The sequence below is a fragment of the Lynx rufus genome, unplaced genomic scaffold, assembly GCF_022079265.1.
Source record: "Lynx rufus isolate CCGP_SWC_20201006 ecotype Redwood Valley unplaced genomic scaffold, mLynRuf1.p SCAF_7, whole genome shotgun sequence".
Lineage (NCBI taxonomy): Eukaryota > Metazoa > Chordata > Mammalia > Carnivora > Felidae > Lynx > Lynx rufus.
The window spans coordinates 95868207-96156564 of record NW_025814889.1 but is presented as its reverse complement, the minus strand read 5'-3'; the positions used below and the strand labels follow the sequence as shown (position 1 = coordinate 96156564).

The window sequence follows — 288358 nt, the reverse complement described above, 5'->3', positions numbered from 1 at the left end:
TCACAGTTCCTGAGTTCAAGCTGCACATTGGGCTCTGTGCTGACACACACAGCTTGCTTGGGATTCTCCCAATCCCCTCCCTCTCCTTTCTCCCCTCCAATAAAAAAAAAAAAAAAACATTAAAAAGAATCAATCATATATTTCCTAAGTACCTGTTATGCGTGTAACACTATTCAAAGAAGTATGGGACACAGAAGCATAAGATCCACTCCTGTCTTCTGGGAGTTTACAATACAATCGAAAGCACACAATAAATCACTAACAGTAAATGTTTATATAATGCTCTATAGCTTTTTAAAAATTTTTTTTAACTTTTTAATTTATTTTTGAGAGAGAGAGAGAGACAGAGCATGAATGGGGGAAGAGCAGAGAAAGAAGGAGATGCAGAATCCAAAGCAGGCTCCAGGCTCTGAGCTGTCAGCCCAGAGCCCAATGCAGGGCTTGAACCCACGAACTGTGAGATCATGACCTGAGCCGAAGTCAGACGCTTAACTGACTGAGCCACCCAGGCACCCCTAACGCTCTATAGCTTAAACAGACATATTGTCCCATACATTATCTTGTCTGAACCTCACCAATAAGCCCTAAGGAACTATTTCATAAGAGATGAAGAAACTGAGACTCCAAATTGTTAGGCAATGTGGTAAAATGTGGGGAAATAGGTTCTACTTACATAAATGGGTTAGAAAAAGCTTAGGGTGGAAAGCAGCTGCCACAGGGCAAAAATGCCCAATGTTAGCTAGCAAGATATTGTAATGGGATCACAAATACTTCCATCTGATGCCAATATACTATTGTACTTTGATCACAAACTCCACTTGCCCCCACACCCTTTGCTTCTTACACACACAACTTAATGATTACTGATTGTTTTCTCCACGTTCACATGCGTAAGATCTTGTTTTCTTCATGTTCACCTACATGGGTAATATCTTGTAAGCTCAATAAATGCGGAGACGAAACCCCTATTTGGGGCTTTTGTCTCTTCCTGGACACAAGCCTCTCTTGTATTCAATTCTGCATCCGTTCTCTTGCTGGACAAGAGAGAACTCCAGACTCATAGTATGTGACAGCAAACTTCACTGAGATAGCAAGTGGAAGTCTCAGAATTCAAATACGTATCTTCTAATTCTAAATCAAGCTAGGCAGGAGAGGAATAGAGGCCCAAGGACTAGAAGGCAGGAAAGCAAATGGTAGCAGGAAAGAAACAAAAGTAGAGATCGGAAAAGGAAAAGCAGGGCAATATACAACATGGAAACCAGGGAAGACAGAATTTCAGGAATGACTTGCCCTTTCTATATGTCAAGAATGATAATAATCAAGGCAAGACTACTTGAGAAAGGACATTTTTAACAAAGCATAACTCTGTGTTATATTCAAACGGAGACCAAATTATTCACTTTAAGTGAGTTAATACTTCCAAAGTGCTAACAGAAGTGCCTGGTACACAGTATACGCAACATAAGCATTTGCTAAACAGATAAAACATAACCATTCCTAATACTGATTATATGGCAAGACAAAATATATGTCAATATGGTCTGTTAACTGTAATTCTCAAATACCCTCATGGGAGGGAAAAAAGTCCTTGAACAATGTTTCTCAATCATAAAGGAAGAGACTTAGCATGATTCTGAAGAATTGCCTGAAAATAAGCAGCCAATAAATGCTGGCTATGTCTATGCACTGAGCTAGGAACTTTGTTGTGATTACCTGATTTAATTCTTACTGCAACCCATAAGAATGAAATCAGAGGTAGATCAAGGATTTATAGGGCCTGGTGCTTATAAATTAAAAAAATATATATATATATATATACACACACACATATATACACACACATACACAAACATAGCTCTTACCTTTGTAAAATTTACAAAACCATAGGACCATGAGCATACACTGCTAGGGTTCTTCCCAAGGCCTTAGAAGGTACCACTGCAAGTGAAGATGCCATGAAGTTTAAGCTGTATTAACTTCATGGTAGTTCTTTAGGTTGGATATTAAAAATCCCATTTCACTGAAGAGAAAACTAAGGCATAGGGAGGTTAAGTGACTCTCCCAAAGCCATAACTAATATTCATTTATTTTATTTTATTTTAACTTAAAAAAATGTTTATTTTTTTTTTATTTTTTTTTTCAACGTTTATTTATTTTTGGGACAGAGAGAGACAGAGCATGAACGGGGGAGGGGCAGAGAGAGAGGGAGACACAGAATCGGAAACAGCCTCCAGGCTCCGAGCCATCAGCCCAGAGCCCGACGCGGGGCTCGAACTCACGGACCGCGAGATCGTGACCTGGCTGAAGTCGGACACTTAACCGACTGCGCCACCCAGGCACCCCAAAAAATGTTTATTTTTGAAAGAGAGCAAACATGTGAGCAGGGAAGGGGCAGATAGAGAGGGAGACAGAGTATCCCAAGCAGGCTCCATGCTGTCAGTGCAGAGCTGGACAGGGGACCTGAACTCACGAACCATGAAATGACCTGAGCCAAAGTCAGATGCTTAACTGACTGAGCCACCCAGGCACCTGCTGTAACTATCATTCAAATCCATCCTGCCTGATTCTAGCACTTGTTCTTTTACCCATCATGTTATATTGCTTCCATGAAGGCCTGCTCAAGTTTATAAAACTTTGAGAAACATCTGCTCTATGTGAATACAGTGGCAGCAGAGTGTGTTTACAGTGCTAAGTTAGGCTAATGAGCAATATTTTGCAGGTTAGATAGGTGGCTTCAAGACCTGCCAGTTGAGGGGGATTCTCATGTCTTAGGATTTAAAACACTGCCAAGAATCAAAGTCTCGATGTCATATCAGACCATGTCACCCCACTGATCTGAGGCAGGTGAGGCTCCACCTAGTTTGAAATAAAATCTTTACTGTGTCCCACAAGCCCCCTTAATTACCTGGCCCTTGCCTATTTCTTCAATTTTATCTCTCACCATTTTCCTTTTTTCACTATTTTCCAGTCAAATGAACTTTATGCTCACACCAAATAAGCCAGGGTATACGTCGGGGTCTTTTCCCATGTGATTCTGTCAGCCTGGAACCTGCTTCTCTCAGACTTTCTCATTGCTGGCTTCTTCAAGTCTCAGTTCACAACTACCTCCTTAGAGAAACGGGTTATGCCTGGCCCTATCTACAAAAGAATGCCTGCATCCCCCAACATACACTCTTTATTATCTCAGTTTTTCTCACAAACTTTATTATATAAAAAGTTTAATGTATTTTGTTTGTTATCGCTTCTAAAGAATAAAAGTTCCACAAGAACTTGAAACCTTGTCCTTGTTCACAGTCGCATCCTCAGTTTCTAGAAGAGTGGCATATAGTAAATGCTCAATAAATATGTGCTAAAAGAACAGATAAATGGCCTATCCCTAACTCAGTTCTGAAAAACAAATCTAGGATACTTAATTTGTACTGCTCTGCTTGAGGCTACTAATAGCGATTTCCAAGAACAATTCTTTCCACCAGTTCCTCTACTTTACACCTAGGAGTTCTCCAGCATTTCTGCCAGCAGATAATTTAATACAACTAAAGGAGCAGAATAATTAAGGAACTGAAAAAAAAAATCTATCCTTGACATCAATTACAAAGATAAATTTGAACATTACACTGAGTATGTTAGTATCTGCAATTTTGACAGAATAGGAATGCTGAGCAATAAATCACTTTATCATTGTCTAAAATACATAACATTGTGACTGTCGTCTCATATATTTGGAATTTAGAAAACACGGTTTTAAATTATATTAGCAAGCACGTATTATATAGTTAACATTCAAAAGAAAAACATACCTCCTAAAGCCCCACTGTGGTCTAGACTTTTCTTCTTAAAGCCATTAGAGACAATCAAAACAGGAACGACAACGGAAAACAGCCAACGCCAAGGAGAAATAGGCTGTAAATTACCTAAAAATTATAAAGATAGAGCACAAATTGTGTGAAGCCTGCACATGTTAGCCCTGGCTGCAAACTCTGATTAACTGCATTCTGGATTAAAATACTGGCATAAGTAGGGAAACAGAGATGAAGTCACCAAAGTAAAATATGTTGAGACTTTTATATTTCCAGAGAGACAATCCTACTGGGGAATGACCAAATAAGTCCTGTCCAAGTTTTGATATTTCACACATATGTGGAGATTTGAAATGATTCTCTACAGTTCACCATTGTTTTGGAAAGGAGGCATGTATTAAATCTCAAGAACTGCATAAAGCAAACTATTAACAGGATCCAATTATTTCACTTTCTGCCTTGTAGAGAGGTTTTTTTTTTTTGTTTGTGTGTGTGTGTGTGTGTGTGTGTGTGTGTGTGTGTTTTAAAGTAACATTCTCACAAGCTACACACCTCAATTCAACAATTAGCAACTGAGTTTTCCAAAGGTTGCATCCAGCTCACAGGTATTTTGTTTGGCTAACATAATGTTTTCAAACAATTGGAAGTTAATATTTAAGATTAGGATATTTCAGTGTAAAAATCCAGAACCTTGGCTTCTGTTGTAAAATGTGGAAGTTCAGGCTCACGTGGCAGAATTGACTGTAGTGGAGAGAGGCCTCCTCCCTTATACAGGCCATTGTTTTCCCCTTTTTTTTTTTTAATTTTTTTTTCCAACGTTTTTATTTATTTTTGGGACAGAGAGAGACAGAGCATGAACGGGGGAGAGGCAGAGAGAGAGGGAGACACAGAATCGGAAACAGGCTCCAGGCTCCGAGCCATCAGCCCAGAGCCTGACGCGGGGCTCGAACTCCCGGACTGCGAGATCGTGACCTGGCTGAAGTCGGACGCTTAACCGACTGCGCCACCCAGGCGCCCCTGTTTTCCCCTTTAAAGTCCCCACCATTCCTGACCGACTCGTACACACAAGACTGAGTGATTACAGTAAGGAAAAATGTGAACTATTGCCTGAGCCCATGTTTCTATCAAAAATGGTAAAATGGAAGACAAAGAGGGCCAAATGTTCAACCAAAAAATTCTATTTCTGAAAATGAAAACTATTCCCATGTGTTTAAGATGCAATGATCATGTTCCTGGCCCCAGAGGGACACTTGGGTTTCCAGATCCTGGTTTATTCCATTGAGTTCAAGCAATAGTTAATACTAGCGCAAACCAGAATCTTCTCCCATACCTCTCCTCCCTAAACCCTCATCCCCTACTGTGAGTCATTATGAACCAACTCTGAAAGCTTCTGAACCTTGAAGAATACCCATTCAATTATTCACATGTCTGCAGAAGGGTAAGTTCTGAGATGGCAATCGCTTTATCACTCTACTTTTCACTTTTCCTTTCAGCTGAACAATATTCCATTTTTATAGGGGTACCAAGGAATTTGTGTAAAGGCATACGTATGCTCCTAGGAGGCGTCAAAACTATCAAGATTTGAGTCCAGAGTACGCAATGTGGTTTCAGACTTTAAAAGGAATCTGTTCTTCTGAAGTGACTAAAACAGCAGACAAATCCTCCAACTCTCCAAATGTACACATTATACCACCTTTCATTTTTACTGTGATTTTTTACAGGATATGAGAAACTGATAGTTACAAATATTCTTATTAAAAAATCACTGCAATTGTTTTACAAAACCATGTTTCATTTCACTTATTTCTCAAGATAGATGTAATAACTACATACAACATAAAAACATTTTGAAATAGGTTTAACTAGTATTATCCACAAGCTGTGTTTATTAAAGTTTCTAAAATGTTCAAGGCAGTGATTACATTTTAATGTTTGTAAATTCGGACCACGGGAGTTAAGTAAACACAACAGTTCATAACCACTCAGAGGACAGGAGTTTTGGATTTCATTAATGAGACTATTTTCAATTCCACCAATTAGATTATAGAAAAACAACTTAGAACATTCATACTTACCATAATAGGTGCTTGCAGTCATAGACATAATCCAGAAAGCTAAAGAAATGCAAATGATCAGGCTCAATATAACTATATTAGTGATCATCTTTATATATTTTTTGCATATATTGTCGTTAAGATCTGTCATGGAAAGTAAGGATATGAACGAGCCCCCGAGGGAGAAAATATACAGTGTTTCTAATAAAAAAAATCAGTCATTTAAGTTGCCATCAAAAAACTCATGTAGAGGCAACCATAAATGCGAACGTCTCCCACCGACCGAAAAAAAAAAAAAAAACCTGAAACTATTTCCGGAAACTTCGGCAGGTGGAGAGCTGAAACTCCCGAGGGCGAGGTTAACACTTCACTGGAAAAGCAAAGCCCACCCCCGCAGAGTGCCGGTTCCTAGTCGGCGGTCACTTCACACCACAACTCAGCAGGGTGGAAAGCGACGGGAAAGCGGAACCAGCCAATCGCTGGTCTTAGGACCGCGGGCTCCGCCTCCACCTCCCGCCCACGCGTCGACGCGGGCCGCAAAAAGACAAGGTCCGCAGCCAGATCCCGGGTGGGTCCCGGCGGTGAGCCCAGCGCAGTGGAGCGCGGTCACGTCCCGACCGCTGCGCGCGCCGCTTCAGAATCCTGGTCCAGCCCGCCTGGGCCGAGGTTCCTGGACCTCAGCCCCGCGGCGAGTCGCGTCTCCCTTTCCTGCGCGCATGCGCTGCGGCCGCCCGAGACGTCGCTTAGTCCACGTGAGCGGTTTAAGGGCGTCTCCCAGAGGTCGAGCGGGGCGGACCCATTCAGAGGCCACCTGCGACCGGGGCCTGGTGGGTTTGTAATGCTTCTCAGAATACTGATGTCTGGAACCTTAGGTACTTAGGTTTGAGAGCATAGGCAAACACGAATGCTGAAACCACTACCCGGGTAGTAATAGAAAAAAGGAATGCAAATAAATTTAGACCCCATAAGTCCTTTTCAAGCATAATCGAATACATTTTCATCTATAAAGAGTTTATGGCACATAATATGGATTTTTAGGGGAAGGGGCGTATGTTGTGTTGTAAAAATTTTATGACAGAAAATTATTTAAGACGACACCATTTAGTATGTGGTGAACACTTGTAATTGCTAGAGATGTAAAGATAAAGTTGGACATAGTACCTGCTATGAGCTCAAATAATAATTGTAATGACAGCATTTACATTGAGGAGATCTGTTCCTATACCAATCATACTTTAAGTGTGTGCATTAAGTCATTTAACTTAGAAAGCAGAACGTCTTATTAACATTAAAAGTCTGAATCTGGTGGCTTATTTCGTGGTTTATTTGACATTAACATTTGTATGCCTTGGTTAAAACTAATTAATAATTACACTATATTTGAACTTTTTCAGTTAATTGCTGACAATGTAAGAAGAGGACGTAAATGAGTTTCAGATATAGTACACGGATGTGTTTTAACCCAGAAAACGTTTTCTTTGAATAGTTTTTTTAACTACTGAGTACTTTTTAAAAACACACAAGTCTAAATTTAAATAACATGTCAAAACAACATCCTTTCCTTTGGTAAGACATCGAATTAACTGATTAAGAACCAAATCTGTGAAGTAAGACTAAATACTAGCGGCCTTCTTATTAGACTACTTGCATATATGGTCTTCATGCAGAAAATATGTGCCCACTTTATTTTTGTCTCACACTGTTCGGTACAGGTAAATAATTGGATACCTCAGCAAGCTGACTAGCCAATATCAATCACACCACACAATTGGATACAGTTATTAACAGTAAAACCTATTATTTTTGTGGTTTGCATAGTGACCTTGCTTTGTCCCATAGAGAAGATTATGAACTGATCTTGCTTTTTCTTACCCCTCCTTTCATCAGTCACAAGGTTACAAGGGTAACCTTGTCCGATGTTGGTGTTTTACGAGATTTTTACGTTCATTAGAAAACCATTGATGACGCCTAGCTGTGTCAGGCATCTCCTAAAAACACTGAAGTCTCCATGTGTCAGGCTAGTTCCCGGATGCCAGGGATGATTTTCTCGTGACTGTGACTAAAATTGAATATTAAATAATAAATAATAGTGAGCCTAAAAATGAATATTTCTCTTTCATTTTTTCTCAGTGTCCAATTACTGCTGTCATTCTCCATCATGTTATTTTATTTATTTATTTAAAGTTATTTTAGCTTAAGGTTGAAACAATTTGGGGGAGTTACTGTAGTTAAGATACACTAATTCTTTAAAAAAAATTTTTTTTAATGTTTATTTATTTTTGAGACAGCGTGAGTGGGGGAGGGGCTGTGAGAGGGAGACACCAAATCCAAAGCAGGCTCCAGGCTCCTAGCTGTCAGCACAGAGCCCGTTGTGTGGCTTGAACTTACAAACTGCGAGATCATGACCTGAGCCAAAGTTGGGTACTTAACTAACTGAGCCACCCAGGCACCCAAAGATACACTAATTATTTGAAAAAATACCATTATTTTACAGTCTGATAATTTTTATACAGTTTGATAATTTTCAAAATTCCCACAGTATTTTTCTATTTATATTAAAAGTCATTTTCGGGGCGCCTGGGTGGCCCATTCCATTCAGCATCTGACTCTTGATTTCGGCTCAGGTCCATGATCTCACAGGTTGTAAGTTTGAGCCCTGCATCAGCGCATTGCCTGCTTGGGGTTCTCTGTCTCTCCCTTTCTCTCTGCCTCTCCCCTGCTCTCCCTCACTGTCTCTGTCAATAAATAAATAAACATTAAAAAAAATATAAAAGTAATTTTCTAGCAACACAGAATTTTTGGTCAAGATTTCCTAAACTATATTCCTTAAGATATTAGTAGGTATGCTACTCTCTGCTCTGCTCCCCTTCCCCAAACCATACTTTTGATCGAATAAGGTTGAGAAATTTTGTGTCCTCAGAGGACTTTGAGAATGCATTATTTTAAAGGCTCTGAGAAGTTAGAAAACTTGAACAACTTTGTTTAAATCTTTCCAACAGTTAATTCTGTTTTATCAGATTTTTCCCCCCAGAAAACTCAACAGTTTGAGAATTTCTATAATAATCAGAACAATAGACTGAAAATTCTTTATTACACCAATAATCTTTAAATGTAACCATATAAACCTATTTTTAGTTGTTTTTTGATATAAACAAATTTGGATATTTTGGGGGATAGACATTTGGTACTTGACACCATTGTAAAAGTCATCCCAATGGCAAAAAGCACTTATCATTGCTAGGGAAATATCAGAGGATTCTATGTATATTCCTTTTGAATTTAAGCCAAAGGAGTGGTTTAGGTTTTCTGAAATGTGTTAATATTTGACTGCCTAATGTATACATGTCAGACTGAAAGCCCAAAAAGAAAAAAACACATACATACACATAGTGCCTTGAAGGAACATAGATGAAAATCAATGTGGAGACAATTATATTAATATGATGACTTCACCCAAGTTATGTGTAAAACAGGACTCAAGGACTTTTTTCTTTTTTTTTTTTTTAGAAACTTGTTTTCTCCTCAGCACTTATCCCATCGATCATTCTAGAAATGTTTATTTGTTTTGAGAGAGAGTGAGCGAGCTGGGGAGGGGCAGAGAGAGGGAAGAGAGAGAATCCCAAGCAGGCTCCACACTGAGTGTGTCAGCTGACGCAGGGCTCAATCCCATGACCATGAGATCAGGACCTGGGCCGAAAATCAAGAGTCGGATGCTCGACTGACTGAGCCACCCAGGCACCCCACTGAACATTCTAGATTGTTCCCAGTCTCTCCCACCAGCTCACAAGGATGGGGATTTGTGCTGTTTTCTGCTGTGCTACAGACGAGGAAACTGAGGCCCAGAGAGGTGGGCAACTCCTACGAGCTGGCGAAGCCAGGAAGTGGTGGAGAGTCGGTGCCTGGGCACTTACTGTCACTTCCGCATGTTAAGGGAAGTGTCATAGAGGGATTGTGAGAGCTAAGATGTGAAAGATGGCAAGTTTAAGTGACCAAGCTAAGGGAAGGGCAATTTGTAAACGTTTGGTGGTTAGGGAGAGCATGGAAATCAGTTCAGGAGAATGGAGAAGAGTTAGAAATAAGCCTTGAAATATTATCTAAACAAACTAAAAGCTTTGTTCTCCTGAGAGATAGGCACATATCTGCTTTCTTGATGTTAAACTCAAAGGCTGTTTTATGTTTTCAACTTTTGGAGCATAAATTTTAAAAGCCTAAGTAGCAATCTGAAGACTGATTTCTTGTATTAGATTCAACTCATTCTAAAGGACATTAGAAAGAGTAGGGAGCAGTGAGGGGAGAAATAAACAAATGGAGTCTTTACTTTCAGTAACTTTGAGGATAGGGACCTCGTCTATCTGGTTTGCTCAGTGTTTTTTAGTGAATGTTAAGATAGTATTTTTTTGGAGTAAAGTATCAAATGAAAAAATGAATTAAAAATCACATCTTATTTCCTTTTTTGTTATCGAACAAATGCTATTGTTATTGAAATAATGCTTTGATAATTGTTTCTACAAATATCCTCTGTGTGATCCTCTATTGTCAGGATAGACAGATAATTTTTATAGCCTTTTGTGTATCTGGTTTAGATTGCATAACCAGTATAAAACAGTGCAAATAAAGTATAATGTATTGTTAGATAGAATTTGAGCAACAAAAATAAAAAGGATAATTCCTCTTCTATGCTTTACATACCTTTATTTTGTTTATAGTTTGCTTCAATTTATGGGTAAGGACTTCTACAGAAGTATTTTAGGGCATCCATCTAGGGGAAAGACTTCCACAGAGATATTCATGTACATTTAAAAAAATAGGCATGATGGTAATTTCCTTCTAAAAAAGTTTTTAATATTAATATACTCAGAATACAATATGCAATTGTCTAATATACATTATAAAATCATTAATTTTAGAAGACTTCCAACTACCTAAAGAATCCCATGTTCAGGCATTAAGATGAACTATTTTCTTTATTATACCAAAATTGAAATTTACCCGTGTTCTAACATTGAGAAATGAGATAAAATACCAACATTAGAAAGTCTACCTAGAAAAGATCAACAATGACTTCATAGACCATCTTTACTATATACATATAGGTAATTTATTTTTTGAGACACATGACTTATCCTATTTTAATAACATGATTCATTATGTTTGACAGAGGGTTATAATGTAGAGGGTAGAGCACAGGATTTGAAGGCTGACAACCATTGTTCAATCTAGGATTGAACTTCCTAGATTGCTGGCATTTCTATCCCTTGTGCTAGTGGCACATATTAAATGTCTAAAATAAGTAAGTAAATAAATAAATAAATAAGTAAATAAAATTAACAAAGATTCCATCTGTAAATTGGAGATAATACCACGTACCACAAAGAATATTTGTAAAGAACAAGAGATCTAATGGATGCCATAGTGTTTTGTTAACCTTAAGACTCTGAGCTGAATTATTTGTAAAAATCTGTTGGTAGGGTTTGTTATTTTGTAAAAATACCAATGTCAAATAAACTTGAGGACTTGGCTTTGGTACAGTATTTTCTTTAGTTATGTTTTCCCGTTGACAAACATATCATTAATAACCAATTTGTTCAGTGTTCATTTTCAAGGGGAAAAATGTCTTACAATTCATTAAAAAACACTGTACATTTCAGGTCAGCACTGATGTCCTTCTATCTCCTCTGATAAGTCGTAAGAAATCTGTTGTGTTTCAAGGGAAAATTTTTTTTGGAAAAAGATCTAAAGTTTATATGCTTATTAAATTCTAAGTCAACAGCATTTACCAAAGCACTTCATGTATCCTTCTTTTATAGCATTTATTGTATTACAAATATTTTTTTTTTCCTTGCAGGAGACTTTTGAGGAACTTAAGGGGAGATAATGGTATCATTTTTATATCATCATGTTACTAGCCTTTGGCTCGTTCTTTGTAGAGGTTAGTGCCTAACCGGTTAGAATGAATAACAGACATCGAATGAACAGAGGATATGTACTGGGTCCAGCAGAAGAAAAAGAGCTATTCTGATTTTTATTATTTTTATTGTAGATGGTCAAAGTGATGTTTATCAACATCTGAAAACAGGATTTAAAAAGATTTAGGTTTTTCTCTATGAGTAAGACTAGTTTTAAGGTAGATGTATGTTAATGAAAACGATTTGATGCAGGGAGTGTTTAGGGCATGTTATCAGGACAGGAATATGAAATTGACATGGAGGAAACACCAAAATAAATTTACTTTAAAATTATTGAGTGGTAGTTTATCCAGTGGTCTCAAATAATAATGAATAAAGACTAGTTAATTTTGCCAAAAGCTTGTATTTTATAATATTTTGTGATTTTTAATATATTAAGATATCAAGATACTATTGTAGATGGGAACTAGCCTGAATTAATTAGTATTTTGTTTTGTATTGGGGAGGGTGCTGAACCACATGAGAGTTTATACTTGGAAAACACAGTTAATGTTTAAAGTTTTATTTTTATTATGTTTATTTATTTTAAGAGAGAGACAGAGCATGAGCCGGGGAGGGGCAGAGAGAGACACACACAGAATCCAAAGCAGGCTCCACACTTTGAGCTATCAGTGCAGAGCCCGATGCAGGGCTCAAACCCATAAGCCCTGAGATCATGACCTAAGCCGAAGTTGGACACTTAACTGACTGAGCCACCCAGGCACCCCAACACAGTTATGTTTAAATGATTATTTGCTCAACTTATTTTGAGGCATAAGGTTATGGTCAGTAAGCAAAGAGATATTAGGAACCATATTAAAAAAACAAACAAACATGTAATGACAATTCCAAGGAGCTACATCCAATATTTAAGATAAAATGACTAACAAGGCTTCCAATATTCACAAAAAGATTTTCATAAATATTTAAATGCCTGATATAACTAAAACAGCCTTTTCTTACTTTTGCCTTTGCGAAATCCAGTTGCTTGGGAGGCATTCCCTATTAAAAGACAGGTTGCTAATACTGTAAAAAAGACTATTGCTAGGATCCAAGCAAATGTCACCAATAAAAAAAAAAAACACCATCACAACAAAAACAACAAAAAAATTTCCCCCAATTTTTTTTTTTTTTTTACAAAATAGCCATTACTTTAAAGGAAAAAGGTATAGCAATTATGGTTAGGTATATGCTACTTTCATATGGTAGTGTCAGAAGCTTGAACTAGGATTGAATAACTTGATTACACATTAATAAACTTAATGTGATTTGCCCAAAGTTGTTTGAAGGAAAGCGTTCTTATTAAAATTACAATTTATCTGGTGAAATAATGTGAACTCTTTTAATTAGTCAAGAGGCAACTATAAGAATAGTTCTCAGATTGTTTTGTAAAATAGCATTTGCATAGCTTTATCAGACACATATATTTTTTTAAAAAGTTTATTTATTTTAGAGAGAGACCATGCACACGAGGAAGAGACAGACAGAATTCCAAGCAGGCTCCGATGTGGGGCTTGAACTCATGAACCATGAGACCATGACCTGAGACAAAATCAAGAGTAGGTCATCTAACCCACAGAGCCACCTAGGTGCCCCTGGACACAGTATTTTTACAGAAAATACATTTCACTTCCCTTATGCAGTACAGTTGCTCTATTTGACTCACTAAAAAAGGAGATAAAAGCAAGCTGATATATACGATAAATTGATTCCATTTTAAGTTATAAGTTGTGAAGGTATATAGTAAGTACTTCTGTTATTAAATCCTATTGTGGGGTTATGGAGAAAAAAAAGCTTAAGAGTTTCGGTACCAACATACATGGGGGTAGAGAACATATTCCTAATATGGAACTTTGTATCATGTTGTCTAATGCATACATGTTGGAATCAAAAATGTAATATTTTTATTATGAGAAAAATAGTTTGTTTAACTAAGGTAAAAGCTAGATCACAACATCTGCATTATTTCACAACATATAATCAGCTACCAGTTTTTACTAGTCTGAGGTACTTGAGGTCTTAACCTTGCTTGGATGACTCCAGAGTACTTCATATTAAAAATATTATTTTCGAAATATTTTACAATCTATTTTAAAAGCTAATATTTTTATGAGGGAGGCCATGATTAGCACACTTTTATTGGTAAGCAGATACAGAAAGTTTAAATAAAAGAACTTGCCTTGTATATCTTTTTTTCCTATAAAATTTCCAGATCACAGTGCCAATAATAATTAATACAAAACCCAGCAGTTTTAAAGTCATATTTAATGTTGGTTAACTCCCACTTAGCATCCTATTTAGAATGTAAATCCTAACATTGTTACAGGAAAAAAAAACCTGTTTTTCTAGTATAAATTAAACACATTGTCATAGATAGTTCTTTAAAAGTAGCCTTAAAAGACAAAAACACAAAACATCTTGCAAACATACAATTCCCTAGCAAAATTTTTAAGTACATAATTCTCATGTAAGGCACTTTCATTCTTTTTCAAATAAAATTTTCATAAAAAGCTTCCATTTTTTTTGTAATCAAATCTTCAGGAATTATACAGTAATAATGTTAGATCAAGTAAAACTTTATTAAATACCCAATTTTGGCATGATTTTCTTAAATATCTTTACCTTTGAAGAGAATGAAGGATGGGCATCAAGTTTTATGTAGGCTAATCTTAAATGAAGGTATTCTTAGCCTGTTTTAGAGAATTGATAATGTTTTATCTTGTTGCTCTTGTTCAAGAATCTTGAAATCTTCCAAAGGAAGACTGCTTAAGGCAGTTGGTAAAATGTGTTCTGATGTACCCTTAGGTAATATGTTATTTGCTTCCAGATTCTTCACCAAGCACGTGGCTTTGATCCATCTCCGTGTTGCTCTGCGTTCTTTTTGTAAGCAAGTTTTCATTTTCTTTCTTAAGCTTGCTATTTCTTTTTCCAGTTTTATTATCCTCTTTTTGGCCTCCATAGGATTCCTAAAAGCATAACTGTGTTCAAGCAGTACTTGCTGACTACTAATGTTTGATTTTAAATTAGATGGTCCTGTTGGAGTACAAGTGTTGTTTTTCTTCAAAAGATTCCTTGACTTGAGTTTCTAAGCCAAATAAAATCAAAGGGTTGAACATAAATGATGGAATATCACAAATAAGTGAATTTTATCCTGTTTTGTATACACGTAATTAAACCTCTCTTTTAAAAACTGATTTTAAAAGTCTGATAGGCAACATCAACAGCCCATCTCGTATAATCATGGATTCAAGTTTCTCAACTTGTTGAATTAACCCCATTTACTTATTTCTTTTTGTGTTTTCTCTTCAGACGGATGTGAATATTATTAGAAAATAGACAATGGACTTCCAAGTTATTTCAAGTTATTGAGTATGATTCTATGGAAACTCTAAAAGTCTTTTGCAATTTTCTCACTAAGGCCAATGTAATGTATTTAAACATTTGTTTTATCTGTGATAGTGATTTAAACTCTTTTTTAGGTACATCCTATTCTTTCAATTTGGTAATGTTTTAAATTATTTCCAAGTATCAAGCTCCTGAATAGATTTACTTATTAATTGTTCAGTTACATCTTCCATTCAAGGATTTAAAATCTGGCTAGGAACTTTTTACCCAAACCCAAGGACCCTGAGGACCTTTTTTCCCTTTATGTCTTTCATTTGATTGTTCATCAAGTCCCATTATTTCTACCTCCTAAATATCTCTATCATGAATCTTTCCCTCTCCATCATTCTTAATGCTACTGTCCACATCAGGCCCATACATCTGGCTTGAGGATATTAGAAACTTCTTTATTGATGCCTGCCTTATTCTGATCTTAATTCATATTCTGCCACCAGAATAATTTTTCTAACAGATTTGATGTTTCTGTAACTGGCTAAATTCCTCTTTGCCTAATTATATAAAGAAAAAACAAGGCAAACTTACTATTTAGGATCTCACTCCTGCCATTCACCGTCTTGATTTATACTCACAATACTAAACCACTTCCAGTTCCGAGGGTATGTCATAACCTCATAACTTTGTGTTTTTTATTGACTGAACAAACATTAAAACATATAGGGATTCATTTGTGGACAAATAAATTTTCCTCTCTGATCAGATTTTGCCTAGCTATATAAAACGTTGTTCTAATACATTCATCTTTCCTTTTACATATCACTTGCTAACATTTGATTATTTTCTACTTACCCTCAACCCATTGGCTTTTGTTCTCATCATGTTATTGTAATTGTTCTGTGCAAGGTCAAGAACCCTCTCTTAAGTTCCAAACTCCAAGCTCAAGCCAGCTTAAATGCCTGAGCTCTATGAATCTTTGTTATGCTTTCCTCTGAACTTATATTCTTTAGTGTAACTCTTGTATTCTTTGGGTGTGCTATTCTTAAAGTTCTTTGCACACATTTTAAATGTTACCTTAAAATCAGAGCAGAATGATGCTGGAGGTTTCATTACTCATGATTTCTCAGTTTTATCATTGGTTCAATTATTGATAATAACTGGAAATAATGTAAAATCCCAATATAGTAAAAACAGTTTGGAATGGGGAAAAAATATTGGAGTTAGGGAGACCTGGTCTCTAGCCTGCACCTTTACTGCAAAAGAGGAAGTTTTGCAACTTTCCTGAGGCAGATCATTATATATGAATTTCCATGTATTCTGAATGGTCCCACTTTATAAGCAAAAAAGAATGGGTACTAAAAATGGTAAAAATGGGTAAAAGAAATGTTACCTACCATAGACTTTAAATGGTTACAAAAATCAAAAATGGTTGGAACAGCATCCATTTTAAGTCGTCGAGTTTGTCCTGTTAAGTCAAAACAGGAGGCTTCAAAGTGCTTTGAACAAAGAAAAGTGTGTTTTCCTGGCACAAAATTTTTGCGCCTAAGTAGGCGAACCCATTCTTTTCTTCTTTTAGGATCCAAAGGAAACCTTTAAAAAAAAAAAAAAGGGCAACTCAAATTCCAACTATTACACTTCTGGTTGCACCTAAATGGTTAAAAGAAATTTTAAAAGGTGCTGATTTAAAGTGTCTTCCATTTACATAAAACATTTTAATATCCAGACACTGAAACAGAAACCAATTCATGCTAATTTTTATAAGTTGGCAAAAAAATTACTCAAAAACTGACTTGAGTGGTTTTATTTTGATTTTTCAGGATTTTTAAGAGACCTTTCTTCCTCCCCCGCCCCCCCCCCCCCACAGTCCTTAACATGGGCAGTAAAAATACAAGACTATATTGATTTAGATCGAGGTTATATAGAACCATTTTAAGCAGGAGTAATTCACAATGCTGTGATGTGCTGCTGATGCACACGGTCAAGACAAAATATCTGCAGATTAAATTTTATCAAGGAAAGCCTAGACAGATTCTGGTATTCCTTCCTCTGTGTTTGTTCATTGTGACAGTTAACACATTGTTTAGGAATTTTTCCATTTTAATAAATTTCCAGTGAAATAAAAGTAGGTTATAAGTTTCTTGAGGACAGGGATCATTATATCATCTATTTATCTTTGACACTTAGCACAGAGCCTTGCAAACACTAGGGGCCCAATAAATATTTGCTTAATTGTTATGAAACAGAATACATAAGTTAAAATTTACTATATTACTTCCATGTAGTTAAACTACACACATATATTTTTAAGCTTATTTATTAATCTGGGGGGAGGGGCAGAGGGAGAAAGAGAATCCCAAGTAGGCTCTGTGCTGTCAGTGCAGAGCCCTATGCAGGGCTCAAACTCACAAAACTGTGAGATCATGACCTGAGCTGAAATCAGGAGTTGGACGCTTAACTGACTAAGCTACCCAGGTGCCCCTAACTACACATATTAAAAAAAAAAAAAAAAAAAAAAGAACTCTTAAGCTCTGTAGTAGAAAGCATAATTATTCCAAAAAGTAAAATGCTGCTGTCAAGCCCAGCAGGAATGTTTTCCCTTTCATATTTATTTTAAATATAAAATATACTGATATGTACCAGTGTATACCTGGTAGGAAGAGAAAATTGTAGGGGACTGCCCCAAAATTCTAGTGGCCATTGTACTGACTGACTTGAAAACATAAGAATCAACATTCACATAAGTTTGAATTGAGCTCTTCTTTAGTTTGATTAATCCTTTAAGTATTAATAATGAACTGACTAGTGTTTAAAAAGAACCATTAAAATCATGTTAAAAAATCACATGTTAGGGGCGCCTGGGTGGCTCAGTCGGTTAAGTGTCCGACTTCAGCTCAGGTCACGATTTCACAGTCTGTGAGTTTGAGCCCCGTGTCGGGCTCTGTGCTGACAGCTCAGAGCCTGGAGCCTGCTTCAGATTCTGTGTCTCCCTCTCTCTCTGCCCCTTCCCCGCTCATGCTCTGTCTCTCTCTGTCTCAAAAATAAATAAAAACATTAAAAAAAAAATCACATGTTAGAAGCTCCCAAGTGAAGCTTGATTAGGTAACAATAGCTCTAGCTAGATTAGATATTTAGGTTTGCTCAAATTGCCAGCACTAAGGGGCACAGAAGAAAACCCCGATTTACTGTAAGTACCCTTCCATCTCCTATCCCCCCACCCAAAAATACCCTAATCTGAAGATAACATTTGTATGTCACTCTACAGTTCGCTTTCATGTATGTAAGTTTTTTCTATTTCATTAGAAACCTCTGATGGAGAATTTATCTACTGTGTTCCAATATTTAGTGGTTTGGAAATGTTTCCTGGGGCCTAAGCTAAAAGTCAAGCTTTAGTTTACAAGCACATTTCTTGTTTGGGCCTCAATAAAGATACAGAACAAATTAAGTACTGTCATTGTATTATCATTGCTTTAAGACTCTTCAGATATATGAAGGCTATCTTTCAAAATTATTTTTCAACCTTTTAATTTCTTTAGCTCTTTGTAGAAAGCTTTTTTTTTTTTTTTTTTTTTTAAATAGGCTCCACACTCAATGTGGGGCTTGAACTCAAGACCCTGAGATCAAGTGTTGCATGCTCTACCAACTGAGCCAGCCAGATACCCTTTGCTCTTTTTAAAACTAGCTCCCTAATTATGAAACCAAAGCATAATTGAACCTTAACGAGTCAATTTTCCTTCCTTAAGATTCAATTTAGGAATCCCATCTTCCTATGGAAATTGTTCATGGAATGAATAAGGTGTTCCTGTATCATACAAAATATCATTGTATTCTAATTGTTTACTTTTCTATTTCCACTCCTAGATCATAAGTTTCTCCTGGTTAGGAGCTGTTTTTCACTACTTTATCCTGTTAAGCAAGCACTCAATGAACTTTCTCAATGAATCAATGAATGAGCAAACTAATGGGGTTAGTTTTTATGTATATAGTAATGGGGAGGGTACATAATCAAATGACTTGATGCAATAAGAGTGGCTGAGAGTATAGTCTCTGGAGTCAAATCAAGGTGCCAATCCTGGTGCCTTCAATGTAATAGCTGGGTGACTTTAGGCAAGTTATTTAACCTTTTTAGGTCTCAGTTTTATCATCGATAATTGGAGTAATAATGGTACTTAGTACATTTCTAGGGAATAAATTAGATAATATGAGTAAGTGCTTAGCCCAGTGCATTGTATACATTAAATACTAAATAGGGGCTATTTATGAATACAAAAATAATTACAGGTGTCATGTGTCATAAAAGGGTAAAAGCTAATCTAGTCAGGACACTTTGAGTTAGGAATTAGCCAGGGAATTTAGGGTGGGAATGGTGAAGAATTTTAGCTTGGGGACAGCGAAGAGTGTTATGACATGAAATGATGTTGGAGGGCCTTCTGGGCTAAAGAGTAATTTTGAACTCTATCCAAAATGGCACTGGTAAGCCTTTTAAAGGCCTAATTTATTATTTTTTTATTTTTATTTTTTAAAGGCCTACTTTAGAGAGCTGATTATTAACGTCTTAACTAGCTGTTGAACACAGTCATTAAAAATTAGGTATATTTGCAATTAAATTAAGAACAAAGGTAATAAATACTGAAACCCATCATTTCTTAATTACTGTATCTATATTCTTGAAGTTATTTATGTCTGTTATATCTGTGTGGTATAATTGCTATAGAACAGTGGGATACTGCACATTTATTCCCAACTCTATGATCAGTCATGTCATATTGGTAACTTGAAACTAGTCATGGTAGGAGTATTTATATCATGGAAATTGGGCAAATACTATCAATCAGGGCTATCCTCTTTCCCTGGAGATCCTGTTGTTAAACCTTTAGCAACACAGCCACGATTATAGAGAGAGGTTAGGAGTGTATGAATAGAAGCAGTGAACCAGTTAAAAGGCTGTTGTAATAATCCAATCAAGAGGGAATGGTGAGAAGTCAAGGGAGGATGACCTACCACCTTCTGGGTGGATAGTGTTTTCATTTACTGAGAAAGGGGTTAAGGGAAGTGGTGTAGGTTTGGGGGAAGAGCAAGCTCATTAGCACAGTTTCGATATGTTGAACCCAAGGAACTGAAGAAAGACCAGGCAAATACTGAGACACTTGTCCTATGGGGTCTGGAACTCATTAGAAAGATTGGACTGGAGATATTGATTTGGGAGGCATCATGGATTAAGTGTTAACTGAGACCACAGAACAGTTGAAATCATTTTGAGAATAGTGGTAAGACCTAGGTCAGGGTGCAGAGAAAGGGGCTGGCAGAGAAAACAGATCAAAGACAAAAATCACAAAATTAGTGTCAAATAATTCAAAAGTAGAGAGTATTTCATGGAAGAAATGATCACATGCCATAAAAAAGAAACACAAAAATGACAACTCAGCAAGAGAAGTTCAGAAGATTATTGGGGAGACTTAGACTGCAGTGGGCTAAGAGATAAAAATGGAGACAGTAAGTTGAGGCAACATAAGTTGTACATGGGGATAAAGATGTCTACCAACATCCTAGAAGTTAGACATTGTATTTGTGAAATAGGAATGTAATTTATTATAATATTAAGGTCTAAATTTCTGAGGTTACACATGAAAATGCTAATTTCATAGGAAGAAAAATGGTCAAGTATGCATGTTACTGTATCACTGTGTATCTCTTAAACATTCAGTATTATTGGTGCCTTGCTTGACTCCTCTTTCCCTCATCTTCCACATCAAATTACCAAACACGGTAGTTTCTACTCAAAAATCAAAAAAAATTTTTTTTAATGTTATTTTTTTAATGTTTATTCGTTTTTGAGAGACAGAGCATAAGCAGGGGTGGGGCAGAGAGAGGGGGACACAGAATCTGAAGCAGGCTCCAGGCTCTGAGCTGTCAGCACAGAGCTCGATACAGGGCACAAACCCACAAACTGTGAGATAATGACCTGAGTCGAAGTCAGACGCTTAACCGAGTGAGCCACCCAGGTGCCCCTAACTCGAATATTTCTTAAATCTGTCCACTTCTTTCCATCTCTGTCAGTACCACTCTAGTCTAGGCTACTGGTGGACTCTCTCTTGTTTTGCTGCAAGTTTCTGTTTTTTTCTCTATAACTCTCACCTCTTCTAATTTACTGCTGGTTGTGCCAGCAATGAAGTATATTGCTTAGCTCAGTTGACATTATAGCAGAATTTCTCTGTGAAAGAAATAGTAGGTAAATTAACATTGTGTAATAAGCTCCTTTCTCATCAAATTCATCTCTTGATGATGCTTGACCAGCACTTTAAGTGTCAAATAATTCTCCACACTGCAGCCAGATGGCTTTTTAATATGCAAATCTAATCATGTCTTTCTTTTAAAAACCTTCACGTCTTCTCAAACACTTACTGGGTAAATGAGAAATCTGTGAAGTAGCACACAGGACTAAATCTCTGTCATCTTTTGGTATTATCTGAAATTTCACATCCTCTGAGAAGTGTTCTTTGACTTACTAAGGCTTAGTTAGGTATCCCCGAGTATCTCTACTGTGGCACTGACCCATAATTATGTCTTTCTTTCTCACTACAGGCTAAACTCAAGGTGTAAGAATTTTCAGATCCCTAGCACTATGTCAGGCAAATGAGAACTCTGTACACATTTGATGAATGAATGAATGAATGAATGAAGTGCTACGTTTCCATCAAATAGCTGAAAATCAGAAACATCACAAGGACTTTTTTAAAGCAGCAGTTTTTAATAAGAGGGGCATTTAGTCATAATTAGGTAGGGAAAGGGTCAAGGATATAGTTTTCCACATTCTAAGATCGTATTAAGTTGTGAGATATATAAAATCAGAACTATTTGCACTTAACTTTCTTTTAATGCTTCTTCAGGCACATGGCAGGCACTTGCATATTACAAAGGTAAACATTTACAGAGTACCTATTATATCTCATGCAGTGTTCAAAACGTTTTCAAGAGTTCTGATGTGACAGAACTAAATAATTTTGATCGCTCTTCCAGCAATCGGAGGAAAAGCAAAATGTAAGTTCTTTTTATTACTGTTCCGTTAAGAATAGAAAGCTTATCTTTTGCACTTTCATTAACATCGCTTAATTCTTTAGCTATCAATGATGACTCAACTCCTCCGCAGTTAACTGTTATGTGACCGAAATCGAAATGCTTCCCATGACAATTCAGCTCGTGACAATTTCCTAACTTTGATGAAAGCACACAGCAGGCTTTTAAGGTGACTGCGGACTTGAACAGGAAGGTTTCGCTTCCTTTTAAGGCATCATTCATGTCAAGGCCCAGTCTAATACATGAAAGAATAGAAAATTAAGATATTCTCCTCTCACTTTCTAAGGGGTAGCCACCACACAGAACTTGGATTTCTTGTACAAAGTGAGTAAACCTTCCCTGAAGTGACAGAAAAATTGGGCATATTTGAGAAACACACACAAAGGGCGGACAGAAATGATGCTCCCCTGCTACCAGCTAGGTAGTGAAGTCTTCAGAATTAGTAGAATCCTCTTGTTCCTTCCACACAAGCGACACCCAATCTAGGAGCTCCCGTTTCCGGCACCCCCACTCCCTGCCCAGGTTACCTGTGGAAGCTGATGTTAATGTGCTTGTTGTAGGTAGTGGCACAGCCCGCCGCGGCGCAATTGGTCGGCATTTCCCTTTCCCCCTCATTCGGCGCTGTCTTAAGCCTGTTCTGAGGCGCTGGCTGCTACGCTTCCTTCGCGCAAAGGCTAGGCAAGCGAGGCAGGGGAAGGGCCCACCGACAGGAGTCGTGGGAACGGGGTGGGAAAGACGGGTTGTGTGTATTTGGGGGGGTGGTGGTGTCAACCTTCTGTCTCTTTATTAATATGGCGGACTTCAGCCAGCAGAGCAGACAGTCCTGGACCTCCGATCTCCTTCGTCTACCTTCACCAACATGGCCGACAAAAGCCACCCCCTCCCGGCCCCCAAAAGGCAGTGGGACTACTGCGTCTCTTTGGCAGCCGACCTCAGAGCAGTTAGAAAGGTGTCTCTTGCCCTCCCCCCATCACTATGAAACTCTTGCGGCCAAGATTAAGAACGGGCCCGCCCACCCCGCCACGCACCCAGATATCCCAATCCCGAGCCCGCGGTGGGTGTGAGCTATGGGTTGGAAGGACAAACCCGAAGGGAGAGAGAAGAAAGACTACAAGTCCCACTGAGAATCGCGTTGTCCGGATTATTATCGCGTGAACTGGAAGCCTTGTTTCCTGCGTGCCGCAGGAAGCGACGTCACGGGCGAGCCACTTCCAGAGCCCCTTTCTCGCGAGGCGGAAGAGCCCCGAGCGCGGAGGAGCAAGGGGGCGCTAGGGAAGGGAACTGAATTGCGACGGTCCGGCGAGAAAGAGCTGGGGTGCGGGGAAGTTGGGGAGCAAAGCCCGCTAGGTGTCCGAGTAGGGTAAGGCCGCACCGACCGGGTCCGTTAGAAAAAAAGGGAACCGAGGAGGAAGGCAATTGTCGGGCGGATCCCCGGACGGAGGGCTAAGGTTGTGTGGAAGGCGCTGCTCCCGGGATGGCGACCGCAGATATTCCGGCCCCGGCCTCCAGTGGCCTCTCGCCCAAGGAAGAAGGGGAGCTAGAAGATGGGGAAATCAGCGACGACGATAACAACAGCCAGATACGGAGCCGGAGCAGCAGCAGCAGCAGTGGCGGCGGGCTGTTACCGTATCCACGGCGAAGGCCTCCTCACCCGGCCCGGGGCGGTGGATCTGGCGGAGGCGGTGGCTCCTCCTCGTCGTCGTCCTCTTCTCAGCAGCAGTTGAGGAATTTCTCACGCTCGCGGCACGCGTCGGAGCGGGGCCACCTCAGGGGACACAGCAGCTACCGACCCAAAGAGCCGTTCCGGTCTCACCCGCCCTCCGTGCGGATGCCTTCGAGCTCGCTGTCCGAAAGCAGCCCCCGACCGTCCTTTTGGGAACGGAGCCACATCGCCTTGGACCGTTTCCGCTTTCGAGGCAGGCCGTACCGGGGTGGAAGTCGCTGGAGTCGGGGGCGAGGAGGGGGTGAGCGAGGAGGCAAGTCGGGGGGCAGACCTCCTCTGGGAGGAGGAGCAGGATCCGGATTCAGCAGCAGTCAGGGCTGGCGAGAGCCCTCTCCACCTCGGAAGAGTTGTATCCTTAACGTGGCGGTCCGCCCTGGGTGTGTCACTTAACAAAGTTCCCTTTAGCGTCATTATTAGGTCTATGAGATGAGTAACTTTTCTGAACCATCCGAACCGCTTATTTGTCAGTGTCAGTATACTAAAAGTAAGTTTCTCTTTGGTGATCCCCATGTGTCACACTATAGAGTCTTGTTTCTTAAGATTGGTTTACTGGGTGTATTATTGCTTTTTAATGTAAACGTGTATGGGTTGGCACCAAGTTAGTGAAATACAAGAAAGTCTAAAATCACATTTGTAATAGTACATCGGAAGCCTAGGTTTCATTAGCATTTGTTTGTATGTGAGGTTGATTTAGATTGTTAGAGGGGAAAAAAAAGAGTCAGTTTGGGGAATAGTGTTGCTTATACCATATTGAACTTTGGCATTGAAAATTGTAAAGTTCCATTCTGCGTAATTCTACAGTTTTTATTTGTGATTCTGCTTTACCATTCTTGACTGATTCTTACACATTGCTGCCTTTTAAAGTGGGGGACAGGGAAAAGACCCGTAGCTTTACCAAGTCTGTTAATTCAGAGGTTTCAAATTCGTAAACTTTTAGTAAAACTTTACCGCCTTCTCTATGTTCACTTTTTGGACATTTTGTAACTCAGTGCTGACAAATGTAGGTTAGAGGAAGACAAACAGCATTTTAATTTTAATATATTGGAAGCCATGGAGTATATGGGAGGGTGGAGATTATGGGGAGGTTGAGAAGGGAAATAGCAAAATGCCTGGTTTTTGTCATCTCTAAGCCCATAATCTTTAACAGTCCTAAATTTCCTTAAGATTTATACTGGGGAATTAGTCATCTGAAGGTTTGCTAGTTTATGAGTTTGTAGAACTAGGTCTTATTTCATGATAACTGCATTAAAATAGTTTACTAAGTATAGTTATTACTGGTTGTAATTTCTATAGTGTAATGATTTTATAACATTAATTATATTTGGAACTTATGCACAATGACATTTGTTTGGAAGACACGCAACATTATTTTTATAGAATATTTAGGACCAGATGGTTTTCCCCAGATTTTAGGATATAAAGGGGACAAGAAATGTAAGTTTAGGTAAGAAGTAGCAACTTCTGATGCTAGTGCCCAGAAAAAACTTAATTTTGCCACCAGAAGTTGGGTTAGGAGCATCCCAGGCTCATTTCAAAGAAAATCATGTAGATATTTAACTTTTAAAAAGAGGATGTTCTTTCAAAAAAAAAAAGAAAAAAAGAAGAAGAACTCTGCCTAAGATATTTTTTTAATGAAAGATTTGTTGTCGATTCTGAATCTAAAAAACAGGATGTTTAAGTACATATGTGTATATTTTTTAAGAATACAAGAGAGGAAGTTTGGAATTTGTGTTGGAGAGACAAACGTGAGTAAATAATTATAGTTTAATGTAAAGCAGTTTGTATTGAGGTATGTAAAAAGTACTGTGGGAGCAGAGTTTTTTCTTCATCTAATTGTATTAGAGAAGGTGGTGAGGAAGGGGGTTTGCCCAGCTCCTGCCTTTGCTTTTTTTTTGTCCATTCATTCAATACCAATTTGGCCTCTGTCACATATACCTTTATTCATTGCTAAGCTTATGTTTTTATTAGTAAACAGGCATATGATGTGAAAAAGCACAAGAATATATCCAATCTGATTTCTGTAGTAACTTACCAGAAATGAGCTGTCTTGCTGTTTTTCTTTTCACAGATGCTGCTCTTAAGAAAAGGATGCTTATTTTGATCCTCTGCTCATTGTTTTCCTCATGAAGTATCATTAATCCACCCTAGGGTTGATAGTCTTTGTAAGAATTTGTGAAGGAAAACGTAGTTTCCAACTACTTTTATATGATGTGAGCAAACAAAATTTGTCGTACAAATATTTATTAATTCAAATTTCTTAATACCAAGATTTTACTTAGGTTTATTCCTATATTTCACTGTGCAATTATAATAATGACATTTTAATTTTGCAGATATTACATTAAGAAAGAATAAGGGTTATGGGAAACCTGGCTGGCTCAGTCATTAGAGCATGTGACTCTTGATGTTGGCGTCATAGGTTTGAGCCCCATGTTGGGGGTAGAATTTACAAAAAAAAAAAAAAAAGAAGAAGGGTTATACTGTGGTTCATTTGTGTAATTAATGTGGAAGTAAAGTAACATGAGTACAAGTTTTTTGCTTTTTTTGTTTTGTTTTGTTTTTTAACTCTTTTTCTGTAATGATTAAGGTATGCTGATTGCAGCTTTAAAAAGGTAGAATGAACCAGATTCTATTGTGGCACTTATTTTCATTCTCATTCATTTAAAATTTTTCTTAGTGATAGACAGATGCTCAGTCAGTCTTAGCATGTTTCCTTTGGATGACTACTGTTTTACACTTTCTAATCTGATGAGAGCTAACATAATTAGGCCAGTGTCTCTCATCAGTAAAAGTCATTTCATTTTCACCTGCAGTTGTAAAGGTTGAATAGCAGTTCTTTTTTTAAACCAGATCTGAGGTAGAAATTGCATTTTAACTAGCTTAAAATTAAATCTTTTAAATGTTGGTTTCATCCTAGTTGTCCTATATTAGAAATAGATTTCATTTAGCCTTGACGGAGATTACTTAGTTACAGTTGTAACTGAATTACTTTTCCTCATTTTTCTTTTATTTTTTTGTCAGTGTATTGAATCTTTTTCCTCTACAAATCTTTCCAAGGTCTTCAGTTTTATTTTTTTTAATCACTGTGGTTGTGCCTTTAGATGGCTCTACTGAAAAGTGAGATGTAAATGCAGCTAATTAGTGAATTCATGTACAAAGAGTAATGTGGGTTAGGGGAGCAAATAATGCTCTAGCTTCACATAGGAGGTGACATTTCAATTTTGAATTGGGGTCAGTTTGAAGAACTGAAAAATCTTAATACAAAGCTGTGCATGATTGTGATTAACGGGGGAATTGTAAGATTGGAAAGGAAGTACAGGTCAAATCATGAGGCGTTATATATATGCCATTGTAAGGATTTTGGACTCTGTTCTTAATGAGATTTAAACAAGGGGAGAGATCTGATCAGATTTGTGTTCTAGAAAGATTATTAGTGCGGCAACAGAGTGGGAGGTGGCTTGTGGGAGATAAAACCCCAAATATCTATCATGAGGCAAGACTTCTCCCTTGTATTGTGTAAATGTATGGGAGTGCATTAGAATGCTCAAAAGGAAAAGTGAAAGAGACTTAAATAGAGCTTACTGAAGAGCACCATTATTGCGGAGTTAGAAAGGAGTCATGAAGACTTAAAGGAAAAAAGAAGGTAGGGAAACAGGAGGAAAGTGGGGTTAGGGAAGCCAAGAGAGAAGTGGTTTGCAGTGTCCAAAGCTGCAGAGAGGTCAGGTGAAATAAAGTTTGAAAACACGGTGGATAAACAAACTCAGCCAGCAGAATCTAGATTTCGTTTGAAGAGTAAGATAATGAGAAACTAGTATGCTTTCAAGAAACTTGGCTCTGCAGAGGTTAGATCAGAGGTCCAAAGATTTACTAAAACAGTTTTGCTGTAGAACTGTTAAGATGTTGAGATGTAGGTGGTAATGCTGGTTTAGTTTCTAAAATTATTGGTGAAAAAACAGTATTTGGTGGTGATTCCCATTCTTCTATTCATTCTTAGGGAAATTGAACAATATCTGGAGGCTGATTGTCCTGTAAATTGTTAAACAGAGGAACCATCTGTAGGGAACTGTAATGTTATATCCTAGCCAGTTTAAATGATCTATAAAGGACATATTGTATTAAAATCACATAAAGTACTTATCTTTAAATCTTGTTAATTTCTAGGCAGAAGTGAGGGATAGCAATTTTCACCTATGTTAATTATTTTGAATAAGAATAGTATTGGAATTTTGTAGCCATTTCCAAGGAAAAAGTTATGTTCTATGTATCACTTGTTAGAGAAGAACAAAAAATTTGGTAGTTATCCTTATCTTCAGGGACAAATTAGTTTACAAAATACATTTTGAATGCTATTGAAAGATTTTATTATTTTTTTTATAGTATAACTGCCTTCATTGTCTTAGTTGTGCATATGTTGGATATTAGTATATTTGAGGAGCTCTAAGATTGTTATGTACTAGGTATTTAAGAAAATGTTTGCTATTTATAAACTAGTTTTAGCTATTAGCTGTCAATGTTCATTTTTTATCTCTTTTTTAAAAATTTGAGACTTGAGAAGAAACTAAAAGAAGAAATGTTTCCTTCTGATTATCTGAAGGGTAAATTATCCACACCTGTGACATACCAGTTTCTCCTCTTCTTTCAGAAAGGAATTTTTAACATCCAGCATATTATGGCTTTTTCTGATAACCTCAGAAGGAAGGCTGCTGTAGACCTCTAAGTGGTTGGAATACCTGTAGTTACTGTGGGTAACAACTGACATTAGTGATTTTGTAAGTGGATTGTTTTATGTGGTTACTTATTCAATTTGAAATATGGGCACATAATGAAAGTGGGCATTAGCACATATGTTGAATGGACTTTAGTAATTTGAAACTACCAATTCATCTTTTTTGAAAAACAGTAAAAAAGGGAGGCAATTAGTCTATAACTTAATGTGTTTTTGTTAAATTTACTGGAAAAATTTTGGAAATTGGTTTCCTTAATATGCTGTTCAGCCAAAAGTTTTGGAAGATCTCCATCAAGAAAACAAAATTATTCATCTAAAAGTGAAAACTGTGGGGAAGAAACTTTTGAAGACTTACTTTTGAAGTATAAGCAAATACAGTTGGAACTAGAGTGCATCAATAAGGATGAAAAACTAGCTTTGAGTAGCAAAGAAGAGAATGTGCAGGAAGATCCTAAAACATTGAACTTTGAGGACCAAACAAGCACTGATAATGTCAGTATTACAAAGGACCCAAGTAAAGAAGTAGCTCCTGAGGAGAAAACGCAGGTCAAAACTTTTCAGGCATTTGAATTAAAACCACTCAGGCAAAAATTGACTTTACCAGGGGATAAGAACCGGTTGAAAAAAGTTAAAGATGGAACAAAACAGCTTTCCCTGAAATCTGACACTACTGAACCTAGTCAAGGTAATGGAATAAAAAATTTCAATTAGTACTAAGATTCTTTCTTTATGGGGTAACTAGTCATTTTGATACTGTGTTTCATTGAAATTGTTTTGATACCTCCTGTGTGAATTCTTCTTGCACTTTCTAGATAGACAGTCATTATTCAATAATGATAGGTTTAGATTCATTCTGATCTTTCTTTTTTGGCCTTACATGCTGGTCAAGACTTCTAATATATTTTTTAAAATAAGCAATAATGTGGACACCTTTGTTCCCTACCTTAAAGGAATGCTTTGGATATTTACTTTTCACATGATGTTAGGTTTTTTAGAGATATCCTTTATTGAGTAAAAAGTTTTTTCCCCCTATTATTTGACATTTTCAGCATGAATGGATGTTGAAGTTTATCGTATCTTTTTTCTTCATTATTGAGAAGAACATGTATTTTTCTCCTTTAATTTATTAGTGTAATGGATTATATTTTTGTACTGTTAAACCACCTTTGTATTCTTGGGATAATTCCAGTTCGTGATATATCATTTCTGGGTTGGATTTGCTAATTTTTTCTTTTTCTCTTTTTTATGAAGGTATAAGTTATATGCAGTAAAATTTAGCCTTTTTAGTGTATAGTTCTTTAAGTTTTGAGAAATACAGGCAGTTGGCTAACCATTGCCAGCTACCACAATTAAGATCTAGAACAGTTTTGTCACCTCTCACAGATTCCCCCATGACCCTTTGCAATCAATTCCTTCTTCCCCCAGCCCACCAGGTAACTACTGATGGGTTTTCTGTCCTTAATAGTTTTGCCTTTTCCAGAATGTCATATAAATGGAATTGTTCAATATATTGCCTTTTGATTCTGGATTCTTTCATTTAATAGTGTATTTCAGATTCATCCTTGTTATTGTATGTATCACTAGTGCATTCTTATTGCTAAATGTGCCATTGTATGGCTGTGCTACAGTTTGTTTATCCATTTCCCACTTGAGGGATATTTGGATTAGAATTTTTCATCTGGGTTTATAGGCTAATTTTTTCCCTTCTTTTCCCATGCCAAATTCTAGTATAAGGTTATGATATGCTCAAAATGAGCTGGGGAGTGGTTTCCCCTATTTTCAAGAATAAGTTAAGATTAGAATTGTTCCTGGGATATTTGGTAGGCTTTGTTGGTAGAAGTGTCTGGGCCTGGGTAGAATTTTTTCTGGGAAGGTTTTAAACTGTTGACTGTTCATGCTTTCTATTTCTGGTTAAGGCAGTTTAGGTAAAACATATTTTTCTAGTAAAGTGTCCTTTTCCTGTAAGTTGTAGCATTTATAAAAAATTATTAATATTAAAAAAAATTTTTTTAATGTTTGTTTATTTTTGAGAGAGAGAAAGAGCATAAGCCAGGAAGGGGCAGAGAGAGAGGGAGACACAGAATCTGAAGCAGGTCCAGGCTCTGAGCTGTTAGCACAGAACACGACGTAGGGCTTGAACTCACAAACGGTGAGATCAGGACCTGAGCCAAAGTCAGATGCTAAACCGACTGAGCCATCCAGGTGCCTCTATAAAAAATTATTATTAAGAATCTCATTTTTCTATTACAGCGTTTATAAGTTGTATCACCCCTGTTTTTAAATTTTCTTAGAAAGAAATCCATAGCTTTTTAAACTTACGGATTTTCAGCCTCTCTTCTATTAAGATCATTTTGAGTTATGAAATTACTTCAGCTGTTTGTGATATGTAATTTTTTGCCATTTATTCTAAATATTTGCGAGTTTTGTTTTTCTTTGATCTGTAGGCTATTTGGAAGTATGTTTCTTAACTTCCAAGCATGGAGGTTCTTCAGCTGTATTTTTTGTTATTGATTTCTAAGTCAGTCATATTGTCAGAGAATGAGATATTAGAGAAAGATAGAATGAGAATTTACTGTCATTTATTTGTAGAGATTTGCTTTATTGTATGTGATTGATTTTTACAACTCTTCTGTGTGTGTTTGAAAGGAATAAATGGATCGTTAGATATGTTTTTTTATGTTCACATCTTCCTTCATTTTTTGATCTGCTTGATTAACTACTGAGAGGTTAAAGTCAGCCACTATGATGATGGATTTATGGTTTTCAGTTTTTGCTTTAACTACCCTGAGACTAAGGAATTGACTCATTATTCTCATTATTATGTAGTGGCCTTCTTTATCTCTAGCAATGTTTCTGCCTAAAAGACTTATGGTAACAGTCCACACCATCTTTCTTTTGGTAAGTATATATGCCTTGTATATCATTTTCCATTCTTTCAGTCTTTCCATATCCTCATGTCTCAAATGTCACTTGTACATAGTATAGAACTGGATTTCATTTGTAATTTAGTCTGACAATCTTTGTTCTTTAACTAGAATATATATTCCATTCACATTTTTCATGATTACTGATACTTGCATTTTTTTTTCTTGCCTCTTTTGTTTTTTGGGCTTTTTTTTCAAACATTTTTTTTTTCTTTTACTAGTTTGAAGGTAGATATTAAGTTTCTTGTCTCATTAGTTCCTCTAGGAATTGTAACATGAATTCTTATCAGTGTTTGAAATTAATCAAGACCTTTATCCTGTCCTGGTATACAAAGGCCGGTACATGCCTAGCTTTGCTCATATAGTTAATGTTTTCTTGGCTCACTTTTCTATGTCTAGAATCATTTATGCTTAAAATAATTTTTTTAGGATTTTCTTTAGAATGTGTCTGCTTGATGGAAAACTTATTTCTGGTTGCCCTTTTAAAAAGTTTATTTATTTTGAGAGAGAGCAAGAGAGGAAGGGGAAGAGAGAAGGAGAGAGAGAATCCCAAGCAAGCTCCATGCTGTCAGTGCAGGACCTGATGCAAGGCTCAAAGTCATGAACCATGAGATCATGACCTGAGCCGAAATCAAAAGTCAGACACTTAACTAAGCCACCCAGGCACTCCTTTGTTTGCCCTTTGTTAAAGATAGTTGTCTAGGTTTGAAATTCTATATTGGCTAGTTACATTCTCAAAATATTGAAGATATTTTCTGGTTTCCATTATTGATATTGAAAAGTTCACTATCAGTCTTAATAGTTTCTAATTTGAAGGTAGTTTATCTTTCTCTGCTTGCTTTAAAAATTCCATTTTTGTCTTTGATGTTCTGTAGTTTAACTATGATGTGTTGATTGCAGATTTCTTTTTATTTATCCAGCTTGGCATTTGTTGTGCTTTTTGTTTTCATTGATTCTGAAAAATTGTCATTATTGCTTAAATATTTTCCCATTCTCTTTCTTTTGTGGAATTCTGTATATCTGTATATCAAATCATCTCACTTTATCTTCCATTTCTCCTAATTTCCTTTAAGTTTCTGTCTCTTTGGTTTTTGTTTTGTTTTGTTTTGTTTGTAAGGTTTTTTACTTTGAGAGAGAGGGAGAGCATGAGCAGGGAATGAACAGAGAGGCAGAAAGAGAATCCCAAGCAGGCTCTGACATGGAGCTTAATCTCATGAACTGTGAGATTGTGACCTGAGCTGAAATCAAGTGTTGGATGCCCAACTGACTGACTCCTAGTTTTCATCTCTTTGTAAATCTGTGCTACATTCTGTGAAGTTTCTTCTCATATATCTTTCAGTTCACGGATTCTCTCTTTAGCTGTGCCTGATTTGCCTGAAGCTCACCTATTGAATTTTAAATTTCAGTTATAGTTTTTATTTTAGTATTTCATTTTTATTTTGTTTTTCAAATTACTTTGGTCATTCTTTTTAGATTTTTCTGCTTAGTTTTTCAAATTTATTTCTTTTTTCTAAATAGTATTTTTAAAATTTATTTATTTTATTTTAGAGAGAGAGCGAGTTGGAGAGGGGGAGAGAAAGAGAGAGAGATTTTTAAAATATATTTAAAAAAACATTTATTTATTTTGAGAGACAGAGAGAGCAAGTGGGGGAGGGGCAGAGAGAGAGGGAGACAGAATCCCAAGCAGATTCTGGGCTGACAGCACAGAGCCTGATGGGCTAAAACTCCCAAACAGATCATGACCTGAGCTGAAATCAAGAGTCAGACCTTAACCAACTGAGCCACCCAGGCGCCCTGAGAGACTGAGAAAGAGATAGAGAGGACGAGAAACTTAAGCAGGCTTCATGCTCAGCAAGGAGCCTGATACAGGGCTCGATCCCACGACTCTGGGATCGTGACCTGATGTGAAATCGAGAGTCAGATGCTCAACCAACTGAGCCACCCAGGCACTCCTTTTTAAATTTAAAGAAAAAATTTATTTTTTAATTTTATTAGAAAGAGTGAGCAGATAGGGTAGAGGAGCAGAGGGAGACGAAGAGAATCTTCAAATTTATCTTTCTTTTTTTTTTAATTTTTTAAAGTTTATTTATTTTTGAGGCAAAGAAAGAACTTAGTGGGGCAGGCTCCAGGCTCTGAGCTGTCAGCACAGAGCCCGATGTGGGACTTGAACTCACAAACCATGATGTTTTGTTTTTTTCTTTTCCTTTGCTAATTTCCAGTATCTAAGGTTTTTATGGGTTTCATTTCTGGTTCCCATATTTTGGTGCCTTCTTTTCTTGAATGTTTAGTGATTAGTTTCTTTTTCTTTTTTTTTTCTTTTTTCCTTTTAAAAAAAATTTTTTTTAATGTTTATTTATTTTTGAGAGAGAGAGAGCAAGTGGGGGAGGAGCAGAGAGAGACACACAGAGTCTGAAGCAAGCTCCCGGCTCCGAGCCATCAGCACAGAGCCCGATGCGGGGCCTGAACTCACAAACTGTGAGATCATGATCCGAGCCAAAGTCAGACACCCAACCGACTAAGCCACCCAGGCACTCCTCCTTTTTTTTTTTTTTTTTTTTTTTTTTTTTTTTAACAGGTGTTCATTTTTCTTTCAGTTTTTTCGGTGGGAATTTTTTGAGACCTGGGACAAAGATGGATTTCTAAGGGAGAGCTTGTTTTTGCCACTGTCAGGCACCTGTGTAGACTTTTGTTCTGGGAGTACTTTATATTCGAAGTTTTCAAGGCCACCCATGTAGTATAGATTGGGTTATAAACCTGAGTGGTGACTGATTTTGGTTACACTTACTCAGGGATGTGTTTTTTCCTCCTCAGTTTAGCACCATCATTCCAGGCAGTTTCAAAAAGAGTAACTCAGTGGGATAGAAAAGACGCAAGTAACTATTAGTAAGAGTTATGTATGAAATAATGAGTTATGTATAAAAGTATACATGAGAGTATAATAAAAGTTATGTATGAAAGCCTGCAGTAATACAGGGGATGGATCAGATATGTCCACCCCTGGGCTTGGAAAATTTTCATAGTGATGGAAATGTTTGATATGTGCCTCAAAAAAATGAGTTTTTTTGACTTGGGAAGTTAGAAGGAACCAAATGAGCAGATAAAGCACAGAATTTTTAAAGGATAATTGAGATTGATCTAGTACCGGCGCAGTTTGGGATATATGGTATATTTCTGGGAGGGGTAAAAGTGTAGATTGAGATCGGATTGCAGAGGGCCTTGAATGTCTTGGCTAAGGAATTTAGATTTTCTTAAACATCACGTATGCCACTGAATATTTTTAAACAGGAAAATGATATTATCAGGTATCTTTTTAGAAAAGTAACTGATAGCAGTGTAGAAGGGGAGGGATTGGAGGAAAACCAAAAGAGCTAAAATTTATATGAATCAATAAATTATTTGGTTAGTGTTTCTTCATATGCATCCTGCAGCTGCCACCATCCAGCCCTCCCAGCTCTTCAGTAAGACTCTGCCATCAAGCTTTTAAGTTGTTAGTGATCAGCTTCTTTTCCATTTCTCTCAACAACTCTTCTAAACCTTTATCATTTTTTTCAGGCCTTTCACTCAACTTTATTGAGTAAAAATAATGTTGTCAGTCTATGAGTGTGCCTCTTATTTCCGGTTCTCTCACTCAACTTCCAACTTTTCACTTTCTGATTATAAACTTATATCCATATTGATTTTCACTTCAGTGTTTCCACACTGATGAAATGGAGACTTTCTTTTTGTTTATGGTCACTTGTTTTAACCTGTACTCCTGGCTCTACTTTCTACCCTCTTTCAGACCTTGCGCTCCGTCTGTTGTTTATTTTGATTCATCTTTAACCACATTCTCTTAAGGGGTTATTATAAACATTTGCGTTTTTTTCCTTCCCAAACTTAATCACTCCCCACTCTGTATTCTCCCATAACTTCTGTCTTTTCAGCCAGACTTCTGGAAACACTAACCTGTGCTGACTCTCTTCACTATACCTCTCATTCCCTCTTAATACAATGTAATCTGCTTTTTCTGCTCCTTACCTGAATACTGAAACTAGTCAGGGCTGGATTACTTGATGTCATTGCAAAATTAATTTTTCATTTTCCTACATTTTTTAATTTCATTCTTCCATTCACTCAAGCACTTGAATTCCAGACTTGTTGAAATATATCCGTGAACAAAGTAGCCAGTCATTTATGCCTTCATTGGCCTCCATTTTACAAAGGGGAAAGTAAATATGATTTGTAAATAACAGTTATGGAAAAAGTATAGCAGGGTAAGTAGGAGGGCGGTAGCAGGAATAGGTTGCAGTGTTAATGAGTGATCAGGAGAGGCCTGAATTTGGGCAAAGATTTAAATGAAGCCTTTGAAGACAGTGAGGGAATAGCCAAATGGGTATCTGGGGAAGAGCTAGGCAAAGAATAAATAGAGCAGTGGTTTTCTAACCTTGTTCATTGGATCAGCCTTACCTGGGCACTTGATAGAAATGCAAATGATCATGCCTTATCTTAGATCTACTGAATTGGAAATTCTGGATGTGGGGACTAACAATCTATATTTCACAAGCATTCTTGTTGATTCTTTTTTTTTTTTTTAATTTTTTTTTAATGTTTATGTTTGAGAGATAGAGACAGAGCATGATCAGGGAAGGGCAGAAAGAGGGAGACACAGAATCCGAAGCAAGATCCAGGCTCTGAGCTGTCAGCACAGGGCTCGATATGGGGCTCAAACCCACGAACCATGAGATCATGACCTGAGCTGAAGTGGGACACTTAACCGACTGAGCCACCCAGGCGCCCCCATTCTTGCTGATTCTAATACCTGTTAATAAAGTTTGAGAATCTGTGAACCAGGATAACTACTGTTAAGGGAGAAGGATATTGGCATATTTGGGGAATAACAGGGAGGCCTCTGCCACTAAAGAAAAAAGCATGGGAGTGCTGAATAGTGGGAAAGAAGAGGTCAGGGATGATGGGTTGGGTTAGATCATGTAGAGTCTTACAAGAATTTTGTGTTTTATACTGAGTGAAATGTGAGCTACTGTGGAGTCTTGAGCAAAGGACTGGCATAATTTGTTGTATATTCTCAAAGGACCATTCAGGTTACAATGTTGAGAATATTCTATAGGGAGTAGATGTATCTATTATATTCAGTGATGTTTTTCTTGATAATCTTGAAAATTTGGGATTTTTGTAATACCATACACATCTGGAATTTCATATAACCTGATTTTCCTTTTTTAAAACTAATTAAAATAAAATTAGTTTTCATTTGTAATTTCTTACTGTTGATGTCCTTCCTCAGTGTTCCATTCTCCAGGAGTGTTCTTAATTACTATAATTTTAACTACTACCTATATCCTGACGATTGTCTTTAACTCAGTTTAGAATTCTAGCTAATACTGCGTGACTGCACAAGACCAATTTTCATTTTGGAAGTATTGAGGCAAAATTGAAATAATTGTATTGTTAGAGACCTGTAACAATGGTAGGACAGTGCCTAAGTACATGTTTGGTGAATTAAACCATTACTTGCTTTTATAAACTTTGCGTAAAGTTATATTTATAGTTTGAAATTTATGGTTTATACTTATTTTTAAGGTAGCATTGTGCTCATAAGGTACCTGCCAGCTTAATGTAAATTCTGTTATTCAAATAATTACTTTTATTTCAGAAGTCATTTTTTATCAAAGTACAGTTTTAGCTTATTTGATATTTTTAATAATTTCGTCTTATAACTTTCAGAGATAAAGCTGATATGAGAAGTTTGGTCAGATTTTCATTCTAATAACATCCTTTCCTTTTCGTTTGAATATTGTGGAAATGAGAGACCTTTTAAAATAATAACTACTAAATATCATATAGCATTTCATTTTAAATTGATTGTAGCTATTTATTGAGTATTCAAAGTATGCTGTTTTATTTTAAAGGATTAGAAGATAAAGAACAAAATTTAACAAGAAGAATTAGTGCCTCTGACATTTTATCTGAAAAGGTAAGATACTGCTTTTTGGAATTTGGTGTCTCTGTAAAACTGATTCTTGCTCACTTTGCTCACTTCTTGTGAAAGAAGATTCTGTCTTGCTTTTTGCTCATTTTCTTTATCATTTTTTCATCATTACCTCCATTTGGACATAAGCCTTAAATATAAGAAAATCTGGAGAGATGTCCTGAAGTGTCTTTGCACTGGGTTCAGTTGAATTGAAATTTTTTTTTTAATGTTTATTTTTGACAGAGAAAGCATGTGTGCGCACAAGTTGGGGAGGGGCAGACAGAAATGGAGACACAGAATTGACACAGGCTCCAGGCTCTGAGCCGTTAGCACGGGACCCGATATGAGGCTCGAACTCCCAAGCCATGAGATCATGACCTGAGCCAAAGTCCGACGATTTTCGTATATATATCCATAGATGATCTTTTTGCTTGTTAGTTTTTTGAAACTTTTAATTTTCACCCAGAGATTGTGTTTTCCTACTTTTGGGAGGTTATCCTGTATTGGAAATCTTTGGAGTTAGACCTTGACCAGCTTTTCAGTTCTAGCCCCTCCTCTTACTAGCTGAGTGATCTTGCGTAAGCTCTTTAGCCTTTACTTGCCTCTATTTTCTTTTCTACAAAATGAATTTAATGTCGTCTGTTTTCTGGATTGTGGTGAGGTTCAGCAGGACAAAGTACAGAAGCACCAAGTAGTGTGTTTGATACATAATAGCTTTCAATAGCCCAAGCCTTTTTTTTTTTTAATTTTTTTTTTTTTAATTTTCAAGAGTGAGAGAGACAGCACAAGCAAGGGAGGGACAGAGAGACAGGGAGACACAGACTCCAAAGCAGGCTCCAGGCTCTGAGCTGTCAGCACAGAGCCCAACATGGGGCTCAAACTCTTGAACCTGGAGATCATGACCTGAGCCAAAGTCAGCCACTCAACTGACTGAGCCACCCAGGTACCCCAGCCCAAGCCTTTTCTTTATTTAATTAGAAATATGAAATACCTTCAGTTCCTTCTTTTAAGATTTCACTTTTTTTTTTTTTTAATGTTTATTTTTGAGAGAGAGACAGAGTTTAACGGGGGAGGCGCAGAGAGAGAGGGAGACACAGAATCTGAAGCAAGCTCCAGACTCTGAGCTGTCAGGACAGAGCCCGGTGCAGGGCTTGAATGCACGAACGGTGAGATCATGACCCTAGCCGAAGTCACACGCTTAACTGACTGAGCCATCCAGGCACCCCTTATTTCACTTAGTTTTTATGAGTAAATCAAAATGATGCAGAGAGCCTAGGAGCTTTAGGAAAGAGGTGGACCTGAATTTAAGATTGATAATATAACAGGTACATATATTTATATGTATGCACATACATATACACTTGTATATGTTTTGAATGTTCTCACAATAACCTGCTAAATTAAGTTGATATTTTCCGGTTTACAGATGAGGTAAGATTCATATGGGTAGATTAAGTGACTTGCCTAAAGTTATGTAGGACTTAAGTGTCAGAGCAAGGAGTTGAATGAGGTTCAGTGCTCTTGCTAATGAGGTAGCTGCTTTAAGTAGCATATAGTTGTGTGACAGAATCAGTAACTTTTTTATTCCAAAAGAATAAAAAGTAATCAAAGACTTTTAAGTCCCAATGAAATGGTGATGATAGCTTTATTTTAAATTCTCTAGATCAGCAGTATCCAATAGAATTTTCTGCAGTAATGGAAATGTCCTTTATCTGCAGTCTCCAATATGGTAGCTATAAACCACATGTGGCTTTTAAGCACTTGAAGTGTGATTAGTATGGCAGAGGAACTAAATTTCCTACTCAATTTTAGTTAATTTAAATTTAAATAACCACATGAGGGCTCATTGCCACCATACTGGATAGCATAGCTGTAGAATGTCCGTACAAAGCAGTAGAATTTGGTATTTTTTTTTTATATTTTTATTTATTTTTTTAACACCTACTCATTTTTGAGAGAGAGAGAGATCATGAGTAGGGGAGGGGCAGAGAGAGAGGGATACACAGAATCTGAAGCAGGCTCTAGGCTCTGAGCTGTCAGCACAGAGCCTGACGCAGGGCTCAAACTCATGAACTCTGAGGTTTTGACCTGAGCCAAAGTCCAAAGCTCAACAGACTGAGCCACCCACTCTCCCCATAAAGATAATTTTTCAGTTCATTTGTTACATATATTTCCCAGCAATGCAAAGAGTAACTATATCCTGGTTTGGATAAACTAAAGTACTGACATATGTGATGGTAATTCAGTTAGGCACTTAAAATAGTTCATAGTAAATTGAAGCCCGTAGGAAGGATCCATAAAGAAAGGTTTCTTTATTCTTAGGTGTTAAATAATTTAATTGGATATTAGGAAAAAAGTGATTACAATTTACCTATAAGTAAAAGTCATTAGATAAGTGGGCCTTAACCATTGTTGTGAGTCATAGTTTGTTTTGATTCCCTGCTTTATAAATACACATAAAGGGGGGCGCCTGGGTGGCTCAGTTGGTTGAGCGTCTGACTTCGGCTCAGGTCATGATCTCACAGCTTGTGAGTTCGAGCCCCACGTTGGGCTCTGTGCTGACAGCTCAGAGCCTGAAGCCTGCTTCTGCTTCTGTGTCTCCCTCTCTCTCTGCCCCTAACCCCCTTGCATTCTGTCTCTGTCAAAAATAAAATAAAACATTAATAAATAAATAAATACACATAAAGGAAAAACAGTTTTGCATTTAACCTCAAAGGGTGGAGAGGACAGAGGACTCCCAAGATCTCTCTTCCCACCAAATCCATGTACTCAATTTAGAACCTCCGTTTTGTTTGCCTGACATTACATTTTAGCTAAAATGTGGAGAATAGATTAATTTTTTAAATTATCTCAAAAAAGGTAGAGTGAAAAATGTAAGAAGGTATTTCAGTTGGAAAAAAAATTTCAAACATTTGCTTGTAACCTGTTTTCCTATTTCAGCTTCCCTGAAGAAAAGTCTTGGGTGTTCAAAATATTTTAAATGTTCAGATACATATCCGTAGTTTTAGGACATGTAATGTTCAAATATAAGTAAATCTAATTTAAAGAATAATAAAATACGTATTTAAAAAAATATTTTTTTAAGTTTGTTTATTTTTTTATTTATTTATTTTTTTCAATGTTTGTTTATTTTTGGGACAGCGAGAGACAGAGCACGAACGGGGGAGGGGCAGAGAGAGGGAGACACAGAATCGGAAACAGGCTCCAGGCTCTGAGCCATCAGCCCAGAGCCCGACGCGGGGCTCGAACTCACGGATCGTGAGATCGTGACCTGGCTGAAGTCGGACGCTTAACCGACTGCGCCACCCAGGCGCCCCAAAGTTTGTTTATTTTTAAGAGAGAGAGCAAGCAGGGGAGGGGAAGCGATAGAGGGAGAGAGAGAATCCCAAGCAGGCTCTGCACTGTCAGCACAGAGCCCAATATAGGACTTGAACTCACAAACCCGGGAGATCATGACCAGAGCCGAAACCAAGATTTGGACACTTAACCGACTGAGCCACCCACGCGCCCCAAAATACGTATTTTTTTTATTTTTTTAAAATTTTTTTTTTTTCAACGTTTATTTATTTTTGGGACAGAGAGAGACAGAGCATGAACGGGGGAGGGGCAGAGAGAGAGGGAGACACAGAATCGGAAACAGGCTCCAGGCTCTGAGCCATCAGCCCAGAGCCTGACGCGGGGCTCGAACTCACGGACCGCGAGATCGTGACCTGGCTGAAGTCGGACGCCCAACCGACTGCGCCACCCAGGCGCCCCACGTATTTTTTTTAAAGTTTGCAAATTTCAACCTTGACATTCAGTGTACTTGTTCTCTGTATTCCTTGTAACACTAGTAAATCACATGATTACAGAACCACTTCATTCTTTATTCTTTTAAAAAAAATTTTTTTTAATGTTTAATTTTGAGAGAGAGAGAGAGAGGGCAAGTGGGGAAGGAACAGAAAGCGTGGAGACATAGAATCCGAAGCAGGTTCCAGGCTATGAGCTGTCAGCACCGAGCCGGAGGGGGAGCTCGAACCAGGAACTGAGATCGTGAATGATTAGAGTCATGACGCTTGAGACGCTTGAGAGTCGGATGCTTAACCGACTGAGTCACCCAGGCGCCCCATTTAAAAAAAAAAAAAAAAAATTTTTTTTTTTAAATGTTTAGTTATTTTTGAGAGAGAGAGACAGAGGGTAAGTCGGGGAGGAACAGAGACATTCTTCATTCGTTAAGCCACCTCTGGGTTGATTTCTTCTTGCATTTGTTGTCATCAGATTTTTACTTGTTTGGGAAGTTCAGTTAAATGCTGATCTCTGACCTTTAACTTTCCTTTTTTTTTTCTTTTTGCATCATCCTGTTCCATCAGTTATATCCACCTCTTCTAACCCTTCAACTTACATATGCACACACACAGTCTACAGATTGATCTTCTATATCATAGGGACTGAATTAGGATGTAGGGCTGTGCGGAAAGTAGTTTAGTTTCCTTATTTCAGTTACATTGCTATTTAAATATTTGCCTTACACCTAATTTTATTTATTTATTTTTTTTTTTAATTTTTTTTTTTCAACGTTTATTTATTTTTGGGACAGAGAGAGACAGAGCATGAACGGGGGAGGGGCAGAGAGAGAGGGAGACACAGAATCAGAAACAGGCTCCAGGCTCTGAGCCATCAGCCCAGAGCCCGACGCGGGGCTCGAACTCACGGACCGCGAGATCGTGACCTGGCTGAAGTCGGACGCTTAACCGACTGCGCCACCCAGGCGCCCCAACCTTACACCTAACTTTAAATTCTGATCTTAGGAAAGATTTGACTTGGTAAAATGTTTAAGGTTAAATAATAGAACTAAAAAATTGCAACTGTTTATTTTTTTAAAGAAACTTGGTGAAGATGAAGAGGAACTGTCTGAACTACAACTTCGACTTTTGGCTCTTCAGTCAGCCAGTAAAAAATGGCAACAAAAAGAACAGCAGGTGATGAAAGAAAGCAAAGAAAAGTTGACTAAGACGAAAACTGTACAACAAAAAGTTAAAACCAGTACAAAAACACATTCAGCCAAAAAAGTTAGCACTACAGGTGATTGATCATTTCTGTTAAATTCTTTAAAAAAATTCTTTTTAATGTTTTTTTTATTTTTGAGAGAGGGAGAGAGAGACAGAGTGCGAGCGGGGGGAGGGGCAGAGAGAGAGGGAGACACAGAATCTGAAGCAGGCTCCAGGCTCCAGGCTCCGAGCTGTCAGCACAGAGCCCGACGCAGGGCTCGAACTCACAAACCGCGAAATCATGACCTGAGCCAAAGTCGGACGCTTAACCGACTTAGCCACCCAGGTGCCCCTGTTAAATTCTTTTAATTGATTTCATACATCAGTATAGTTTCAAGATTAAAAAAAAATTTTTTTTTAATTTTAGAGAAAAAACGCAAGTGGGGGGAGGGGAGCGGTGGGGAGAGAGAGAGACCATCTCAAGCAAGCTCCACACTTGGCACGGAGCCTAATATGGGATTCAGTCCTATGACTCTGGGTTTGTGACCTGAGCCGAAATCAAGAGTCAGACACTCAACCGACTGAGCCACCTAGGTGCCCCTAATTTCAAGATTTTAACTCACAAAGTTTTGAGTTTGCAGAATTACAGGGCCCTGAATGGGGGACAATCCTGTATAAACAGAACTTGGAGGAACAGCTGTATATTTGACTTAACAATAATGAAAATAAATTATAAAGCTCTTGTTTTCTTTTATGTAGGAAATTCTAACTCTAGTAGGTACTGATGTTTCTGTATTTTCTATTTAAAGCTAAACAGGCATTAAGGAAGCAGCAAACAAAGGCTTGGAAGAAACTACAACAACAAAAAGAACAGGAAAGACAGAAAGAAGAGGATCAGCGGAAACAAGCTGAAGAAGAAGAGAGAAGGAAAAGAGAAGAAGAAATCAGAAAAATTCGAGATCTCTCAAATCAGGAAGAGCAGTACAATCGATTCATGAAATTGGTTGGTGGAAAGAGGAGATCAAGAAGTAAGGTAAAGAGTGCTAAAATATAAAATCAAAATGTTATTCAAATTTAAGTGTCTTTGTTGTCTTTTATCATAAAGTCAGTCAATTAAGAAAAAGCATAGATCTCTTGTATTTGATAGAATTTGATAAAACTTTTTTGGAGAGATGAGAAGGTTGGTTATAATTGAGAATGAGTCTTATATAGTTATAGATAATAGAAATAGAAGAAATGAAAGACTAAAATATGGTTAGCAAAGTCTGCTTTTGGCTTTTTCATCCTTCTGTATTTAGAAGAAAGTGAGATTACTAAATTGTAGTATAGACCTATCCAAAAAAAAAAAAAAGTGGCCATACCTTAAGTTATAAGGGCAGAATTTCATTAGTTGTTTTTTTGGTTTTTGTTTTTTAACATTTGTTTAGTATTGTAGAATTAGAAGTGTGTCATGACCAGTTGGTATGGAATGTTTTAAAGAAAGTTAAATCATCATAGTCTGACTGCTTGTGGCTACTTTAGTTATTAAGCATTTAGTTTAAGCATTAAGAATTTATTATGTAAAGTCATTAATAATTAAGTCATTGGTTTTTATGGATGGTGTTAGGCAGTAAATTGGAGATTTAATATCAGTCTCTAGTGGTATAAGTGACAAATATTAGAATTTTGAGATTTGAGACTAGTGAATGGACTGTTGAAGAGAGGGATGTTAAAAAGTAAAAGCACTTTGTAGGGAGTCAGGAGTTAGGTTTGTTTAAGCAAGGAATTTATCAATATACTTTGAACTTCTAAAAAGTACTTTGATAGAATCTCTTTTAGAGAAAAGTGTTGCACTTTTACATGACTCTTTATCCATCAGGATTGGTTTTGTTAGATTTTGGTTTGTTAAGAACTGTCTCTGAGTGAAACGTGTGAGAAATAAAAAAAGAAAACTACACATAAACATGTCAACTAAGAATTTCTAGTTTTCAGCTATCATTAATGTATCCATAACTAAGATGTTACTGGATTTTTTGGAAATACTCCAAAATATAGTCTCAGTGACCTAAAACTTGAGTTTATTCATCTGGTTTTTTAGAGAGGCCATAAGTATTCAAGAACTTGAACATCTTAATTTTACAGATGAATATGATTTTTGATAGTGTTCCCTAGAAATAACTGTCAATTGTTTCATAGTTTCTAGTGTAAGAATAGACTGAGACAGAAAATGCTTTGAAACTAAAAAAAAATCTTGTTATTAGTCTTCAGATCCTGACCTAAGACGATCCTTAGATAAGCAACCTACTGATAGTGGAGGAGGCATTTATCAATATGATAACTATGAAGAAGTTGCTATGGATACGGATAGTGAAACCAATTCTCCAGGTATGAACCAAAACTTAAAACATTATCATATTCACAAATTTTCATAAATAGAAAATGATCATAAAGTTACCCAAACCTTGGAAGAAATGTGTCATGAAAAGTGATATTTGCTGGTGAATTGTGTAACTGTAGACATTTAATGGTGTAAATACTCTGAGAGCAAACCTCAAATATGTAATATGAACCTTTATTTCCAGGTGTTTGTTTCTAGATAGGATTTAAATAAAAAGGCAGTATTTAAACTCCTATTAACTGTTGGATCTAAAAAGTGAAGATAGTTGGAAAGATGGAACACTGTTTTTAAATAAAACACAATAAACTTTTGATCTCTAAAGTTAACTTTATGTTAAAGATACTTTCTAGTTTAGTAAAAAAAAAAAATCTTGTTTTGAGGCTTCCTTTCTCCTTCCAGCGATGTTACTTCTAAGGAATTTGCAGATGGAAAGTAGTACTAGTAGCATCTCAAGAGAGGCTGGTTAGAACTGATGAGGGTAGTACCTCAGTTCGATCGCATACATTAGGATGTGACTATTCTTGAGAGCTAGAGACTTGCTTAGGTGATATTCAAGAGTGATTTTGTGAGAGGCCTATTTTCTTACTAATTAAAACACATAAGACTGGGGTGCCTGTGTGTCGGTTAGGTGTCTGACTCTTGATTACTGCTCAGGTCATGATTTCACAGTTTGTGAATTCTAGCCCCGCATTGGGCTCTGTGTTCACAGCATGGAGCCTCCCTGGGATTTTCTCACACTCTCTCTCTCTGCCCCTCCCCAGCTTGTGCTCATGTGCTCTGACTCTCTCAAAAATAAATAAATAAACATTAAAAAAAAGTAACCACACGTAAGACTAAGGCAGATAACTGAATGCAGTTGACATTCTAGGAGCTGGAATACTTACTTGAACAATCGTATGATCAGTGTATTTCTTCCTGTGGTCATGTTGTCAGAGCAAACCAAATCCTGTGGTCATGTTGCCAGCTAGAATCATGCTGGGTGTGTCTAGACAGAGACAAAGAAAAACATATGATTTGACTAATGTTTACCCAAAGTGCTCATTTTAGGTTAATTGTTTTAAAGCTGATGTTTGATAATTTCACATCATACATTTATTTTGAGAGCGAGAGAGCCCAAGCGCAAGCAAGGGAGGGGCAGAGAGAGAGAGAGAGAGAGAGAGAATCCCAAGCAGCCGAGCCTAACTTGGGGCTCGATCTCACTACTGTGAGGTCATGACCTAAGCCGAAATCAAGAGTTGGAAGCTTAATTGAGCCACCCAGGCACCCCTGTTTTTATTTCAACATTTAACTCTTTGGTCAGTATTAAGTTTTCTTATTCGTAGATTCTTTGAGATAATTCATTGCATTCCCAATATTGATAATATTATTAATACTTTCTCTTTCTATAAAATAACTTTATGAACTATGCTTTCAAAAGAATTTTGTAAAATGGGGCACCTGGCTGGCTCAGTCAGTGGAGCATGCAACTCTTGTCATTGGGGTTGTGAGTTCAAGCCCCGTGTTGGGTGTAGGGCCCACTTTAAATAAATAGGTAAACTTTAAAAAATTAATAGAGAATGCAGTCTTTACTCAACTTTATCAAATTTTAACTTTTTGCTGTATTCACTACAGGTACTGATATTTAAGAAGTATAATGTTCTAAAGGCCAATGTATATTCAAATGCTATCATTATATGGTACAAGTTAACCATATAAATCATGTGGGTAATAGCCATATTGATTTGTGAGACACCTGGGATAAAGAAGAAGCATTAGTTTTTCCCTGAAGTTTGTCTATAGTTACTGGGTAGCAAGAGTCGTCTTTGAATCTGCCATATTTCACCTAGTCTTAAGAAACTACTGAAGTTGAAATGCATAATTATTTTTATCTGCTACCATGGAAGAAAAAATGCTAACAATTTAACAGAGATGCATTGATTTTACTTCAGAATTATTAAAATGTGACTTAGTGTACATTTAATTGATTAAATATAAGTAGTTCTTTTCATTCCTAGTCCTATTTGCTTTCTTTCTTTTTTTTTTTTTTAATGTTTATTTATTTTTGAGACACAGAGAGAGCATGAATGAGGGAGGGTCAGAGAGAGAGGGAGACACAGAATCTGAAACAGGCTCCAGGCTCTGAGCTGTCAGCACAGAGCCCGACACGGGGCTGGAACTCACAGACCGTAAGATCATGACCTGAGCCGAAGTCGGAAGCTCAACCGACTGAGCCACCCAGGCGCCCCGCTATTTGCTTTCTATACAGCTTAATAGTTCATTTCTTTGCTCCACATGAAGAATGAAATTACATCACTGGTTTTGTTTTGTTTTATTGGTTAGGGCACTTTAGCAGATTCAAGGGAATTTTTTGTTTTACTATTCCTTTAAAAAATATGTTTGTAAAAAAAAAAAATATGTTTGTAAAAAAAAGAGCCTTTCCTGCTCTATTCCTTCCTTGTTACCATCATTAGGTGAAAAGTGGAACAAACTAGAGAGGTTTTTGGATTTTTTTGTTTTTTTCAAACTAGAGAGTTTTAAGGCACTAATTGTCAGCTTAAGTTGGAAGGCTGATGTTATGATAATTTTAAATAGGTGGAAAGGATTCATGGAGGTTAAAGAATTTGTTAGAGATTAATTTGCACTCTACTTTGATGTATTTTTATTTCTTCAAACATATCATAATCTTAATTTATTCCTGTTGAAGAATATTCGTCTGTAAATTCTTAATGAAAAAATTTTTTACAGCCCCTTCACCGGTGCAACCACCATTCTTCTCTGAATGTTCACTGGGGTATTTTTCTCCAGCACCATCTATTTCTTTGCCTCCACCACCTCAGGTTTCTGTAAGTGAGAACTGATGTGATTTCTAAGAGAATTATTTTGTTGTTTTGTGTCTTTTCTAATTTGTTCTGAAAAACTGGCAGGTAATTAAAAGCAGTTAATGTTTGAAGAGAGCTTCAATTAGAATTGTTTACCAAAATGAATAGCTATGAAACCTATAGAATAAATAGTTATTTATGTATTGGCGGGGTTGTCCATATGGTAGATTTTTTTTCATAGCTATTTTTTAATCTCATGTGTACTTTTGTTCAATACTTACCATGTTTCCTTTTTCCTTCTCAGCTAGTAGCTACTCCAAAACTTTATTCCAAAGAAGAATGAGATTATCTTGTGTTTTGTATTTTTTGGCAGTTGGGATTTAGATGCATGAACGATACTTCTAGAAATAAATTCTTTCCTTTTTCTTTTGGTGAATTATGGTTATTTTTTTTTTGAAATTTCAGCAAAAAAAGATCATTTTATGTAGAAGTTAATTTCTTTTTCCCCATCTTCCTTTTAAAAGAACTGCCAGTCCCCCATTTTTAAAAAAAAAGGGAAAAAAGGAAGTGAGGGAATCATTAAGTAAAAGTTCTGAAGTTCTCAGTGAGTTAGCGGGAACATTACCATTTCACAGTTGCTAGGTGGACATCTGGTGTCCTAGCTTAAGGTGAGGGGAATATTAGAGCACAGAGTGAAGGAAAAGGTTTTTTTTTTCCCCCTTGAAATGTTTTCTTTTGGGAAATGGAGAATGGATGAGCTAAGTGCCAAGGGAAATACTAGAAGGTCTTTGAAACAAAACTTTCCAAACTCAAGGATTTGTATACAATTAGTTTTCTTTATAATTTCTAAGAAGCCATTTCACAAGGAATTAAGAGATTGTTCTTGACAGTTCTTGAGATACTCTGGACTAGTCTCAGAATCTCTTTGGTGCCTAATTTTGTTTTTCACTTAAATATCACCTTTGTTTTCAGTAATTCCACTTGTTTTCAGGTAGTCATCTAAAGGGAAAGACCCTGTAAAATTTGATTTCTGTCTTTTAGAATGCTAAATGAAAATAAGAAAGATAATGGAAGAGTTTGTATAATTGCCCTGAAGTTCATAAATTAAATGTTTCAAATATCGTTGATTTTTTTATTGTAAAAATTACACTTTTTTCATGGTTGAATATTGAATTTGGGTTAGTTTTAAGATTTACAGGATGCTTAGTTCACTTCTGTTTATAATAGAAGTAATAATCTAAAGTTTACCTTTTTAAATTTAATGTAGCTCCATAGATAAACATTTTGAATTGGTAGTATTTGCATTGTAATTATTATTTCTTCTCTTCTAAAAATAACTAGTCTATGCCACCTTTGAGCCAGCCTTATGTGGAAGGCTTATGTGTTTCTCTTGAACCTCTACCTCCTCTACCACCTTTACCACCTCTTCCACCTGAAGATCCAGAACAGCCTCCAAAACCACCTTTTGCAGATGAGGAAGAGGAGGAAGAAATGCTGCTTCGAGAAGAGCTACTTAAATCTCTTGCAAATAAAAGAGCTTTTAAGCCAGAGGTAATTTAGGTGCCTGAACCTCTAGGTGGTGCTCTTGAGCTTAGTTTTAGGTAGTTCTGCTTTTCTGTTTGGGATTCATTGGGCTTTTCAGTAAAGTAGCACTAGTCTAAAAAATGACAGAAGTGTCTTTTTATTTAAAAATGTTTCATATTTCTCTTTTCCTTATTTAGGAAACATCTAGTAATAGTGACCCACCTTCACCTCCAGTACTGAACAATTCACAGCCTGTGCCAAGAAGCAATCTATCAATAGTCAGTATTAATACAGTATCTCAGCCTAGGATTCAGAATCCAAAGTTTCATAGAGGACCTCGTCTTCCACGAACTGTGATTTCGGTAAAAACAAGCAGAATATTTAATCCTACTGCTACATAGCTTGTGAGAAATTTTTATGAAATTTTACTGTCTTATTCCCTGCCTCCCAGTTTATTTATATGTGTCAAAAAAGTTTGTCATTAATTGTGTAATTTTTAAATTGTATAATTTGTCATTAATTATTTTTTTGTTTGGTTGTAAAAGAATTAATTTAGGTGGCATTATGGTTCTTTATAGAAAGTTGGAGAATATAAAACTTAATGAGAAAGGTGGTCACAGTATCTAGAAAGACTGACAATATAGAATATTTTATTTTGTGGGCAAATAACCAGTATTGGTGAAGTGGAACAAAGTTAGGCAACATAACCATAAAAAACTATAAACTATCTACTTGGATTCATTATTTTTAGGAATTGAAATTAAAAGAGGTGAAGTGACTTGTCCAAGGTTACATATCTAATTGTGGTAGGGCCCAGAAAAGAATAGATAACTTCTGTCATCAAGAGTAACAGATATATTGTCTTTGCAGCTTCCAAAGCATAAATCAGTGGTTGTAACACTGAATGATTCAGATGACAGTGAATCTGATGGAGAGGCTTCCAAGGCAACAAATAGTGTTTTTGGTGGATTGGAGTCCATGATTAAGGAAGCAAGGCGAACTGCTGAAGTAAGTGCAATAATGAAAGATGAAAAGATGATTTATTGATCATTGTTAAAGTTTTTTTCCCTGAAAATTAGACCTTAGAGGTGTAAGTTTTTAATATATTGAATTGTGGGGATATTTTAAGTACTGTGTTGGTTAGGACTTTATGTAATGAAGCATGTATAAATTTAATTAGACTTAACTATTAAAGTCCACTTTATTTTTATTCAAATTGGCTAGTACCTTTTTCAAAATAGTTAAATTGAGTAGATAATTGTCCTCTGTACCAAGGAAATGTATTGCTTTGGAATTGTATCATATTACCAGAAAATAGTTTTTATGATCTCAGTACAACTTAAAAAAAATTTTTTTTTAGTGTTTATTTATTTGAAAGAGAGACAGAGAGAGACAGAGCATGAGTGGGGGAGGAGCAGAAAGAGAGGGAGACATAGAATCCAAAGCAGGCTTCTGGCTCTGAGCTGTCAGCCCAGAGCACGATGTGGGGCTTGAACTTCCGAACCACGAGATCATGACCTGAGCTGAAGTCAGACACTTAACTGACTGTGCCACCCAGGTGCCCCAGTACAACTTTTACCCCTATTCTTACTGTGCATACGTTGGTTACATATGATTTAGTTCGATTATTTTAAAACTGTAGGTCTTAGTGGATTGTACAGTTAAGTTGTGGCTAACAGGCTGTGTTGTTTTAAGAAAAGAAATATAAAGTAATGATGAAGATACTCTGTTATTTCTAAATAGCTAAATGTGCACTGGGTTGCAATATAATAATATAATATACTTAGCTAAATATATATTAGCTAAATATAATAAACTTAGCTAAAGTTTAGCATGGGATTATTGAAAGCTGTTGATCTGGTTGACTTCAACTGTTTTCTAGCAAGCTTCAAAACCAAAAGTACCTCCAAAATCTGAAAAAGAAAATGATCCCTTGCGAACACCTGAAGCTTTGCCGGAAGAAAAGAAGATTGAATATAGATTGTTAAAGGAAGAGATTGCCAAGTAAGTAGCATTTTATGTAATTAGCTTTAAAGATACGTGCTCTTTTAATACTTAACTTTAGTCTTTATATACCGTATTGGTATTAGGCAATGAGTGATGCTGATTTTTATCCAAGCTGCAGAGTTAATATTTTTATAATTCACAGGAGGGGGAGCCAGATGATCGATCATTTATAGGCTTGAATACAGTGGTGCACTGAGATAAAAACAGCTTAGAAAAGGATTAAAGCTGCTGTAAAGGAGAACTACACTTTTTTATACTTTATATAATTTTATTTGTCAATTATACCTTAGTAAAGTTGAAAAAATAGTAGAATCAGTAGTAGATTCCTGTTGTAGTTTTAGTAATTGATGGGAGGATGTTACATTAGTCTCAGGTGTATAACATTGTGATTTGACATTTCTCTACCTAGGCTATTGTATATTGTCAACTTTGAATGCCAGCTTGGTTATTATTAGTCAATATGATTAATATTTTTACTTTATTTTATGAAATAGAACACATCTTTATCAAAGATAAGTAATTTTAGTTTATTTTTTGGTGTAATTCATCTACTTCTATTGATTATTTTAGTCGAGAGAAGCAGCGTTTAATTAAATCAGATCATCTGAAGACAAGTTCATCATCCCCGGCAAACTCTGATGTAGAAATTGATGGGATTGGCAGAATAGCAATGGTTACTAAGCAGGTTACAGATGCAGAAGCGAAACTTAAAAAACATAGGTGAGCCTCTTTATCTGATTAAGTACTGGCATATATTTAAATGTTCCTATATTTGAATGATATATTTTTACAGTTAATGTCAATAATAACTATGTTGTATAATTACAGATTCTTTTATACTTGGCAAAACCATAGAAAGCTATCATTTTGTTGAATAATACATTTACATAAAGTAATAGTATTAATGTTTAAATAAAAATATCAAGATTTCAGAGGAGATTTTTTTTCCCTTTAGATAAATACATGGCTTATTCATTGCTAAAAACATTTGTGAAACTCCTTGTTTTGGAATTTTCCTTAAAACTTTGACATCTTTTTGAAATAACTTCATTAGAACCATATTGTTGAAGGTGGGCTCAGTTGGAAATAATCATTACCAAGTCTGTTCAGTAAGACACATAGTCAAATACGGTGTTACTATAAATGTGTGTGAATATTAAGTTACAATCCTAAACTTACGTGTTTTGTGAAATTACTATGTTCGAGTAGTGTTGCAAAATTTTGAAAATGCGTAACTTCATAAGATGGACATGAGTCATAGAATTCATTTTAATTCATTAGCATATTTGGGGAAGTTATTTTATTGAGGTATAATTGACATATAATATTATATTAGTTTCAGGTGTATATCATGAAATGATCACCACATTAAGTTTAGTTAACATCTGTCCCCATATATAGTTGCAGAGTTTTGTAATAGTCTTTGATGAGGACCATTAGCGTGTATTTGATAGAAATATTATGGCTATGTATCTTTTTTGCTCCATATACCTTGAAATCATTAGTTGATGAAGAGCAAAATGGCTTTAGTTAACATCAACACTTGTGAGTTTTGTTCTGCTAGTCCTCCTGTAGGTTTACACATGTAAGAGGAGGTTCTGTGCAAAGATGGTTAGACTTTCCCTATTCTGTTTTTAATAACTGACTGACTAACCGATTCTTAAACTTCAAAGATTAATAGTAAAAAATGATTACAGGGATGGATTAATTCTTAATGTTAAAAGTCATTAACGGTGTATAAATAATGGTTTTTAAAACAAGCTTCAGAAGTTAATCCACTCATAGTTAATTAGTGAAGGGGAAAAGGTAGAATTTACAACCACCTTGGTACTCTTTATTTTTTTAAATCATAAAAAAGAATGTAATTTGGAGTGTTTTGACAAGGCACCACACAAAAATCCCTCAAGGAGAGGTATTAAGGCAATAGGGAGTATGTAAATTTTTATAAGTAAACGAAAGTATGTTCTGTTCCTTATTTCTTTTATTACTTATTTTAAAGTTTATTTCGTGAGAGAGAGAGAGTGTGCGCACACATGAGAGCACACATGGGGAAGGGGCAGGGAGAGAGAATCCCAAGCAGGCTCCATGCTGTCACGCTGTCAGCGCAGAACCAGATGCGGGGCTCAATGTCAGGACCATGAGCTCACGACCTAAGCTGAAACCAAGAGTTGACGCTTAACTGACTGAGCCACCCAGCTAGCTGCCCCTGTTCTTTATTTTTGAATAAGACATTGGAGATTAAGTATTTTGAATATTTGTCTTTGTGCTAACTACCATATTTTAATTACAATTAAAATATGCCATTATTTTGTGCACTAAGAAAGAAAACCTGCTGCTAGCCAAACTATGATATATAATAATGTTAAGACACACCCTGATATTAGAGATATGAAAAGTATTCTTCATAAATGAAATGCTGCGGTGACTGTAAATCTCCAAAATTATCAATGAGAAATGGTATTGTGTATGTTTTAAAAAAGATTAAAATAAATTTCATTTAGATTCTATTTGTTAACTTCGATAAAAAGTGAAAAGGTTTTAATATTTATTTATTTAAAGTTTATTAGAGAGAGAGCAGGGGAGGGACGGAGAGAGAGGGAGAGAGAATCTCTAGTAGGCTTCACACTGTCAGCATGGAGTCCGCTGTGGGGCTTGATCCCATGAACCATGAGATCATCACCGAGCTGAAATCAAGAGTTGGATGCTTAGCCAACTGAGCTACCTAGGTGCCCCAGAAAGTGAAAAGGTTTTAAAAAATTCTTTTATTTCTACTCCCCATTCTATCACATAGTCTCTCCCTCTGTGATTCATTTTAGATGACAATTGTTGTGACTGTTGAAATATATCTCCTGGGGGGGCGCCTGGGTGGCTCAGTTGGTTGAGCGGCCAACTTCGGCTCAGGTGACGATCTCACGGTCCGTGAGTTCGAGCCCCGCGTGGGGCTCTGTGCTGACAGCTCGGAGCCTGGAGCCTGTTTCCGATTCTGTGTCTCCCTCTCTCTGACCCTCCCCCATTCATGCTGTCTCTGTCTCAAAAATAAATAAAGGTTAAAAAAAAATTAAAAAAAAAAAAAGAAATATATCTCCTGGGCAAGGTCTTTCATTTTTTTAATTTTATGGTCTACCATAATATTCAGTAGTTGAGAAAATTAAAATCTGTATTTATTTGTTTATTAATTTATTTGTTTTGTTTTTATTCACAGTTCCAATCTTTACATCTGTATATTGTTTAAAAATTTAGACTTCCTGTCCCCTTGCTTGCCTAGCTTTAAATAAAATAGGTTAGAGATTTGTAAGTGTGCTTGATTATATTAGATGTTTATTTGTGTATATATTAAGAGCATTATAAATGAAGCCAAACATAGCAATTTTCTGTCTTAAGTTCTCATTTTTCAGGAATCCTATAGGGTCAGATTCAGTCACATTTACTAGTAATAGTTTTTCAGCTGTAATTCACCTTACTCAAACTTAGTGATATTGACCTGTAGTTGCTTTCATTAAATGTAATCGTGTTTATTTGAATATGTGTGTGAATATGAAAACATTAATCCTTTTAAATTTTCATCTGTATTGATATATTTTTTAAAATGAGCTACTGCTTTGGAAATTTTTTATTCTGATGGTATTCATCCACTAGTTGAGAAAAAAATTTTATTTCCCAATTAGGATTCTCTTGATGAAAGATGAGTCTGTTTTAAAGAATCTAGTACAACAAGAAGCTAAGAAGAAAGAATCTGTTCGAAATGCTGAAACAAAGATTACAAAACTTACAGAACAGCTTCAGGCAACAGAGAAAATTCTCAGTGTCAACAGAATGTTTTTGAAGAAGCTTCAGGAACAAGTAATGTTCTTTTTTTAAATGAAGATATTGTAGTCTCACATTCCTACTCATTTTTATGGGCTAAGTTTTTTTATAAAACAAAACCATAAACCAAAGCCATCAAAATGTGTAACCAATATATTATCTTCCATTGAGACATAATTTTGGAATATTTTTATTTTCAGTTGAATATTCTAAAACTGCTGTATTTAAGGAGAAGGTATGTCCTCTTTTAAGATTTACATTTACATTTTCAGAATTATCCTATATTTTCAGATTCACAAAGTTCAACAACGTGTTACAATTAAGAAAGCTTTGACTCTAAAGTACGGAGAGGAGCTTGCTCGGGCAAAGGCAGTGGCTAGTAAAGAAATAGGAAAACGTAAACTGGAACAAGATCGCCTTGGAGTAAGTTTGTAGGAGTATTTTATTTTTGGAAAGGAGAAAGTTTTATGATACTTTTAAGGGTAAAAGATATATAAAATAACACGTTTTTTCCTGCATATTCTGAAAGATTAAAGCTTTGTTTTTAAATGACATCCATATTTTTGGAAACTTAATTTCTTAGTTATTTCATCTTTTTGTTTTATTTTTCATAGATTATTGATTAACTGGCATAACTGTTGGGGACTTCTATAAAACTGTTTTATTCTCATCAGTGATTTAGTTTTATATTGTTGGCATTGTATTGTAGGATAACACCAACCAAAAATTGTTTATGAAATCATAGTGATGTAAAATATGTATACTATGTTTCCCCCCAGCCAAACAAAATGATGAGACTGGACAATTCTCCAATATCAAGTCCAAGAAAGCATTCAGCAGAACTAATTGCTATGGAAAAAAGACGATTACAAAAACTAGAATATGAGTATGCCCTGAAAATTCAGAAACTAAAAGAAGCCCGGGCCCTTAAAGCAAAGGAACAACAAAATATTGCTCCAGTTGTGGAGGAGGAACCTGAATTTTCTTTACCCCAACCATCACTTCATGATCTGACTCAAGATAAATTAAGTCTGGACACTGAGGAAAATGATGTTGATGATGAGATTTTGTCTGGTTCAAACAGAGAACGAAGAAGATCGTTCTTAGAGTCTAATTCTTTTACTAAACCTAACCTTAAGCACACTGATACACCTAACAAAGAATGCATAAACAAACCTGCTAAGAATACGGTAGAAAAACCAGAACTTTTTCTAGGGTTAAAAATTGGTGAATTACAAAAATTATATTCAAAAGCTGACAGCTTAAAACAACTGATTTTAAAAACCACCACAGGCATTGCAGAAAAGGCCTTGCATGGTCAGGTAACTGAACATTTCATATTCCGTATAAAATCTGGGATTCACCCTAGGCTTATTTACTTTATGTAATTATTGTTTTCTTTTGTAGGAGATTTCTGTGGATGTGGATTTTGTGACAGCACAGAGTAAAACAACAGAAGTGAAGCCATGTCCTTTTAGACCCTATCATAGTCCTCTTCTAGTTTTTAAGTCGTACAGGTATAAAAGAAAGATTCAATAAACTTGAATTTCAGGACTGTTCCTTGATCTTAATGATAGTATAACCTTGGATGTTTAACAATAATGAAAAAATAATTGCATTTTGGTGACTGAAAAATGAACTTGTCCTTTTAGGGAAAATAAAATTGTCTTGTTGTCAGATGTGAACCATATTAGGAAGTAAAGTTTAGCTCATAGTGGGTTTATTCTTACCAAATCCTTATTTCTGGCTATTGGGGAATTGTGGAGAATTCTGGATTACTGTCTATTAGGGATTTTAGGAAAAATAACTGGAATCGAATGAGAATTAAAAAAAAAATTTTAATGTTTATTTTGAGAGAGAGAGCATGAATGAGCGAGCAGGAGAGGGGCAGAGAGGGAGAAGAGAATCCCAAGCAGGTTACCTGTGTCAGCACAGAGCCCAATGCAAGGCTCGATCTCATGAACCATGAGATCATGACCTGAGCTGAAATCAAGAACCTGACGCTTAACTAAGTCTCCCAGGCGCCACAAGAATTTTTTAATTTTAAGAAGAATTTTATCATTACTCTAAGGAATGTACTGGCTAGTGTTTATAAAATTGATTTAGACATTCTCAGGTGATTAGCTTTGTGGATGTCTTTTTTAAAGCCTTCTGGACTTTGTGAGACTAAATGGGTAGGATTTAATTATAAAATCGTAAAGCACCTATTGGGTAGTACAGACACTAGTTATAACCCTGGTTATTTTGTTGGCTGCACAAGAAATGCCAATTGTACAAGAAATGCCCATATGATATACTGTTTTATTATATGGTAAGACACTAGGTTTAAATACAAGGATTTTTGTTGTTTTCTATCTCAGATCTTTTGTGTTTTAGGTATAAAAGTAGTTGTCTCTGTTAGTTGATACTCTGGTTTTTTCGAGTTCATTTTGGTATTAAGTTATTAGATAAATAGTAAGCTCAAAGCATAGAAATTTTAATGGAGAAAAATGAAAAATTTCTTAATTTTATAGGGATTGTTTGTGGAGTATAATGTGCCTGTCTACCTTTCTCCTCCTTAGATTTAGTCCATACTATCGAACCAAGGAAAAACTTCCCTTAAGCTCAGTATCATACAGTAATATGATTGAACCCGATCAGTGTTTCTGCCGTTTTGATTTAACAGGAACATGTAATGATGATGATTGTCAGTGGTGAGTAGTTTTTATTTGTGAATATTTTATAATTTAAAAGGGTCTTGGTTATTTAGCTTTGATATGTACATAATTCTCTTTTCTGTGTTGTTATTTTATTTTAGGCAGCATACACAAGACTATACGCTTAGCCGAAAACAGCTATTCCAGGACATTCTGTCATATAATCTGTCTTTGATTGGTTGTTCAGAGACAAGCACTGATGAAGAAATTGCTGCTGCAGCAGGTACTTAAAGACCTCTTGTTGTGAAAACTTGAATTTAGGCAATTAAAAATTGTATGTTTACTTATTGGCATCTTTAAGTAGTTGTAATAATTCAGTACATTCATCTGTGGCATTTTATCCAGATTTGCTTTTATATAGTAGTCCCTAGCCACATGTTGCTATTCAAATATAAGTTAATTAAAATTTCTTCCTTAGTTGCACTAGCCACATTTCAAGTGCTTCATAGTTGCTTTTGATCTCAGCCGTAAGTGCTTACCAATAGGATAGTGTAGATATAAGACATTTCCATTGTTGTGGAAAGTTCTTTGGAAAGAGCTCATCTAAATAAATAGTTCAGTTTATTTAGAAGAATATATTAACATACTCGTTTAGCAGTTTTATTAATGATTTTAAAAGACTCCTATTTTTATTCTAAAAAATAGAGAAGGGATGGAAATTAAGATGAATGTGGTTTCATATTTTACAAAGAAATAAAAAGGACTTTATACACTCTGATACTATAGAAAGTGTAGATTACTGTCACACATTGTGAGTAAATACTGTTAAGATTTTCTCCAGATTTATTGCCAAATTTTAAACCTTAAAGTACAAGTTTTCTGGAAATAAAGGAATTGGTGTTTATTAAATTTAGTATTAATCACAACCCAGAGTGATTGTAAAGTCACTGAATCTGTGTGATCATTCTCAATTTGGCACTTTAATTTTTACTTACTTGTTTAGTTTGTTTCAGGAAATACTTTTTTTTTTTTTTTAAGTCCAAATTGGGTGCATGATGTGGTAGGATTTGCCATAGTAATTAAGGTAGTGGAGTCCTTGCCCTCTGGGAGGCATATATGTTTTTGACTAATAACATATACTTTCTTTTAATTTTTAGATTACTCTTCACTTTATACTCTTTAATTAGCCTTGTCTCTGTAATCCATGGTTTTATGCTTTTTATGAAGACAGCATTCTTCTAATTTCAGAAAAATACGTTGAAAAACTTTTTGGAGTAAATAAAGATCGAATGTCCATGGACCAGATGGCTGTGCTCCTTGTTAGCAATATCAATGAAAGTAAAGGCCATAGTGAGTATCTCTCTCTCTGTCTCACACACACATACCCACAAAAGGACCTTAGAGTTTCTTTATGATAGCAAATTTTTTGGCACTATGTTCTAAAAAAATACACATATATTTATATTTATATAATATATATAACATGCTTACAGAGTAGAATAAATGTTTCTTCCTATTGGGCAGAAAATATATATATGTGTGTGTCATTTCTGACTAACAGAATAAATTTAGCTTTTTTTGAGTATTGTGTGGATAGCTTTAAAAACTAAGAAATCTGTCTACTTTAGCACCTCCATTTACAACCTACAAAGATAAAAGAAAATGGAAGCCAAAATTTTGGAGAAAACCTATTTCAGAGAATAGCTTCAGTAGTGATGAGGAACAGTCTACAGGACCAATTAAGTATGGTAAGAAGTAATTTAAGATCCTGAATCATTAAATTGTGGTGTTCATCTTTGTCTAACGCTTTACTAATTTTTTGGTGTAGCTACGGGCTTAGTTTTTTGTTTTTTGTTTTTTGTTTTTTTCTATTTTTTTTAAAACAGTGATACCATTTGGCCTTTAATGCATGTAGTTCTTCATTGTGTAGGATTGCCCCTTGTATTCATGACCCCTGCCCAGTAAATACAGGGATCACTCTTTAGTAAATGTGATGGTTTCAACCTACTTGAGCAAGGGAGAGGCAAGCAGTGCTGCTCCCACTTGAGAACTACTGCCTGGGTGTCCTTGAGGGTAAGGGTAGAATTTTTTTTGTCTTTGAGTCTGCTTGTTGACATGCAGTAGGCTTCCAGAACAAATAAACGAACAAACAAGGTAAATATGAATGAGTAGTGTATTGTCAAGTATATCTTATGTTATCTTAACTCTGCTTTATTTACTAATTTTTTTAAAGTTTGTAATTTGGGGCGCCTGGGTGGCTCAGTCAGTTGAGCATCCGACCTCGGCTCAGGTCATGATCTCACAGTTTGTGGGTTCAAGCCCCGCATCAGGCTCTGTGCTGACAGCTTGCTCAGAGCCTGCAGCCTGCTTCAGATTCTGTGTCTCCTTCTCCTCTCTCTGCCCCTCCTATGTTCATGTTCTGTCTCTTTCTTTCTCTCAAAAATAAATAAAAGTTAAAAAAATAAATAAATAAAAATAAAGTTTGCATAATCTGTTTACTATTTTTGGATTAGCAGATATCTAATGGATATATGCTTTCATGTGCTTATTTACATTAATACTTTTTCTCTAAATGTAGTGGGATAATTTTATCTTCATAAATTATAACTTTTTTTTTCTTTTCTAATTTAGTAAATGTGAATTATCAGGTGATGCCACTTACCCTTCAAGTAGGGAGACCATACTTCTGGTTTGTCCAGCAGAATCCTAGTTTGTACCTGTTATTCTGGTATAGTTTTTAATAACATCCCTTTCACTTTTAGAAGGGTCCTAGTATATGACCATTCTATCTTAAAGCTATGAGCTACTGCATATATTTCGAATATTTAGATTTTTAGATTATTTTAAAGTTGAGGCCAATTGTTTTCTCTTCGTCTGTGGATAAAAGAAAGTGTGAAGCTAATGATACTTTTCTTTCCAGCCTTCCAGCCAGAGAACCGAATAAATGTTCCAGCTTTGGATACAGTTGTCACTCCAGATGATGTCAGATACTTTACAAATGAGACTGATGACATTGCTAATTTAGAAGCAAGTGTGCTTGAAAATCCATCTCATGTACAGCTTTGGCTCAAGCTTGCATACAAGTATTTGAATCAGAATGAGGGGTAGGTCCACTTCTGATCTTTGTGTCAACTGTTGCACATTTATATTTTTATGTTTGAAGTGTATTTTATCTGTGGTAATCACATTTACATCATGGAATCAATGAGGTCTTTGTTTTTTGACAAAACCAGAAGCAGTGTATTGTTTAAAAGCTGTTAGAAAAAGTTTAAGGTTAGATCTTGAGTTGTGTGTGTGGCTTAGTGTGTGGGTAATAAATTAGCCACAGTTTTTAACTCCAGTAGGCTCTTATTTCAAAGCAGGATTAGTTAAAACAGTATATTCTGAGTGGTGCAAGGATTATTGTTTTGTTTTGTTTTAAAGTTAGGCACGTAGTGATAGTCTCTTAAAATTATGGTAAAATCACAATGGAACAAATTAAGTTTTATGTTAGTTTTTAATTTAGAGATTTAAAGCTTGTCTAGGAATATCTAAATTCTGATGAATTGGCTTTTTTTCTGTGGGTGGTGTTACATGTATTCAAATAAGGTAAATAATAATTTTTCTCATAAACCTGTTGCGTTTTCTAACTCCAACTTTTTGATACTATTAATAGGAGTAATCTTTTATTATCAGGAATAGTCTTTTATTACTATACTTGAAAATTTATAATTCAGTTTTTGAAAGCTATTTTGAATGTCAGAAAACTTGGTATAAAAGCTTTGTTAGTAAGGCAGCACTGAGGGATGCTAATATATCACACATACCTGAATATGGTGCTTGTTTAACTTGCCTTGTGTGTCATTTCCATGTTACTGGGGTAAGTTATAGTGTTTTCTTTTCTGACTCATTTACTGAGTGAAGGCCAAAAGAACTGTACATTATTTTATGAATAGGATCATGAGACAGTTATCTTCTTCAAGAGATAGCAAGCCCTTGACCGTTGAAAAGAACTGTTACATTGAAAGCTTTGATATTTTGTGCTGGCAGTAGCTGGCCTTGAGGGGGAATTGTTTAACTTTTCCCATTCCCAGACCAGAGTAACTCATAAAAGGTATTGCTAAATATAGACATAAAGTACATTTGAAGTTGATAATCTAAGGGTTTTATAACAGTGGGGTTTTTTGTTTGTTTGGTTTTTTTTTTTTTTTTTTTTTGGTAAATGCTCATTGAACATCCACTTAAAAAGGAATTGTTAGGTCTGTGGGAAATCAGGACCTTTTTTTTTTGACTGATGTGATTTAAAATCCTAATCTACCTCCCTTTGTCATAGGTCTTTCTAGCTTCTTGGTAGGTTCCAATAGAAAATGGAACTTTAGGGGCACCTGGGTGGCTCCGTTGGTTAAGTATCCGACTTAGGTCAAGTCATGATCTCATAGTTTGTGGGTTTGAGCCCCGCATTGGGCTCTGTGCTGACAGTGTGGAGTTTGGAGCCTGCTTTGGATTCTGTGTCTTCCTTTCTCTCTGCCCCTCCCCTGCTCGTGTTGCCTCACTCTCTCTCAAAAATAAATAGACATTAAAAAAAAATTTTCTTTTTAAATGAAACTTTAAAGTTGACTCATTAGATCAGCCTGATTTAAGAGTATCTTGAAGTATTTTTTAAAAAAGATGTTCCTGGTTTTTTTCTTTTATGTAGGCTATGTTCAGAGTCCTTAGATTCTGCTTTAAATGTTCTGGCTCGAGCTTTGGAAAACAACAAAGACAATCCAGAAATTTGGTGCCATTACCTCAGATTGTTCTCAAAAAGAGGAACCAAGGAAGAAGTGCAGGAAATGTGTGAAACAGCTGTTGAATATGCTCCTGACTATCAAAGTTTTTGGACTGTGAGTAGAATAGATAGCATAGTGTATGTGTAGGTGTTATTATAATTCTTTGGATCATTTTAAATATTGATGCATAGCTTAATAAAGTCATATGCTTTATCTGCAGGTAGATATAATGACTTTTCAGTGTCCTATAACTTCAAAACCACTCATGGGTCAGGACTAAATTTAAAATAAGAAGATAATATGTAGTGAAGGGGTAAATTTTCTTGTTAACTTTATTGGTAAGGAAAAAACATAAACGGTTTAAAACATTTTACACTTACCTATTCATTGGCAGTTTTGGTTTGGGCAACGTGAATTTTTTTGTAAAGCACCTGAAAAAATATTTTTTTAATTTACTGTGTTCATGTAACATTTTTATGAATGTCAGGAAACATTTTGGTCTTTTTATTATCTATCCTCATTACTTAAGGAAATAATCTTAATCTGTAAATTCATACTAATACTGAACTTTACCATGATACAGAGATTTGGTGAAAAAATGAGTCCTTTATTCTCTGAGACAATGGGATGTTTCCTACCCATGCTTAAACTTAAAATTATAATTAATCCACTTGTAGAATGAATATTTATTAATATCTGAACTTTTATCAGCTGAACTCAGCAACCATAAGTTTTAGCTAAACTTTTAGATAAATCTATTACCGTGAGATCTATCATTTATTTGCTAACTGAAATTCAGAACAGAGAGATTTGGATAACATGCTATCCCTTAATGAATGAACTTGCCACTCTCTCCTAACTCAGGTACCAGATAGGTTTGGACAGTGAAAGATGCTTGATTTTTGACCTGGAGCTTGTGCCAAAGTTAATGCTATTGATCGCCATAAGATTTTATAGGGTGTGAAGTTTTTCCTTAAAGTTGTTTGGTCTTTAAGGGGTCTTTTAATTTCTTAGGGCTTTTTAATTATTTTGCTACATATATCTAATATGAATGCTGTTCTCAGAATTTGTGTACAATATTTATGTACAAAATTTGTGCTCATACCTGAGCAATGTAAATAGTACTTGACCAGCAACCTGAAATTTCGTAAATTTGTCATGGTCTTGCTGCCATTATTTTGTTGATTCAAGGAAGGGAAAGATGAATTTGCTTCAGTGGTAATTCTAAGTACATCTGTATTATTTTAGTTTTCATTTGGTTCTATACTCCAACTTGTAGAATGGGAAGTCTAGGATATGGTACTGGAAGATGGTTTTGTTTTTGTTTTTGTTTTTGTTTTTGTTTTTAAGTAAGCTCTGTGCCTAACATGGGGCTTGAACTCAAAACCCCGAGATCACCCGTTGCCTGCTGTACTGACTGAGCCAGACAGGTGCCCCAGAAAGATGGGTTTACACGTATTTATAATTATCCTTTTTGCAGAAATTGAAGATTTAATATGATATTTAATGAACTGTGGAAAATCTGTAGCTTTACAGTTTATTTTTATGAAGCAGGATTAATTATATGAAACCCCTTTGGGCAGTTTCTGCACCTAGAAAGCACCTTTGAAGAAAAGGATTATGTATGTGAAAGAATGGTGGAGTTTCTGATGGGAGCAGCCAAGCGGGAAGCATCAGATATTCTGTCCTTTCAGCTCTTAGAGGCTCTCTTGTTTAGAGTTCAGCTGCACATATTTACTGGAAGGTGCCAGAGTGCACTTGCAGTTTTACAGGTAAACATTTATCATAGCATTTAATTACATTTTATAGAGAATTTTTTAAAGGTCTGAAACATTACAGATTAGCTGTTTAATAAGCACACAGGCTTTAGATTTGAATCCTTGTTTTGCCACTTATTATCAGTAAGTTGTATAGAGTTGGGTCAGTTTATGACTGTTTCCTCATTTGCTTAGTGGGGATAATGCCTTTTTAAGATTATTTATGAGGTTTAAATGAAGACGTATGTTAAGTACCCACCAGAAGAAACTTCAGTATTCAGACAATAAGGAAAAAAAATTAGTCCATAGTGAAAATCTCCTATATGGGTATGGTGGGTCTTTTTGTTTGTTGTTTTACTGTTTTTGTCTTACTAGATTTTGAATGTCGAGACACTAAAAATGTACAGATAAATTGAATTTTTTTCAGTAATTAGCTTATAAATCTTAGCACAGGAAAAATTATATTAATCTGTATTGACATTTCTAAAGAGTTTTTTCATTAAAAAAAAATCGGCAGCTGTCAAATTTTGACTTAGATATTTAAGAACCACTCCAAAGAAATACGACCTTTGTATTCTTCTTTGCCCTTACATTTGAATCTTACTAAGAATAGGAGTCATTATTTCTAAAAACATAGGCTATTTTTTCATTTTACCTAGAATGCACTGAAATCAGCTAATGGTGGAATAGTAGCTGAATACCTTAAAACAAGTGATCGATGCTTGGCATGGCTGGCCTACATACATCTTATTGAATTCAACGTTCTCCCTTCAAAATTTTACGATCCATCTAATGCCAATCCTTCAAGAATTGTCAACACAGAATCATTTGTAATGCCATGGCAAACAGTTCAAGATGTAAAGACTAATCCTGACATGTTGCTAGCAGTTTTCGAAGGTAAGTGCAAATGTTCATAAGTTATTTAGAACATCAACTTACCCCTTATTATGATTCTTCATAATTAATTGGAACAAATTTGTATCTACATATTTCAAGCTGTAGTTTAACACTTTAGTATATCAATGCTTAAAAGATTAAGGGTTGAGTCACATAAGATGGACATTTGGCATCTATGAAAGCCAGGAACTATATTACCTTAAATATTTTTTTTGATTGTGGCTAAATATGTAGATAAAACATATTATGTAGGTTTAATGAGTTGATTGAATAAGAGAACCAGGTAATTTTTTTAAAACAATCCATCAAGGTGATAGTTAAAAGGTTATATCGTCTCTTTTCAAGTAACTTATGTTTTCTTCATTAGTCAATGAGTTTGGGTATTACCATATGCTAAATGGTATATCAGCTATGGAAAACAGTTAAGGACAAAGCTTATTCCCTTCTAATAGGAAGTATGTAGCCTAGTCACAAGATAAAATTTATCCATTTGATACAGTTATTAAATGTATGAGACCATGTAACTGTATTGGTATATGGTCTAAATTCTGTGCTTCAGAAGAGACAGAGATTTGTGATTTATAGAATTATATTGTGCAGGTCATAACCCCAAAGGAGAGAGCTTATTGTAGGTTGGCATGATGAAAGAAGTCTTTGCAGAAGAATTAAGACTTGGAGCTGGACTGTGAAGCTGATTCTGTTGTGACATAGTTGGCTTCCACAAAGATGGGACCCTGGTCTTATTTGTTCTGTATTTCCCAAGGACCTATAATGTCTGCAGCATACTAAGTGCTTAGTAAATATTTAGTGAATAAACCAAAGAAAAGGAAGGAAAAGCAGGACATTCCTGTTAAGGGAGGTAAGTTAATAAAAAGCAACAAGTAGATAGAAATTGGTGCAGTGGATTTGAAGGGAGATTAGAAGAAGGGAGAGTTCTTATCAAAGCAAGAGTTTTATGCTAGAGAACAGTAGAAATTAAGTTCGGTAAGTGGAATGATACCAGATTTTCGTGAACTTTGTAAGTGGTAGACTTGATGACAGTCAAGGTTCTTGAAGAAAGGAAGAATGTGCTGAAGAGGAATGATTTGAAAGGTATGAAGACCAGAAGCTGATGGCCATAAGTGAAGCACAAAAAACAGAACCTGGGAAAGAGGGAATGTTTATTGGAGACATTTGAAGTTCTCACATGCAGAAGTGAGGGAAATAGAGAAGAAATAGTCAAAGATGATTTCAGGGTTTTGAGGCTGGGGGAAAAAGTGTATTAATAGAAAACAAGTAAATTTGGGAAGACTGATTTTGGTAGTAGGAGTAGTATTTGTGAATGGTAATTGGCCATTCAAGTGGAAATGCTTACTGGCAGAAGGAAATAAGGAAGTGGACCTTAAGTGGATGATTATGGATAGAAAAATGATTTGGAAGTTATTAATGTAGGAGCTACTATATTATAAAGTGCTTCACAGTTTTTAATGTGCTCTTGTGGTAAATTTTTTAGTAGTTGAAGCTATGAAATATTTTCTCTGAGAAAATGGAAACTTAAGACTATAGCAGCGGGGTGAAGGAGAAGAGTCAATGAATGAGACCAAGAGGACATGTAAATAAACTCTTGATAGCATAGGGAAGAAAAAATTGAGAAGAAGAGGAAGAACATTATCAAATGAGAATGAAGCAAGTGTAGTATTGGCCTTTAGGTTTGTTTAGATGATTTTTGTAAGTGAACGTCAGAAGTGCAGTTTCAGAATGACACTCTATCTGGGAAATCATACTACCACTGAGCAAAGGAGGAAATGGTAACAGCTGTGCAAAGTAAAACAGTGAACCATTCTCTAAGACCCAGCAGGATCAAGTAAAGGACTCTTTACAAGGGAAACGTGTTTTGAAGGAATAAGGAAAGGATCTAGTTTAGGGGAAGACAATTAAATGGCTGTATAACAGAGAGCAAGACCTCTTATACTCCTTTAGGGAGTTTGGAGATACCTAAAAATACCTCTGGAGTAAAGATGAATAAGATTATGGTCAAGCAAAAGGGTAGGCCACCATGTTGTATTAGTCTCCCAGAATTTAAATAACATAGTCAGATAATTGATTTTATGTTTGATTTCTGTTATTGTGATGTTTTTGGATAGATGCGGTGAAAGCTTGCACAGATGAGAGCCATACTGTTGAGGAAAGAGTAGAAGTCTGTGTTCCACTTTACACAAACATGATTGCTCTGCACCAGCTTCTAGAGAGGTAAAACTTAATCAACAAGCAGTTAACTGTGCGTTAAAAGTTGATTTTTTTTCTCATGTGTTTAGACATGTTTTTTTGTTATTAAAGGTATGAGGCTGCAGTGGAGCTTTGTAAATGTTTATTGGAAACGTGTCCCATGAACTGCCAGTTGTTGGAAGCCCTTGTTGCTTTATATTTGCAAACAAATCAGCACGACAAAGCCAGAGCAGTGTGGCTTACTGCGTTTGAAAAAAATCCTCAGAATGCAGAGATTTTTTATCATATGTGCAAATTCTTCATCCTACAGGTAAAAAAAAAAAGCCTCAAAATTCTTAAATATGTTTTTGTGTTTCACATTTTCTTATTCATCCTTTAACATGTTTCAGGCATCAGCCTCTCCAAGGAGCTTTTCCTGGTCCTTTTTCCCTTTGCAGACTGTGTTATATATTCCTTCTGTCTTTGCTATAAATATTCTGTGTATACTTCTGCCATTGCCCTTATTATAGTGCTTTGTAATTTTGTTGATAGCTGCTTTATATACTCTACTCTTTGAGGGCAAGAATCATGTCTTAACCAGATTTAGAGCTTCCAACACACCTCACACAGTGCTAAACATGTAATAGAAGCTTATTAGACAATTGGTGGATATGGTATACCGGGTGTTAAGCTGTTTAATGGTTAGTTGACTTTAATTGGAGATCAAAATATAGAAGTTCTCTCTACCTCCACCTATTCAAGAAACTTAATCTGATCAGTGTTTTTTTTTTTTTTTTTTTTTAAGGGCTTTTTCCTCCCTTGAAAAGAATTTTTTAAATGTTTATATGTTTCTTTTTGAGAGACAAAGGCAGGGTGGGGGGTGGGCTGTGCAGAGAGAAAAGGAGACAGAGAATCCCAAGCAGGCTCCATGCCGACTTGGGGCTCGAACTCAAAAATCATGAGATCATGACCTGAGCCTAAATCAGGAGTCAGACGCTTGACCAACTGAGCCACCCCGGTGCCCTCCTCCTTTGAATGATATAATTAAACACTGTAAGTCTAATGTATATCCTTCCTCTCTTTTTAAAAAATAGAATCAAGGAGATAATCTTCTTCCATCTTTGCGGAAATTTATTGCATCCTTCTTTAAACCTGGGTTTGAGAAATATAGTAACTTGGATCTGTTTCGGTAAGTTTGTAGAACTCTTGACTTATAGAAGAAAGAGAGTATAGTTTAGTGGAAAAACTACATTTTTTTGTGTGGGTTGATTATATTTTAGACTGATGTAAAAAAATACTTGAGCATTCTTATAGAACTATTATGAGGGCAGTAGAACTTAATAAAAATGGAGAAAAGAGGTAATACACATTCCTTGGAGTAGAGACACTAACAAAGGAAGGCTTATATTAACATCATGGTGACTCATCCTGCTTTTAATTTATTATTGTTCATTTTAGTACTTAATACTATAGCAGTGAATTATCGGAGACAATCTCAGTGATTTCTGAAAAAATGAATTTTAATTTATTTGGTGAGCTCAAGTAGATGTAAATAATATGCCTTTTACTTTTTTTTTAAATCTAAAGAGAATTGCTCTAGCCTCTGAAATATTGAGTGGGAAGCTTTCAGGCAATCTTTTTCAACCACTTTCTCAGTAATTTCCAGAGAGCTCTATATTTACTGCCTTTGCTTGCTTAGTTGTGAATTCTTACTCTAACAATAATAGGAGGCCACAGCCAATCCTGAGGAATTACTTCTGGGTGGACTTCTCTTCCCTTCCTCCCCATCCCTCTAGGGGTCAGCAAAGTTGTTGTTTTTTTTATAAATATTTATTTTAAAAAAAAATTTTTTTTTTTTTCAACGTTTATTTATTTTCGGGACAGAGAGAGACAGAGCATGAATGGGGGAGGGGCAGAGAGAGAGGGAGACACAGAATCAGAAACAGGCTCCAGGCTCTGAGCCATCAGCCCAGAGCCTGACGCGGGGCTCGAACTCACGGACCGCGAGATCGTGACCTGGCTGAAGTCGGACGTTTAACCGACTGCGCCACCCAGGCACCCCTATAAATATTTATTTTGAGAGAGAGGGAGTGAGAGAGAGCACGCACAGATGGGGGAGGGTCAGAGAGAGATGGAGAGAGAGAATCCCAGGCAGGCTCCACACTCAGCTCGGAGCCCTCAGCGTAGAGCCCAATACAGGGCTTGACCCACAACCTTGAGATCATGACCTGAGCCTTTGGCCCAAGAGTTGTATGCTCAGGTGTTCCACCAAACTTTTTTCTTTTCTTTTCTTTCTTTCTTTTTTTTTTTTTTTTTTTAAATGTTTATTTTGGAGAGAGAGAGAGAGACAGAGCTTGAGCAGAGGAGGGGCAGAGAGAGAGGGAGATACAGAATCCGAAGCAGGCTCCAGGCTCTGAGCTGTCAGCACAGAGCCTGATACGGGGCTTGAACTCATGAACCACAAGATCATGACCTGAGCCAAAGTCAGATGCTTAACTGATTGAGCCACCCACCTGCCTCGCAAACTTTTTTTCATAAGGGCTAGATAGTAAATGTTTTAGGCTTGCAAGCTGTGTGGTCTATCACTTCTTGTTACCTATGCTGTTTAGGAAGAAAGTAGCCATAGACAATATATAAATGAATGAGCATGGCTGTATTCTAATAAAACTTTATTTACAAAAATAAGTTTGCTGATCCCAAATCAAACAGCATCAAAAAGATTATTTTATGATAACATACTCTATCATTTTATGTTAGGAAGAACTGAGAGAAGGAAGACCTAAGTTGAATATCTCCTAAAAATTTTTGTTGTAGAAAATAGTGCAGATAAAATTTTGGTTTTAAATATGTAAGTCAAAAGCTTGCAAATATTTTTCTTTTCTTAGGTGCTTCCTCTGCTTATCCCACAGTGTAGCAGTGTTATATGAAAACATTTTCTAAAAGTAACCCACATTTTGTTAATTCAGTGGTCCATCTACCCTAGAATATCAGTTTTACTTGAGATTTGGCAAAAGTTGGGGTCACTATTCTTTTCCTAGACTTGAGTCTTTATGTCTATCCTCTTATGGTAACCAGTTTATTGACATAGTGACTTTAGTATTGTTTCTGAAATTCTTTCTGCTCTATTACATCTAGATTAATATCTTACAGTTAATTACGAAAGAATAATTTAAAATACAAAATAATGGAGAATAAGTAAACTATCTGTAAGAAACTTAGAGATTGTTCAGCTTCCTCATGCTGACTTTGTCTCTGTCAAGTTAGATTGCTTTAATGTCTCAAACTTAGGCACAGGACAGATCTAAAGCTAAACTTTTTACAGACTTGCTGGTTCTGATCTTCCCTTGGGCATGGAGGTAATTGGTTTAGCTTAAAAGAAGATGCTGCCAGTTTCTGCTGTGGTAACTAATCAAAGATCTTCAGATCTTCTTGATGTCAGCTTAATGAAGGAGACTGAATAACTGTCAATAAAAATTTGGAAAGGGGCTGCCTCCTAATAATCTTCTATTGTTTACTAAGTCACCTTGCCTTATGAAATGTTTCATGGTAATAGTCCTAATTCATAATACACCAAGAGTTACAAGGAAAAGGTATCTTGTGCTTAGTTTAGACAATACTGAAGACCTTATTTACACAGTGTGCATTTTTTGTTCATTTAGGAAATCTTTTTTGAGTCAGTTATTAGGAGAATGGCAGTAGGTGAGATAGTTGTTAGCATTGTCATACTTCTTATTGATGTTGATAAAAAAAAATTTTAATTTATAAATAGAGTCAAGATTTATTTAATACGGTAAGTCGATGCTCTTAATAGGTTCAAAATATTTTTTTTTTATTTCATGAGTAGAAATTGTGAAACAATACTAAGAATTTTGTATGTGTTGTAATATTTACATGGAGTTGGGTTCTATCATTTCCCTTTCTATGTAACTTTTAATAAAAAGACAGAACTAGATAAGGTAATTTTAATGTGTTTCAAATCAATTTGGAGATTAGTAGATAGCCACAGAAGTTAACCAGGGGATTTTATTCAGTGTACTGAAGTTAGCTTAGGGATGGAGTCTTAAACAGATTAGATTTGAAGTCGTCTCTTCTTAACCTCAGTTTTCAGTTGACAAAACTAGTATCCTTAGAAGTCAAGTGATTAAATGACAGTAATACAGCTAGTTAAGGCCAAGTCATCAGCAGGATAATAACCTGACTCCTAAATGTCCTGTTTTTTTTCTCTTGCTTATGGTTCCTCCTGCCCTCTGCCTCCATACAGTTTCTCTAATCCATTAAAACTGAGTTCCTTGAAATAATTTTTTTTTCTTGAAATAATTTTTAAATCCAAGATTAAATAGTTACACTAGATTGTCATTGTTGAGGTTAATGTATTTCCTTTAAAAACATTGTCCCTACAGATGTTGGTAAATGTACACAAAAATTCAGATATATTGGGGAGAGACCTAAATTAGTGAGAGTCAAATAGATTTCTTTACTGATTGACTTCATAGAATCTTTAATATGCTATTAAACACTCTGTTGTGGCTTTTTATAAGAGTGCGCTATAATTTTCAGTATTTCCCAGTTTTACTTGATTATGGACCTCTTTTGACAAGTACCTTATGGACCGATATGTTACCGAATACACTTTGATATATCTAAAAGGCTATGTGTGTATATGTGAGGAAGAGATTATTTTCAGATATCAACTTTTATAACTCTTAAATAATTTTTTTTTTTTTTACAAAAATGTATAGATTTTGTGGAGAAATTTTAGATACATAGTAATCTCATTTGTTCTCTGTTTTTAATTAGATGATTATGGTGGTTTATTTAATTTGGGGCTGGGGCATAGAATGAATTCATTTTTGAAGAGTTACTTGTGTAGGTATAAAATAATAGACTGTGTGATGCTAGAGATGGGACCAAAGCAGTATGGTATACATGTGAAAATAAAGTATACTTCAAGGACATTTAAGTTGAAACAGAGGTCTTTTTTGTTTTGTTTTGTTTCTGTTTTTCTTAAGTATTAGTAATCCATGTGTGCATAGGCATAATTTCCAACAGTGTTTTTTTGTTCGTTTTTTTCCAGGTATCTTTTAAATATCCCAGGACCACTTGACATTCCAGCCCGTTTATGTAAAGGGACTTTTGATGATGAGTTGTTTAACCACCAGGTTCCTTATTTGTGGCTGATTTACTGGTGAGACATTATCTAACATGGAGAGAAATGTTGCATATTAGGCTTGCATTTGTTATTTATTACCAAATTGTGTTAAAGTTAACTTGATGCTAAAGTCATTGAAGCAAAATTGAAGGGACATACTTTATACATTATTAAAGGTTTATACATTATTAAAGAAGAAACATCAAAAGAAGAATTCCATTCTAATATCTGTGATGTTTAAATATATATTGTCATTCCTTTACTAATCGAAGTGAGCTGTAGACATACATTGTTTTCCTTCATTTTTAAAACAGCCTTTGTCATCCTCTTCAATCAAGTATTAAAGAGACAGTGGAGGCATATGAGGCAGCATTAGGGGTGGCCATGAGATCTGATATAGTGCAGAAGATTTGGATGGAGTAAGTTTAGTTCCTCTTAATAAGAATGGGATTTGGAATAAGGGGATATGGTGGGGGGAAAGGGGTGATCAGTTTTCTGAGTGAGAGACTCGCTGCCTTAATTATTCTAAATTATAATATTTTTCTTTTGGCAGTTATCTTGTCTTTGCCAATAATAGAGCTGCTGGATCCAGAAACAAAGTCCAAGAATTCAAATTTTTTACTGATTTAGTGAATAGATGTTTGGTTACAGTCCCTGCCCGATACCCCATTCCTTTTAGCAGTGCTGATTACTGGTCCAACTATGAATTTCATAATAGGGTAAGAACTTAAAACTTTTTTCTTTAGATACTTGTACAAAAGAAGGGGACTTGGAAAAATGACAGTAAAACTCCTGTTTTTTATCGAGAGCTTTGTAGGACCACTTTCCTAGCATTTAATGTTATTCTTGACCGTGTTTCCTGCTTATCTCTTAAATCTAGGAACAGAGCCCTTTAAGGTTCAGTTAAGATAAATGTGTATTTTGATTCTTATATTTAAGAAAAATTAACATTGAAGCAAAATTGAAGAAATGTTAAGGTTTAATACATATTAAAGAAGAAAGATAAAAAATGTAATTATAATAATATCTAATGTTTTGCTTGATTAGTTGGAAATTCACTGAATGAAAAATTCCATAATGTATAGTGGAGCTACTTTTTTTTGGTTAATACTGTGTTAAGTGAATATAACTATACATAGGGCATAAGAAAGCTGAAATTAGATGTTGTTTAGAATTTTAATAGTAGAATAGAACTAATGATCTATTTATAAGGTTATTTCCGTATAAGAAAGGAAGCAAAGGTTTGTTTTAGTTTCTTTCCAGAGACCCCTTTTATTCAGTGCAGTGTAGGCTAAAATTTCCTATTAAAGCTCCATGTAGACTAAAACATATATGTATTCTATTTTTTGGTGGGATGGTTTGTTGCTAATCGGGATAACCAATTATTATGCTTTGTACTTCTATGCCATTCTTTATCCCAGGATCTCAAACCACTTTATGGACATTAAGTCATTTACACACGGGCATTCCATGAGCAAGATGTGGCAGGTATTATTAGTCCTATGACTTGCCCAGCTATACAGCAAGTAAAGGTAGACTCAGGAATGAAAACCCGGACTCCTGGCTTCTTGTCAGTGTTCTCAGTCCATGGCTATCATCACTAGATCATATTTCCTAATTCATATTTGGAAAGTCACTAATATAATTAATGGTAGGAACTGTAACTCACAGCATCATACATTATTATAATTTATACATTCATGTCTTAAAGACCATTTTGGTTTTCTCATTAAAACATTTAAGTAATTGGATTTCACATTTTGTTGCATTTATTTTCCCCCCGTCAACCTTTCCAGGTTATTTTCTTTTATTTGAGCTGTGTTCCAAAGACTCAGCATTCCAAAACCTTGGAACGGTTTTGCTCAATTATGCCAACTAATTCTGGACTTGCACTGAGGTAAGAAAAAATAAAATTCTTTTCAATCTCAGCTCAGTATTATATAGCTCTTCATATAAAATTATTCTTAAAAACGTGACTAAAAGTAGTCTGTCCTTTACTATTTTCTCGCTGATATATACTACTTTAATTTCAGAGTTAAGCAATATACAGCTTCATATAAAAGTCAGTATAAAAATCTGATAACTTCAGAAAACTGCAGGTTTTAAGGGGCATATAATTCAAGTAAAGTTCAGTTGTGTCCCTAAGCACATACCATCTGTCCTTAGCACATGCATAATAAGCAATAATCATGTTTTACATAGCAAAGAAATATTACTTAAGAGGTTTGTAAAGTGTTATTACAAAGATAGCAGCCAACTGTATATATTTTGGTTATTATGACTTGTTTTCATATATGTCAGTTGCTCTCAAGTATTAACATGCATCAGAATCTCCTGGGATGTTTGTGTAAAATACAGATCCCTGGGGGTGCCTGGCTGGCTCAGTTGGTAGAGTCTGTGACTCTTGATCTCAGGGTCATGAGCTCAAGCCCCACATTGGGTGTGGAGCATTCTTAAAAATACAGATTCCTGAGCTTGAGCCCTCAAATCACATTTGAGAAACACTTATGTACGGATTTCATATATTGAACTGGAGATTTCTGAGCATCTCTTTGTAGTTTCTCTATTCCGACAGAGTAAACTTATTTTCACTGTCAAGAATTGTGCTTTTTAATTCACAATGGTACCCTACATGCTAATGCCTTGGCTTGTACTTGTGCAGTCATTCCCACTGCATTGTGTTGTGTCTTATGTTTCTAAGTTTGTTTTGTGGATCATAAGGTACCTAAATTTATCAAATATTTCCTTATGTGTTAAAATATTTACACTCCACTTAGCCTGTGTGTGGGAAAATGGTATGAGGTTGAAAAAAATTTGAAGGTCTGAGGCTGCAACAAAAGTAGTGTTTCATAATAAAAATTCTTAGTAAACATTCTAGTCTTTGGAAGCTAATACAGAAATTTCTATTATAAGGCATCACCTTTGGTAAAACATTTGAAAAATATAAAATGTAGTATTTTGACTAGTTTCTGTTATGATAGAATTATAGGCATTATAGGAAAGGTAGTTTAATTGTTGGTTTTGTTGGTAATGCTCCACTTCTGTATTTTGATAGTTACTTCCTTGTGATCATTCTTGTCTTTTTTTTTTTTCAGAATAGAGAACTTAATAATTAGTCACTGTACTTACATTTTAGCCCAAGAAACATTCATATTTACGTCTACTCTGTTTAATAAAGAAAGAAAAATACAAGGAAATTGCATTAATATATCTAGTCATTATAAAAATTTTGGGGGAGGGAGTGCTTGGAGGGAATGCTTTAGTGTAGGAGTACATGGACCTTATTCTACTTTATTGAACATGGCATGGGTCTTGACTGGGTATCTTGCTAGCTTGCTTATTCCTGTCCCGGGGTGATTTTTGTAAGAGGTATTCTAGAATCACGTGCTGAATAGCCTTGAGGGAATTTAACTGATCAAAAATTGTACCTCATCAAACATTCTGCTCATAGAGCACATTGGGGGTTCCCTACACTTACAGTGCCTTGTTCATTTTCCTGAATGTGCTTTGCAGGCTACTTCAACATGAATGGGAAGAAAGCAATGTTCAGATTCTGAAACTTCAAGCCAAGATGTTTACATATAATATTCCAACATGCCTGGCCACCTGGAAAATGTAATGCAGCAATCATGTACATGTTTTTATAGCTATTGCTTTTATTTGTAAGGTTTGCTCCAGACAGGTAAATCTGAAATGACATCTATGTTTTTTTTTCCTGGACAGATCTCTACTCTAATTTAGATTTGTTTTTGTCACTTGCTGAGGTTTTCTACCAAGAGTAAGGGAGTGCTCGTTAACAATTGCTTTTAAAAGCAAAAATGGGTAGAATTTGAATTTTTTTTTTTGCGGCAGAACATTTAGGTAACATTTAGTAGTGTTATCAAACAAATCTGTTATACACATTTTAAGACCATCTTTTTTTTAAATGTGTGGGTTTCCCTCCCCCCTTTTATAGTCTGATGTCTTTTTTTTTTTAAGCTATTAAGAGTGCCAGGTGTTTTTACTAGTAATTATGAGTATTTTTCATGAACGTTATTTATGTTCAAAACACTGGTCTGCTTAATTCTTGTAAAGTTGATAAAAATTGTTGAATTTTTCTTTTCACTATAGGTTACCCTCCTTGGAAGTTTAGCCTGTTACTTTCAGGAAGTTTTGTACTCAGATTCCCACAGTCAGTATTCTGCCAGTGGTAGTATCTCATTTCGTTCAAAGATATATAAATTTTTCTTTTCCCTTTTCTATATTCCTTTGTTTTTTCTTAGAGCCATTGCTGCTGAGATTGTTCTAAAGGGACAAAGAGAGGTAAGCTATGATTATCAGATGAGTCACTTTGTTTTTAAGCTGTTCTGCCCCTTTTGTTGACTTCTCAGTTTAAAAGGATTAATGCATAGATGTTACCATGCTAAGAACTCTAAATGTTTGGAAACTTGAAAACCCAGTGTAACCGTTTTGTATTTTGTGAGGTCCCAGTCAAATAATTAGGGTTATAAAGGTGTTTTTCATCATGTTTCCTGATGGAATTGTGTGTATATCTATCTTATAGGTCCACCGTTTATATCAGAGAGCCTTACAGAAGTTACCTCTTTGTGCATCACTGTGGAAAGATGTAATGCTTTTTACCTTTTATTTCATCTTGAAGTTTTCCTATAAATTTTCTGCATGTGCCATATCCATTGATGTGGTGATGCTCAAAATCTAGCTAAGTCTTACTTCTGTGCTTCCCTGTCTTTTACAGCAACTCTTGTTTGAAGCATCAGAAGGAGGTAAAACTGATAACCTGAGAAAACTAGTTTCCAAGTGCCAAGAGATTGGAGTCAGCCTAAATGAGCTCTTAAATTTAAACAGTTACAAAACAGAAAGCAAGAATCACTGAACACTGGGTGCAGTCAGTTCTAAGTCCTTATAATAATTGCCAAAATTATTTGAATGATCCTTCAAGATTAGGCTGATCCCTGGCTAAGGTCTGCGTAAGGCAGACAAGCATTTTACTGATCATTTCAAGTCCCCTACAATATCCTATCCTCAAAACCGGAAGCAATGAACATGACCCTCTTCGGTTGGATAAATGAACTTCCTGTTTGGCCTACTTCTAGGCCCTGCCAGATTCTCATAACATCATGTACGTAAGTATAGTTCCTCAAAGTGACTGACATTTATTTTAATTTTGCTTTGGTTTTGTTTTTATTTTTTACTTTCCCCCTTTTCTTTACGTTGTGCTATTCCTGATTCACTTGACACACTCTGATGCCTGAGAGATTCTTGTTGGGATTTAATTTCCAGGGCTGTGTTTACAGTAAAAACCAGGCAGTCCCTTTTAGTTCTTCTTCTTTTAAACCTTTGAGATTCTTCATTTCAGGATTTAAAACTTAAGCAGTCCATCTTAAGGAAAGTGTAACTGCCATGGCCACAAGTCTGCTAGTTGCACTTGAATGCTCTAACAGGGTTGTTTATTGCCCTTTCTACGTTCTGGACTCCTTGCCGAGACTGTTTAACTTGAAGATTAAAGAAACTATTGCAAATGCCAGTGCATCAGAACCTAAGAGTGGTCAAATATTATGTGCAATTTTTTTGTAAAGAAATTTTAATTTATAATAAAGTTTAACAGTTTAAAGAACAGTTAATATTTGAACTGCTTTGTATTGAAATACTACTTTGTAGTATTAAAATTGTTTATAAACAAAATATTTTTAATATAAGTTAACTTTTTAAAAAACGTTGCTGTCTTTATTCACTTTTCACACACACATGGTGGGAAAGGGTTCCAATACGAGATACGGATTTTCACTGTAATTATATCCTAGCCTGCTTTCCCATAAACATTCCAATGACTTCTTGATTTATGAGAAGATAGGTTCTGTTCTGTTTTGAGGACAGTAGCAGGTTTGCATTACCTTTAAATTCCTCGTTCTCCGAACCCAGTGTTTAGAAAGTATCTCTCAACTGTAGTTTGAATGAGTTGCTTAGTGACATGCTCTCTTATGTTGAATATGATTATGACCAAATATAGAGGAGACTTTGGAGGTCTTTTTCCTAGTCTATAGTCGGTTGTTTGCACCTGGTAGAAAATTGGTTAATGATACACACACACACTTTCACAAATCGGGTTTTATAGCTACAATTCAATCTGATTACTGGAGACAGAGCAGCAGCCCCATGAAATAGTAGGCAAATTTGTACACATGTGTATTTGTATAATGCTTAGTAAAAATAAAATCATGTTTTGAGGCCCAACTGTGTGCCTACCAGACGGTGCATATTTGGTAGTAAGTGCTCTTGGGTGAGGTCAGGAATGAAACCCACTTATCTAGTGTCTTTCATTAAATCAAAAGAGGCTAATTGATTTTTCTCTAACACCAAAGAAATTTGGATGGAAGACAGTAATCACAGAGGGGTGTGTTCCTCCATTGTATGCATTTAACTGTTTAACCCTGAAAGCTTTTCCTGCTCTATTTGGAAACCATTGTTAGGTGCTTAGAAAAAAATTTCCAGTCTGTCCCCTCGTAGTGTAACAGTTTTGATGTTAATTAACTGAAATGTCTCAGTTTTTTGCAGACAGTGGTAAGTCTTGAACTTTTGTATATTCTTAAACTTACCATTTGTTGCATTAACAATTCATCAGCAGTAACTTTTATCTCTTTTTAAAAAAAGAATACTTTGCATTGGTGCATCAGCTCCATGGTCCTGCCATGCAGGCTATCCGCAGTGACAACTCCAGGAGTCGCTGTTACACTGTGCATAGTCATGCGGAAGACCTAGCATTTGTTAAGCAGCTGTTTCCTTTTTGATCAGTTGTCCTACTGCTATTTAAAATCAAGAAGCTTGGGGTACCTGACTGGCTCAGTCAGTAGAGTATGCGACTCTTGATCTTGGGGTTCTGAATTCGAGCCCCATGTTGGGGGTGGAGTTTACTTCAAAAAATAAAAAATGGGCACCTGGTGTCTCAGTCGGTTAAGTGTCCAACTTCCGCTCAGATCATGATCTTGCAGTTTGTGGGTTTGAGCCCCACCTCGGGCTCTGTGCTGACAGTTCGGAGCCTGGAGCTTGCTTTGGATTCTGTGTCTCCCTCTCTCTCTGCCCCTCCCCTGCTCTTGCTCTGTGTCTCTCTCTCTCTCTCTCAAAAATAAACATTTAAAAAAATTTTAATAAAAAAACGTTTTTAAAAAGTAAAATCAAGAAGCTATTGTATAAAAATTATATTGCTTTTAAGATACCTCTTATGTCACCCTTTCTTCCTGTCATTTTACAAACTCCCTTTAATCTCCCCTCCCCCCAAAAGCAAGTACTGCTTACAAGTGAGGTATATGTTTTGGTCATCCTTCTGTATTTGTTTTTATCAGTTTTAAAATTAAGTACTTTCAACATATAATAATTTGAATATTAAAACTCAATAAACTTGATAAAGGTTTTAATAACCTGATATTAATAACTTGACAAAGTTACTGTGGTAGCATGAATATACTACTTAACATACCGTATGACAAAGTCTTTGGGCAGAGAAATGGCCTACCGTCAGGAAAGGTTAGTCATTGAGAACTGCAGTTCTTTGCACTCCCTTAGTCCTACCGGTGGGGGGGGAAACACAAAAGAGGCATTTTAGGCTTTGGGGCTTTATCTCTGATAAAGGAAGTGGTGTGGCAGATTGCGGTGTATTTTTATGTGTTTTTCTTCATTTTAGAGAACAGCCTAATATTTCTATTTGCCTTTTAACGGAAAGTGGACCTTGTAACATTGTTGTCACTGGATTATCTAAGGCGGTTTGCTTTCAATTAAAGGGCATATAAACCTACATCATAAAGCAAGCAAGAATCTCCAGGTGCAACATCTAAGAGCTAAAGGCACTAAGCAGACAAGCAGAAGGTGATTAAGACTGACAACAAATGTAGAGAGACTTTATTGAAGATTGTAGTTCAAATATTTATTTTTCAAGGTGGTTGAAAAAGTAGGAACATATGGCTGTAATACAAAACAGGGCCAATATTCTTGCTTAAAGCTGTCATGTGTTCACAGATAAGTCATAATTTCCTTAGTCTGCTTTCATATCTGCACGTTAACATTAGTTCGACTGAAGAACCGGGAAATAAAATTTTAGTAACCTTTTAGGTTTGGATATTATGTCTGAAAATGTATCATTGCCCCTCCGTGAGAAATAATAGTAATTATACAGAACATTTTGGAATAAGAACTGATCAAGAGAAGGCAGACTTCTCAAGAACATTTTTGAAATTGTTGCTTTTTTGTCCAACCTCAAATTTCACAGTTCAGTCTATCTTTCCAAGCTGTTTCTTTTATTTTTTTAGGGCTGTTTTCATTTACTTCCAGAAAGTCCCCTCACTTTCTGCAGGTGTTCTTCAGTTGTGCGTTTCTTATTTTGGGGCCAGTGGACAGCTGCCTAAGGAAATGCTGCCCCACCCTGCTGTTGTTACCATGGCCCGCGGCCACTCACATGGCCTCCTCAGTAATGGCTATGCTGTATTTTGTCAGTACTACTTGATTGAGGTATCTGCAATAAATGTGAAGAGGTTTTTTTTTTTTTTCTGACATCTTTGAGGTAGATAATAGCTGTGTCTTTTGTAGTAAAATGGATGTAGAATTTTCTCCGCTTTTCATTTCATTGATCTTCACAAGAGAGACCCCACAACAAGTTTTCAGAGACTCCACAGTGCAGAATCACATTTTTTTTTGTTTGTTTCAGAATCAATTTGAGCTTTGTGCTAGACATTGCAGATACAAAGATGAAAAAGGCTCTTGAGTCTAACAGAAGAGTATATGCCAAGGAAGCATTTTCAAAGGAGCTCCAAGTTTGGGCTGAGAAAGGTTGGGAAAGTCTTCCTGGCTAAGTGAATTATTGGCTAAGTCATAAAATAGGAAAAATTAAGGCCTGTAATATTTCCAAAAATTACGTGCTACTTGCACCTGAGTGTTATGGCAAGGTTTACATGTTTAGAAACCTATGCATTTGTTAAAACTTCCTAAAAAGCTGCTTTGACTTTGTACTAATTCATTCACAACTGACTTTATTAAACATGATGACAGGTATGGCATGTAAAACTCCATAGCAGCCACATCCGTCCAGAAGAAAGAACTCTTCGGGCACATTGTACTTCAAAATCCACATGAACATGCTGAATAGAAGTCAGTTTTATCAGGGCCAATTTAAACAGCCTTGATGTGGAGAGTCATTGGAATTCTAACTGCTGCAACTAGTTTTCTTTTTTTCTTTTTTTTCCCCCTAACTCCTTGGATAATCCATGAATGAAAGGCTGCTCTCAACATTTACTAGCATCTGCAAATGCTATGGAGCCCTGTTTTAATCCCAGTCAAGGCTACAAAGTTCTGTTCCAAGACTCTTAAGACTCAGTTAATTTTTTATCTATATAGAAGAACTACCTGGAGAGAGCCCAGTGTTCAATGCTTTAAACTGGTTTTTCCAAACGACACATTTCAGCACAACACAAATGTTTTAATGTAGAATTCAGTAATGCTGGGAATTTGAAATATTTCAGTTGGGAAGCAAAAAATTTTACATGAATTTAGAAGGAACATATGCTTCCTGCTTTCATCAATAAAGCAGAAGATCCACACAGGCCAATTTGATTGGTCTTACATGATGTGACTTTGCTGTGAGTGCTGGTGGGCCTGAATTTTTTCCTCTAGTAAGGTACAACTACTGTATAGAAGACCACGAATAGAATATCAAGAGTGTCTTGAGTCCATTGTATCACAAGCACTATGGAATAACGAATATTTTCCCTTTGTGGAAGAGGTTAATCAATTTGGGGGCCACCCAAAATATAAATGAGTGTGACTCTTCAAAGGGCTATCTTCTATGAATTAAAAGCCTAATCCAAACAAGAAAACTATTTGCACAGCTGTCCTAGAAGAGAATACTGCAGTTACCCTTAAATTGGTCATTTAAAAGCTTTTTTTTATTTATTTATTTTTCAACGTTTTATTTATTTTTGGGACAGAGAGAGACAGAGCATGAATGGGGGAGGGGCAGAGAGAGAGGGAGACACAGAATCGGAAACAGGCTCCAGGCTCTGAGCCATCAGCCCAGAGCCTGGCGGGGCTCGAACTCACGGACCGCGAGATCGTGACCTGGCTAAAGTCAGACGCTTAACCGACTGCGCCACCCAGGCGCCCCGGTCATTTAAAAGCTTCAAGATTTGACCAATTGTTTGGTCAATCAAGCAAATTAAATCTTGCAAATGTTCTTACCTAGTGATGTAAACATTGTGAAAGAAGAATAGCCAACAGCCTAAGGGAGCTGAACCAATTAGGAAGATAGAGGACTGATGAGCTGTTTGCATTAATGGAGATAATCGGGATATCTGCTGCCAAGGCCAAAACAAACACTCAGCTTAGCACATCATACAGTCAAAATTATGAAACTGCCTGTGGATAGATTTGGCATTTCATGCTGGTTGAAATGGAGCTACAAAGAAATCATTTCAGGAAATAGAGGAGTATGGACCAATGTGAGTAATGAGAAAAGCATGTATCTAAAAGATCTGGATGTTAGATTTTGTTCCACCACTAGCTGTGTAATCGTGACAGGTCATTTCATCGCTTCTTGTTTCCACATATATAAAATATGGAAATATATGCATTTACCTCAGTGGTGTTGAGAGATAGTATAGTAGAAATTATCTTTTAAGACTAAGGGTAGTATTTTGAGTTGGGGATCATTTTCCAAAACTTGAGGGCAAAGAGATGCTACAAAATAAGTCATTGTTTTGTTTTGGATGTACTTTCGTTACTGTCAGTTGGAGCATATGTCCGTACCCAATACTCAAGCATGAGTTAGTTGCTATCTCTCGGTAAGAGACACAACAGAAAGCACTACCATCTAAATTCAGTGGTGTTACTGCCCAAAATAACAGGTAAAACTATCCACTAGCAGATGGTCTTAACATCAGGTTAAATAAAACGGGATCAATATGAAGATCCTCTGTTATCAATTCCGAGGTTTCTCAGCATGCTAGCTGGGCTTTTTTGTGTGTGGTGTAAGGAGGATAAAAACTACTTAATTCAGGACCCAGTTTTCACTTCTTGATGGGTCTAGAAAGAATTAATGGCTGATATAAGTGTAGAGAGTAGCCAATAATTCTAGTCACTTTCCACACTTTTTATTGGAGTTGCCTATGAAGGGCATGGCACCATTGGCCAATTTAAACTTATTCTTGCAGGCCAGAAGTAACAAATGATTTAATCAGGCAAGAGTTTTGCATGATCCCCAAGCTGGAAAACCATCCTTCCAGGACATTCTTTAAAGAGAAGGGAATTGTCTTTTTTTCCTTTTTAACCATAATTTTACTTTTTACTGTAATGAGACCAATCCTGGTGGAAGCTCTGCTTCCATTGGTGGAAAGAGGAAAAAAAATCACAGGATGAACAGAGCATAATTGGTAGCATTCACTTTTGGTTATTGGTTAATGTGGCACTAAATAAAAGCAATGTGATCTACTGGGGAGAATAAAAAGGATGAGTCAAAATAGCCAAGAGTAAAATCCAGGGCTTCCATTATGTTGCAAATGAGCCTTCTATGGTAGGACTGAGAAAAACGAAAACATCAGTGGCTTAAACGAGGTGGAAGTTTCTCTCTGAGGTAAAAATCCAAGTATGGAGACGGGCTGAGTGGCATGGCACTCCATGGTGATAGAGTCCTAGGCACCTTCTGTCTTGTTGCTCTGTCCTGCGTGACCTCCGTTCTCAAGAGGGCTGCCACATGTGGTTCTGCTGGTCATTTCCTGCACATGGCCAAAAGCCTGAAATAACAGGGGTTGAAATAAGCCCACAATCACAAGCATCCTAGGCCACTGGCAGAGTTGGCCTGGGGAAAGGAGGGCCTTTTTTTAATTCACACAGAGGGATCACCTGGACCCCAAGTTTTATGGGAAGGTGGGCCTTTCTCTAAATTGCGTAACAGCCCTCTGGTTGGTGGTCCTGATGATTCAAGACAGCTTTTCCAGCCCCAGCCCTTTTGTTCACATTCTGTTTAGCAGGAAAGAAGAACAAGGAGAACAAACTTCCTCTCTTAAGAGTACTTCCCAGAAGCTGAACATAACCACATCTGCTTTGTCTCATTGTTTAGAACATAGACACTTGGCCACTTCAAGGGAGGCTGGGATATTCAAGGATGAAGAACAGAATACATAATTTGGGGACAGCTAAGCATCTCTGCCACACCACCATCAAAGAGTAAACAGACTATAGGATGAGGTTAGTGACTTGAACCTAGCTTGTTCTAATCTCTAAACAACTTTCTAATGGCAAACCACTAAAATCCCTTCCAGTTCTATAATCCTACTCTATGAATCTTTAGTTTGGTATAGAAAAGCAGAAAGTGCATTTCCCAGACTTAGCCGGTTAATGTAGGTTCGGGGGTGGGCATTTAATAAGAGCTAACAATTGAGGCCTTACTGCCAAGTGCTTAAGGTTTTTATTAACTTAATTAAATTCTCACAACAACCCTATGAAATATTGTTATAATCCCCATTTTACAGGTGGCAAATAGAGTCCAGAGAAGTTAACTAAGTCACCAACATAGTAAATGACCAACCCAGGAAGTTAACTGCTGAGTGCATGCCCTTAACTGGCAACCTGAAGTGTAAAGTGAGTTGAGTTGGTCCACTGAGAAGCAATCTTGGGGTCTTTGAGGGAATTATTGAGAAACGATCTTTCTTTTTTCTAAGCTAGTAGAATGTAAGCCTGGAGCTGTGATAACTGCCTCACCACAGCTCTGTGAATGCTGGGAGTCAGGCCCAAGAGGGAAGCCCAGCTGAAGGTGGAAAGAGACCTATTCATGGTGGCAGCAGGATTCACTGTGGCCGAAACCACATACCCCTGGATTTTCCAGGCATTTAAAAATTTTCATCCTCATCAACCACCTCCCTTCCCTCCCTTTTACCCCATACCATTTTTTTTTTAATGTCTGTTTATTTTTGAGTGAGAGCACGTGTGAGCTAGGGACGGGCAGAGGGAGAGGGAGAGAGAGAATCCCAAGCAGAGCCAGGGAGGGACAGAGGGAGAGAGGGAGTGAGAGAAAATCCCAAGCAGACTTGACTCTGTCAGCACAGAGCCTGATTTGGGGCTCCATCTCACGAATCTTGAGGTCAAGACCTGAGCCAAAACCAAGAGTCTGAAGCTTAACCAGCTGAGCCACCCAAGCGCCCCTCCCGCTACCTTTTTAAAATGAGCTGCTGAGATTCAGCAGAGGTTCTTGTCCTCTGACAACATAATAGGTTAACTGAATTCAGCTAAGCTCCTGTGAACCTATGCCTGAAGAACATAAGTAGCATCACGGTTTAAGATCCTGAGGACAGAAAATGGAGTAAGTTCTTACAGCCACATGAGTAAAGCAACTTAAGTAATAACTTTATGTTGAAGTTGAGGGGTCTGTAAGACCAGCCAGAGAGTTGCATATTTAGAAAACGCAGGAAGTGGGGCTGAGAAGACACTCTTCAGAGAAAAAAGTATAGCTTAGTGCTTAATACCTCTGTACTTTGGATTCAACACCTGCCTGTATGACCTTGGGAAATTTCACTTAACTCCTAAGCCAACATTTGTTCATTAGTGAGATGAGGTTAATATTAGTATTTATCTCACTTGAGATTGTGAGGATAATAAGTTCATACAGGTTAAGAGCTTAGAACAGTGCCTGGGACACAAAATACTCCGTAACATTAGCTATCCATAGCATATGTGAGATTACAGAGAAGTTTGAGGAAGAAGCCTCAGCAGTGTAAGTTAGAGCAGCAGTTCAGTGGAACGAGAAGGCTTGTGGTGGGGGTGTCTAATTACTTCATAAACTTCCTGAGAGTAAGGAAGACCTGAAGAAAATATTGAGACAAAGAAAGTGGAATGATCAAGGAAGTTAGCTGTTATATATATTATTGTCAAGTTAGCTTGGACCTATATTTATTTAGCAAAATAAAGTTGTAATGAAGGCTTGGAAACAAAATGGTGCTGATGGATGGGACTAGCACTTGCAAAGAGATGAAAATAAGGTATGTCTTTTTTCTGTTGGAGGTTCGCTAGTGTGGGGAGTGTTTAAAGAGATTACAATGATTCTAGATCATTGGTGGTTCTAGATCTACAGCATCAGGAACATCTGGGAGCTTGTTAGAAATGCAGAATCTCAGGCCCTACCCCAGACCTACTGAACTAGATTCTGTATTTAATAAGATTCCTGGGCGATTTTATGTACATTAAAATTTGAGAAGTACTGCTCTAGGGTAGAGAGGAATTAATGGATTTAAATTTTTTTAATACAAAAGAAGAAGAAATGTCACAAATCATCGGAGTATCTACGTAAATATTTGGAATATAGTGGCTACCAGGTGCTTTGTTTTCTTCAGGCTCCATCTCATTACGAGGTATGTGCCTACCAGGTTTCGGTAACGCAGTACTCACCATGGATCTACATTGTCATCAATGCTCTTCATTCTAAAACTGATGCTAAGGAATAATTCTGGCTCCACAAGTTTTATATCCTTAAGTGCTCCTGAAATTTAAGTGAATGGTAACTCCTTGTTTATTCACAGGAGGGTTGTATTAGTTATGTATTGCTGTGTAACAAATTACCCTCAAGCCAAACAACTTAAAGCAACAAACTATTGTATCATAGTCTCTGTGGGTCAGGAATCCAGCAGGGCTTAGCTAGGTGGTTAGGTGGTTTGACTCAGGGTCTTGTAAGGAGTTGAATCCAACTGTTGGCTGGGCCGCAGTCAGTTATCTGAGGCCTAAAAAGAGCTGAAGGGTCTACTTCCAAACTTGCTCTTATAGTTGTTTGTAGGCCTCGGTTTTTTCCCATATGTATGTCTCTGTAGACTGCCTGAGTGGCTTCATGGCATGGTAGCTGGCTCCCCCGAGTGAGTAAGCCAGGGGAAAGAGAGACACACAGAGAAAGAGACAAAAAGAGACAGAGGGCATCAAAAAATGGGAGTTGCTGTCTTTTAAAACCTGACATTGGAGTTGACAAACCATCACTTCTGCTGTATGCTACTGGTCACACAGACCCAACCTTGGTAAATATGGGAGGGCATTACCCAAGGGTGTAATATCAGCAGGTGGAGATCACTGAGGGGCCATCTTGGAGCCTGGCTACTACAACGGTAGAGGAAGTTCTTCCCTATGAGCAGTGAAAGTCACCCAAGCTCCAGTAACAGGTGGAGCTTGTAGCTAGGAACCTCTTCAGTCTCCATGGAAAGGAAGGAGCCCAACCAATACATGACTTACAGATCTCACACCCATCTTTGAACTGCTTCAAGAGCTGCCGATCCAAGCACAAATGGATTTTAGTACTAATTCGATGGGGAAAAGAGAATATGGTAGCAAAGAATACCTATTCAGTCGAGACAGCCTTTATATTCCAAAAAATCTGGATGCAGAAGTGGTCCCAGCAGCTGTTTAATTCATAATTGTATCAAAAAGTGGGGAGGGATGTTTTACCTGAAAATAGCCAAACTGATTCCTCTAAACAGGCCATACTTGTCATGAATAATGACCTTCTCACATCAAACATTGGCTTTTTTGGTCTAGAGCCAAAGAAGCAGTGAATGATGAGTATAACCAAATTTTGGAGAAACTTCTTCAACTCCTCTTATCCCCAGGCCAGCAGATAGGAAACAAACAAACAAACAAACAAACAAACAGAGAAACAACTTCTATCACTTTGGTATCATTTCCTTTTGAAATGAAATGCATCCTTTTGCTTGTAGGTGGTGCCACCTGCTTCTTAATCAGCTCTGTGAACCCTTCTGCAATCTCCCACACTGAGCCAAGCATATGATCACTTTATGTCCCATCATCCACACACTATTAAAATTGAAAAAAAAAAATTTATGGAGGAGCTATTGTCTATCTCCACTAGATTTTGGCTAGGACACATGCCTCCAGTCATACATGACAAGTATTTAAACTTTCTTACTCATTACAAAGGTATTCAGAGGAAAAGTGAAATATTCCAGAGATTGTAGCAGGCAAAATCAGCTACACAATCTTTTTCTAATTATTATAACAAAGCACCACATCAAGAATTCTCATTTTTCCATTGGAAAATAAAGTTATGTTAATCAGAAACAATGACATTTGGTCTACTTTAGATCAAAGGCCCCTCCATACCCCAGAGGGCCAATTCTGCTCTTGTTAAGACAAAAGCCTTGGGTAAAAAATATGAGTTTTTTTCTTCTTCTTCTTTTTTGTGGACCATTTCCTTATTGTGGCTTTCAATAAACCTCTCAGTGGTTAGCAAGTTTTGACCAGAATGTCAAGCAAGATCTTTTTCTACTGTGGAATGGAGATTTAAAATTTGAGAACTTAATCAGATAGGTATCAGATGTACAACAAACTGCAAATCCTTTCAATGAAAACAAAACTTTTCCAATAATTGATATAGCTTTGTGCCCCATTTTACTCTTGACTTTTGCAGTTAATTGGAAAATGAACTTTGCTGACAGATGCAGTATACTCTGCATGTTTTATTAACCCCATTTTATAGTGAGCGCTCTGAAAAGGAAGTGAAGAAACTTGCCCACTATTAAGTGTTAGACCTGGGATTTGAACACAGGCCACCTGGCTTCAGAATCTGAATGCTCAGTCACTATGTTATATTCCTCCCCAGAGTAACCACTCGGTGCATGTTTACTAAATAATTGGTTTAATTTTAATGTGTGCTACACAAATTCTTTGTAGACAAATGTTAAAGGATGAAGATGTTTATAGAGTTTTATAAATATTTTTCTTAGTCAATGCTTTAGCCAACATTTTCACTCATTTTTCTTTAATTTGAAATAAATTTTCTCCTGTCTCTACTACTCCCCTTTTCCTTACACTCAGGATAGCTAGTTTTCTTTTCCTTTTGTTTCCTGTTCTCCCTTGCCCAAGGAGTGATACTTCAATCCCCCTAAAGACTTAGCTCCCTTGGGCAAGAGAGTGTAATGGTTCTCAGACATGAGCCTGCATCAGAATCACCTGGATGACCAGTTAAAACACACATTGTTGAGGGGTGCCTGGGTGGCTCAGTTGGTTAAGCGTCCGACTTCGGCTCAGGTCATGGTCTCGCGGTCCGTGAGTTTGAGCCCCGCATTGGGCTCTGTGCTGACCACTCAGAGCCTGGAGCCTATTTCAGTTTCTGTGTCTCCCTCTCTCTCTGACCCTCCCCCCTTCATGCTCTGTCTCTCTCTGTCTCAAAAATAAATAAACGTTAAAAAAAAAATTAAAAAAAAAAAACAAAACACACACATTGTTGGGTGCCAGCACAGAGTTTCTCATTCACTAGGTTGGGAGTGAGGCCCAAGAATATGATTTTCTAAGTTCCTAGGGACCACGCTTTGAAACTCACTAGTGCAGCTGTTCAAAGAAATGCCTCTGAGACCCACCTTCACTATTTATTAGGCAGGTGATCAAACCTTTGTTTGATCAAAACTTTGTGGGACACTTGGCTGGCTCCATTGCTGGAAGCATGTGACTCTTGATCTCAGGGTTGTAGGTTCAAGTCCCACGTTGAGTGTAGAGGTTACTTAAAAAATAAAATCTTAAAAAAAACAAAACAAAAAAACTTTGTACCACAGCTTCCTCATCTATAAAATGGGAATGACAACAGGACCCATTTCATGGGTTTGTCTCCTAATGAAGTGAAGTATTGTACATAAAAGCACTTAACACTGCCTGTCATAATCAAGTCTCCAGTAACAGCTATTACAAGCTGGCTTTTCTAGACATGCATACACTTAGAATTCATTTACAACTAAAATAATAGCTATTAGCAATAAAAAAAAAAGGTGTTTCTCATTCCTGATAATTACTTGTCAGAGTTTTTTTTCTTCTGTCATTATCTTGGCCTCTCAGCCTACTCACTGACTTCTTCCAGGGGAGTAGGAGAGCTAGGTCATAATGGAACGTTTGGGAGAGGCTTCTGGCCTGCCTGTGTTATTCCCCTCCTCTCTTTTTTAAAATTTGGAACTGGGGAGCCTGCATGGCTCAGTTAGTTAAGTGTCCAACTCTTGATTTCGGCTCAGGTCATGCTCTCACAGTTCATGGTATCAGGCCCCGCATTAGGCTGTGTGCTGACAGCACGGAGCATGTTTGGGATTCTCTCTCTCCCTCTCTCTCTCCCCTCCTCCTCTCTCCCTCTCAAAATAAATAAATAAACCTTAAAAATTTTTTTTTGGAACTAGTCTGTCCATAGGAACCATCAGTTCTGCTGTTCCAAGAGGTAACTATAGAAAACCCAACCTCCATGTGGGGAGGCCATGGTCATCCAGTGCTACCTGTATCTGGGAAAAGAATATGGCTAATTCTGGAAAGCTCACTTGCGAGATTTTTTTTTTAAGTTGTTTTTTTTTTTTAATTTATTTAGTGTGAGTGAGAGAGAGAGGCAAGGAGGGAGGGAGAGAGAGAATCCCAAGCAGGCTCCACACTGTCAGCATGAAGCCTGACGCAGGACTCGAACCCATGAACAGTGAGATGGTGACCTTAGCTGAAATCAAAAGCCGGATGTTAACCGAATGAGCTGCACAGCTGCCCTATCACTTGTTGAGATTTTTTAGGACACGTACTGTAATATTAAGTTTGTCATTAGAAAATGTGACACATTGATCCATATCTGCTTTATGTTTTCTTATTTCTCATTTCCTTGGAACTCAGGCGGAGAGAAAGGATGCTACTTGTGGGAACTCTTCAAATCCAGTCCAAGGTCTGAACTTTTAGCTATGTAGTGTTTTGACCTTGGCAGATTACTGAGGTTTATAGAGGCTGCATCCACAGGTGAATATATGTGTTTATACAGGCTGCACTGGTGTTAAGGAAGTCTGGGGCATTTGAAGGATGAGAAAAGACTGGTGTTTTTTGAGAACATGGCATCACAGAGCCTTCTGGAGATCAAATCTCCTGGTCCTGGTGGTCTCAGGAATATTTCCAGAAGCTGTGCTTGCCGTAGGGGAGCAGCTTTACAAAGGTGGAATAAAACTGCCCAGATATGCAGCTGGTATCTTGTCCTCACAAGACAGCCACACGCAGGGTTGGTCACAGCCCTACTGGTTACGTCGAAAGGATTGAGTTAAAAAAAGAGAAACGGTGAAGGCTGGGGTCCAAGGGTGGGGTTCATATTCCCTGCTGCTGCCTGTTTCCTTCCTTGTGGAGGATACTCCTGGTAGCAGTCTGTCCTCTTGCTGACTTGTCCTGTAGAAGGGATAAGTGACATATCTGATTAGCATGTAGAAGTACTCAGTCTTTTCTTCCCTTTGCTAGTGCCCTCCTGAAGGTTACATTCAAGAAGGTTCTGTTCTTTTGTGTTGTTATTTCACAGAAACTCACCCTCACATGGGGAGATCTGTGTTGGACCAGTGTTCTCTGTGACTCAGTGGACAAGTCTGCCTAGTTCTCAGTTACGTATTAGAAAGCTGCTTGTCTGTGGATGAAAGCCCTGCTGTCTTTCATCAGCTTTATCAGCAATAAAGGTGATGTTTAACCTTTGCTGCCTTACTCCTTGTCCCAGTTTTCAACAGGTTCCAAACAAAGGCAGGAAAAGAGATTTCTATTTATTGAAACTTCCCAAACACCAGTAGTTAAGGATTTATTAAGCACTTATGAAGTACTTTGCATAATAACAATGCCTCGAGGTCAGCTATGAGGTAGATGCCATTATTATCCCCATTTTATAGATGAAGAAATGGCTGTTTAGAGGAATTAATTAATATGCTCATGATTAATTAAAGAATATGCCCACCCAGAATTAAGTAATATGCCAACTCGGCTGGTAAAATGGCTGCTCTGACACTCATATGTATGACTGTCTGACCTAGGGCCCTGCTATTCCCTTTGTCCAAATTTCCTATTTGAGAACAGAAAGGCAGTTTAAAATATATAGTTTAGAGTTTTAGGTAAAAACAAAACAAAACAAAAAACCCCCCAAACTCTATGTATTGTATGTATTTTATGATGATGCAGATTTCATTTTGGAAATTGTAATAAACATAACCAATAAACCAGTAAGTAACCAAATGGGAGAGAAAATAATGATCTGTAGAAGGGTTGGTGGTTCATTGCTATATTTCCTATGCCAGCGGAACTTGGGAGATGGAGCAGGGGGAAGATCTTACCTAGGAACTTAGGAAAGATAATACAACTTATTAAAAAAGATTTAAAAACTTTGGACAGTGAAGTTAGGCATGCTAGTTGAGGAGGGATTGTGAAGGTCAGTATCAATAAAAAGCCCTTCAGAGTAACTCAAGTAAAAAAGAAGGTTAATTGAGAGGATACAACAACTTCATAGACATCTAAGAATAGGACAGAAAGCATGACCAGGCCACCCAGGGAATGGAACTTTCTAGAAAGTCAATCTTTCATGGGGCTACTGGCCACTTCTATTCCTTTCTGCTTGCTACACCAGTCCTTTGTTTTTCTCTTCAGAGTGCCTTTTTCTGCTTTCCAAAACTTAAATTTACACATAGTTTTGGCTTCTCAGGGTGTCAATGCTAGCCAAAATTTCATTTGATCTTTCTGTTCAAGCACCCATCCCATCATCATCTGACTTAGTTAGATTGTCTTAATGTCCTAATTCCAAATTCTTTGGAAAGAGTATCTGATTGATCTGGCTTGAGTCAAGGAGAATTTGATAGGGGTTGTGGCTGGGAAGCAATTGCAAACATTGTGCATGCGTGGGCTGGACAAGTACCTCCAATCTGTCTCCCTTAGTGAGGAAAATCAAAATTAGTCACATCTGCAGAACAGGCCGATCAAGAGCCCCAGACTCTTCTAAAAGATCCTTGACCAGAGGGAGGGAACTCTGGCTGGTTCCTTAAGCACTGATGGTCAACACTTAAAGGTTTTGACCATGTGACCCTGACTTCTCCTTATCACTACCAAATGATTAATTGGATCAGAAAGGGCAACCTATCCATCATCTGGACATTGACCTCTCTGATTGCTTAGCCCCCAAAGCTCTGTTCCATAGGGACAACAGTGATCAATCAACTTCTTTCCCTTCTAGAGTAGGAGTGGAAGATACAGAACGAGCCAAGTCAGTGATAAAAAGTGAGAGTCCTAAAGTGAAACCTGGGGGATGGTGGGGTCCCCTTGGGAAGCACTAGGCTGAAGTCATGAATAATCCCAAGTTATAAATAAACGAAACCATGAATTAAAGAGAAGTTACAGAATAGAGATGATCAATGGGTGGCAACAGTAGTAGTTGAAGCACAAAGACTGGGTCACTTTAACAGTGAGAGATCCATACATTTAAGGAGTAACAAGAATGTTCCATTCCTAGACCTGAGGTGAAGGCTTCTGGTTTTCCAACACCATGCTAAAGTTCTGAGGCCCAGTTTTACAGTCCCTGTGTTCCCATGAGATTCCTTCTTTTCTTATTGCCACAGGTGTCCTCCCAACCAGTCTCTACTCTCCCTCATTACTTATAATCCAAAGAGCCTAATTAACCGCCATTACCGATTACCTCACTTCAGTATTTTGATATGGATAGCCTAGGGTGGAAAATAAAGGGAAGGAAGAAAAAAGGTAAAAAGGGGAGTATAAGCATTTGAAACAGCTAAAGAGAGATTTGATATGTGATGTATCAACTTAACTACCCATGCTTTTGGGACTGGTATGTTCTGTGACTTTGTGCTGTGATTCTCTAACTTACTTGGCCTTTACCTGCTTCTCTCACTTCCTGGGGAGAGACAGAGGCAGAAAGAACAGCCTTCAAACTTACTGTAATCTTAGAGATTGATATTGATATATCAATTGATATAATTGATATTAGTTCATCAGTAGTTTGAGGAAGAATGAGAGACAGTGAAGAGCTGGAGAAGTTAAGAGACTTGCTCAGGATTCCACAGCAGTTCTCTAAGAAGGGGGTTTAAGTCCCAAGTCTTTATTCTTCATCACTAAATGAACAGACTGAATGTCCATCACTCATTACACACAACTATGTGCTCTAGCTTTCAGGATGTTGATTTAAGATCTCACTGCCTTCACCAGCAAATTCCTAAATCTCTAAAATTTCCTCTACAATTCTGACATCAAGTCCCATGTGTGGGTTTCCTTCCTGCAACCACAATTGAATCCTCCCTGCCCCACTACCCTCTTAGTTCAGATGCCAGTTGCAAGTCCTAGATTATTACCTGTGCTTCTGACAAACCAGCTAGAGATGGGATGTTCCAAAGTCATCCTCCTTGAATTCAATCAATTTGCTAAAGGGGCTCACACAATATAGAGCAACATTTTACCTGCCAGATTACCAGTTTATGATAGAAGGATATACCTCAGAAACAGCCAGGTGGAAGAGATGCATGCAGCAAAGGATGGGGAAAGGTGTTTCTTCCATGCCTTCTACACAGGAGCCACTATCTCCAAATCTCTGTGTGTTCACCGACCCAGAAACTCTCTGAACCCCATCCTTTTGGATTTTCATGGAGGCTTCATTACAGAAGCATGATTGATTAAATCATTGGCTGTTGGTGATTCAACTCAATCTCTAGTCCCTTCCGCTCCCGAGAGGTCAAGGGCAGGGTGGGGACTGGTGGGGGTGGGGACAGAAAGTTCCAACCCTCCAGTCACAGGGTTGGCTCCCCTCACAACCAGTCTCCATCCTTAGGTGATTTAGGGATCTCCCAAAGCCCCTCATTAACATAACAAAACACACCTTCCTGGTTCTCAAAATTTAAGAAATTCCAAGGGTTTTAGGAGCTCTGGCCAGGAATGGGGAATAAGACCGAATTTGTATTTCTTGTTATAAATCACAATACTACACTTTCCAAGAAGACTAACACAAGAATTCATCTAAAACATTGAGAATTGGGAAGTTAACCATTATTTGATCTAGCTTTTCACTCAATATAATAGACTTTCTTTGGTATCCAAGACATCTGATGAAGTGAGTCTTGCTTAGATTAAGCCCAGCTCTGTCTCCCTGAATTATCCACCGATTGGTTTTTGTTCTCTGAAAAAGTAATTTGGCTCATTCTGTGACTGCCTTTTAAGTGCTATTAAATAAAATCCAACTTTTATTCATGACTCCTCACTTTTGACCTTAGAGAGTCACTTCTCATTCTGACTCTCAGTTTCTTTATTTGCAAAATGGCAAGTCCTGCTTTGCTTATGTCATAGGGCTTTTGGGAAAGGAGAAAAAGACAGCAATTACTTATTAAACATCTACTCTGTTCCAGGTGCTGTGATAAGAACTTTATGCACACTGAACTATTAATACTCCCAGGCCTATGAGGCTGTTGTTATTTGCCCATTTGAGTGAGGACAAAGTTGAGGCTAAGAAAAATTAAATATTTTGCCCTACTACTACACAGGTAGTAATAGAACTAGGATTTGAATGGAGGTTTGTCTGATGGCAAATCCCTGGGCTTAACCATTTTATTATTTTGCCTGCTATGAGCGGGTACTTAAGAAAGCACTTAGTGAATTTCTATTCAAATATTTCAAGTGTCTTTTTTTAACTTTCTTTTCTCCAGGGGCAATATTCTCAATTTTCTCTCTCTCTCTCTTTTTTTCTTTTTAAAGATTTTATTTTTAAGTAATTGCTACACACAATGTGGGGCTTGAACTCACAGCCCTGAGATCAAGAGTTGCATGCTCTACCGACTGAGCCAGCCAGGTGTCCCTCAGTTTCTTCTTTGATGAGCTATCATTTCCCTATCTCATATCATTAAATTCACTGTCCTTATGAACTAGCATATTTTAAACATTCCATTTAAAAATGTAGTAATCAGAATGGGAAGTCATGTCTTAATGTAGCTAGAGTTGGAAAACCCATGTTGCACAATGCTTCTCCAGCCTATCATTCATTTTCTTCTAGTTTCTTCATCCAGACAAACTAAAGCTTTGTTATCATCCTATCCAATAGGCTTCAAGGGTCAGACATGCTGGAATTTGGGTTTGAGATGAATGAGTAGAATCTGAGTCCAGCATCTTTAGAAATGTTTATAAGGAGGTCATTGAAATGATTACTGATCCCGTGACCGCTTCTTGCAAGGAAAAGCCACCATACCCTAACTGTATTTTAGGGCCTCTGTGGCCTAACAAAGAAGATTGTCAGTGTTTAGTGGCTTGGAGGGGGATTGTCTCTTTTATCTATATAGTTGAACTGTAAAATGAAATTTCCAAATGCTGAAGAGCATGAATGGAGCTAGTGTGATCACAGTGAGCCCGTCTATTTATCTAAAACTTATTCTAGTGTTGGCTAATGGGCCCCTGAGCTAAAGGTAGTGATAAGATTAAGAAAAAAAGCAAAACATTGTTATCTTTTCAGATGTTGAAGCTTTCCTGGTTCTAAATGAACATGATGTTGCTAATTTTATTACTTTTTTTTAATTAAAAAATTTTTTAATGTTTGTTTATTTTTGAAAGACAGACATGGCACAAGTGGGGGAGGGGCAGAGAGAGAGGGAGACAGAGAATCTGAAGCAGGCTCCAGGCGGGAAGCGGGGCTTGAACTCACGAGCTGTGAGATCATGATCTGAGCTGAAGTCGGACACTCAGCCGACTGAGCCACCCAGGCACCCCATCTAATTTTATTACTTTTTACTACCTTGTTTTTCCACTTCTGGCCACAAAGAAATGAAAAGATGTTTTCTATTTTGTACAAGAATGATTTTGCCTACTAACAGTTGTGAGAAAAAATTATGTGCAATATCAGCCATCTGATATATATTTATATTAAAAGGCATTTAAAATGATTTGTTGTGGGTGACATATGAATAGAGAGACTAAAAATGATGAGTTTTACTGATGTAAGTGGTTGAATGCTAAAGAAAAAGGTAGCTCCTTTTTGAATAATATCTTAGTTTAAAAGGTGCCTTTCCAGAGAGCCCTTTCTTAAGCTCTGCATCTAAAGTAACATGCCATTCACTCCTGCCATGCTATTCAGCTTCATTTCCTTCATTCATGTTTCTATCACATATTTCCTTGTTTATATTTGCTTATTGTCTATCTCCCCTCTATCGGAGTACAAATTCTAGACCTTGTTTTGCATAGAAATCCTCATGTATAGAACACTGCGTGTAGTAGGCACACAGTATTTGTTGAATGAATGAATCCATTTTGAAAACATAAAGTTTTACTCTAGGCTCGCCTACCACTTTATGTCCTTTTGGCTTTTGTTTTTGTTGTTGTTCCATCTGTCAACAGTTTATTGTATCTTTTCCCCTCCTCGCTGTAGGTTTATTTACTTGTGGATATCATTCCAGCCATTCTGATTTACTGTATTATAGTGGAAAGCAGTGTTTGGTGTGAAGTGCATTAGAACTAGGTTTTGCTAATAAATAATAAAATTTGTGGATTAAAAAAATTTTTTTTAATGTTTATTTTTGAGAGACAGAGACAGACAGAGACAATGTGCGAGTAGGGGAGGGGCAAAGAGAGAGGGAGAGACAGAATCTGAAGCAGGCTCCAGGCTCTGAGCTGTCAGCACAGAGCTCCACGGGGGACTGATCTCACGAACTTTGGGATCATGACCTGAGCTAAAGACAGACATTCAACTGACTGAGCCACCCAGGTGCCCCACAGAATTTGTGGATTTTTAAAGAAATATGTTAGAGTAGATTTTTTTTTCCCTTAAAAAAAATTACATCACTGACTTGCATTTTCTTGAGTGGGACAGAAAGAGGTGGGCTGCCAAGGACTTGTTCCTAACTTTAGGTGTCCAAAGCAAGTATGTTAAGAAGAAGGACTGAGATCCGTTGCTTTAGAAGCAACTTTTGTATCCGCCATCAGGGCTCAGAGGAGTGAAATCGTGTTAGAGCCCTTGTTTCAGCTGAAGACAACTCAAGTGTGGGCTGCACAGTTGGTGCCATGGGATGCCTGTTAACTAAATTAGGTTGAAGCATATGGTTATATCTGATGGGTAGGGAGCAAACTCGGTGCCAGGTACCCTGAGGGCGCTCAGTAAATATGGGTTCATTTTAGCAATAATGCTGGACCTCCACCCAGGCCTGACAGTTTTGTCTTGCAACCTGTATGGGGACACCAGGAATTGCTGAGGGAGCTGGGAGGGTCTGGCACAAGAGGTTAGAAAATCATTTTCATTTCTTATGTTTTGAGGGATGGGAACTGAAGGAGAACAGTGCATTTTTTTGTGCCTTGAGAAACATGTGTTCTTAGAAAACGTTTTGGCCTTGATATGGTTTTGAAATATGTTTTTTTTTAAAGGAAGAATTCATAGAAAATTCATGTTTGTGTTGAGTAATTGTAAGATCGATTTGTTACTTATATATTTCTCTCTAGTTGTGGATTTTTTTCCTTTTACATTGCAAAAGAAATAGGTTCTGGCTATGAAATCCAAACTCTCATTAGAGACAATAAACTTTACCAAGTCATTTACCATGACAAGATGGCTTATTAGTCCTACTTAACACAATCCAGGAGCTGGTAAAGATATTTTGATTTGTACTCACGAAGGATTTACTTCTTGAGATAAGTCCAAAATATGTAAAATATTAAGGTGCAAATACTTAGATAGCAAATGTATTTATACATCAAAAATAAAAAACATTTAGGAGAACATATATTTGCCTGTGGACTCAGTAAAAGGCCTGAGGATATTTTGTTTTATAGTCACACATTTTATTACAAATTTCTTTTATTTTGTACCCAACAGAAAAGCAGGTTTGGAATCTATTTACAAGTACTATACATTTACACATATTATATACAGTTAATGAATTTAAAGAAAATGGGCAGAGAAACACAATATATATGAATAATATGCCACTGTACATGGTTTCTTATCATGGTCCTTAGAGTTACCGAATCTTTATTGTAGTAATAAATACAGTGCTATATTTACACATCTTATAAAACATCTCATAAATGTATTTTTTTTCAATTCCAAGTTAAAACATCTGATCAAAATAAACATGCTTATATAAAAATAAATCTACCTAACAGTCTTTTGGTTTGGATGTATTGAAGTTACAAATTAGTATAGTTAATGTAGTATAATGGAAGTTACAAATTAGTCCTTTGACCTTTAGTATTTAATCATTTTGCTTCTTAAAATACTTAACACATCGTATTGTATTACATATGGAATAAGCAGAGAAGTCATGTTCCTGACATCAAGTGGGTTGGTCCAAAGACAACACAGCTAAAACCAAGCTAAAGAAAGAGGATATGTTACCAAGTCCCTGTTAAGTCCAAAGTGGTTTCAGACATCGTTGCTAGGGCTACTAGAGATACACGTGTGAGAAGTTATGTTGGTGGATTTCATTCATGTTGGTCTGCATTTGATCATTATGTTAAGATGCACCTCAGTCTGAATCAACTCACAAAACCCCCTGCAAAAAGTGTGCACCTGAAGAAAAAACAATCCCCAACCTCCCCGAGTTGCACACCATCTTTTCTAGGTGTATCCATTGCCAGCAATGGACTTTTATTTGGAGTTCTGGACAGCAGAGAGTTAAAAATTAATTAGACACGACAAACCTCACTTCTACATGATTGCCTTCACGGCAATTTAAGAATTTATTTTCCTTTCAAAATATTTGTAGGCAGTTTTACTTCACTGAGGTGGAACCATCTAGTGCCGATACATACAATTTGGCATCTCTAAAAACGATGTGAATATGAGTAAACTAACAATGTCCTACATTATCCATTCATGGGGGGATTGGTGCTGTGGAAGGATCCTTTCTGAGGAAAGGGAAAGGAGGATTAACACATCCACATGGTCATTAAAATGAAATCGTACTGGTCACAACTTTTACTTAGTAACGTAGGCCATTTAAAACCCTATTTTCTGAACTCCTCTAACCATCTTTTAAGGAGTTTTCAGGTTTGAAAACCTGAAACTAACCTTTGTAAGCAAGTGGTTCTGCCCCTCGCCCCAAATAATTAGATTGGTGAGTTTAAAAAGGAATCGGTGGAAATCATGGAGAATCTTTTTTGAACATTTCAGTCTGCTTTTTAAAATCTGGGCTTACCTAAATAATGTGATTGATGTATCTCTTATATCTGAAGGAATTATACAAGCAGCATTTAGACTTGTTTTTCACTCTCCAGTATCAACAAGGTCTTCAGCTTTTTCCACACTGAGAGATATTAAAAACAAACAAGTTTCCACTCAGCTATTTTTTAGTTACTGCTCTGATGTACTCAATTTCATATTTTTTGGTTTTCAGTGTTTGAAAACTTTTCCTCTCACATGTTAATTAGACACATGGAACAAATGCCACAGATGAAAGATGACAGCTTTCGGTCACTGGGTAAGCTGGCGGTGACACAGAATTGGAAGGTAGGTCGTAGGCTATGCTGGCACTGGTGAAGGTTACCAAGGCTTGGGTTGAGTCACAGGACTGCTTCTCGACATCGTCAGAGTTAATAGACATCAGGCTTGGGTTTCTCGATCTTGTCCAGAAGTGGGTTTGCTTTCCCAGGCTCCCCAGATCTTCCTTAAAATGGGGATTGAAGAGGATGTAGAGAAGGGGATTGAGACATGCAGGAAGCGGGACAATCACCAGAAGGATAAACTTAATGACTTCAGGACTGATAAATGTGAGGTTTAGTAAAGAGGAGAAGGACAAGAAAGCCACAGGGCAGTAAAGGATACAGTTGGTGAAGAGCAACAGAGCGATGTGTTTCACCATAGAACAGTCCCAAATATTTTCCAGGTCTCCCTTTTCCAAATTGCAGTAGAGCTTTGTGTAGGCAATGGTCATCACCAGGAAGCAGAAGGAGTTGAGCAAGACGAGAGCGACCATGTAGCCTGTGGTGCTGGGTTCGCCAAAGGGCAGGGGCAGGCAGAGCGGGGAGGCACTGAACTCACTGCCACCCAGCAGTGGAACCGTGGCGATGGTCAGGGCCAGCACCGCACAGAGCAGAATGATCACTTTCAGACTGGAGAAGGGGGTTTTCCTTTCAAATTTTGCAGAGTATTTCACAGAGAACCCGCGCTCCAGGGCTGCCAGAGTAAGCAGGAAAACGGATGATTCCGAAGCAAAAATGGACAAAAAGCCGACGACCTGACAACCGACCCCCTGCTCCCACCACGCACCATGCTGTGCAAAGCTGCCAAAAGTGAACGCGTCCACGCCAGCCAGCACAGCACTGGAGACCCCCATGAGCATGTTCACTGCTGCTATTAACCCAATTAACAGTTTTATGGAGGAAATGTACAGAGGGGCTCTGAACACTGTGGAAGTCACCAAGGCATTGCAAGTAAGCGCCAAAACTGCTATGGTCCATACTCCAATTCTGATTAGCCAGCTACCAAACAGGTATTCGCAGAGTTTGAAGGGGCCTAGAATCCAAGGAAGAAAAAGACTGGGTGTCAAACTAGGGTTTACAACTTCTGCCAATTTACCTTTTGTTTCTCTTATTAGGACACCAAGAGAGAGGCCAGTAACAGCTAGAGGTAACACACAGTTCCCTTGTGGCATGCTCTACTTTCTTTAACTACCGTGAAAACATGAACACCAGGTGCTCATATTTTCAAGCTTGACACAGAGAAATGGAGATGGGGAATTTAAATCACTTGATTAAGATCCCTCAAAGAATGCAGAGTTGGGGCCAGGTAAAAAGCCAGATCTCCTGGGCTTTTCATTATATTTCTCTCAGAATGCTTCAAAAAGGTTCTGGAAGTAGAGAAAGAGAATCCCAGGGAAATACTCTATAATATTAGAACAGGAAGCAATGGTAGTATAAAAGTGCATTTCATGAACATTTCATCTTAGGTTTGTCTTGATGTTTGATGACATTTGATGTTTGAGAGCCAGAGACAATCTAGTTGTTGAAAATAAAATAACCCTTCCCAGCTGTCTTTTTTTTTTTTTTCAACTGGTCCATTCTGTTCCTGGGAATGGGACAAACAGTTATGTGAAGTCAATATTTACAGAGCTCTTTTTTTTTTTTACTTATCTGTACTTATCTATTATTTGCTTTAATCAAATAGCTATTTAGGGAAGACAAAAGAAATCGCTTTCAAAAATGATTACAGGAAGCAAGATTCCTGCATACTAGTTCAGGCTAAATTGCCAATATCTCTTAAAAAATTGCATACACTTCTAACTATATGATTGATTCTTTAGTTTTCATTAATCTGAATCAAAAGTCTTTCACAAAAACCCTCTTTATGAGTGGAGACCAACTCCAGGGAATGAACATTTCTATTTTAAAGGTCCCCATGGGGAGGGATATTTAAGAGCCACAAAGGTGGCACAGATTTTGCTTGGAAGTGTAGCCTGTATGTCATTGATGGCCTCGGAGTCAGTGGTGGGTACTGCGCTGAGGCAGTGCCGATGCCCTTCTTCTTCTTCTTTTTTTTTTTTTAATATGAAATTTGTTGTCAAATTGGATTCCCTTCTCACCTGGGGAAGGCGAGCACTGCACCGAATGAAGGGCTTTCTTTTTTTTTTTAATATGAAATTTGTTGTCAAATTGGATTCCCTTCTCACCTGGGGAAGGCGAGCACTGCGCCGAATGAAGGGCTTTCAGGTCTTCCTCAAAGTCCAGCAGGAAATCTTCAAGATCACGCTCATCTGCAGGAATGAGAAGCCCTGGAATGGTGAGTTCTGGCTCTTGTTTTGGGGTCTACCTCCCAGGGAAGAAAGCCTTGGATTGTCCTTGAGGGACTGAAGGGAACTGAAGTCCAGACATCCCACTTTTCCCTGGGCTCTGGCTTTCTTGCAAGTCTATTATAAAGTTGCAAGTCTATTATAAAGTTTTAATCAAGCTACTCTAAGACATAGTATTCCAGACGAACTGAGGGTAAGGAAGGGTAACCCCAGACTCCCGGTGATAACATTTTAGCTCTACCATTCTGTTCTTAGCTCATGACAGCACAAAATTGCACTGACTTAAATTAGAGAGAGGCTGTGGGCCTCTCTTTATCCAATTACCAAACAGTTAGATAGCTATAGTGCAAATGTCCTGGGCTGTGTTCTCTGAGCACAAGAGGGAGAATCAGGTATAGTAAGTTTCAATCTTTCCTGGGGAATTCTGCTTAACAAAGGGCAAATCAAGTTACTGCATGGTGCTTAGTTTAGCTACTCATAAAATAGGAGTTTTGTGATCTAACATACAGAACTGCTGTCCTTGAAAATAAACTCCTTGGGGCGCCTGGGTGGCGCAGTCGGTTGGGCGTCCGACTTCGGCCAGGTCACGATCTCGCGGTCCGTGAGTTTGGGCCCCGCGTCGGGCTCTGGGCTAATGGCTCGGAGCCTGGAGCCTGCTTCGGATTCTGTGTCTCCCTCTCTCTCTGCCCCTCCCCCGTTCATGCTCTGTCTCTCTCTGTCCCAAAAATAATTAAAAAAAAAAAAAAAGTTGAAAAAAAAAAAAGAAAATAAACTCCTTTGAAGTACTTTGTTTTTCTTGTTCATTGTGTACCTTCTGGCACATAATAGGCACTCTTAATTTTTTTTAATTAAGTTAATAAATATAGTAGAGTTAATAAATATAGTAGAAATTAGCATGGATGAAGCAGGGAGAGCAAAAACTAAGGAAAAAACAAGAGCAAAAGACACATGCTGTGGCCTAAAACAAAAAAGCCAAGGGCCAAAATATCTGCTCCTTAAACTGGTATGTTTACAGGAAGAAACGTTAAGGTAACGTGCAGACAGACAGAATCAGACAGACACACTTGCTTGGGAATCAACAAATCATTAGGGTCCAGAGGAAGAAAAGCCAGTCTGTTTGGACTGTGTGCAAACTTGCAGGGTTGGCAGGCAAAGGAAAGTGGGGGCTGCCATGGTGCCTCCTCATTATCACAGGTGTGGTTTGAGGTGCATTGCTGTCTGTTTAAGTAAGGTCTTACTTCAAGGAAAGCCAAGCGCTTTACAGACATTATCTCATTTCACCTCCCTGACAGATACCCCTATGGGGGGTGGGAGGGGAGAAGGTTTTAGAATTAGTTGGATAAGAAGTTGGATGCTTAGGCCTTTCTACTGACATATGGAGGCATCTAAATGCTTATGTTGTCCATTCCTCCCAGGCCATAAGAATAAAAATGGATTTTTATCTTCTGGAGAAAAGTGCTCAGAAACATGTACAAAAAATATATCCATAAGGATGAGGCCCTTTTAAAATCTTACGGAAATACTGACATCAATATTAAGAATTACCCCTGAGGACAGTATATGCCAAGGGAGATCTAATTATAAATACAAGTACTGTATTAAGAAATCACTTACAGAAAAAAATGAACCTTTAGAATGATCCTAAGGGATATTTCTCTTTCTCTGGGAGTCTTTAAGTAGTGGGATTGAGGGGCACCTGGGTGGCTCAGTCAGTTAAGCGTCTGACTCTTGGTTTTGGCTCAGGTCATGATCTCACAGTTCATGAGTTTGCCCCGTGTCCAGCTCTGCTCCTTCTCTCTCTCAAAATAAATAAATAAACTTAAAAAAAAATAGTAGGATTGATTTCCAACTTGCTGGGCTGGTTACATAAGGACTTGTCTGGAGTTCAGATGACCTGTTTGATGACTTTTCAAGACCATTGTAGATAAAATTTCATCACTGTGACATAATAGGTCTTACCTTGAATTTGAAACATTCCAGCATCTTTCTTATGAAGGTCATCTGTACTGCTGTTGTCATCTTTATTCCATTGATTAGAAATTTTATAGACATTCTCACATGCTCCAAATGCACAACACTGGTAAGCATAAGGCATTTCTATAACCCTTTAAATGAACAAAACCAAACAAAAAACACACACTTAAAGAAATGGATTATTAAATATAGTGTTCATTTTCTTTCACTCAATAATTCTGTCTTTGGATCTTAGCCTTAATTAATAATCTAAAATATTAATTATGTGTATAAAGATGTTCATTACAGAACTATTTATAATAACAACGGAGTTGTTAAAAATTATTGCCATGAAATGTTGACAATTGCTAAGGTTGAGTGATGCATATATTATATTATTTTCTCTACTTTGGTGCTTGAAAATTTCCATAATAAAAAGGTTAAAAAAACGACGGCTAGGAAAATTGTAGCACCATTAAAAAGTGCTTATAGTATGACATAATGGAAAGTAAGGAAAACATGATGTAAGCGGTATATGTACTGTGATTCTAACAATTAAAAATACATTGGAAACAAAGTCTGGAAGGAAATAAAAAAAGTTGTTTAGGGGATATTTTTAGATTTTTACTCTCTTCTACTTTCCAAACTCTCTTTTGGGGTTATAGTTTTAAAAGTATGTAAAATGTACCGTGGTTTAAAAATATATCTATAAACACACACACACACACACACATAATATATATGTGTATATACATATATAGTCTTTCAAGGGATTTTTTTAACAACAATAATAAGCATAGCAAGTTTTAAAGAGCATTACTTCCTCAAAGAAATATAAATTTAGTACATTTTATTAGAACATATAACAAGCTAGATAAATTTAGAAATGTAAGCAGTACTACAATAATATTATAATGTTATTTAATTATGTGTCCTAGTTTATATCCCATGGATCAATGGTTTTCAAACTCTTTCCATGAATGCTAAGATTCTGGGAGGCATCTTTAAGAAAGAAAGGAAATGTGGTCAGGAAGACGTTCTTCCCCTCAGGGCTTATCCTAACAATGCCCCAGGGGTGGGGTACTTGAGGGCATGAAATGCAATTCAAAAGAGTCCCTTGACCTCATAAATTTCGAAAACTACTATAACACGTCTATTATTTCGCATGGCCACAAATGTATCTTATTAGTTTTAATGACAAACTCACTTGAGTTCTGGAAAGTTTTCAGATGATATCAAGCTCTGTAAGGCATGATTTCCTGTTAATTTTAAGTGAGTTAAACCATGTAACCCAGTTACAGGAAAAGACGACAGGAGGTTGGACGATAGGTCCCTGCAAAACATCAAACAACAATTGGCTTTTAGTCTGTGTTAGCAGAAAGCGTCCATGTTGAAAAAAAGCAACTTAAAGATTATTAAACTCCTCCATAAAAACTTCTTAGCAGGGTCTGTACCCTCCATGGTAAAAATAACCATTTTGGGTTTAGCTACTGATAACATGTCTATTTACAATCAGAATTGCAGGGGGAAAATGTCCTAATCGCATCCAAATTGTAATTTCTATAATAAGCTGTATTTTACCAGGTGGGGACATCAAAAATCCATAGAAGGCGCTACACCTAATTTGAAAAGAGATGTTGACTGGAATAAGTTAGGGATGAGGGGGAAGACGCTGTTGGGTTTATTCCCTTTCCTCCCCTTAACTTCTGTCTGACTAGCTCCTTCTTTCTCTGTTAGCCACTGGAGAGGGGTGAGGAAAGGGTTCAGAGGCCCCGAGGGGAGGAAACGCGGGACAGGAAAGTTTTCTCTTAGGATGGCAAATATAAAACGAAAGCCCTTTGGGACTGAAATGACATCTTATTCCACCCCACCTGACTGCTCGGCGAAAGTGGAAAATTTCACTTCAATAAGTAGAACAGCTGTCACCCAGCTCTTCAAATACGCAGTCAGGGCCCACGTGGCCTTGGAGGGGCAGGGTTCCTCCCTGGTCTGACTTCACTCGAGCGTGGAGAGAACTGAGGGCTGGGCAATCTGTGTGTGGCAGTTTCTTCAGCAACACCGACATTTGTCAGGAAGTTAAGTGGCCCCCAATTTCTTAAAATATGCCATAAACAAGTCATGAGATACTCACAGCTTTCTTAGAGATGGCAAAGTGGAAAAGGCATTGGGATGAATAACGGCAATTTTGTTCCAAGCCAAATTCCTATTTAAAAAAAGAATATATATATAAGGCAAATGAGAGGATGATATTTTAAAAAGATGGTGTGAAGTTTTACCATATATATTCATTCTCTTACCAAAATTAGCTTCCATTCAGGGCAAAACAATTAGTTGATCACATCAGATAAAGATATCAGTAGTAAAAATGACTAAAGAATGGACTTGAAATCAATCTTGTTTTAAATCAATCAAGGAGAAATCATTCAGGTGGATATTTTAGATTTTATTCTCTGTGAAAAAGGTGACTTGAACATGCTTGTAAAATTTTATTAGGGTGTCTCTGAGGTGAGTAGGGGTAGAGGAGCAGTAAGACAGGAACTTCTGAGGCTCTTCCACTGACAAGCAAGTAAATGTGAAGTAGATAAAATGTCCCTGGAAATGTAATGAAATGCAGCAACACTTTGTGTACATCGTCAGATATGTCAGGCTTTAAGAGAAACACAGAGGTTTTTTTTTTTTTTTTTTTTTAATGTTTATTCTGAGAGACAGAGAGCGAGCGAGCAGGGGAGGGGCAGAGAGAGAGGGAGAGAGAGAATCCCAAGCAGGCTCTGTGCTGTTAGTGCAGAGCCCAACATGGGGCTTGAACTCAAGAACCATGAGATCATGACTTGAGCCATAGGTCATGACCTGAGCTGTAGTAAGATGCTTACCCAACTGAGCCACACAGACCCCACACAGAGAAGTTTTTTTTTTTTTTTTTTATAAGGGGCACCTGGGTGGCTCAGTTGGTTAAGCATCCGACTTTGGCTCAGGTCACGATCTCCTGGTTCATGAGTTTGAGCCCTGTGTCGGGCTCCAGGCTGACAGCTCAGAGCCTGGAGCTTGCTTTGGATTCGGTGTGTCCCTCTCTCTATGCCCCTCCCCTTTTCACGCTCTGTCTCTCTCTCTCTCTCTCTCTCTCAAAAATAAATAAACATTAAAAAATAAACAAATTCCCAGTAAAGGAGATGTACATTTAAATTTTTAGCTCAAAATAAATATAAAAGGGTGCTAATATGTTGGAAATAAAATCCTTTGATAACAGAAAACCTACAATTTATGGAGAAATAAAATTCACTAAACAGATACACACATGCACACGCATACACACTGAAATGTAGGTGATTCAGCAGGAATAAGAACTTCCACATTTCAAAAAAGAAACAATGAACTTAAAACTTGTATTTTTAAAATGCCTAACTAATAAGTATAACTAAAGTATAGACATTTGAGGAAACTGAAAGTGATCACTGTCAACTTCTCTAGCACAAATGAGTGATTTATTTATGGTACTGTGCCTCTTGAATTATCTTGGATAAATGGTATTTGAAGAACATTTATATTCCTTTGAAAGTCTCCCTAAACTGGGTGAAACTGGAAGGCTTTTTATTTTGATCCATTCCTGCTGCCAGAACAGAAAAAAATTTTGGCTAACAAGGGGAGGATATGGTAGGGAAGGAGTGGGGGGGGGCACATTTGGGGGTTGGGTAATTGAGTGAGGACACAGTCTTCTCCTGAGCTGCTCATAAAACTTATGTCTGGTGAGGGAAGCAAGTCATGCCATCTGTCAAAGTCTCTGGTGGCTGTGAGTAGAACATGGGTGCCCAGGGAGCTTCACAGAGAGGAATTATCAGGAATATAGGCCAAGTCCTGCCATGGGGCTTTATAGCAATTTGGATTTAAAACAAATATGGGAGAATTTGTATGTTCAAAGGACTGTAATTCCACTTGTGTTGGTATGTCTGTGTGCTGGAATGTTCGCAGCAGCCCCGGGAGGAGTCACTTCCACTCTCCTACCCTGTTCTGTGCCTGGGGCTGACCCTGCAGGCCACGTGCCCAGGGGCTCCCTACTCTATGCAGTCAGAAGCCCAGGAGAGACAACTTGGGCACCTGTGCTCCTTCTCTGTTTTGGAATCTTGTCTGGTGGCAGCTGCACGTTTCTCAACCACAGCATCCCTTCTCTGTGCTTGTGTTCCGTTAGCCTCAGTCTTGGCCATGTTGTTGGTTCCCGAAAGCCCATCCCTTGCTTACTCCCCACCAACACCTATGCAAATGTCTCTTCATTTGCACCATTTCCTGCCAAGACCCTTACTGATACATCTTAAGAGGATATATACTTGTTGTAATAATGATAACAACAAACATCATCATGATACTATTGCATATTTACCATGTGCCAGGTTGGGTTATGAGTTGTTTTTTCACACATATTGTCTCGTAACCCTTAACACAACTCTGAGAGGTAGGTATTGTCATTAGCCCCATTTTACTGGTGTGAAGAGAGGCACAGAGTATTAAGTGACTTGCTCAAAGTCACAGAATAATCTCAGGAGCTGGGATTCAAACTCAAGCTAACTGACATCAGAGAACCTGATGATGTTTCGCTCGGAATATGTTTGGAATTCTTAAGTAAATAATGAGAGCCACTGCACCTGACCCTGGGGATAAGAAGATAAAAGAGTTCTTGTCATTTGGGGGCCAGGGCATAGTCTACCCGTGGCAGAGCTGAGTGTTGAGTCCCGTAGCAGAGAATGTGCTAAGTGCATCAGAGTGGAGTGGGCTCGCAGATCTTGTTCTTGTGGCATGGGCAGGGGGCGAGTCAAGGGTGGAGAGGAATCCGATGGGCAACAGGAATAGGGGAAATGGCCACCATGTGTCAGGGGACTGGAATGCCTGGGTAAGAGTCAGGAGGTTGGAGTCAGATTTTGAAGGTGGTGCTGGGAAGTCTGGTGTGGATTTGAAGACAATAGGGGACTAAAAAGATTCTTGAAGCAGGGAAAGTACCATGATTAGACTTCTGTTTGAGAAAGATTCTCTCTAGAGAATGGGACGGATGAGTGGAGACCAATGATGGGCCAGTGGCAGAAGAGCAGCTGAACTGGAGTTGGCAGAGTTGGGTGAGTGATGGATGTGAGGTCTAAGGGGCTGGAAGAATTCAGCGACACTCATACATGTAGCCTTCAGGATCCCATTCTTTTGCTATCATTAGAGATCAGTCTTCTATTTCATGTGCATATGAAAAAAAATTTTTTTTTTTGATGAGAACATTTAAGTTCTACTCTATTAGCAAATTCAATGACATAATAGAGTGTTATCAATTGTTTCAGCCTTTTAAAATGGAACTGACCTTTGGAAACAGCCAGAACTCCAACTGGATGAAAAAGGCAGGTAATGAAAGGAGGTAATGTATTTTTTGTTTTACATTTATTTAAAAAAAAGTAGAAGAACTTCACAAGCTGATACAAAACAAATGGGAAGGGCAACATACTTAAATTCAGAACGAGATAGTTTTTAAGGTAAATTTTTAGAAGATGATTCTTAAAGGTAAATTTAAAATGTTTTGAGGAATAGTATTATTTTACAAGGATATAGTCTCTTAAGTATTCAGAAAAACTTTAGGGGGCGCCTGGGTGGCTCAGTCGGTTAAGCCTCCGACTTTGGCTCAGGTCATGATCTCATGGCTCCTGAGTTCGAGCCCCACATCTGTGCTGACAGCTCGGAGACTGGAGCCTGCTTTAGATTCTGTCTCCCAATCTTTCTGCCCCTCCCCCACTCATGCTCTGACTCTCTCTCTCTCTCTCTCAAAAATAAACATTAAAAAAAAAAGAAAAAAGAAAAACCTTAGGGAAAAAGGGGGTTTTATCAAAATATACCAGAGTTTAAACATTCTATATTGTCATTATTCATCAAAACTACATTGAAACTCAGTTTGGAGGTGAAAAAGACTTAGCTGACACAGAAAACAATCTGTTACCAAGGTTTTCTTTTTTAAGTTTATGGTTAATACATGGTGTTTTCATTCATAAAATGGAATTAGATACTGTATTTACAATTCTTACTCATCTGATCAACAGAAGCCTTTCCAGGGCAGTTGTGCTCAAACCTTAGGGTACTTGTTAAAAAGCAGATCATTGGGACCCACCTGAACCACCTCAGAGATTCTAACTCATGAGGCAGGTAAGGACCTGGAACCTGCATTCTTGGCGGTGGCCCCATGATGGCTCTTAAGCACTTTGAGACACATCTTGAAAACTGTTTCCCCAGGAAAAACGAATGGGCAGGAAGTATTGTGTGGTCATCCCATTTCCGTGTGGAAATCCCTACCAATTCCAGGCTGCTGACAGAAACGCATTTCGTAGGTGATTCAACAGCTTGGCCTCCTTCCTCTTCATTCAAGTTTCATATCAGAGAGCAGACTGCAAATTTACTACTTTTGAATATACTCCTGGAAATTATCACGAGCAGGATACTTGCCCTTTGATGGCAAATACAGGCACGAAAGCCCAACAATTCCAGTGTACAGTGGAAAGAAAACATTGGGGAAGACCCGAAAGAGAAAGAAAGCGCTCTGTATTGGGAAAGGTGCTGGCAGGCAGTACTCACAGAGCTCGGAGGCTGAGCAACTGCTGGAAAGTGTCAACTCTAATTTCAAAGATTTCATTATGTCGCAGGTCTCTGAAACGACAGAGTTCCAAAGATTGATTTCAAAGTCACTGGTTTCAAAGATTAGTTTTCGGAGTACTTCTACAGAAGGATTACCTGCCCTCAATCAAAGGAACACATGAAATATGAGTGTCAAGTGACTGATTAAAAATTTTTTGTTTTGTTTAAAGAAGAACATTCCAATTTATACACTTAAGCGTTGCCGCTCTTTCAGAGCAACGAGTTCTTTCGGGTGGATGTAAAACTATATTCCAAATGCCATCATCATTCAATCACTTGGCGCCTGCTGGCTCTGCCTTGTGAGACATTCTAGTGTTCTTTGGGGGTCTTCAAGAGAGTCAAATCCTTACCTTTTAAAGATGGATTTGTCTTTCTTTTTCTCTCTTAATCACCCAAAGGCATTCAGGGAAAAATTAAGTGGGAAAAGACCGATGGTTAATATCGTTTTTTTTTTAAAGTTTATTTACTTATTTTGAGAAAGACTGAGAGGGTGGGGGAGGGGCAGAGAGAGAGGGAAAGAAAGAAGAGAGAGAGAATCCCAAGCAGGGCTGTCACTGTCAGCACAGAGCCCGACGGGGGCTCCGTCACACAAAAACCATGAGATCATGACCTGAGTGGAAACCATGAGCACCCAGGCACCCCAGATGGTTAATATTGTTTTGATCAAAACCGAAGTATGTCTATAAAGCAATAATGCTGGGGCGCCCGGGTGGCTCAGTCGGTTAAGCATCCAACTCTTGGTTTGGACTCAGGTCATGATCTCCCGGTCCTGAGAACAAGCTCCTCATCGGGCTCTGGCTGACAGCGCAGAGCCTGCTCGAGACTTTCTCTCTCCCTCTCTCTGCCCCTCTCTGACTCTGCGTGCACTTTCTCCCTCTCTCGAAAAAATAAATAAATACACATGAAAAAAAGCAATAAGGCTGATCCTTTGTAGAGGAGGCAAGAAGGTTAGCATGTTTCATGTGTAAGTAGCATCCATGGCACCTCAAATATGACAGACAAATAGGGCACCTCCTCTAAGGATGACTATGTGGAACCAACACCCCAACAAACCCAAGTCCTTCCTGTACTTAAAAGTAACGTCACTCATTGGATATATAAGTTTAGAAAAATTCCAAAGCTCAAATAAACTCAGTTCTTATATCACCAAGTTTGGGGGAAGAAAGAAAAAAAGCATAATAAATGCTTTACTTACAGTACAATGCATAGAAAAATAATATTATCTGTGTTTCCCAACTTAATAGGCATCCTACACAGTCACACCTTGTGTGTATAAGAAGGGAAAAGCACCAAATGCCTCCCCAGCGACCTGCAGGGCAAGCAAACCAATGACCCCTGGAAAAGTGAGTTTTGGCTCTTGTTCTTTGCTAAGTGACTTAGAAACTCTTATAGACGTACATTTTCTGAAGCTTTTGGCAGACTGAAAAACTGGGTAAATCTTCCAGCAGGTTGTAAGATAGATCTCTGAAAAACAGAAGGTACAAAAGGGAAAATCTGTTATATATTAATCTTAAGGAAACATGCTTTGCTCTCCTTTCCTCTCCAAGATGATATATCTCCCAAAGGCAGACTCTGAACGTTTCCCCAGCCCTGACATGGAGCAGGTAGTCAGAGGCATTATTGGATTAAGCATAGATCCAAACGTTTACTGAAATGTGGCTGTTGTACTTCTTTAATTGATTTAAATAATTTACTTAACAGATTTATTTATATTTTGTTAGTGATGATCTACAATGTTCTAGCTATTATCTTGCTGAAATGAGTCCAAATTAAATTAAATAATTGTGTCTCTCTTTCTAGGAGCTGCTATATCTCTACAGCTAAGAGAATCATTGTTGGTTCTTTTCTAATCAGCTAAAAAAAAATCCAACAACAAGTCAAAACATAGCACTAACTTTGAAATCAATCACTACAAGGGGGAAAAAAAATCTAAGAAAGTCTTCAGCCAAAACTCAACAAATTACAGAATAACAAAAACATCTGGACATATTTATAGTATAATATAACTAATCTAAAACAAGCCATGGTAATTTGCAGAAAGCTTAAAAAAAGAAAGCTGGTAGATAAAGTAACATAGATATTTAAAAAAAATCTTGTCTCATGTTTTAAAAGTTATCGGCTAATCAACTAACACACTTTCATGCCTGATTCTAATTCTTAAAACCAGATCGCCACCATGGAACTGAAAAATCCATACTGTTTTCTAAGAGGCTTTTAAATTATCTTGTTCTTGTAATTGATCACTTTTTTCTACATTTAGTGAATAAATGGAATTCATATAGAAATACAGTTCAGTTACCACACACAAATAATGCAAATGAAGCTGTTTGCAAACACAAGTTTGTAGTTTATACTAGAGGCTTGAAAGACCAAACTAAACCAAACAAAATATGAAAAAACCCAAAACCATACCCCACACCTACGCACAAATACACCTGGTTAAAAATTCGGTGTATATTTTTAAAAAGTAGTAAATGTGACAAAATGAACATACATATCATCAAAGCTGATAATAATTTGGTTCGCTCATCTCCACACACTGCAAGGAGACAAATCCTTCCTGTGCACCTCTTAGTACAGGATACATAAAACCTTCTCCCACGTAAAGACCCAGTGTCACCTTCTACCTACCTTCTACCTAATGATTTTCATGGCTAACATTGATGAAGCACTTCTTAAATATAGACACCATGTTTACAGCTTTACCTAAATTATTTCATTTGACCTGTGGTCACCTTATGAGGGAGACACTGATTATCACCATACAATGTGAAATAATTTGCCTAAGATCACCAGCTACTTAGTGGGGAAAGCCACACACAGCCAGGGAATTCCCATGGAGGTGAGGCAACTTGGGGGCAGTTTCTTCATGTACAGGTACTCTGTGGATGATTCAGCCAAAGGGTGGAAGCTCGCAGACCTATGTTTCCAGAACATAAAGGAGACTGTAGTAGAGGTCGGGACCCTGAGTCCTATTCTCAGCCTCAACTTGGATTCTTCCACTTGGTCAATATGTTGGTCAAAGCATTATACCTTTTTTAGTTCTCTCCTTAAATGAGAAGATACCTGCTGATCTTGCAGTGTTGTGAAGAACAAATCAAAATTACAGGTTGAAGTGCTTTGAAAATGACAAGCTTCTGTGGTTAATGGATTTGTATTCTTTCAGACCTTTCAAGTTTCAGCTTGAGGAAAGAATAGCTTGAAGAAAGAATAATGGTTTAAGGGAAATGAGAAAGAAGTTGATAAGAGCTAACACTGCCTGAGAGTTTACGATGTTCCAGTGCTGGTATAAGTGTCTGACATGTAGTAATTCATTTAATCCTCATGATGATCCTCTGAAGGAAATGGCTATGTCTCTATTTTATAGATTGGGAAATGGAACCCCAGAAGGGATAAATAACTTGCTCAAGATCTCTTGCTGGTGTATAGAGAGATGGGATTTGAACCAGAAAAACAGACCAGGGACTTTGCTCTTAGCCAATTTATGCAATTCTAGACCTGGGTGGTTTACCATTTGCTATGTGACATAGTGGAGACAGATGCAGTTTAAATGCTGGCTCCTTAAGTATTAGCTATAGCCTGTGAAATCTTAGTCATGTTATTAAGCCAGTTTCCTTGAGAAATGAGGGTAATTATGCCATTTTGGGTGGGTAGGCAGCATTCTAAAATGGCCCCTAAGATTTCCACTACCTGGTGTTCATGTACTTTCTCCTGGTATTCATGCACTTTCACCAGCTATTCAATCAAACTGCCTGTATTTGAATTTGGACTCTGCTACTTTCTTGCTGTGTGACTTTGACAAATGTGCTTAACTGTCCTAATTGTCAGCTTCCTCATCTGTATCTACACCTCAGAGGGCGATGTGGGAGAAGAGGAGACTTACTCTATGTTCCCTCCCTTTACACACAAATGACTGACTCCAAGGCTGTCACGTGGTGTTACTACAACCTCCTATCACTGAACAACTGAAGTCTGAAGTGGCTAGGGGGCTGGGGAGAGGGGAAGGCAGAATCATTATGGCAGACATTCCCATTCTTCCCCTTACATTTGTAGTGCTGCTTGTAGCTCTGCTACTGGGTGAAGCCTGTGGTGGAATTAGAGGCATTCAACTGACACAGATGTCTCCTCTGTGAGAACACAGCCATGACTGGAGACTAAGGGTCCATTCATTAAGTCCCCACAATGCATGAGAGGATGGTAATAGGGTTGGGAGTTGAGGGGAAGGGCTGAAAATGGAAGGTCAAAACAAAGCTCTTCAAATTCCTATAAACTACTTTTCAGAAAGGGAAAGGCAGAGGAAAAAAACCCAACAACCCAAGTCAACAGAAATAATATATGCAAGCTGTTTAACCATTAGTGGAAACACTAGAACATGGCACCCACAACTATACCGGAAGAATGTTTGGTCACCTTTATCAAGGTTTGTATGGGTCTGATAACTTAATTTTTTATTTTGGCATCCATATTGGGTTTTTAATCCATTAGGTAATTTTTTTCTGCTCTGCAAAGAAGGGGAAATTAAGTTATCTAGGCTTGTTCATATCCATTTTCTGACAGGAAACGTGTGCCAGTTGAAACTCTAATGGGAGACTGGATGGAACTTGGGAACAAAGGGTGTGCCGCCACCATTACCGGGGTCACATGAGAGAGTCAATTCCCTAACCCCCCACGGGGGCGAGGGAGGACCGACCTGCTGGAGCCCTGCAAGGAAAGAACTTTCTCCCCTTTTAAAGCATTATTGAAATAACGCCTGCCATTTTGCTCCTAGATGGAAGTTGCCTGTTTACACAATGTTACTGCCTTCCTGATACGCACAGCACTTGCAGATTAGGTAACTGATCGCAGGCGGTTTGAGGAAGAGATGAGATCTGTGCTCCAGTTAAAGTCCTGTTGAAACACAAACCAGACATAATTCTTTTATTCAGGCATTGCACAGTGACATATTTTTATTCACTGACTTTAAGACTGGTCAGGCTTCAAGGGCAGTGTGTGTGCTGGGCCAAGTCAAGAGCCTATTCGAGTACTTACAAACTCTCCAGGCTCGCAGTTCCAGTTAAATCAGGAAATTCAGTTATTTGTGAGGCACCATTCAAAGTCCTAGAAGGAGGGATACATGGGTACTATCAAAAGAAGTTTCCAGAAAGGGGTAATTTTAGTGCCATTTTCAAAGCACTTTAACTTAAAATATGCATGTGGTTTTTACAACAACCCTACAAGGGAAAGTGATCTGCAAGAGAAAAACTTACAGTGTTCTCAGTTCAGGTAAATGTTGAAAAGCGGATCTTCCAACAAGCTGAATGGGGTTGTCGTAGAAATGTCTGAAAAAAATCCAAACACCAATGTCTTAGTATAAAAGTTGAATGACAAATGAATACCTGTTCAAAATTTCAGGGAATATATTAAGTGTGTGTAACCGTGATTATACTATATTGTATAACATCCCAATTACTTGGTATCAGGCAAACCTCAAAAATGTTTTAACTCACATGAGGAGGCTTTGGGTAAGAAATCCATACTATATAAAAATGAAAATTTCTGATAATAAGGTAGACATGAGTGATAGTTACTAAGGAGAAAAGCAAGTGAGCAGACTATAGGTATACTTAAAAATCTTCCTCTTCCTCCAACATCCGTGGACCATTCATCAAGTGGCAAGAAGGTAATTCAAGGGGTTGCCAGTCATATCATTAAATAAACAAAGGTGCAGTACATATATTTATATGAAAGTTAGTCAAATCTTATCATAACATACAAGAAGGACTCCTCAAATTATTTGAGAGAAAATTTGCTACTCTGCTTTTTTTGGTGACATTTAGTTTTTTAAAAAAAGTCATGACTGCTTTTAAAGGTAAGACATTATTAGAACTTAAATGATATTTTGTTTTACAGATTAAAAAAAATGTTTACTTATTTATTTTGGGAGAGAGAAAAGAGCATGAGTGGGGAAGGTGCAGAGAGAGAGGGAGAGAGAAAACCCCAAGCAAGCTCCACGCTGTCAGCACAGAGCCTGACGTGGGGCTTGATCCCATGAACTGTGAGATCATGACCTGAGCCAAAATCAAGAGTCAGACACTGAACCAACCGAGCCACCCAGGCTGTCCTACAGATGTTTTCAATGTAATGGTATTTGAATTGTCTGGTCAATGGAGCCCTACAAAAAGTTCTCAGTTGACACATCCTAGTTCAATGAAATTCAACTAATATTTATTGGTGTCTACTGTGCTCAAAGTATGAGGGTCGGTACTGTGGGAATTTAGAGACTGATTCATTAGGGAAGCCGTAATTAAGTATCTACTATGTGCTTGACATTACGCTAGATTCTGGGAGTTTGCAGATGGGTAAAATGTCCCTGCCCTAAAGAAGCTTGGAATCAGTTGGGACAGAACAAATAAGTAGCAGCATCCCACGTCCTGGTTGATAAAGTACTTTCACATGTATAGCTCAGTTGGTCTACTCAACAGCTTTATGAGATCCATAGCACAGATACTTAGATATTATTTATCTCATTTTTGGAGGAGGAAACTAAAGCTCAGATACTTTGCCAAGTACATTACTTCCCAGAGCTTTACTTTTCTAATTTGTTAAGCTGGAATAATAAATCTTAGTTGTAGGGTTTGTGTAAAAATTGAAAGAGCTAATGCTTGTGTGACATCTGGTATAGTACCTGGGATAGAATTGTCACCCAACCAACCTAAGTCCCCTTCTGTCCTCTTACCCTCCAACTTCTTCTGTTGGGTTAGACAATCGGTAAGAGAAAGAGCTAGAGCTGGAAGGTCTTATGATTAAAAATGGAGTTTTCATCATAATATTACACTGTCCCTTATCTAGACGATATGCTTGTATGTATGTAATTGTGTTCACACGTGTGTATGTATGTATCCTGGGCAGATGTGAATACACATGCTTGTGTACCTAAGTATCACAAATACAAATAAGGAGTTAAAGGGTTCTTAGGAGGGAGTTTTCTTGTGAGATCAAGAAAAACTTAATGGAATATCATTGGAAATGGGCCCAGGAAGACAGAATTTCAATAAGCATTGTGAGGGGATGGAATCATAGGAGCAAAGGAAATAAAGAGTTTTGTTTTATGAGGATAGCTTAGTCCATCTGGGTTATGGCATATGGTAATTGAGGAGAGCTTTGGGGAGCTGGTCAGGAGACTCACGATAGACAATCCTGAATCTCTGTATGTTTCACAGCAAGAGAGTGACGGATGCTGTGCTTCAGGGTGACAGGTCTGTTAGCGGTAGAGGCAGGGAGGGTGGCAAGAATGTCGAGGTGGTGGCTGGCAGAGGCTGGGGGCAGTGGGCATGAAAAGAAGTCACACGGAGGACAGGGACCATAGAGGTAGACATGGGGACTGGGTAGCCAATGGGACAAGGGAAGCGTTCACACAGAGTGGGAGCTGGGGATCCTCGATGGGGTGGCAGTGGCAAGAGATAGAGGCAGAAGCAAGGAGAGGAGAGTTTCAGGGAGAAAACAGTGAATACCATAAAATACTGGATAGAAGCACTAATAAATTTTGGGGGCTTCAAGTCCTTTCTCAGTGGTATTAGCATATCAAAAGAGCGATTAAAAAAACAAACGCAGGCTTGTGGCTGCAAGGAAAAAGAAGCAAAGGCAATGCAATTTGCCAACTCTTAATATGTAAATACTCTCTAATGAGGCCTAATGTTTATTGGCAATAGACTTTAAAACCCTTAGTTTGCCAACATACTGTCAACATATTTCAGAAACGATGAATGGTATTTTTTTTTTTTTTTTTTCAGTTGTCAGGGCTAATTGGGATTCCAGCTCATTGGTGACAGATGCTACCCGGTTCCAAAAAGCCTCTTAAGTTGGCACAGGATGAATATCTACCAAGAAATGCCCCTAGAGTCAGGTTCAACAGTTGTCCTTACTCTCCTCCTGCATATCCAAGACCCCTCCTGCAGACCTCAGGCCAGTACTACGCCCCAAATCTGCCAGGGGTCTTTAACAAAGAACAATCCTAATGCCTATTTTCATCTTCCTGTATGTCTACAGATGATCAGTTTTCTGTCTCTGCTAAAAAGTGAACATATAACCAATTAATTATACGCTGTAGTTGTAACTCTATTTTATGCTTTGATGGCATATAAATCCCCAATACACCTTTTAAGAATATACACATCTTTCTAGAATTACAACCTAGCTTGTAATTCTATAAATGTGACTCAATGCTTGGGCTTGGTAACAAATCGATATAGAAACCTAGCATAAGCCAGTATGCCCCAAACCCCCACCATCAATGGAGTCTATTGCTGTAAAGGACTCCCATTTGTATGTAATAATTTATATTTCGAGTATACTTGGATTTAAGTTCTGAATGACTAGGTGACCTTGACATTGATACTCTGAAAATGAGTTTTATTCCTTAGAAAATAGAGATAAGCAAAACTATTTCACAAGATTTTTGTGAAGTGAGACAAGGCATCTGAAGATACGAAGCATAATGCAATGCACACTTGTAGGGTGTAGAAAAAAAGAATCTTTGATGTTATTTTAGCATTCAACTAAAACCTGACAAAACATCTCTCCATACACTTCTCTGTATAGATTCTTACACTGACAAAGACCAAACTTGGGAAAATATAGGACACTCATTGTATTATATTTAACAGTGCATTATGTATTATATTTCAGGATGGAAAAATCAAAAAGAACTATGGCCACTTACATTGTAATAAGAGAAGGATTGCCTACAAATGCTTTCTCAGGTATTGACTTGATATTGTTGCTGTGAAATCCTCTAGAAAGAGAGGGAAATTTTTTTTTTAGAAAATAACATGTAGGGTAAAATTATGTAATGGTACCCCCCCCCTTCCTGTGGCAATAATCAACCTCTTTGGTAACTAGAGGATACAGTTAAATTCCTCTATGCATTTTGAAGCTTATGTGCTCTCTAGGAGAAAAAGAAATCACGAACTCTTATCTTGAAAGAGGAATAAAGAATCTGAAAATAATAGTTGTGCTTTATGGAAACTTACAATCTAATGTTATAAAAAGAAATTCCATCTGTTAATATCCAATAGAGCACCATTGTATAACAACTTGAGAGAGAGGGAACCATCTTTGGAGAGGGGATTATGATCACTCCTTCTGACCCCATTTGAAGTTAGGAGAAGAGGAAATTGACTTAAGCTGCTGTGAAGCAGAGATTTAAGTAATCTCCTTATGAGGGCAAAATTTCCTGAGCTGAGGGAAGGTGCTCAGTGAGTGTGTAATAACAAATTGACTCTCCTCTGTCGGTGCTAATGTTGTCTGAATGGCAGAGGGGCAGAGTCAATGATCTCTGGGTCTCATGTGGGCTGGTGGCTGGATAGGTGAGTGACAGTCTTTGGGTTGCCTAAGCAGAGACCACGATGACTTCCTGGTACAGCCACACGTGGGGTTCCTGAGGGAGAACCCCCTCCTAAAGGCTTTTTCTTACAAACAAGCCTTTTTCTTACAAACAAAGTCTGCCTCCTTTAGCTGTGTGTCTTATTTCTCTCAGCCAAGAGGATAGGCTCTATGTTTATTTTTCTTTCCAAATATTGGAACATTCCTTTCATACATTATTCATATTTTTAGGTACAAAGAAAAGGCAATTAAATTTTAGTATATAAAGGACAATATATGCAACCTAGGAGCTGAAAGTTAGCTTTACCTTAGTAAAATTGTAGGTTTTTAAAAATTAAATATGACTCACAGAGTATTTAAAGAATATGAAATAATGTATGTGAAAGCATCTAGCATAGTACTAGGCACATGCATTTGATTTCTCTAGTCCTAGACTTATGCAGCCTAGAGAAATTTGTTTTTCAAAATGCTTGGCAAATAATTGAATTCCATAGCAATTTTCTATAAATCTATGAAGTATATAAATGTTGGGGAAATATAGCTTAGGAAAAGAGTATGATTTAGAGAACTATGTATATATTTTTTAATATACACATATTAGAGAAATCCATTATAAATTTAAAAAAGACTATCTAATGATAGAATAAATTAAAATATATTACAGGTTTACTTAACCATTATTTATACATTATTTGTTTAAATGTTTATTTATTTATTTTGAGAGAGAGAGAGAGAGAGTGGGGGAGGGGCAGAAAGAGAGCGGGAGAGAGAAAATCCCAAGCAGGCTCCACACTCAGCATGGAGCCCAACTTGGGGCTTGATCTCAAGACTGCAAGATCACTACCTGAGCTGATATCAAGAGCCAGATGCTTAGCCGACTGAGCCACCTAGGTGCCCCTATACAAACTTTTAAAAATCTTCTAGTCAGTCACCCTATGTACAATAATCAAACATATTTTAAAGTGAATTCACAAAGAATAGAATTCTCCCATTAAATCTGTCCTAAATACTTACAGTTCTTTAAGGTTGGAGAGTGTCCTGATGGCAGTGGGGAATTCATCAAGATTATTATAATTTAAATCTCTGAAAATAAGTAAATAGTATTTTCAGTTTCTCATTTAAAAATTCGAATATACTACTTATACAGAGAAAGTTAACATGCCGTCCAATGGGGCAGGATCACTGATAAAAATTCTCATTCCTTCTCTTTATGGAAAGAGATTTTCTTGGCTTGCTGACCAGTATGTGCATTAAAATTGGTCATCACACTGATCATGAGACATTTCAGAGTCAAGTCTCAGTGGCACAGAGGAATTTAAAAAAAGGGAGGGACAGATGACAGTGTTAACGTTCAAGTAAGAGGGACGTTTGGCCAGGTGTTGGCTGCTTGCTGATGTAGCCGTTCACCTGAACCCGGCTCACCAAGCTGCCCGCTTGTGTGTGCTCTCGTCCTAGCTCCTGAATCACATCTCCTTTCTTGTTCCCACCTACACCCTCTGACCTACCCCCCTGCGTTTCAGAGTCTCGCCTGAGAGGGCATCTTGGAGAGCTGCTTTGTCCCTGACTCCTGATGAGTCCATGTGTCTCTCCCAGGCTGAGGTCCAGGATGATCGCCTGCTTCTGGAGAGGTTTATGTGGTACTGGGTACTCTCAGGAAGGGCATCGGGTCTAGAGTTTCTTCAGGGTCAGAAATAATGATTCAGATCAGAAGTATGTTTTCCTGGTCTGTGAGGCAGAGCTCTATGTTATCCTTCAGGCACAGAGATGGAATGGCCAAACAATTTTGAAACATTAATTTCTCGATCTGTTATGACACAAATGGCTTTTCAATTCCATTACTCACAAGCGCTTTATAGACTTACTCCACCTTATGTCTACAACTTCGTATGAAAAAGTAATTGCCTCCTAGTCTCTGGGAATGTCAGATTTCCCAGATGACGCAGAAAAACCTTTTGGTCAGGCAATCAGATGTGGTTAGATCTTCCTCTATGGAGAAGAATTGCTTTTTAATTTTAAGAGAGATAATTTGACCCAGTTAAACATGAATCAGGATTCCTACTTGTCTGGCACAAACCATCCTTAAGCTATACTGCAGGCAGGAAACTCGTGTCTTTTGTGGACATAAATTTTCTTCCTGTTTGTAAATCTCTCCAGATGCTCTGTTTTGATTAAACGAGGACTGGGTCCTTATAAATTACTTGGGTTTCTAGTGAGGGAAAGGAAGAGGTTGAGAGTAACCAATTTACTGATCCTCTGTAGCCCTGGGCAAGGGGAAGGGAGGGGAGGGGAGGGGGAGAATGAGACTCATATGAATTTGCCCAGAAATGCTTTACTCTTTACATGAAATCCAAGGTCTTCATCTCAAACGTGGGGGGAAAAAAAGGAGACACTATTTATGGAAACACCCTTCAAAGCCAATACTGTTTTTTGTTCCTCCTCTGTTGGAAAGGACTGGAAGGTGCTTTGCATTGCTGAGATATCATGCCCAGCCCTGTGTGGATAAGGGAGAAGTTCTAATTTTACCAAGCAGCTCATGGGAATGGCTTGCTTATGCCATGAAATTGACTTCAGAGTTCTGGATAAGTTCATCTTTGGCATCTCCTTATGAGGATGGTTCCTCTCTTCTAAGAGGAGGCACAGGGTGATTTAAGTAACCCTGGAAAGAGAGCGTGAGCACTCATTGACCTGGAGAAGACCACTAACAACAGATGGTCCCTCAGGAAAACACCAGACCCAGACCTGGTTCGAAGCTAAACCGACCATGTACGAATGCTAAGCTCTGTATTCAAATAAATAATGGGCTCCAAGGCCACAGAAGAGATGGTCTTTGGTATCTCTTGGGTCAGAGCCAACATTGTAGATTCAGGCCCTGTGTGACTTACTGTATTTGAATATTAAAAATATGGGAGTGAGAGGGGGCACAAATGGAAGCATGCCCTTTCTTCCAGAACACTCAGGACCCTCACTGCCTGTCACCTTACCCTCATTATACCTCTCTCACTCAGCTAGGGCAATGAGGAGCAGCTCTTCCCCTGGGAAACGGCTGGAGCCTGGTGAGGTCAATGAGAATTCTTCTCACCGTGCCTCTGGGAAAGGCTCTTGGCGGTCAGGTGGCTGGACTCTATTTTTATTATAGGTACCAATTCAGAACTGAACTTTTGACCTATTCTTTGGAAGCAGTGTATACTGGTAAGCATGGACTTCAGACTCAAACTAGGGAAGAAGCAAATCCCAGCTATGCTACTGACTAGATATGTCATGTTCGTAAAATAACTTAACCTGACTAGAGCGGAAAGTGGGACAGTGATGGCTCCTCTCCTCAGATGGCTGTTAAATGAAACAATGTCTGCCAACACGCAGTGCAATATTTGGTTATAGATATGCCCAAGAAATGGTAGCTGTTATTATTTTTTAGTTTTTTGAATTGCTTTAGTGTGAACCTTTGTGGTTTGTTAATGAGACGCCTGTTCATCTCAGATTAGAGAGTCCTGGCATTTGCCTGGTTGGTGTCCTCTCATTGGGGGCAGTGGGGTGGGGGAGCAGGGAGTGCAGGCTAGACTCATGAATAGTGAGCCTGAGTGACAGTATAGAATTGATCCTTGACACAGAGTACACATTCCTAAGCAAATAGTCACTGCTCGGTAGAGAACATCTCATTTAGTTTATAATGATTCTAACTCATTTACCACTCTTGTTAGATTAAAATAAAATATCAGTTTTATTGCTTAGCTCTGTGTGTGTGTGTGTGTGTGTGTGTGTGTGTGTGTGAGTGTGTGTGTGTGTGTGTGTGTAAGATAAAGCTGCCGTAAATATCTGTTTAAAGCTCAGGCAATTAACCAAACCAAACAGCAAGTTTGACTTTAAGGCTATTTTGATTCCTTCAGAATACTCATGAAAACACTGAAAAAAGGGAAACAAATAAAAGGTCAACTCACAAAGTCTCTAGGCTGTGGAGCCCATCAAAGCATTTCTTTCCCAGGGAGTGAATTCTATTATTATGGAGATGCCTGCAGAAGAACATTACAGACACAGTCAGGAAGGCATGCTGCACAGGAAAACTTAGGCACAGCATTCAGATTGATTAAATCCAAAGAAACTTAGAGTAAAGAACGCACTAATTATATATAAGAAATGCTTTGTTTAACTTTGTTGTTTTTTTTAAAAGGTCTATATGACCCATCCGCTCTTACCATAGATGATTATATACCCGAGAATTTAATAGGCAATGACAGTTTTATCTTTTGGGTTTGAGATATCAGGGAGTGTATAATACTATGGGCAACATGCTGATAAAAGGAAGTTCAGGTTGTTAACACGGCTTTGGGATGTAGGATGTTAAGCAGAGATTCTGACCATCTTTGGCAAATGAAGGCTGGAAGGAAGCGTTTGAAGCATATTTTCTAGCAAAGCTCCTGGCTTATAATGTCTACATTCCCAGGGTGGGGCCACAGGTTAACAGGCAACAACAATTTTAGCCACAGAGAACGGCGATCAGATTTTTTTTGGCTGCCCAGGGAGATTAGTTATCTCGACGCAGTATTAGTGTGTACAATTATCATCTTTGGCTCAATGGTAAGTCAGTTAAGTCAGGGCCAGTGAGAGCAGCTGTGTACATAACTGAAAACTGGACCAAGTCCCAAAGGGATTTTTGGAAAATGGGCTTAAGGAGAATGGGGTGAAAAAGAATGGGTGGATCTCTTGTAAACCCATTCCCTCAGGGGGAGGAAAAAATTAAAGCACATACCCAGCCTCTGGTGGGTCGGTAGCATCATCTTTATATGTGAGAGTCCGTATAGAAATTTGTTAATATCACCCCAAACTTCTTATCCTCTTAGACTAAGATTTTTATTCTAATAAATATATGTTGGTTTCATGTGACATTTACTGACAATCTTCCACATACAACATATGCGGAAAGGGGTAAGAAGCTGGCCAGCCCTCAAAGGAAGATGTAGTACAATACAAGGGAGATGGGTAATCAAGAAAACTGGAATAATAGAAGGCAGTGGCAGGCCGGGGGCGTGTGTGGAGCAAAGGGAAGAAACAGGGCAGAAGAAGCCCTCTTCAGTTCCTATGCACACTGATCTTACAGCCTTTTGAGCAGCTGCTGTCTTCCTCTATCAGCCTTGAGGGACCATTATATTACCGGGGGCATATCGCTACACTCTTAAAAAAATTTTTTTTAATGGTTTTATTTATTTTTGAGACAGAGAGAGACAGAGCATGAGCAGGGGAGGGGCAGAGAGAGAGGGAGACACAAAATCTGAACCAGGCTCCAGGCTCTGAGGTGTCAGCACAGAGCCGGAGGCGGGGCTCGAACTCACAGACTGTGAGATCATGCCCTGAGCTGAAGTCGGTTTTTAAAAAAAAATTTTTAAATGTTTTTATATATCACTACACTCTTAAAGAAGACTGATTATTTTTCAAACTTACTCGAGAATCATTTTGGTTTACTTAAAGAAATCTAGACTCATCAGGAAGAAAGCCCCACAAACGCACAGCTCTCTGTCAATGGTTTATTGTTACTTCTCTCCCCCCTGGTAGGGGTTCAAAAAATATTAAGTAATAAAGGCATATTTCAGTTTGACCTGAATAATAAACTATTACCAGAAATAAGGAGTTTTTATTAACTTCAGTCACTGGACTAACTGTACAGCGTGAGGATTGCCTGAACAATATTCATCGGCTTCCCGAAGACACAGGTAATAGTTTATCTTTGCCTTGCAGTGCTTGGCACTTAGCAGGTGCTTGCTAAAAGCTGTTGAATTCTTTTATACAATTAGAACATTTGTGAGTCATTTTGGGGAGGGGTTCAGGGGGTTTTCCTCCCTGAAAATGTCCCTATTCAAGGTTTGAAAGACTGGCACTTGAAGGCCAAAGTTAAAAAGTATAAAGGCGGGGGGGGGGGGGGGGTGTGGGGAATCAATAAACTTACAGAACTACCAAGCTGGAGAGGTTTCCAAAGGCATAGTCTGGTATGTGGTGTATTTTGTTCAAGGCCAAAGTCATGGCCTGCAGTGCTGATAAACTTCTGAAAGCCTGGACAGGGATTTCTGTCAGGGCGTTGTCATCCAGCCACAAGTGCCTCAAGGAATGCAGGCCACTGAAACAGCTTGGGGGGACGTAGCTGATGTGGTTAGCATCCAGACGCCTGGGGAAGAAAGCAAGCAAGAAGGTAAAGAGGGCAAAACCGGGCCAGAAGATCTGCCTTGCAGGAAAACTCTCAATATGCTGTTGAACCTGAGTGAAGCAGGGCTCGGGCCCCCAGGATGCCCTGACATCTGGAACGTCTTGCTCTCCTGGTAGGCTGTCCTCACTCAGGAGTACAACCATGCCTTTTTGGTCTGCTGGGCCACAAAATTCCACGGAGCTATGATTCCCTTCCAGGCTTGTGGGTAACATGCCTTCAGGCATGAAAGTGGCCTCCCCTGAGGTATAGACTTTCAGCGTGATGATCTTTTAGTTTTCCTTTCTGACACCAGGAGAAAGACACCCTTTCTCTTCCCCCTCACCCAGAGCCAAATCCGTGCCTTTGCTTTCTCTGGAGTGTTTCAAACATATGAAACATACTATTCTATTAATTTGCTCATTGAGCTCTGGGAAAAGATCATTTCAGTATTGGAAAAGAACGGAGTAATTTTTTTTTTTTTTTTTTTTTTTTTAAATTTTTTTTCAACGTTTATTTATTTTTGGGACAGAGAGAGACAGAGCATGAACGGGGGAGGGGCAGAGAGAGAGGGAGACACAGAATCGGAAACAGGCTCCAGGCTCTGAGCCATCAGCCCAGAGCCTGACGCGGGGCTCGAACTCACAGACCGCGAGATCGTGACCTGGCTGAAGTCGGACGCTTAACCGACTGCGCCACCCAGGCGCCCCAAAAACGGAGTAATTTTTAAAGGCTGTTGGAGATACGCCTTGGGGAGGGAAGAGGCAGCCTTTATTTTTTTCCTAGTACAATGCCGAAAAGCCTAAAAACTGCTGGCTTTCTTGCTCATTTAACCATTTGCATTGGGCAGATATTTGTTTTTCTTGACATTTTAAATGAATAGTAAAATTAGCAGCTGTCCCAGGTTTTGCTTCTTTCTTCTACATACCATTTTTTTTTTTAATGGGGAACTACATCTAAATATAGATCTGGTTAATGAGCGATTGCAGCTTCCGAGCCAGCAGAGGGAGTGCAATGCATTTGTTTCGCCCCTGCCCAACAGAAACAGAGGCTGTGATGACAACGCCTGAACTTTTCTTATTGGAAATTGAAATTTCCTGTAAGGTGCACGAACAAGAGAACCACCTTCACCCAGCAATGCTTCCGATGGCTCTCTCTCATTTTTCTCATCCGTTCTTAAAGCTCACACATTTGTTTCCAAAGCTAGGATTAAAAAAAAGAATAAGAGGAGTTGCATTTTAAGTAGTCCATGTATTAGGGAGGATTAGAAAATCACGCATGGATTTTGAAAAATGTTTTAGGAAGCATTTAAGACTAAACAGATGCAGGAAGCGCACCAGGATCATGAAATAATCCCTTGCAAACCAAATTTAAACAATTTAGAAACAGAGAATTCTCTGTGGTAGGGAGCTAATCTCTTTGGAAAGCGGCTTCCTCACTTTTGGTCACATAAGTCACTTCACTTGTCCTCTAGCTCCTACCTCTACTGACCGAATGGGAACAAGTGATGGACCAAGAAGGCCCTGGACCAAGTTTTGAGAATAACTGAGATCAGGTCACGTGGAATGAATTTGAAGAGTTCGGTGTCACGGCCCACTCATAATTACATTTCCAGGAGGGCAACAATTACTGCAGGCAGCAGAAACACAGGTTCCAAATAAATATCTCCAGGTTCTATCAATGGGGAACCAGAAATGTTTAGGAAAACTCAACACTGCCTCTTCCCCCTTGCTCTGGTGAGGACATGTCTGGCCCAGGTTCAAATAAGGTATACTTTTCGTCAGGGGTGAGGAAGTGGTTGTTTTTATTTAACCAGAAGCAAAGCACGTATGTAAACTCTTTGTAACGATTAAAGAAGGAAGACTTTATTGAAATGACGTGAGCTTCCGCATTTTAGGTGACATATTGTCTGATAATTGCCAGTGGCTTATGCATTAGATATCAACAAGTGGCTTCCAAGAGTCCTGAAGATGAGTCATCTTAAGGTTCATGCAAACGTCCACATACCTTTACAGAAAAGGCTCTCTCAGCATTGAGTCACAGGCTTGTCTTCGATATTTAAATTACTGTTAATGCTCCTGCTAGAACTTGAAGTGACCTTGGTCTCAGTTTTCAATGTCAATAAGCCCATTTCTCTGGATAAATGTCTTTAATGAATCACCTCCCACCCCGCCCCCGAAAAAGGAATGTAATCTGCCTCCATGCTGTAATCTTAGAGCAATTTACTATCCCTAATGAATTGAGTAAGGCAGGGGCAATTCTGCCCAGTCCTAACACTTCACATACTAATACTCCCAGACCCCACACTCGGGTATCCTGAGCGTAGCACTAAAACATTTCTCTGCCTCAATAGTCTCTTCAGGTAAGAAGCTCCCAATAAACCACACTCCCTCTGAACACAGTGTTTTGAAGTCCATGTCCACCTGGCCTCAGTGGTCCAAACCTAATCCAGAGAGTGGTATATTGTTCACAGTCAGAGGCCTTATCTGATTTAATCTTAACAGAAGATCCTAAGGCTGGAGTATGGAATTAATTATCCAGCCACTCATACAGGTGTTTCTCACAGAACAAGGTTAAGACTGTGGGCCAAGCAGCTGGCAGGGCACAAGTTGTGCCTATTCACTGAGTAAACAAAGAGCTCATATTATGTCAGTCTGGTCTTTTGGGGCAGCTGGCATGGTCTATGCATAGGCTTGGAAAATGTCATATTTAAGTAGTGCTGTATAAGAAAAACATCACTACAGAGAACACAAAAACACACATAAAAATGTGGTTTTATGATATTGTCAGGAGCAACAAAAACAACTGCATTATATAGCTCCACTTTTTAAGTGTTTCTCTTTTTGAATGTGTATTTGAGAGACAGAGAGACAGAGAGAGAAAATGTGAGTGGGGGAGGGGCAGAGAGAGACGGGGTCAGAGGATCGGAAGTGGGCTCTGCCCAGACAGCAGCGAGCTGATGTCGGGCTCAAACTCAAGAACTGTGAGATCATCGCCTGACCTGAGCTGAAGTCGGGCATTCAACTGACTGAGCCACCCAGGCACCCTTTAAATGTTTCTTTTTTTTTTTTTAATGTTTATTTATTTTTGAGAAGGGGGGAAGGGCAGAGAGAGAGAGCGAGAGAGAGAGAGAGAGAGAGAGAGAGAGTCTGAAGCGGGCTCTGTGCTGAGAGCAGAGAGCACAATGTGGGGCTCGAACTCACAAACCATGAGATCATGACCTGAGCTGAAGTCGGATGCTCAACCAGCTGAGCCACCCAGGGGCCCTACCCCTTAAGTGTTTCTTTATTATCATTTCCATTTCATGCAAATCATAAAGGGTGTGTGTGTGTGCGTGTAGGCAGCTTAGAATCTGAATTTGGGATGAGAAATCTTAGATCTGCAGTATATACATAGTAGCTGTGTGATCATGGCCAAGTCAACAGATCTCAGCCTTCACACCCGTAAAATGGGGGTAACACCCCTCTATTTTATAAGATTGCTTTATGATGAAGGAAGGGGTATGACAAAGCTTCGTAAATTGTAATTCTCCTTAAGGATTTTAAATTATTATTACTTGAGCCTGGTTAACAGTTTGTGTTTTTGTTTTATGACCATGGAAACCATTCAGAGTAAAAGAGGTGAACTCAAATTTTACCTTAGTCAAAAGTTGGTTAAAAGGAGTACTGCATTGTCAGTGAATTTTGATTCTGAAAAATGCTACTTTTTTTATCTTCCATAACAAATAATTAAGAGGTATCTGCAATTAGACTTAATAGGTTATCCTCATTTTTCGGTCTTCAGTATTACAATTACATGTGTGTGCATGCACATGTGTATGTGCGCACGTGTAATCACAAAGGGCCAATCGTTGTTCCTGATACATTACTGACTAGAACATCTTCACTCCAAAGGCAAGGGAGAAGTGGTGACATGTGATAGCACATTCTCAGAGACAATTCCTAGCAATGATCTTGACACTTAAGTATCTATCAGCAATGTGACAGAGGTAGCACAGAACCTGGATGCAGACAGCTGTAGCCAAACAAACACTTTAACAATGGGAATGGCCTGACTATCTTTCAGACAAATAAAACTTCTTAATTATGATCTTGAAATGCATTCAGAAAAGTAATCACTATAAGGGAAACGGCACCCATTTTATGCTCCTTATGTTACGTATAACTTATAGCAATCTGATAGATAAAATTTTACACTACTTTCTTTTTTTTTTCTTAAAGTTTTATTTATTTATTTTTGAGAGACAGCATGAGCAGGGGAGGGGCAGAGAGAGAGAGGGGGAGAGAGAATACCAAGCAGGCTCTACACTGTCAGCGCAGAGTCCGATGTGGAGCTTGAACTCACAAACTGCAAGATCATGACCTGAGCCAACATCAACAGTCTGAAGCTTAACCAACTGAGCCATCCAGGTGCCCCTATGCTACTTTTTATGTCAAACAACTAGTGACTTAATAGACATATGGTAAACTGGAAAAGGCACTGAATTAGAAAAATTAAGACAAATTGAGTCAAGACTCTGTCAGTTATTAATTTTGATATTTGGGGGCACACTGATTAATTTCTCTGAGGGTCAACTTTCATATCTGTAAATCAGAATCATAACAGGTCACAGAATTGCCATGGGAATTAGAGAAAACATATGTGGAAGTGTTTTGTAAACAGTGAAGCACTCTACAAATTTTAGGTGTTATTATTTGAGAAAAATCTTCACATTTAGGAAGTGCTTCCCCTTCCTCTAAAAGTTTCTTTAACTTATCCTTTGTAATTTCAAATCTCTCTAAAGGAGACTGACATTTTGGGGGGTCATATGGGCTGGCGGGACTGCTGATTTTCCACTCACCATAATCCTTCACGTGTAAATTCAGTAGCTACACTGCATGTTTGGATTAAAGTTGTAGGTAGCCTCCCAACACAGAGAAAAGAAGATGCACACATCTTCTGCGTTAGGCCAGCAAACGTCCAAAAAGGCTCACAAGGCTCACGTGGCTGAGGAAAACGAGGACATCATCTGGTGCATGAACATAATTTTCATCAAGTATGAGTCTGGGCAGTGTTACTTAGAGAACTACAACCGATGAGAAATGGTTCTGTCATGACTTTGGGGCATATGTTGCAATAACTCCCTCTCTGGAGGGAGGGCTTGAGGTTGGAGGACTCCATAACTACCAAATGGATTCTGCTGTGCAAACTGCTTGGCCAAGGGGACTGTCCCTCGTGGATCTGGATTTGTCTTTCCTCACCAGTGGGACCTTGTCAGGATCATCCAGATCCTGACTGGCTTCAATACTCTTGAGTGTCCAAGGTAAGCACGTAGAGTCTGGATAACTACTTTCAGAAGGTTTCTGGGTTATCTACCTATGAGCAATGTCCCATTGTCTTCCAAATAATCTGCAGAATCTACATCAAAATGTTTCTCTGGGGTGGGCAGCTATACTGTCTCCTGACTGGCTACCTCATGTGCTGTGGAAAGATCGCTCTGATAGCACTGTGCAGATGGACTGGTGGGAAAGTAAGTGACCAAGGCAGTTGTAGTCATGAGGGTGAGAAAAGATGAGGGCCTGAAAGAAGTATGGAGATGGACAGGAAGGCCCGGTGGGAGGATTGCTAAATAAGTGGGCTCAACAGAATGTGGTGACTTGTCAGCTGTGGCCACAGGGGGAGGCAAGAAAGCTACTGTGACTCCATGTTCCATTCTGGGCAACTGAGCGGATGGAGACCATGCAAGAGCAGGGATGAATGTCATCCAGTATTATGTAAACTAAAAATAAAACAAAACTGCATGTTACCTGTGAATGCAGTTCTATAATATCAGTGTATCCTATGTGATGAAGACTTAGAAGGTAACAGGCAAAAAAATCACTTATGTCAGGCACTGGCCAAAAAAACCCCAACTCACTTTATTGTCTTCTGTCTAAAGTTTTTTTCCATAATATTTTCATGTATAAAACCTTAGTTTTATAAGTTTTCTCTTTCAAAAGAAACATTTGGCCAATCTGTTCCATACTCCTGGAAGGAATTTTTGATTTATAAATGGCATTATTGTACGGATTATAGAAGCTATGAGATCATTCTTGCTATTGTTTTTCCAGAAAAAGGACCTTTACATAGATCTCAAATATGGTACCTTGCCAGTGTATCACACAGGCTTATATCTCTGTTTGAGAATGTCTTTGATAAGACATTAACTACAAGGAAGAAAGCGTTAGTCAAAAGATAAGCCATAGATCTTGGCTAATTCCATATCTGACATGACTGTAATGATGTCAATTATTAACATAGATGACTTGAGAAAAAAGAAGTCAAAGGTGTGAAGAATATTGCAGCTGCAGGTAGAGTATAGTTCCTGGGGATTCTTCCAGTGAACAGAATTACGAAGCGTAGCATTTTCTGGCACAAGAACAGACACTCAGATCAATGGAACAGAATAGAGAACCCAAAAATGGACCCACAAAAGTATGGCCAACTAATCTTTGACAAAGCAGGAAAGAATATTCAATGGAATGAAAACCGTCTCTTCAGCAAGTGGTGCTGGGAAAACTGGACAGCGACATGCAGAAAAATGAACCTGGACCACATTCTGACACCGTATGCAAAAATAAACTCAAAATAGATGAAAGACCTAAATGTAAGACAGGAAGCCATCAAAATCCTCGAAGAGAAGGCAGGGAAAACCCTCTTTGACCTTGGCCGCAGCAACTTCCTACTCAACACATCTCCGGAGGCAAGGAAAACAAAAGCAAAAATGAACTATTGGGACCTCCTTCTGCACAGTGAAGGAAACAATCAGCAAAACTCAAAGGCAACCGACGGAATGGGAGAAGATATTTGCAAACGACATATGAGATAAAGGGTTAATTAGTACCCAAAATCTATAAAGAATTTATCAAACTCAACACCCAAAAAACCAATAATCCAGTGAAGAAATGGGCAAAAGACATGAATAGACACATCTCCAAAGACATCCAGATGGCCAACCGACACATGAAAAAATACACAACATCACTCATCATCAGGGAAATACAAATCAAAGCCCCAATGAGATACCACGTCACCAGTCAGAATGGCTAACATTAACAACTCAGGCAACAGGGGCGCCTGGGTGGCGCAGTCGGTTAAGCGTCCGACTTCAGCCAGGTCATGATCTTGCGGTCTGTGAGTTCAAGCCCCGCGTCGGGCTCTGGCCTGATGGCTCAGAGCCTGGAGCCTGTTTCCGATTCTGTGTCTCCCTCTCTCTCTGCCCCTTGCCCGTTCATGCTCTGTCTCTCTCTGTCCCAAAAATAAATAAACATTGAAAAAAAAATTTTAAAAAAAACAACTCAGGCAACAACAGATGTTGACGAGGATATGGAGAAAGAGGATCTCTTTGGCACTGCTGGTGGGAATGCAAACTGGTGCAGCCACTCTGGAAGACAGTATGGAGGTTCCTCAAGAAACTAAAAATAGAACTACCCTACGACCCAGCAATTGCACTACTAGGTATTTATCTACAGGATACAGGTGTGCTGTTTCGAAAGGGCACATGCACCCCAATATTTATAGCAGCACTATCAACAATAGCCAAAGTATGGAAAGAACCCAAATGTCCACTGACAGATGAATGGATAAAGAAGATGTGGTATATATATACAATGGAGTATTACTCAGCAATCAAAAAGAATGAAATCTTGCCATTTGATACAACATGGATGGAACTAGAGGGTATTATGCTAAGTGAAATTAGTCAGTCAGAGAAAGACAAATATATGACTTCACTCATATGAGGACTTTAAGAGACCAAACAGATGAACATAAAGGAAGGGAAGCAAAAATAATATAAAAACAGGGAGGGGACAACTTAAGGAGGGGGACAACTTAAGAGACTCTTAAATATAGAGAACAGAGGGTTACTGGAGGAGGTGTGGGAGGGGGGATGGGCTAAATGGGTAAAGGGCATTAAGGAATCTACTCCTGAAATCATTGCTGCACTATATGCTAACTTGGGTGTAAATTAAAAAAAATAGATTAAATAAAAATTAAAAAATATAAAAATAAATAAAAAATTTAAAAAATATATTAAAAAGAAGCCGAAGCATAGCATTTTCAGCACTGACATTTCTATTTTATATTTGGATGAGCATTTTTTTCTTTGTAAGTTAAAAAAAATGACAAACTCACTTGTACATACATTTGTACATTTTTTGAGGCCATTTTGAATAATTCATGAATAGTCAAAAGAGCACAATCATTTAGTTCATTTATAACATTTTAAGAAATGAAAGCATTTCCCATTATTATCTTACTTTGCTATGAAATGAGAATTATGGATTTCCAAGCTTATATAGAATACAATTTGACAAGGTCTCTAAAATATTTATTACAGTGAAATTTACTGCCTGGAAACTTTATTGCACCAGAACCAGTGGATCACTGGAATTGAATTTGTCAGATCATTATAATAATACTATTGGGATACAATTTTATCTATATGAACTCTTATGGACTAAAGTAATGCTGATTTATATGAATTCTTCATAATAATGAGTCATTTTTATTGTTATTTATTGTTATTTAATACTGATGGAGTAACCACAATGTGGGATTCTACCTTTTAATGAAATTTCCCATTTATATCCTAGGAAGACATTAAGTGTATGAATTTATATAATGGGAATTTCTGCTTCTACCTTTCTGTTCTTCATCTTATTCATTGGTAAACTTAATGCAAACCAGGAAGAAAAATGATCTCTTTAAACTTACTTCTGAAAAGGTAAAAAAGTTTTTTCATCTCTGCAGCTTGGGGAGAGATAAAACCGACAGGCTCACTGAAGAGCAATAATTTAGAGACTAGTCGGTTGGCTTGACTAACAGCTAGATGAAGTGCCAAACAGAACCAAACCTGTCTTTCTGGCATTATTGGAGAGTGCATGACTCCAGTGAGAAATATCTTAGAGTCAATTTACAGTATGTTGCTCCCTTTCTCAGAGGTCATTGCTGCTGTGAATTTTGTAACGAGGAGACGAGTAACACAAGCATTAACTTCTCCAGTTTCATTTTTCTCCATAGAAAACAAAGACTTTTTTTGGGGGGGGGGGTCAAGGGCCCCATTAGTCTCTTGGGTACCATCAGGGTTTGAAATCTGGGGGTTCTTTTTGAATCTTCCATTGCCTTCCAGCCAATCATTCACCAAGTCCTCTCCATTTATCTTTATCTCCAAAACTCTCCACTTCCACTGTCTAGTTAAGTCTCTTATCTCTTAACACCTGCATTACTGCAACAGTCTCTGAGCTGGGCCTTTCGCCTTTGATCTCTTATCTCTTCAATTAATCCTGTAGGCTGCTGCCAGATTAATCTCCCTCAAACCATGCTCTATGTCATTCCCCTGTTAGGAATCCATGGTTCTGCCACATTACCGTCCCTTCAAACCCAAACTTCCCATCTGATATTCAAAGTTCACCATCCGCCTTCACTGGCCACGCTATTCTCCTATTTCTCTGTCCTAGTCAACTTGTCCCTATTTAGCTCCCTCCCACAGTACTTCTGAGCCTTGTATTCATAAGCATCCCCTACTTCCTGCCTATCTGAACCTCATCAACCCTCCAAGACTTAGCATTATGGTTCTTCCCCAAACCCTACACTTTAAAAAAAATTATTAAAAAAAATTTTTTAACGTTTATTTGTTTTTGAGACAGAGAGAGACAGAGCATGAACAGGGGAGGGTCAGAGAGAGGGAGACACAGAATCTGAAACAGGCTCCAGGCGCTGAGCTGTCAGCACAGAGCCTGACGCGGGCTTCAACTCACGGACCACGAGATCATGACCTGAGGACGTTGGCTGCTTAACCGACTGAGCCACCCAGGGGCCCTTAAAAAAAACATTATTAAAGTATAGTTGACAGACAGTGTTATTAGGTGTCGCTCAGTGCTCACCACGGTAAGGGTAGTCACCAACTGTCACCATACTACTGTCATTATGACATTACTGATTACATTCCTTATACTGTACTTTTCATCTCTGTGACTTATTTATTTTATAACTGCAAGTTTGCCCCTCTGCGTCTCCTTCACCTACTTTGCTTATCCCCTCCCACCCCACTCCCACCTGCCCTCTGGCAACCACTAGTTTGCCTTGAGCCCTGGAATTCTTTAAGTGGAGAGTCCTCAGCTAAGACAATAGAAAGCTAAATCTTGTAGACAGATCAACTCCAAAATCCCTGAAGGAACCACTGGGGTCCAACTCTCAGTTTAGGAAGGGCAGGTAGAAAAAGCCAGGCACAGAGATAAGAGTTTGGAGCCAGAGATATCAGGGAATGTGGGCTACAGTCAAACTGGGAGAGATGAGCTGATCCCAAGCAGATGTTTAGGACATCACTTAGGGTTTGAGGCTTTAGTTCAGTTCAATAAATATTTCTGGAGTGTGCGTTTTTGCAGGTACTGTTCCTGGTGCTTGAGATCTAACAGTAAGTAAACCAGGCAGACATGAGCCTGTTTTCTAAGCGTGTTGATCCAACCTTTATGCAGCATGTTTCCTAAAGTGTAGTCAGACAACCAAATCGTTACAAGGAGGTGTTAGGTGAAGGCAAATGCATGGTAGGAGGGTCTAACCTAAATTTCACTCTTTTTTGAGATCCAGATCTGGATTTCAGGCTGTCTTTGTGACATTTCTACTCAGTTGTTCCTCCACAAACACACACGTTCAAGACCAAACTCATTATCATTCACCTCCATTGTCCCCAAACATAGCTTTTTGCCGGTGTTTCTTGTTCTCAGTGATGGGCTTCCTTAAGCACATGGTTATAAACCAGAAATTTAGGAATCATCCTGACATCTCTTACTCCATCGTTCTTCATCGATGGAGTAATTCCGGTACTCTGGTAATTTCATCTAAATAGTTCTCAAATCCATTTCCCCTTCACCATCTCCACTGCCCCCATCCTGACAAAGTTCTCCTTTCTCTCCTAGACTATTTCAGTAACACAGATCAAATCGTGCCCTTCCCTGCCTTTTATCCTCCAGTGGATTCCCATTGACTTCACAATAAAGGCTAAAATCCTTGGCATGTCCCAAATGGCTTTCAAGGCGTCTGACCCCACCTGTCCCACTAAGCTCTTCTTGTACTTCTTGCACAAGAAGAGCTTCGTGACACAGGACTCTTCTGCTTCAGCCACAAGGAGCTTGTTTCTGCTTCTTGATGTACTAGCTTCGCCTCCAGCCACCTCCACTACAAGGCAGTGCACAAGTAGTTCCCTCTGTCTGGAATGTTCTTTCCTCCTGTCATTGTCTGATCAACTTTCACCTTTGCAATAGGGACAAGATACTCTTTTCTCACCTACAGTTTCCTTATCAGGAAAGTGGAGGCAAATTCTACCTCACAGGTAATGAGGGAACAGACAACCAAAAGCATAGGGAAACACTAAAAAAAGCAGACTGGCCCACACATTAATAATATTGTTCTCTTCTCTTCTTCAACTTATTTATTTCTGTCCTCCAGAAATTTCTTTTGTACATTTCTTTCTTCTTGTAAACCTTCACAACATAGGTCTGGAAGTAAGATGTGATTCTGTCAAGCTCCTTTCCCTCACATTAGTGCATCCTGCTGTGTGCCCATTCTCTGAAGTAGATTTTGGAGGGAGGGGAGAGAGCGTGGTGGTAAAATGGGCAGATTTTGGTGCTAGGAAGACCAGAGTTCGTATCCCAGACTCACTTCTAGACTGACTCCATTACAAGCCACATGACCTTGAGAAGGTCATTTAACATCTTTGAGCTTTCTGCTTCATCATCACTAAGGAAGGGGTAATCTCAGCTCCTACCTCATGTGACTCCTCCTTGTCTGAGGATGAGTGGAATGAAGAAGGTGCTTCATAAACAGCTGCTGCTGCTTTGATAACCATGTGGGTTTAAACACCCTGGGTGTTTCTGATTTTGTCCTGGCAGTGTTCCCATGCTTTATTGCTTCTTTCTTTTTTTTTTTTTTTAAGTTTATTTACTTATTTTGAGAGGGAGAAGGGCAAAGAGAGAGGATGAGAGAGAGAATCCCAAGCAGGCTCCACACTGTCAGCACAGAGTCTGACTCAGGCCGTGAGATCATGACCTGAGCCGAAATCAAGAGTCGGATGCTTAACCGACTGAGCCACCCAGGCACCCCTCTTTATGTGCCTTTTTACAAACAGTGTACCTTCCATTGGTGCCATCCCTTTAGCTTCTCCGAAGAGTTTAACCCACTTCCAAAGGTAACCTTCATTTCACATCACAAGACTGAGAAAAGTGGTATTCTACTTCTCATTTATAACATCTATGTTCTCTTTTCGTTATTTACCTATCTGATGTGACTGTCACATGTACGATTTTAATCAGAGCACTGGCAGATAGCCTGATGTAAGAATGGTTTGTACATGGGGTCTTGCATTACGTATTCACATTTTTTTCCATACATGATTCTGAGGACTGCGCTCCAATTTGAGTTCTCTCTTGCTATAGACACTGTGTAGAAAGGGCTTTACCTTTGAAAATAGTTTTCTCCTGCTGTTTAACGGGGGAGGGAGACAAGGAAAACTTCTCATAACAATGCATTGGGTGCTGGTTTGCACGTTGTTCTATGAAATGACCTCCTAATGGTGCACTAGACAAAACCCTTGGCCTCTGGAACACCGAAGTCCACCTCCATCCCAAGACGTACCTGCTATGCTGGCACTTTGGTGAAAAAAACCAAACTAAACCAAAATTTTATTTATTGAACATGCATTTTTATTGTGTAAGCTTGTAATTTCTCTTTCTGGAGACTATTTTAGTGGGAAGAATAATGTCACTAATACTAAAACCATTTGTGTGTGTGTGTGTGTGTGTGTGTGTGTGTGTGTTTAACCTCTTTGATCTTTTAATCTTATTCTCTTGGTTAGCTCACTCTACTTTTTTTTGTCTGCTTACACCTCCTTGTCTTTTGTTACTTCCTTCCCATTCTTTATCCAAGGTCTGAAACTGAATAGGCTCCTGGATGTTCATGGGAGAAAACTGGGGCTGGTTCTAGGCTTGCCTTATTTTCTGCCCAGCACTATGAGCCCTGCCTCTCCTCCTCATCTCTTTCTCTTACTCTCTTTGAGGACTATTATCAGCAAAACCTTACCATGAAGAGTCTGGGTGACATTACTAACATTTCACAGGGCTCAGGGGCAGAGGAGTCGGTAGCCCTGAAGCTGCTATCACAAGATGCACAGGCTGATCACGTTCCAGGCAAGAATTACATGTTCTTTTTAGGTTTTAAAACAATGTCTTACACCCTGAAGATGAACACCAATTGGTGTTCTAATTGGAGACTAGAGACAATACCAAAGATATGTCTGATTCTTTTATTTTCTATGTTCCAACCCAATTTGTTTCTCTAGTGGGAACTTGAAATGAAAACCAACATGTATTAAATAATACTCTGGTTAACTGGACAAAGATGAATATGTCATTCTCTTTGATCACCTTGAACTTCAATAATGACAGTGAGATGACTGGACGTCATTGATGACTATCAACAAATGAAGTAACGATTTTTTCCCCCCATAGATCGATTTCTTAGCTACAGATACAAAGGTATGGGGTCAGGGGAGGGTTAAGTTTTGAGTTTCCATCAAATCATTGTAATCTGAACCTAGTCCTCAAATGTCTATAATGCCAAAAGTTTCTTGGTGAAATACAACTCATTGTGAATTCTGATTACATTTCCTATTCCCTTCCAAAAAAACAGAAAGGAAATTAAGTTATATTTGATTACATTACAAAAAATTCAACTGGTGTCTGGGCAGTCATTACCATGTCAGAAGCAAACGTACATATTGTACAGGGGCAGGCTCTGGGCTATTGGGCTCTGGCACATGGGCTTGACCTCTTATTCTTTAGACAAGCAATTTGTAAACATCAGGAGAGAGTTAAAAGAACACAAACGTACCTATGTGTTTTCATTATGAACAAGGCCAAATATCTTTTGTTTATGTAAAATAAATGAAAATTACATCTCTTGAAACGTGAGTACAATTTGTTGCTTCCTCACAGCAATGTGACCAATTTTAATGTATCAAGTTTCTTTTTTTTTTATTTAAAAAAAAATTTTTTTTTTCAACATTTATTTATTTTTTGGGACAGAGAGAGACAGAGCATGAACGGGGGAAGGGCAGAGAGAGAGGGAGACACAGAATCGGAAACAGGCTCCAGGCTCTGAGCCATCAGCCCAGAGCCCGACGCGGGGCTCAAACTCACGGACCGCGAGATCGTGACTTGGCTGAAGTCAGATGCTTAACCGACTGCACCACCCAGGCGCCCCAATGTATCAAGTTTCTTAAACTATATTCAATGAAGCCAAGTCTATATGGTGGGGCAAAGTATACTGGATCTATTTCAGTACTTATCAGCCACTTGGTTGGTAGACCACTTGTCTGTGTCATAGCACAATAAAACATTTAATTTCTCAAATGTGTTGGCCATACAAATCCCCAGAGGATTTTGTTGAAATGAAGTTTTTGATTAAGTAAGTCAGAGATGAGGCCCAACATCCTGTCCTATATATCTGGGAGGTGTTGGTGCCGTGACAAACACATTCGGATAGTAGGGTGTGCTATCCACACAGCATGTGGCCTCCTGTCTTTATCTGCCCCAGATCGTCAGTAGACTTAATAGGCAGGTATGTATGAGCTGTTTCAATTAAACACAAACAATGCAATCCCAGACTTTTATTTCATATTCCGAGTACCTTTTTAGTTCACGCTGGAATGCAAAGTATGGATTATGTGATTATTTCAGGTTTGAAAATAGCTCAGGGGAATATTTGCAGAACATCTGAAGAAGTGCTGCCTGACACGAGTTTTCCCAACGTTCGGTTAAGAAGCACTTAACGGTATAATGGAACCAGTTAGAAAACACTCAGAGAGTGCAGCCTTGGGCTTTGGGCCTGTCCAGATGATTCTTCTTTGCAGCCAGGGTTGAGAAATCCCCTTTGGAGATTACAAGGCCAGGCATGTAGGGCGGTGATGCACTCACAGCTCCTGTGGAGGTTGGAGTGCAGCTTAGAGAGCGAATGTGTAAGACAAGGAAAATAACAAAGTGAAGAGAAACAGTGAATTCCAGGGACAGAAAAAAAGAGGAAACATTAGAAAAAGGGCCGAGTGATAGTCTAAAAGTTGACTATAGTGCAAGAAAAGCCGAGCGACGGAGTGGAAGCCTCCCAGGTGTGGGCAGCATGGACGATGAGGCAGGTCTCATCCTCTTTGTTACTTGTACTGATACAGAAGTGGCCTGAAAGCATGGACAATGAATGGAGACCGGAAGAGGAATGCATGTTTGCATTCATGTAATGCATTCATGTAATGCAATCATGTAATGATCACTAGTCTCAAAACTGATGCTTTCGGGGCGTCTGGGTGGCTCAGTTAAACTTCTGACTTTGGCTCAGGTCACGATCTCAGAGTTTGTGGGTTTGAGCCCCGTGTCAGGCTTTCTGCTGCGAGCACAGAGCCTGCTTCGGATCCTCTGTCCCCCTTTCTTTCTGCCCCTCCCCCACTTGTGCGCACGTACTCTCTCAAAAATAAACATTTTTTTTTTTTTAAATTTTTTTTTTTTCAACGTTTATTTATTTTTGGGACAGAGAGAGACAGAGCATGAACGGGGGAGGGGCAGCGAGAGAAGGAGACACAGAATCGGAAACAGGCTCCAGGCTCCGAGCCATCAGCCCAGAGCCTGACGCGGGGCTCGAACTCACGGACCGCGAGATCGTGACCTGGCTGAAGTCGGACGCTTAACCGACTGCGCCACCCAGGCGCCCCAATAAACATTTAAAAAACAAAACAAAACCTGACGGTTTCATTTTTGGAACCGCATGAAGGAAGCCGGAGAAGTACCATTAAACATCTCTAGTCTGGGACGACGGCAAAACTTTACAAGGGTTCACTGTGGCCCAAACCCACACACCCCACAGGGGCTCCTTCAGCTGGTACAATACAGTGTCTGTGCGGTTGGCGGTCAGAGTCTATGTTTATAACACTTTTTGTCCAATCTTAACTCTTGTATCAAAACAGCACAAAAAACCATGAGAAAATGTGGCGCGGTAGCACACAGTGCCAACATTCAGCGCCTCACATGGGCCTGTCTGCGCTCCGGGCAAAGGGACCGCTGGACAAACATTACACAGTCAGCCGATAAAATTCAGCATGCACCAGGGGCCGAGTATCTATCTGGATGCGATAAACATCATACTAGAAAGTTAACCCTTGGCTTTTTCACAGGGAACACATACTTATAAGGTTTCAAACACAATTGTGTTTGTGAATCAGAAACCATAAGGCAAGAGACACCTGGTGAACAGTGAATCTCCAGACGGTAAGAAACCAAATCTGAACACCTTTATCAGGGAGGCACCGCCCAGTTCAAGTGAACAAAAGATTCATGGTTTTCTCTTTCTCAAAGAGTTCACTTTGCTGGGTGTTCTGTTTGTGATCTTCTTTCAGCTGATAGGGGCTTTTGGTTACCGACTCTTATCCTTCTATCTTCTGCCTGCCTCACAGCTGTTTAAAGTTCCTATTGGCTACTGCTATTATCTCGTTTTTCAATGCGGCCACTAGACCCCGTGCCCTGACGCAGACAACCCAACTTGAGAGTGTTTTGCCTTCTGGCTGCTTCTTTCCTTCAGGAAAATGCTCGTGCAACAAAGGAGGAGTGATACTGTGATGTCATTAAGGAGCCCCTGAAAATGCAACAGACCTATCGCCATGCCACAAAGGGGCCCTTGTGGGCTTGTTTATCTATAGGCTCGTGAAAACCTAGGAAGTCACTTTGTTTGACTGGACTACAAAGCTTAAAATGGTCTCAAGCACAGATTTGCTTTCATTAAAAGAACAACCACAACAAAAAAAGATCAAAGGAGGAAAGTATCATCTTCAATCTCATGTTTCTCCTCCTCTTGTATCACCTCAGTAAAAGGCATTAAGCAAATGCTATGTAACTATTAACCGATGGATTCTTTAAGATACTTTTCAACTAGAGTCTGCAATATTTACGTGCTTTTTAAATGCATCTCCCTCATCATTCCAGACCAGAAACCAGTATTTTGTTTGACAGATGAGGACTTTCAGTGTAAGTAAGATAGAAGCACATATTACACATGCATATATTGGAAATCATGCAATATATTGCCAGCACTTACACTTTCTCAGGAGATGAAGATTTACTGACCACCTACTCACGGCAGTCTTGCCAAACAGTCACTGTAAACACTTGCTTACAACCCAAACTCTAAAACATCCAGCTGGTATGAAAGTTCTTTTTGTGGGAAATAACTAATTTTTACTTATTCAGAGATTCTAACTCAATGAAGAGTGGAAACTCCTGATAGAAAACTTGTATACTCAGAATAAGGAACAATAACCCCAGTGCTGTGTATGTTCATGTGTCTGTATGTGTCTGTGTGTCAGTGGGATTGTTTGTGAGTATGTTTGTATGTTTGGGTGTGGTGATGGGGAAGCTGTGCAGTGAGACTTTAAGATATACCATAAGATCTTAGCTCACTGATTTGAGGACCCCTGATGTATATACAGAACCTTAAAGATTAAGTCATTTTAAAAATTCATTTAAATTCAAGTTAGTTAACATACAGTGTAGTCTTGGTTTCAGGAGTAGAACCCAGTGATTCATTGCTTACATATAACACCCAGTGCTCATCCTAACAACTGCCCTCCTTAATGCTCATCACCCATTTAGCCCCTCCTCCCCTCCAGCAACCCTCAGTTTGTTCTCTGTATTTAAGAGTCTCGTATGGCTTGCTTCTCTCTCTGTTTTCATCTTATTTTTCCTTCCCTTGACTCAGCAAAAGTTTCATTACAAGTCAGCTCAGATCATCTAGAAATGGAATAAATTGAAGATGCCAATCTTATCTAGATTTTTCTAGACAAGAGGAGAAAGCATTATTTCTGATTTGAACTCAGGAACAAAATACTACAGGAGAATGCAGGACAAGATCCTGGATCCGCAAGATTCTGTCCTGTGATACCAGCATATATAAGAGGCTTTTCACTGCAGGTGCTATGATTGAGTGTCTGATCTGAAAATCTGAACTCCAACACTGGTCCCCCCCCACCCCGTATTGTTTAATGAAGATTCGAAGGGTTGTTGCCATAATGAAAAGTCTCATTCACTCACAACTTATTTAGCTAGGGTCCCCAACCAAGGAGTTGATGAAAATGCTCATTTGGACATTTCATTGCTCCTTCCCATATTGGTCCTGAGAACATTTTGCAATTTTAACTGTACTTACAGGGACTGAAGGCTTCGCAAATTCTGCAGTGCTCCCGCCGGTACCTGTCTTAGGTGATTATTCTGCAGCATACTGCACGTGAAAACAAATGAAGAAAAATGTTAAAGAAAGTTAACAGTAATCAATAATAACTGGCCACAGCACTGCCAGGCTCTGTTGTAAGTGTCAGGGAAACAGTAGAGCATCAGACAAAGCCTTGGCCCTTGGGGAGCTTGAATTCCTATGTGGAATGAAAGATAATTAAAAATTAATGGGTGAGTATATACCATCAGGCAAATGGTAGGTACTATGAATAAAAAACAAAATATGGATTTGGGATAGATGGATACAAGGGTTGAGATTTTTATTTTAAAGGTGGTCAGGGAAGATCTTTCTTAGGAGTTGATACTTGAGCAGAGACCAGAATGGAGTCATGGAGCAAGTCCTGTGAACATCTGGGAAGAGTTTCTGAGAAGAGGGAGGAGTAAGTGCAAAGGCCCTGAGGCCAGAGCTTGCTTGATTTGTTCAAGGAGTAGCAAAGGATCACTTGTGAGGAGGAGTGAGTGAGAGCAAGAGATTGGGAGAGACTGAAGCTGTCTCATGGAGGACTTGCAGGCCACAATGAGGCTTTATTTTAAGTGTGATAAGAAACTCTTGTTGAAGGGTTTCTAGGGAAATGACATGATCTTATTTATGTTTTTCTTTTTTTAAAAATTTGAGTACAGTTGATGTCTAATGTAACATTAGTTTCAACTGTACAACTTATAGATTTGACAGGTTTATACATTATGCTATGTTTGCCACAAGTGTAGCAACCGTCTATCCCTATACATTGCTATCACAAGACCACTGAATGTATTGTGCCTTATATTCCTGTGACTTATTCATTCCATAACTGGAAGACCTTATCTCCCACTTCCCTTCATTGATTTGGCTCACACCCCCATCCTTCTCCCCTCTGGCAACCATCAGTTTGTCTTCTGAATTTATAGGTCTGAATCTGTATTTTTTTTTGTTTTTTTTTGTTGTTTATTCACTTTTTTGAGATTCCACTTATGAGTAGAATCATGGTATTTGTCTTTCCGAGTCTTATTTATTTCACTTAGATAATACTCTCTAAGTCTATCCATATGGTCTCAAATGGCAGATCTCATCCTTTTCATGGCTTCATAATATTCACACACACACACACACACGCACGCACCCTTTATCCACTTCTCTATTGATGAATACTTAGGTTGCTCCCATAATTTGGCTATTGTATCTAATGCTGCAATAAACACAGGGGTGTGTGTATCTTTTTGAATTAGTGTTTTTGTTATCTTTGGGTAAATACTCATAATGAAATTATTGGATCACATGGTAGTTCTATTTGTAATTTTCTGAGGAACCTCCATACTGTTTTCCACGGTGGCTATACTGTTGGCATTCCCACCAACAGTGCAAGAGGGTTCCTTTTTCTCCATATCCTCACCAACACTTGTTTTATTTATGTTTTTAAAGGACCACTCCGAGGACTGTATAAATTAGACAAAATGGAAATATGGATACAGCAGGAAGCTATTCAAGATCTTCTTTCTTGTGTAGCCATATTTTAATATAAATTAAATTCTTTTTGTGAAGTATTGAGCTTTTGCTTGCCTGGGTTCAACTGTTCTTTTCAGAACATGACTACAGAACAGAAGCAGCTGGCAACAAAGAAACAAATATCTATCATTGTTAGTAGGGAAATAGCATGGAAAAAAAATCCCATTAGATTCCTCATATTTTGCTATTTTATTCATAAATATTTATAAGGCAATAATTTTGCATCCGTTCTCCCAGTATTTCGTGGTCTACGTAAGCCAAAGGCAGAAGACCATTTTAAGAAAGCAGCCATTTTACAGAAAAGCCTCTACTTATACCTATAGCTGGATCTCTGAAACAGTTTGTCTGGTTCCTTCACCTCCACAATGGAAGTTTCCTTCCATTAGATGACTGGCTGGGGATCCAACCCTAGGTGTGTCTAACTCCAGACTCGATGCACTTTCTACGACACCTTGCAGCATTACCTTGAGGCGTATTTGGTGAATGTACAAATTCTCAGGTTGTACGGTATATGGCATGATTAAGGTATGGGTAAGAGTATGGGTTCTCCAATCTGTCTACCCCTTCCCTGCCCCTAGCAGTGTGGCCTCAGGGAAATCGTCCAAGTTCTCAACTTCTTGGTGACCAGTGATACTGCCCACCCCCAGGGCTTACTGTTATGATCCGATGGGTGAAGGTACACAGAACAATACCTACTGCGTGGTAAGTGTTCAATGAAGGCTGACCCTTTTTGTATGAATTGATAGACTCCTTCTCAAAGCTAACAATATAGTGGGATTGTACTGGATGTGACATTTTAATTAACCAGAAAATAAAATGGGGAAAAAAATCCGCGCCAGTGGTTCTCAGACTTCAGGGTTCATCAGAATCCATTGGAAGGCTTGTTAAAGCACAGCCTGCTGGGCCCCACCCTCAAAGTTTCTGGTTCCGTAGGTCTGGGTACGAGCCAGAGAACCTGCGTTTCTAGCAAACTTCCAGGTGACACTGGTGCTGCACAGTAAGGCAGCACACACTCACCCACACGCCTGTGCTATCCTAAATTGCTTCCACTGGAGTATTTTCACAACTTGAGGCTGCAATGAGCTTGGAGAGAAGTCTTAAGTTAAAAAAAATTTTTTTTAAATGTTTACTTATTTCTGAGAGAGAGACACAGACAGAGCGCTAGCAGGAAAGGGGCAGAGAGAGACAGAGACACAGAATCTGAAGCAGGCTCCAGGCTCTGAGCTGTCAGCACAGAGCCCGAGGTGGGGCTCGAACCCACCAGCTGTGAGATCATGACCTGAGCTGAAGTCAGACACCCACTACTGAGCCACCCAGGTACCCTTGATAAGGCCTATGTTTTAAGTCTCTGAGAGCAAACCATCTACTCTCCCTGACCATTTGTCATTTACATGTATAATGAGAATAGAATAATATCATCTGGTAGATACGGTGTTTGAGGATTAAAAATATGAAGGTATTTGTAATACTTTCATATATATAAATAGGAGTGCGTATACAAATAAGACACGAAAATACTTTAGAGGTCATAAAACTTACACTTTTCTTATCATGGCTGAGATTCTGTTTACTAAGGAATACAATTATGTCACTTGTATCCTAATAGTTTTACTGAAGTAATTTCATTATTAAACTTGAATTCAACTAACATTTCATAAATCAAGAGTGTCAAATGTATTGGTTCCTTTTTTTTAAGTTTATTTATTTATTTTGAGAGAGAGAGAGAGAGCGAGAGAGAGGGCTCAACCAGGGGAGGGGCAGAGAGAGAGAGAAGGAGAGAATTAATTCCAAGCAGGCTGACAGTGCAGAGCCCAAAGTGGTGCTTGATCTCATGGTTCATCAGATCATGACCGGAGCGGAAATCAAGAGTCAGACACTCAACGAACTGAGCCACCCAGGTGCCCCATTGTTCCTTATGAGAAAAGTCAAGTTTTAGGAAGATCTCACATTTCACTTATCTGTTAAGGAATTGGTAAAATTATAGCTTGAATTCCATATTTTACATAATTTACTTGAGTATTAAAATTTTACATTTCTATATTATTTTATACTTTTCCAAGTAGTTTTAATAAATTATAGAATTTTACCTTCACAGAAATGTTTTCTAAGTCACTCACTAATTGAGTGATAAATGTGAATGATGGTAAGATTCAGATAATAGACTTCATTGATGTCTAAACTTTGTAGGTGATATATTGCTCTATAAAGTATTGAATAGTCCTTCTATGCTTTCTAACCAAAGAGTGAAACTATTAAAATGTGGTCTTCCTAAAACAACTGGAAAATTGGAGTAGAGGATAAGAGATACTCAGATGGTTTTCCTCCGTTAAACAGTGGCAAACTTTCTCCAAAGTTTTATATAACTGGTTTCAGAAAACAGAACTTATATGAACTTTGCTAATGATAAATTTTAAAGCTACTCCTGAACTACCTCCCAGCAATTTAATTTTTGAACTACTTCTACAAGTAAAATACCAAAAATATAATTTAGAAATCACTTAAGTCCTGATCTCTCCCTAAACTAAAGAACTTCTGTTTAATTACTTTTAAATGACAAAACGAGCACAAGTTATCTCCACAAGTCTCCAGTAAGTTAATTAGAAAATTCTGTTTTTGTTTAAGATATCCTAGTGGGAGACAAAATAATGAAAGGGTTTACAGCACTTTGGAGTGCAATTAAAACAGAAAGCATTCACAACATAGCTGCTGGTTTCTTTTGCAAATACTCCTTTATTCTGTGCATCCAATAGAAGCAGAAAGCACCATGAACTGAATATGGGTTTAGGCACTTTTGGCTTCGTTTTTATCATTCACATATGGGTGAGAAAAGAAAATTTTCCACTTTCTCTAGAGACAAAGAATGGCTGCATATTTCTTTTAATTAATTTTTTTAATGTTTATTTATTTTTGAGAGAGAGAGAGAGAGCACGCGCGAGCACAAGTGAGGGAGGGGCAAAGAGGAGACGCAGAATCAGGCTCCAGGCTCTGAGCTGTCAGCACAGAACCCAAGTCGGGGCTTGAACTCACCAGCCACGGGATAAAGACCTGAGCTGAAGTCTGACGCTTAACTGACTGAGCCACCCAGGTGCCCCAGTATTTTCTTAATTTCTTTCCCTGATTTTAAAATATTACAAGTTTGAAAATGCTTTTATTTTAAAAATTTATTAAAAATTTAAATATGTTGAAATTATTGAAGTCTTAAAATATTGAAGTTTTAAAATTTAAAGTATTTCATACAGCATCCCACGCTTCTTAACAGTACTTTATTTAGTTTTCTTTTCTGCCAACAGGGCTACGCGAGAACAGGTACAGTGAAGCAGAGGGAGATGAAATCATATGTTACAGGGGAACTTCATCACAGTCGATGGCTTGATCCTTAGCTATTCCTTCTGCCTAATTGTCCTGTGTTTAGGTAGGTATAAAGTAACTGTCGAGACTCTGTTGTAAGCCTATGTGGGAAGCAGAGAATTTTGGCTAATCGTGACTTTTCCATGGTTAGTTTTACCCATCACCTCCATGGCTTTGGTTCTGGTACTGGGTGGCGGGAGGATGAGCTGTTCCTTGACTGAACGGTCGACAGGAGAAAATGAACCTTTGCTGAAGAAAGCCTGGTTCAGAATTCCACTGGGCTGGGTGTTTTACAATATAGAACCAATAACTTATTTTTCTATGAAGCCAGTATTTATAGAGATAATCTTAAATACTAGTGATCTTCCAGAGTTAACGGTAGTAAGATTTCAGATATAAAAGAGTCCTAGCTAAGGAGGGCTGTTGCCATCTTCATTTTCTTTCTTTCTTTCTTTTTTTTTAAATTTTTAATGTTTATTTTTGAAGGAGATAGAGACAGAGCATAAGTGGGGGAAGAGCAGAGAGAGAGGGAGACACAGAATCCGAAGCAGGATCCAGGCTCTGAGCTGTCAGCACAGAGCCCAATGTGGGGCTCGAACTCATAAACCGTGAGACCATGACCTGAGCCCAAGTCGGAGGCTTTACCAACTGAGCCACCCAGGCGCACCACTATCTTCACTTTCTTAATGGATTGGCTTACTATTATCTTTCTCTTTTTTTAATCAAATGCCCTCCTTACCCTCTCTATGCTGATCAGGGACCCAGATGAACATAACTTTTACACTACCTTTGTTACCATGCTATACAATAATCAGTTATCTCTTTCTTTCAGTGACTTTTGGGTTTTATAAAACATTTGGAAGAGTTGCCATGAAGAAAGAAGCAGGCTTATTCAGCATTTTACCCCTAGCACTGTGGTCTCAACACGACCAGACTCAATTCTCCCTTTAATACTAAATATTTATAATGCCCCATCTATTATATTTAGATAAAATTCATAAAAATATAGCCTATTTACACACATCACTTCAAAGAAAAAAACCAAAAGAATGTACTGCCCTAACTATATTATAAAGGAGAAATAAAAAAAATTTATAATAAAGTGATACATGTATCATTATATAAATGATGCTCAGATAGGAGACATCTTTATGAACGAGTCAGATGTTGGGCTCTTTTTTTTAAAATACAAACTTAAAAAATTTTTTTTTAAAACTTACATCCAAGTTAGTTAGCATATAGTGCAATAATGATTTCAGTAGAATCCGGTGGTTCACGCTCTACATACAACACCCAGTGCTCATCTCAACAAGTGTCTTTCTTAGTGTCCCTTGCCCATTTAGCCCATCCCCCCGCTACCTACAACCCCTCCAGTAACCCTCAGTTTGTTCTCTATATTTAAGAGTCTCTTATGTTTTGTTCCCCTCCCTGTTTTTATATTATTTTTGCTTCCCTTCCCTTATGTTCATCTGTTTTGTATCTTAAATTCCACATATGAGTGAAGCCATATGATATTTGTCTTTCTCTGACTGACTAATTTTGCTTAGCACAATACTCTCCAGTTCTATCCATGTTGTTGCAAATGGCAAGATTTCGTTCTTTTTGATTGTCGAGTAATACTCCATTGTATATACATACCACATTTTTTTATCCATTCATCCATCAATGGACATTTGGGCTCTTTCCATACTTTGGCTATTGTCGATAGCGCTGCTATAAACATTGGGATGTATGTGCCCCTTCGAAACAGCACACCTGTATCCTGTGGATAAATATCTAGTAGTGCAATTGCTGGGTTGTAGGCTAGTTCTATTTTTAATTTTTTGAGGAATCTCCATACTGTTTTCCAGAGTGGCTGCACTAGTTTGCATTCCCACCAGCAGTGCAGGAACCTCAGTTGTTAATTTTAGCCATTCTGACTGGTATGAGGTGGTATCTCATTGTGGTTTTGATTTGTATTTCCCTGATGATGAGTGATGTTGAGCATTTTTTCATGTGTCGGTTGGCCACCTGGATGTCTTCTTTGGAGACGTGTCTATTCATGTCTTTTGCCCATTTCTTCACTGGATTATTATTATTATTATTATTTTGGGTATTGAGTTTGGTAAGTTCTTTATAGATTTTGGATACTAACCCTTTATCTGATATGTCAGTTGCACATATCTTCTCCCATTCTGTTGGTTGCCTTTTAGTTTTACTGATTGTTTCCTTCATGTTTGGCTCTACTTTTAATGAATAAAGTTGGGTGTGAGAGAAACAGCATGACCAGAAGCTGTTTTGTACAAGAACCATGAAGTGAGATTAGAGTTCTACATGGATACTAGAATAAGAACTAGAATTCTTAAGATACATAACAGACTATGCTTATATGGGAAAGAAGGAAACAACCTTTATTAAAATAAGGATAACATGCTAAGATAAATGATAGATGTTGTAGGGGAGAAAATTAGGAAGTGTTAGACTCTCACAAATGAGCATGACATTTTCACAAATGCCTGTTCCTTGTAGAGGAGAATAGTGTAAAAATAATTCTCTTTCAGGACAAGATAAGGTTGAAATATCTCAAAGCACATTTATCCTATCTCAAAGCTCCATCACATGCTGAGGCAAGCCTTCATTCTCCAGTACTGGAGAGCCTAATGGCAACAGAGAATTGAGGCCAAATTGGAAAAAAAAAAAATCACAGTATTGCCTTCATAGAAGTCGGGTAGCAGACCCTGCTGGATAATGGAAGAGCAAGATTAGAAAAGCAACAGGCCACCCAAATAAATATATATATTACACAATTGTCATAACAGATTTTTATGACTGTTCTCCAAAAAATTTTAAGGCTATAATACAAAGTCTTTACAAAGCAAACTTTGTTAATGAAATTCAACGGAACCTTATGTTTCATATTTCTCTGCTAATTTAATGGCAATTATTATTAAAAAATTTTTTTATGTTTTTTATTCTATTTTTGAGAGAGAGAGAGAGAGAGAGAGAGCAAGCAGGGGAGGGGCAGAGAGAGAGGGAGACACAGAATCCGAAGCAGGCTCCAGGCTCTGAGCTGTCGGCACAGAGCCTGACGTGGGGCCCAAACCCATGGACTGTGAGATCATGATCTGAGCCGAAGTCGGACACTTAACTGACTGAGCCACCCAGGTGCCCCAAATGGCAATTATTTTTAAGAAGAAGTTTTATACCTCCACAGTTATATATTTTTAATTTATTTTGTGGCTGTTGAGGTAATTCTTCTACTGCACTAATACTGTTTTCAACTAAATCATACAATACCTGGAATAGACAGGATGCATACACTGAATTATTCAGTGATTTTACGAGAATACATTTATTCCATTTAATTTTTCCTGTACAAATTATTAGGCCTATGCAGAACTTCTTATAAAACCTTTTAGTGTTATTATGCATGAATATATTATTGACTCAAATTTGGTCAATTTACACTGGGCTGAGTAGCACATCACAGGACAGTTTGCTACATGTCAATCATCCAGAAAACCAATGACGTTGGTTTTCCAACACTCTGGGGCAAGCAGAATGGCCACAGTTGAGAACCATTGTTCTACTACTGAATGAAATACTTTCAAAACATTTGATGATTGAATTTGCTCATTGAATATTAGTCTTTAAGTCAGCAAAGCAAAAGGAAGAGCAAATATAATTCTGGGCAGAAGTCTTGCTCCTCTAAATTTCTCTTCACGTGGGCAGTGATCTAGCTACACTGCAAAGTCTGAAAATGCCATTCCCATGCTTATAACTTTTCCTTGGCTTCTCATCATGCCTAGATCATAACAATGCTCATGCATTTTTGACATGACATACAGGATCCCTGGGACTGGGACCCTTTCTATCTCTCCACACTCTTCTGCAGATACTTTTCATCTTTCCCCAAATGCTTGAGTACCAATCTTCTTAGAGACGCCTGTTCATACCAGGTACTTCCTGCCTCCGTGTCTCTGCATTTATCCCCTCAGTTGATCACGTTATGGTTGTTTCGCAGGCGTGCTAAGATTCACCTCCTGAATCATCTGTTTGGAAAAACATTTCTTGCAGGAAGCCAAATCTGAACCATCAGACTGGACTAAATGCTTTCCAATTTCTGGATGCAGTGTCCTGCACAGGTCGCTAGACACATTTTTCAGATGAATCAGAGGAGACCTGTTTGTTTGGCTTTGTCCCACTATCTTGTTCCCACAACCTATCACTACATTATAAACTCTTCAAAGGCAAGGGCCAAACTTATTGATCTTTGTATTTTTAGCAATAATTTGTTCAATGACACACACACACACACACACATACACATGCATACACATGCCTCTCTCTCTCGCTCAGTACTTCCAAAATACATTTTGTTAAGTGAGTTAAAATAAGTGATTCTAGTATAATTTATTTAACATGTATCCAAAATACTTTGTGGTACATAACTCAACATCGAAAACACATCATCTAAGTTGTCTTATCTAAACTTGATTTATTTATGATGCATTTTGAATGGTTCCAAATATTCTGATGAGTTCATAGAGACATAGGTACATTAAAGAGTTGGTGCTACAGCTCAGAATTTTAGCACACACAATGAATGAACACATTAGGGTTTGGCAGTATGGCAACTTAAAAATATTTCTGCCTAGGGGCACTTGGGTGGCTCAGTCGGTTAAGCGTCCGACTTTGGGTCAGGTCAGGCTCTCATGGTTCGTGGGTTTGAGCCCCGCGTCAGGCTCTGTTCTGACAGCTCGGAGCCTGGAGCCTGCTTCAGATTCTGTCTCCCTCTCTCTGCCCCTCCCCCACTCAAGCTCTTTCTCTTTCAAAAAAATAAATAACCATTAAAAAAATTTCTACCTAACAGCAAAAACAAGTTAAGCGTAGGGGGACTGAACTCAACCACCTAAGCAGACCAAACGATGGTTCTGCTGTTACGTTTAATTTTTAACAAAATAGTAAATTTAAATAAAGCTGATTTTCTAAAAGCCTATGGATCCCTCAGGTCAATGAAATGCAATTCCCATTAAGGAGAAATGTATCAAATGCCTTCTTCGAGTTTAAAACTTTTATCTCAAAGAAAGGAAATAAAATCAGGATAGTCTCTGAGATAAAATTTTCCTGGTATGACTTTCAACTTACATTACCTATTTTCTCTACCTAGGTGACTTTTTTTTTCCCACACAGAAGAAATGAAAGAAAATTAAGCAATGGGTACTAGAAGAAGGAGGCACTCAATAATAATGAGTTTTCTGATGAACAAACTGGGAAATTGCACATTACATACTAAGAAAACCACTTTTACAAGTCTTAGTGAATTAACATTTCTCAATTAAATAACTACTCAGTATATCTATTAGGCACTAGGCTTTTCCATGTCTATTCACAAATGGAACATAAACTTGGTAGTTTTTTAGCTGATCCTTACTTGGTGCATTATAAGGAGACAAGCTTCACAAATGGTTTGAGGCTGTGATCTCATTATGTAAGCATCGTAAGGGTTTATTCACCTGGTGATCAAGACGATTCAAGAGACTGTCCCCAACTTCATTACACAAAAGGAAAGGGAAATACTCTTTTAAAAGTTTGAGTTGATAAGTTGCTTCCTTAGAGGCAATTTTAGAGTTTAAAGTAGAACAGGAGAGATGAACTTTTTTTTCACACACAAATCCAGCCTGGTATCATACTGTCCTATGGTACCAATGAAGGTAGGCTTTAACTGAAATGAATTATCCTGTGGTTCTAAACAGCTTGTTAGAGGGATTCAGTCTTTACAAGTTAATTAGCATCCACTTGACAGTAAAATCAGAAATATAGCAAATAACAGCCTGTTTACTTACAGAACTTTAAGACTATAAAGGCCAGCGAATGCTCCCTTGGGAATGTACGTCAAAGCGTTTCCAGAAAGACGTCTGTGGGTTTCAAGGGAGAAGAGAGACAGTAAGCATAGTGCTCTTCATGAATTCATTTAGTTGTTAAGAAATGCAATAGAATTTTGTTCAAACCACAAGTACTGAAAAACAACTGTAAAGAACCTTGGCTTGTTATATTTTGCGAAAAGTTTCTGTAAATTTCTAATCAAAAAAGCTGACAAAAGAAGTGTCTACGAAGAAACATGATAAATTACCTATTTTACAATAAATCATTTAACAGCTTAGACTATATATGTAACTCTCCCTTTTAAAAAATTTTACACAAAAACTAGCACCATATGGTAATCTTCAAAAATTGTACTATCAAAATGTGATTGTCCCATGATTTTTATAATTCTTTATAAGCCTAAATAAATCAGATAATATAACATAACAGTATTTCTGTCGCAATTATCCCACAAAATACCCAATTTTCTTACTATATTTGGCAAATAAGAATGCAGACTATCACGATCAGTTTTTTCCAAACTCTCTAAAAAGGGTAGAGTAGGGGCACTTGGGTGGCTCTGTTGGTTAAACATCCGACTCTTGACTTCAGCTCAGGTCATGATCTCATGGTTTGGTTTGTGAGTGCAAGCCCCACATCGGGCTCTGTGCTGGCAGTATACAGCTTGCTTGGCATTTTTTCTCTCTCCTCCTCACTCTCTCCCCTCCCCCACCAGCGTTACGCACCCCCCCCACTCTCTCTCTCTCAAAATAAGTAAATAAAAACTTAAAAAAAAAGAAAAGGGTAGAGTAGCTTAATTAATGGTTTAATTGAGCAATACCTTAAAAATTAAAAACAATAAAGAGTGTTTAGTATGAAAGACATGAATATGGTTTATTTAATGGAAAGTTTTGACATCATTAACTGGTAAAGTTTAAAAAGTTTAGTTTATAATATTTTTCTAAGTGGGAAACAGTCAAGGTGAGAGCATATGTAAAAAGATCCACAAGGTATGGTACCTAAAGCATTTGGTTAGTACTTTTTTGGCAGTCACATCAAAGCCATAGCCTCAGGAGTTAGATGGTTCCAGAAAATGGAAAATCCAAGAAGAACACAGTGACTCAGAAGAGCACAGAACCTCTTAAGGAGCTGATCACATTGTTGAATGGTGGGCAAAATTGGGAATCACGACACCCCCATGTTTTCTTGATGGAGATGGAAGTTGGGGGATAAGGGTAGAGCGACCCATTTGATTAGTGCTTATTCCTGAAGGGCTTAACAGCTTCAAATGTGTATTTTGGTATTATCTCCACATGAAAGAGGATTCATTTCCACTGAGTTCCACTGACCAGACTGAAATAAGCCAGCACGCAACTTCACGTCAGTGTCCCATTGCTGGTCCATATCATCGAGAATAAACTGTGAGTATTGAAATAAATATTAGCTCATAAACAGAACCTCTGAATGGCATTTTTGGTATGTTTACTAAACAGCATCATTTGCGCAATTCAAATTGAATTGGCTTAAAATGAAAATATATCACACTTTTTATAATCTTACTTTTATTTATTAAAAAAAAAATTAGGGGCGCCTGGGTGGCTCAGTCGGTTAAGTGTCTGGCTTCAGCTCAGGTCATGATTTCACGGTCCGTGAGTTCAAGTCCTGCTGTCAGCTGTGCTGACAGCTCAGAGCCTGGAGCCTGCCTTGGATTCTGTGTCTCTCTCTCTCTCTCTGTCCCTCCCTTGCTCATGCTCTGTCTCTGTCTCAAAAATAAATAAAAACATTAAAAAAAATTAAAAAAAAATTAAATACGTAAGAGAGACTTGGACCTTCCAAGAAGCTCTGCCTGTTTTGGGTCTGCAGCACTAACTTGCTGTTTAAAGAAGGTTTTTAGTTTCATTTTCTCACTAATTACATGAAATATTAAGATAAGGTAGCTACTCAGGTCCCGTCTAGCTCCCACACTCTACGGTTTCTCTGTCTCGTTTTGTGTTTATTTGTATGTGTGTGCCTATTTTCCTTCCTTAAATCTAACTTTGTTAAGATTCAGACAGCTCCTCCTGTCTTCCTCACGGTGCCTAAAGAAACTTTCTCAAACTGTAAATAAATTTAGTGGTTCGGAATAGAAGTAAGAAAAAAGAGTAGAAAAACAACAGACTGCATTTTCCACTCTAGTAAAAAGGTATCATTTTATGAAACCTTTGTTTCGAAATATGTTTGTGAAACTGGATTGAGGGGGAAGAAATTGATTGCTTCCTGTATATGGTCAGAAAAGTTTGAAGGCCACTAGCCTAGAGCATAGTAAGGCATTCAATAAATGTATGTCAATAACATGTAATTCAGCTAATATTTAACCAGGGTGGTTTCAGAGGTGTTTTGTTTATTTCCTATGAAGTTGTCTTACTACAAAACCCTCTTCAGACTTTCACACTGGCCTTCCGTCTAGTCTCCCACATTGAATCCCTCCCTACTCTCACTCATTCTGTATCCACTGATGGTCTTTGGAAAGCCAGCTCTGATTATATCCCTGCCCTATTCAAAACCCTTCACCAGTTCCTGTGCCAAATGAAAAGAAATGCAAAGTCCCCAGCTTCCTCTCCATACTTCCTTGATCTGTGCTCTATGCTGTAGCTAAACCAAACTATCAGGCTTGCTTTTCTTAGACATGCCCTCCACTGTCTCCCTTCCGGCCCTTTGCCCTATCTAAAATGTCCTCCCTATTCTCCCTTCCTGTCTCTCAAAGTAATTTTATTTCTGAGCTTTCCAAATTGATGGGAAATCTATTTTGAACCACTTTGGTAGCACTTTGTGCCTCTCTTATGGGTTTGCTGGCTCTCTTGTGTTACAGTGTGCACCTGCCTTGTCACACACATAATACTGGGAACCCCTTGAAAGTAGGAATTCTCTTTGTATCCACTGTAGTGCCTTGCATAGTGTCTGAAACAGAATAGGATGCCCCAGTAGTGTCCAACTAACCATTCAAGTAGAGACTATTAACTGTCTCCAGTATGCATTGTTCCCTCCATCTAGAATGATTCCCTCTACCCAGAGTTTTAGCAGAGTGTATGGTCACTCAGCCAGAGACTACACTTCCCAACCTTCCTTGTATCTAAACATGGTAATTAATGCAACCAAGTTTGGCTATGATCAAAAGTGATGTGTGAAAACTACTGTGTCACCTCCTTGAAAGGAGTTTGCTTGTCCCCAATTTTGTTGATTACAGGATATTCCTGCAGAAGTGGTACTGGCGAGACAGCATTAATGATTCTGGTGTGGAAAGCACTCCAAAGAAGGCAAAACAAGAACAGCAAAAGAGACAGAAGGAATCTGAGCCCCTGGATGACTTTACGGAGTGGAGCTGTCCCCTAGCCCTGAAGTCTACTTTGGATGATTAACGGAATCAGTATGATCCCTTGTTGTCCTCTGCAAACAAGTCCATGACTGAAGGATAATTTAGCTGGCAAGGCTTGTAAACCTCTGCTGTCTAGAGACCTCGTCTAGATGCTGGTCTTGAGGAACCACGTTTGCAAAGCTGCTCCAAACTTTAGCATTCACTCTTCTTGCTTCATTTCCCTTTTGTCCTTGTATCATTAACTTGCAGCCGGCACACCTGAACTATCACAGCCACTGCGTGTTGCTGTGTTTCTAACAGTTGCGCTAAAGTGGGAAGGCATTTACTTTATCATTCCTTCAAGCAATCTTTTCAGATCCAGTAAGTAGAGAGGGCCTGCTCTGTGTTGGCGCTGCTGTAGGCACAGAGATGCAGCACTGACCACTAGATGGGGAAAGCCCCTGACCTCATGCAACTTACTTTCTTCTTCTTCTTCTTTTAAATTTAAATCCAAGTTAGTTAACATAAAGTGTAATAATAATTTCAGGAATAAATTTAATGATTCATCACTTACATATAACACCCAGGGCTCATCCCAACAAGTGCCCTCCTTAATAACTCTCACCCCTTTAGCCCATTGCCCCACCCAAGACCCCGCCAGCAATGCTCGGTTTGTTCTCTGTATTTAAGAGTCTCTTATGGGGCACCTGAGTGGCTCAGTTGGTTAAGCATCCGACTTTGGCTCAGATCATGATCTCACAGTCCATGGGTTTGAGCCCCAGATCAGGCTCTGTACTGACAGTTCAGAGCCTGGAGCCTGTTTCGGAGTCCATGTCTCCCTCTGTCTCTGCCCCTCCCCCACTAGCACTCTGTCTCTCTTTCTCTCTCTCTCTCTCAAAAATAAAGATTAAAAAAATCAAAAGAAAAAAAAAGAGTCTTTTATGGTTTGCCTCCCTCTCTGCTTTTATATATGCAGCTTACTTTCTAATGTGGAGAGAGCCATTATTATTATTATTTTTTAACGTTTATTTATTTTTGAGACAGAGAGAGACAGAGCATGAACGGGGGAGGGTCAGAGAGAGGGAGACACAGAATCTGAAACAGGCTCCAGGCTCTGAGCTGTCAGCACAGAGCCCGATGTGGGGCTCGACTTCATGGACTGCGAGATCTTGACCTGAGCCGAAGTCGGCCGCCCAACCGACTGAGTCACTCAGGCGCCCTGGAGATAGCCATTATTAACAAAAAGACAAAGGAATACTACCACACAAAACATACCCTGAGAAGAAAATCAAGGTCAACAGGATAGAGAGCAATGTGGAGGGTGATGGGCTATTATCTCAGATAAGATGGTCAAGGAAACCTCTCTGCTGAGAGGGCATTTCAGCAGAGGTCTGAGACCTGTAGGTATCTCCGTGAAGGGAGCAGTAGTGCAAAAGCCCTGAGGGGAGAGTGGGCCTGGTGTGGTCCAGAAACCGCAAGGAGCATGGCTGGAGAGGAATGAGAGAGGGAGAGAATGGCAGGGATGAGGTTGGAGAGGTGTCTGGGGCCACTTCACACAGGCCTCTGGAGGACGAGGTAAGGACTCTGATCAGGAGAGGGCATGTGATTAGATCTATGTTTTAAAATGGTCCTTCCGGTGGGAGCTATTAAAGGGGAGAATGGAGTAGAAGCACAGGAGGCCACTGGAGCTGGTCAGGTGGGAGGTGCTGGTGCAGTGCTCCAGGGGCAGAGGTGGCCGGACATGGTGGGATTTGGTGCCAACCTGGTAACTACTAGGGTCAGGACAAAATGTAGGCAGCGAAAAGGAGCAACATTTTATATTTATGGTTATATTTTACATCTAACTCATGTGCATTTGATTAGTTATCCAAAGTCCTACATGTAATACTGAAGTAAATGAATTGTGTACAACTAAGAGTTGCTTGTTGAATTAAGACAGACTCAGCTTGGTTGATGATCACATTTGACTTAGCTAATCACACTGAGCTGACTAATACCGGTTATTTCAGCCCAAAAGTCCCTAACTATCCCTGCTTATAGTCATAATGTCAACAGTACGTTTCTGAGTTCTAGAGCAGAGCTTTCAAATGAATGCTTAACTCTTACTGCTGCTAATGTGTCCAGTGTCATTGAGTAGCTTTGATGGTTCCTGACACCTTGACTTTGGACATGAAAAGGAGAAAGTAAAAACTTTTTATTCATTTATCTTACTAGTTTAAATTATTGTTAGGGTAAATAACTTTGTGTTATGTTTCCTGAAGTCTAGCTTACTTCTCATGAACTGTTTTTCTTCTCTGGGCAAGGACTTTCAGAACTAACCCATGGAACCATGAACCTGTGTTATTAGGGGAGTTTGTGTTAAAGCAAAGGAATTTTATTTATTAAGAAATCTTTTTAATGTTTATTTTTGAGAGACAGAGAGACAGAGAGACAGAATGTGAGCAGGGGAGGGGCAGAGAGAGAGGGAGGGAGACAGAATCCGAAGCAGGCTCCAGGCTCTGAGCTGTCAGCACAGAGCCTGACGCAGGGCTTGAACCCACGAACTGTGGGATCATGACCTGAACTGAAGCCAGACACCCAACTGACTGAGCCACCCAGGCGCCCCAAAGCAAAGGAATTTATGATGCGCCATCAACTATTTGCTGGGCTGCTGGAAGATCTATCTCATTGACAAAAACAACAGTTTAAGGAAATCATTGGATCCATCTCTTATTTCTTTACTATGTGGGTTGTTTTTAGTAATTCTAAAATTAAAAAAATATTAACTATAGGGGAAAAAAGGCTTTCCAATGAATACTTGAATAACGAGAACTGCACACAAATCTTTCTTGTGACTATTTGAACTAACAAATCTCTGGCAACTATGTTCCAACCCCAGAGACCCACATACCGTTTGTCTGAGAGTTGGACTCTTTTTTCTTGTTTCTAAAATTATTTCATGGGAATATCTCTCCCATCATCTTCATTTCTATAATAAGATACAGCTTAATAAGGAAAACTTCTGTATCTTTTTATATGATATAGAGAACATGTCTATTCCTAAAGATACTGCTCCATATATAAGACTCATATTGTCCCATTATCGTTAGTTTCACTGACTCAGTTGCCATAAAAAGAAAAAAATTAAGTTTTTTAATAATAGACGCATTCCTCTTCATGTAAGTCAAATAAGTAGATGTTTTGGTGTTCAAGCACCAACTAAAATATCTCTGAGGGGCACCTGGGTGGCTCAGTCAGTTAAGTGGTCAACTCTTGATTTCGGCTCAGGTCATGATCTAGTGCTTGGTGAGTTTGGGCTCTGTGTAGAGCTCTGTACTGACAGTGCAGAGCCTGCTTGGAATTCTCTCTCTTCCTCTCTCTCTGTTCCTCCACTTGTGCTCCCTCTCTCTCTCTCTCAAAATAAAGAAAAAAAAAACTTAAAAAAAATCTTTGAGAGTGTATGTTTCTTTTAATCTCTATAGTAATTTGAATCCCTAAGTAAAGAAATCTAAAGGATTTTTGTTGTTGTTTTGGGTAGCTTCATTTTGCGAAAAACAGAAGGACGAAAGCAAAGCAATCAGAGGTCACATCTGGTCCTTTTCCTGATTTCTCATCTCTGGATGTTGGCCTGGAGAGGGACAGGCATGTGGATAGAATGGGGTGTGCATGGGGAGTGGGAGGGCTTAACCTTGCTATCTGATTGACAGCCTCAGGGAAATTACCAAGCGAGGAACCATGGTCTAATATGGGCTTCCCGGGCTGAGTTCCAAAGGCAGAGGAGCATTTCCAGAGCTAGTGAGAGGACCTGGCAAGTTCTACCAGGCCTCCTGGGTCAGTTCTTGTGAGAATATTTTGCCGTGTAATTCTTGTTTTTTTTTTTTCCTTTCCCTTTTCAGTTTTCTTCCTTCTCACCATTAGTGTGCTGTGAGGTTTAAAAAAAGCCTCTTAACCTTCCTAGGCCTCATTTCACTTATTGTTTTAAAATGATAAAGTTTTTTCACAATGGTCTTTATCTGCCCTCAAATTGTTTTTCTGGTACACGTGCGTTTCCTGCTTACCCTCAGTCTTTCCTCCTCATCCTCTCTCTACCCTGCTGTTTTCTTCTTGTTTATTGTAAGCTTCCTTTATGACATGTCATTAACAATTTATTTTATTTTTATGTCACTAACATTTTAGAAGCACTTTTCCATATTTTATATCAGGAGGTAGATCAGAGATTATTGTCCACATTTTTGTAGGTAAAAGTACCAAAGCTCAGACAGGTTTCACGTAAAATGAAAAACATCCTTTTCCCCATATCATTTAAATGTGATTTAGTCTTTTCTGAGGGTGCATGGAAGCTCTGTAACAGCAGGGCTACTTAAACAATCAGGGCAGGATGAACTTAAATATGATAACCCTTATGATTTAAAAGAAGACTTTTCTGACTACTTAGCAAATTCGTACTGGCTCTGAGAAATTACTGCTTTATTTTTCAACTTTTTTACAAAGTACATGAGACCTGGATGATACACATTCTCTACTTGCAAAATTAATTTGTTCTAGAAAATTGGTGAGGGCTAACATCAGGCTTATTAATGGTAGTAGTTTCCCCCTCTTCCCATGCTGAAGATCTGGATGACACTTGCTGATTTCCAGTTTTCTGGTACTATTTTCTTTCTCTGTGATTTTATGATATTAATTTCCAGGGACTCTGTTACTATTTCTGGATTTCTTTTCACTCTTCTGAGTTGTGATTCACCTGAATAATTGTAGTTACACTATCACTTAAACATAAAATCTCTGAAGTCTCTTATTCCTGTACGATGTATCAAAATATTCTCATATGAAGAAATTCTTCTAAAATAAAGTTAGGAAGAATCATAATAATATTGTAATCAATGACTTTTAAAAGATAAATTGATGTGGGGCGCCTGGGTGGCGCAGTCGGTTAAGCGTCCGACTTCAGCCAGGTCACGATCTCGCGGTCCGTGAGTTCGAGCCCCGCGTCGGGCTCTGGGCTGATGGCTCAGAGCCTGGAGCATGTTTCCGATTCTGTGCCTCCCTCTCTCTCTGCCCCTCCCCCGTTCATGCTCTGTCTCTCTCTGTCCCAAAAAATAAATAAACGTTGAAAAAAAAAAAAAATTTAAAAAAAAAAAAGATAAATTGATGAATACAAACATTATAGTCAATTCAGATTGGTTATTCATGATTCAACTGTAGTGAGTAAGTGCTTTTGCTGTTTTGGGGGCCACTCCATTGATAAGTGTCACTTTGGGTTATTCTTAAAGGAGCCAAGTGTCTCGGTGATATGAAGAGTTTGACAAAAATAGGATGAAACTCATAGTCAGATGTAATCTACTGATCTTCTCTCTGCTGGCAGTAATGCATCATCATTGTAATTGGCCAAGCTCACCATGGTAGGTTTTCTTTTATGAGATGCCCATGCCAGTGAAAAGGCCCAGATGCTTAGAGTTTAACCCTCTGGCATTCATCTTTGGTAAGGTTTGCTGAAGCCCATTTGGCAGCCTTGGATGTAAGGAGTATGAAATTCCATCGACTGTTTTTCTTCCCATTGGAGGAAATAAGTGTCTTCCCTAATATGCCTCAAGAAGTTGTGATTTTCAAAAAAATGTGGTCTCCTTCCCACCCCCCAGTAAATTAAGCATATCCAATTGGTCAAATCCAGTAAAAAAAAACTTTCCTTTTTTAAACTATGTGTTTTTGAGCTGTCCATTTTGCTTTCATTATTAGATAGGGTAAAAATATTCAGATTTCAAGGTTCAAAGGCTAAGACCACTGGAATGAATAAATGAACTCTTCAGGGCAACAGAGAATACTTCAGTGGGCATAGAGCCCTATGGTTTCTTTAACCACAGACTAGTGGAGTACAATACTAACTCCTTTGTGAAACCTCCCTTAATTCCCTCAGTCTACAGTCATCTTTCCTATAGGACATATTCTATACAAGGCTATCTGTAAGGTTCATTTTCTACCTTTTATTTTGTAGTCTACCTGATTTAATTATAGATTCCTAAGACCAATAATCTTATTGCCTGCACACAGCGGGATGCTGAATCAATATTTATTGATTGATCATTTGATCTGATCTCTAAAGACAGTTGGCCATTGTGCTACAGTGGCTTTAGGTCTGGCATAAGTATTCCAAGATGGCTGGCCAGTCACACAACCAGATCGGAAATAGCTGAGGAATATGCCTTCTTCATTACACATCAAATTTAAATTCAGCCATTTCTTTGAGTACTTTCAGTATGCCACGTATAGTGCTTTGGGGCATGCTAGCAGTACCTACCTCTTACTAAACAATTTGCAAGTTCCAGGCGCCGTGTTGAAGTACTTTATATACATTGTGCTATTTCATTATTATAAAAACCATATTAAACAACATGATTATTCACCTTTTACAGAGGGGAAAATGAGTCACAGACAGGTTATTTGCTCATGCTTATATAGAAAAGTTTACAAAAGAGAATTTGGTTCAACATAGCATTTTGGCTTAAAAATTTGAGATTTTAACCATTACTTGGTTTTTAACCATTACTTGATCTGGAGCTTAGGTTGGCCAGGAAAAATCAATCTAAAACAGGAAAAACACAAGGACACAAATGGCTGCATCACTGGGGTTAAGGCCATAAGGAAACTGTGCTCACTGCTTCTTATTCAGATTCCTCCATTGCCCTCCAGATCCTGTGCAACCTCATCGTTCCTCACCACTATGACTAGTGGTCTCACTTCTTATTGTTAGCCCCTCTTTTAATTCTCATCAAGTTTCTGTCCTCACACGTTTTCTTTTTTCTCTGTCTGGTGGTGCTCAAACTTTGGTATACATTGCCATTTCCAGAGAAGCTACAAAAAATTCAGATCCCCAGGCTCCCACTCAGATTTAGTGAATTAGAATTTCTAAGGGGAAGGATTCAAGAAACTGCATTTTAAAAGAGGCAGCCCAGATGATTTTAATATGGGTAGAGAGCCACACCGGGAAACACAGAGCCTACACATTCTCTCAAGATCCTCGTCTGCTCCAGCACCTTCAAAAATCACCTCTTTGTAAACAACTCTTTAGTCATTCTTTCTAGAGCAGACTCATCATGCTCCAGACTCATATTCCAACTGTGTTAACGACATCCCCATTTGGATGTCCCACTGGCACCTTACACCTAGTTTCTCCAGAACCAGGCATCCCCTGCCTCCAAAATATCAGTTGTTCCCCTTGAATTTCCCGTTTCACTGACTGTGCCTCCCCCGTCTTCTGGCACCTAATCTCATAGCCTTACTCAGAGTCATCTCTCACCTTTGGACATTGCTTTAGGTCCCCACAATCAACTGATGAGTCCCTGACTATCTTCCTGCACTGTGATGCTTCATATATCCCAGTGGGTCTCAGCTCACCTCTAGAGCTTTAAAAAATAATGTCTGAGTCCCCACTGAATCCCATTAAATCTCTGGGAATAAGCCCCAGTAATTAATAGTTTTAAAAACATTCAAGGTGAGGGACATTTGGGGGGCTCAGTTGGTTAAGCATCTGACTCTTGATTTTGGCTCAGGTCTAGGAGTGTCTCACTGTTGTGAGATGGAGTCTTATGTCGGGCTCCTCCTCGATGAGCATGAGCCTGCTTGGGATTCTCTCTCTCTCTCTCTCTCTCTCTCTCTCTCTCTCTCTCCCTGCCCCTTCCTTGCACACTCTCTCTCTCAAAATAAATAAATAAATAAACTTAAAAAAATTTCAAAATGCTTCTGGTGATTCTAATGCATATGCAAAGGTGGAAAAGTCTGAAATAATTCTCAGTTTAATATTGATAAGGTCAACTAGAGGCCTTTATATCTCCGTCCCCAGAGATGATGATTCATCCATTACTTGTTGGGAGAATTAGGAGAGGTTAGTTAATGGGTTTTAATAATTTTCCAGAAGAGACAATAAGAACCTGAACTATGTGGTGATGAAATAGAGTAAACAAATGGGAAAAGAGTGTGGAATTATAAACTCTGAATCTGGAAAATGGCTGATACTAGGGGGTGAGAGAGAAAGAGTGACGGACACAAAAGGAATGACAGACACAATGATCACAAGTTTGGATAATAAGAATGCTATGGCAAGCAGGAAAGGCAAGAGAAAAAGCTTGTTGGGGGGCAGGATGCATAAATCTGGTTCTGCACTTGCCAAGTTTTAAACTATTGGTGGGGTAGATGGAAGTGCCACTTAGTTGGGGATTCTCAAAGTATGGTCCCTAGACTAGCAGTATCAGCATCACCTGAGAATTTGATTACTTATGCAAATTCTTGACATCTTCCCCTCCTATTTCCAACCTGCTGAAGAAACGCTGTGGTGGGATTCAGCAATGTGTGTTTTGACAAACACTCCAGATGATTCTGATCTCACCAGAATTTAAGAACCACTGGCCCGGAGTAGTGGTCCTCAAATTTATCATGCATCAAAATTCCCTGAAGAGCTTGTTAGCGGCGGTTTCCTGGGCCTAATCCCCAGAATTTCTGATTCAATAGGTTGGAATGGGGCAAAGCATTTGCATTTCTAACAAGTTCATAGGGGGTGTCAATGCCATAGGTCCAGGGACCACACTTTGAGAACCCCTGGTCAGCAGTGAAAGCAAAAGAAATCTGAACCAGAAACATTGATGTGGTGGTTGTCTACCTAACAAAAATGGTTCAGCTTTTGGGTTTCCTTCTCGGACAACCACAGGTGTCTCCTAATGGGTCTGTAGCCTCCTATCAGGTCTCTCTGCTTCTATAATTCTCCAATCTCTTTTGCATACAGAAGTCAGAGAAATCTTCTAAAATCATGAATCCTATTATTTTACTAGCTGTACACAACCCTCCAGTGGCTTTCCATTGCTCTTATTTTAATTCTTATACACAGCCCCATCGGTCCTGCATGATCTGATCTTTGCCTTCCTTTCCAACCTCATCCCATGCCAGTCCCCCTCCCTTTCCCTCTGTAGCAGCCACAGTGATCTTCCATGTCTGCAAACACATTACATTCCTTCCTACCGCAGGACCTCCACTCACACTGTTCTTTTGGCAGAAACACTATTCCAGCTCTTAGGACCACCACCATCCCTTCATCCTCCTGATCTCAGTGTAGATATCCTCTTTTTAGACTTTCCCTCTTTGTCTTCTCTTGTCATTTATTCTCTCCCTGTGTGCTCTTCATCACTTTTGTTCCAATCATCAAATATCTCAGGTGCTAGTGTCCTCATGTACAATCTGTCACGCCCGCTAGATTGTTAAGCTCCCCTATGGCGGGGACTTGTTGAACAATTGAGTGAACCATAGCAAGTCCTATTCTCTCTTATGTTCCCAGTAACTCAATAAACATGTATTGAATGAACAAACTAAAAAGTACCTGAGAAAGGAGACAATAAAAAGAAGTGCAGAGATCTGGGGAATGTCTACCTTTTATAGGAGCTGGGGGGTGGAGGAGGAAGGATGCTAAAGAGAAAACGGGGAGGAGCCAGAGAGGTAGGACACTTTCAGAACACTGCCCAAATTGTCATAACATAAGATAACACACCCGTGAGCACACGCACACCCGTGAGCACACACACGTGCACACGCACGCGCACAGATACCTAAATGTCTAGCTTATATAGACATATATAAGATATACATATAGACATATATATACATACATATACATATATACATATATATATATAGACATATATAGCTACACAACCTCTAGCTATATGGATAGACGTTTGGAAGAGAACCAAAATAATTGCCATGAAGTAACATTAGAGAAAGCGAGTTTCAAAGAGGCAGCATTTTTTTTTAAATTTTTTTTTTAACGTTTATTTATTTTTGAGACAGAGAGAGACAGAGCATGAACGGAGGAGGGGCAGAGAGAGAGGGAGACACAGAATCGGAAGCAGGCTCCAGGCTCTGAGCCATCAGCCCAGAGCCCGACGCGGGGCTCGAACTCACAGACTGTGAGATCGTGACCTGAGCCGAAGTCGGACGCTTAACCGACTGAGCCACCCAGGCGCCCCAAGAGGCAGCATTTTTAATCATTTGCTAGATCCATGAAGACAAGAGACGGAACACTGTGACAAAGCCAAGGGGCATGGAGATTATTCATGGGCATGAAGGTGTTTTCATTTTACTAACACATCCAATATGTGAATTGGAGTTTACCAAAGTTCCCTCATCATTATTTCATTTGATCTTCAGGAAAAAATCTCAAAAGACAGGCAGGACAGCTCTCACTATTTTCAGCCCCATGATGAGGAAGTAGAAGTATCAAGCGTAGATTGTGCTTTCAGGAAGTCTGGTGGTATTTCTCATTACAAATTTCATCTACAATAATCGGTATCTACTATTTATATAGAGATTCTTCAAGGCCAACCATAATATGAGCAAGCAGTTCCAGGGAACAATAGTAACTTAAAAACAGACCTCCCTAGAGCTTCTCATGTTTCCTTGACGGCTAAATCGAGTATTTGATTCCAATAGCATTAGAATCTGGAAAGATTTTAAAATACTACTCGGAAACAAAGGCCTTCAGCTCACACTGTTTAAAATGGTAACAGTTCATTTTCCCCTCTGGTTTCATCAAACTACTAATCTAAGTTTAATGGGACTTGTGGATGTCAGCATTAGGAACGCTCTGCCATTAGCTCCTAACATCTGAACCACACTCTGAGTACCAAATCTTTAATTTGTCCAAATAGCAAACATTAACATAAGTCCCTAATAGAACTGAATCAACAGAACTGAGAGAGACACTGTTGGAGAGAAATGCAATTAGCGTTCAGGATGTTTAAATTTGGGAAAGAACTATTCTGCGCTGATTGTGTTTGAGAGTTTGAAAGTTTTCTTTCTTTTTTTAAATTTTTTTTGGGTGTTTATTCATTTCTGAGAGAGAGAGAGAGAGAGAGAGAGAGAGACAGAGACAGAGCGTGAGCAGGGGAGGGGCAGACAGAGAGGGAGACACGGAATCCGAAGCAGGCTTCAGGCTCTGAGCTGTCAGTACAGGGCCTGACGTGGGGCTCAAACCCACGAACTGTGAGATCATGACCTGGGCTGAAGTTGGAGGCTTAACCAACAGAGCCACTCAAGTGCCCCTGAAAGAGCTTTTCCTTCCCAAGTCCTGGATCCCTGGGTTACTGCAAAGTCAGGCTTTTGAAAGAGGAAAGAAAGAGGTTGGACTCTTCTTGAAGGTGTTTTCATTTTACTAACACAGCTCAACAGGTGAATGAGAGCTTACCAAAGTTCTCTCATTATCATTTCATTCAATTCTCAGAAACATCTCAAAGCACAGGCGGGGCAGCTCTTGCCATTATCCCCGGAGACCCAGTGAAATCAAGTGGATTATCAGGTAGTGCAGAGACAAGACCTGGGTCTTGCCTCTAAATCCTGCCCTTTTCTCCCTACACAGCACAGCCTCGCCACACTCAGATACCATGTTTTTGTTTTTTTCCAAAAGAAGAAGGCTCTCCTTCTCTTTGTTGTTTTTTTTTTTTTAATATATTTTATTTTTTAAGTAATCTCTATACCCAACATGGGGCTCGAACTCACAGCCCCAAGATCAAGAGTCACATGCTCTACCCACTGAGCCAGCTAGACGCCCACTCTCTTTCTCTTTGTAACAATAGGACGTTTGGCCTCTGCATGTCCAGTCACTGCGTAGAGTTAAAAAAATAAATAACATTCATAAATAAGGCTTGAATATGTGGCACAAGTAGCAAACATTCTAGAACGTCAGGAGGGAAAGGAACTCATCAATGGTGAGGACCTTTATTCTTCTTAAATCATTGCCTCAGGTAGTCACTTTTTCTGGGGTTAGAATATACATATATTTCTAAACAGTGAGTCAGGGAGTACCGTTAAGGCTTTATTGATTCTTAGAGGGTTTTAAACTGCGACACCTTTGCTAAGCTCCAGATGAGGAATGAATCATGGCTGTCTACATAGTTCACAACATAATTAAATGAATTAAACTAGGGAAATGATAAGTTGGGTAATTAGTGAACAGGGAGAGTGGTTACTTGCCTTTATCAATAGTGATTTTTAAAAATTGAGTTTTGTGGTGAGAGTTTTATTAAAATCATTAATAGTATCCGTAACACCTTCTTATTTAATAGATAAAGAGAAAAAGCCAGAGATACGCTGAATAAACTGAATGAAGGAATACTTTTAGAACAGTGCTCTACTGTCATAACAAAAGATACACACATACACACACACACACACACACACACACACACCCCAGATATCTAAATGTCTGTATCCAGCTGCATGGTTGTCATTTGTTGATTCAGGTAGAATACCATATAAACATGCTGTTTAAGCATATGCAGGCACATATAAAAATAGTCACTAAGGTTTTGTACCTATGAAGCAGTACTGAATTGGTGATACTCTGACAATTCTACATCTGAAAATTCTGATGACATTTCTCCATAGCCAATAATCGGTGATGGTAGTGAATTGATAACCAGAATATCCAATCTCTCCCAGCTGGGCAGACAGATCTCTCTCCTACTCTCTCTATTTCATTCCTCCACATATACACAGACAGACACAGACATATGACAGACCTATGATTACAAAACTCAATTTAAATAACAGTTTTGTGCAAAACACTGTGCTAGGTACTACTGGGGAAAAGAAATGCACAAATCACGTACAATTCCTACCGCTTCCTCTACCTTCTGAGTGTGGCTTTAAAGGTGGGTTTGAATTTTAGCCCTGACACTTACCACTTCATGATCTTGGACAAGTTTCTTATTTTCTCTGCACTTCAACTTTTCTTTTTTTTTTTTTTAATCTATGAAGTGTGGATAACAATAATATCTATTTTTATGGGGTTGTTAGGAGGATTCAGTGGAAAAATTTTGAACAGAGTAAGCTACTATTGTTGTCATTATAATTACATTATTATTCTGAAGATCTTCTACTCTAGAAGAGAATACAGACTTAAACATAGCTAACTAAGTCTAATGAAATTATGAGCAACATACCAGAGGCATAATCACAATACTCTGCACAACGGGTGCTTTTTTGTTTGTTTGTTTGTTTGCTATGTTTTGTTTTAAACACAACACCTTAAAATTAGCCTTGGAAACAAAAGAATAAACCAAACAGAGCTGATAATTTTTCCAGGTTCTATAAATACTATCCCCTTTTGCCATGAAATGAATAATGATGTCTTCAAAACATCAGTCAGATACAACATAGAATTATATATGAGAAAGTGGTCTAGCTTTTACATTCTGCAAGTCGGCCAACTCAATAGAGGGCATTCCAGGACAGAATGAAAAACTAGAATGAATAGTCCTTTAAGGGTTCCCTCTATTTCTGAAATCCCATGATTCCACAGTCAAGACACTTAATGGAGTTTCCAGATATCAAAATAAGACAACATAGAAAAAATATCTTTTTCAAATGGTAGTTCCTTCCCTATTTTTTCCCCCCTGACTTTCCTCAATTACCTTTTGAGAAACCGGCCTTGGAACAGAATTAACATTCACCTCATGAAGAATGAGGAGTTATTTTGAATGAGTTGGTCACTGAGGGAGGAATTCTACTGAACAAAGTCCTTAGGGAAGTGAATTATTTATTGATTTAGTTTGTGGTCTAAAGTTGAGGTGCATGTTGACACAGAATGGAAGCCTTGTGCCATCTCATAGTGTAAGGAAATTAAAGAGAAAAGCATAGGAAATGCACACCTTCGAAATACAGGGGAAAATAGGACTAAGCATCGTATGTTAATTATGGTGAGAAAGGGAAGATGAGAAGGATGGAAATGAGGAAAAAACACTAATCAAAATTTGCTAAAGGTTATCTTTAGAAATATTAGCTAATGTCTACCACATCTGTTATTTTTTTCTAAGGCAGCTAACTTGTATGAGAAGCTCCTTTTACATGTTTTGCTTTCTCATTGTTCATTAATTCATTTACTCATCCATCAAAAATGTATTGATTATTTTTTTAAATATTTATTTTGAGAGAGAGAGAGAGTGTGTGTGAGCATGAGTGGGGGAGAGGCAGAGAGCAAGGGAGAGAGAATCTCAAGCAGGGTCTGAGCTCAGCACAAAGCCCAACTCGGGGCTCAATCCCACTGTGAGATCATAAGCTGAGCCCAAATCAAGAGTCGGACGCTCAACCAACTGAGCACCCCAAAAATGTGTTGATTATTTATTACATACAAGCCATGACTAAACTAGACAAGGTCTCAGCCCTGATCAAGGTTAATTTTTAGCAATGGAAATGGTCAGAGAGAAAAAAGAAGACGGGAAAAGAGGAGCTGGAAAACCCCGATTGAAAACCCATTCTTTGAATGATAAAAACTTGCTGTACAATCCCATCTTCTGAGCTTCCCCACTGTAACTCTGGAAAACAATCTGGACATATATTCAACTTTCGGTAGTAAAACAATAGCATTTGCAAAAATATAAGGCCATCAAAAATAAAGAGAAAAGCCTTAGGGAAGTGTGAGGATATTATCCTCCTGAAAAAGGAAAAAATCGGCATAGTGTAATTTGGTTACGATGGAATATTCTTTCCACTTCCCGCGGCGGATCATGCAGTGCATCAACCATTTAAATTACTCTCCAGATTGGACCCTGACTTTAGGATTTATAAAGGAAGTTTTTCAAAAGAGGTCACTGCCTAAACAATTCCTTTAATCAACAGTCAGAGGACTTACTCTAATGATGGTGCCAAACTTTCTTCATGAAGACTGAGATGGCACCTCACTCCCTCAGTCTCCATCACTCAATAGGGTAAGAAGATCAAATGAATTTTTAAATGCAGATTTTTGGATTATACAGTTCTTTTTCGTCTTCTGGAAAATGATTACTAGACCTAATCAAGATTCCTCTGTGTATCATTAGCTAATTTTAGCTTCCTCCTTTTTTATTTTTTATTTTTTTTACAGTGACTTTGGGAGAGCCCAGTTTGATGTCCTCTGTGGATTTCATGTTTTTCTGTTCAAGCCTTGAGGGAAGCTAAATGAAGAAGTAGGAAAATAGTAATTAAAAGTGATTAGGACAAGAAGTTTTGGTGCTATGGAATGTGGACCCAATTCTCCCGGTCACAACCCAAACCAAGCAGCAGTTTTTGGTTTTGATTATAGCTTTACTTGCTATTTTAATAAACATGAATGAGTATTCAAACTTTTAATATCCTGCTGCTTAACTATTTCCAAAGAGACATCCAGCTCTTTTAAACAGCCTTTGTTTTAAAATTTTAATTTGTTTGGCTCAGTCTCACCTTAGAAAGTTGTAGCGTCATGGTAAACTCTTTTATAAGTTGATTTCCAGAATCACAGGCAATTTTTTTTTCTCCCCTCCCAAGTAAGTGTTTCCTCATGTGCCAAAATTGTTGGTGCTGACAGCTTTTTTGCCTTGTTTTATCTGGTTCCCACAGTTGAGTATGAGAGGCAAACACAAGAATGTGCGCAGTGTTGACTGGACGCATCACTACTACGGCGATACTTACAACTCCTCTAGGAAGCGGAGACTGTGCAGGGGACTCGGGGGCAGTTGACTGATGTTGTTCATACTGAGGTCTCTGGAGAGGAAAACAGACAGCATGTGAGGAGCGGTGTCCACACAAGGAATGCCACCACAAGGAGATCCGGCTGCTCAGTTCACACGTTTTCAAGCAATACGGCCAAACTCATTCTTTTGCTCGACAAATGAATCGCTATTTTGCATCTGAAATATATTCCTGCCCCACCACCGCCCCCGCCCCAGACCACCTTGGTCTCTCTATCAAATTAGAGATCCTAGGAGGAGCTTATGTGAATTCAAAATGATTTAGGCCATTCGTGGGCCTGGTTGCAATACTTCATGTTTAAAATTATGTGAGTAGGACAGCAAAGGAAACAGACATAACTCAACCCTAGACATAACCCAACCTCATGGCTTGCTTTGAATTTGGTGACAAAGAGAAATGTCTTCACCATGCAACTCTGGAAGTCCTGCTTCTGTGGGGCTATAAGCACCTTGTAAAAACAAATGTTTTGATTCAAAGAAACTTAAAAAAACAAAACAAGACAAAAAGCCTATTCCCTCCTTCTAACATGTTCCCTTTGCAGGTTCTCAGATTGCATTAAATAAGTGAAATGAACCATAAAACAAGGGTGTAATGTGATCCTGCTCTGGAGCACACTTCCTGCTGGGCTTGCACGGTAGTTCCTGGCACAGGAAACAACAAGCCACTTTGGGCAGAACTCAATCGATTTTTGTTTTAAGGGAAACTCCGTGTAATTAGATTTCATTCTGTTTTTACGTTTCTATTTCTTTACTGTCTCGCACATAACCCTACAGCACCACTGATATACGCCGTCTGTATCTGAGAGGACAAAAGACCGAGTGCTGGACAGATTGTCATCGAGACCAACTAAGACTTTATATACCAGTCAGCTACAGGTTGACTTTAAAAATGACCCATTGGTCAAACCTGAAGATTCAGATTATATTCAGAATTCATCATAATCTCAGATCAGGTGTATGTACTTAAAATTTACCTCTAGATGAGACAATGAGCTTCTTTTTATTTGTTATTTTAAAAATTGATTTATTGGCATATGACATTGTATTAATTTTAGGTGTGCAACATAACGATTTGATATACGTATATGTTGCAAAATGAGAACCACAATAAATTTAGTTAACATCCATCACCGCACATAGCAAGAACATTTTTTTTCTTATGATGAGAACTTTTAAGATTTACTCTCTTAGCAACTTTCAAGTAAAAAATATGGTGTTGCTAACTATATTTGCCCTGCTGTACATTATTACATCCCCAGCACTTACTTATTTTAGAATTGGGAGTTTGTATCTTTTTTTTTTTTTTTTTTTACGTTTATTTATTTTTGGGAGAGAGACAGAGCATGAGCAAGGCAGGGGCAGAGACAGACACACACATAGAATAGAAAACAGCCTCCACGCTCTGAGCTGTCAGCACAGAGCCCCACGAGGGGCTCGAACTCAGGGACCGTGAGATCCTGACCTGAGCCGAAGTCGGGCGCTTAACCGACTGAGCCACCCAGGCACCCCTGGAATTTGTATCTTTTGACCACCTTTACCCATTTCACCCACGAGCTTTTAAAAATATCCTTCTTGGGGCGCCTGGGTGGCGCAGTCGGTTAAGCGTCCGACTTCAGCCAGGTCATGATCTCGCAGTCTGTGAGTTCGAGCCCCGCGTCGGGCTCTGGGCTGATGGCTCAGAGCCTAGAGCCTGTTTCCGATTCTGTGTCTCCCTCTCTCTCTGCCCCTCCCCCGTTCATGCCCTGTCTCTCTCTGTCCCAAAAATAAATAAACATTGAAAAAAAAAATTTAAAAATATCCTTCTTATTTAAGTGGCCACACCCATAGCGCCTAACCAGTTGATGTCAGTATGGATTGCTTGGTTCCTTTATCAAATATTAACTTTTAATCATTGATGGTAAGAATTGAGGGACTGCTCATTTATTCTTTACAAAGTCACTAGTATGTACAGGTAGATAAAATATTCAGTTACATGTTTTAGAGTATGGTAAAAAAACAATGATAACTTTTAGTGTCTGCTACTGAACAATTATATAGCTGAGTAAAATGCTATTTCTCGAGCTAAAAGCAAACAATTCCGGGGCGCCTGAATGGCTCAGCTGGTTAAGCCTCCGACTTTGGCTCAGGTCATGATCTCATGGCTCCTGAGTTGGAGCCCCCTGTTGGGCTCTGTGCTGACAGCTCAGAGCCTGGAGCCTGCTTTGGATTCTGTGCTTCCCTCTCTCTGCCCCTCCCCCACTCATGCTCTGTCTCAAAAATAAATAAACATTGAAAAAAATGTAAGGGGTGCCAGGGTGGCTCAGTCTGTTGAGCGTCTGGCTTTGGCTCAGGTCACGGTCTCACGGTTTGTGAGTTCGAGCTCCGCTTTGGGTTCTGTGCTGACAGCTCAGAGCCTGGAGACTATTTCGGATTCTGTTTCTCCCTCTCTGTTCCTCCCCTGCTCGTGCTCTGTCTCTCTCTCTCTCAAAAATAAATAAACATTAAAAAAAAAAGTTGTTTAAAAAAATTTAAAAAACCTAAACAATGCCAAAAATATTCACTAAAAAATTTGTATTTCCATATATTAAGCATCTGGATTTTTTTCTGGCATCATCTAGATAATAGTGCCAAATGATTGATTAGCAGTTTAAATTTGTGGTGCAGATACTTCTCTGAAGCAGCAAAGTTGTTTAGTTCACTGAACAGACATGTGTTAAACTAATCAATGAGGTTTCTGAATTCCTCACAGGGACCACATAATTTCTGCGATGACTTGATATTTCTCAGGTATTCACTCATTTCTAATTGATATCTCACTTATTTCCTAAAAGAATCAAGGTGGTTTGTTTTAGGAGCATGTTTATTAGCAGCCCGGATTAAACCAGTTTCAACATCAAGACAACTGGTATGGGTAACTTCCCTCTGCGCTTATGTTTTTCTGTGTGATGTGCAAATCAGTTTGGGATAAACATCTATCTTGTCCATATGCAGAAAGCTCTAAATAGAACAAGGAAATTTACATATTTAGGAGATTCAAAAACACTCCACATTATTTTAATATTTATTATCCTATTTCAGGCTCTTGGAAGTGAAGCTTGTATAAGCTTTCACTCTCAGGGTCCCCCACCAGAACTCTTTATGGCAGAACAGCAGAAAGAGTGCAAGCACTGTCAGGGTATAGGGTCTTGGGTTTGAATCTGGACCTCCCCATTCACTAGCTGCATGATCTTGGGAGAATTGATCTCCCTGTGGCTGACTTCCTTGTATTTGAACTGGGAAACTAAACTACATTAATAGTGTGAGACCCTATGCTAGCTGCTTCCAATCAAAGGAGGGTGACTTAATTTACTTCTTAAAAAGAAGAGTATCTCCTTTTCCCAAAAGGAATGAAGAATAACTTCTTGGTGTTACCCAGTGTTGGAGTTCCACTTAGAAAATGAGCAAATACTGCTAAACCAGTCCTTTACCACCTGTTTTCTAATAAGGCTATTTTCTTTTAAAGAGTTTCTAAGCAATGCATATAAGCCTATAGCAGAAAACAGCCTTTAATATCAACAATCTAAGGTAAAATGAAATAGGCCTTTAAAATATAAATTCATGGTGCAGCCGCTCTGGAAAGCAGTGTGGAGGTTCCTCAGAAAATTAAAAATAGACCTACCCTATGACCCAGCAATAGCACTGCTAGGAATCTACCCAAGGGATACAGGAGTACTGATGCATAGGGGCACTTGTACCCCAATGTTCATAGCAGCACTCTCAACAATAGCCAAATTATGGAAAGAGCCTAAATGTCCATCAACTGATGAATGGATAAAGAAATTGTGGTTTATATACACAATGGAATACTACGTGGCAATGAGAAAAAATGAAATATGGCCTTTTGTAGCAACGTGGATGGAACTGGAGAGTGTGATGCTAAGTGAAATAAGCCATACAGAGAAAGACAGATACCATATGGTTTCACTCTTATGTGGATCCTGAGAAACTTAACAGGAACCCATGGGGGAGGGGAAGGAAAAAAAAAAAAAAAAGGACGTTAGAGTGGGAGAGAGCCAAAGCATAAGAGACTGTTAAAAACTGAGAACAAACTGAGGGTTGATGGGGGGTGGGAGGGAGGGGCGGGTGGGTGATGGGTATTGAGGAGGGCACCTTTTGGGATGAGCACTGGGTGTTGTATGGAAACCAATTTGTCAATAAACTTCATATAAAAAAAAATAAAAAAAAAATAAAAAAAAATAAAATATAAATTCAAAGTGGGTAAGGTAAAAAGGAACTTGTCTGCATTTACTTTTTTCATTCTGTAATCATCTTTGCAGTGATGGTCAAATGGAATAGTGGTCCTCTAGCTCAGTGCTTCCCAAACCATCCATGGTGAAAAGACCAATTTTTTTTTTTTAGATTTAAATTTTAGTTAACATACAGTGCAATATTGGTTTCTGGAGTAGAATTCAGTGATTCATCACGTACATAGAATACCCCAGTGCTCATCACAAGTGCCCTCTTTAATACCCATCACCCATCTAGAAAATTTTGAATTTGCTGTGGATCTATAATTTTTAAAAAGACATAATAAAATGAATTACTAGAAAAGGGAAACAAAAAAACCCTAAAATGCACAAAATAGGAGACTCAGTATTTTGCTATGGGATTCAACATAGATTATTCAATTACTATAAAAGTTTGTAAACCTTTACTCTCAAATTCTTATCTGCTGTGGATCAGTAAAAAGACAGTCAAGTCCTGGGAAGGTTAGGACCACTCTTTAATCAACAATGCCCTTCTTGCCTTCAAGTCAATTTTTAGTTAAAAATGACAGAATGAGAACAACATTAAACCTCTGTACAAAAATACTCCCTTTCTTACTTAAATTATTTTTAAACTTTTTTTTTTTTTTCCGTATTTGGTCTTTCTGACACCTGGAACACATATAACCTTAGCAGCAAATGAGGAGGTCTTAAAACAATTTCTAAACCTGTATGTTATTTACTTTTTAAATGATTATTTTAAAAAGAGGCCGCATTTTGCACCACGTTTTGTCTATGATTCAGTTTCCTAACATTTGTGAAACAATGTAATGGATTTCTTTAATTTTTTCATCTTTTGCCAAGATGTTGGAATTAATTTTGAAAAAGTGGTCACTATGGACAAAGATTTCATAAGACATGGAGGAGTCATTGTGACAAGATGGTCAAATATGTTCAACCATTTTGCCCTGTCTCTGACCCTGCTCTTGTCGATGCTGTGTTAATGCCCGTGTCTGGAAATCTAGAGCAGGGTTACAGGAAAGAGCCTCTTCTTGGCACTGAAGCAACAGAACAAGGTGAATGGCTTGCAAGCAGAGCTTGGCCTGAAGTTCAGCCCCACGGGAGGAGTCCCTGTGCGGGGCACAACCTGCATAGCTGTGGTCATCGGGGGCTCCTCAACCTGAGAACTTCTGCTGGCTCCAGGTTTCTTAAAGGAATGAATGCCTAAACTATTTTGGCTCTTCACAATCTGGCTTAATGTATGTTTCCATCTTGATTCTATGTCACTTTCCTCTATGCAATGTGTGGCCCACCTACACTGAAAGTCTTGCTGTTCCCCTTTGCATCTGTCTTTACACATGTGATTCTCTTTCCCTAGAACACATTAGCCTCTCGATTTCCAAATTCCTGCTCCTGTGCTTCCCCACCCCCCTTGCCCCCATTTAAGATCTAGCTTAACATACCCTTGTGTTTCTGACACAGTGTTTTATCTTTCCAGCTTAGATCACACATTGGTCACTTGGATCACCACCTCACCAACACCCTCAACTCCCTGGTCCATTGTCTTTTGTTTCTTTCTCCTGGAAAAATCCCAGCTCAGGGAAAACACCATAATTCATTTTTTCCGTTACTATCTCAGGGTACTGAGTGCTACTAGAAAAGAGTAACTCACAAATGTGCAGATTAGTGACTATAAATTCATGGTCTTTGTGGGTTCTCAACACTGCTGCACAATCCTGTTATTTGTGATTGCTCAATTTACTCCCATGGGGACTGTGGCCAATCCTTACCACTTGCCTCAAACCTCTTCATCAACAGTGACTCCTATCATGGGACACCTTCCCTCTTACTTCATGGAAACAACTGCGATTCTTTAGACCACCAAACATGAAATAAACCAAATTCTTGTTCTTTTTTTGTCCCCTACTTACTATGCCCATGCTTTTCTCCTTGCTTCGCCTTGCTTATGGGTCTCATCCCCTCTAGGATGCTATAGCACTTTACTCCATGAATAATTCCTTCTTCTTCCTCTATTTTTCACTGATTCTTCTTACTTTCAATATATAAACATAGTCAAGTCGTTTCCACTACGAAAGCAGATGGGGAAACAGGATCTTTCAATATCATGTCTTCCTTTACCTGCTGCCCAATCTTTCTCATTCCCTTTAGGGTTGTTTACAGCCTAGAATTACAGTCTCCACTTCCCATTCCCTTTCCAACCCACAACACAGAGACTTCCATCCCTACACTCCGATGAAATTGCTCTTGCCAAAGAAATAGTGACCTCCATATTGTCAACTTTAATGAACACATGACTTACTGGGCCTCTCTCCTGCATTAGATTTGCTCTTTCTGGAAACTCTATACTCCATTGGTTTCCAAGTCATCATTCTCTCAGGATTCTTTCCATACTTTCTACTTTATAAGCTCCTTTGTGGGATTTTATTCTATTTATCCCTTAAATGTCAGTGTTCTCTGGAGTTCTTCCCTGGCCTAGTGCTCTTCAGTCTCTGCCCTTTCTTCTTGGAGACTGTTACTTTCATGGATTTAAGTATCTCTTAGATGCCCATAACTCCCCACATACATATTCTTAGTCTTAATCTCTGTCCCCTAGATTTCAGAATCATATATCTAATTTCCTTCTGCATATGTCCACTTAGCCATCTTGCAGGAATGCATCATGCCCCAATAGAAATAATTATTATTATTCCAAACTCGTTTCTTTTTCTGTAGTGCCGGTTTCTAGCTAGTGTCATCACCATCTTCCTGTCAAAAGAGCCCAACTCTTAGATACTATTCAAGCCTTCTTCCGTTTTATCATCTTCTCTACCTATCTCTTCTCCTCGGTCTTTACTCTTTCCTGCTGTAGGTGCTCACCATCTCTGCCCCAGTCATCTGAAATCACCTCCGAACTCTGTGGCTGCCTGCTGTCAGTCTCACCCCTTCAGGCCCACCCTCTCATGGTTAGAGAGATCCATCCAAAAATGCAGAACTGGCCAAATCACCACCCTACCTGAAACCTTTCAATTACTATCATTTTCCAAATGAAAGCCACATGTGTTGGCATTGCATACAAGCTCCGTTGGGCAGCACACCAACTCTTTACCACTCTGGCATATTGTATTGCATTGTATTGAAGTGATATGTTCACATGTTTTATATGTTTATATGTCTATCTCCCACAGGAGGCTGTGACTTTTCATGGTCAGTAGCTGTTTTCTTTTTTTTCTTCTTTTCATTATGGTACTTCCAGCGTCCAGCAGAGCCTTGCCATATAGAAGATGCACAGTGAACGCTGAATTGAAATCTCTTCTACTGCAGCCTTCCTGTAAGTGAGCAGATGATCTTACCCAATCCGTTTTTTTTTTTTTTTTAATCATGTTTCTCATCAAATGGCTACATTGCTCTTAAGTGTGAGGTGTACAGCAGTTTGAAACCCTTTCGGGAACAAAACCCACTTTGTGTGTGCCCACCTGCCACAATAGGTTTTGCTCAGAACTAGTGTGAGGTTTTCTCTCTTCAGTCAGTCTTACTTGCCTTCTGTCCTAGAGATTCCTCAAAAACTCTCGTCCATTGAAAGTTCCCTTTCTACCACCGCACTCAAGTACCTTTCCACTGCTGCTGTTGCTTCCCCTTCCCCTCCTACTCCTTTTTCTTCCTCCTTTCCTTCCTACTTTTCCTTTCCTTCTCTTTCTCCTGCTAAAATATCTTTCCTGTCATTTCCACGGCTTTGTTATGGGAGGAATGGTTACATTGGGTACTTAGTCCGTCATCTCAAAATCTAGCTATGCTGTTCGTATTTGAGCCTTGGTACATGAATCGGTGAACAAAGAGGCCATTCCTTATAGTGTGACTATTAAAAAAATTAAGAAAACAACTCCCCAGAATGGTTCTTTAATCTCTGCCGCTGTTGAAGACAAATATTTTCTTCTTTAGCAGCACAGTGCAATTCCTATTTCTTCTAAGTACAAGCATTTTCAATTTGTCTTGGGAGATCCAGCAGCATTTAGCCCTCTGCCAGATACCTTTGTTAACAATGGATCCAGGCTGGAGCCATTCCAGCACTTTTTAATTGATCACTTTTCAAATATGCTTCTAGAGATAAGACCTCCTGTGAACTTCAAAAGGAAAGGTGCAGGCTTGAGTAGCATTTTATGATAGTATGAATAATGTTATTTCCAGGTACTTTCTCATGTTATTAACTCCAAAACAACATATCTTTGAAAAACATTTTTGATTGAAGTGTAACATATATGGGAGAATGAACAAATCTTAACTGTCCAGCCCAGTGAATTTCCGGTGTGAACATACCTTCACAAATCAGCACTAGTCCCAAAATAGAATGCTGCCATTGCCTCAGAAGCTCCCTCATGTTCCCTTCCCCCCACTTCTCCACAAAGGGAACCAGTCTGCTGACTTCCAACACTTTATATTAGTTTTGCTCGGTTTTGATCTTTCTATAAATGGAATCCTAGAGTGCATAGTTTCTTTTTTTTTTAGAGCAATTTTAGGTTCACAGCACAAGTAAAAGGAAGCCGTAGAGATTTCCCATACACCTCTTGCCCCCACACATGCATGTTCTCTCCCATTATCAACGTCCTCCACCAGAGTGGTACGATTTGGTACAACTGATGAACCTACTGATGCTTCATGATCACCCAAACCCCGCAGGTTACATTAGAGTTTACTCTTGGTGTTGTTCATTCCATGAGTTTGGACTAATGTATCCACTGTTAATTATAGCATCATCCAGAGTATTTTGCATCTTCCAGAATGTTTTGCAGTTGAAACCATACAGTATGTAACCTTTTCAGACTGGCTTCTTTCGCTTAGTAATACAGAGCAGAGTTTTGTGTGTGTGTGTTTTTCTAGCTTCTTTCACTCGTTATGTTTATGAGATTTATCCATGTGCTGCATGTAGCAATAGTTTATTCCCCTCAATCCAATATAGTATCTCGTTTTATTATTACACCACAATGTATTTATCCAGTGACCTGCTGATGGACATCTGGGTCAGTTTGTGTCTATGATGAGTAACGTTGCTATAAACATTCTTAAATATGTCTTTTGTTGAGCATATGTATGTGGGCATTTCTGCCGAGTATACGTCTAGGAGTGGAATTGCCGGGTCTTGGTGTATGCATATATTCGTTCAGCTTTAACAAATCCTGCCAAGCAGTTTTCAAAAGTGATTATGTTGAGTCACACTTCCACCAGCAAGGTGTGAGAATTCTAATTGTTTTACACCTGTTTTTCCTCTGTTTGTCTTCACCAAAACTGGTATTATTTCTCTATTAAATTTTAGTTTCACTAAATGTACAATGGTATTTCATTGTGGCCTTAATTTGCATTTCCCTTATGTCTAGAAGAACTGAATATCTTTTCATAGAATTTTTGCCATCAGGATATACTTTTTCTGCAACGTGCTGGAAAAATATTTTATTTTACTTGATGACCTTTAAGTTAAAAGTAAAGCTTACAGGTTGTAAGTGAAGCAATTCATTTATATGTAAATAAAGAGCTAATAATCTCTTCATTTCTCTTCTAATATTATTATTTTTCCTGAGGTTTCTTTTTTTTTTTAATTTTTTTTTTCAACGTTTATTTTTATTTTTGGGACAGAGAGAGACAGAGCATGAACGGGGGAGGGGCAGAAAGAGAGGGAGACACAGAATCGGAAACAGGCTCCAGGCTCTGAGCCATCAGCCCAGAGCCTGACGCGGGGCTCGAACTCCCGGACCGCGAGATCGTGACCTGGTTGAAGTCGGACGCTTAACCGACTGCGCCACCCAGGCGCCCCTCCTGAGGTTTCAAAGATATTCTTTGAAATAGTTGGTAATGTAATAATTAGGAGCCTGTATTCTGGAGCTATTGGGCCTTAGTTCAAATCCTGGCTTTGTTATTTCTAAGCTCAATAACCTTGAACAAGTTATTTAACATCTCTGTGTGTCAGTTACCTAATCTGTGAAATGGAGATAATAATAGTATCTGCTTTATAGAATTGTTGTGAGAAATAATTGAACTAATATATATAAAGTACTTAAGTAGTACCTGGCAAGTACTACTTGCCCTGCAGAGTTTGCTATCATTATTACAACATAGAATCTCTTAGTGTATTTACAAATTAAAACTCTTACCTGTACAGATGTATCAGGAGTAGAGAAATGTTAGCTTGTTGATATTTGGTTACCGTGAAAAATCTTTTAAAAATCACAGTATAATTTTAAAAATGTTTAGAGATACCTGGTTTATGTACGATGAGTCCTTTTGCTTTATTAATTTTTTTACCGGATGCTTTGAAAAGACAGAGGCTCAAAATAAAGCTCATTTGAAAAATTTTACATTGTCGTCCTAATCTAATAGAAATAGCTAATGCGACTGGGTAGTCAAGCACATTATTTATATTATGTGCATAACAAGAGAAGAGATCGATGTAGTTATCTGTGGGCGGGTCACTTATCTAAAAACCGCATGTACTCTGAACACACACCAAACAGAAATAAGCACGCAGACAACAAAACAAAACCAAAACAAATAGACGAAGAAAAAAAAATTATGACAGCAAGCCAAAAACCCTTTTACAACTGTCAGAATTAGAAGCCCACAACATCAGTCATGAATGTTTATGTACTTGTCTCAGAGGCAAAGGTCTCAGTCAGAAGGGAAGTGTTCCTTATTTGGGCACGCTTGGTGGGTTTTGTTTTGTTTTGAAATCTACTGCAGCAAATTACCAGTGAGAAGCGAATGCAACGAGGTGGGCAATGATGTGGGAAACCAGTTTTAAGAAGTCAAATGTCGTCGTCGTCATCATCATCATTGTTATCACACAGGTCTTTGACCATTGAATGTAGTAGCTCTAGATACAGCATTTCAAAAGCTTTCAACCAGCTTGGAACCAATTTTTTTCCCTCCAAAATAGTGTAGTGTCTCATATATTCTCAAGGACTGTACAATCACCAAAAATCACCAGAAAAGTTACTTTCACATCTAGAAATACCCTAAGATTCTATCTCTTCTGCTTTTTTCTATTCTCTGGGAACAATTTCTAGCCTTGAGCTTGCAGCTGTATTACAGATCTTTGTTTCTAAAAGCTTTATTTCTGAACTTCTCCATGTGGTTAATCAACCAGTCACCTAAAATGCAACACATTTCAAACTGAATTCATAGTTTTCTCTCTTTTCCCCAAACCAGCTTTCCCTTTTGCGTTTTCTCATATTGAATAGTGCATCGTGGTTCTTTCAAGCAACCATTCTAGAAACCTCAGGTTTGTTTGTTTATTGGTTGATTTTACATCACCCTATCTATCATTCATCCCCCACTTTCTAAATGGTCATTAGCCCTATTTGTTATAAAACTTATCTGTGCCAAAAAGTGATAAGTAACATCTCTCTCTCTCTCTCTCTCTCTGTCTCTCTCTCTCTCTCTCTCACACACACACACACACTTTAGTGAATCTTCAGGTAACAACTCATTTTATATATGAAGAAACAGTCACACAGAATAGCTTGTAAGTGGCAGAGCCAGGGTCTGAACCTGGCCCATGTGACTCTAAAGCTTGTGGGATCAGCCTTTTGCTGCTACACTGTATACTGGAATCTGTGATCTAATTCCTGCCATAGCTTAGGTTCAGGTCCTAATACTTGCTTGACCTTTTTGACTCTTCAGAAGTACCGCATATGTAAGAAAGTGCCTCAGGGGAAGTTTCCTCTCCACTGTTCACACCTTTATGTGGCATCTCTGGTTGCTTTTACCTCTTGGCCAGCTCCTTGGAGTGACTACTCAGAACACCTCTCTGGACCATCGACTCTGCTTCAACTTAGCCTTTGGATATCATCTTTCGGGTCCTTCTTGGCTCCATGGTATGCAACACCTGGTCCATTTCTCTCCCAGCCCCAGATTTCCGAATACCAGTCAAAACCCCAGGCCTTTTCACTTATCTGGGAAGAGAGGTCAAGCAATTGCAATGGGATATTAATGGTCCTCTCTGCCTTCATTCTTTCTCGCTTCCCAGTCCATCAGGAGTTATCTTAATTTTTTTCCCCTGAAGGATAAAGGAGCTAATATTTTATATTGTGCTTCCTTTTTTCTTATTTAAATGTAGTTTTAAAATGTTTATTTATTTTTGAGAGAGAGAAAGAGAGAGAGTTGAGCGGGGCAGGAGCAGAGAGAAAAGGAGACACAGAATCCATGCAGATTCTGTCAGCACAGAGCCCGATGTGGGGTTTGAACTCACAAGCCGTGAGACCATGACCTGAGCCAAAGTCGGACGTCTAACCGACTGGGCCACCCAGGTGCCCCTGTGCTTCCTTTTTTTTTTCTTTTAACGATAACTCCATTTATTTGTCTAAACAGTTTACAAAGCTTATTCATGCCACAAATTGGTTTCTGTGTAAGATATTTGAACATGGATAAATCCTAGTTAAGATTGTGCTGTAATTCACAATAGTCATGTTCACATGAGTAATATATTCTATTTTCTTTACACTTAGAAAAAAATCAAACAACTGACTTGGGAACTAGAACAGGGTTTCTCTATCTTGACACTATTGATATTTGGGGCTTGATGATTCTGTTTGCTGTGGGGGGGCTTTCCCATGCATTGTAAGGTGTTGAGCAGCATCTCTGCCGTACCCCCGAGATGCCAGGAGCACCTCCACTCCTATCAAACCCAAGTTGTAACAACCAAGAACTTGTATAGACTGTTATGACTTGAATTATACTCTGCCCTTCCACACCTCCATTTGTATACTGCTCTAATGTTAGGTAACTCAGAATGTGATTGACTTGAAGATACAGTTAAACATTTTTTTTAAATATTTATGAATTTTTGAGAGACAGAGAGAGCTCAAGCAGGGGAGGAGAAGAGAGAGAAACAGGCTCAGACTCTGAGCTGTCAGCATAGAACCTGATGTGGGACTTGAACCCACAAACCATGAGATCATGACCTGAGCTGAAGTCAGAGGCTTAACCAACTGAGCCACCCAGGTGCCCCAAAGATACAGTCTTTACAGAAGCATTAAAATGAGGTCATTAGGGTGGATCTTATTCTGATATGACTAGTGTCCTTATGAGAAGAGGAAATTTGGACATAGGGACAGAGGGAAGAAGACCATGTGAAGGCAGAGGGAGAAGACAGCCAACTACGAGCCAAGGAGAGAGGCCTCAGAAGAAAACAGCGCTTCCAACACCCTGATCTTGGATTTCCCAGACTTCAGAACTGTGAGAAAAATGCATTTCTGTTGTTTAAGCCACCCAGTCTGTGGTACTTTGTTATGGCAGACCTAAAAAACTAATGTACAGCAGACATAGCCAAATAAATGTTTCCTAGGGTCAAATCGTCCATGGTTGAGAATCACTGAACTAGCACACATGAATTACACATAGGAAACTATTATATTTACCTTTTGCGATGACAGAAAAAGTAAGTTTCTAATGACTTTTTTCTTCAAAAGAGGAAATTTAGAAAAACCTTCCCACCCTACACCTCTTTCACACCATAAATCCCTTTTAGCAGATAATTTCATTACTTAATTATTGGACAACAAAAATATACAAGAAAAAGTAGAGTAAAAGGCTATAATAGATAGATAGATAGATGGATAGTTCCAAGGCAATGTTTCAAAGAAAATCTTTCAAAAGCTTTCATTAAAGGCACTAGATCTATTTTATTTCACCCAAGCAGAAAGTCACATTGTTTTTCCTGCCCTGTGCAGTAAGATGCTGAAATATCTTGCAGTCAGCATGGCATGGCTATGGGATCCTTCCATGCCAACAGGATGAAATCTTTCTCTCCTACCCATATTCTGTCTGATATCCTGGGGCACACGCAAAGAATCTGGCTCATTATTTCAAAAGGTGCATCTGATCCATCATCCTCCCCTATCATACGGGTTCAAAAAGCCTTTGTAGGTTGTCCATCATCTGGAAAATGGAGCCTAAGTGCTGTTATCTGCCTGTGGTATGTGGAAAGGAAAATAGGCCAGGGTCTGAAATGATGGTTTGGCCACCACCTTGCTGTTAGACCCCGTCCCTTTTTTTTTTTTTTTTTTTTTTTTTTGCTTTTGTGGCCTTAACTTCTTAATGTTGTATTGTAACACCTCGGTCGTGCTGCCATGGTGAGGGTTAAATGAGACAATGTAGGTGTGAGCCCTTGGCTCGGTGTCTGGTGCTGAAAGGGCTTTACCGGTTGTGGGTTGAAGTCTCCACCTCTCTAAACCTTTCCAAATACAGATCTTTCTTGAGCTATGATAGAGTTACATCCTGATAAACTCATCATAAGCTGAAAATACTATAAGTCAAAATGCATTTAATACCTTTAACCTACCGAATGTCATCGCTTAGCCTAGCCTGACTTAAATGCGCCAGGACACTTCCATCAGCCTATGGTTGAGTGAAATCATCTCACACAAACCTTGTTTTATAACAAAATGTTGACTGTCTCAGGTAAGTTACTGAATACTGTACTGAAAGTGAGAAAAAGAATGGCTGTGAGAGTATGGGGTTGTTGACCCTTGTGATCATGGGGCGGACTGGGTTGCCACGACCGCCCAGCATCACGAAGGAGGATCATAGTGCATATTGCCAGCACAGAAAGGAGCATGATTTAAAATCCCAAGTGTGGTTTCTACTAAATGTGTATTGCTTTCCCACCGTAGTAAAGTTGAAAAATCGCTAAGTCCAATCATCGTAAATTGGGGGCCATCTGTCAACTCTATTCCCGTCACACCAGACTGCTTCTTATTCTCCCACTGTGTCCTGAGGTTTTGCTTTTTAGATTGACACAGTCTATTTCTTTTTTTTTTTAATTTTTTTAAATGTTTATTTATTTTTGAGAGACAGAGTGTGAGCAGGGAGGGGCAGAGAGAGAGAGAGAGAGAGAAAGACACAGAATCTGAAGAGGCTCCAGGCTCTGAGCTGTCAGCACAGAGCCCGACGCTGGGCTTGAACTCACAAGCCGTGAGATCATGACCTGAGCCGAAGTCAGATGCTTAACGGACTGAGCCACCCAGGCGCCCCAACAAACAGTCTATTTCCAGAAAACTATTCAAGGTACGGGATCTGGAGGAATCTCATCCCATGGTTTCCTGCACCCAGGCTTTGCTGGAGTCGTACAGACTAGAGAGTGTGCATGTCAAGGGCCTGGCACAAAGTTGGTCCAGGGGAAGCAGCCATTAACTCCTAGTCACCTAGTGCCTAGGTCCCACTAAGTCTTCATTACCTTTTTTTTCCTTTAAGTTTATTTATTTATTTTGAGAGAAAGAGCAAGCGAGAGAGCACATGATTGGGGGAGGGGCAGAGAGAGAATCCCAAGCCGACTCCTCACCAACAGCGCTGAGCCCGATGTGGGGTTTGAACCCACAAACTGTGAGATCACGACCTAAGCCAAAACCAAGAGTCGGACGCTCAATGAGCCAGCCAGGCGCCCCTCAATCCTCATTCCTAAGTGTTCTTCCACTTCCTGCTTCGACTCCTGGCACCCTCCACAGATGCTCCACATGGAGGCCAAACTTAGCTTTTCCAAACAGAACTAGATAATTCCCCGGCACTGCCTGAAATCCTCCAATGGACTCCTGTTTGCTCTTAGATTAAACCCAAATGCCTCAGCATGGCCGAAAGGCACTGAACGCCTACCCTTCCATGTTCATCCTGCCTCACTGTCCCCTTGCTCACTGCACTTAGGGCACAGCTGCCACTGTGCGGTTCCCTCTACCTCCCAAGAGCTTTCTCCCTCAGGCCTGTCCTGTCCATTCACCTGCACCCACAATGCTCATCTGCGCCTCACCCTATCACTATCACTTTTTCAGATGTTCCTCTTGGTCTCTCAATCCAGAATAGGTCTTTTCCACCTTTCCCTGCTCTTCTTCCTGCTTACCCCTGCCCTCCTCCCCCTGTCCCTACCTCCCACCACTATTCTTTTCATTGAGAATAGTTTGTGGTCACATCTTTATTTACTTTCCTGTCTTCCTTTCTTGAATGCCATGAAGGCAGGGTGTGTTAAATCACCAGCTTTTAGCACAGCGTCTGGCACATGCTTGACAATCAATAAATACTCTTGTTGAGTGACTGACCAGCTGAATGAATGCTGCATTCTCTGGCATTAGTCCCTTCCTTTCTTATTTCTGGGAGGATTATTTTTACTAAGTATGTTTTGTGGGTCTCCGAGGAGAGTACAGCAAGCAGATTAAAGAATACTGTGTCTACTTTGTGTTTCCTTTAAACAGTTGGCACAATGTTTTAAAAATAACTTTTAAAAATAACACTACTATAAATGCTAATCTATTTATCAAAAAGATATTAATGAACAATGGATAGGAAAAAATAAAAAAGAACTCAATAAATCTCACTAATTTTTGAATCAGTTCCTAGCCAAGTATGGACAATATAGAAACATGAATGCAGTTTAAACAAATACATAGATTGTATTTTCATTTTGCTATTGAATACTTTCCGAAACTGCGTAGAAAAGTTTGTCCCTAAATTGAATTTTTTTCTCACACTAAATGGAAGAATCTTTACTATTCTTACCACAGTGATATGGGGAATGTGAATGAAATATTTATAAAGCATATTCTGAGATTCTTTGAAGTGCCTACAAAATACTTGATGAGCTCTTGTTATTTTTGCAATGCTTTTAAGCATTTTAAACTCAAAACAGAGTAGTAAAAACAGAAATACAATTCTCCAAAAGAACAAATGCTACAAGATAGACTCTGAATTGAATCCAACTACCCAAGAGTTTGATTTAAGCATTCCTTTTCTTTAAACTAAAACAACTCTACAGACACTGCATTAGACTACTGCTTGCATGAGAGAGATGAAAGACAAAAATTGTCTTCATGTCAAAGTGGCACTTTCTAATTATGCACTGGCAATAAATTTCTAGCTTCATGTTTGTCTTCATTTCTCTCTGGGACTGAGAGACCAACTCTACAGAGACACTATTCCATTTCAGATAAACTGTTTTCCCACTCAGTTTAACCGAGATCCCCGGACTGGATGCAGTGTCAATGGTTAGAAGAGAGAGATTTTAAAAACTCAAACACTCAACAGTGCAATGATCAAATGTTAAATCAACTTGAGAAGTAGGGAAGACTTCATTTTTGCTACCAATAACATGGTTTATCTGTCATAAAGTCAATTGCCTACTTTCCCTAAACATTTGCTATGGAACATTCATTTATATGCTTCCAGTGCCTCAAGAGCCAATAAGTCACCGATGAACTTTTAAAAACAACCAAAGGCATAACCATTTGTTGTTATTGGTGAATGAGTTACAAAGCTTAAGAAAATGTAAAGGTAAGTATAACATTTGCAGTCTTTTAGACCAAGTATGACTACATATATAATTAGAGATTCAAAATGTCCGTATAAGCTACCTCAAAGATATAATTATTAACTGAGACAAGAAAGAAGAGAAGAAAATGGGGAAACCTCAAAAGGGAAAAGCCATGGTTGTATTTTTACAATAAATCTTGTTAAAGGAACTGAGCCACATGTGGGAATTCAACAAGTGCAATTGATGACTAAGCTAAACAAGCAACAAAGACAAGGGAGATGTACCAACTATATGGAAGGGAGTTTACAAATCTTCCCACAAATTCAACAGTAAGAAAGAGAGCTCTATCATGGAGACTTACCATTAGTTGTCACATTGTCAATTCCAGCTGTCTTGGAGTTGGGGCGTGCACAAGCTGTGTGGCTTTACATGATGGTCTTACATACTATGACCCTGGTAGTTCAGTGTCAAGGAGGGGTCATCATTAAAGAGAAAAATTCCCAGGGCAGCCAGTGGAATAATGTATTGGTGACAAGATAACAATTTTATTCATTGATACAATACTGTGTGGTTTTAATTGTGTTTTACGACTATGAAACTTTTAATTTTTTTATTTTACTTTGAATTAAAATTAAATTTGTTGTAATTTATAATTCAAAAAAAATAAAAAAATTTAAAATTAAATGTAAGTTTCATATTAGGTCAAAGTGATTGTATATTTGCACTATATACATATGCATTATATTATCTATGATATATATATATATATATATATATATATATAATTTAAGCAACTACAAGCCTTATAATAAAAAAAATACAAAAAAAACCCCAAAGTCTCCAGGCCCCTTCCATCCCTGATTCCCACTTTCTAGAGGCAACCATTTGTACCTCTTAGTCCAGAGTCTCTCAGTGCTCACTCTCTTCAGACTGTAACTTTCCAGTCTTCCACCAGAGTCATTGTTTGTACTGGAAGTTTGGGTGGTGAGGGAGCAGTTGTCTGATTTTGTGAGCTAAGGGACATGTTTAGCTTATTAAGACTTTCAGTGAATCTCCCTATTTTTAACAATAGTTGGACCTTCAAAAGTGCTCTTTTTTAGGGCTTTATGTAGGAACTGAGTTGCTTCTTGACTAACCCTATGCCATTTCTCTGCTAAGTCACGTCACAAATTTGTTAACGCATCCCATCTATTACCATTTTCTCTTCAGTTCTCTTTGTCTAATTGTAGGTTTATGCTTTTTAAATTACTTTTCTGCCACTTGAGATAAACATATGTTTAATCTAGTATGTGTTTCTGATTTTTTTCTCAATTATTCAATTACTTCAATTATTCACGACAATTATTCAAGTATCTACCTGTTTTGGGTACAATATTTCATTTTTCCACTATATGCCAGCCTGATTAAAAATAGCCACAATATATCATTTACAGGGTGTTGCTCCCAGTCACACTTAGGAACTTTAATCTCCAACAGATTTCCTTCCCAAATCATTTTGGAAGTTCCAGCCTGGGATGGAACTCATCCAGTTCCATGGGATGAGTCCTGGGATGACTCATCTCCATTGTAAGAACTAGTGTTTTTGACCACAATATGGTATCTGCTGTTTACCCCTTCTTCTGCCCTGAGTTGCCACAGTGATGTGTCAAGATGCTCCAATGACAATGATCAGTCAGTTGTGCCCTAGACACTCATCCCAGGCATTTTTTACCTGAGACTGAAAAATATCCAGCCCTATTGGTACCACCATCACCAGTGCCACCACCACAGTCAATGTCCTGCTCTTGACCCAAACTTCTCCAGTTAGGCACAGTTTCTTTTCTTTCTTTCTCTTTTTTTTTTAAGTTTATTATTTATTTTGAGAGAGAAAGGCAGAGAGAGAAAGAGAGAGAGAGAATCCCAAGTAGGCTCCATGCTGTCAGCAAGGAACCCAACAAGAGGCTCAGACTCACGACTGTGAGATCATGACCTGAGCTGAAATCAAGAGTTGGATGCTTAACCAAGCGAGCTGCTCAGGGGACCCTCGGCACAATGTCTTTTACATACTTCCTAGAAGGTTCCCCTATGTAAATAACCTTGAATCCCAAAGTAGAGATAGCTCGGGTGCAAGTTAAGTAATTTACCCAAAGTCTATAGGCCTCCAAGAACATGACTTTAATTACTACAGGTCCAGAAAGCTGTCAGTACATTCTTCATTAGTTAGGGAGGGCTTGAGATTTCAGCAGTGTTCTTAGTGTCAAAAGAAGAAGAGTAAAGTGGATATTCAAAGGGAGTGGTTGGAGTTCCAACTGGTGGGTTTGGGTAACTGCTGTCTACCTACTGATCTGACTGGCAGACAGTATCCTATTCTTCCCTCATTAATATGTGAGTCCTATCTGACCTGCTCAAAGAGAACAACCCCTTTAAACAGAGGAAACCTGTGTTTCAATCATTGACATATTGGTGATTTTTCTATCCTATTAGTATCTCCAAGCTAACTCTCAAAGTCCCAAGGTGGGAGTAAAATGACCAAAGAAGAAATGAAATGGACAGAATAAACATCTTCTTTTTCTAAGTAAGATTAAAAATGGTAAAAGTTTCTCAGTCTTATGCAATCTAATATAAGACCAATCTCCCCATAGAATCTCTCCCAGATCTTAGCTGGTTAGGAATTAATCTCTTCTGCCACCAAACTCTCAAAGAACTTTCTTTTTACTCATGTCAACAGTGAATCACAGTGTTTCTAATGTCACGGTTCTTGACATCAACATGTAAACTAAGGCTTTGAGAGATGTCCTGGCTAAGATAGAGGGAGTGGTAAAAGGGGAAAAGCATTTCTGGAGGAGAAGGGCATGTGTAGAAGCATCAGGGCATAAGAGAGTCGGCTGTTCTCTAGAAGCTACAAATGGGTCGGCACCGTTGGATGGAAGTGCTTATGTTGTAATACGACTGAACACAAGGCTCGAAGAGTGAGGAGCATTAAGGCAAGAACCAAACCCAGCTGGCCTCACATGCCTTGCACAGGAGCTCAGACCATCCTGGGGGCTCTGAGAATCGCAGCAGGAGTTCAGGCAGAGAAATCATCTTTGGATTTAGTGAATCTGTTGGGTGGTAGCTTTTTTCCTTTTATTTCAAGACTTAAAAAGGGAGTGATGTTTTGTTTTTGGAGTATATTTTACTTTATGCTCTCTCTTGAGAACAAGCATTGAATTTTTTCTCACTTTTGTGCTTATTACATATTAATTTTGAATTAGACACACTAAGAGGTTTAAATTAGAATAGCTCTTCACATGTTCTTTCTTTTGTGGTCGAGCAATCTTTTCTCGATGCATTTTTAGGAGACTTTACATGTCTGCTAGCCTCAGACTGGCTGTAAGAATATTCCAAACCCCACTTGCAATTCCAATTAGTCATAGATCAAAACATTAATGTGGACAGATTAAAGCAGAAGTCCTCATGCTTTATTTCCTAATATCATCTGTCTTTGCTTTGAAAAGCACACCAATGGATTCTTCTGCATCTGTACACCCTAAAGGCAATTTAATCTCCCTTGGCCAACATTAGAGCTTTAAAGTAATTCTATGCTATGATGTATTTTTCCTCCTTTCCCAAGTTTAAGCATTATATAATTCCTTTTTTATCAGCCTCATTCTTGTAGATGGTGGGTTGCCACATTGTTTATAGTTTTTAACATCACCTAAAAGAAACCTTGCAAGCTTAAAGCTAAGCAAATCGAATTTTCCACATATTGTCATGTGAAACTGAACATAGGCAAGGACGTGGTCTAGAATTTATTAACACATGTTGCTTTGCAATATTTTTACTAATCCAGTATTTTCAAAGATTTTGGAAGTAAAGAACACTCATTTATAAACCTTAAATGTTTAAGAGGACTTAAATGTTTACTGAATCTATCTATCTTTGAGTAGATATTCCATACATGTGGGTTTCCCACTTAAATTGAACCTTATACATTAAAGTGTCTAATTTTATTCCAGTGTTAAACTTACATATAGAGAACTTTAAAAATTTTGATTCTATATTTTAATGCCATATTAAACAAATTAAAATTTTTCGTGATTATTCATGGTTGCCATTATAAAAGCACCAGTACCTAGGCTGAAACATCTTTTGAAACTATTGAATGAGGGCCATAGGATTTCTTGTCTGCATGAAATGATGGCAGATAGGTATTGTTTTACTTTGGGTATCTAATTCAGGAATTCCTTCTCCTTTGCTATTGATTGGATTATCAGTTGATAAATCCTGCAGTCATCAATGAAAAGTGAAAGACTTCTTCGTGTTCAGCTTTTATGTAACTGCTATTTATACTCAACATGCACTCAAAAGCTAAATAATCAGCCTTATCAAGCTTATACATAAAAAAAAAAAAAACAAATAGAATGTGAAACAGAGTCAAAGCCTCCTTTTCAAAAAGGCTTAAGTGTATGGGATTTGTACAGTAATATTCGATGCTCGGAGTCCTATTACATTTCCTGGCTGTTTTTAGAGATGAAATTTGCTACAAGACTGACCTCTGGGAAAATAAGGTGTTACTCATCTGCTCTGTAAGACGCCAACTCTTCTTTTTTTTTTTTTTAATGTTTATTTATTTTTGAGATAGAGAAAGAGTGCGAGCAGAGGAGGAGCAGAGAAGAAAGAAACAGAATCCAAAGAGGCTCCAGGCTCTGAGCTGTCAGCACAGAGCCCGACATGGGGCTCGAACTCACGGATGGCAAGATCATGACCAGAGCTGAGGTCGGACACTCAACCGACTGAGCCACCCAGGTGCCCCCATGCCAACTATTTAATGGTTGCTGACAAACACAAAGTGTATCACTTTGGGGTCTGAAGATATATATAATTGTTTCCTAATTTCACTGAATGTCATACTCTGAAACCGTATTTCAATTTCATTGAATAATAATATTCTGAAAATTAAGGATGACTTAGGTTAACACCCCAAATTTACCCTTCTTTTTTAAATCCAATCTTAAAAAAACATTTTTAAATGAATTGAACAGACAGGACAGTGGAAATTAATGAAAACCTTATTCACCTTTCAGTCTCTCTTTCCAAAAACTCAGCTTTTCATATTAATTAATTTAAAATCCATTCATTCATTATTCAACAAATTAGTTACTTAATTTTTAAATACTGAAGTATAAACATTAAAAAAATTAAAAAAAATTTAAAAACTGAAGTATAGTTACATACGATATTATATTAGTTTCAGGTGTAGAACATAGTAAGTCAACATTTATATACATTACAAAATGCATTTAAAGTCCATTCACTCATCATTCAACAAACTAATAATGAACATTTAAAAAAGTGCCTAGTAAGTGTTAGTTTATGAATACGCTATGCAGTTTTCCCACAAGTTATAATTCACTCACTCATTCGCTCATTTATTGACCCAACCAATATTTATTGAGAAGTTTCTATGTGTCAGACCCTTGGAAAGTGCTGGGAATGCAAAAACCAGTAAGACATGGACACTGTTAGAATCTTTCAGACTAGACTGCAATCTCTTTGACAGAAGAGATTTAGTGAGAATTAAATACTAAAATATGGTTATGGTCATAAATGAATTGTTTATAACTTCGTGTACGTTGGCTAAAGCTTTGACCTATGGATTCATTGAATACTCATGCAAAGAGAGAGAATTTAATCTGAAGCCCCATAAATTTTGTTCCCAGATGTTCCAAGTGAATTCTGCTATCCACTTAGGATTAGTTTTGCATTGTCCTTTTTGATCATAGGATGTGCTTCATGCAATCAACTTGTGCTGCGGTATGCATATGCCATGTGTAACACATTTTTTGCTACTGACTACAATGATTGAAGTCAGATGTTATAAGCACTATTCCTAATAGTGTCATAATGCTGGTGTTGAGAGAAAAGGCTCACTCATACTCTTCTGGTATAGACCCCCCAGGCCTATCCTTTCTGAGGTTATATTTGTTTAACAGCATTCTTGAGACAAGGCCTCTGCCTATTTTCCATTTCAAAAGAATATTTCTTATTGTAAAATCTCAGACAAGACAGGAGGGGCTGTTGTGGCAGTTTAACTTGGGAGATGTGTTTAGATGAGGAAAGCATTGCGGAGCCCATCACATCCTTTGAGACAGTTCTTTCGATGGGCAATTGCCTTATTTGCTGGGTATTGCTTATTTCCTTACTTGCACGTGGGAGGCCCTGGCGCACCAGAAAAGGCCAGTGACCTGAGGGGTCGAATGCCCTCCATTCTCCACTTACAAGGCACAGGAAGTTGAGGAAGTTACCCTCTCTGTGTACTCATTCACTTGTATATAAATTGGGGATCATAATAGTTATCTCATAGATATCGCAGATTATGTGTGTATATGTATGAATTTTATTATGAGTTGTCCATGGTATATACAGGATGGCTTATTAACCACGAATATTATATGTGCTATGGGCATATCCCATTTCTGAAAGAACAAAAGTCCATATTACAAGTATGTTAAAATATGTCATATTTCCCCTCATGATTCAGAATACACTATATAATCTTTTGGCAATAATGATAGCTAATATTTCTTGAGTGCTGTTATTTCACAGGCACTGTGCTAGGCATATTCAGTGTTCATAATGATCCGTTGTGATGGGTACTGTTATTACTTCTGTTTTATGGAAGAGAAACTGAGTCACAGAAAAGCCAAGTACCTTACCCGTGATCACTACCTAGTAAATTGTGGGGGATCTGACAACCTGACTCTGTTTTTAAAAAACAGCTTTATTGAGATATAACTCACACACCATATAACTCATCCATTTAAAGTGAAAATATTTATTGAATAGATACTATATTCCAGACAGTTATGTCAGAGACTTAAAGAAAACTCCTGTCCTCATGGGGTTTATTGAAGAGGAGAGAGAAACAATTTAAGAGTTACAAAAGTGATAAATGCTCTAACCAAGATGTAAACATAAATGTAAATATAAATGGAACCAAGATGTGGGACCTCAATGGAGGAGCACCCTAATTTAGCCAAGGGGGGCATGGAAAGGGTACATAAAATAATGGGGCAGAAAGGCTTTCCTGAGGTGCCTTAGTGCCAGAACTGGAAGGATGAGCAGAGATTATCTAAGTGAAGAATGAGGAAGACAATCTGGGCACAGGGACAGCGCATGCACCACAAGGGAGCCCAGCACAGACTATGCATGGCTCATGCCTAGTTCCATCACGCGTGATGTGTTATGATGGATGTGAGGTAGTGGAGGCAGGTTAGCCTGCCTGGAGATAGGAGCGAGCGAAAGACTGTAGTGGGATTTCTAGGCCATGTAAGGAGTTTGGACTTTATATCATAGCTCTGTGTTTCCCAAACTACTCAGTCATTATTTTGCCATATAAAGAGAGTGGCTGAACTGTCTTTTTTTAAGTTTATTTATTTATTTTGAGAGAGAGAAACCACATGTGTGAGCAGGGGAGGGGCAGAGAGGAAGACAGAGAGAATCCCAAGCAGACTCTGCACTGTCAGCAGAGAGCCCAATGCAGGGCTCGAACCCATGAACCATGATATCAAGACTTGAGCTGAAGTTGCTTAACTGACTGAGCCACCCAGGTGCCCCTGAGCTACTATTTCTATATTGTTTTGTATATCTACATAAACATATGTGTATGTACATGTATATATATACACAGATGTAGATGTACCTATAGATATATAGATATATTGACTCAAATTGCCTAAGTTTAATAAAAATGGAAAATTTCTATTACCACCTATAAGCAGAAAACCAGTATCACCTGTCATAAATAGAAGGAAACTGTTCCAGTATATACGGTGAGAACCAAATGATGTTATTAAATTCTAGTTAGATTCCTAGTTGTATTTGCAAGTCAAACTCAGCCTGAAACCTGTCTTCCCTTTGATAAGAATAGAGTGAGTGCAGTGGGTTTAAGGGAGATGTTGAAGACAAATTAGCCCTTGATAAGACTTTCTTATTGATAAAGCCAGAAGGTTGAAAGAGATTCAAAAAGGAAGGGAGTGGCAACAACAGATGTTGGTGAGGATGTGGAGAAAGAGGATCTCTTTTGCATTGTTGGTGGGAATGCAAGCTGGTGCAGCCACTCTGGAAAACAGTATGGAGGTTCCTAAAAATAGAACTACCCTATGACCCAGCAATTGAACTACTAGGTATTTATCCGAGGGATACAGTTGTGCTTTTTCGAAGGGACACATGCACCCCAATGTTTATAGCAGCACTATCAACAATAGCCAATGTATGGAAAGAGCCCAAATGTCCATTGATGGATGAATGGATAAAGAAGATGTGATACACACACACACACACACACACACACACACACACAATGGAGTATTACTTAGCAATCAAAAAGAATGAAATCTTGCCATTTGCAACTACGTGGATGGAACTGGAGGGTATTAGGCTAAGTGAAATTAGTCAGTCAGAGCAAGACAAAAATCATATGACTTCGCTCACATGAGGACTTTAAGAGACAAAGCAGATGAACATAAGGGAAGGGAAACAAAATAATATAAAAACAGGGAGGGGGACAAAACAGAAGAGACTCATAAATATGGAAAACAGAGGGTTACTGGAGGGGGTGTGGAAGGGGGGCATGGGCTAAATGGGTAAGGGGCACTAAGGAATCTACTCCTGAAATCATTGTTGCACTATATGCTAACTAATGTGGATGTAAATTAAAAAAAAAAAAATTAAAAAAAAAAAGGTAGGGAGTAACTTTCCCACTATGTGATGCACTGTTTTAGATTCTGCGACCAAGTACCGATACTCAGATACTGATGGGTATGAGTACCCAAGGAGTTACTAAAGGATTTTTTGCAGAAACACATATGATATCAGGATGGCACTCCTAGAAAGATCATCCTGGGCTGGCCTGGAGAATGAGCTGGAGGCCAATCAGCCCAGAGGGGGTCATTCCAATAATCGAGGTGAGAAAAGAGGAACAGAAGTGGGTTATCTTTACTGTACGTGTGTATGTGATACTACTCTGGTAATGGGTGAGCCTTTATTGGGTGCTAGCTTTTAAAAGAGCAGGAGCTTGGGTGGCTCAGTTGGTTGAGCGTTCGACTTCGGCTCGGGTCATGATCTCATGGCTCATGAGTTCAAGCCCTACGTCGGGCTCTGTGCTGACAGCTCGGAGCCTGGAACCTGCTTCAGATTCTGTGTCTCCCTCTCTCTCTGCCCCTCATGGTCTCTCTCTTTCTCTCTCTCTCTCAAAAATAAACATTCAAAAAAAAATTAAAAGAGCAGGAAACTGACTACTAGGCTTTCTAGCTGTTGTGGGGAGGGGTTCGAGGCTCGTGTATACAAATCCTTCCTTCATGGGACTGGGCCTTTAATTGTTACCAAGGCAGTTAAGTGGTAGTATTTCTTCCTTGATTTGGGGGTGGGTGTGGCCAACTGAAGTGAGCCCAGAAACTGGCTCGAAGCCTTCATGTGCTTATCCCTTCTGCTTCCACTTCACTGGATTTTCTCAGTTTCTCTGCTTTGACCTCACCCTCATCTCCTGCCCTCATCAGCTTCTTTGTGTCAGTGTCGCTTTCTGTCAGATCACTGTCAGCGACCCAGGGAAATGGGCAAACAAGGCCAGAGCATGCTGCTCCTGAACCCGCAGGATCCCCAGGGCAGCCACAGGGTGGCTGGAGTCTAACAGGCCGCACGCAGCACAAAGTGATTCATCCAGCTTTCTGGGGATCAGTCAAGAAGATAGGCGGTGTCATCCTGTTTACGAAATCTCTTTGCAATTTCATTGTAGTGAGTAGAAGAAGGTGATGACAAAGTATAAAATGGGGCCAATTCTAGCCCACACTGTGACTGGGTATTTTATAATTGCATGATATTCAAAAATCGCATTCAGACTTTTATCTTATGAAGAAACATTTTAAATATGATCTCTCTGGAAATGTATTACTCCTCAAGCTGAATAAGTTTTCCCTGTGCCAAAAACCAATGGCAAAATGCACAAAAGACTGACTGGCAAAGAAGACAATGCCAATAGTCATTAAAATCTGATTTATAATGTATGTGTGACTGTGACATTCTGGAAATCTAAAGTAATATACATATTGACAAAATAAAAACTAAAAAAATTCACCATTAAAAAGCTTTGATTGAATATCTTGAACAATGTGTTCTACACTTTCAAAATTGGGGGGCTATTTACAGCACCTATATTAGTAGAAAGGTAATTGAGAAAGACACTCTGTATGCACAATTGTCTGGTAAGAGTTTATCTAATTCTCCCTGACAAAAGCATATGGGTCCATTTTGAACATGGAAAGATATTACAGGAAAGCTCACCATCTTCTTTTTCTGAGCCACATATTTTAGGAATTCAGCAGAGATGTGGGGGGAAAAAAGGCAGGAAAGAGAAAACTCAACCACATATCTACACACCTAAAAACCAGAGGCTAGCACAGAGATTCTTCAAAGTCGTCTTCTATAGTGGGAGGATTTCCTTTAAATCCTTTTCAAAAGCATATGGCTGGCTTTGAAAGCTTAAATGGCATTTGTCAACCATCAGTAAATCTTTAAAATTGTTTCTGCAAATAGGCTAACTCGGTTTCGGCTTTTCCCATTAATCTTTAGGTAGGACCACTGAAGACTTTTTCATAGCCTCCAGAATGCCTTGATTAAAAGGCTCATTCAAGAGGGAAGGCTTTAGCATTCACCTTGGGTACATTGTCATTTCTCTAGGGTATTCATGGGCTGTTATTTCAACTCTGCAATTGTGCCCCAAACAAGACATTTTTTTCTGCAAAGCTTTGAGTAGAGACATTCTTCAGTGAATTACTGAAATCTTGCCCTTTCTATTTGTCACAGCTTGTTATTTTTTTATCAAGTGTAATCAGTTCAAATAAGTGCCTTGGTTTGACAACTTTACAATTGTTATTATCTAAAAGAGACAACACTTTATTTTATTTCTCCAAGGGTACCAGTAGTCCTGCTCAAACTACATATACTTGTCTTGGGAGCTGTCTTGCTTACCAGTTCATTATTTATAGCATAGTTTCTGGTGATCAAACATAGAAACAAAATAGATGAAGTCTAAAACATGAACAATATTCAATTATAAACTTTAAGCTCCACAATGCCTAGTGAAAATTAATCTGCTTATCACACATTAATATTATATAATGTTCCTTGCTCTCTATAATATTTTAAAAAGCATTTATGTCAACTTTATAGAAATATTGTGAGAATTAATGAGAATTCACATAAGACTCTGGGACATTTTTGGATGTAGTGTTGCTATACAAGTTTAAACAATACAATAGTTCTCAGAATTTCCATGACATTAAAGCACACCTATGTAGGGACTTCACCTGAGGTTTATCTCCAGAACTTACAGCATTTTCGTGGAAATGACATGAACAGAACAAGTAGTTTCTAGGCATGGTATTCAGAATTATGGCAACTAAAATTTCTGTCCATGTCATTTTCATGCAATCTGCCAACTGGCCTCAATTATTCTAGTCTTGCAGGTCCAATGGAAAATATCAACTTTGATCTCTACCATCATTCCAAGATGTTTTTTGAGGGTACTAATTATCACTGAAGTTACATGCAGATAACACCATCCTTGGGGAAAACACTAAAAACTAGCAAACAAACAAACAAAACCACTTTGATTACCCCAAGAAAGATCAAGATAATTAGAGACTCCCTTGGAATGACAGCCAGCCATCCCTGATGCAGATGTTAAAAATGACAACAATGGAGAATCTATAGTATCTTTAGTACTAAGACCCCTGGCATTTATTGTGTTCCTATTTCTTCAAGGCCAAATTCACTCCAAAGGTACTTCCACACCAGTGAAATGTTGAACAATTCTCTTACAACTGTACGATTATCTTTACCACTTTTTAAAATAACTTTTTATTAATGAAAACTTATCAACATTCCAAAAGCAAGTAAAAATAGTCATCACAGTTAATGTTAAGGCAAAGCTCATATTTGGAAATTCTTTGTGTAGTCCTGGGGAAGCGTAGGAATCAGACAGACCTCTTTTCAAATCCCCTCTCTCCATTATTTATTAGGTTTGTGACCTTGGAAAATTCTTTAACTACTCTGATTTCTTTATTTATAGAACAGAAATAACAAATCTCACTGGTTTGGTATCAGCAGTAAATAAGATAACATATGGAAAGTCTGGCACATCGTAAACGGTGGCTATTTTTGCCAAAAAAAAAAAAAAATCTGGTCTACATTATTTTCTTTATTGCCTTCCTCATTCTCCAAGTATTCAGACCCTGCCTCACATAACTATTTTGATAACTCTCATTATCACTCAAGATTCACTGCAATGTTAAAATCAGTGGCATTCTCCTTATTTCCAATGAGGACATTTTGCCAATTTCACTTAGGAATAGCTCCCGAAAGAACCATAATATGTTCTTTCTCCTCAGTTTCCTTAAATTTGGAAAATCTGAAAATGACATCCAGATCTTAGATACCCAAAAAACCCTTTTAATTCCTTATAATTTGCCAGATTTCCTTAGCTACTACTCATAAAAGACCATGGCAGCTAGAGGAGGTCATTAATCACATGTAGATTCTGTTTTGGTTCTTTGGTCAGGTAGCCAAACGCAAAATAGTGTCATCATTAAGAACTGTAGCTGTAGCACATCTTTTTGTATTACTTTCTTTTTATCTCCCAAACAAATGGATGATTTTTATTTAATCAGCTTCCTTTACTTTCCATTTCTTCATCATCTTCCCAGTTTAAAGGTATTGATGCAAATGATTTTTCTCTGTATGATACTCTCAATTCCACATTACCTAATATTTTACCAAGCAAGAAGTCCTGAGTATTGCAAGCTTAGTAAGAACACCTCAAATTTTTTGACCTCTATTTAATGAAAGGAAATCCTTGCTAAAATGAAATGAAGGAATGTTAAGCCCTTTCAGGATTGATATTACAGAAGTAACATATAATTTCATAATCTTCCTTGCTCCTTTAATTCTCTTCTTCATTCATATAGAAAGATTATACCAGTATATTTTGTCCTCATTAAAAAAATACAAACAGAAAACTGTTCTATTCAATAGATAATCCTCATAGCAGTCTGTCTTTAATTCATGACTTTCTATTTCTACATAAAGGCCCAGGAATCACTCAAGTACACCAGCCATCTAGTTGGTGGCAGCCTGCCAGTCTTCCCAGGTGCAGTGTTGGATAAAAAATTATCTCATTCTATTGAGTTCTAACAGTGTGCTAGACATTGTGCAATGGAAAGAAGCACAGAACAGGTGCAACAATTACTGCCTTTCAGGAGTTCATGGTTGAAGACCACAAAACATCTTTGCTGCTGCTGTTTCACTAAATTATTTTTACTTAGATTTTTCTGGGTGGCTAGGAAGTGGCGTTTGATAACCTCTGTGCTGTGTGAATTACCAGGGACTGCTTGTTTTCTAATTTCCAGTTAATCAGTTTATGTTACCTAAAAAGGGAGTTTTGAGGTAAATTTCTACTGGAGGAACTGAGAAACCTACTTTTGCCAGGTGTTAAAAGGCAGGAGGCTTACCCGATGGGCCAGGAGAATATAAATATAGGAAGGGAGGAAGTTTACGCAGCTGTTTGGGAGATGGAGTTGCGCTAGTATGGTAGTATTTTGAGGCTCTTCTATAACTCCCTGAGGAATCCTGGGAGACAGAGTTTTGTTTAAAAGACAGGTGGAGGAAAGCCAAAGGGCATAAACGTTCTTTGGGACAGTAGAAATACCAAACATATACACATATGATTAAGATGGGACAGAAACTGGCTACAATGTTAAAGGAGCCTATGGAACAGAAAGAGAAAGAAAATGGAGGAGGAGGAGATTTAAAGTCTGAAATAATTTTCAGGATCCCACAGAAGGCTGGCCATTCTCAGAGAGCAGCAGGGCCTCAGTGTGGTAAGTCCGATTACTCTCCTAAGAAACATGGTATACTGCCTTGTCTGTTCCCTCCCTCTTCTAGACTAAATCTTTCTTAACCAGTTGTAGGGAATGCTATGGTATGCTGATCCAATGACCCCCCTTCAGGACTGAATCACTCATCTCAGCAGCTAGAGCTCCAGCGGAGTCACCCTGCTGAGCAATTAAAGGGAGCCTCCTTGCTCAAGGTCACACTCTGGAGGGAGGTTGGGAGGGGAAGACTTACCTCCAGCAACTGGTCAGTTTGAGGTCTGAAGGGATGCTTCTGGAGAACCACGCCAATGTTAAAGCTCCATAGGATTGGCTGAGGGCTTTGTTGCAGCCTCATCTAGGTTCCACTTCTGCTGGACAATCCTGCCTCCTTCACTCCCCTCCCTGGCTACAGGTTTCGTCTTGAGGGCATGCCCCAGGAAACTTTCTGAACTCAAATCTCCAACTCTGAGCCTGCTTCCCAGGAAAACTTTTCTTTTCTAACCTCCAATCCCATTTTCTGAACATAGAACTCTCATGCCAATTTTTAATGTTCAAAGAATTTCAAATTAAATATCACTACTAGAATAAATCAAAGCAATGATGATATTGAATGTACCTTATTCAAACAACATACATATCCTCATAGAGTCTAGCTTGTTGGAACTCACTTTAGTATGGAGTTAGCACTATTTCCTTTGTATCTACTTAAGGGCTATCATTGTAGCTTCCATGATATAATTATGATTTTTCTTAACTTGGTTGTTCTTTTTTCTGTCTCTTTCACCCCATCTTCAAGATCCGTCTGGAGCCTTACCTCTCCTCTATTTATGTTAACTCCTCTGGGCCATCATCATCTTCCTAAAAACATTTAGTAAGTGTACTGGATGGTATAGATTTCTTAATATGTCAGACAGCACTAGCTAGATTGGAAATTTTGGTGAGTTGAGGTTGTCATAGTCTTCTTTGTATTTCACATGTAGGTCCATATAGTTTATTCTTTACACTGTTCCTGGTTCTGGGGAAAATACGTGGGAGTACATATGTCTGCCCCTCCCACCCCCGCAACCCCTATCTCTCATCTCTTTTTTTCTTCTCACTCAACAAGTATTTTCTTGGTACTTACTATGTGGCCGGCACTGTGCTAGGTTCAGGGGGTTCTACAGTAAACAACATAGACGTAGTGCCTGTCTTTCTAGAGTCTGGCATTGAGATACTTGTAATGGAAACAGACATTAAACTAATTGTAAGGCAAATGATTATTTAATTATGATTTTAAGTGTTATGAAGAAATATAACATATTTTGATAGAAAAATGACTTAAATAATCTTTATTAAACTAACATGTAAGTCTTCTATATCATAATATATTCTGGCAGAGGCTATATCACTTTGACCAAAGATGGATGCATGAAAGAGCTATCAAGTAACTTCTGAGACAATGCTTTGTTTTTACCTATGCCAAAAAAGGCCTCCAAACACTTTTGGCTTAAAAGCCAGATAAGATCAAGGACTTTTATCTGGCTACTTGAAATTTTAGACATTTCATACACATTCACAGACAAATACACACACACACACATGGATATATATTACATACAGAAAATACAATTCATATATACTAGCACTTACTCTAATAACCTTCAGAAAAATAAATAAGAAGTGTAAGAGAGATATAATCTTCACAAGTAGAGCGATCAATTAACTTGTGTTAATATTTCCTTCAGTACTCTATAAATTGGTCTTGAAGCTACCTGGCCAATTAGACACTTGAAGAGAGGGACTTCAATAATCATAACTGTCATCATCATAGTTGACACGTATCGATTACTTGCTACATGTTAGGTGCTGTCTTGATTGAGTAGTGTGCAGATTCGATTACCTTTATCTTTCTGTACAGTAAGTACTATCGTTGTCCCATTTTATAGATGGGGAAACCGAGGTTTAGAGATATAAAGTCATTTCCTCAAAGTCACATAATGAATAAGTCACGGAGCTAAGATTCTAACCCAAATGTTTCTGGTGCTAAAGTCTGGGTAAAATTCTTAACTGAGGCTAAGAGACTGTGCAGTCCGACTCTATACCGAGCTGCCGTACAGAACTGTGCACTGAACAATTCCTAGAGTTGTGTGGTCCAGCGAGCTTGATCACCTTGGCACTGTTCAAACACAGATGCCCAGGTTCATTTCCAGATTTACCGAATCAGAATTAGGAATGTGAACTTTAAAAAAATCTGCATGAGTGATTCTGACTTTTGCCCCAGTTATGAACTCTTGAACTAGAGTATAAACACATTCAAATATTTATGGAATTTTACCTAAAATCTATTGTTAAGTGGCTAAATGTGCTATAACCATAATACTGCAACCAGATTTTTAATAAAATATAATCACAGTTGAAGTTTTTTTAAGCACATTTTTCTTCTTTGTTGATTTTATACTAACTTGTAAATGAATTACACTAGTCATGACACAATTAAATATAAAAAATTCTGACTCCTTACAGCCCATTGGTCTCCTTGTATGACTTCAGCTACATTGGCTTAAGTTTGCTCTGAAGAGTGGTTGACAGATGAGAAACAAAGGTTATTTGGGACATTTCAGTGATGTTTTCTGAAACCTTGGGCAAAGGCATTGGATTTGAGGCACTGGGTGAGGTTAAGGCATGGTGGATCTTTAAGTAAGGGGTGGCACAACCAAAGCCAGCAAGAAGAAGACAGAATTGACCAAAGCGCAAAGGTAAGCCAGTGGGGCAGGGGTGGGGAGAAAGTAAGGAGAAGATTGCAGTGGTCTAGATGAGACTTCTCCAATGTGAATCCATCACAGAAGAGGATTATTGACATCCATCAGGTGGGACAATTACTCCTGGGGACAGAAGAGGAAATGACACTTGAGAAGAGCTTGAAGTAAGAATTTTTACACATGGAGATGGGAAAGCAACCAGTCCAGCCAGAAAGACTGCTAAGAGCAGAAGTCCAGAGGTAGGAAAGCAAAGGGTGTGTTAAGGAAGTGGGGTCCCATCCAATTTGCCTGAAGAATAGAAATTTGAAGGCACAGTATGGAAAAATAAGGCCACAATGTAGAATCACAGAATTTCACAGCCGAGTGGAGCTTTAGCTCTAAATGAGTCTAGTATTTCAATTTGCTAATGGAGACACTAGAGATAACGAGTTATTAAATGGCAAGTAGAGACCAGGTGGAACAGTCTCCAGGATTCCTGCTGTTGGAGCACAGCTGGGCACGATTTGAGGGACTGTGGGGACCTTGTGTGTGATGTGGAGCTTTCCAGTGTTGCTGAAGCTTTCTGAATAGGGAAGTGACATGATCATTATGAAGTTTAGGAAGGTCAATTTGGCAGCTCTGCACGTGTGAGATGAGAGCGAGGTAAGGAGAGCAATTAGGAGGCTGAGGGTGTGTGTGCCAGACATAGATAATGGGCTTTATTAGCCCCATTTCACAGATAAGGAAACTGATCATTGGACTGTGGCCAAACCCAGGCCTGTCAGATTCCAGAATGTGTGCATTCTGAGGCTGGAAGTCCGGCACCCTCCCTTCGTTTAGGGTGGGAGGAGGGGATACTCAGCAGAGACTAATGCTACCAAGTGGTCTGGGAAGACTGAGGGCTGAGAAGAGATCATCTGGACTTGGCAGTAGGAGGTCAGTGGTGGTGTGTTTGAGAGTGATTTCGAGGCACCTGCGTGGCTCAGTCGGTTAAGCGTCCAACTCCTGATTTCAGCTCAAGTCATGATCTCACCGTTCGGTCAGTGGGTTTGAGCCCCGCATCTGGCTCAGTGCTGACAGCATGGAGCCTGCTTGGGATTCTCTCTCCATCTCGCTCTCTCTGCCCCTCCGCTGCTTGCACACTTGCTCTCTCTCACTCTCTCTCAAAATAAATAAACTTAGAGAAACTTTAAAAAAAAAATGATTTCAATGGAATGATGGGAGTGGCAGGCTGATTTCAAAAGGAATGAAAGAATGAGTGGATAGTAATGAAATGGCAGCAGTGACTGTAGCCTCTTCTTTGAAGAATTTTGGCAATGAGAGGAAGGAGAAAGAGGGACAACAGTTTGGAGAAATAGTGGAACAGAGGGAAGAATGCCTCATTCCACCCACAGGAAACATTTCTAGAACATGCATATGTGTCTGATACCATGTTAGGTAGTGGGGAACACCATGATAAATCAGTTAAGGAGGGAGAAATAGAGGAGGCCCTGGTAATAACTATCTTTAAATGGAAATCCTTTTATCAGATAACATGCCAGGCTACCAACTTTAATATATAAAGTGATATGAACCTTTTAGACTTCAAACGTCTAGAAGACAATGAATGGATATTGTCTTCATCTTTGTGTCCTCCCATAGCACCTTGCATAGCACACTCTGAATAAAAGTTTGCTGAAGGAGTAAACCATGGGTCCGGAGATGAAGGGGAAATCCAAGATGGTGGGGGGGTGGCTTTGGCAAAGAGGTGGGACACGTGCCTTTTGAGACATAAGGGATGGAGAGGTGGGGTAGGGAGGACTCATAGGTCATCAGAAGCCTGCAATTCCAGATGCAATGCTTATGACCAGAAAAGGTGCAAGAGTTGAGATTACTGACCTTCAGATGGGAGATACTCTGGCAATGAGAATGGATAGGGGGCACTTTCTGGGGGAAGATCTGTTATAATTTTGTTTTCAGCAAAGGCAGTGATGACCAAGGGCCCTCAGAAGTGAGTAGGATTGACTCTCAAGATACAGTAGAGTTGAGAGTGTCATTCAGAAACCGTTCATTCATGTATTTTTGTTTTGGGGTTTTGGAAAAGGACATGGAGAAGGAAGAAACCTAACCCCGTCTTAGAGTTGGAAACAGATGTGGGGTCTAAGGCAGGTTGGGATGGAAGCCACTGTGGTAAAGGAGGAGGAAGAGCCAGAGCTGGAGGACTCCTGAGAGCAGAAGCTGCTTGTGGAGGAAGCCCCGAGTCTGCTTCCATATCCACTTCTTCCACATGCAATGCCTGTGCATTAAACATGGCTGGGACATTCATTTGCAAGTCAAGCATTCCTTGCCATATGTAAAGAAAATCGAGGGTGACCTTTGCACTAAAAATGGACCCTGGATGACTTCTCTTATTTAGCAGAGGCCAAAACAGATGAGAAAGGGTAAATGGTATCCTTCGATCATAAATTACTCAATGGCAGGGCAAGATTAAAACCCTGGCCCTCAGAGGTTTGGTCTGTCATGGGGGGCTCAATCATTTGAAGGAAAACCTGAATAAAGACCTAGGACTTCATTTGGCAGGTGTCAGTCACACCTGACCTATGCTTTAGCAAGTTTCTCCATACTGAACACTCCATCTCTTCTCAGGAGGTCTTGCAGTCATTCAGATGTTTTCTGTGTTATCTTTCCTCAAAGCTCTCTCATTTCCAGGCACTGTGGCCTCGTGTTTAGCAAATCTGAACATTTCCATGTGCTTTCCTACTCTGGTGCCTCTGTTGATGTGCTTCTGAAGGACACTCCCCACCCAGGTGGCGAAATCCTCCCCATCCTTTAAAAGAAGGGTAAACACAACCCTCTCTGGGAAGTATTTTCAACTCCAGGTAGAGTGAATGGTTTCCTTCTCTGTGTCTCCACAGGACTTCATACTGACCTCTAGTAATAATCAGACCTAACCCTGCCTTGTATTTGCTACCTGTCAGGCACTGTTATAAGTGCTCTGCCAAGAATAACACTCATGAACAACCCTATGAGAAATATTCTGTTTTACAGATGGGGAAACTGGAGCCACAGAGGAGTTTAATCTGCCCAAGGTAATAAGTGCAGTGCCAGGATTCCAACAAAGAGCCAGAATGGGGCTCTTCACCACCATACTGCTTTGGTTTACTTGTCTGCCTTCCTCCACTAAACTGTGAACTCCAGAAAGCAGAGGCTGTTACTTGATTCATCTTTATTTCTTGGGCTTAGTCTAGAACCTGCCTAATAGCAAGTGCCAAGCCAATGGGAGGTGAATAATGAAAAAAATGAATAAATGTGCACACTTAGGTCTGATCAGCTCCCCCTTGTGAACAGAATTTGGAAGAGTTTACTGTGAATGAGAGAAGGGTAGAGGGAAGACCTTGCTTCTGCTTCTTGGCTCCCCATCTAATGCAGGAGAAACATACAGGTCTACACAGCACAATTACCACTTCTTCTTTTCAGCTGATTATTAGGGGTGCAAATAAATAAGATCATAATTATGTTTCAGAGACCTGAAAACGAATTCAGTATGCCCAGTAACACTATAAGCTACTAAAGCAGAAGGTACACTTGGGACACCAGAACACAGCTGCAGAGCCCCTTGCCACACAGCTCTTTTTAGTATATTCCTATGAGGCTTCCAAGAAATGATAGGTCAAATCTCAGAGGAGGATCCTGCCCCCTAGGGGTAACCATGTTAAGACCTCCTACAACAGGAGGTATTTACAGGTCCTTGACATCATGCTGTATGTTACAGGAGCAGAACGCATAGGAGACAATCCAGCCATTGCTTAGACTGAAATGGGAAAGTGGGTCTAGAATGGATTTTCCCTTTCCTTCTGGCCAATGCCAACTGGTCCTCTAAGATTCAGATTAAATGTCACTTCCTAATGGAAGTGTTCCCTGACCACCAAGACCAGGCAGGTTCTCTTGTAGGGCACTTTCGTTCTCCACCAGAGTCTTTTCATAATCTTAGTAACATAAATTTAAATAAGCATTTACTTCATGTCTGTCTCCCCTGCAAAGGCTATACTGCTACGCTCTCAGGATCTAGAACAGAGTTGGCAATAGATAGACATTAATTTTGTGAATGAATTAATGAATATGCAGGAACATGACGTTAACACAACTAAGGATTTCCTCCACAGCCATAAATTGAATTTATTCCTAATAGTTGCCATCTTTTCTAGACCTATGACAGTCAGCAACAAAATGAAAAGACTTACTTGTATTTTTTAATTAAAATTTTTTTAATGTTTATTTGTTTTTGAGAGAGAGACAGAGTATGAGCAAGGGAAGGGCAGAAACAGATGGAGACACAGATCTGAAGCAGGTTCCAGGCTCTGAGCTGTCAGACCCCGATGTGGGGCTCGAACCCACGAACTGTGAGATCATGACCTGAGCCAAAGTCAGATGCTTAACAGAATGAGACACCCAGGTGCCCCAACTTATTTTATTTGTTAAGGTTAAAATGTTTGGGGGCACCTGGGTGGCTCAGTTGGTTGAGTGTCCAACTCTGGATTCTGGCTCAGGTCATGACCTCATGGTCGTGAGTTCAAGCCCCACTATGAGCCCCGTGTGGGGCTCTGTGCTGACAACACAGAGCCTGCTTGGGATTCTCTCTCTCCCTCTCTCTCTTTGCTCCTCCCTTCACCTGTGCTCTCTCTTTCTCTCTCAAAATAAATAAATAAGCTTAAAAATGTTTGTTGACTGCAGCTTTCCAAGAAGAGGAGAAAAACATGAGAAAAAGTAAGTCAAATAATTTTGAATAATTTTAAAAACAGGGTAGAATGGTGGTTTTATCGCCTTGTTTTCTTTGTTACAGAATGCTGTAACAACAGTTTGTATATAACCTTGATGCTTGGTGAGCTCCAACCTCACAGAGAGATTCTTTTAAAAGATCCACTTATTTTATAAGACACATCGAGTCTGACACGAAATGTACACTTTGGTATCTAAGAACCCTAGCAAAGGAGATTAGTAGCCAAAAAAGCAATTAAGTTTACAGTAGGGTTACAGATACCATATCTGGTACAACAGCCTGGAAAAGGAAGTAAAGCAAAGGTCATATCAACAACAAAAAAAAGTAACATTAAATAGTAGATTTTTTTTTTTAAGAAACAAAATCCCATATTCCAGAATCTTTCCTTCTCATCTAATAACTACATGTGTTTGGGTGTTTAGAAAAAGCAAGAGGAGAGGACGTGGCATTACTGAAGCTGGTGACTGGCACAAAAGCCGGTGAACCAGGCTGTGAAATTTAAGCATCTGGAGAGTCAGGTTCCTGATTAGCTTTTTCAGTTTGATCTCAGATCCCCACTCTAGTGTATCCAGGATCATAGACTCCCAAGCTGGCCGTGTCTCTGTGCTTTAGAGGAGCAGTGGCTTAGGGCTCAAATAAACACATCCAACTACCCCCAACTGAAATACAACAACTCAAATGCAGAGATGCTGGAAAAACCAACAATGTTTTAGGACTAGGTAGTAAAGGTAAAGGTGTCTCCCCAAAAGAACAGGGCTACATGACACAGACACCAAATATAAATCACCCCTTGGCAATTCTGTTTAGTTACATAGCATCGTAGATCCCAGGATTTACAATAGTCGTGCAGCCCATGAAACTATCTTTAGCCAGAGTTTCTCTTCTGTGTCCGTATCCTATTTTGAACTAACAATGCTCTCAGATGAGCCGAAAAGATGTATTTAGCTCCCACCATTACAATTTCTGATCCTCTTTACTTTAGCTCTTTTGAAATAACATGAAAGCTTTGGCTTGCTAATTACTTTTATCCAGCCCATAGAAAAATTAGTTTATCTTCCTGATCAAAGCAAATTAGACAGATCATGGCTGATTAGAATGCAACAGTAAAATCGCCATACTTTCCTTTCCATCCCCTTTCTCTCAGAAATAGGGCCTGTGTCAAATATGTAGGTATTTCCCACGGCCGGGCCGGACTCTGTTTCCAACAGGGACTGCAGCTTGGACAATGGTTCTTACACAGACACTAAAGTTCTTTAGTTCAGTCATTGTGTTCGAAAAGAACTAGTAACCCCTTAGCTAGCATTTGATGAAACATCTAGATTTACATATTTCCTTAATTGCATTTTTGAATGTGAGTGAGATTTATCTGACCAGAGTTAAATGCCTCCTTTATTCCCCTACCCAAGGCAAAATTCAACTCCATGCTCTTTAAAAAAAAGTGAGGTGGGGGGGGGGTGGGTGTAGGGAATCTTACTTAATTCCGATCTGAATAAATTTTAGGGTTTCAATAAAGTGGGTTGAGGGAGTTACATTATCAAAGACAGGGAAGATATACCTTTACCTTTCAAAGAGGAAGTGACAATTTCCAAAGATTTGGCTTACTCAGCTCTTTCAAAAAGGCTATTTTGATTTTTAATAATGAATGCTCTTCCTTGCCGCCAAATTCCCCAAATCGGTTGCTAAAAAGCACCAAAATTGTTGTCCTTAATAATTTCTCGCTAAAATTTCTATGTGACTGTAAAAACTGGAACATTAGGCTTTCTTCTCCTTATTTATTTACTATAAATTAACAGTAAATCTTGCATTTAGCTCCATTTAAACCTCCCTCTGCAGCTGCCCATTTGAAAAATAAAATGGTTGCCTTCTTTCACTTCAGTGGGCACAATACAAAACATCCATTGAGCTTTTCCTTTATTGCAGCCGCCAATGCCCAGCCGACTTTTAACAAACCAACCAAGCGGAATCACAATGCAGCTGCAACATTTTATGGTATTTCTGTTGGTTCTCTTTTGAGACCGAAGGTGTTAATTAGGAATCAAAGAACACAACCCTGCCAGCTTTCTTTCACAAACCATACCCTGGTCACTGCAGTTTTCAGAAGAAAATAAATCTAATAAAGGGATAAAAATGTTGTTTGTCACACCAGTAAAGTGTACTTAAGACCCTTTGATCAAAAGCTTTTTATGTAGTCTTGTCAGATGGGCTGGAAATATTGTATTTTCCCTCTTTTCTCTCCCTTCTTCATGCAGACTTCTCTGAATTTTGAATTTAAAGACTGCCTGGAAGAAAAAAATATATAAGCATAGTCATATGTGGGATTATTTATACGTGAACACTGGTCTCATAGAGCCGAATCATTTTGTTTCTTAGAAAATTGTTCCTATTCAACAGTCCATCGTGTTACAGCTTCACACAAAACTGGGTCTTCTATTAGCATATTTACCGTATCCTAACCATAGGTTTTCATGCTTCCACTTTACATATGCAACTGTCAGTGCTCTATTTAGCGTAGATTACTTATTGCATAAATCTTTTTTGGTGTTTAAGAGAATCCTTTTTAACATACACAGAATTGAGTATTTTCATAAGCATAAAAACCGTATCTGTATACACACACGCATGCAAACATATATATAATGTTAATTTATCAAATAGTTTGTCATTTTTGTATAGTTTTTATACATCTTGAGTGTCATGCATTCAAATGTAACAGTGTGAAGTCATTACCTTTAATCTTCAGTCAAAGTTAAAAGCTTATAGTAAGTTTATGAAGTTAGCACTGCTGGGAATTAGTCAAGCCTGCCAGCTTTCTCAGCAAGAGGTTTTGCTGCTAGATGCACAAATCATGCCAAAATCCATTAATCCTGCTTGAGAGAGGCAGAAAGAAGGTCTGCTTGTTGATTTAATGTTAATGAAATGAATGGGCTCCTGAGGCTACCTACAGAGGCCCTCTAAACTGCAAAACAAATAAAGTCATTTTAAGTAATGCTCACTGCAGGAGAGTAAACAATGCTCCCAGATTTGCTGCACAAAACGGGTGTGGGTGTGGATGTGTAGAAACCTTCCATTTTCTGCGATCTTGCTACACCTGTCCCAGCACAACACCCGCAAATGTCAAGCTGATAGATTCATAGAGAATTGGAGAGACCTCAGAGCATATGCTTGCCTCTCTTATTTTATAGATGTGAAAACCAAGGCAAGGAGTTTATGCATCTTGCCAGAGGTTCTATTGCTGATAAGTGGGGTAGCTAGATCTAGTTCAGTGGTTCTCAAAACTTGACTGCATATTGCATTTGCCTTGGGGACTAAAAAATCATTCTGATGCCTAGCTTCTTCCCCCAGAGATTTTGATTGAGTTGGTATGGTGTGGGATTTAGGCCTCAAGGTGGTTAATAATCCAGATGGAGCTAATGTGCAGACAACCTGAGAACCATGGACTAGATGCTTATCTAGCACACTGCTCCTCTGCACGTCTGCTTTGTTTTGTTTTGCCGCACTACGGTGTTAATTATTTCTCATCTCTTAGGAGTATGCCAGTTGCTTTATCATCCTGTGGATAGAGTAGATAGGTGTTTAGAGATTTTGAGGTTGTTTCCAAAATGAGCTTCCGTTTCTTCCACATGTAAATGCAGAGGTGGGCCTCCATCACGTGCACGCAGGCGCAGGATGTGTGAATGTGCCTGCAGATCCCTTGAAAGACTGATGTCTACCGGTTGGGTGAGCCAACTCTACCCCAGAGACAGAAGCCAGGGTCTACGCCATGTTGGCAGGCTGTCCTCATGCCTCACTCTTCTCTCTGTCCACCTCAGTCCACCTCACCTTTGAGTCTTTCTTAGCACTTTTTAAAATCCTTTTTCCTATTTGCCACAGTCTCTTCTGGGTTGTCACTTTTCTCTTATCCCCTCTCCACCTAGAGAATTTTGCTTTGCCTGAGGCAGATACTTTTCTGACTCTTCATTGGAAGCTGCTTGACTTTTGCTGCCTTCTGATTCAGCCTTCTTTGGTGATTGTTTAAACTGCTTAATAAAGCTCGGCTGAGAGATCCCACTTGTCCAATCTGTGCTGCTGGGTAACACGTAATAGGTGTCTGCCTGAACGTTCCTTCAGTTTTGGCTTTGGGGCTGTAAAAGAAATCAGCTTCCTACTTAAGTAATTCAGTAGGCACTTGAGAATTCCAGAATCATCTTTTCACATGTAGTAAGATATAAAAGTGTTCCTACAGGGAAGATTTTCCCTGTTCTTTTCAGACCTGCTCTCTTGATTTCATTGGTCATGGGTGAAGCAGCGTGCCTCTTCTGTAGGGGGAGTGTAGAGAATCTGAAGAGATGGGACACAGGGCTCATCCAGCAGAATTAAAAGGCTGTCTGGTCCAATAACCGCCCACCCATCTCTCCTCTCTGCTGGGGATCACTGGGCCTAATTCCAAGGTCCCCTGCTCAAAGACAAGCCCGAGTGGTACTTTGACCCTCTATGTAACTTTGAATCCCCTCCTCCTCACAGATTCAAGTCGTCAGCATCTATTATCCTCCAGGAAATTATTTTAGCCTCATGTCATCACTGCCTGCAAAGACCCTTCCTGCAATTGCATTGAACTAACTGCTTCTTTATCAAAGACAGCTACCCAAATCCCTCATGAAAATTCAACTCCTTGGAAGGTACTTTCAGATGTACATAAACCTATTCCTTATATACGTTTTCTCCCCTTAGAGTAGAATTATTTTTTCAGCTGTTTAATATATTTCAAAAATCAAACACATTTTTAGTGTTCCTGGATGCATCTCTGGTTCTGAGAAAGGGTGGGTTCCCTATGTCCTTTCTGTCCTCCCGAATCCATTATCTCTTGCCTGCTGCTAACAGCAGGTCAACTGCTGGGACTGATAGCCCAGGAAGTTACCAAACTGAATTTCTCCTACATACTCAAGAAAAATCATGGGAATGGGTGAGATGAAAATGATAGCAGGAAAACAATTTAAGCCCAGGACCACAAACTGTGGGCCATTCATCGAATCGTGTCTGAAGAGTGGACTTCAATCTGTAACAAAGTACTTACTTAGTCATCAGCCCTCGCGGAGCTCTATGCAGTGTCTACGAAATGCTGTATGCACCCATGTGAAAATATGAAACTTCAATCAACACACAGAATCTTCTATCTATTTGATACCAAGGATCAGAGATGAAAGAATCTTTTTACTTAACAAGTAATGGGTGATACACTACTCATTTGAAGCTGCCTCTTTTTGCTTCTCCTGTTTTTCTGCCCAGTAGGTACCTCTCTGCTATTCTCCCCTTGTTTTTAACACTGAAAATTCTTGTTTAATGAAAATTACAAAGTTTTAGGGCAACGAACTTAGCTATTTTGGGGAATAACAAGAGTCAATACTGTATTTGAAAAGCATGGGTGTAGTGTTTTAACAACTATAATTTCATCACCAACAAAGACGATAGCATTTAACACTTAATGCATGCTCCACACAGGAGATACTGTGCACAGCGCTTTACATGAATTATTTTAGCAATCTCCACAACAATCCAGTGAGGTGGATATCATTAATTACTGCCATTTTACAGATGAGAAAACAGAGACAGAGTAGCCTGCCAAGGTTACTTAAGATAGGTCTGTGATCTTTGTCAAAGCTGTTCTCAGTTACTATTTTCCCTACTTTAGAAATATTTTACTGTTACTGTTACTGTTACTGTTACTGTTACGAGATTCAAATGAGAAATTGGGGGTAAAGGTGTTAAGAGCACTCTCTGAATGGTTTTTTTCTCTCTCTCTCTTTCTTGGGAATTTACAAATATGTAGTCTGCCAAGTTTAGAGGGAAGGACCTCTCCACTGTCACGTTACAAGATTATACCAGAGATTATATAAGTTTGTTTCAGTTTCTGTTACACATTTGATGGACAGAAAAATGGTGCCCTACATCTTAGATGTGGAAAAGTGCAGGTTTTCTGTAGAGTTTAGGGGAACAGGAGGGACAGTGCCCCCAGAGAGAGGAAATGGTACTGACTCTCCCTTGAGTGAGCCCCGGCACAGGCGTGCATGGAGAGAAGGTGTTTTAAAATCTAGGTTTTAGGGGCACCTGGGTGGCTTGATCGGTTAAGTGTCTGACTCTTGATTTCTGCTCAGGTCATGATCTCACAGTTCTGAGTTTTGAGCCCTGCACTGGGCCCTGCGCTGATCATGCCCAGCCTGCTTGGGATTCTGTCTCTCCCTCTCTCTTTGCTCCTCCCCCTCCTTGCTCTCTATTTTTCCCTCAAAGTAAATAACAAATAAATAAATAAATAAATAACAAAAAACTTAAAAAAATAAAATATAGGTTTTAATGTTATTTAGGTATGGTATGGCCAATAGATTAGGAGACAATTGTTACACGAAAAGATAGTTTGTTACTCACAGTCCCCAAGAGTAGGGCCACATCTGGCCATGCAGGACCACATGCTTGAGCACCAGGGTCATTTAGGAGGAAGAAGAAGGAAGAAAGCATGGGCAAGAACTTTTATTGTGGTTTCCATGTGAAGGAATGGATGGTGTAAGCAGGCTAAGAATTGACTAGTTTAAATAATTTCAGCAGGTTCTGGAGTGCTGGGGCCATCCGCAGCTGTCTGGTACCTGGCCCTGTGTGATTAGGATTGGCAATATTGACCTAGAGTGGAAGAGCCCTGTAGGAGCCCAATAATGAAGGTGGTGGGGGTGTGGCTTTGGATTGGTTGGCTTGCATGTGAAAGGCACACTTGCATGGGAGTCATGGATATCTCTGGGAATTTAGATAGCCCTGAGGGAGGCAGTATCTCCTGGGTCAGCAAGTCCCCAAGAGAGCAAAGCATCACAAAATTCAGAAATTGAAAAACACAATGAATACACAGGGATTCTGTGTTCTGATCTAAGTCCCAGGAAGACTCTTTCTTCTTTGGTCCAAGAAAATCTACAATTCAAGGGATACACATAGTCCAGTAACAAAAACAGACAAGCAGATCAAGTATGGTAATCAAGTGTGGTGAGTTCTATGACTGAGGTGAGCTCATCAAAATGTGGAAGCATCAGATATAGGTTTCTGGAGTGGTGGGTCACTGGAGGCTTTCCAGAGGAGGTGATGGTTGAACTGAGTGTGGAAAGACTCATAGAAGTCAGCAAAATGAAAAAAAAGAAAAGCATTCCAAACAGATGCCCACACACGTGACTGGTCCTCTAGAGGAATGAAACATGGAAGTTGTAGGTGTAGCTTGATGTGGCTGGAGAGAAGAGAACAGAAGGGGCTAGGGAGTGGAACTGGCAGCAGGGTTTGTGGGTGAGGAATGAGACAAGAGAAGCTTACTCTGTGGGTTAACTGAGATATTAAACTTCCTCATGAAATCATGGGAACCACTGAAAGACTGAATACAAGAGAGTCATGACCAGAATTGCATCTTGGACAAACTAGTGTGGTGGCAGAGAATGTGTGTGTCTTGAGGGTCTATGTAAACCAAGGTGGGAGACTGCTGCAGTGATCCAGGCAAACAGCGAGAAGAGCTTGAACTAAAGCAATTTCAGTGCTAGACGAGAAAGGGAGTGCATACAAGAGACATGAAGACAACCTAAACTTGGTCAAATTAAAGTCACAGATGAAATTCAAATGATAATAAACACATGTTTAACTACTATGATCAGAAATGTGGGAAATTATTTATTTATTCCTCAAACTAAATCTGATTATTTCCTTCGGTTTTGCAGATTTTTAGCTGGTAAACACTTAATCTGTATCTGCAATGGGCCCCCAAAAGATGAAAAGGTTAAAATTCAGACAGAGAAATTTATGTATACAGCATACATAAGCAACGGGGTATGTGGCCACATCTAGAAAAGTAACCGGGAATTTTAGAATTCACTTGAGTATCTGGCATTGGAACAAAAAAGTGACAAGAAGGAACACTCAACTGGGGTTTTCAGGAGCCCTGGGTTCCAATTCCATGTTTGCCAGCCACGTGGCTTTTGGGAATGTCATTTACTTCTTATGAGCATGCATTTCATCATCTGTGAAACGAAGGTGTTGGATTAGGTGACCTCCAAGGTCCTTTACATCCTAAATCCCATGAGTGGAGACAGTTTTTGCCTCATCAGAAACCTCTGACACCGATTTTAATTCTGTTTATTTGGGCAATTAGGGTAATGCTCTAGCAGTCATGATTAAATTTCAGTTTTGTACTGTGTAATGTGAACTTAGGTATACAGCTTAGTCCTTCTGGTAATTTGTGCATAAAAGATTATCCTTAGTTCTTTATAGTAGAACTTACTCTACATGTAGTTGGCTATTAGCTCAAGCTCTGAATTGGTTTTACTGTAATTAACATAAATCTATCAAAATTAGCCTTTCTTTCCCAATATACAATCAACTATGTTCTGAGGAGTTTCTACGGCTAAGGCAAAGAGGGCTTCAAATTACTATCTAATAGTCATTCGGAACCAGTCCATATCCACCTAACACTTCTCACAATTATAAGACCCTGGGGAAGTGGACTTTACACTGGATGGCCAGCAGCTGTAAGGTGGAAGGTCGAAACTTGCTGTTGGTTAATCATGTTGCTAAAACTTTTGAGATCTTCAAATGAGATATACTTACACCCTGGGAGAATCTGGTTTAACTAGGATTTCCTTTTGCTACCCGAGCTTGAAGACTTAATGAAAAAAGATCTTGAACTTCCTCCGTTGCACTGAGCCCCCCCCCCCCTCCCCGAGAACAACAGCTGCCGAGGAGAGGGGGCTGCTGTGAGTGAAGGCCTCCCACCCGGGGATGGTGATGCGGCTTCCCCCAAGTTAAAATCAAACACCCCAATTTCAGTGCACTTAGAGTTGATACTTTAATCCCGAAGACTCTTCTTTCTAAACTTCCCTTCATCTTGTTGTTTGGAGCCCTAGGTGGGGGAGGTGGTGAGGGTGGGGGGAGGGTTTGAGATAAGGAAAATGCACGCTTCCAGTCCTCTGATACTATCTGCAAGCAGGGGATGGAGAAGGATAAAGAGAGACACGGGAGAAGTGGACCACCTGTGTCCTGTGCCTCCTGGTGGCCTCACAGTCTCTCCTTTCTGCCTGCACTGTTTCTTGGGTAGCAGGTTTCCTCATGTAGTCTTTCCACCTCTCTTGGCATTTTTTCCTAGGCTTTACTCTGTTGGGCAATTGACACTGTAACAATTATAGGGTAGGTCTACGGCCAAATGCAGACATGTCTGCTAAGGGGCCCTTCGGGACAGGAAATTTGAAGAGGAAATAAGGAAGAAGATTTCTTATTTCAGTCTTAATTAGAAGACTCCAAACTCATTCTGTAGATTCATTCATCAAACATTGTGAAATAAATGTTTATTACAGAAGTCTCAATATATATATATACAAAATAGATGACCGAGGAATGTAACTCCTTCCATGGAAATTTTTATTTGGTTTTTATAACCAAATCATCTTCACTGTATATGTATACAAAAAGTGAGAGGTTATTTTGTGCTGATAGATTTAAAGACCAATTGATTATGTAACAGAGTTCCTTCAAGTAAGTGCCTCACAAGAAAATTTATAACCTGAAAACTTCAAGCTCCATGTGGTGTTTTGTGTGTTGAACCAATAAACTCATTAAAATAACATTGGGTAAACCCAAACACAACACAATGAAATTTCTAACACAGCCCACATTAACCAACCAACTTTAAAATAATATCTTTGTTATGTACTAAGGTTAAAAATTCAGCAAATTCTTTATATTTTTTCCACTTGAGATCATGTGTGGTTTTCTACTTTCCTGAGAAGTACACTTTTGCGGGTTTTTTGATCAAAGTCAGGTTATTTTTGCAAATAGACATCTTTTGTAGAGGTCCCTGTTCTACTTAATCAAGGTTTCAAGAAAGAAAGAAGCACAAAAATATTTACCAGTTTTTTAGTGAAACATAAAAATTCTTATGTTCTTTTCTGAGTGTAGACTTTGGAAAGGAAGGCACGAACGTAAGGTTAGCCATCACAGTGTGTGTGTGTGTGTGTGTGTGTGTGTGTGTGTGTGTGTGAGTGTGTGAGGGAGAAGAGGAGGAGGAAGGAGGAAATAAAGGAATTTGGCTGCAAAATTGAGTAACAGTTTGAAACACTTGGCTTCCAGTTGTGAAAGATGAGCAACGCTGGGGAAAAGGCTGGGCTAACAAGGGACCACTTGAGGAAAGCTTAATCTCAGCTGGCAGGCTGACGAGGAAGGTCAGCTCAGTGCACGCGTTCTCAGCTGGAGTTGGGCTCCCTTTGCCAGGACCATTGTCTTCTGCATTTCAGCTTCTGAACTAAACTGAAGGTGCCTCCACACAGCCAGCTCCTCATCTCTCCCCTTGAACGAGTCGGCTCTCCACTGTCATGCCACGTCCATGTTACGTATCCCTTCCACCTGGCAAGTGGCACAAAGGGAACCGCTTCTTATTGGCATGTTGGTGTTGTGTGTGTGTGTGTGACAGAGATTGCTTTCTTCCCCCTTGATAACCACAGTCCTCTTCAGAAGATGAAACCAAACTCCTTCTGAAGGCAAGGAGGGTAAAATGAACACAGAAAAAAAAAATGTGTATACATTAAAAATGAGATACTTGAAAATTACTGCTGCATAATTTTCAATTATTAATGTTAACAGGAAACTAGAGTTGAGAGGGGCGTTTTAGGAGATTTTAGAGATTATACCCCAATGTATTGTACACTTTCTAAACATCAATTCTTACTTGATGAAGTTCTCTCTATACTGAATATAACCTGTAATTCACTTAATTGGCCAACTATTGGTTTTTCATGTTGACTTTGTAATACAATAAATGATTAACACACATCAGGTTTACAGCAGCAAATGAAATGGAAGACTGAAGAAACAGAATGGATAGTTTAGGAAGAGTTTCTCTTTGTTGGAAGGAGGGAAGTTTTCTCTGATTTACCCAGATTTCTAATTTACACAGAAAGACTTCTGTATCACTGGCCAAACTGTTAAGCCATGCATAGTTTACAGATAGTAGATAAAGTAGGTAAAACTTTGACATAATTTCCATTCTGAATCAAATGATGTATGGAAACCTTTTATGATAGCAATTCATCTCATCAGTTTTAAAGGTGAAAATGAACTCACATAAAATTTGCCTATTAAGAAAGTTCATGTCTCTCAGAATTGAGAAATAGTTCCAAAGAATTCAGCTATTTTATTTGACACATAGATCTGGTGATAGAAAAAAAAAGAAGTTTTATTTTTGACTTGGAAGTTTATTAGTCAATTGATCACTCTTTATGATACTTGGGCAGCTACCACAATTTATCTTCGACTTGGAGATAAGAAAAATGGTTTCTGTGGTAGTAATAAAATGGACATATGAAAAGATACCTACTAAACTTAAAATATTGGCCCTAAGCTGTATAATGTTATTCTCATTTTATTGAAAATTAAAAGCTGCATAGCCCCATTCCTTGAAGGAATGTTTCTGTTATTAGAGCTTCATAAATTGTGTTCCTGAAAAAAAAAAAAAAACATGCTGAAATATTTCAGCACCAATTCCAATTACTGTGAGGCATAACTATAAATTAGAAGGCTGGTTTTCTTGTGTTTCTGGCAAAACTGGTCCTGAGGATAAGTTCAGAGAGGGCCCAAAACATGTTGAACCATGTAAACATTTTTGCAATAAGCAGATAGCCCACAAGTTAGGGATAATGAGAGTACCTGTGTCACAGTGTGTTTGTGGGGCATTTGAAGGAGTGAAGTACTTAGCATAATGCCTAGTACTCAGGAGGGACAATATAAATGTCAGCTGTTATTATAATAAAGTAATTTTGATATGTAAATTATGGTGTGTTTGTTAAACAGCTCATTGCATCATTGAAGCTGAATACAATTTGTCTTTCAAGTGGGGCTGGGCCATAATTGCGGAGAGCCTTCTGTAGTGTTACTTGCAGACAAGTAGTTGTTCTCTGACTGATTTTAGCCGCTGGGATTTCAGCAGCTGGTTCAGCCAATTCTGTTCAGTTCACCACTGTAAATATTTCCAGAACATCCCTTAAATGTCAGGCACTGGTGTGAGCACTCGGGTTATAAGGTGGGAACTTTCCTACCCTGTAGGGGCTCACAGTCTAGTGAGGACAGTAAATCCTGAAGGAAATAGAACTCATCATCACATCCTAGAGTGTTCTTCCACCTGACCATAAGGAAGATGGTTTCAAGGACATGGCTGGTTCCTCTGCATGCTTTCACAGTAAACTTCTGCTTCTTCAATCCCAGACTTCAACATTAAGAACGGAGGTACTAACGATAGGAAGGTATGAGGAAGGAGTCCAGCTTATGAAGCATCTTTTATACAGCTCTCCTACCAATGCCAATACCCTGTTAACAGTCTTTTAGCATTGTCACTAGATAATATAATACTATCTCTTGAAATCAAATGACTACTGTTCTTCGACCTACCAGTTTCAAATAAGGCATTTCCATTGGCCTCAAGGTAATACAAAAAATTACCTGGGGAAGGTAGGGGAAAATGCCAGGGATTTCAAGAATGGGCCTTGCTTCCTGTCCTTGGAGAACAAAATTAATTTTGAATTATGAAAAATCCTGCCTGTAGCCTAAGAAATCTCTCCCTTTCCCATAGAAAATGAGTTCCTTGGGTGCAACCGAGAGTGTAGTTGGTGTCTTATATGTAACGAGGGAATAAAAATGTGGGTTGAAGCTGACAGATAATGGGAATAAAAGAGTTGCAGTAGGTTAGAACTCACGGGTACAGTTAACAACTGAAATTCTGCTAAGAGGCATCACAAAGAGCAACAGGACTAGATAATCAGCTTGTTTTCTTTGGTACGTGGTGTGTCAGTTGTGGCTCTGATGCCAGTCTGATTCATCTTTCTACTATAAAATGAGATTCTATAAAGGAAAACATTGCAACAGGAGTGAAGACGCTGAATCTCAAAGGAAGGAATTTGCCTCCTCATGAAGAATTCAATTTACCAGAAATGTCCGCTTCTGGGGTGTTTACAAGGAAATGTGCCATTTGACAGTATTCTGAATTTATATAAATAACTGAACAAAAACAAAAAATGACTTCACAAAATTGCTCAACGCAGAGTTCACTACTGTTTTTCATTTCTATCTTATGGCATATGATTTGGGTTAATTAGAAACATACTTCAATTTATAGCTAAAATGACTTAAATCTATGAGTTTAGTAGAAAAAATATAAAAAATGCTTTTCTAAGGTAGGTGGATATGAGGCATCAGTTATAGAATTACAAATATACTGCAATGTCTTTAATTATGTGACAGCTTTATTGGGTTAATTGCTTACATGGATACTATTTCTATGCCTTTGACACTTACATGTCTTGAAAATGAAAAAAAAATCAGATAGTTCAGATAAGAAGTTAACTATGAGAAACCATAGACCAGCTTAGACTTTCTTAACTTCTTTAAACACATCCAAGTGGGAATGGTTCCATTATCAAAACACAATTTTATTGAACTACAAAGGTTTTCCTTTTTAATTCCATCTTCTAATTCGTTTGTGATTGCTATCAGAACTCCTTTACTTTGAAGAAAACGCATAAAGAGAAAAAAGATTAAGGATCTGATTGAAGATCGTATTTCTTATATGTAAAAATTCATTTTTGTCACACAAACTCTGCCATGCACATGTAGATCATACTCAATAAAATATTTATTTTAAGTCTACACCACAAAATTGTTTGGATCAGAACCAGTATTTAAAAAAAATCACTCAGAATAATTTAGTCAATTAGTTTCAGTAATTGCCCCCGTAACAAAAACACTACTAAAACAATGCTAGGAATCCTGGGGAAAAATAAAGAATTTCTCTAAAATGAAAAAAGTTATTGACATCATTATATTTTCAACGAATTCTGAAAGCAGTCTGTAGAGCAAACTGTATAAATTTTGCAATTGATCTAAATATTAAGACTGTTAAAAGAGTTAAAGACTTTTGTAACCATTTCTAAACTACAAACATTTTCCTTGATTTAAAATACTTTTCTTTGCTTGAAGAGAAGCAGAAATATATTAAGCCATTTCAAAGAAGATTCTAAAAATATTCTTTAATTTTGCAACTGCATCTTAAATGCTTAAAACATATGTATGACACCAGGGCCATACTTAATTAGTTATAATTGAGGTTTTTGATCAGCTTTTATTAATTCCAGTTTTGCTAACTATGTGTAAAATTAAATTTTGTTATAAAGTTACATATGGAAAAGTAAGCAAATTATACGAAAATTAAAAAAAAAACAAAACACAATTCATTCTCCCCGTTCCTTTAGCTCATGTGACATGAATTTGCTTGTGGATGAAATGTTCATGTCTTTAAGCAACAGCAGGGAAAAACTCAGTTTTCATTTAAAAATAAAATGGCTGTTCTAGATCAATAAAGAAAAGTATATTTTCTATACTAAACTATATTAGGATGTTCATACGGATTTAGTTATCTATCTGGATGCCACACTAACTAGATGAAAGACACATCTAAGTAGCATAGGCGAACTTGCTTGTAAGACCCAATTAGCAAAAAATGTCCACATTTCACGCATTAAAATAGTTTCCCTATAATAAGATTATATGCTAGAGCTACTTTATTTCTGACAGATCACTACTGGTAGATTGAGGTGTATTAAACATTGTAAACAATTATTGCCTGCTTTTATGTCTCAACCCTAGTGTTTTCCTTATTTTATTTAGAGTGAGCTTTATTAGCCTATTTATTATTTTGTGTCATCAGAGCCCAACACAATTGGAAGAGAGAGAGAGAAAGAGATAATGAGAAAGAGAGAGAGAGAGACAAGGAAGGAGAGAGAGAGAGATTAAGATTGAGATTTTCCAGTGTTTCCACCATGTTCGGTGGTCCAATTAAAGATCTACTGGGAATGCAGTGCAGTAAGAAAATAGAATTAATATCAATGTTTAGAGTGGCTTAAGACTGAGATTTTCTGGGGGAAAAAGATTATAAAACTGGACATAAATAGCTCTTGCCTTATGTGAAGAGATTTAGGAAACTTTCTTTACCTATGAGTCTAACTGGCCAGTTATCAGATTATGGCAAGTCCATTTGCCAAATGTTTACAGCTGCAACTTGCCATCATCAATCTGTTTGAAGAAAATTAAATGCTTGTTCTTTTGTGGGGAGGGGAGGAAGATTAAGAGATAATATTTCGACTCAAATAAATGGTGATAACCTGCTACAAACAACAGAAGACAGTAGTCTGGCTTTTTACCCACATCAGTCCTGGCATACTTCCATGTTCTCGCCAAAGCTTAATTACCACGGGGCCCCAGTGGTTAAGGGACTATAACTCAGTGGTCTCTTTCAAGAGCAGAGGGAAATTATTTCTTAAAATAAGCAAACCACTACAATACACGCTTATTTATTTGAATATGAGTAAATAGAAATTTCTCTTTTAGGCTATGAGTGTGTAAGTGAAGGCAGAAATGGGTCAGATAATTCTAGGTGTAACCAAAAGAGGGCACCATCTGCCCTTAACGTCTGCACAGAGTTCCTGTAGTCGTAAAAACAAAACCCAAAAAACCCCTAAACCCCTCAACTCACAAAGAAAAGGCATCCCGTAGCTCCTGACATTTTGTCCGCTAAAGGAGACCAAATTCTGAAATCGCACGTTATGAAGAACATCACTTTGGATACTTATGTCAGGACTCATTTCTACATTTAGCACTCCTTTTGCCTGAGATGTTAGCCACGAGAAGCAAGTATTTAACATTCTCTGTGACACTTTTCAGACACTTTGAGATGAATATTTCATAGGGCACTGAGAAAATTTCCCCTTAGGCCAGAGTGCAGGCTATCATCAAACGGCAGGACAAAAAGATGACAATTAACTTCCTAATGGGATCTTAACTCCAAGGGGCTATCTATAATGATAGATAGATAAGGAACAGTGGCAGGATGATCTGACACATGGAGGACACAGTTAAATGCATTTGAGGTATGTGGGAAATAATTTGAAACAGCATTTGGTACCAACTTTTAGTAACAGAACAAATGTTCATTCTTTCAAGTGGGAGAAAAAAGCATCCTGACGCTACTCACAAATTTATTTTCTGTATTCTTAAACATGCTTTATAACAAGTGCATGATTTAAATAGTTAAGTGTTGGGGGGGGGGAATTGCACACCTCTCTTGCATATAATCAATTTCCTCAGGGTGATGGGGAAGAAGAGTTCCAGGCTCTTAAGGGTAGTTGCCAAACTGCTCTCAAAAATTCACTATACAGAAGACCACGGGATTCTTGAAACAATGAGTTTAGCATTTAAACCAGAGACTGGGGATGAGCATTTCACTTCGTAGTACCGGCAGCTGTAAATGTGAATTCTTAGAGAACGGTCAGAACAAATAATTTTATAATCCTCTCAAGTAAAGAAAAGCACCCCAAATAGTTTTATGGTCAGATAAGAAGGAGACTGCCATTTGCTAATACTAAACTCCAGTTTCTTTTCAATGAAATATTAAAGCAAACCGAAAAATTTTTTTTCTTTCTTTCTCATTCTGTCTCTAGAAAAAGAATCACTATCTAGTGAATGGCGTTGTGCAAGCCTCTTCATGTTTCTTTTCTCCAGAAAACAACTAAACACAGGAAAGAACGAGTTCACAAACATCCCAACTCGCCCCTGCCAAGGTACATCAGAGAAGCCGAAACCAGGATTGCGTGGGCTTGGGGTGGGCTCACCGCAGTGATTCGAATTAAAACCTAAACGTGTCACCTTGAGACTACGAGTACCCTTTTTTCCAGGGTGGCCCCGACCCTAGTCTCTCTGCCCGAAGGAACCGAGCCTCATATGCTCCACGGATTTGAGGGGAGTTGTCGCCTTGGTTTCCGAGAATCGGGTTCCTCCTGGGTCACTTCATCTAACCCAACCACCTGTTACCCTTCGGGCCTAGGTTTTCCAGAGACAAAGTTACGGACTGAGCCGCTGCCTGGTCTTCGCGGTTGGGGCTTCGGAGGCTGTGGTGGGGGGCGGAGGGGTGGGAGGAGCCCCGAAGGATGACCGAGAGCTTCGGGTCTCCTCCGGGGTGTCGGCGTCGCTGTTTACCCTCCCCACCGCCTTCAGCCCACTTCCCTTTTCCTCCCGGGGAGGAGGAGATGGTTAAAGATTACACCGTGGCCGCGGGCACTTCAAAGGGCGGCTCGGGCAGCCAAAGGTGAAGATAACGTTCTGGCAGCTCTAATCAGGGTTTGTGGTTGCCACATTTTAATCACTTCATTAAAAAAAAGAGAGAGAGAGAGAGAGAGAGAGAGAGAGAGAGAGAGAGAAAGAAAAAAGAGAAAGAAAGGAAGAAGAAAGGAAGAAAAAAAGTTTCCATCACACGCCCATGCAAGGGATGCACAGCAAGTTCTTTTGGGGGTGGGCAAGCTGGAGTTCTCCTTTGGGGAAACTTTTTACAGGTCTTGGTGGAACGCGGCTGGGCGCGGAGGGGAGGTTGGGGCAGCGATCAACTGGGCAGCCCGTCCTTAGGTTCCAGGCTCAGGGGCGCAAATGCCCACGGAGCAGGCAAATGCCTGCACCGGGAAGACTTCGACCTGCGACCTGCCTGGAGCTGGACCGGCAAGCTGCGAGCACTGGCGCTTTTCGGGGCTTGCACCCGAAGCAGTTTCTCCGCGGGCCCTTAGAAAGTGCGCGCGTGCTCCCCCGAGACACGTGCATTTCCCAGGGGCCCAAACACGTCTGTCCAAGATGCCCTCTGCAAACCAGTCCACCCCCTCCAGACCCCCGGGCCGGTCTGAGGCTAACTTCCCTTCCCCTAATTGCCCCCTTCCCGGAGCCGAGGGGGGCGCACTTACAGGTAGGAGGTGAAGACGCTGAGGTTGGAAGGCAGCTCCGAGAGCCCCAGGTCGGAGCAGTCCACCCTGAGCAGCATCCTGCCGTCGGGCTCGCACTGACAGTGCGCGGGGCACCCCCGCAGCAGCGCGCCCGGCCTCGGCGAGCCGCCCCCGGCCGCCAGCTGCAGCAGGACCGGCAGGGACAGGAGCACGCCGACCCGGGAGGTGTCCATGGTGCCCGGGCGGGGGGCCGAGAGCGGGGCGCGGGGGGAGGGCAGCGTCCGGGTTGCCGCCGGCCTCTGCGGCTCGGAGGGCGCCCGCAGCGCGGGGCGCCGCGCTCCTGCCCCACCGCGGGGGCGCCGAGGAGAAGCGCGGCGGGGCCGGGCCGTGCCCGCTGCCGCCACGCGGGCCTCCGGCTGCAGCCGCTGCAGGGGCAGAGAGCGTTGCTGCTGCAGGCGGCCTGCTCTGTGTGGAGCAGCATCTCCGCTCGCACGCTTGTTTTTTAAAGCGCTCCGGGCCGAATTGCGCGCCCAGTGACGTCAGCGCAGCCCGGCTTCCCAGGCACCCCCCGCCCGGCCTCCCTTTCCCTCCTCCGGCCCCCTCCCTCCTTTCCCGATCCCGGGCCGGGAGGCGGCTGGCGGCACGAGGTGCAGGCGAGTTCTCGGCGCTGGGGCTTGGTCGCCGAGGGGCGCATTCTGGCTCTCTGCACCGTGTGAGGGCCAGGGGACCCCCACCTTCATTCCCTTATGCGTCTCGGTGACCCGGATCCCAGAACAGAAAGGGACCTGCCTGAGGGACACAGATGCTCAGGGACCGAAGGATGCTGCACACTTTCTCAAAGACCACTTCTAATAATGGATGGAATACATGGAGTGATTTAAAAAAAAAAAAAAAAGACTAAAATTCAATCCAGAAAAATAGTTAAAGTTATCAGGGTAAGGAGGCAGGCATTCCCGGGCGAACGATGGGTGGCCTTTTTGATCTTTACCTCAGGGCACACAGTGTAGCTCGCTTTTGCCCTAAAATCAAAGTGCCAGGTTAATGGCTAAATAAATACGGCTTATGAACAAGTGCTGCAATGCTGCCTTCCTAACTCTTGGGGCGAGAAGTCCAAGTGGCTATTTTTTTCAAACTGACTTAAGATCCCCCGGAAGTCACCTTTGGTAAGGCAATGCCTCGACCAGACACACAGATGGCTGTTTGCTTTTGCTTAGGGGGCCTTTCTTCCCAAGTGCCCCAGGGTTCTCAAAGTGCAGGCCCCGCAGGTGAGAGGCACTGACTGGGCTCCGAGAACCCCTGCCCAGTACCCAGTGCAAAATGCGTGTTCTCACACACTTCAGCACGTGTCCTACAGTGAACCTGCAGAAGAAAGAAAAAGGACTTAGGGCTTTCTTGAAGAGAGGGCCTCAGTGGGAACCAGTCAACCGTCTCCAGACCTGAGAGAGTGGCTCAAAGAGGTGACAGCCCAAGCCTGTCACATCAACTCACAACATTGCACAATTTTCACTCTGGGGCACAATGCCTCCTTGCTTCAGGAAGGTGGAAAACCCTTTTGGCTCTCAAGCCCTCTCAATATTCTTCTACTTAGCCTTTCCCACCAAATTTCTCATAGAAACTTCTGAATTTTCCAATTGGGAAGCTATTTTTCCTTTTTGTTAGGTATATCCACCCTCTTTCACTGAAGGAACGACCCTCAAAACGGGCTGATCACCTGTGGAACTTTTATGATAATATAGGTACCTAGACCTATATTCAGTATTCTGAACATGTCCTTTTCTTGGGTGAATCCCATCATTAGCAAGTTTGTAATTCTCTGGATTAGATGGAGGGACAGAGAGGCTAAGAATTATAAACTCCATCCTCCTCATTTTGCAAATAAAGAAACTGCAGCCCCCCAAGATTTGGGGAAGTTTGACAGTGGCTGCTGAAAACTGTGAGTTAACCCTGGTTTTGGGCTATCTGTCCTGGACTGTTTCTTCACTTGTCCCTGTTCACACCACATCCCCTACCATCACTTTGCTTATTCTCACATTATTTTTGTTTCTTCAGCCATTCCTTCCACGTGCATAGAATGCCTACTAATTACCTATTTTCCTTCCCTTTTTTTTTCTTTCCCCAGCTTACCTATTTTGTAAGCACAACTCAAGACATATTCTTTCTGTGAACCCTCCCATGTATGACCTTAGTCTGCATTAATCATCAGGAAACCAGTATTTGTCGAATGACTATGATCACGATGAAGTGGCAATGTCACGGAGCTTGCAGTCTGAAGGGGACCACAGACTCTGAGCATGAATCCTGCGGAAGATGAATCTCACTGAACAGTATGTTATAAATACCATAAAACTTAGTTCTGAAGTTTTCTTGAAAGCATATTTGTTGTGTGTTGCCAACTTTATTGTAACAACTTTGGAGGCAGGGAATGGGCCATTTGTCTTATCTTTACCTGTAACACTGAAGCTCACAGTAGTGACCGCAAACCTCACAAATATTTACTGGCTGATCGATTTATCAACACAGGCATCCAAATATGGTTGTGTCCACCGTCTGCCTAAAAACTTTTGGCAATACCTTCTTGACTTCAGGGTTGCTGAAAAGGGCACAGCACTTTAGTTGTAGAATGAATCAGGCAGAACCGACCTGAATGTAAGTTATGCCAGTTTCAGGCTATTTGATCAGAGGTACAGAAAGAGCCCACCTGAGTCGGTTACTTTCTCTGTAAAAGGGGGATAATTATTCACCAGTGTTGTTCTAAAGGTGAAAATGTCTGGAACTTGGTCTAGAGCAGAGTAGACTTTCAATCTGTGTTAGTGCCTTTCCTCTTCTTTCAGGAATTGAAGCTCGTTAATAAATTCATGTAGAGCAGAATTTCTGATTCAATTATGTGGGGGCAGACAACTGTGCTGAATGAAGCCAGGGATAATGAGTATGTATGTATGTATGTATGTATGTGTCTATCTATCTATCTATCTATCTATCTATCTATCATCTATGTACTTGCCCAATATTTCTTCTCTCTCCTTTTGGTAGGAACACTCCACGCTTCTCCTTGGAAAACTACCTCCCAAACCTGAAGTAGTTCTGGTAGTATCTGAAGTATCTTGAACTATCTATTATGCGGTTCTGCCTCCCACCCCCCCCCCCCCCCCCGCCCCGCCCCGGGCAAGTATACAACCCAAGCAAAGCAGTCTGAATCTGTCTGGGGGATTGTTATAGACCCTGGGGTGAGAAGATCTTCTCTGGCTTCTTGAGCTGGAAGGACAAGGAAATTTGGAGTCAGGGGGGTTGCCATTCTGCTATAGAGAAAACTCACTGGATATTATCAACATTAGCAAAGAGAGAAGCGAAATCCTAGGGTCATCTTTTAAACACCTGAATCTAAGGCTGTTTCTACCCATCATCTCCAAATTGGTGAATCAATCAATTTTGTTTTGTTTTGCTTGAGGTAGTGAATGAGGATTTAGTTGTAATCACTTGCGAGCAAGAATGCTCAGTAAAAACCTGGAAGCATAGGAAGTGTGAACATTGAAGAGTGACCTGATGAAGTCCCAAGGCCTTATAAAGCTTAAGAGATAGAAAATCACATAGATTGAAAATAAGAATGATATGGCTAATAGTAATTTTATTGCCTGAATGCATGTATGTTAGTCACTTTATCTTAACTATTAAAGATGAAAATACAGCAAATCAGATTCCTTGAACACTGGGGGAAAAAGTTCTAGCAAGGACACTGAGCAGTAGTCTCCCTGTTTTGTGGCAAATACCATTTAATTTGTAAGATCAGGTTCTCAAATTGCATTCTAATGACCATCAGCACTGATTTAGCCCTTTACACATTCATATGGTTTCACTGGGTCCTCATAAAACCTTATAAAAAAGATATTGTTCTTACTCCAAGTTTAAGGAAAGGCAGTGCAAGTGGTTTTCCTAATGGTGACCAGTAAGTCAGTGATAGAACTAAAATTCTAACCCGAGTCTTATGACTTTAAGTTGTTTCCCAAATCCCTTGGGAATTCTAACCACCACCCCCTCCCCACCTCCGCCACATATGTAGAGAGCAAGACTTAAACTGGATAAGATCTTGGGTTTACTGTCATTTCACTGAGAAAGAAATTTATGTACTTTTTAATTTTTGTTTTTTAAAGATTTTATTTTTAATCAATCTCTACAGTCAATGTGGGGCTCGAACTTACAATTCTGAGACCAAGAGTTGCATGCTGTACCAACTGAACCAGCCAGGCACCCCATCACACACACACACACACACACACACACACACACACACATATATATATATATATTTTTTTTTTTAAAGGAAAGTATAATCTTTAGTACTGCAATGGAGCAAATTGGAGTAGAGATTAGTGGCTTTTTATGTAAAGAGTAGGGGCAAGTATATATTCAGCCTTTTTCCTCTTAAATATCTGCATTTCTATTTTCTCTTGACAATTCAGGAATACATGCTGGTGAGATGGCAGAGAAAAGCAACAATACCCTTACTTGTGATAGTAAAATTAGTAGGCTAAGGTAGACTCATTTAGCATTTTGTCTGGGTGAAATTGTCCTTATTTATGATTTTGGAAGGTATCTCAGTGTTAATGAGTTGGTATGTAATAGAATAGCTCACCCAGAATTCAAATCACTTATTCCTTCTCAGACTCTTTGATTGCAAGTTCCTAAAATCAATTCTGGTAAAGTGCAATCTGGTACGTGTCTACTTTGTGGGCTTGCTAAATGGATGATTTCCTAATTCTTTAATCTTTGATAAAAGTCCACAACTAAAAACATTCATGTGCACCACAAGAATTACTAATAAGCTTAGTTGAAGCATGCCAGGATAATTTTAGTTAACAGGTAAGTCAATATTTCTTTTACAAGTATAGTGAAATAGTGTTTACACAACTGGTGGGCTATTATGGACTTATTTAACTTGTTTGAAAGAGTGTAGAGCCCATTATTTGCCCTGCTCATTTTACATTCATGATATAATCAGGCTTATGCTGAATTTCTTAACTTCCTTTCACCAACACAGTCTAATTAATTGAGAAGGGAGGAGGATTTAAGAATAAAGGTCTATTTTCTTTCTGAATTATTTATTTTGCAAGAAAGCATTAGTTCAGCTAGTTCATTACTTTGAAATAGCCTATTATATAAAATCAATTGGATCTGTCTTTGATTTTATCCAACGTAGAGGAAACCTCTAAATATATCCACATGTTCACAACATGCTAAAAGAAAGGACAGTGGTATATGATATTATCAATTCTTTAGCTCATTTTGATCTCCTTGTCTTAGTTCATGTATGATAATGAACATGGTTCTTCTGGTATGCGGCCCGCTTCCTGAGAACATATGTCCAATCAAACTCACATGTAAACCAGGGGTGGATTTTCTTTTCAAACTAAGAATTAAAGAAATGAGAAAAAGATAATAAAATACTTCAAAATTAAATGACCTTACTGCTTATTCACACACTTTATTAAATTCTGCTATATACTGCCTGAGTGTCCAGACAAACTCTTCCATATGCCCAATATGATGGATCTTGTCCTGGTCTTTTTAGAGGTACACTTCTTGGACTTTTAACCATCTGCCATGTCCACATGCTCATATTTAAATGGCAGAGCTCAGACAGAGCATAGGCCTTACTCCAAAATGATGAGGTGCTAACAGGTTCCTATTCACAGAACTGCTTCCCCCATGGCCTGTTGCTACAGTATATTCAAATCCACAACCCCTCCTCTGCAGTTCTGAAATCCTAAGAGCTCTGAAAAGAGAAAGATTTTCTGAAACAAATTTGGTGGCACAATCTGAACTGAACGGATATGAGTCTGTCTTTCTTACATTTCATGTGAATATTCCCCCAGGTTGCTGCAGAAATATCGATGTGCTTAATTGCAGGGTGCTACCCTGGGTTCCATATAATATATAGGATATCATTCTCAATATAGTTCATTTTTTAAATCTTCTAAAATTCTGCGTGTGGCAACATCTGTGACTCTGATGTTTTTGGTAAAGGGATTATGGACCTATAGATAGTTATATTTGGAATATTTATTTCATTAACAATTTTCAGAGGAAAAAGAAAGACAAAAAAGGAGGATTAGAACTCGTAACTTTAAGAGCAAGACTCAGAGGAGAAAGGAAGTAGTCATCTCAGGTGAGAGAGTGGCCATCACTGAACATGGTGCCCTTTGCAAAGTACAGGGCAGAAACTTTCTGTCTCTTGCTCTGGACACATATTTGTGAAACGGCTAGTAGAAAACATTTTAGATGTCAGAAGTTAGCTCTCTCGAGGACTAGAGAATAAATAATGATCGGTACGCATATTTGAGAAAAGAAAAGCGAGATGTTAGAGTAAAAGGAGAAGAAATTGTAGAGCATACCTGGAAGAACAAATTTCTGGATTTTCAGGATTTGTAAAGTAAAATAAACAAATACAGAGCACGCTGTTTCCCAAAACGCTTTATTTTGATAAGTCTGGTGTGTTTTAATTGAGTATGCATAGTAGCATTTCACTGCAATTACAATCTCATAAAGCAGGGCAAAATATATTGCACAAACATTGTGGTTCAAGTAAATGAGTCATAATAAAACATTGTCCAGATTGCTGCAATTAAAATTTACAGAAACCTTTTGTTGAATGTTGTTAGGTTTGTGGATTAATAAAATGAGCCTGTTTGTTTTAATTTTTCTTTCACTACGACTAACATTTTGATTTTAAGTTTCATAGATTTTTCTTCTTTTGCAGAGATTTTAGATTGGTCCTTGGCAGAAAGAAATCTCATTGCAGTTTCAAGAGATACATATTTTCTAAGAGACGATCCCTTTCCTTCCTTATCAACCTTCACTGTCCTTTGTTTACATTCTCTCTGTTTTTCCCATTCCCGTTTTCTACCTAACTTCCCATCAGGATTGCTGGGAATGGACAGAAGAGCAAGAGGGTCATTGGCTGGGTCACCTAGGGGAAGGGCAGCGCAGCACCATCTGGAGTTTGGGTTGTCACAGACCAGGATTCAAATCTCTGCTCTGTCATCTCCAAGCTGTGGAGCTTGGACCAACTTTATCCCTGAGGCTCAGTTTCTTCATCTGCAAGACGAGGACAAATAAATAGGATCTACCAAGTTTGTAGGACTGTTAGCAGAACAGGGGCTAATGCATTACAGGGTTTTGCATGCAGTAAGCACTTAATATATGGTAACACTAAGGGCCTTTCCATGATTGGAAAGTAAGAGTTTCTAAAGTCTTAAGAGCTTTTTCCTTAAGAAAGGCTGTTCAACTTTGTAGACAGTGTAGGATCAAAACTGGCAAGTAGAACTTTCACTTTTATTTTTCTTTTGCTAATGACATGGGTACTTGGAACATTTACTGTGGATTCTCATCAGAGTAGAATATATCATGAAATTTTGAGTTCACCTTGATTGGCAACATTTGCTAGTGAAAGAGTCTGAGTTACATTTAGCATGCCTCAGTTTTCACTTTTAGTAAAGCCTCAGTTCCTAGTTTTAATTGGAGTGTAGTTAATCAAAGGTAACTCTTGCATATGGGATAGATGCCCGGCACTGGGAATGGGGAATAAATACATATGGTGCCTGCCTTCAAGTAATTTATCATTAGGTTGAGAAGACAGATGTGGAAAACAGATTGTTAAGATGCAGTATGCAGAATACAAGGATGAAAAAAATGCTCTTCGGGTAATCTACCTTAGAGAAGGTCTTCATGGAAAACGGCACCAGGAATTCATTAAATGAAGGGGCTTGGAAGGATATCCTTGGGAGTTCAATGGTGACAAAATGTAATCTTTAGATGATGAGTAGGGTGACTCTAGCTTAGGGTGAACTTGTGGGAGGCTTGGGAGACAAGCATAAGGTAAATCTGGAGAGATACACCAGGGAGGATGATTATGAGAGGGGGTGCTAAGTGCCATTTTAGTAAGCTTGGGCTTGATCCTGGTACAACTAAGGGCCCAGGCATCTTATTGCAGGGAAATGACATCATCATGTTTCATCTTTGGGAAGAGAACATCAGGGTCTGCACAGGGAACTGTTGGAGAGGTCAGAGATGAGTTGTAGGCAGGGGCAGGACTCAGGACTTGTTGCTGATTTGAGTATGCAGAGGTGAGCAGGAAGCAGCCGTCAGCATATAGGAGTAGACATGGGGAGGAGACAGGTGTTAGATTTCTGGGCTATTTCTGGGGCAGAATTGGCAGAACTTGGTGACTGTGGTGACTCCAGGGAACAGAACAGCTGTAACATCTCTTTTGTCACTAGCCTGGGAGATTGGGTAGATGGTGATTATTCACTGCAAAATATTGTTACTATTCTTGAGTCCTTATTTGTGCCAGGTGCTGTGCTAAGTGACTTAAACACATTCTTTTTCTCATTTATACCTCTCAACCTGTAGGGTAAATATAATTACCCTCTTAAACAAATAAGGAAAATGAGGCTCAGAGAAACCAAATAACTTTCCAAAGTCACTCTGCCAATAAGTGGCAGAGTTGACATTGAATCTGTGGTCTACTGGACTCTGAAGCCATGCTTTTAAGCCCTGGAAAAGGAGCGGGCTTTGAAAAGAAGATCGTAAATTTAACTTTGGATATGTTGAGTTTGCAGTTGAGAAAAGTTTCTAAAATCATGAAAAGTGCCGACCCTAACATGCACCTTTGCAGCTTCAAATCTTTCTTGATGTGGACTCTTTGATTTGAGCCAGACATAAATTCTTGATTATGGGCCTGATGCAACAGCCTCTCTGTTTGCATTGCTTTCTCCCAATGGTAGAGTAGATGCAGGGCTCTAAAAACCCAAAAGATTTTTATTTTTTTTAAATTTTTTTTTTCAACGTTTATTATTTATTTTTGGGACAGAGAGAGACAGAGCATGAACGGGGGAGGGGCAGAGAGAGAGGGAGACACAGAATCGGAAACAGGCTCCAGGCTCTGAGCCATCAGCCCAGAGCCCGACGCGGGGCTCGAACTCACGGACCGCGAGATCGTGACCTGGCTGAAGTCGGACGCTTAACCGACTGCGCCACCCAGGCGCCCCAAAAACCCAAAAGATTTTTAGACACAGGAACTGTGTCAGTGTCCTAACCAATGATGGTGGCAAATATTTTTGGCAAAATTTTTTCCTGAAGTTCTTTATCATATTTGAGCTTTTCCAGTCACATTGTGACTGAAATTTGATGCATGTTGAAGGTGTAAATGCCACCCCCCCCGTTTTTGGATGGGACTGAGCTTTATATATTATGCTAGTAATTTAACATTTTTTTTCTTATAAAATGTCTTTTTTTTTTAATTTTTTATATCATTGGGCTGCAATATAGTTTCTGAAGGCATTCTATAAATGTTTGTTTGATGAGTCAGTTACAAGAGCAATACCAGATGTGTAGTGAAGGGACTATTCCTTAGGAGGCTTACTTGGGCAGCCAGGTAGGGGCCTGATTGAAGGGGGAAGGTGACAGAAAGACCACTGACTCAGTGTAAACTCACTGAGTACTATTATGTACCAGTATATCAGCTAGAATGCAACAGATAGAGAAGTTTCCAAGCTGACTATTTGGGAGAAAGATGGTGCTATTTAAAAATGAGCAGATTTGGGGAAGAAGAGTCCAGGTTTGAGTTTGAGTGGCCTCAGACTCCTTTGGCTATTTAGGCTGGTGCCTCAGAGAGAGGGCAGGGATAGATGTCCTTATGTTTGGGACTTCTGGTAATGAGGTGGTCATGGTTGATTCTGATATTGAAAGATGATGGATGTAAGTGTGGGGACTGATGAAATTGTGGAGGAAGAGATTATAGATACATATTTAACATTTGTTCAGCACTGACTACTGTCAGGAACTGTTCTAAGCATTTTATAGATACTATCTCACTGAATCCTTACAACAACCCAATGAGAGAGGTACTATTAGCATCCCCACTTTATAGAAATGCCCATTTTATAGATGAGGAAACTGCAGCCCAACATCACACAGCTCCAAAGTGTTAGATGTGGAATGTGATGCCAAGCAGGCTGACTCTATACCTGTGTTGTTAGGTCCTACTTTATGCTGCTGGCTAGACTGAATTAAAAGAGAAAACACATCTGAGGATGGTCAGTGCTTAGAGCAGATGTCAGGAAGGGGAGTTAGCAGACACCAAAAAGGAGCAGTTAAAAGAAGGCATTGGAAAGAAGTTCAGAGAGGCTGTGGCCAGGATGATGGGTAGGAACAACGTCAGATACTACAGGCATTTTGTGTCTGTTGAAAGATACGTTGTTATCGGTATGAAGCAGGCTCAGCGGAACACTAAGGCTGAATCTACCTGGTTTGAAACAAGGTTTGGTTCAGTTACTTAACCAAGAAGAATATTCAGAGAAGTACGGTTATTAAGCATTTAGTGCCTGGTTGGTTGATAATAGTCTGTACTTACATTTAAATACTCTTAGTTTTTCAATGCCAAGACTAATTACTGATCAATGGAAATTTGATATAAGCACACCCTCTAATAAATTTGAATACCTGGAGGAATAATTTATTTGAGGGAGAGGAAAATCTGACCCCTGTGCTTTCTGCTGAAAAGAAATGCATTTAATAATTTAGGGCCTGAACAGAAAAGAAAACTACAACTGGAATTGGGTTTAACAAAATTATGGCAAATTAAGCACACGCCTGAAGGAAAGTTACAAATGACTCGCAAGTATTACTTCAGTGTTTTAATGAATAAATGTGTAATTCCAAAACCACCTCCCTCAAGACTACTCTCTTAATGCAATTCAGTAAGAATTTATTAACCACTATTACAGCCTCGTGTGCTAGGCACAGAGTGCTATAAAAGGGACAATTATTTATTTGTTGAATAAATATTTATTGAGAACTTACTCTGGGCTTGGCGCTGTGTTTGGCACTAGAAATACAATGGAGAAGTAGAACAGAAATGTGGCCTCCTGAAGCTAGTGGTCTAGTGGGAGTGACAGACAATGATTAAAAACAGACACACACAAATAAATATTTGTTAACAAACTGACCCGAGTGCCATGAATGATCTTTTTGGGAAACAAGATTTGCCAGTGAAAGAATAAAATAAAATCCCATGCAAAAATGAACTACATTTCTTAGAATGGTTTTTATACCATTAATTTGTTTAGCAATCCATCTTCTCATAGACAGAAGGGAACAGTAATCTAAACACTAATAAAACTATTATTCTTCTCAATTAGTGGGGGTACAGTTTTACTTTGTACCTACCTTTTTTGTTTAGGCATTTTTTCTCTTTTTATTTTTCCATGGCTTCTGAAGCTGTATAACTGTAGGGGGTGGCTGGTTGATTGCAAGTTCATTCTAATGGCAAGTAGAAAAAGAAAATGGAGCAAGGAATCATATTGATAAATGAGGTTTTAACACCTCAATTTTAAGGCTGCTTTAAGTGTTGTAAAAGGTGTGTGTGTGTGTGTGTGTGTGTGTTGTCTTCAGCATGGAGATATGTAACTATATTAAGTAGCTGAACTCCCCTAGATACTTATTAAGTTAAATCTTTTGAAGGCAAGATCAGTGTTTTCTACAGACTGTCAAAAAAATCTCGAGTGACCACTCTACTGCCCAGTCACCACAGACAATCAGTTGTTAATTGACACAAATGTTGATGTCTGATGTTGTTTTATACTGTGGATTTGTCTATATATAAAATGTCAGAAAAGGTTGTATTTTTCCACGAAATTCAAAACATTTGACAACATGTTTTTATTCCATTTCCAAATGCTTTTCAACCTTCACACTGAGAGCCTGTGCTCATAGCCCAAAACAGAACATGTTGCAAAAATCTGTCAAGTCTTAGTTCAGAGGAATAGGTATATTAGTTATAAAGAAAAAAAAAGTGAATATCACAGACCTTGAAATGGAGACAAATCCAAAAGAAGAGACCACTTTGAAAAGGAAAAAAAATAAACAACTTAGTTTATTATGAAGTATAAATGGAAAATTTATATAATATGATTTCTAAAATTAACTTGTCATTCCTTAGAAACCATCGAGATAGGCAAAAATTTTCACTGAGAGCCATTTACAATGTAAAATTTTTGTTTATTTTACGTAATGTGGGTAAGACAGTAGAAATCATTTAAAAGTATTAAAAAGGGCACTTCCTTATAGTAACTTTAGAATAGTAAAGGAGAACATTTATTCTAATAGTAATATGTTGTTAATATCTCTGACTAACGTAAGATCTTAGACCAGTGTACTGGCCAGAGCTCTTGGATGGCTTTTTGGAAGGGTCTGAATTTTGTGAAGTACTAGGGGATAGTAAAAACCAAAAGCAAACATGAAAATCCAAAAAATGTAGTTAATAAAAACTTGTGAGGGAATGTTCCATGTCCTGTGACTTGTCCTCCTGTCTATTTCACCTCAGTTCTGGGTTCTAGGAAGAAGAAATAGATGGCTTTCATTCCACTGAAAACTCTGCCGACAGGAGGGAAACTGCTCCCTGACTTCCAGTGAAATTCTTATCTTTATTAATTATCATTCCCAAAAGGGGCTGCTTTGTGAAGAATCACTGTTACCCCCAAAGAGAAGCAAGAATGGTAATCCTTGGAAGAAATAAAGCAGCGCCATATTGCTAAGGCTGAAATTCTACTTTGATATATAAACTAAACTTAGCGAGGTGCTATAAAAAGAATGTGTTTGCCTAGTGGGTTATATATATTTTGTATGTATATGTATACACAGACACACACACAGACACACACAGACACAGACACAGACACACACGTATACACACATAGACAATTGGATGCTAAGGGACCAACTGTTAAGTGTGCTATCATAGATTTTGTTTCAGAAGCAAGTTTTTAAAATTTAAAATCGATCTATGTAAGTGCTAAAAGCCTTAAGGCTTTAATTATATTTATGGTTAATTAACATCCTTTTTTTTTTTTGGCATAGGAAAACTACTCCTTCATCATTTTCACCTTTCAACAAACAGTTACTGAGTGTCTGCTAAGGCAAGATATTGTTCTTGGTTCTGGAGACACAGCAAGCAAATAAAACCGATGACAATTCTTACCCTTTACATTCCAGAGAGTTTACATTCTAGAGAGACAGACAATTAACAAAGAGATAACTAAATATATAGGATAGCAGGAGGTAATTAGCTAAAATAAAGCAGGGATGGGGAGGCAGGAAGTGTGTGAGCCAAGAGGGTGAATGCAGTTTTTAGTAGAGTGGCCAGGGCAAGGCCCATGGAGAGGTGACACCTGAGCAAAGACCTGAAGAAAGTAGAAGAGTAGCCTTGCAGACATCTGCACAGAGGGCCTCTTCAGGCTAAATAGTGAAGGCAAAGGCAAGGCCCCTGGGTTGGCAGGAGCAGGCCTGCCATGTTTGAGGGGCAGCAAGGAGGCCAGGGCCACACTGGGGAGGGAAGGGTCATTGCAAGGACTCTGGCTTTTACTCAGTGAAGTGGGAGCAACTGGAGGGTTTGAGCAGAGAAGCAATTTGGCATAATTTACATTTGAAAGAACGATTCTGTGTGCTAGGTGAGGAATAGATGATTTATGAAGAGGGCTAAGTGAAAAGGCAAGGCTGTTGTAATCCAAGCGATGGCTTGGGCCAGCGTGGTAGCAGGGAGGTGATGACAAGTGGCTGGATTAGGGGTTGGATTCTGGATATGTTCTGAGAATAGGGCTGACAGAATTTCCTGATGGATTGGATGTGGGGTTTGTGAGAAGGAGGGAAAAATCAAGGAAGAATTTAAGGTTTTTGACCTGAGCAACTGGACGGATTGAAGTTGCCATTGATTGAGATGGGGAGGCTGTGGGAAGAAAAGGTTTGGGGGGATGGAGAAGGTTGGAATTGAGCATGTTAATTTTGAGAGCATATTATATGTCTAAATGGAAACACTGACTATGTAGTTGAACATATATGTCTGGCATTCAGAGACTCTAGGCTGGAAACCTAAAATTGATAATAGTCAGAATATAGGAGGAATTAACAGCCACAAGACTTTTTGAGATCATTAATGAAACGAGTGTAGAGAGAAAAGAGAAGAGATCCAAGGCCTGAGCCTCAGATACTCTGAAGTCTACTCTATAAATGTCAACTAGGGAGGTTGGGGCACGAAAGCATTATCAGTCCAGTGAGGGAAGAAGGAAGTCAGTAGAATGATGCGTGCTGGGAGCCAAGGGAAGAAAACATTTCAGATGGGAGTGAGTGACTAACAGCAAAATATGCTTCTAATAGATTTAAGAAGAGGGAGAATCGTCTGTTGGGTTTAGCACGGTGAAGGTCATTCATAATTTTCACAAGAGCAGTTTTGATGGAGTGATGGGAACAGAATCTACTTGGAGTAAATTCATCTAACCTTTTTGAAATAGAAGTAATTTAATCTATGTGAAAATATCTGAGATAAATAGAAGCACTCAAAAGTATTCTCTTTGCAAAAGACCAAAAACATACTTTTAGATACGGAGACAAAAAACAACAACTGACATTTACTTAGCACCTACTTGTGCCAGGCATTGTACAGAAGTGCTTTAGAGGCTTGATTTTATCAGACTTTCACAATAGATCTATGAATGAGGTCCCATTTCTCCATTTGACATGAGGAAATTGAAGTTTGCGAAGGTTAAGGGTTATGTGTTTCTCAAGTCATGTAATGAGTAAGTGATAGAGCTGGGGTGTTGAAGTATTTTCATATTTCTGTTAAGGTACACAAGTATTTGTTTCCAAGATATAATTATTGTTTTTAGAAACTAATAGTCTCATTCTTTAGACACTAAGTATCGTTCCTTCATTTCATTCGTTCCGTTTATTTCATGTCATTATTTTTCAAATATGCAGCACTTCTACAATATTGAAAATTTATAGCCAGTTGCTTTAATTGTTGTCTGCTTTTTTTTTTTTGATGCAGAAAATTACCCAAAATGTTTCAATGTATTGAATTAGATTTACAAGGTCATTCATGTTAAAATATTAAAGAGAAAGCAGTGTTCTAGAATGAGTTCTATTTTTTTGTATAGAAGTTTATTTTGAGGAACTTGATTACATTTTTGGAAGTACATACTTAAGACAATGGTATGGAAAGCCATTGAGGATTTAACATGCTCATTTCCTGTTTACAACCACTCTGTGAGGTGGCTATTGTTATCATCTACATTTTACAGATGGGGAACCAGAGATTTGGAGAAGCTGAGTAAATTACCCAGTCACAGAGCTTGTAAGTGGTAGAATAAGGCCTGACCCCACGTCCTCTGAAATTACATTCCATGCTCTTTCCACTACAACATGCATACAAATTTAGTTAATTCCAAAGAACGGCTTGAAATATTATCTTTCCTTATCTGTGTAAAATTGATTACCCTCATTTGATGCACCATTGGAACTCTAACAGCTGGTGCAACAGGGGCCTGAAATTTTAGGAAGCACGTATACATTTTTTAATTAGACAAGTTTTCTCTGGGAAATATGTCAGTGGGTTGATTTTTTTTTCTTTTTTTCTCTATTAGGATTGGTTCTACCTAACCCTATTGAGGACAAAACTGTCCTCAATGTAGCTGGGATTGGTGGTGGTAGAGAACTGCAGTGAACACAGAATTGTGCCATGGATTCTGGAGACTGCCATGAAATGGGCCAGAGATTATATATTGTTTTTCTAGAACGACTCCTACAACTTCCCATTGACCCCTACCCCCACCTCACATTCCATTCACAACAAAATCATTGGTCTCTTTAAATGAGCATGCTCTTCCCACTTCTGCTTTTGAGCCTCTTTAATCAGGCTTCCACTTTATGGCCAGAATGGTCTATTAAAAATGCAACTCTGAGGTGCCTGGGTGCCTCAGCCAGTTAAGCGTCCAGCTCTTCATTTTGGCTCAGGTCATGATCTCAAGGTTCGTTAGATCGAGTCCTGCTTGAGATTCTCTCTCCCTCTCTTCCTGCCCCTCCCCCACTTGGGCACTTACATGTGCACATGCTCTCTCTCTCTCAAAAATAAATAAACATTACAAAAGGCAACTCTGATAAACCACTTATGCGCTTATAATTCTTCAATGGCTCCCCATTATATTCAAGATAAAATACAAACCCCTTACTGCAGCCTACAGGGCCTTACGTGACCTGGCCCTTGTCCTATTCTCCAGCCTCAGACAGCACAATTTCCCCTCAGCCCATTGTGTTCCAGCCCAATGGACTCCTTCAAGTTTTTTCTAGGCTCAGGACTCACATAACACTATTTCACCTGCCCAGAATATTCTCTCCTTTATTGTCCGTGTAGGTGCTAACTTCTTAGAGATCCTCCTTGACCACCCAATCTAAATTAGACCCCCTGTTATCATTTCTCTAACTACCTTGTGCTTTTCCTTTGAAGTACTTAAAACAGTTTAGGACTACATTTTATTTGCATGTTTGTTTAATATCACTTCCCCCCCACATGCACATAAGCCACATGAGGACAGTTTCTATACCTGCTTTTTTTTTCACTATTGCCTGGCTTATAGTAGATATTCAATAGAGTGTCTTGAACAAATGAATGCCCTTTCACAAACTGTTTTCTCAGCCTGGAATGCAGCAAAAAGGATAATTTTGCACCAATATCGTAAGCACTATGATATTACACCTCGAGCAAAGATAGAAGGTGCATGTAAGTAGCTGGTAACGATAAAGGCATTTTATGGGTAGTTATGCTAACTTGATTTTTCTACTGGATTTCATTGACTGCCTTACAAGCAAATGATAGGGAAAGAGCACAGAAGGATTGGGTCAAACATCATATTCTATTCTGTTGTATCTACATACCCTTATGTTATAGAGAACATACAATTGAGAATCTGGGATATGTAAGTGTATCAGCGTGGGTTTCTTTTAAAGAAATGAATATTCATATCAACTTTTATGTCATTTTGTTGGGGGTAAGTAAAGATAAAACTCAGCTACCCTTTATTTTCTCCAAATTTGGAAATACTTTTTCTGTCCTCCCAGGAAACAAGATTGGGAGCAGAGACTGGATAAAGCTATTGTTTTAGCTCCCTCTGCTGGCGGTGAGTGATGCTTTTAGCAGGAGGCGAGTTGACCTTGCAAATACTGCTAAGAAGACCGGGATGGAACTCTACCATTGCGGCTGCACTCCCTCTGGGAAAGGAAGGAAGCACACGTGCTCTGTCTGAAACAATTTTTAACAGCCATGTTGAGATATAGTTTACATGCCACAAAGTTCACCCGGTTGAAGTGTGTAATTCAAGAGTTTTTTAAGCATGTTTGTAGAGTTGCCTAGCTATCATTATAATCTAATTTTAGCACATTCTCACCACCCCCTAAAATAAACCTTCGCTCCGTTTATCCATCACTTCTTATTTCTCCCTCCACTCCCTCTTGCCCCTAGCATCCTGGCAAACACGAACCTTTCTGTCTCTTTAAATTTCCCTATTTTGTACATTTTGTATAGATAGGGTCATATTATTATGAGGTCTTCTTTGACTCCCTTATTTCATTTAGCATACTGTCTTTGAGGTTAACCCATATTACAGCATGTACCAATACTTCATGGATTTTTATCGATAAACAATATTCCATGTCATAGACATACCACATTTCATTGATCTTTTCTTCAATTGATGGACAGTTGGGTTGTTGTCTCCACTTTTTTTTTTGTTGTTATATGTGATGCTACTATGAACATTAGTGTATAAGTTTTTATGTGGGCGTGTTTTCACTTCTATTGTGTGTATACTTCAGAGTAGAATTGGCAAGGTCATATCTATATTTAACATTTGAGGAACTGCCGGATTACTTTCCAAAGTGGGTGCACCATTTTACATTCTCACACACGTTCTCTTTTCAATAGATTTACAAAGTAGTACTTAAGGGGCATCTGGGTGGCTCAGTTGGTTAAGCATCCAACTCTTGATTTCAGCTCAGGTCATGATCTCACGGTTTCTGAGTTGGAGCCCTGCACCAGGCTCTGGGCTGACAGCATGGAGCCTGCTTGAGATTCTCTCTCTTTTCCTTGGCCCTCCCCTGCTTGCACATGTGCATACTCTCTCTCTCTAAAAATAAATAAATCAAGTTAAAAAAACAATTTAAAAGGTAGTATTTGAGAGAAAGAGAACTTAAATTTAATAAATATGACTTATCACTTATTCTTCTATTTTACTTAAGTACTTTTATATTTATTATCTTCATTTGCTTTTTTATTGTGGCCCATTCTCTTTTTCTCCATTACTACTGTATAATCTCTTTAGTTTTCTGTCCTGTAAATTTGGGTGAAGAAATGATATCTAAGTTTCCACTCAACTCAAATATATTAGGTGAGAATGAAAAACCCAAATATTGTCTTGATCACTAGCTTCCTCAATGACACTTTTGTAATATCCTTCTGGGTAAGTAAGTGGCTTAGAGTGTTGACTCTAGAGTCAGATTACCTGAGTTTAGATCCTTGGTTCACCACTTTCTTATTGTATAACCTTGCACAAAGACTTAATTTCCTGTCTTATGTATAAAATGAGAATAACAATAGTCATAATCGAATGGGATTGTTATGCGGACATGAGAAATGAGACAAAGTGCTTCACACAGTGCCAGGTTCAAATGCAGGGAGCTCTCAATAATACTGGCTATTATTATGAGTCTATGTTATTCCCTCTGAGCTCTTTGGACCTGAATTTGGAACTGTAAGTAGGTAGGTAGATGTAGAGATTGCTCCTGGAAAATGATGGCTACTACGTTAAACAGGGGCTCCTTTTTTTAATGTTTATTTATTTTTGAGAGAGAGAGAGAGAGAGAGAGAGAGAGAGAGAAGGAGCAGAGAGAGCAGAGAGAGAGAGACAGAGTGCGAGTGGGGAAGGAGCAGAGAGAGAGAGGGAGACACAGAATCCAAAGCAGGCTGCAGCCTCTGAACTATCAGCACAAAGCCTGATGTGGGGCTCAAACCCACGAACTGTGAAATCACCACCTGAGCTGAAGTCAGATGTGTAACCAACTGAGCCCCCCCAGGTGCCCCAATAAGGGCTCCTTTAGAAAGCAGGGAGAAGAAAAGAATAAACAGTCAGGATGGATGCTGTTGTATGAACATGTACATATGTGGAATCTTCAATCTGTATCTGCATCTTCAGAAGCAAAATACTCAACCTTGGCAAAAATTCTGTGGCATTAAAGGGCTGAAAGATTGGATGAGATCGAGATTTTGAACTTCTTATTAACTTAGCTTCTCTAAAACATTTTTGGGGCCATTTACCCTATTTAAACTCTTATAAAAGCAGTGAGCCCTGTCTATAAAAAATGCTCATATGTGTATGTACCCAAAATCTTCATAAACTTTCAGGGTAGTCATGTACTGAGGCACCGAAGACCACAGAAGTCCATGCTAATAAGTGCTGCATTAAATGTGAAAGATTATTTATGTAGCTCCCCTTTAGGCATTATGAAATTATTTGTTTTTACCTTAAAAAAATTCTACTTTGATTTTCCTCAGAAAACTTGGAAAAAACATGTAAAATCATTGTACTTGAACCTTTGAAATGTCCATTTTTTCTCTTTAAAAAAACTCTTTAAAAAAAGTTTATATTTATGGAATTTAGGGAAAGATAGTATGAGCTTAAGCTCTTAGCACAACAGAGACAAAAAAAAAAAAAAAAAAGATACTCAGAGAACAATGTCATGGCTCCCAAGTATGTAAAGATTCTTGAGCTCAACTGTGAGGAGACGAGACCTGTGTTTATGAGAACCTTGAATGTTTTGTACACAAAGGTAGGAGAGTAAAATGAAGAATGGGATGGCCTTTTCTTCACGCTGGACTGGACGGGGGAGGCGGCACTGAGGGAGGACTGTGGCCCCTTCTGATGTTTCCAGGAGCCTTAATATCTGTGAATCGTCCAAATCTCCTAGGTCTTGCAGCTCTATCAGGTTCTCTGAGACTGTGAAGACAGAGAGGTGGATGATGGCCTGTGCTTTGCAGTTCATTCCCTATTGGTGGAGGAGTTCCCGCTTGATCTCCAGAGCTTGCAATAGATGTGAGATCAGATGTAAAATGAAGGCACTTTTTTCATCTATAGGTAGATGCTCTTAAATGAGGATCATGCCTCAGGATTTCCCCTCTGTTCTGCCTTCTTCATGGGCTACATTTTATTACCTGTTCAGTTCCTCTCTGCTTGCTTCCCACCTCTCCAAATACCTAGCCCTGTGTGTATGATGTGAGATATGCTCTTCCTACACCTATGAGCTCTAGTTGGATTCATTATCTGGTGTCGTACTACAGAGATGTGGTCAAATTTTAGCTCTTCACTCTTACCCATAAATTTAAAAAGAAACTCTAGGGGCGCCTGGGTGACTCATTCGGTTAAGCATCTGACTTCGGCTCAGGTCATGATCTCACGGTTCATGGGTTTGATCCCCGCATTGAGCTCTGTGCTGACAGCTCAGAGCCTGGAGCCTTCTTCGGATTCTGTGTCTCCCTCTCCCTCTGCCCCTCCCTGGCTTACGCTCTGTCTCTCTCTCAGAAATAAATAAACATAAAAAAAAGAAGCTTATTTCTAAATCAAAAAGCTGAAGCTTCAGAATGGAAGCTGACTGAAAAAACTGTATGGTCATTTATAAATTGGACTTTTTGAAATGCTAAACATGTTAAATTTACTCTTAGCAACCTTCAAGTAATAAACTGCAACTCCAATCTGCTACTGTGAATAAGATGATAATCAAAGATTTTATTGTAATTTTTCATGAGGGCTCTTTGGACCTGTAATGCAAGAGGCATTTCAAATTTTGGATTGCCCTTTAAAAGGAAATGCCAAATATGTTAAATTGCGCACTTAGTTTTTAATGTGGAGGAACGAATCCCAGGTTCAATGAATTAACAAAATTCTTCAGAGCTCTAAGTATATTTGCAATTAAGACACTGTACTTGCTGTGCACTGGCTGATTCTTTCTCCGGGAAAGCTTTGTTTCTCTGTGAAACCAAAACTCCTGCCATTGATCTGTACTCACAAAACCCTGTTGATTTAAACAAGACTCCCAGAGGTGGAACAACAGCAAAACCAAGAGACTCAATTTACTAAGCTTGGGTTACAGGAAACATATTTAATAGCAGACAGTTCCTGTTTTCATTGTTTTCCATCTAAGTTCCTACAAAATCAGATTGTCTTTAAATAGATGCTGCTGCCATTGGGACAAGGTTCAGTTTCACATCCCTAAAGAAATAAAGAGTTTTGTAAAAATCCACTCTACCTTGGCCTCACATATAATGAGCCTAAGTCAAGCCAGACGGATCAAGATGGATATCATGCTAAAACAGTGATAGAATAACAACACTAAAGATGTGAAACACATACTTTTTTAGACTTTTTAATGTAGCCCTCAATAGCCCAGGAGCGACTGCCGGTCAGTGGAAGTGAAAAGGATTTTCATTTGAAAGCAATCCCTTTTTGTCTGTTTTAGAAGCATAACACAGGTCAGTCTTAAAGATTTCTGAGGAGAGAAAGGAGGGGCAATAGTTGGAGAAAATCATCACCTATGATTGTTTTCACTGTTTGGAAGGATCCTGGGTTTGGCAGGAGTCTTGGAATTTTGCCTTGACAGAGATGAACTCTGACCGAATAGCAATAATACTAAAGCTGATAATAATGATGATGATGATGGCCAATGTTAAGCACATAGTATGTGTCACAAGTCCCATGCTAAGCATTATATATACACACACACATATAAATATATATATGATCTTATTTAATATAACAGTTCATAATGCTTGGATTAATACCTCAACCGTGAATGGCTGCATAGTATGATGATTAAGGGAAGGTATAGGGTTTTGTTCCTCCTCCACCAGAAATTTAGTGACCTAAAGTAATTTACTCTCTGAGTCTTAGTTACTTAATCTGTAAAATAGCACAGGAAAGCTTACCTCATTGATTTTTGTGAGGATTAAATAATACAGGCCGGTAGCAGAGACAGACAACCAACCACCCTGCAGTTTGAATGCAGTGAGATCCGTGGGATATAGGTGTGGAACAGTGGGAAGATTTTGCAGGAGGATTTCCTGATCTCCCAGGTCTTTGGGGATGCCGGACTTCCTCAAGGAGCGGCCCTCTAAGTGGAGGCTTGGGTTATGGATGGGAGCAATTCAGGAGAAAATAAGGGAAGGGTGTGTTGGTTGTAGGGTTAGTGTGTTCTTGGGGAATTGCCTGTTGCTGCGCAGCTGCAAGGTTGGGAAGCTGGGAGGTGGAGAAAAAAACAAGCAGGAAAAGTAAGCAAGCACTGTTCCTAAAGGAGTTTGGAGGCATTCTAGGGAGCTTGAACTTTCTCCTGAGGTCAGAGGCGGGGAGCCAGTGAAGAGTTTGAAGTGGGAGAGTGACATAATTAGATTTGCTTTCACTCTCTTTGAGATTAAAGCTACTGTGTGAACAGAGACCCTTTCCTGACCCCACATTAGAGCAAATCTATGACCTTGACCTCTTTGGTTTTAGGACTGTCAGCAAGTGACATCAAGTATCATCAAACAGGTATTTGACTCTCACTGCTGTGATTTCTGTTATAGCCTCTTATGGGCCTGAATTATTTCCTTATCTAAGTGGGGTGGTTCTTTTTTTTTTTTTTTAACGTTTATTTACTTTTGAGAGAGAGAGAGAAACAGAGTGCGGGGGGGGGGGGTTGGGGGGGGGGGAGGGGCAGAGAGAGAGAGGAAGACACAGAATCCAAAGCAGGCTCCAGGCTCCGAGCTGTCAGCACAGAGCCTTACGTGGGGCTCGAACTCACGAGATCATGACCTAAGCCGAAGTAGGATGCTCAACAGACTGAGCCACTGTGTGGGCCACATGAATACATTTTTTTTCTTGAGTTGCCATATTGCCTATACTTAATATATTAAATGCAGCTAAGATTTAGTATTCAGGTTGACTTTTAACTGCTTTCTTCTCAATTGCAACCATTTACTGAGAGATGGTTAGGCAAAGCAAACCATTGTCTAACGTTAATCTAAGTAAAACAATAGTAAGTAGACACTCTGTCTCTTCTTACCTCCAACCCGGCTGCTTGTTATTTGAATGAAACACACAATGAAATCCAATTACATAAGGGATTCTTTTGGGGGGATGGGAGGCCTATCTGTGCTTCTGCTCCCTCTGAATAGAAAATTGATTCCATTTTATTATCGCAATCTTACATTCCCCGAAAAGTCTGAGAAAATCATCTTTAAAATAAAATTAGATAACAGTGGCTTTCTAGGGCATATCTTATTAAATGATTAGCAATTACTATTCTATAAAATATTTATTAAAATACCAATACCTGCATAGTTAAAGGTTGAACTTAGGACAAAAATAAGAAGTCACTTTGGATTGTTTGGATTTCTGTGGAAGCAAGCACTTAACACATTGAAATCAAGTGAATGCTTATTTAGAACTCCATATGTTCTAGACTTGTGGTAAAATTAGAAAGTTTTAATATATCCACAAATAACAATCTATGCATAGTACCTAAAGGTAAATAGTTATAATTTAATTTCAAGAGAAATTAGATGTTAGAGGACTGTGATAGAACATTTATTGGAAAATTTTAGAATTTCTTAAGAAAGAAAAATATGTATAATGGAAATCAAATATATTTGCTTTGAGTTGTTCGTGAAGTGACTTAGCACTCTTGGAGCATTTTATGTTTTACTAACGTTGTTAAATCCCATCTGGTGTTTGTAAAGTCTTTTACTATCCCCTGCTGGGACAGGCAGACATTGGTTTGCATGACTGTGTGTTCCGAAAATATTTTTAAAAAGTATCTAGTGGATTTTTACCAACTGTAGCAGGATGATAGAAGACCACATTTCCATTATGATGCCTTCAGGAATGGAGACAAATGTCATCAGGTCACAAAATATCCATCAGTTTTACACTGTGTGACATTTGGGGAAGAATGTAAATGATTAGTGGTTTTCAAAAGTTGTTTGGAATTCAACATTCTGTGTAGATATTACTTGAAAAATATTTATAGGTTCTGAGTCAGTGAGATGCAATTTATTCCTCCATGGAATTCATTCGAGAATGTGTGGAATATTGCCTTGAACCTTAGTCATTCCAACCAATTCCCTGGAAGTATCATTATTGTCAATAAACAGGTTGTTCTGCCTCCTTGAGTGATTTTTATTGTAGTATGATCCCCTATATTTCTGGAAATCAACAAAACTTTTGTGTGAAGAGAAAATAATTCAGCAAGGATTTATTGAATAATTTCTGTGCTGGAGGCAGTCTTATAGGCATTGAGAGAAATGAAAAACAATCAGACACGATTCCTATTTCAAACAACTTATAGTTTAGGTGGAGAGACAGATAAAAAAACAAAGTAAGCTATTTCAAAAATGAAGTATAATAAAGATGTTTTACTGATACTGAGAAAGGAGCAATGAAATTTGATTGGGGGATGAAAAAAGGCATCATAGTGAAAATAAAACAGGCCTTGAAGAATAAGCATGATTTTAATTTAAAGGAGGTGGTAAAGGTTGTATATGTAAAATAAGTAGTAAAATTTACAATATATTATATTCCAAGGTAAACTTATGTAGAAGTCAGAATGTAGTAAAAAGAATTTATAGATGGACACCTCAATTTTAATCTTGGCTCTGGGACTAAAAGTGTAAGCTTAGGCAGTGCTCAGCTAACACTTATTGAGTCCTTATGATATCTTGGGCACTGTTTTAGGTGTTGGAGTTACAATGCTAAATGTGACAGGTAGGGTATCTAATAGCGTGCATTTTAGTGGGAGGAGATGGGAAGAAATAAATGCAAAAATTAATAAAAAAAGAAAAAAGCAAGGAATAATTAGTACTGTGATAAAATAAAGCTGGTAGTGTGATAAGAAGATGAGAATGGGCTGCTTTAGGTTGTCATGAGAAAAGACCCATTTGAAGAGGTGATATTCTAGCTGCAGTCTGAATGACAATGAACTTTTCACATGAAGCGTTGTGTAAGATCGTTACAGAGTAGGATCTATAAAGTAGGAACACGCTTGAGTGTTGTAGGAATAGAAATGGGTCTACTGGCTGGAGAGAGGGGAGAGAAGCCATGAAGTTAGAGTTCTTGGCAGATTCTCCAGGGTTTTGTGTACAGGATAAAATAACTTGGCCCCTATTTTAAGTATGGTGGGGAATTACTCAAGTGTCTAAGCCAGTTTGTTTTATGGGTTATGTTTTACAAAGATCACTCTGGCTGGTGGGTTAGAGTATGGAGTGGACAAGTGTGGAAATAGGGACATGAGTTAGGAGGCTCTTGCTGTAGTTCAAGTCATGATGGTTAGTTATGTTGACTGGTGGGAGCAGTGGACATGAAAACATGCATAAACTTCAAGGATGATACATAGGTTCTTTCTTTGGGTAACTGGAAAGGTGGTGGCGACATTCACTGAGATAGGGAACACTGGGGGATATGGAGGTTTGGAGGGCATGACTCTTGATATCCCTAAGCTCACCTTCCCAGTTCCAAAATGTCAGCGATAATACCAATCTTCCCAGATTGTTGTTGTCGTCGTAGGAATTAAATCAAATGAAGGAGTTTATGTAAAGTATCGGGCACAAGTAACAGCTTAGCAATTGTCAGTTACCGTTTCTATATCCCAATAATAGGTTTATTTTTTTTTCTCAACATTTATTTATTTTTGGGACAGAGAGAGACAGAGCATGAACGGGGGAGGGGCAGAGAGAGAGGAGACACAGAATCGGAAACAGGCTCCAGGCTCTGAGCCATCAGCCCAGAGCCTGACGCGGGGCTCGAACTCACCGACCGCGAGATCGTGACCTGGCTGAAGTCGGACGCTTAACCGACTGCACCACCCAGGCGCCCCCCAATAATAGGTTTAAATAAACAATTCCAAAAAAGGAGAGGTGGGGATCCATTGCACATTTTTCATGACTCTAGACTGTTTTAAAAAATTCTCATTTCATGTGTTTTATACTAAACTGATTATTTATCTTGTGTTGGATGTGCTTGCAGCCAGGAAATTCTATTATTGAATTCTGTTGAAGCAATGACTCCTGGAAAGAGCTAGAAGTGGGAGATTCTACATTATGGAGACTGGCAGTGTGGAATATGAGTTGTTTTCTGTGCACCTGTAAGGATATTCCCATCTGAAGATATGCTAGTGATGGTTGAATTGGATTGTGGTATGATGCCCACAGACCTTAATTTAACCTTAAATGACAGTGGGACACTCATGTCACTCTATTGGATGGCTCAGAGGCTTGGACTTACATTAGAATCATTTATCTATTGCCTCCTTTTGGCTGCTAAATCAGTATGCTTCCGATTACATCGTTCGCTTTGTCTACTGATAACAGGACTAAGTGGAAGGGGTGCCTGGGTGGCTCAGTTGGTTAAGCGTCCGATTCCTGATTTTGGCTCAGGTCAGGATCTCATTATTAGTGGGTTTGAGCCCTGTGCAGGGCTCTGCACTGGCAGCATGGAGTATACTTGGCCTGCTTGGGATTCTTTCTTTCCTTCTCTCTCAGCCCCTGATCCCTCCCCAATCTCTCTCTCTCTCTCTCAAAATAAATAATAAAGAAACTTAAAAAAAAAAAAAGATCAAGTGGAAACCTGAAAAATCACCAGATGATTACCAAGTATTAGGCTATGGTAAGAGAGAGCTGACCCTTGATCTTAGAACTGAGAAAGGTTTTGATTTTTGACATGCAATGAAAGATTTTGGACACTAGAGGACACTTTGCAGGCTGCATTCTCAGGGCACAGCTACAGCTTTCTCTAGGCTTAAGTCTTCGGGCAGTACCTTTTTATGGCCTCAGAAAAGAGGGCTTGTCTGGCTATTGCTAAAACTCTGTTACATCACAGACTCCTATTGACCATGTTGGGGTTCTACCTTTGTCTTAGGGTGCCTCCCATGTTGGAGTTGTCTTCCAAAACTCAGTATGGGCTTCCTCAGTCCTTTAGGGCCTTCCGTCTTTCACCCAAGATACCTGTCCTGTGGGTAATGCCCCAGGGAGTATACTCTCTCTAGGCTAAATGCACCCCAACTCTCCACTGGCCCATTAGTGTCAGATAACTGCCTTTGTTTAGATAGTTAAATTATTCGCATTCATTCCTCAAATTCTGCTCTTGAGTAATCATAATCATTTAACTATTGAAAACAATTTTAGGATTGGTTAGTGTTCGTTTTTTGTGGTTTTTTTTTCTGTTTTTTTTTTTTTACAGTCTCCAACACATGCAAGTGCTTAAAATGCCCCTTTTTTTTAACCTTTTATTTTTGAGACAGAGAGAGACAGAGCATGAATGGGAGAGGGTCAGAGAGAGAGGGAGACACAGAATCTGAAGCAGGCTCCAGGCTCTGAGCTGTCAGCACAGAGCCCGACACGGGGCTCGAACTCACGGACTGTGAGATCATGACCTGAGCCGAAGTCGGACGCTTAACCGACTGAGCCACCCAGGCACCCCTTAAAATGCCTTTTAACGGTGAAACTGATTATCTTCATAACTGAAATTCAACAAGACAGGTTATAAACAAGAAATACAAAATTTGGGGGGAATAACAGACTTAATTCCAGTTATAGGTTCACAAATACACTTGCCATATTCATAGGGTAGAGAAAGGCAGAGTGACAATAGACTTTCTGGTGGGCTTACTTCAGTGGGTGGAGATGTGAGGTGCCTTGAGGGCAGAGCGCAGAGCAATCTTGCATTTCTCAGCCTGGCACCTGGGTCAGCCTTGAAGACAGAAATTCACAGGTATTTATGTCAATACTAATCTAAGTTCTTAAATTACCTTTCTTTTGTTAATTTTTTAGCATAGTTTTATATTTAGATTGAAGATATGATGTCTAAGAAATTAATAAAACAGGGATACTTTGTGAAGATAAAAGTATAGATTTAAAAATTATTTATTATTTATGAAATCTTATTACAACATATGTTACATATTTTTCTTCTTAAATTTAGGTCTTAAATAGGACATTACTATTCCTTAATTCATAATTCCATTTGTTTTTAAAGAGGCCTGAACCTTCTATTACACCTCTTTACCACCTCTTATCAGTGACTTTGCAAATTGACTTGTCTCTTCCCTCCACCAGACTCTTCCCTCAACTGTTGTTGTTTATAGTAGACAAGAGGACCTCAGAAACCTCACTTATGTAAATGTTTGGTAGGAGAGTTGACTTGTTATTGGTGTAAATAACACAGCCAGGCACAATAAAGAGTAATGTATTATTTCCCCAAGGTGAGGGGCAGTTACCATGAAGGAATAGTAAATGATTCCTCAGTCTGTTTGACATGATCATAGGCTTTAAAGTGCATTCAATTAGATAGTGGGTAAATCATTGTTCTTGAATTTTCTTTCAATTCTTCTAATTACTTTAAAAAATAGTCTTAGTTTTGTGTTAATTACATTTATGATATCCTTCGAACACTTTGTTTTTTTTTTTTTATTTTTTTTTTCAACATTTATTTATTTTTGGGACAGAGAGAGACAGAGCATGAACGGGGGAGGGGCAGAGAGAGAGGGAGACACAGAATTGGAAACAGGCTCCAGGCTCTGAGCCATCAGCCCAGAGCCCGACGCGGGGCTCGAACTCACGGACCGCGAGATCGTGACCTGGCTGAAGTCGGACGCTTAACCGACTGCGCCACCCAGGCGCCCCTCTTTCGAACATTTTGAATCTTTTATTTTATTTTATTTTGGGGAAAACACTTTTGTTATTTATTTTTATTTTAATTCAAGTTAGTTAACACATACTGTAGTATTGGTTTTAGGAAGTAGAATTTAGTGATTCATCACTTACATATATCATCCAGTGCTCATCCCAATAAGTGCCCTCCTTAATGCCCATCACCCATTTATCCCATCTCCCCACTTATCTCCCCTTCAGCAACTCTCAGTTTGTTCTCTATATTTAAGAGCCTCTTATGGTTTCCCTCCCTCTCTGTTTTTATCTTATTTTATTTTTTCTTCCTTTCCTCTATGATCATCTGTTTGTTTCTTAAATTCCATATGTGAATGAAATAATATGATATTTGTCTTTCTCTGACTTATTTTGCTTAGCATAATGCACTCTAGTTCCATCCATGTTGTTGCAAATGGCAAGATTTCATTCATTTTGATGGCTGAGTAATATACATTTATATATGTGTGTGTATATATATATACACACACACCACATCTTCTTTATTTATTCATCAGTTGATGAATATTTGGGCTTTTTCTATAATTTGGCTAATGTTGATAGTGCTGCTATAAACATTGGGGTATATGTGCCCCTTTGAATCAGCATTTATCCTTCGGATAAATACCTAGTAGTGCGGTTGATGGGTCCTAGGGTAGTTCTATTTTTAATTTGTTGAGGAAACTCCATACTGTTCTCCAGAGTGGCTGCACCAGCTTGCATTCCCACCAGCAGTGCAAAAGGGTTCCCATTGCTCTGTATCCTTGCCAACATCTGTTGTTGCCTGAGTTGTTAATTTGGCCATTCTGACAGGTGTGAGGTGATATCTCGTGGTTTTGATTTATATTTTCCTGATGTTGAGTGATGAGTGATGTTGAGCATTTTTTAATGTGTCTGTTAATCATCTGGATGTCTTCTTTGGAAAAGTGTCTATTCATGTCCTTTGCCCATTTCTTCACTGAATTATTTGGTTTTTGGGTGTTGAGTTTGGTAAGTTCTTTATAGATTTTGGATACTAACCCTTTATTTGATATATCATTTGCAAATATCTTCTCCATTTCTGTTGGTTGCCTTTTAGTGTTGTTGATTGTTTCCTTTGATGTGCAGAAGCTTTTTATCTTGATGAGGTCCCAATAATTCACAGAATAGAGAACCCAGATGTGGACCCACAATATATGGCCAGCTAATCTTCGACAAAGCAGGAAAGAATATCCAATGGAAAAAAGACAGTCTCTTCAAAAAGTGGTGTTGGGAAAACTGGACAGCGACATGTAGAAGAATGAATCTGGGCCACTTTCTTACACCATACACAAAAATAAATTCAAAATGGATGAAAGTCCTAAATGTAAGAAAGGAAACCATCAAAATCCTAGAGGAGAAAACAAGCAGCAACCTCTTTGATTGATCTCGGCCACAAAAACTTCTTAGTAGATGTGTTTCCAGAGGCAAGGGAATCAAAAACAAAAATGCACCTTTCATTTTGAAGAAGAGGAGCAGGATTCATACTCAGAGTCTTTGTAGGTATTTATTTATAATTAGAGTTTTTCTTTCTTATTTTTTTGTGTCTTTAAAAAGATGCTTTTTAAAAAAGAAGTTGATTTTAAAGAAAAATATAAGTAAATAATTACAGAAATACATTATGTATACAAATATTTCAAACAAGTGAATATAGTACTTGACTGATTAAAGCATGTGAGGTATTGGTAAGGGCACAGGCTTTGGACATCAAGACTGTCTCTTCCATTTAGTCCATGACTTGGGTGAGTATAAAATCCTTTCTAAGCTTCAGTCTCTTCAACTGTAAAATGTGATAATAACAGTACCTATCTCATATGGTTATTTTGAGGATTATATGAAATTTAATATTAAGTCCTTAGCACATTATAGGTATTCAATGAATGTTAGCTTTCTCTGCTTCCACTATTTCTATCACCATGATTACTTTTGTCTGTAATTTTGGTTAATGGCATATAAATGTTGAGTAGAAACTAAAAATTATGAATAATACATATCTACTTTCATTACCATAGTTTTATTTTTATGAGCTTTATATGACCCTTTACTTCCTTTTAGATAACCTAGTGACTAAAATGTATTGAGTTATAATTGATAAGGTTAATGATATCTCTGGGGAAATAAGAGGAAAGTATGGGGGTGAATGGTGGAGCATAGGAAATTTAAGAAGGAAAACACAAAATCAATATAACTCTTGCCTTGACCTTGAAGAACTAAGAGTATAATTAATCTAGGAATTCAGAACCACTGACTTAATACTATTCATTCTCTCCATTTTAGGTAGATTTTATTTCTTCTGTATTCGACTTTATTATATTCTTCAAAGGTTTTCTATATCTATTAGGTACAGGTAAAATATAATAAAATGTACTACACCTTTCAGAGTGAAATAATTTTAGAAGTAGGTGTATGAAGCAGCAAGTGTAGTGATTTTCTGCTTTCTTCACAGAGGTGTACTGCTTATATTCATTCAAAAGAAGAAATGAATTTATTATTTATGTAATAAACTGTAATTTCTCTAGATAATGCTTATAGCAGAATTCATTATAAAGTGACTTAACAAAAATGCCCTAGCAGAGTGCCAAAACCATTCAATGGGTAAAGAGCAGTATATTCAACAAATGGTGCTGGGAAAACTGGATATCCACATGCAAAATAATGAAGTTTGGACCTTTACCTTACACCATATATTAAAATTAATTTGAGCTCGAGGGGAAGATGGCGGCGTAGGAGGACGCTGGTCTCACCTCGCGTCCTGCTGATCACTTAGATTCCACCTACACCTGCCTAAATAACCCAGAAAACCGCCAGAGGATTAGCAGAACGGAGTCACCGGACCCAAGTGCAGACGAGAGGCCCACGGAAGAGGGTAGGACGGGCGGCGAGGCGGTGCGCGCTCCACGGACTGGCGGGAGGGAGCCGGGGCGGAGGGGCGGCTCGCTGGCCAAGCAGAGTCCCCGAGTCTGGCTTGCAAAAGCGGAGGGGCCTGACGGACTGTGTTCCGACAGCAAGCGCGACTTAGCGTCTGGGAGGTCATAAGTTAACAGCTCTGCTCGGAAAGCGGGAAGGCTGGAGGACAAAGGGAGGGAGAGCTGCGGAGCCCCCCGGACGACAGAGCTCAGTTTGGTGGGGAACAAAGGCGCTCGCCAGCGCCATCTCCCCTGCCCATCCCCCAGCCAAAATCCCAAAGGGAACTGGTTCCTGCCAGGGAAATTGCTCGCTCCGCGCAAACACCCAACTCTGTGCTGCTGCGGAGCCAAACCTCCGGCAGCGGATCTGACTCCCTCCCACTGCCACAGGGCCCCTTCTGAAGTGGATCACCTAAGGAGAAGCGAGCTAAGCCTGCCCCCCCTGCCGCCGTGCACCTTGCCTACCCACCCCAGCTAATACGCCAGATCCCCAGCATCACAAGCCTGGCATTGTGCAAGTAGCCCAGACGGGCCACGCCACCCCACAGTGAATCCCGCCCCTAGGAGAGGGGAAGAGAAGGCACACAACAGTCTGACTGTGGCCCCAGCGGTGGACTGGGGGCAGACATCAGGACTGACTGCGGCCCCGCCCACCAACTCCAGTTATACACCACAGCACAGGGGAAGTGCCCTGCAGGTCCTCACCACACCAGGGACTATCCAAAATGACCAAGCGGAAGAATTCCCCTCAGAAGAATCTCCAGGAAATAACAACAGCTAATGAGCTGATCAAAAAGGATTTAAATAATATAACAGAAAGTGAATTTAGAATAATAGTCATAAAATTAATCGCTGGGCTTGAAAACAGTATACAGGACAGCAGAGAATCTCTTGCTACAGAGATCAAGGGACTAAGGAACAGTCACGAGGAGCTGAAAAACGCTTTAAATGAAATGCAAAACAAAATGCAAACCACCACGGCTCGGATGGAAGAGGCAGAGGAGAGAATAGGTGAACTAGAAGATAAAGTTATGGAAAAAGAGGAAGCTGAGAAAAAGAGAGATAAAAAAATCCAGGAGTATGAGGGGAAAATTAGAGAACTAAGTGATACACTAAAAAGAAATAATATACGCATAATTGGTATCCCAGAGGAGGAAGAGAGAGGGAAAGGTGCTGAAGGGGTACTTGAAGAAATAATAGCTGACAACTTCCCTGAACTGGGGAAGGAAAAAGGCATTGAAATCCAAGAGGCACAGAGAACTCCCTTCAGACGTAACTTGAACCGATCTTCTGCACGACATATCATAGTGAAACTGGCAAAATACAAGGATAAAGAGAAAATTCTGAAAGCAGCAAGGGGTAAACGTGCCCTCACATATAAAGGGAGACCTATAAGACTCGTGACTGATCTCTCTTTTGAAACTTGGCAGGCCAGAAAGAATTGGCACGAGATTTTCAGTGTGCTAGACAGAAAAAATATGCGGCCGAGAATCCTTTATCCAGCAAGTCTGTCATTTAGAATAGAAGGAGAGATAAAGGTCTTCCCAAACAAACAAAAACTGAAGGAATTTGTCACCACTAAACCAGCCCTACAAGAGATCCTAAGGGGGACCCTGTGAGACAAAGTACCAGAGACATCACTACAAGCATAAAACATACAGACATCACAATGACTCTAAACCCGTATCTTTCTATAATAACCCTGAATGTAAATGGATTAAATGTGCCAACCAAAAGACATAGGGTATCAGAATGGATAAAAAAACAAGACCCATCTATTTGCTGTCTACAAGAGACTCATTTTAGACCTGAGGACACCTTTAGATTGAGAGTGAGGGGATGGAGAACTATTTATCATGCTACTGGAAGCCAAAAGAAAGCTGGAGTAGCCATACTTATATCAGACAAACTAGACTTTAAATTAAAGGCTGTAACAAGAGATGAAGAAGGACATTATATAATAGTTACAGGGTCTATCCATCAGGAAGAGCTAACAATTATAAATGTCTATGCGCCGAATACCGGAGCCCCCAAATATATAAAACAATTACTCATAAACAGAAGCAACCTTATCGATAAGAATGTGGTAATTGCAGGGGACTTTAACACCCCACTTACAGAAATGGATAGATCATCTAGACACACGGTCAATAAAGAAACAAGGGCCCTGAATGAGACATTGGATCAGATGGACTTGACAGATATATTCAGAACTCTGCATCCCAAAGCAACAGAATATACTTTCTTCTCGAGTGCACATGGAACATTCTCCAAGATAGATCATATACTGGGTCACAAAACAGCCCTTCATAAGTTTACAAGAATTGAAATTATACCATGCATACTTTCAGACCACAAAGCTATGAAGCTTGAAATCAACCACAGGAAAAAGTCTGGAAAACCTCCAAAAGCATGGAGGTTAAAGAACACCCTACTAACGAATGAGTGGGTCAACCAGGCAATTAGAGAAGAAATCAAAAAATATATGGAAACAAACGAAAATGAAAATACAACAATCCAAACGCTTTGGGACGCAGCGAAGGCAGTCCTGAGAGGAAAATACATTGCAATCCAGGCCTATCTCCAGAAACAAGAAAAATCCCAAATACAAAATCTAACAGCACACCTAAAGGAAATAGAAGCAGAACAGCAAAGGCAGCCTAAACCCAGCAGAAGAAGAGAAATAATAAAGATCAGAGCAGAAATAAACAATATAGAATCTAAAAAAACTGTAGAGCAGATCAACGAAACCAAGAGTTGGTTTTTTGAAAAAATAAACAAAATTGACAAACCTCTAGCCAGGCTTCTCAAAAAGAAAAGGGAGATGACCCAAATAGATAAAATCATGAATGAAAATGGAATTATTACAACCAATCCCTCAGAGATACAAATAATTATCAGGGAATACTATGAAAAATTATATGCCAACAAATTGGACAACCTGGAAGAAATGGACAAATTCCTGAACACCCACTCTCTTCCAAAACTCAATCAGGAGGAAATAGAAAGCTTGAACAGACCCATAACCAGCGAAGAAATTGAATCGGTTATCAAAAATCTCCCAACAAATAAGAGTCCAGGACCAGATGGCTTCCCAGGGGAGTTCTACCAGACATTTAAAGCAGAGATAATACCTATCCTTCTCAAGCTATTCCAAGAAATAGAAAGGGAAGGAAAACTTCCAGACTCATTCTATGAAGCCAGTATTACTTTGATTCCTAAACCAGACAGAGACCCAGTAAAAAAAGAGAACTACAGGCCAATATCCCTGATGAATATGGATGCAAAAATTCTCAATAAGATACTAGCAAATCGAATTCAACAGCATATAAAAAGAATTATTCACCATGATCAAGTGGGATTCATTCCTGGGATGCAGGGCTGGTTCAACATTCGCAAATCAATCAACGTGATACATCACAATAACAAAAAAAAAGAGAAGAATCATATGATCCTGTCAATCGATGCAGAAAAGGCCTTTGAGAAAATCCAGCACCCTTTCTTAATAAAAACCCTTGAGAAAGTCGGGATAGAAGGAACATACTTAAAGATCATAAAAGCCATTTATGAAAAGCCCACAGCTAACATCATCCTCAACGGGGAAAAACTGAGAGCTTTTTCCCTGAGATCAGGAACACGACAGGGATGCCCACTCTCACCGCTGTTGTTTAACATAGTGCTGGAAGTTCTAGCATCAGCAATCAGACAACAAAAGGAAATCAAAGGCATCAAAATTGGCAAAGATGAAGTCAAGCTTTCGCTTTTTGCAGATGACATGATATTATACATGGAAAATCTGATAGACTCCACCAAAAGTCTGCTAGAACTGATACATGAATTCAGCAAAGTTGCAGGATACAAAATCAATGTACAGAAATCAGTTGCATTCTTATACACTAATAATGAAGCAGCAGAAAGACAAATAAAGAAACTGATCCCATTCACAATTGCACCAAGAAGCATAAAATACCTAGGAATAAATCTAACCAAAGATGTAAAGGATCTGTATGCTGAAAACTATAGAAAGCTTATGAAGGTAGTTGAAGAAGATTTAAAGAAATGGAAAGACATTCCCTGCTCATGGATTGGAAAAATAAATACTGTCAAAATGTCAATACTACCCAAAGCTATCTACACATTCAATGCAATCCCAATCAAAATTGCACCAGCATTCTTCTCGAAACTAGAACAAGCAATCCTAAAATTCATATGGAACCACAAAAGGCCCCGAATAGCCAAAGGAATTTTGAAGAAGAAGACCAAAGCAGGAGGCATCACAATCCCAGACTTCAGCCTCTACTACAAAGCTGTCATCATCAAGACAGCATGGTATTGGCACAAAAACAGACACACAGACCAATGGAATAGAATAGAAACCCCAGAACTAGACCCACAAACATATGGCCAACTCATCTTTGACAAAGCAGGAAAGAACATCCAATGGAAAAAAGACAGCCTCTTTAACAAATGGTGCTGGGAGAACTGGACAGCAACATGCAGAAGGTTGAAACTAGACCACTTTCTCACACCATTTACAAAAATAAACTCAAAATGGATAAAGGACCTAAATGTGAGACAGGAAACCATCAGAACCTTAGAGGAGAAAGCAGGAAAAGACCTCTCTGACCTCAGCCGTAGCAATCTCTTACTCGACACATCCCCAAAGGCAAGGGAATTAAAAGCAAAAGTGAATTACTGGGACCTTATGAAGATAAAAAGCTTCTGCACAGCAAAGGAAACAACCAACAAAAGTAAAAGGCAACCAATGGAATGGGAAAAGATATTTGCAAATGACATATCGGACAAAGGGCTAGTATCTAAAATCTATAAAGAGCTCACCAAACTCCACACCCGAAAAACAAATAACCCAGTGAAGAAATGGGCAGAAAACATGAATAGACACTTCTCTAAAGAAGACATCCAGATGGCCAACAGGCACATGAAAAGATGTTCAGCATCGCTCCTTATCAGGGAAATACAAATCAAAACCACACTCAGGTATCACCTCACGCCAGTCAGAGTGGCCAAAATGAACAAATCAGGAGACTATAGATGCTGGAGAGGATGTGGAGAAACGGGAACCCTCTTGCACTGCTGGTGGGAATGCAAATTGGTGCAGCCGCTCTGGAAAGCAGTGTGGAGGTTCCTCAGAAAATTAAAAATAGACCTACCCTATGACCCAGCAATAGCACTGCTAGGAATTTATCCAAGGGATACAGGAGTACTGATGCATAGGGGCACTTGTACCCCAATGTTCATAGCAGCACTCTCAACAATAGCCAAATTATGGAAAGAGCCTAAATGTCCATCAACTGATGAATGGATAAAGAAATTGTGGTTTATATACACAATGGAATACTACGTGGCAATGAGAAAAAATGAAATATGGCCTTTTGTAGCAACGTGGATGGAACTGGAGAGTGTGATGCTAAGTGAAATAAGCCATACAGAGAAAGACAGATACCATATGGTTTCACTCTTATGTGGATCCTGAGAAACTTAACAGGAACCCATGGGGGAGGGGAAGGAAAAAAAAAAAAAAGAGAGGTTAGAGTGGGAGAGAGCCAAAGCATAAGAGACTGTTAAAAACTGAGAACAAACTGAGGGTTGATGGGGGGTGGGAAGGAGGGGCGGGTGGGTGATGGGTATTGAGGAGGGCACCTTTTGGGATGAGCACTGGGTGTTGTATGGAAACCAATTTGTCAATAAATTTCATATATATATAAAAAAAAAAAGAAAATTTATGCCAAGGAAATAAAAAAAAATTAATTTGAAATGGATCAAAGACCAAACATGAGAGCTAAAACTATAAAACTCTTGGAAGAAAACATAGGGACAAGTTTTCATGACATTGGATTTGGCAGAGATTTCTTTAATATGACACCAAAGCCACAGGAGACATACACACAAAATAAGTCAAATAAGTCAAATTTCATCAAAATTAAAAACTTTTGCCCATCAAAGGATACTATCAACAGAATGAAAAGGCAATCCATGGAATGGGCGGTAATTTTTGTAAACCATATATCTGACAAGAGATTAGTATCCAGAATATGTGAAGAACTCCTACAACTCAACAAGAAAGCTATCTAATTAAAAAGTGGTCCAAGGACTTGAGTAGACATTTCTCTAAAAATAAGTATATAAATAACCAGTAAGTGCATGGAAAAGATGTTCATCATCACTAATCATTAGGGAAATGCAAATTAAAACCACAACGAGATAGACCTTCACACACATTAAGTTGGCCACTATTAAAAAATCCAGAGAACCAGAAATAGTAAGTGTTGACAAAGGTGCAGAGATATTGGAACCTTTGTGCATTGTAGGCAGGAGTGAAAAATGGTACAGTCACTGTAGAAAACAGTATGGTACCTCCTCAAATAATTGAATATAGAATTATCATGTGATCTAGCAATTCCACTTCTGTGTATATATGCAAAATAAATGGAAGCAGGGACTGGTCTAGATATTTGTACACCCATGTTAGTAGTAACGTTATTCATAATAGCCAAAAGGTAGGAGAAAACCAAGTGTTCGTCAATGGATGAGTGAAGAAACAAAATACGGTTTATACATACGATGGAATATTATTCAGCCTTAAAAAGGAAGGAAATTCTTGGGGCATCTAGGTGGCTCAGTCGGTTGAGCATCCAACTCGATTTTGGCTTAGGTCATGATCCCAGATTTGTGGGATCGAGCCCCATGTCAGGCTCTGCACTGAGTATGGAACCTGCTTAAGATTCTCTCTCTCTCTCACTCTTTCTCTCCCTCTGCCCCTTTCCCCTGCTCGTGTGCACTCTCTCTCTCTAAAATAAAAACATAAAAATATTTTTTTTAAAAAAGGAAGGAAATTCTCACACATGCTACAACATGGATGAACCTTGAGAACATTATGCTAAGTGAAATAAGCCAGTCACAGAGGACACACGTTATATGATTCCACTTATATGAGGTACCTAGAACAGTCAAATTCAGAGTGACAGAAAATAAAATGACTGCCACCAGAGGCTGGGGGAAGAGGGGATTAGGAGTTATTGTTTAATGGGTATATAGTTTCAGTTTGGGAAGATGAAAAATTTCTGGATATGGATAGTGGTGATAGTTGTACAATAATGTGAATGTACTAATTCCATAGAACTATACACTGAAAAATAGTTAAGGTGGTAAATTTTATGTTATGTGTATTTTATCACAAAAAGTAATAAATGCTATAAGTATGTATTTTATGTCTGCTCCATGTTTAGTCCTTAGCTTGGAGAAGAGACATTTCCATAAGCAATATAAGACCTGGCTTTTGCCCACAAAGAGCCTAGAAAGTTCCTGTGGAAGTTCTGTCATAGTTGCTGAAGATAATATATTGACTTATTTTAGGTCACAATCATTTATTGAGAGCTTGCTAGGTGCAAGGTAGTGTTTGGTTCTGAGGAAGCTTTAATTCCTGTGGGAGAAGAGAACAAAATAAGTAAAATATAGTATGCAGGTGGGAGTGGGTGATTAGTACTATCAAAAAAAAAAAAAAAGAAGTAAAGTAAAGCTGAAAAGGAGAGTAGATAGTGTTAGGAGTTCGGGGGTAGGGAATGTCCATTTCTAAATAAGATGGCAAGGAAAAGCCTACTTAGAGGTGACATTTGAGCAAAGACCTGAAGAAGTTGAGAAAGAGAGCCATGGTAATACCTGGGGGGAAAGTATTTTAAACACATGGGCTCTGACGGGCCTAGAAGTGAAAAGGAGCATATAGGACATGATGGGGGGCAGTGAGAAGGGAGAAAGTGGAGCATAGGAGATGAGAAATCAGGAGGGTATGGCAGGTAGGGTGAGGAGTAGATTGAATAGTCTTGAGGATGGATCTAGGGTCTTTCCTCTGTGTCAGAAGAAAGGCAGCTACTGGACTGGAAGGTTTAAATAGAGAAGTGATCTGACTTATGTTTTAATAGGATTACTCTGTCAGACTGTAGGTGGGTATATTAGTTTCCTATTTGTGCTATAATGAGTCAGAAGTTCTACTGGGCTACAATCAAGGGGTCAGTGAGATTGCATTCCTTTTGGAGGCTCCAGGGGGCTAATCTATTTCCTTATTTTTTCCAGCTTACAGAGGCCACTTGAATTGCTTGGTTCTTTTCTCTATCTTCAAATCCTTCTCTTTCTCACTCTCTCTTATCTCCTTCTTCCACTTATAAGGACCCTCATAGTTACATTGGGCCCACATGGATAAGCCAAGATAATCTTTCTATCTGAAGATCCTTAACTTAATCACACCTACAAGGTCCCTTTTGCCATGTAATGTAACATATTCACAGATTTGGGGTATTACGACATGGACGTTTTGGGAGAGCCATTATTTTGCCTACCACAGTCCATCCTTTGGCCTCTGTCTTACATACAAAATATATTCTTCCAATCCCCACATCCCCCAACATCTCAACTCATCACAGCAGCGACTCTCAAAGTCCAGACAACCTCATCTAAATCTCACTAACTGAAAAGTCCCAGATCTCATAATCTAACCAGATATAGTATAGGCTCTGGGTATAATCTATCCTAAGGCACAATTCCTCTCCATCTGTGAACCTACGAAATTCCAGAAACAAGTTAGCTGCTCTAAAAACACAGTGGTGAGAGGGGTATAGGATAATAGTTACAGACATTCCCTTTCAAAAAGAGAAAAAATGGAAGGAAAAAGGAGTCACCAGTCCCAAACAATTTTGAATCTAGGTGGGCAAACAGCATTATGTTTCAAGATCTTTGGGTTTATGGAAGCCATCATTACTTTTTCATGAAGAGTAAGTAGTATGGGCTTGCAGCTGAGTATTTTTATCAGTCTGTTTCCTGCTTATAGAATTTTGGGAGTCTGACAGCTTTTTTTATTTGTTCTCTGTCTTTTCCAGTCCAAACTGGTTCTGCTTTTATAAAATTTTTGAGTCTTATGCATCCCTTGTGTATGTCTTGGGATTTATTCCATTAGACAAGAGGCTCTTCCATAGGTCTTTCCTAGGTAATCCCATCCCAATTTTTAGCTTCTTTTGAAGTGGCTCAGGGGGAATCTATGAATCACATGCTTAATCTTTTCAAAGAGTTCTTTTTGTGATTGAATACTCCAGTCTTTTGGACCCTTCCAAGGCACTAACAATATATATTATACATATATGAATATTTATTTGAGGTATTATCTGTTTACAGTAAAATTCATAAATTTCAAGTAAACAGTTACAAGGATTTTAACATGTTTACACATCCTTGTAACCACCACCCAGATCAAACTATAGAACATTTCAATTCTCCTAACATTTTTTCTGGTGACTTTTCAGTCAATACCCTCAGCAACTTCCCAGAAGTAATGACTATTCTGATCTTTATCACTGTAGATCAGGCCAGTCAGTTTGTGGAGCTAACATTTTCTGATGAATTGGATGTGGGATGTGAGGAATAGAGGAGAATCAAAGGTTACCCCAAGGTTTTTGGCCTGAACTACTAGATGTTGCTATTAATGGAGGTGGGGGAGGCTGTGGGGGGAATAGTTGTGAGGTAGGGAGGATAAAATACCAGGCACTCAATTTTGGATATGTAAATCTTGAGATATATACTAGATGTCCAAGTGGAGGTACCAAGTAAGCAATTTTTTATGTGAATTTGAAGTTTGGAACTAGTGACATAAATTTGGGCATCCTCAGCATTTTGATAGTCTTTAAAGCCCTGAAAGTTGGAGTGATCAATATATAGAGAAGTCTGAGGATGGAGTGCTTCAATACTCCAATTAAGTGTTAAAAGATCAGGAAGGTGAGGAGGAACCAACAAAGGAGACTGAATAGGAGCAATCTGAGAAGAGGAAAACCAGTAGCATTTCTACCCTGAAAGCCATCTCAAAGTTCAATGTGGCATGATGACAATGTTAAATTTTTAACATAAAAATCACTTTTGTGGTCCTTAAAAAGCATATGAACAACTGCGTTAGTAATATTTTCCAGAAATACAAGTAATGAACTATTACAAAAGTGGACAAAAAATTGTATCACTAGTAATTTTGAAATGACTAATGATCAATTCATTGATGTTCTTTTATGATGACTGCTTACTTTGGACTTCAATTTGATACTTGGGCTTTGTTGGTCCCTGAAACTCTCATAAGAAAATTGGCCTTGGTAAACTTCACAGGAAATAGATTATAGAAATAGAGAACAAGAAAAATATCTCAAACCCATGCAACATCAAATAGAGGTTGTTAAAAAGCCTTGTAATTCTACATGAATTCCAACTTTTAAAGAGAGTGGGGAGTTTCTCTTTAAATATCATCCTAAAAACTGGGCTTTAGCTGGAATAGACTCAAAAGAGGCACTTGGATCAGCCAGGTGTAGGCTAATTTCCACCCGGCTATCCACTAACAGTCAGTCAACTGATATCCCAGTTATTCAGTTTCTTCCAAGCAGTGATTGTCAACTGCTTATATCATTGCTGACTTTGGTTTTCTAATGAGAATTAGCAACTCTTGGAACTAGGCAGCTACCATGAAATTCTTTTTGTTGTGACTGTAAGCATATTGCAACCTTAGACCCTTATATTATTTATGATAATGTTCATTGAACTTGTGATGCTAATGATGAGAACACCATGTGGGCTAGTCTGATAGTATGAAACTGCAAGTGGAAATTATACACCATGTCACAGTCTCCATCTTGAACATTTTTCAGATTTCTCAGCGCTGTGTAATACAATGGTGCTGTGTGACCCTCATGTCTTCAGAGAGGAAATTATATGGAAAATTACTCTCAGCAGATTGACTGATGACTTGTTAATGATGGCAATGTAACCTGTGTTAATGGAAGATTTGTTAGCTGCATTTTGGATGGCTGATAACATGCTGTTGTGGTCCCACTTACAGTTCTTACTTGGGTGGGTTGGCAAATGCTTGCTATTTTAAACTGGTTTTGGAGGTAGGTGAAAGAGGACATTAAAGTCTCTCAAAGAGCTTTCCCTTCTGTTTTTAAACATGATTGGAAGCTATCTTTTATTTATTGAGGATAATTTATATTTATTTATTGAAGTACGGCCAAATTTACAAAGATCTGAGCAGTAAACTAATCAGCATCAAATTTAGGTATGCTTAACCAATAGGTGCCTTTTTGTTTTGTACCTTTTTCCCTTAGTTTTCAGTGTGTGTGTGTGTGTGTGTGTGTGTGTGTGTGTGGTGTACGTATGTGTGTTTTCTGAAGAGTAGCTCTGGAAATGTGGAAAGTTGCTTTCTCCTATGGAAATATTGAATATCAAATAAGGAACTAACAAAGCTATGTTTTTCCACTTCAAAGATGTGGGAACTCAAAATGCATTTTAAAAATACCAACTCATAGTGAATGCCGATTAGATGATCTGATACTACATTGGTAATATATTTGGTATTGTAGTTCTTGTACTTTTATAACAAAGTGTGTGGCTCATGATCAATAAATATTTTTTTAATTTAACTGGGAAATGAAGTTGGGCTGGCGTAGAAATCACATCATTAATCAGTTTCTTTTGCTAGTTTGTTTATCAGTGCATCTATTAATTTGTTTTATAGTTAATACCTGCCATTTATTATAAGTTGTGATAGGTCTTGTAAAAAAATATGAGAAATATGATGTGGGCCTTGATTTCAAAGGATTTACAGTTTCAAGTGGGAGATGATATATATGCAAGGGATTAGAAGATAAAGTAGAAAATTATTACAGTGGGAAAAGATATTCTGAGTTCCAAGTTTATAAGCTCATGGAATTTTGGAACCTAAAACTGTGGTAAGCTCAGGGACATCTGTGAATATTTATTTATTTACCTTTGTTTATTTACTTGTTATTTACCTTTGTTTATTTGCCTGTTATAAACTCTTTAAAATGATGTAATAAGAATTTCTCTTTAATGAGACAACTTAGTTTTAAATTTCACTTCCACAATAAAAAGGCTAGAGTGCCCATTGAAATTGGCATGAAATTCACAAGAGGTTGTCCTATGCTGCTTATTGTCTTGTAATAACTGAGGGTCTCTGAATTAGCTCTGCCTACTCTCTCTTACAGGCAATTTATATTTTAAAACTTTAAAAAAAGTTTAGAAAGACAGATCACGAAAGGGAGAGAGGGGGAGAGGGGCAGAGGGAGAGAAAGTCTTAAGTAGGCTCCATGCTCAACATGGGGTCCCGGGACCTGGGGCTCCATCCCACCCCCCTGGGATCATAAACTAAACTGAAATCAAGAGTAGGATGCTCAACCGACTGAGTCACCCAGGTGCCCCCCAAAAGTCTTTAATATTGGAAATTTTAAACATAGCAATATGTTTTTTTCTTTTCCTTTTTGTTTAATGTTTATTCATTTTTGAGAGACAGAGAGAGACAGAGTGCAAGCAGGGGAGGGGCAGAGAGAGAGGGAGACAATCTGAGGCAGGCTCCAGGCTCTGACTGTCAGCACAGAGCCCGTCGTGGGGCTCAAACCCATGAACCATAAGATCATGACCTGAGCTGAAGTCGGATGCTTAACTGACTGAGCCATCCAGGTGCCCCTATTTTTTTTTTTATTCCAGAATTTCTCTTAAATTCCATGCTGAAAATACAGCACTTTTTAAAATGAAGATATACAACTAAATTGGTGGTTGTTACCATGATCCTGACTCCTTTTGTAGGATGTTGCCAAGGCTTTGATGTAACAGCAACTAAAAAAGTAATAATAGCTTCACGTTTTGTTTGTAAAACATTTAATTCTGTTAAAAACATAAACAATATTATAAATATGGCATATATGTATTTCTATTAATGTGAAGCCTTTGCTATATTTATACTTTAAAACATTATTTGGTGATTTAATTCTGTCAATAGGAAGGCAATACCGACATCCTTTTATTTTTCAGGATTCTCTTACATTTTGTGCTTATAAGAAGCTTATGCATTGAAACTATGGTGGAGAATAGGGGAGAATAGCTGGAGAATAGGGGAGGAGGGTGGTTAACAGTGAATTTGTGGAAGTATGTCAATATTTTAACTCCTGACAGGAACATACCATTGTGTGTTCGCTGAATATTAGCTCTGTCTATAAATTTAATTTTACTTTCCTCATTTGTAAAATAAGTAAAAAAATTAACATACTCATAGACGCTTTGCCTGCCTCATAGAGTTTTTGCGAGATTCAAATAAAATATTTGTAAAATAGTAACAATAGTTTTCTGTCAAGCATCGTTGAAAGAGCTGCAATCACTAGAGCATACAGTTCTCACAAGAATCTTATGAGGTAAGTAAGCACGATTATTCCCATTAGAACAACCCTAGGGGCGCCTGGGTGGCTCAGTCGGTTGAGCGCTGACTTCGGCTCAGGTCACGATCTCGCGGTCCGTGAGTTCGAGCCCCGCATCGGGCCCCTGTGCTGACAGCTCAGAGCCCAGAGCCTGTTTCAGATTCTGTGTCTCCCTCTCTCTGACCCTCTCCCATTCATGCTCTGTCTCTCTCTGTCTCAAAAATAAATAAACGTTAAAAAAAAAAAAAAGAACAACCCTATAAGCCAATATGTTTATAATCCACATTTTACAGAAGGAGAAAGTGAGTTCGGAGATTAGGTAATTTGTCTAAAATCACATAGCTAGTTAGTTCCTGGGTAGAGATAGGATTCAAACACTGATCTTCATTAAAAATATAAAAGCAAAAACTTAATATATAATAGTAAGAACCAGTTCCATTGATTACACACTTCATATACAGTAGTACATAACTTGTGTATCCATATTATAATATTATAATTATAAATTATTTTAGTCCTTTTTCAGATGGCTAACTAGTACTTACACTCTATAACCCTGGTCAAAATTCGGCCAAGGGAAATGAGAAAACCTGGGAGGTAAAAGCACAATTAAAACCATGTTAAGTTGGGGTAATGTGTTCAAACATTGAGTTTAGTTTGGAGCTCAGTGTTATACTGGCAAGAAATTCTGTCTCTCAAAATGGGGTTTTCAATTTCTTTCTTAATAAACACACCATTAGACATTGTATTGCCTAAGTGTCAGATATGGTAAAAAATGTTCAGACATCATACTTAATGGAGAAACCCTAGAAGCCTTCCCTTTAAGGTCAGTAACAAACAGGGATGTATGCTATGACCCTTTCTGTTCAACAAAGAACTGGACGTCCTGGCCAATGAAATATGAGAAATAAAAGAAATAAGGGATAAGACCATAAGGGAAGAGACAAAACTGTCAGTATGTGTAGATGATTTAATTATTCACACACAAACAAAACTAAGAGAATCAACAGACAGGCTTTTAAGGCTTAAAAAAAAAAAAGTTCAGTGTGGTTGCTTGAGCACAAATCAATAAGTCACAATCAACAGAATTCTTTTACACCAATACACATTAGAAAATGGAATAGACCACAATGTGATATTTATGATAGCCAGAAGGAAATCTGTAAGTATCTAGGATGCAAAATTTATTACGGAGAACATTTTGAAACATTGTAAAAGGACATAAAAGTAGACCTAACTAGGAGAAAGAAATACAATACTTGTGGAGAGAAGATTTAATATTGTAAAGATGTAAATTCTTCTCCAATTAAAACATAAACTTAATGAAGCTAAAATAAAGAATGCAACAGAAGTGAAACCAGCATTTATAAATCCATACATAGCTAAAACAGTTCTTCAAAAGAGATATGGGGAAATATCTTACCAAATACTAAGATATGTTAGCAAGCTATAGTAATATGATATTGATACTAAAGATTCCAAGTAGATATAGAATATAATAGAGTCTAAAATAAATATATGTGTATAGGGGGATTTGGTGAATTGCTGGTAGATATTTGAGGAAATGGTAAATTATTCAGTAAACAGTATTGTGAAAATTGGCAAAATATTTGGAGAAAAACAGGCCCAAAGCTTATACCACAAAATAATACAAAAATAATCTCCCATTGAAATAGAGACCTAGAAGTAAAAAGACAAATGTGTAAAATATAAAAATGACTATTATTAAGAATGTTGGAGAATATCATCGTAACAATAGAATGGGAAAGTATTTCTTAAATTAGGTGAAAAAGCACAGACCATAAAGAAAAAAAATTGCTGTAATTATGACATCAAAATAAAAGATTTCTGCTTTGTGTAGGATAAAATAGAATGGGAGAAGATATTTGGGATTTGAACAACCAACAAAGAATCAAACTGTAAGAAAATCCTATGAACCATCAATAAAAAAGCCAGATAATCCAGTAGAAGAAAGAGCAAAGACTATATATATACAGAGACAATTCACAGAAGGGGTTAACTAAAATAACTAAAAAGCACTTGAAAAGAGCTCAACTTGTATAATTGAAAATTGAAACTTTACACATGATAATGGCAACAATTAAAAAGTTAGGTAATCTGTAGAACTACCAAGATGCCTGAGGTGCTTCAGGCTCCTCCCCTTGGCTTCCCTCCAGCAGAACCGCTGGTCTTTCCACCCTGCAGCTCAGAGCTGGGAGAGGAAGGGTGCAGAAGCCCCGGGGTCAGATAAGGGCTATGTCCTAATTAGCAGGGTGTTGTGTTTGCAATATTCTACCGGTTGAAGCAGTCACAGGTCTAACCCAGATGCAAGAGGGTGGAGAAATTGATTCTACTTCTTCATTGCAAAGCATCAAGTCCACATTACTGAAGAGTTTGGGAGAAGGGAGATAATGTTGCATATCTGAAAACCTGTCGTAACCATAACCATAACTATAGCTCATTCATTTTTTTAAATCATGCCTTTTCCATTAAAAAAATGCTTTTATTCAGGTCTCAGTTGGCTAGAGCACTTCTTAAAGTAATTATTTCACAGGAATGATGTACTTCCTGAATCTGTATCAGATCTTTTCGCCCTTAGAGGTGAATGATAGTTTGAATACATACAGAAACCCTGGATCACAATCTTTGTCTTTAAAGCATTTGGAGCATTTAGTGTTGTACAGATGTCTGTTTCTAAATGCTTTTGTCTTTTTGCATTTTCTCTAGTTTCCCACTTTCCATCCCCTCTTCTGGTTTGGATATATGTAGTTTTCCTTTCCTAAAGCCTTCAAATTCAGGAATTTCATCAGTGAACATCCAGGTTTGTTTCTTCCCACATAAATTTGAGCTGGTGCTCATTAATCCATTGGGGCTAAAGAAACAAGCCTTCTCAGCTAAAGGAAAACTTATTCTACAATTCTTAGTGATTTTTGTTTACCTTTATATGTTCTATTTATATACAGTCTCTATTGTAAGTAAATTATATCTCTTGGATTTGTTCTCCATATCTCTTGGTTTTTACATTTTTTAAACAAATTCACTGATTCAACTTTTTCTAGTAATCTCTTATAAAATGTGGTGCCTTTATGATAATAATAATTTTGAATAAATCAATATTTGCACCCTTTAGATTTCTTTCATAGGTATAGTATATTTTCAATTCTTGCTTAGGATACAGATAAAAGATGTTGTTAATGTTTTCCTCCCATTTCTTTCAGTAAGTCTGTTTAAAGGGAAATTTTATCTAGTGTTTCAGATCCCTAGATCTCTTTAAAACTACTAAATAATGTAGTAGTAGTAGTAGAAATAATCTTTCTCTTTCTGCAAATTCCCACACTGGGGATACATGAGTTGATGCTTCCCCAGCATTTGGAGTTACACATTTCATAGATTCTATAGATTGTAATTCAAAGCTTTCAGATCCTAACACATAAGAGTGAAACATTTGTTTGTTGTCATGGGCCGAGGAAGGTAGGTGTGGCTCCTTCTGTCTTTCAGGTGCATGTGCTGTCTCCTCAGAAATGCTCCTCTGGGTTGACCCTTAAATCTAAAGTGACCTACCCAGCTTTCCCTCTTTCAAAGTTTGGCAACAGAACTATGGCCCACAGGCTAACTCTGGCCCGCTGCCTACTTTCATAAATGAAATTTTACTGAAACACAGCCACACCCACTCACTTATGTATTGTCTATATTTGTTTTTGTGCTGTAGTATCAGAGTGGAGGAGGAGTTCTAACAGAGGCCATATGGCCTGTGAAACCATTTACTAATATGGCCCTTCAGAGAAAAAATTTGCTGACCCCTGTTCTATCTCATCATCCTATTTGTTTCCTTTATGCCATGTATCATACTTACAATTGTTTTATGTATTTCTTTGGTTATTTGTTATCATATCCCTTCAAAGACGAAAGCTCCATGAGGTCAGGTACTTAGTCTGCCTTGCTCATCTCTGTGTCTCCAGGAAACTGGCACCCTGTTTGGAATGTAATTGACACATAATGGTTGCTTAATACATAAATAAATTAGATATATTTTTTAAATGTTTATTTATTTTTGAGAGAAAGACAGGGTGTAAGTGGGGGAGGGGCAGAGAGAGAGGGAGACACAGAATCCAAAGCAGATGCCAGGCTCTGAACTGTCAGCACAGAGCCCGACGCGGGGCTTGAACTCATGGACTAAAAGATCATGACCTGAGCTGAAGTGGGTCACTTACCCCACTGAGCCACCCAAATGCCCCAAATAAATTAGGTATTAAAATGCTATATTATTCTGCTTATTTCACTGGGAATTTGGGAGCAGGATGGGAGAATTAGGTGCATTTTGGCTCAGTTAGCATATTAAATTGGAAGTACGTAACAAGAATATAAAGGGTCTGAGACACAGATTTAGAAAGGAAGGTTGAGATGGAGTAGACTGAAACATGTGAGGAAACCAGTAGAGACCAGTACCCAAAAGTCAAAGGCAGAAGGATTTCAAGGACAGGGAGGAAACAATTTCATCAAGTGCAACAGAGAGACATCATATAAACAAGATTTGAAAATTGTCTTCTGGGTTTAACAACAGAGACATTTATGACATTGACAAGGGCTGTTTCGGTGGAGTGGTTGGGGGCTGTATTAGTCTGTGAGGGTTGCTGTAACAAAGAACCACAAACTTGGTGGCTTAAAATGATAGAAATTTATCCTCTCACTGGAAAGAATAAATTAGAAGTCTAGAGGTTAAGGGTGCCTGGGTGGCTCAGTCAGTTAAGCCTCCAACTCTTGGTTTCTGTTGAGATCATGATCTCACAGTTTGTGAGTTTGAGCCCCATGACGGACTCTGTGCTGACAGCATGGAACCTGCTAGGATTCTGTTTCTCCTTTCTTTTTGCCCCTCCCCAGCTCTCGTGCCCTCCCTCTCTCTCCCTCTCTCTCTAACTGTCTTTCTCGCTCTCTCTCAAAATAAACATTAAAAAAAATACAAATCTAAAAAAAAAAAAGAAAAGAAAAAGTCTAGAGGCTAGAAGTCTGAAATCAAGGTGTTGACAGGGCCATGCAGACTCTAGGGGAGGGTCCTGCCTTGTCTCTTTCTAGCTTTTGGGGCCTGCCGACAATCCTTGGTGTTCCTTGGTTTGCTGTTGCATGACTCCAGTCCTTGCTTCCCTCCTCACAAGGTGGTGTTCCTTAGGTGTGTCCCAGTGTCATTGTGTCTTTACATGACCTTCTCATAAGATCACCAGTTATTGGATTTAGGGATGACCTTGTATCCAGTATGACCTTATGTTAACTCAATTTCATCCTTAAAGACCTTATTGGGAAATGAGGTACTGGGGTGAGGATTTCAGCATGTTTGGGGGGCACAATTCAACCAACAACAGGAGCAGAAGTCAGACTGCCATGTGTTGAGAAGTGAATACTGCAAGGAAGTAAAGACAATGAGTAAGATCTTCAAAAGTCTTGGTGGTGAAGAGAAGGAGAGAAGTAGAGCAGTAGTTAAAGACATGAGGTTTAGGAAGATGTTCAAATGGCCAAGGGAAAAATTCACTAGAGAGGGGAAACTAAAAGATATAGGGGAGAGAAAATGTGAACATTATGAGGATGAGAAGGCAGGAAAGGATCGTGGTAGAGACTGTTACTTCTCCCTCGATAGCCATTCTTCCTTAAATTTTAGCTTGGTTCATAATTGTCCATATGAAGAATATATTTCCTAACTTCCTTTGCAGCTGGGTGGGCCTTGTAAGTTAGATTCTGGTCAGTGGGAGGAAGGTTGGTGTCTTGTCTATGTATTGACTGGAATGCGTACACATTGGCTGGAGCTTCGGTCGTTATCTTGAACCATGAGGTGGAAGCCGTATATTGAGAATAATGAAGACACGTGTCAAAAAAGGAGCCATATCTCTGATGTTTGTGGAAGTATTATAATAGCCCTGATTTGCTTACGTAGGGTCTTAATTTTTGTAAAAGAGAAATAAATCTCGGTTTTGCTTAGGCCACTATTGTTTTGTGTTCTTCACTTTCTGCTGAACTTAATTGTGACTGAACATAGATAGACCTAGGATGCAGATTAGGCTCTGTTCAGGCAGAAGGTAACCTAATTCATTGGGGCAGGAGGGGAGGATGGTATAATGGTTATGGATATAGATGCACTGGTAAGTAGATGGTGGGAAGTTTAGAGAGATGGTGTCTTAAGGCATTGGTTTTCTCTGTAAAATGAAAGTAGACTTAGTTTGTTGAGAATACCAAAAGAGATTTGTAGAGCAGGTTTGAGTTGGATGTTGAAGATTTAACAAGAAGTTATTGCGAGGCATGAGAAAGCTGACAAGTGAGGGTTTAGGGGTGACATTGAGGTTAGAGACTACATCATTGTAAGACTCAAGTGAATTCCTCTTGTCATGGTCAGTGGGATGGGAGAAGGTTTATAATAGAGGCATCCATGATTAGACTTTTGCTTTTTGGGAGTAAAGAAGGGACAGGGGGCTTTGCAGAACAGCTTCTATTCGACACTTCCCACATGGTAGATGGACTGCACAAACATGCCAAAATGAACAATACAGACTTCACTCCAACTGTAAAAGGAGCCAGTTTGGAAAGCTCGGCCCTTGGGGAAAGCTCCTGAATACAGGGGTACAGTATGTGGGGAGGTGAGTGGATGCCATTTCTGACCATGTGAAGTGAAGAAATACCTTAATATTTCATGGGTCCTACTGTAACCATGATCTTCTTCTTTTTTTTTTTTTTTGACAGGATTCATTTTATTTATTTATTTTTTAAACTACAATTTATTGTCAAATTGGCTAACACACAGTGTGTACAGGGTGCTCTTTGTTTTGGGTGTAGATTCCTGTGGTTCATCACTTACATACAACACCCAGTGCTCATCCCAACAAGCACCCTCCTCAATGCCCATCACCCATTTTCCCCTCCCCCCCCATCAACCTTCAGTTTGTTCTCTGTATTTAAGAGTCTTTTATGGTTTGCCTTCCTCCCTCTCTGTTTGTAACTATTTTTCCCCCTCCTCTTCCCCCATGGTCTTCTGTTAAGTTCTCAAGTTCCACATATGAGTGAAAACATATGATATCTGTCCTTCTCTGACTGACTTATCTCACTTAGCATAATACCCTCCAGCTCCATCCACATTGCTGCAACTGACAGGATTTCATTCTTTCTCATTGCCAAGTAGTATTCCATTGTATATATAAACCACATCTTCTTTATCCATTCATCAGTTGATGGACATTTAGGCTCTTTCCATAATTTGGCTATTGTTGATAGTGCTACTATAAACATTGGAGTACATTCACCCCTATGAATCAGCAGTAGTGTGATTGCTGGGTCATAAGGTAGGTCTATTTTTAATTTTTTGAGGAACTTCCACACTGTTTCCCAGAGCGGCTGCACCAGTTTGCATTCCCACCAACAGTGCAAGAGGGTGTCCCTTTCTCCACATCCTCACCAGCATCTGTTGTTTCCTGAGTTGTTAATTTTAGCCACTCTGACCTGTAACCACCATCTTTAATGTTTATTTTTGAGAGACAGAGACAGAGCGTGAGTTGGGGAGGGGCAGAGGGAGAGGGAGACACAGAATCTGAAGCAGGCTCCAGGCTCTGAGCTGTCAGCGCAGAGCCTGACACGGGGCTTGAACCCACGAGCAGTGAGATCATGACCTGAGCCCAAGTCAGATGCTTAACCAGCTGAGCCACCCAGGCACCCCCTGTAATCACCATTAAAAAGATTTTTTTTTAACATTCATTTTTGAGAGACAGAGAGAGACAGGGCGTGAATGGGGGAGGGGCAGAGAGAGGGAGACACAGAATCCGAAGCATGCTCCAGTCTCTGGGCTGTCAGCACAGAGCCTGATGTGGGGCTGGAACCCATGACCTGTGAGATCATGACCTGAGCTGAAGTTGGTTGGACACTTAACCAACTGAGCCACCCAGGTGCCCCTGTAACCACCATCTTTAAGACAAAGGGAAATCAGTCTAACTGGGCAGCTGATTCACTACTGCTCCAAGCTCTACTGATCCTGATTCTACTCAGACTGATGAGCATCCTTGTACAATAGCACAACACAGGGAAAGAGGGCAGCAAGCCCTGATTCTTAACTTAAAGAAGCCTTCACTAGACCAATATTTGGTCTTGAGTTTATCACTGCAGTGAAAAAATATATCATTTAGAGAAAAAAGGCAGTGTCTCAACAAATCATGATATAATCATGATGAAATTTGTTATTGGTTTTAGAACTTGACAGTTTTCAAGATACATTTTGATTATATGTGATCTCATTTACTCTATAAACAACACTGTAAGGTAGGATTTATTGTGATTATTTAACTTACAAATGAGGACGTTGAGGCTCAGAGAGGTTAATGATTTTTTCCAGGACATGTAACTAGCAAACATTAGAATCAAATTTTGACTCCAGGGTCCCAAAGGGTGCATTTCACTGTGTTCATCTTCAATATGATGATTACTCACAATAAGTAATTAGTCTGGACAGCTCCACTGTGAAACAGCAAGGTTTTCATTTTCCATAGAAGCTCTCCAAGAGTCTGAGGCTTTTTCAAATTATTATTTAAAACTTCAGTTTGTGGTTTGTGGTTGTTAGTTCAAGGCAACATATCCACCTAAAATGGAATCTCTCTTCTGTTGAATTTGCTTTATTTTCTAAAGCCTATAAATCTTAAACTCTTGAAGATTGTACTTGGAGGCGCTGTTGAATGAATAAAATATATCACATTCATGCTGGCCTCTAGAGGTCACAAATGCAACAGAATCTTGCTCCCTTCTCTTCTCTCCAAGAGTGTTTTTGACAGCCCACAAACCACTATGGTTTTGATGCATGTGTGTGGTCACCGTAATTCTTACGATTTTAATGATTGCATTACAAGAACAAGTTTGCTTACAAATATGTCCAGAACTTTACTTTTTATACCAGCATTTTCTGAGTATTCATAGCTTTGGAGAACAGGCAAAAAAAAAAAAAAAAAAAAAAAAACCCAATAGAAAGATTTTTTTTTTTTATTTTTGGAATCTGTGCAAACTATTTTTTTTTTAATGCAGAAAGTGAGATCATATTATTCTAAGAAGACCCATTGGACTTATTTGATACCACTTTTGGAATCTGGGTAAATCAATGTACCAATGTCAAATAAAAACACTTATTTTATAGATAGAGGCAATGAAAATATTTGAAAAAGAATTCATTTGCATATAAAAATAAATGGGAAAGTACTGTTAGTTTGCTATTTATGTGATATAGTTAAAACTTAAAACTTAAATTGGCTTAGATAGTATGACAACATTTTAAGAAGCAATAAAGTTGGTGGTCAGTAGAGCCTTGAATTTTTTAATATTTGAATTTTATGGTGTTTTCCTAATAAAAATCTCTGCCACTTAATGGTCATTTATAACCTGCTGGGCATTATGCTAAATATTCTTTAAAAATTTTTTTTCTTAACATTTATTCATTTTTGAGAGACAGAGACAGAGCACGAGAGACAGAGAGAAAGGGAGACAAGGATCTGAAGCAGGCTCCAGGCTCTGAGTGGTCAGCCCAGAGCCTGACACGGGGCTCGAACTCACGGACCAGAAGATTGTGACCTGAGCCGAAGTCAGATGCTTAACCGACTGAGCCACCCGGGCGCCCGCCACCCCTCCCATGCTAAATATTCTTTAAACATATTATCCCATTTCTTTTCACAACAACCTTATGCAAACCTTTTGTTAAATTTAGAAATTGATGCCTTTTATTTGCCTGCTTTTTCCTAGGAAATGCTTCAAACTCTTTCCCACTGTATATTAATTTGGAGAAAATAAGCACAGCTATTTAAAATTTCCGGTGGCTATATAAAATAAAAATATTTGTCAATTCAGTACACATGTTCACACTGAGAGACAAAAAAACCAAAATAATTCCAGGTGAATGTAGGCAGTCAATAAAATATATGGCTATTATTGCTGTATCACTACCTAAGTTTTGTTTCTGTTCCTTCAAGATGACCTCATAAAGCCACTTCTCCATCTATTGCCTGCTATGAATTGCAATACTGCACAGTTAGTACTTAGTAGTAGCACCAGCCAGGAAACAATATTGAAAATTACTCATTATGTCATTTTTACAGAGGAAAAGTTAAGACTTAATGAGATGTACAGATAGCATCAGGGTAAGTGCCCTCTCCCTTCTGAGCTGGGTTCTGCCATGTGGGAAGAGCATGCCTGGGCTTTGAAGTTAAAGAAGGCTGGGTTTAAATTCTGACTCCATTATTTTGGGCAAGTTATTTATCCTCTCTGAGCCAGATTTCTCTCTGTGAAATGGGATAATTATATATTCTGAGAATGAAACTACCAGCATGGTGACTGCACGGCCATCCTTCGTCCTCTTTACCTTTCTCTGACAGGCAGTCATTAACTCCTTAGCGCTATAGGAAAGAAGGAAGGAAACAGCTGTGAGGTAGAGTATTCCCTACTCTCCATTATCTTTACCACTTCCTCTCCAGCAGATGGCTTCTATTAATGCTCAGCAGTCACTATTTTTTAATTAGATGATTGGAAAAGGAAGGGGATTATGGTGACTGCTGGCTGGCATCTGGGATAGTTGGCAAGAGCAGTTTGGAATAACATACCCTGTGAATCAAGGGTTTTGTATGTTATGCCGTAGGGGTCTCAGAGCAATTCTTCAAATACAAAGGAGAGCAAAAGAGAAATACTATTTGTAAAGCGGACAGGCAATATAGCAAAAGGGTTGTGGGAACAGGTTCCAAGCCAGGCCACCTGGCTTTAAATTCCACCTCTGTCACTTGCTAGATCTGGAACCCTTTGCACATTACTTAAACTTTCTGTGCCTCAGTTTCTTCATCTTTCCAACATGATGATTATTAGAGTCCTTACCTCATGGACTGTTGTGAAAGTTTCCCTGGGTTAATATGTATGAAGCATTAGAGCACAGCCTAAAATGTTTTAAGCACTGTAAGGTGTTTACTGTTGTTATTAATGATTACAAAATAAAAATAACACCAACTAGGTTGCCTAAGTTAAGAAAGTGTAAATTAGCCTCATTAAAAAATATTATTAATGTAGGTTGTTTCCCTCTGCACCTTAAATTTTGATCCTGGCTTGTGGATGTGAGTAACTGAAAACAATGCACAGTTGAAACCGGAGTGTAAATTCCAGGAGATAAGATAGAGCCGAACCACCATATTTATGGTGTTCACACCAAACCTAAAATGAATCCAGGTTTGCTTTATGCCAGCACCTGCTTTGTGTGATTTTGTTTTAAAGAGTAGGTGGTCCCTAAAAGACAGTATGGTCTTTGCTAAGTGTTTCAAAATGTCTGATGAAGCTTCAACATTCGAACTAAGACCAGCCCAAGTGATTTTGTTCTAAAAAGTGGGGCTTGATTTGTATATTTGTATATCTTATTTGCGGTAGGAACCTCTGAAACAAAGAGCACTAAATCTTGCTAAATCTAATGTCATAGAGACACAATCATATGATGTATCTTTGTCTTTTCTTTTCTCCTTTTTGGTCTTTCCTTTTTTCCCACTGCACACTAATTTAAGAAAACAAGCTTGAAAAGTAGAGTAAGACTTGCATTTAGACTGCCTTTGATTGTTTGTGGGTAGGTAGTTTCCCTTAAATCTAGATGAATTTTCTTATAGATACCTATAGTTAACTCAAACTCAGCACATTAATGAAACATTCTCTCTCAAAGCTCCGAGTTGTGGGCCTCCTCTTGTTCCACCAAGAGCACCTTCACTTACCCAGTTTTCCATCTTAGATACAGTGAGTCACTGTTTTGATCATAGACGCTTATTAAATCTACATCTGGAAAAACTGTGAAGTCTCTTTCATTCCCAGGGCCAGCCTCACCCTCTGCCACTCTTTGCCCTACAGCTTATGTTTGGCTATGTTGGATACTGTAGGCATTTTTATGGTTTTGGCTCTAAATCTAAAATTCTGCAAAAAGATTACTTTTAATGTGTTCTTTTAGGTACCTCTAGAATCTCAGTTTAGAGATTCTAGATTAATTACAGAATTCAGCATTTCTTTCTAGCAACCCAGGAGATCTTCTCTTTGTTTCCTGAGTTGTATGTGTCCTGGAA

General features: G+C 38.8%; 4 protein-coding genes across 8 annotated transcripts in view; 1 reads left to right on the top strand and 3 right to left on the bottom strand.

Annotated features, from left to right (window-relative positions):
* TMEM19 (transmembrane protein 19) overlaps window positions 1-6543 on the bottom strand; it is a 22121-nt gene extending 15578 nt beyond the window's left edge. Inside the window, exons 1-3 of one of the 3 annotated variants that reach the window (XM_047066900.1) lie at window positions 6154-6543; window positions 5873-5911; window positions 3798-3911 (exon numbers count right to left, since the gene is read on the bottom strand). In XM_047066900.1, the coding sequence (XP_046922856.1) occupies window positions 3798-3911; window positions 5873-5900 (142 nt within the window). In that variant the 5' untranslated portion in view covers window positions 5901-5911; window positions 6154-6543. Of the gene's footprint in view, window positions 1-3797; window positions 3912-5872 lie in introns of all 3 variants that reach the window. The other 2 variants (XM_047066899.1, XM_047066901.1) reach the window with 2 other exon arrangements.
* Window positions 6544-13363: 6820 nt separating this feature from the next.
* On the bottom strand, window positions 13364-23417 carry THAP2 (THAP domain containing 2). Its single transcript, XM_047067385.1, has 3 exons — window positions 22734-23417; window positions 16530-16725; window positions 13364-14881 (listed from the first exon to the last, which is right to left on the bottom strand). The coding sequence occupies exons 1-3, from the start codon at window positions 22802-22804 to the stop codon at window positions 14492-14494; spliced, it is 657 nt and encodes a 218-aa protein (XP_046923341.1). The 5' UTR covers window positions 22805-23417; the 3' UTR covers window positions 13364-14491.
* A 263-nt stretch (window positions 23418-23680) lies between these two features.
* On the top strand, window positions 23681-78011 carry ZFC3H1 (zinc finger C3H1-type containing). The gene is made up of 35 exons (XM_047067384.1): window positions 23681-24278; window positions 28924-29340; window positions 37486-37550; window positions 42410-42608; window positions 43324-43547; window positions 44755-44878; window positions 47616-47713; window positions 49031-49240; window positions 49411-49575; window positions 50084-50221; window positions 51096-51217; window positions 51791-51940; window positions 54886-55060; window positions 55316-55447; window positions 55804-56346; window positions 56432-56541; window positions 57586-57717; window positions 57822-57943; window positions 58909-59010; window positions 59289-59408; window positions 60581-60764; window positions 62336-62522; window positions 63992-64180; window positions 64825-65062; window positions 67186-67291; window positions 67379-67577; window positions 68341-68435; window positions 72321-72431; window positions 72710-72814; window positions 72949-73114; window positions 74192-74292; window positions 75909-76010; window positions 76658-76697; window positions 76939-77001; window positions 77131-78011. Exons 1-35 carry the CDS (start codon window positions 23681-23683, stop codon window positions 77266-77268), a joined length of 5970 nt encoding a protein of 1989 aa, XP_046923340.1. The 3' UTR covers window positions 77269-78011.
* A 22541-nt stretch (window positions 78012-100552) lies between these two features.
* Window positions 100553-231752, bottom strand: LGR5 (leucine rich repeat containing G protein-coupled receptor 5). Of its 3 annotated transcripts, XM_047066590.1 has the most exons (18): window positions 231541-231752; window positions 174817-174888; window positions 156029-156100; window positions 145290-145361; window positions 126804-127019; window positions 124804-124875; window positions 121883-121951; window positions 120207-120278; window positions 116755-116826; window positions 116537-116605; window positions 116324-116395; window positions 112907-112972; window positions 111449-111520; window positions 106998-107069; window positions 106074-106199; window positions 104873-105018; window positions 102794-102877; window positions 100553-101640 (listed from the first exon to the last, which is right to left on the bottom strand). In XM_047066590.1, the coding sequence occupies exons 1-18, from the start codon at window positions 231750-231752 to the stop codon at window positions 100553-100555; spliced, it is 2724 nt and encodes a 907-aa protein (XP_046922546.1). The 3 variants fall into 3 exon arrangements, with proteins under 3 accessions (XP_046922546.1, XP_046922547.1, XP_046922548.1); XM_047066591.1 differs by lacking the exon at window positions 120207-120278; XM_047066592.1 differs by lacking the exon at window positions 126804-127019.
* Window positions 231753-288358: the final 56606 nt, after the last annotated feature.

Excerpts from the sequence above, each read along its gene's own strand:
- THAP2 (XM_047067385.1), bottom strand. The coding sequence starts at position 22,804 with ATGCCGACCAATTGCGCCGCGGCGGGCTGTGCCACTACCTACAACAAG. Across the intron at positions 16,726-22,733 it reads ATTAACATCAGCTTCCACAG|GTTTCCTTTGGATCCTAAAA; the intron begins GTAACCTGGGCA and ends TTTTTTTTAAAG. Across the intron at positions 14,882-16,529 it reads GTAACCATTTAAAGTCTATG|AAACTCAAGTCAAGGAATCT; the intron begins GTAGGTAACATT and ends TATTTGGCTTAG.
- ZFC3H1 (XM_047067384.1), top strand. The coding sequence starts at position 23,681 with ATGGCGACCGCAGATATTCCGGCCCCGGCCTCCAGTGGCCTCTCGCCC. Across the intron at positions 51,218-51,790 it reads TTAAAGGAAGAGATTGCCAA|TCGAGAGAAGCAGCGTTTAA; the intron begins GTAAGTAGCATT and ends TGATTATTTTAG. Across the intron at positions 68,436-72,320 it reads AGTAACTTGGATCTGTTTCG|GTATCTTTTAAATATCCCAG; the intron begins GTAAGTTTGTAG and ends GTTTTTTTCCAG.
- LGR5 (XM_047066590.1), bottom strand. The coding sequence starts at position 231,752 with ATGGACACCTCCCGGGTCGGCGTGCTCCTGTCCCTGCCGGTCCTGCTG. Across the intron at positions 156,101-174,816 it reads CTCCGCTTCCTAGAGGAGTT|ACGTCTTTCTGGAAACGCTT; the intron begins GTAAGTATCGCC and ends TGAAACCCACAG. Across the intron at positions 127,020-145,289 it reads TTGCGAAGCCTTCAGTCCCT|GCGTCTGGATGCTAACCACA; the intron begins GTAAGTACAGTT and ends TTTCTTCCCCAG.